Genomic DNA, 288,358 nt, shown 5'->3' with positions numbered 1-288,358 from the left:
CGCAGGGACTTGCTGACAGGCCATCCAAAGACAGAGGCCCTGGGGAGGGAAATTCGGGGAGCCCGTGGGCTTAGCGCAGCGCCCCGGGAAATATTTGCCCAATAAGGGAGAGTTCTGTCCCCACACCGCGGCAGAACCCCCCTGCGAGCTCTGACCCCAGTAGCACGGCCAAGCCCCCCCAACCCCGCTCCCCTCTTTAGGGGACAGGTATTTGTAAATAACAACTGAGCTGGTCGTCGGTAGGAGAATCAGATTAGAAACATGGTCTCCACTCTCTTCCTATCTCCCCAGCACTCATCACCTCACAAAGCAGGGGGGGACTTGTTTACTTTTCCTGGCGCTCTCCCCCAGGCTAGAACGTGATCTTCTTCCTACGCAGGGACAGTGTTTTATTCATCTTTGTACCCACTGCCATCTCGTCTGGCTTGGAACAGGCTCCGGATAAATATTTTTTAAATATGTGCATGAATTAATGAGAGACTCGAGATTTAGTCCCCAAACTCTCTGACCTCCCTCGAGTGACTGTAAGCCTTTAGAGCCCTTGTCTGTTAAGAAAGAAAGAAAAAAAATGTGGGTTTTTCGTAATCCTCGTAATCCGTGCCCTGTCTCCTTCTCTGGGGTTTTTGTGAAGATCAAATAAGATAAGTGAAAACTCTTTGTAAACTACCAGGTGCTGAGCAAATACTATATAGGATGGTTATTCATTCATTCCCTCCATTCAGGAAGCTTAGCAAAGTAATTCCTGGTCTTGTGTTTCAGCAGATGGTGGTCGCCTTTCCTGGTCAGTCTTAAATGTTTATTACAGGACAATCTCATTCTTACATTTAGGAGATCAATCAAGCTTCCATTTCTTTGAGCGAAATGAACACTGCTTGCACACAAATAATGGAAGAAAAACCCTGGTATTCCCAAAACAGCCACTCCAAGCAACCCAAGAGCCTAACAGTGGGGGGGTCATGAAAATCCAAGAAATTGGCATAGCAGCCCAAAGGCAGCACCGTGCAGCTCTAACCAGGCCCCAAAGGCAGCACCGTGCAGCTCTAACCAGGCCCCAAAGGCAGCACCGTGCAGCTCTAACCAGGCCCCAAAGGCAGCATCGTGCAGCTCTAAGCAGGCTGTGTTTAGGTATGGGATTGTGTGCCTGAAATAGTGTTAATCAAGAGGGAGCCCAGAGAGGGCATGCACCCCTGGCTCCAGTCACGTCCGTGGTCCATGTTCGCCCTGACCCACACTGGAAGGGAGTTGGGGAAGGATGTAAATCATTATATTTGAATGTTCCTTGGCTGTTTTATTTTCCTGTCAAGTGATTTAAGCTTGATTTTTTGTTTTTTTTTAAAAGCATTCCCCCATGGCCAAGTATGTGTTTCCTTGGAACTGAAATCTAGGTTGATGGTTTTACATTTTAAAAGCTTTCATTGTGACTCATTGTTGGCCTGGGCTAGGATTCAGTAATACTCCTCGGGCTTGGTGAGGCTCCGTGTCCTGTTTCTTGGGCTTCATACCCACTTTCTAACATTCTGCCAACGAATCCAATAAGTCACTTTTGGGGACAAGTGTTTCATTGTTTTCTTGTCATCTCATTCAGTGCAGGAGGAAGCCCCAGTGAAGCCAGGCCATGGCTTGGCCAGGCGCAGGTTTTCAAGTACTGAGAGGGGATGGTTAGCACAACAGGTCAGCAGTGGGACACACACCCTTTGGTGAAAACAATTTAAATGAGATAGGGCTCGTGAAGCCCTTATACAACCTCAGCATAGAGTAAGTGCTCCACAAATGGGCAATGTGATTTATTACAGCAGTAGTCTTACTGTTGGAAAGCTCACGTGGGCTCTGCTCTCCCTGGAAGGCATCATAAACTCCAAAGAGAATGGCATGGTGTTGAGAACTGAACACTTGGAAATCTAAGCACATTTCCGAGCTTCTTGTTCTGGACCTTGGGAATCCAGATGTTTCTGCAGTGCACTCTCATGTGGAAGAGGGGGCTAAACAGTCTCAAAGACACCTTTTAACATTGGCCTTTCTCCCACCTTTAGAAAGACAGATGGTTGTTTGCTTATCAAGCAGCAAAAGCCCCCAGGCCTAACATATGTCTTGTCTGCACAGATCTGACATAACAGACAGATTTGGGCCAGGTTCGGGTAACAGGAGTTGTGTGTTCTGTGTCCCCAAATAGTTCCTCAAAACCTTGAGTATTTCCAACAACAGAAAACTCCCTACCCAGGTCTGTCTTCAGCTATGATGCCTCTCCCAAGAAGGGAGACTCCGGAGAGAGGCAACACTTTTATTTTGTCTGGAGTCCCGTAGCTTTTAATACCAGACAATTCAATACAGTAGGCATTTCTAAAAATCTACCAGTGGCTGTGCCTATCTCTTGCCAGGCACTGCTAAAAGAATGAAACAGCAAAACTCTTGCCTTCAGGGAATTTGCATCTCCACTGTCTCTACCCAAATTCTGGTTCTCATCGTGTACATTTTCCCAGCAGCCTGCTAAAAATCACCCGTCTCTTCCCTCCTCATCCTGCAGCCACAGCGACCTTTCCAAAGCACAAATCTGATCATGTCACTGCCTGATTGAGGCCCTGAAACAGCTCCCTCTGGCCCATGCCAGCCGATCTCAAATGACGCTCAGCAGAAAACAGGTGCTCTAAGTTGAACCAAGCTGGGCATCACTAATATTAACTAATGATGGACTTTCCTTGGTTGTCAGGAAAAAAAAATTAAGCTAATTAATGCAATAGTCTCCATCTTAAGTGTTTCTCTTCTCGCTTTCTCTTAAACCTTCAGTCCCTGCCACCACTTGGCTGTATTAGAATACAGTATAAGACTAGATCTGATTTATTCCAGAATCATGGATTTCATTACAGTTTTTTCCCCCATAGATCAGTATTTCCTGGAGTTCTGCATTTAGGTTTTCTACGCTTTCCACATGGTGGAGTGCTCCCTGGGCATTCAAAGCCCTGCCCAACAGGCCCCACCCAAATGGTAAGCTTTTTTCTTTCCAGGACTTGGCTCACAGGCCTTTCTCTGCCTGGTGGGGGTAGTGGCGAGGGATGTGTCTTGCCCCTTCTGCTTGGTGAACCCTTCATTCAAGACTTAGCACCCCCTACACTGTCAGGTGTGATAAATGTCTGCGGAATGGATGAATGGATGGATTAATGCACAAAAGGTGAGATTAACTATATTAAGTGCTAGAGAATACCAGACAGTCAAGACTCAAAATGGGTGGAGAGATTAGGGCAGTTCCCTGTCCCCCTCGCTCACCCCTTTTCAGCCACACTAGTCTTCCCACCATTCCTCACACCTCCTTAGCACCTGCTATGCTCTCCTTCCCAGGTTCTTCAAATAACTGGCTCCTTCTCACCACTCTTGTCTCAGACTACTCAATAGAAAGTCATCCTCCCACCCTGTCCACCGTGTGGGGAAAGGACTCTCCTCTCCCAGGGCCCTTATGTCACCATCATACCAGGTGCCTGCCCATGCTTGGTCAAGTTCAAGACTGAAACAATGTCTAACATCGTGGCTTTTGGTCTTTGAGGCCAAGAAGAGGCCTCTTGGGTCACAACACATGCCAGCAAAGCATATCTGCATTTTACTTCTTTTTTTTCCAGGATGATGTTGACACATGTGTACTCAAATAAATCAACCCTCCCATCTTAACCATCTCCCTTGGCAGGAACAATAAGTTAATGTGCCAAGCCAGGACTGACCTGGATGACTCAACCCCTGAAAAACATAAAGGAAATCATTGTGTTTTTCCGCTAGCAGGTGTTGAAACATAGCCAACTCACTCGTTTCTAGTTTCTTTCCCCATGGCCGTGACCACTGACCGGCTCGTGGTAATTTGTGTGATGTGCAAGTGCAGGGCTGGACTCCAGTCTTCTCCAGATGCTGCCTGTGCAAGCAGCAGCCCCTTATTAGCTACGTGGCCATGCATGGCTCAAGACTCCTTTGGTCGCAAGGGACAGAACCCAAATCAAATGGACTTAAGCTTCAAAGCAAATGTGTTGGCCCAAACATCTATGCGTAGCTGGATCCAGAGGGGGAAAAATATCAACAAGGAGTTTCTATCTCTCAGCCCTTCCTTACCCTGTGCTGGTTTCATTCTCAAGCCAGTGAACCCCAGGAGGTGGCAGATTGCTCTCTGGAAGCTCTGCCCTATTATCTCACAGGACAGCAACCCCAATCGATTGAAATTTCTCTTTTCCAGTGGTTTCCCAAGTCCTAGAATGGACTCTCATTGGCCTGTCATGAGTTACAGCCTTATCCCTGAATTCTTTTTTTTTTTTTTTTTTTTTTTTGAGCCAGGATCTTACTCTGTCTCCCAAGCTAGAATGTGGTGACACAATCACAGCTCGCTGAAGCCTCAACCTCCCAGGCTCAGGTGATTCTCCCACCTTAGCCTCCCAAGTAGTTGGGACTACAGGCATGTACCACCATGCCTGGCTAATTTTTATACTTTTTTTTTTTTTTTTTGTGACAGGATCTCACTCTGTCACCCAGGCTAGAGTACTGTGGCGCTATCATAGCTCACAGCAACCTCAAATGATTCTCCCACTTCAGCCTCCCAAGTAGTAGACCATGGACATGTGCCACTATACCCTGCTAAGTTTTATATTTTTAGTAGAGACGGGGTCCAGGCTGGTGTCGAATTCCCGGGCTTAAAGAATCCACCCACCTTGGCCTCCCGAAGTGCTGGGATTACAGGCATGAGCTACCACACTCAGCCATAATTTTTTATACTTTTTGTAGAGATGGGGTTTCACCATGTTGCCCAGGCTGATCTCGAATTCCTGGGCTCAAACTATCCACCTGCCTTGGGCCTTCCAAAGTGCTGGAATTGCAGATGTGAGCTAATATCCCGAAATTCTAAACTTAGCCAGAAAGTAGTGATCATCAGATGGGTCAGACCAGGATCACGTGACCACTTCTGAACTCAGGGAGGGTGCCAGGGTCTGATCCACCCAAACACAATGGATTACAAACTCGCCTCTTCTGAAATCGGTGTGTTAGAACCAAGAAAAGCGCTGTTGGGTGCTCGCATGCAACAGATTTCTACCTCGGGTCTGTTTTCAACCCACTTTGTGCCCTTTGCACACTGCTATATGCCTCTCCTTCAAACCCACTCCTCTGGCTTTTGGAACTTTGATCATGCCTGCTTCTCCTCCTTCATAATCCCTCTGAGGCCCAGCCCCCAAATTTTGATTTTCCCCAGTGTTAAGTCCTTGCTTTTCTGTTACCTTTCACCTAACCACAGTGGCAGGTCCTGCCTACCCACGGGCCTCCTGCACACACTCTGCCTCTCATTCAGAGCATCCGTGTGGATTTTCCACTGCATGGAGCTGCCTAGGTGTCTTACACGCTCAACAGTGAACCATTGGCTGCCCATCTGAGCATGCTCTTCCTTCTCCTCCTCTATTCCTTATCTTTCAGTGGCACCCCTAAATAGAGCCTTTGGTATCATTTACCATCCTTGCTCCCATTTGCCCCCACCACCTGCCAATATACCACTCAGGACCACAGCATGACAGATTCTGCATCCTAAATATCAACAGTCTGCTCTCCTTTCCATCTTCACTGCTCTTACCACCTCTTTTGCCTGGAAAATCACAACAGACTGTCTAGCTGGTCGTCACACCTCCAGTGCTGGTCCCTGGTGTGGAATGCTCTCCAAACCATCACCTTTCTAAAAATATCAATCTGTTCATGTTCCTTTCCTGATTAGATAACTGCTTTGTCTTCCTACTGCCTATTAGAAAAAATTAACTCTTTAACTTTGCTCTCAAAGCTGGATGTGTCCAGGGTCTTTCTAGCTACCCCTGCCTTGAATCCTGTGCCCTGCAGAACATTCTCTGCATACTCTGCGCTTCGACATTTTTTTTTTTTTCCAAGACAGGGTCTCGCTCTGTTGCCCAGGCTGGAGTGCAATGGTGCGATCTCGGCTCATTGCAACCTCCGCCTCCTAGGTTCAAGTGATTCTCCTGCCTCAGCCTCCCCAGTAGCTGGGATTACAGGCATGTGCCACCACATCCAGCTAATGAGGTTTCACCATGTTGGCCAGGCTGGTTTCAAACTCCTGACCTCAAGTGATCCACTCACCTCAGCCTCCCAAAGTGCTGGGATGATAGGCGTGAGCCACCGCGCCTGGCCTTCATGTCTTTTTGGTGGAAATCAAGGCTGATTGAGTCGGACTGTGTCACGTTATCTCTGGAAATATGACTGGACAGGGGGTCTGGGTGAGTCTCATTTGATTCTCTCTGGGTGCTCCGTTTCTCCTGAGGAGCTAGCTATTCCAGAATCTGGGGACCCAAGACACATGTTATCTATGTCTTCCAAAGGAGAGACTTCCATAGGATAGATATTTTTGGGGTCCGTAAAGATGTTAGAGTGATAAAACGTGGTGTAACTGAGAGGTTCATTCTTGCAGAAGCTCCAATCTAGGTAGGGTGTGGTAGGAGGATAAGAGGAGCTGCACTCCAGTGGACTCCCCCATCTAAGCGTGCTTCCTACTGTGACGGTTACCAGCACGATGATTTCTGGCACCTCCGTAGTGCCCCAAGGACAAGGTTGTTAACAGTCGGTACCAGGATCTGACTCAATCCATGAAAGAACCAGTTGACTGACCAACACAGAAGTATGGAGTAGCTACCATGAGCCCAGCCTTGTGGGAGATGCAAGAGTTTATAAAGAAGTTCTGCTCTCAAAGAACTCACAGTCTAGCTGGGGACACAAAACCAACAGACGGGAAACAATTAGTGAGCAATGGAGCTTAAAAAAATATGCCAAAGTGACTATAAAGGCAGCAGCAGTTCAGAAAGGGGAGAGATGATACTTCAATGAAAGCATCCTTCATGGAGGAGGTAGGGGAAGACCTGTGCCTTGAAGGATGGAAAAGGACTTCAGAAAGGGAAGGGTATTCCAGACAAGAGCAAACAGTAGGAGCAAAGCTGAAGAAGCAGGGCTAAGAATAAGGCAGGCGAGAGAGCCTAACTGATCTGTGCAAGCCTGGGCAAGGTGTGGACACATAAATTATAATGGAGCAACCAGGCACGGTGGCTCATGCCTGTAATCCCAGCAGTTTGGGAGGCCAAGGCAGGCGGATCACCTCAGGTCAGAAGTTTGAGACCAGCCTGGCCAACATGGTGAAACCCCATCTGTACTAAAAATACAAAATTTAGCCTGGCGTGGTGATGGGTGCCTGTTATCCCAGCTACTCAGGAGGCTGAAGCAGGAGAATGACTTGAACCCAGGAGGCAGAGTTTGCGGTAGAGATGGTGCCACTGCACTCCAGCCTGGGGGACAGAACAAGACTCTGTCTCAAAAAAAAAAAAAAAGAACGAAGCAAGATTTGGAGGCCCCAAGAGTTAGGGGTTTAAATTTGATGTGTATTGAATTCACAAACATTGATTATCTACTGTGTGTCAGGTACTGTGAAACTGTGCAGGACGTTCACAGACGAACAAGTCACAGGGCAAGTCAGACACATCAATATCTCATGGTAAGTGTTGCAGTGAAAGTAGCTACCTAGGAGGCAAAGTGGGGCAACTGGCCAACCCAATTTAGGAAAGATTTAGGTGGGCTTCATGGAGGAGGTGATATTTATGTTAATCCTATAGAGCACTGGAAGTCGGCCAGGTGTAGAAGGGGCAGGAGCATGATCTAGGCACGTGTAAGGATGTTCACTGCAGTGTTATTTATCCCAGTGAAAAATGAGAAACAATTTAAACATCCAGCAAAAGCAACAAGTTAAACAAATTTGGTCCACCCACATGAAACTTTAGGCAACCTTTAAAAACAAAAAAGAATTTCTGTATATTTTGATTTGGAAAGATCTTCGAAATATAGTGTTAAGAGAAAAAAATCACAAGATCCAGGAAAAATGTATTGTATGCTATCTTACATGTGAGAAAAAAAGAAATATACATTTTGTTGGTAAATGACTAGGCCATCTCCGGAAAGAGACACGAGACATGTGGATAATAGTTGTTTCCAGGTAGGAGAATAAAGAGGGGAGTACAGCTGAGGCTGTGACTCAATCTTGATGTGAAATGACTCCAAAAGGAGGTATTGCTTAAAGCTTGAGTCTTAGAAGGTGCTGAGGGTTACCCAGGCAGATGGGCGAGGAATAGGGTTCTGGACAGAGGGGACAGTCCAAATGAGCCCAGGGGTTTAGAGACCCTGATGGGGGTTGGAAAGCAGATGGACTTTGGATAGGTGGCTGATGGGCAGGCAGAGGCTGGACCCTGAGATTTGTGTGCCAGATAAGGAGTTCACACTTTAGTCTAAAACCACTCCCTCTCTTCATCCATCAGCGTTGATGTGGACCTATGATGGCTTCAGAGAATATTAACTTGGCCAGGCTCAACTGCATTTCCTGGAATTATCTTTCCTGCATGTTTGCAGTTAAGATGGACCACAAGGAAGATTCTTGCAAGATTCAGAAGGCAAGAGAGGCTGCAGCCATGTTTTGCAGTTGACACACATTGCTGCCGATCTGCTGACTCACCTCACTGGAGTGAAGCAGGCTGCCACAACACCCGCAACCTTCCCCGGCATCTTCTTGCTACTTTTCGACTCCCGGCCGCGTGTATGTGTTCAGCTCTGTGATGAAGGGCTAGGCTTCTGCAGGACAGCCTCATCACTGTGGTCAGAGGCAACAAGAACAGCCACGGGCTTCAGGCTGCCATCCTGGGGCTCTAGCTTGTGCTCGTGGGTTCTTGCTCTCCCTACTTGACATCTGCCTTTCCTCTCGACTGCCTATCCTGTGGATCTGACACCAGCATCAGACTTGACATGCAGCCTTACAAAGACTGCTTACCCGGTTCCCACAAATGCATAAGCCAATTCTCCGTAACAAATCCCGTAAAATAATTTACATGTATATAACTCCTATTTCCACTTTTCCAGTTGAAGTCTGGCAGATTCACCCATCCTGTGCTAGGCGCTGTTGAGGACTCTGAGGATACAATGATGAACAAAACCAGTGTAATTCCTGTCTTCCTCTCCCCCACCCCACCATTCACTTTCTAGGAGGAGGAATCAGAAAATAAACAACGAATAAATAATGCAATCCCAGAGAGTGATAAATGCCAGGAGAAAACCAAAAAGAGTGGCCTGCTTGGACCAGGGGTAGTTCAGGGATACTTCTCAGAACAAATGGCATTTGAGCTGAGCCCTGAAGGGAAGGAAGGGACAGCTATGCAGGAGCACTCTGGACAAGAGGCACTTCAGGGTGATGGTCCCAGGTGGCATGAGCCTGGAGTCTTTGAGGAACAGAAAGGAGCCAGGCGGACTGGAGGGCCTTGAGGAGGGAGTGTGCACAGGGTAAGCTGGAACCCAAGGCTGGCTCCAACCTTGGTGGGCTTGGAAGACAAGGCAGGGAGTTTGGATTTTATTCTAAGAGCATCCTGGAGTTAAGGGATCTTTTAAAGTTGGCCGAGTGAAAGCCCACACACGACTTTGCCCTTGAAAAGTGGGGACAAAATGTGGTCTTGCTCTGTGTGTGTGTGTGTGTGTTGGGGTGGGGGGTGATTTGTGTCTTGGTTTTTGCCTCGGCGTGACTTACAGACCTTTCCATTCTGCATCGGTGCCGGGAGAGCCCAGCTCCCTGCTGCTGTCACCAGAATTCCATCTTTCCAAGGAAATCAGGCTTTCTCCTGCTAAGGAGTTCTGTCCAGCCCTCTGATAAAAGCATTATGTGAAGCTGAATAACTCGTGTGATTTTACACTTCATTTCCTTGGGATGCCATTAGGAACATCAAGCACTTCTGTCTTTATTTGACACAATTTCCTACCCTGTTCTGCCTTGGAACAGAAGAAAAATGAAAAGAGAGAAATGGTATTGGGAAGTTGGGTTGGGAGTGGTAGGGCAGCCGTTTCAAGGCAAGGCTTTTGGAGTCCAGCAGAGGGAGAGGCTCCCGAAACAGGACAGATGGCAGCCACCTTCCCAAGGGGTCATTGGTCAGCCTCACGTTCTCTGGCTCCTGTTCCAAGCCTCAGCATTTCTGTCTAATTGATTTAGAAATAGCGTATTTATTGGACAGATGCCTAGAGATCATGTAGCCCAGAGAAGGGAAGCTATTTGCCCAAGGTCACACAGCAGCTCAGTAGCATAGTTTGGCCTTGCAGCTAGCTCTTTTGACTGCCAGAGCAGCCCGGAGCACCCCTTAGAGAAGAGTTAGTGTCTTCCCCAGGTCCCCTATAAAGATCAGTACATCCTGCGTTTGGTTCTCTGGGACAATTGGTGTCTTTTCTCACTGTGGAGATGCGATCACTTAGATCTTGATTTAGTTCACAAGCAGGGGTGGAGCAGGGTGGGCTGCACGGGCTGGAGGGAACCAACGCAGGAAGCATATGGCAGGGTAAAAACATAGTCCACCCGGCATGCAGTGCCATGCGCCCTCACTGCAGCAGTGGATGAATGGGCCAGTAGGTGGATGGTGGTCACACATGAGTGCTGGCTTCACTCTCTTCTCTCCCATAATTTAAAGCCCTGCAGTTTCACCTCCAGGAAGACTTCCTGGACTAGTGGAATGGAAGGTCAATCTTTGGGCTGAACCAGTTGCCTAAGCAACTTCCACTGTTTCTGGACTCATGAGTCCTTCTAGTAAGGGTCCCAGGACTGAGTCTCAATGGCCTGAAGCGAGTCATGTGCCCATAACTGTGACCACTTAGTGGCTATCACCAGGGGTGTGAGGCTCATCTGGTCTAGCCTGGTCACCTGCTCACGACAGAGCTAGAGCTGGACCAGGCCCTCCAGATTTGTAGACTGAAGCAGTAAGGTGCTGTCCTGAGGAAAATCAGGGTGCTGTTACCAGAACACCCTGGCAAGCAAGAAAGAACGGCGAGCCCTACAGACGGCAAACAAGGATTTCCTTATCTCCTGGTCAGAACCACTAAGAACCATGGAACCATGTGTACTTAATTCATGTCTGTACTATCCTCACGCAGAGTGAGGGCTTTGTAAATATTTGCTGAGTGAATGAAAGAATAAATGAATAGTAAATGAATGAATGAACCTCCTGAGTGATAAAGGCAGTCTTTACAATGGGCACGAGGCAGGGACTACTGTGCGCAGGGAACGGCCGTGGGCTCCACACTTGGTGTGATTGGCCGGCGAGACAATCTCGGGTGCCCAGGCTGTTTGGACAGTGTGCAGGGCCACAGCAGGCAGGATGGCACCCCTGCCAAGGGCACTTGGGCTTGAAGTTAGAGCAGGGAGGCTGGCGTGCTGGTGGCAGGGCTGAGGCTCAGGGTGCAGCTCAGTGTGAAATGAGGGCTGCTCTTCTCAGACATGTCAGCCTTGGCCAGCGGCCCTCGTCCTAGGGAAACTTTGGAGGCAACAGATGGATCTGGAGTGATAGGAGAGAGCCCCTGGCCATGCTAATTTCCCTCACTCCACGGAGGCTGAGCCGGCGCAGATCAGAATGGAGAACCGATAGGCATTTCTGCTGGGATGGGGTGGTTGCAGAAGGCCCGTAGAACATCCGGGAGTGAGGATGGGGCAGCATCTCTATCTACCCTGGAGGAGGGCCTCAGCCTGGCTGGTGTCCCCTTGCTGTCTGGTGTCCCCTTGCTTTCCTTAGTCCAGCCCTCCAGGTCCCAACCAGCAGGGCTGGGCCAATGGCAATGGCAATGGAACTGAAGATTTTTGTTTTCAATGCAGGAAGCTCCAACAGGCAATCTTCAGCCTTGGGAAGGGGTGGGCAGAAGGGGCCACCCATGTCCGAAGGCGAAACAAGGCTGCTTTGGGATGCGTTTCACGCAAGTCATGTGATTGAGTTTCCCATACGCAGGGAGCAGCTTTTTCACAGCTTTTGGGTCTTTTAAAATGAGAGGCACATGGAGGGTGGAAGAATTTGGTGGTCCCCAACGACCTACTGGGAAAGAAGCATTCCCAGGCTCTTGGCTCAGGCTGATGAAGCATCCAGTTTTTCAAGAACCGGCCTAACTGGGCTTCCCCTAGTGGGGAGGCGGGATGCCGCAGTTTCTTCTGTGCTCAGCACCGAAAATGGTCTGTCTCACTCAGCTCTCTCTTTTACAGACAAAGAAGCCATTTCAGAGAGCTCGGGTGACCTGAGGTCGTGGAGAGGCAGAGCCAAGATGGAATTCAGGTCAATCTGGCTCAGTGCCCACCTCCTGGCCACTCAATCATGTTGATTTGGGGGAAACCTACCAGCATCACCCATGATAATCTTAGTTAAGGCCACTCAGCTGAGAGCACCTTGTAACCAAGTCCTTGGGGACCTCACAGATCTGCCAGGAATAGGAGCTGGACTCAACCACAGACAGATATTGACAGAGCAGCTACTATGTGCCAGGCAGGGATCTGGCTGCTGGGGATGCCACTGGCAGCCAGACATAAGTTCTCTGCCCTATGACGGACAGGAGACACACACGAAGGCTGATCAGGGAAGGCTTTCAGGAGGAGGTGACATTGATGCAGAGACCAGTAGTAAGCCATGAAGCTGTCGCAGGGAAGAGTATCACAGGGAGTGGGAAGAGCAGGGAGGGGAGGGAAAGCCGTGAGGCTGGAGTGTGGCAGGGGCCAGAGGGGAAGAGCCTGCCAGGCCGTGAGGACTTTGGGTTTGTTGAGTGTAGTCAGGTATTGCTGTTTCCTGGAGTGTCTACATGTGGGCGTCTCAGGGGCTCCCTCTTCGTCTCTGAAATGCTTCAGGCCCCTGAAGTGCTATGGTTCCTGAAGGGAGCAGTTCCTCCAGGCCAGACACAGCCATTCAGGCCTTCCCAGCTACTGCTATGGAGGTTTGGGGTGGCCTTTCCTTTTAATGTCAGTCTGGTGAGCTCCCACCAAATGGGCGGTCTCATCCCTACATCCTGATGGTCACCTGTGCTTGATACCACTTGGGATGAAAGGATTCCAAAGCCCTTCTCCTGAAACTTCTACAGAACATCTCTCCGTGACACACGCACAGAGGGCAGCCAGGGAGATTTACCAGGGAGATTTACCAGGGAGAACCCTGCTTCCTTCCCTCCCTCCTTCCCTCCCTCCGTTCCTTCCTTCTTCCCTCGCTCTCTCTGTCCTCCCTCCCTCCCTCCCTTCCTTCCTTGCTTCCTTCCTTCCTTCCTTGCTTCCTTCCTTCCTTCCTTCTTCCCTCCCTCTGTCCATGCTCCCTCTCTCCCTCTCTCCTTCCTTCCTTCGTTTCTTCTTCCCTCCCTCCCTCCCCTCCTCCCTCCCTTCCCCCTCCCTCCCTTTCTCTCGCTCTTTCTTTCTTTTCTTTCTTCTTTCCTTCCTTCTTCCCTCCCTCTGTGTTCCCTCTCTCCCTCCCTCCTTCCTTCCTTCATTTCTTTTTCCCTCCCTCCCTCCTTCCTCCCTCCCTCCCCTCCCTCTCTGCTTTCCTTCCTTCCCTCCCTCCTTTCCTTCCTTCCCTTTCCTTCCTTCCCCCCTCCCTCCCTCCCTCTCTCTCTTCCTTCCTTCCTTCTTTCCCTTCCTACCTCCTTTACTTCTTCCTTTTCCTCCTTCTTTCCTTCCTTTTCTCCCTCTCTTCTTCCCCTCCCTCCATCCTTTCTTTCTTCCTCTTTGATCTTTTTTGTCTCTCAGCAATAATGGACCTCCAGTCGGCCCTGCTTTTTTTCCAGGAATGTTTATGGCACTCTTTCCCACTTGTTTTTATTTCCAAACGTGTAACAGGCCACCCATCAAAGGATGGAATAGGGAAGAAAGTGAGAAGAGAGAGGTCGAGGGAGCAGCCATCCAGTAGCTGCTCCTGGCCTTTGAGTAAGCCCTTTGCCCACTCGATTTGTCAGTTCGTTTGGCCCTCAATGGGGAGGCATCCATCCTTGACCCTCGGAGAGTCCTGACCCACAGAGAGGGGTTCTCTGTGGCAGCGAGGGGTTCCCTAGCAGGGAGCCTGGAGAGAAACGGCTCCAGACCAGGCTTTCCCGGCTTGGTGCTGCTGACAGTGGGGCTGGTCTGCTGCGGGGCTGTCCTGTGCACTGTAGGATGTCTAGTGACACCCCAACCTTAAACTGTGACAACCAAAATTGAACCCAGACTTGGCCAGGTGTTCCCTGGACACAAAATCACCACTGGCTGAGAACCACAGGTCTCTGTATCCAGAGCGTGACACCTGCAGGGTGCCCCATGGCCAGTGGCCGTCTGGACTTGGTGGCCCATAAGAGGCTCTTGGTGACGCAGGGCTGCAGCAAATCACACGACATGGAGCAGATCCGCCAGCGAGGCCCCGACCCAGGAGAGACTCTGCCCCACAGCAGCAGGTGTGAGGCACCCCCCCACTCCCGGGCCAGGAGTGTCGTCACCCAGGAGGCCCGTCTGGGTGTCCTGGAGTGGGCGTGGCCTCCTCTGATTACTCAGAAAGGCAGCAGAGGTGCAGAGAAGCCTCTGGGGCCTGCTGCTCTGTGTCCTGTAGCAGTATCAGCCCCTGCAGCAGAGGGAGAGATGCCGGGACAGGCAGTAGTGTGAGTGTTTCCAGCCATCAGGTTCTGTAGCGGAGCACACAGTCCCAGGGGAGGCCCACTTGGGTCCCAGCGGACCGTTAAGAAAGCTCTCCTCTATGGCTCTCTGAACTGTGGTGGGTATGGCCTGACCTTGACTTCCTGTACACTTTCATTTTTCATTTTTTTTCCTGGTTCTTGGCTCTGGAAAAAGTGGGAAAACATATACAGTGACCATACTGTTGATGTCTCAGTCAGAGAAGAGGAACGATTTCACAGTAGCTGGGGGAAAGCGCCGGATACCACGTGCACTCATAAATCACGCCCATGTTTAGGCATCTGCGGGTGTGGGGCCGCAGATATTTTTCCTTTCTCAGGAAGAGAATTTAAGCTCTAGAAACTCTGACAAGGCCCCAGTAAATGGGGGCTTTTCTCCTGCCTGCTAAGGGCGGCTTTCAGAAGAGCCGTTTGTCAAATGGAACCCGAGTCACCTTTTCCTGCTCTGTTGGATGGGCAGGAGCCGGGCACACGGGGGCAGGAGTCTCCCCTCTGAAGACCTGACCCCTGGGGAAGGCAAGCAAGGTTTTCTTGCAGAAAGTTCATGGAATTAGAGACAAGCAAGGTGTCTTCCTGGGGACGCTCGTGGTACCCTAGCAGCAAGGGCAGTGGCAGGCAGAGCATAGGGACTTGACAGGCATTGAACGAGTGACTTTGTGTTCCCAAATTGGCAGGATGGTTGACTTCTGTGTGCAGAACATTTCCCATCGCCCAACTGGCAGCCACATGCTTCTACCCCATCACTGTCACTCCCTCTCTGAGTTGAGCTCGCAGTCACTAGGCTGCGAAATGACTGCTGAATACACTATTGATCAAACAGCACATGTTTTGAACATCTATCATGTATATGCCACTGGGTTAAGACCTAGAAAGTATATGGGGCTTTGGGGAGGGGAAGGAAGTTGTTTAGGAAGGAGGGCAAATTCATGGCACACCTAACCCCATCCTCCCCTCCCATGCTCCTAGCAGACACTGCTAAACCATCACCACATGTGGAGCTTCAGAATGCTGGTTGACAGAGAGCTCTGGGCTGCTCCTCCTTGGGAAGGGCTTTCTGTGCGTAGCTTTGGGAGGTAAGGGGTCACCCACTTGACTAGCCAGATGTGCCACACGGATCCTGGTGATCAGTGGTGTAACAGACATCATAGACCAATCACCCACATGTCACCCTATTCTGCTATTCTGAGTATTAGAGACCTTCAGGAGGTCATTACAGCAGTGGCAGTGGGAGAATTAGAGGCCTTTGGGAAGACACCCACCCCTCATAATACAAAGAATCTTAAGAGGCAAAGTCACAGATGATGACGGCCAGTTGAGACCATGACAGTAGGCCCAGGCTTTCTTTCTGTGGTATGGCGGCTCACCTCCACAAAGGCAACCCTGAAAGACTTCCTGGAGGTGGTGATGTGCCATTGTGTTAGCAGTTTCACCTCTCCTAGGTGAGACAGTGCCAAATTCCTACTCCTTACTGGAGCCTTCCAGACCTTACTGTTTTCCAGCCAGAGTGGCCTTGGGCGCATGCCTAGAACTGGCCAAGCCCTTCCCCACCTCAAGGACTCTGTTCTCTGGCTGCCTCGGCCAGGAATGGTCTTGCCCTAGCTCATTTGATGGCTGGCTCCTTCCTGTCCTTCAGGTCCCCAAGTCCCTCCTCGGAGAAGTCTTCCAGCCACACTCTCTCCTGTAAGTCTCTGTCCTGGTACCTTGTTCATTTCCTTCATATGTGTCTCTTCTACTAGGATGTGAGCCAGCCTGGCCTGCTCACCATGGTGGGCCTAACGTCTAGTGTTAGGCATATTTAGGTCCTCCATAAATATTTGTCCAAAGAATGAAGAATGAGTGCACCTGCGGTGGTCTTCATGGGAAGTACCGGCCACAAGGCCAGGGGTCTCGGGTCACTATAGAGCAGTACTTTGCGTTAAGTATTTCACCGAATCCTGGTTGCTACTCTGAAGTTGCCCATAACTCTTCCCCTGTGGAAAGCCGCACAGCAACTTGCGTCCCCGGCATGAGCTCATCGGTCCTCTGCGAAGTTACTTCTGCATCTCCCCCGACCCTGATCAGTGGGGGCTCTACTTTCCCTAGGTAAGCACAGGAGGCAAGGACTGGTGTGGCCAACCCACTGGCTGGTGGCTAGAAAATCATCCATGAATCATGTATCGTTGACATGGAAAAACATAAACATCAACGTATTCACTTGGCCCAGGCCCAGTTCCAGAAACCTAGAAGTCTGAAATCGAGGTGTGACCACGCTCCCTCCCAAGGCTCTAGGTGAGGATCCTTCTGGCCTTTTCTGGAGTGTGCTGGTTCCTGGTATTCCTTGGCTTCTGGCCGCATCACTCCCATCGCTGCTTTGTCCTCACATGGCCCTCTTCCCTATGTGTCTTGTGTCCTCCTCTGTTCTCAGAAGGACACCATCATTGCATTTAGGGCCCACCCTAAAACCAGGATGATTGCGCCTCAAGATCCTTTACTAATGACATTGGCAAAGAACTTATTTCCAAATAAGCTCACTCTAAGGTTCCAGTGGACATGGAATTTGGAGGGACTCCCAGGGTCATCAGGGCATTGGCTGGTTATGGGCAGATGTCTCTGGGTACCCAGGACTTCCCGCAGGCCCAGAGGACCCCAGAAGAGAGGCCAACATAGGCAGCCAGACTGCTGCTGTTCAAGTCCTCCTGGTGGTCCTCACGCCTCCAGCCCTGCTCCTCCTTGGCATGGAGCTCCTTCTCAGTGGGGTCTGCTTGCGCCCCCTCACTTTCCGGAATAGCTTTAGAGAGGCCACACATTGCATTTCTTTTCTTTTGGGGCCCGGTGAAGATAAGGTCACCTTGGATTCTATTATCATCTCCATCACCATCATCAATTTTTGCTTTGTATTTTGTTGTGTATGTGTGTTTAAAAATTTGTTTTGTTTCTTAAAAGGCTCACTAGGGCCAGAGAGTGTCTTTAGGGCCTTGTAACATTTGCTGCAGGTTGACAGAGGATCCATTGTCCACAGGGCTGGGGTCTTCTGGGGAGATGTAGGTTTCCTTTCTCCTGGGGCCTGGGGCTGGTCTCAGCTGCTCTCAAACCAGGCTTTGCTGGGAAGTGGGCTGCAGAGTGGACTCAAAGAGTCATAAACCCCAGGCGGGAGTACAGCATCGGTCAGAATGCTTGGGTTAGAATGGAACAATTGACAGCCTGGGAGATCAGCTTTCTCCTCTCATTCCAGGCCTGGCTGTCACAGGCCGCAGATGCAGGGACTGTGAGGAGCTCAGCCCGGAGGGTACGCAAGACCAGGCCTCCTTTTCTTCCTGCTGGGGTCAGTGAGCAGGGACAAGTAAACCAGGGCTCTGCCCTCATGGAACCCCCCATCCATGAGGCCAAAAACATGCAAACAGGAAGCCCCGATACAGGGCAAGGAGGACTGGGGACAAGGTGAGTGGAGGGAGTGGAGAGACCCTGAGCTGGGGTCCAGGGGGCCGGGAGGAAGGCTTCAGAAGGTCCTGGCTTTTCTTGCTCTCCTTTGCCCTGCCCACCCACACCTCCCTGATCCAATCCAGGTCATCTGGGCCACTGTGAAGTCCCCCCCACTGGACTTCTGGGTTCCCTCCTGTACCCCTAAACATTCTCCACACAGGAACCAGAGGGAGCTTTTATAAAGAAGGTGGAGGCTGGTGTGGATGAAGTTATATCAGATCGTCTGACTTGACGTGACCACAGCAAAGTTTCCATCTCTGTATCTCCCTAAGTGTACCCAGCTCTCCCACCTCAACCTTGTGTACTGTCTCACCTTATTCCTTGGCCAGGGAGAGGAGTCGCTGGGACACGAGTGAGTTCCAGCCACGGTGGGCACGGTTTGCTCCGAGCTCCCCCAGGCCAGCCCACCCCCCTTTGGAGAGCTCCTTCTCTTCTGGCATTTCTCTGACTACTTTGGGGGAGAGGTTGACAAGGATCTCCGCCTACAAATCCTCTATTCTGTGAATACAGTATTTGTATTTGTATTCACTCACCACTCTGGAGACCAAAACAACCAACTTCACCTAGACTCGAAGGATCCTTCACACCGACCAAGGGCCTTTGAGGAAAAGACTTCTCGCCGAGGGGATACTTGTCTCCCTTCAGTAGGAAACAGAACTAGAGTTTCCCACTTGATTCCAGATGGCCTTGGGGAAATTCACAGGTACCATTTCCAAGCGGCTTCAGCAGCACCAGGCACAGTGTCCCGCACATGGAGGGTGCTCATTAGCTATTCTTGTAAACCAGATAACAATATGAATAACAAGGTAAACACTAGTGGCTCTTTCTTGGGCCCTTGTGAGGCGCCAGTGTCTGTGCTGAGCATTTCGCATGCTAAACACTTTACCTGTAAAGGCAGGACACAGTCCTACCCTGGGATGGTGCTGACCAGACGTGTACGGACCATGGGCACAGGAGACAGACATGGGTGGACATTTGCACAGCCCTCTGGAAGCTCACATCGAGTTAGAAAGACAAGATATCGAAAACTGCACTGCTGATAAGGGTTAAACAGCCGTTTGATACAATAGAAGAGATATTCAAGGCAGGGCATGATTAATTGCCTGGCAAATCATAGGGATGATATATGTTTCAAGAACTCAGAGGAGGAAGCCATTTCTCCAAGCAGGGCAGAACAGACAGACACCAGGGGGGTCACTGTGCCCTTTCAAAGGGGGCCCATAAGGCTGCTCTCTGAGGAGGTCATTGTCACACAGTGGGGGTTGGAAGTGTGCCCTTTGACCTTTTTTTCTTTTTAAGGACTAGGTCAGTATTCGGTTGCCCACTTGCCACAGTCTACCCACACTGGAGTCTTCAGGAAACCAGCTAGTTCAGGGAATTGGAGGAAGAGAGAGAGCATGCTCTTTACTTCCTTTCCCACTGTTTCAACCTCTCCAGGACAAGCTGTCCATCTGCAATCTCCCCTCTAGAAAGTGATACTGGAATTTGGTGTTCACATTATGTGAGAAAAGGCTGAAGACACTGGCTTAGAGCCCCAAAAGCATCTGGGGCGTCTCTCCCTTGGCAGATAGATAGGTCCCACAATTTTACAAAAGCATATCATTTTCATGGTAGTGGTAATACTGATACGTGTTTGGATTTTGCCCGAAATTTCAAGAGGCTAGAGCTGAGAAGTTCCTTTGAAGCTCTCAGAGCCCTGAATTGTGTTCCGTTTGGGTATCTATTAAGAAAACAGCCATTTCATCACGGCTCGTAACATAAATTGGTTCATGGATGCCCAAGGCTTTATCTCATTAAATCCTGTCGCTATCTGTAAATGGTGTTCAGGCTGTTTCTCTATGAGCAAGGTTATCTGACTGTTTAGAAACTCCAACCCTGGATGGTGAGATGCTGCTATCTGCAGATTTGGGAGAGACGACTGGCATTTCCCAAAATGCAAACAATCTCAAAAAGCTCATAGGCCTGGAAGTGCGGCAATGGGGCAAGGGGCAGCTGCTGCCCAGCCCAGTGGGGGCTGCTCTGGGCTCTGGCTGTCCCCAGCAGTGAGAAAGCAGGTGGCTGATGATAAATCACAGGGCTGTCATCTGCAGAGGCTGGCTGGTGACATCACAGCTGGGGAGGGAGCTTCTGGAGCCAGAAGAGGCCCACGGAGAAGTGTGTTGGTGGCTGAATTAGACATAATGGCTCTACACACACTGTCTCTCTCTTTTCCTCTTTCCCCCTCAAATCTGACTCGAATTTCTCATGAACAAACCAACATCTGCAAAAGCACATCCTTGTCGCCAACGTTAAGAGCAAGTAAATGATCCTGGAGCCCCTCCCCGAGCTGTGATGCAGTCTTAGAAAGTGGCCACCATGGAATCCTGGCCAGTGCAGTTCTAGGGGGCAGTCAAGGGCCAGGCTTTGGGGTCAGAATTCAGGTCAAGTCCTGCCTATACCACTGGACTTTGGACGAGTTACTCAGCCTCTTTGTCTTAGTTTCTCCACATGTAAAATGGGCTTGCGATGAGGACAAAATCAAACAGTGCATCCCAGGGTCTGGACAGGAGCAGCCATGAGTGGGGTGGTGTCTGCAGGACGAGACCCTCACACTCTGGGAGGCTTCAGCCTTGCTGGGACAGCAGGTACTGTTCGACTGAACCCCCTCTAATTTTTGTCCAAACCATCTAAAGATTTGGGCCATGCTGTTCTTTCCCATAGCCCTCCCAAGAACAGGCAGAGGACAGCTGCTAGAGAAGGGAGTGGCATGGGTCGGCTTGCCTAGAAGTCAGAGGGATGCAGGGGGCAGAGATGGGGAAGGCTGAGGTGCCTATGGGCTTCCTTGGTCTGGCCAGGACCTTGGCTTGGCCCCTGAAAATGGCCCAGCAAGAATTTCCAGGCTGGACACAATGGCAAAGCTGAGAGGTAGCAACAGCCTGGTGTTTACCGCATAGCCAGGAGCAGCGGTGGGAGGCAAGGAGGGGAGGGGAATGGGGTTGGGGAGTCTGTTGTTCTTTTAAATTAAAAATAAGTTCCACATGTTGATGGTCCCCAAGGAACACAGACTTGGCATTGAAGGCCCTGGCAGCCACGTGAAGGCAGGCCCTCGGGAGGACAGGTCTTAGGGAGAACAAGGCACCAAGTATTTCATAGGTTGTCTGAGTCGTTAGAGGAAAACAATATTACGTGAGCCCCCTGGCACACAATGCCATCAGGACATGAGGCTGGAAGGAAGTAAGAAGAGAGCCTTCCAGAAACCCTAGACAGGATGCTCCCCAGTGATGAGGTTGGGGAGAGAGAGAGAAGTTCCTAGAAATAGGAGCAATAGTGGCTGCTCCACAGCCCCCAAGGCCCTTTGCCCCACTGGCCACCAGTAATGAGACTGGACCTGGTCTGCACAGACACTTTCAGAGGCTACCCACCCCTTCTCCCCTCCTGCCAGGATAGAGCCCAAACCCCTCATCTGGCCCCCGAAGCCCTTCAATAGGGAAGCAAGAACCACAGTGAGAGGAGCATGGCTCCAGAGCTGACATGCCCAGGAGGACGCCGGCTCCAGGAGCTGCTGGGCGGCCGCTTTCCCTTCAGGGGATCCACTTCTTCAGCCATGTAGGCATCATGGTGGTGAATCTTTCCCATTGAGTCCTTGTCATAAACACTGAGTGGCAGGACACCCACGGCTTGTAGAACGCTGCCTGGCACATATAAGTGCTCATTAGCACACAGTAAGTGCTCATTAGCAACAGCTTCTAGGATTACCTTTCTAGGCTTTTCTGCACGCCCAGCGATGTCACATGCACAGCTTGCCTCTGTTGGCAAGTTCATAAAGATATCACAAACCACATTCTGAGGATACGCCAGGCAGGGGACAAACACACAACAAACGTCATCTTATGTCATTCCTTTGCAAGGTAGGTCCCCTTTCACTTGCCAGAAAACAGGATCCAGAAGTGGAAGCAGCTTGAGCAAGGCCCCATGGCCAGAAAGCTGTGAAACCAAGATCTGAACCCAAGACTAAATCTTCTTATCCACTTCCCTTTTTTACCTCCTCCTCAAATGACTTTCTCTGCCCCGTCACCACTGCCATACCCATGAGCACCTCCCCCACTCAATTGTCCTGGCCCACTCCAAGGCCAACCCCACCTGGTGCCATCTTGGTTCACTCAGCTGGAACTGGGTGTCATTCTTCAGCTCCTTCACTGGCCTTGCCCTCCTCCATCTTGCACTACGGTCTCCTGGGGCTGTGTCTGGCTTCCTTCCAAGAAAAGGATCCCCTGGCAGGTAGCTGGCACCCAACCCATAGTGTTTAGTGGAATTAGGAATCACATGAGTCTCATGGTCTCAGTGGGCCTCACTCTGCTGTTGTCCGTGGGTGCCACAGACTCTTCCAGAAGAGCCACTTCCACAGATGCAACAGGCCTTTTGAAGGAGCCCAGTTCTCAGCATGAGCCAGGATAGTCAAAGTGAGAAACCCTATGAGCCCACACTTCTCATTTCCTTAGAATTTCCTGGACTCTGTGAAGAGGAAGGAAAGGAAGAAAAAGAGAGGCAAGGAGGAGAAGAAAGAGCAAAAGAAAGAGAAAGAAGATGAGGGAGAGCAGACACAAGGGCAAAGACATAGCGGGAGGGAGTGAGAACAAGAGAGTCAAGAGGAAAAGAGACAGCGAGAGAGACAAAGCAGCCTCCGACTGCGGAAGCGCCAGCAGCTCATGCACCCCCAAGAAACCCGGACCTAACACCAAGCTTCAGTCAGCCTTGAGCTGGGAGCCTGGGGGGGTTCTGGCTTGGCTACGGAGGAGAAAATCACCCCCAAGTTCTCAGTCAAGGGGGGTACCAAGCCAAGGGGGGCGTGCATGGCAGGGAGGCTCAAGCCACCGTGTGGCCTCCTCACGCAGCACTGTAAGGACGCATGGAGCATTGATTCCCAGCATGGCATTCCCGATCAGAAATAGCCAATACCCAAACCTCTTAAAGCTCCTGCCTCTAATAGCAGCATTTCTTCCACTGTCGTCAGTGGTAACACACTGATCTATAAAAGGTTTTAAAAGTGCTACAAATAGCTCCTCCAGTCCCCTGAAGTCAAGCTCATTGGGGGAAATGGCTGACTTGATTGCTCCCTGTACAGTGGCATCTGGATGTGATGAACAGAGTGAGCTCATCTCAGGACTTTTAGGGCAGCCTGGGTACTTCCGGAGTTGGGTGGAGAGCCCCCTGGGCTAGGGGCTGCCTGGCCACTGTCCCTCTGCCCTTCACTTCCTTCCTCTCTGGGGTGGGACAAGGGCAAGGCAAGCAAGGCATCATATTTAAGGTGGCACTCACTCACAAGGGGTGCTGGCACAGGGTTGGACTCTGAAGGTGAGCACCCCCTTAAATTAGTACCCTGGGCATCTCACTTGAGTGGGAGAGAAGGAACACAGGACTCTGCCACGTGGCCTCACTTTCCTCATCCATAAAATGGGTTCACCTATCCCCGTCTCGGCAGCTGTTTATTGACCTCGTACATTGCATCAGATACTGTTCCAGGTGCTGGGTTTCCAGAGACAGGAAGTACATCTGCACTCAGAGCTCACAGCCCGGTGGAGCAGGCAGAGGGAGGGAGGGACCCTAGCCAAGCATCACTGTGTTGCATGTGAACTCCAGTTTAATAGGTCCAATGACTGCCAGGTGGCCAGGGATACAGGCTGGTGCCAACATCTGTAAAGCATGTGGGAAGGGTGGGGAAACCGTGTCCCAGCAGTGATAGAAAAATACGGGGACATCGGCTGAGGGGAAGCCAGTGAGGCCGGGCTGCAGAGGGGGAGGGCAGGGCAGGTCACGCCACCCAGGAAGGTGGGCCTGCCTTGGGTCACACTGAGACGTGCAACTTAGGGGCCCCTCTCCGCTGTCACCCTTAAGGCTCACAGCCAGTAGGCCACTTCCCAAACAATCTGTGATCGGGACAATTCTGAGTTGTGTCGCATCCAAACCTACCTCTCCCATGTCACTGGGTGCCTAGTCTCTTGCTAAGTGTCGGCAACACATTTTTACCTACACTAAAGAGTCATTATGCTGCTACTATTTATTCTAGAAAACATAGGTCCAGTTTCAACAGGGCAGGCTTTCTGCCTGCTCTCTCGTCTCCAAAGGAGGCCCCTAATGATGGAGATGTAAGTCTGGTCTGGGCTCAGCCAAGAACAGAGGGTTCACATTTACCATGCTCTTCCCAGCTCCCTGGCCCTCAAGGGTGTTTCCAAACTTGCTCTTCTTTTCCGAGCCGGCCTCTGTCCTGCTGGTGGGCACGTTAACACCAGCTGACAGATAACAGGCATGCATGTGGAATCTCACCTTACTGCTTTCTGAGGATGGACAAGAGTCTGGGGCTGGTGCTCCATGACATCTTCCTCTAGAAGCTTCTGGGGCCACATCTAGAAGAACAACCCATCAGGAGGAGAGAATCAAGATCCACCCTCCTGATCACAGCCCACAGGTTCATCTCTGCAAGCGCACCTCTCACCGCCTCCCCCTGCTCTCCAGCCCTGCTGATCTCCCTAGAATATGGAAGCACGTTCCTGCCCCAGGGCCTCAGCTCGGGCTGCTCCCTCTGCTCAGACGCCCTCTTTCAGCAGCTCTCCCAGTTGCTCTTTCTTGCACCATTGCACCTACTTTTCTGCCTTGCTGTTCACACGAGCCTTCACTCAGCATGCATCTGCTGAGTGCCTACTGTATGCAAGCCCTGTACTCGACACAGAGACACAGCAAGATCAGCATGGCTCCAACCATATGGGGTTTGATTGAGTACACAAATAAGCGTGGATGGTCATTCCAGGCAGTCCTAGCAGCTCTGAAAACACATGGAGCACAGCCCCTTGATATCGGCTCTGTTTCTTATTATTTGTCTGTTTCTGTTTGCTGTCTGCCCTCCCCCTGGACCGTCAGCTTCATGAGGTCGGGGGTTGGTGCTGACATTTCCTCTCTAGAAGCTTCTGGACCATGCCCAGAAGAGCAACCCATTGTGGAGGAGGGCTGCCCCTGGTGGGGATGGGGGCAACTTTTCCCATGAAGAGCCTCCCAGAGTCTCAGGCCTCAAGCAAGGCCGGAGAGGCCCCACTGCCCGTATCTGGGGGACACCCCAGAGACATGGACTGGAAATGGTTTGAGCCTGGCCCACAGCCCACGGAGCTTCTGAGAAGAGCAGTGCTGGGAGCACATCTGCCTGCCCTTGGACCCCCGGGTTCCAGCTGGGGACAGCGTCCACTGGCTCTTCAATCCCTTTCCCATCCTCCTCAAGGAGAGGAGAGTTTAATTCCACAACGGCCCTAAGCATAGGTGTGGGTGACTCAGAGCGGGCGGATGAGAACAGGAGGCCAGCAGGGATTCCGGCTGAGTGCGGCCCCCGCAGCCTCCAGCTCAGCCAGTGACTCACTCCAGACACTGCGTGAGTCAGCGGCTCTGCGGCTCCGGCCAGCTCTGACGCCCTCCGCACACTAATGAGACCCCAGCAGGACAGAGTACATGGAGGATGGGGCGCTCAGGCAGAGGGCATGGGAGGGCACCCCCCTCAAATGCACACACGTGTGTGCACACAGTTCACACACACATCACACACTATCACACACACTCGTACACAGGTGCACACACACACCTTCCAATGCACACATGCATGTGCACACACAGTATACACACACATCACACACCATCACACACACTCGTACACACATGTGCACACACACCCTCCAATGCACATACTCATGCACATGGTTCACACACACTTCACACACTATCACACTCACTTGTACACAGGTGCACACACACACCCTCCAATGCACACACTCATTCACACAGTTCACACACACTTCACACACTATCCCATGCACTCGTACATACACACATGCACACACACCCTCCAGTACACACACACATGCACACAGTATACACACATCACACACTATCTCACACACTCATACACATGTGCACACACCCCCTCCAATGCACACACTTTACACACAGTTCACACACATACCCACCCATATACACACATCACACACACTCATGCACACGTTCACATCCACATTCACAAACACACCCTTGAATGCACACACTCATATGCACAGGGTTCACACCCACCTCCATACACCCTCATACACACTTATGTTCACATCCACATTCACACACATGTGCATACACACCCACATCCACATCCACACTTACTATACACACATTCTCATATGCCTACGCAGCCCCCTCCCTCTTTCCTTCCTTCCGTCCTTCCTTCCTTCTTTTCTTCTCTCCCTCTCCCCACGCCTTCCTCCTTTTCTTCCTGGTTAAGCACATGGGTTTTGGGACCAAGGTCATCCTACCCCAGCCCTGCCAACCAGCGGTGTGACCACGGACGTGTGGCTGTGCAGCTCTGTCTGCCTTGACTCCTCATCTGTGAGACGTGGAGACTATGAATGCCCCTTCCTAGGATGAGCCTCCATGTGAAGTGCTGATCGCAGCTGGACACACCACAGCACACAGCGTTGGCTCTGGCCCCTGTGGTCAGGATCAGTCACTGAGCTGTGCATCCGACGAGCATCTGCTGGATGCACAGTCTGAGCTGCACAATCCTCCTCTTTGTAGACCCGGAGTCTGGGAGTAGAGACCACAGGTACACAGATGAGTTACACTCCAGACAGCAAGTGAGCCACAGAGCTGGCACCAAGTGGGGTGGGCGTGGGAGGCACAGAAGGCTTGGGTTTTGGGGAAGAAAACCATAGGGGTAATGTGGAGGAAGGGTTGACGATGATAAACAGCCGTTCAGCTTTCTAGTTACTGCTGCCAACAGTTCAGGGAGGGTGGTCAGCAGGGATCTGAGAGCTGGGGAGTGGCCTTCAGCCAGAGGTGACCAGCGCTGAGCAGGAAGAACCACTCAAAGGTTTTTTGTTAACCTCTGGGTGGAGGAGAAGGATGTCTTCTTGTACTGACAATGCTCTTTTGGTTGTCAAGAGCAGAAACCCACTTCAGTGTGGCCCCAGGAAAAACTGGGACTTTATTAGCTCATGAAAGTGCATATCTGTGGTGATAGGGTGGATTTCAGGCATGGCGAGACCCAGGAACATCAGAGCTGCCACCAGGAATCTAGGTCTTGCTCTACTCTGAGCTCTGGTTTCCTCCACATTGGCTTCATTCCTACACAGGCTCCCCCTGTATGGGGGATCATGATGGGTCCCGACTTGCAGCCACCCCAGTCTGCCTTCCCACAGAAAAAGCTTGTTTCCCTACAGTCCTTCCCAAAGCCATGATCGCATCTTCTTAACTCACCGGCTCAAGTGCCCATCTCTAAGTCAGCCCTAGTGGCCAGAGGATAGAATGCTCTAATCAGCTCTGGGTCATGAGCTTCACGCAGACATCATGGGTTGAAAGCTGGGGAAGGGTGGTCCCTAAAGAAAAACCAGCGCACTGCCACCGGAAGAAGGGGGAATGGATGCAGGGCTGTTGGAACAACAGAGTCCATCTTCTTTAGTAGCAGGGCCTAGGATGCCTGCTCTGTAAGAGACAGAGAGATGGTGACTGGTGGACTGGGGGAAGATGGGCCGAACTTGTGAGTGGAGAGCAATGGGGAGATGGGGACAGGCTACGTCCCCATTTAGAGACTAGATTTCACCTGGACAGATTTCAAGATGTGGGTATGAAGCGTTAAGGTCTGTGGTTGGTGGATGGAGCTCCTTGGGGTGGGGGTACTAGACTCCATAAGGAGGATGTGTTAATTTTCTGGGATTACCACACCAAATTGCTACAAATTGGGTAGTTTCAAACCACAGAAATTTACTGAAGTCCAAAATGAAGATGCCGTCCAGACCGTCCCTCTGAAGGCGGTGTGGAAGGACCTGTCCCTCCCAGCTCTCTCCCAGTGTCTGGTGACTGTGGGGATCCTGGCATTCCTTGGCTTGTAGACACATCACCCCCAGTCTCTGCCTCAGTCTTCACACGGCCTTCTCCTCATGTCTCCTCCTTTTTAGCTTCTCAAAAAGACACCTGCCATTGGATTTAGGGCCGTCCCCAATGTAGGATGATATCATCTCCAGATCCTTACCTTAATGACATCTGCAACGACCCTTATTACAAATTAGGTCACAATCCAGGTGGACCTGTCTTTTGGGGAGAAACAATTCAGTGCACTTCAGGGGGCTTGATTTTTGAGGGGCATCTACAAAATGCTATGTTAGCGAGAGATCAGAGTTCTGTGGTGAGGACAAATGAACACACCCACTTATTTACTGATTGATTCTAAATGTTTATTAAGCATCTGTCAAGTGCCAAATGTTCAGTGATGTGACGGCATCCTGCCCTCGCACTGCTTACTGTCCAGCTAAGACACCAATGACACAGAAACCGGCAATGACACGGCTGAGTGGACGCCATGCACAGATGGCGCCTCCTCCAGTGAGGTGGGAGGTTGGTACAGAGGCCAGTGAAGAGTTCCTGGAGGAGGAGATGTGGACCATGACCATGTGTTGAGAGACTGGATGGGAAGGGCTGATGGGGAGAGCATTCGGGGAAGCCCAGGAGTTAAAGTCAGGCTGCACCCACCAGACGCAAGCAGCAGCTGCCTGTGCATCTCCCCAACGCCCACAGCTCTTAACTGATCGCAGCTGTAAAGCACACGCTGGTACCTGCATGGCCATCCCTTCCCACCACCAAGGGACACCTGTGTGTGAATGTGTGTGCACGTGTGTGCGTGTGTATGTATGTGTGCGTGTGTGTATGTGTGTATATGTGTGTGCATGTGTGTGTGTGTGTGTGTGTGTGTACGGGATGCTGTAGCTCAGGGGCAGGGTTTCTGTGTGGGGTGGGGTTCCTAGGGCTTCTGGCCCAGACTCCAGGATTTAGGCATTCCCATTTGCTTGCTGACATATTTCATTGTCCCCAACCAAGGGAACGCATGCACAGAGGCTGTGTCATTCCATTGCTATTCAAATGGTTTGAGAGCACAGTTGTCCTCAGTGGCCCCTGTAAATGTCTTGGCTTCAATATGGAGCCTGAAGGATGTTGGGGTGGCCAGCTCTGCCAGCTAGACCAGGCTCTGTGCCACCGTCCCCAAGGCAGGAGTCCAGGGGCCTCACTGGGGACCTGCCTGGCAAGCTCGGCTTCTCCCACCCCAGCCTCATCCTGGGCAGCATGGAGGGCACACATAGGACTGCAGAAGGCTGCTTTGCAGGGTCCTACCAGCTGGGGCTTGAGGGGCCCTGAGGGTTGGTTTCTGTCCCAGGAGGAGGCTTGGCATCTCTGTGCCTTCATTTCCCCAGCTGCAAAGCATCATGCAGGGCATGGCCCCTGCTTGCGAAAATGCTTAATGCTACTCTCACCACTAGCTCGGCTCTCCCAACCAATCTTGAGACCTCGGGCAAGTCCCTGAGCCTCTCTGTGCCTCAGTTTCCTCATCTGCAAAATGGAGATAATGACAATACTCATACAGTTCTTCTCAGCATTAAATAAGCCAGTCCATACAAAGTCGATGTATATTAAGTGCTTACCATGCCATCAGCGAAACACTCAAAAAATTACTATGATGATGATGATGATGATGATTTTTACTGTTGCCCATCCTTTAGGTCTTGGCAAAAATGTGGCTGTCTCCAACCAGTTTGTCTAAAATAAGTGGGCTTTGTGATTATCTCCCATCGTGTTCTTTTTTTTTCTTTCATGGTTCTTGCACATTTGTAATGAGATATTTACATGTGCAATTCTTTTATTTCATGTGCTTCCTCCACCAGACTGTGAGCCCCGAGGGGTGGAGGCTGAAATGTGCTCCTCATGGCAAGCTCAGGGCCCTGTACAGCCCTAGCGAGCAGTAGAAATCAATAAATATCGAATGAAAATAGTCCTTGGATGATCGAATGGCTTTTGATCTGGTTTGATCAGGCAGCTGTGCCTTGCTGCACAGTGGCTGCGCCTGGCCCCTGCAGTGCTCCGCCAGCCCCGCCTGTGCTAAGGGATGGGGCTGTCGGAGGAGCCGAGAGCTACAGGAAGGCCCTTGCTGAGAGGCTGAGAGGCTCTGGCCCACCGCTGACCACACATGCTTCCGGCCTGCAGGAGCGGGGACAGACTCTGACCCCAGAAGGCAGTTGCTCCTCCGTCCTCCTGTCCGAGCTTCATGGGGAAAGTCGGGGCAATTTAAGCCTGTCTGGCAGCAAGGGTTTGGGTCAGGCGAATCCAAAGCTGCTTCTTCCCTGGGGGTCTGCTGGGACACACCCCAGTCCCTTGTCCTGGGACTCGACACCCTTCAGGGCTTCCCGCCCCAGTTCCTTCTGCCCCTGAGTCTTTCCCAGTGATGCCTCTGAGCCTGGGCAGAGTGGCCCTGGGCTGCTCTTGCTGTTGGTTCCAGCCCTGGCAGGGGCTACTCTTGAAAAAGCTTGTCTGAAGTCCAGGGTAGGCACCCCAGGTACAGTCCATAGAGAGCAAATTGCCCAGCAACCAAGGGCCGGGGCAGCACATGCCTCAGCATAGGAATACCAACCGCGAATCGTCTCAGTTACGCAGTCCACGTTGTGACAAGCTGGGATAGATCTTGAAATATAATGAGTGAGCCAGGCCTGCCGCGTTTGTCCTCCCAATGCCTCTGGAGCCAGCTCTGTGGCTGAAGACCTCCTGCAACGGTCTTCATTTTCATACATTCCAAAGGGCGGAACTGTTTTTCTTTGCTGACTTGTTCAAGACATCTAGATTAAGAAAGAAAAAAGAGAAAAAAACCTCCTCACATCCCCAACACAAAATCAACAAACTGACTTTTTTCTCAAGAGTCTGAACAGAAACGAGTATGTAAGTATCCAGAAAACATATCTGCCATTAGCTGAAGCCTGAAAGACAGAAAGCAGATGACAGGGTAGGGGCAAGGGAGGAGGGGAGATATTTGTGCAGCCATTACAGTGACACTTTATGTAAAGCTGGGCACTTGGCAGGAGCCCAAATGGTTACCATGGATGAGACCATATGCTTTGGCCAAACCCTTGAGTCTCCCAGGGGCAGGAATTGTCCTCCAAAGGAGAGCTTAAGACCTTGAACAAAATAATTGCCACATACAAGAGTGCTTGTTGTAAGGAATCTAGAAGCCCCATTGAACAAAAATCTAATCGTGAGGGTTGGGGTAGCGAGGCGGGCAGTCATCTACATGGAACTGTTCTCTCAGCAGTGGAGAAGCTTCTATTACCAAGATGGAAAATATCAAGATCTTAACACACGACAGAGCCTGGTGCTGTTTGGACAGACCTGACTGAGCCCCAAAGGGGATATTCCATACAAAAGAGATGCAGGAGCAGTTAGAAGCCCACTGCATGGTCCACAAAGGTGCTGCTGACTGCTTCTGTGAGTCCCGTCAGTGGCAGACATCCCCTGTTCTCATCTCTGTGGTTTGTATGGAATCGTTGCAGACACAAGCTGTCCTGCAATTTAGGGGCTGCTCACACAGCTGGAGGGACCCTACCCAACTCGAAAATAAGATTACCTTCACCAGGTCCCACCTATCTAGAGGGAAGGCAGAGAGTGCACACAATCCCACCTCTGGGCCTCCCGCTGATGGGCATGAGGCCTAGCACACAATCAGTGATCAATACACACTTACGAAGTGAAGGAAGGAAAACATGCTGAGCCTCTTATCCCTCCCTGTCTTTCTACGCAATTCTTTTGTCCTTCAGAGCCCTCCTAGAAGGACACTGACTCCATGTGTGTTTCCGCCTCTTCCAGTATGTGCCCTGTGTCAGTATGGGCTTCTGTGTGTTCTGTGAGGGTGAGGACCTCTCCTGGCTCTCAACTTCAACCCTCACCTCCCGAGGAAGGAGCAGATACTCCATAGGTGCTTAGGAGTGTAAGTGTTGAGTGACTGCTGACAAGAAAAGAGGAGATACGATCTGATACACTTAGACTTCAAATCCAAACCTTGAAAGTCCCACCCAGTGGGGGACTCTTGCTGCCTTGAGAGAAGCACAGCTGATGTAGGGAAAGCAATATGGTAAAAGTAACAGATAAATACAAATCAAAACCACAAGAGACCATGTCATGCCCATGGCTGAAATAAAAAAGACAGACAATAACAAATGTCGACAAGGAGACAGAGCAAGTGGAACCTTCATTCACTGCTGATGGCAACATAAAAGGTGCAGCTGCTTTGGAAAAGGATCTGGCTGCTCCTCAAAAAGTTAAACACAGAGCTACCACATGACGTACTATTCCACTCCTAGGTGCATTCCCAGGAGGAATGGAAACATAGGTTCACACAGAAACTTACACACAAATGTTCATAGAAGCAATATTCGTCCTAGCCAAAATGTGGAAACAGTCCAAGTGTGCATCAGCTGATGATGCATCGCACCAACAAACATGGTTCATCCAGATGACAGGGTATCATCCAGACACAAAAAGGAAGGAAGCACTGACCCAGGCCACAGCATGGATGAACCCTGGAAATGTTATGCTAAGTAAAAGAAGCCAGGCACAAAGGAGCACATATTGTATAAATCCATTCACATGAAATGTCCAGAATAGGGAAGGCCATAGGGACAGAAAATAGATTTGTGTTGGCTTCAAGCTGGAGAGGAGGGCAGAAGCAGAATGGGGTGACTGCTAACACAATGGGCTTTCTTTTGGGGGTGAATGCTCTAAAATATAGTCTGGTTATGGTTACACAGCTCTGTAAATGTACTGAAAGCCATCGCAATGGGTGAATTTCATGGCCTGTGAATTAGATCTCAATGCAGCTGTTAGAAACAATGGTGGGTTCAGGTCTGGACTCAGCCATTTCCTCGTCTCGTGACCTCAATGCTCCTCTCTGAGCCCTGAGTCCTTCATGGCACAGCCACGAGATCTGTCTCGAGGTGGTCGTGGGAGATGAAATGAGATACTATACAGAGAGGATTTGGCTCCCAGCTGGGCAGAGAGCAAACCCTCGGTCCACTTACACAGCACCTATTCAGGGAGTGCTTCCTGACATGCCCGGGGACTGGAGAGGGACAAGATAGGGTCTTCCCTCTCACACTGATCTGCATGGCTGGCCCACACCTCTCAGTTCCTTGAACCTTCCAAAGAATACCAGCAGCCAAGAGGCCGGGTTGCTCCATCACTGTTGGCCAAATGACCTCGGGAGAGGAGAAGCAGAGCAGAGTTTGGGGAGCAGACCCCCACGTCTGACAGCATACCAGCTCAGAGTATGGTGAGAATTCCAGCACAAGGTGCACACATTATTTTGCCCATGGTTGTGGTGACCCTGCTGTGTGCCAGCCTCAGCCCCACAAGGTCACCTGAGCTATGTTCCTGGTCCCAGCTCACCCAGCCTCTCCAAGGAAGCCGTTACCTGCACCGTTTGATGGGTTAGGGCCCCTGAACCCAAACACAGCCCCTTGATCTGCCTCCACCCCACTTTCCTTGCCAGGTCTCTAAGATCCAGCATTCCGTGGGTCCCTGCCCTGCCTCCGTGGCCCCAGAAGTGCCAACCGTGCTGGTGCCATGCTGCCTCCAGCTCTGAGCTGGGGTGTCCTATACTCAGCTAGCAGCTTCTGCCTCTCTCCTGGTCCTTTCCCCCTTTCTCCCTCCCTTTTGCATGGAAAGCATTTCACACTCATTCCTCTAAAAACAGCGTCACGGTTGGGCCCAGGCACCAACCTGAGCTCTCCCTGCCTACCTGCCTCGCTACTCTTGGTCAGAGGAAACGCATGAAGGAGAGGAAGGGCGTGCGGACAGCTGTGCTGGCTACTCTTTCCTGTACTTCCCTCGAAGCAGCTCAGCCCTGGCCTGTGGGGCACAGGAACTGTTTGCACCCTGCAGACAGTGGGGATCCCAGGTGTGGGTTCGTGCTGCCTGCATTCTCAGAGTCCACAGGCCCGGTGGACACACACACAATGTCCGTAATGACCAGGAAAGCACACCATGGTCCATTGTGGGGCTGTGGGTGGTGATAGTGGGGAGGGGGGTACACTCTGGGATCAGCTTGACTGTGGGTCCCCTGCGCAATGGCCGTGAGATGCTGGGTCAATGGCTGGGCCGCTAAAACCTCTGTTTCTTCATTTGTGAAATGAGGATGGCTGTTGTGAGGTCACAGTGAACAAAGGCAAGAAAATGGCTTCGCCTTGCACCCAGAGGACACTCCGGTGATTGGCAGCACATTGTTGATTGATACATATATTGCTGAGGTGGCATACACAACCACATGGTCTGTGTCTCTCATTTCTAAACAAACATGAGCTCACGCAAGGACTTGGTGTCAGGCAACTTGGATCTAGGCACACAGTGAAGAAGATCCTGGGGCCAGAGGGGAGACGCAAGGACGAGGTAGGGGCTCAACTGCACCAGGCACGGTTGCAAATGCCTTACGTATACCAATCACCCCCTACTCCCCACTGCGACTCTACAGAGGAGGCACTGCTATTAGCCTTATTTGACAGACAAGGATGGTGAGGCTCAGAGAGCTGAAGTCACCTGCCCCAAGGCACACAGTGAGCTAGTGGCAGAGACTCCTGGAAGTTGTCCTCCAACAGAAATCCCAAACAACATGGGCTCAGGTCCCAGGTGTACTGCTTAGGAGCTTGGTGGCTTTTGGGGTGCCCCTTGCGCTCTTGTGCCTCAGCTTCCTCACCTCGGGAGAGAGGTGCATGTGCCCACTTCTGACTGAGCCTCCAGGGTAGAGGAGGATGAAGGGCTGCAGGGCTGCACATTGCATATACCCCAAAGTGGCGGAGCATCCCTACTGCCTTCGGTGCCATTGGAGCACCCAGGGACGCACGGGTGAGGCAGTGAGCTGCCCGTGTAGCCTCGCCTGCTAGAGGTGGGAGCACATGGAGGCCCTGGTGCGGCCCTGAGCAGTCGGGTGGGTCACCCTGTGAAGAAAGGGCAAGCAGCCTTGCTAGTGACCCCGGGACCCAGGGAGGCCCCGTGCACAGGCTGCCAGGGCTACTGCTGCTGCCGGAGCCCCTCTCCCAGGCCAAGCCCTTGCCCGCTCCAGTGCAGATGTATAGGCAGCTATGTGTGGGTTGGGCTGCTGAAGTTAGGGCTCTCTGAGGCCCCTGTCATGTCAGGGCGGCTCCCGAGCAGTCTGTTCTCTGCTGCCAGCAGCATCTCCCACCCCACTGTGAGGCTGCAGCTCCCTCCTCTCATCCCCCTAAGGAGACAGGCACCCTGCTCTTTGCTTGTGCTAAAGCACCGCACCCCTATTTTTGCCTAGCTCACTCCCGCTTATCTTTCCTCCATCCCCAGAAGGGCCCTGTTGACCCCCAGCCCTGTTCTTTGCCCCCAAGACACTCTGTCCTTTCTTCCCTAGCTCAGGGCTGCTGGGAGAGACTGATTCCTCATCTCTCTACCCACTAGACTGCAAACTCTGAGGGACTTGTGTGTTGGGGTCTCTGGGCCCCCAGCATCCAGTGCTCCAGGAAGAATCGTGGAAGGACAAGAGGCAGTGGGGAAGGAAGGTTTCCTCTCACATCAGCCAAAGCCAGAAGGGCCCAGTGAGTGTTAATCAAAGAGTCCTCCCTGGAGGAGGTGGCTGATGGGGCCTGAGAAGTCTGGGCCCAGCCTCAGGACCCATTGTCTGCTGCTGTTGCCCGGCTTCATGTCTGATCCCCACACAAACCCTCCTGCCATTGACCTCTCCTGGGGCTGGGGCCGGCACAGCCTTGGGCCACTGTGTCCCGGGAGAACCAGGGCCGGTGTCAGGCCTTTCCCTCCTTTCCACCGGCCTCATCAGGGCATTGTTGGAGAAATAAATTCCCGGCATCTCAGGGCTGTGGGCTGCTGGCGGCCAGCTTCCTGGTTTGCCCAAGACTAAAGCAGGCCCAGGGGCCTGACGTCGAATCTGGGGACCCTGATGGTGGTGGCTGGGCACGTAATTGGCATGAGGTGGCAGCGGCAGCCACTGTGCCAGGGGACAAGTCCATCAGGCTCCTGAGTACCTGAAGTCCGGGCCTTATTTAATTTTGTCCTTTTCAGTGAAAATCACCCCTCTCTCCCTTCTGCAGAAACAGACAGGCTCAGATAAACATGGAGTGAATTTCATTCCAAGATGGTTCCCCACCACCATTTTTCTTTTCCTTTTCTTTTTTCTTTCTTTCCTTTTTTTTTTTTTTTTTTTGAGGCAGGATGTCAATCTGTTGCCCAGGCTGGAATGCAGTAGCACAATCTCAGCTAGCTGCAGTCTCAACCTCCTGGGCTCAAGCAATCTTTTCGCCTTAGCCTCCCAAGCAGCTAGGACCACAGGCATTTGCCACCATGCCTGGAGAACTTTTGTATTTTTTGTACACACAGGGTCTCACTATGTTGCCCAGGCTGGTCTCGAACTCCTGGGCTCAAGTGATCCTCCTGCCTCAGCCTCCCAAAGTGCTGGGATTACAGGCATGAGCCACTGCACCTGGCCTTTTTCCCGTTTTCTTCCCTGACTACATACCTCTAACCTTTCTCCCTGGAACATCAATCAGGGTCTGTGCTCCAGGAAGCTCCTACCTCTTCTTCCCTCTGTCCCTCTCTTCCTTTTTCCTTTTTTACTAGGGAATGGCCAGTGTCTGTGTCCTCAGAGGGTGGGGAGGGAGAAGCAAGCACCACATGCGGTGAATACAGCTTCAAACATCTGGAGCTTCGGGAAGCCATCGCCATCCAAATGGTGTCTTATGTTAAACCAATAGAGGAAAAGTGAGAAAACTTTTCTACCTCCACCTCTCACCCAGCCCCCTCCTTAAAAGGAAAAAAAAAAAAAAGGGTTTCTGTACACTCAAGTTCCCACAGTGATACAATGTAAGTTTTTAAAACAACACAAACATTGACCTTGGCAGATGGCCCCGTGGAAAGAATAGGCATTATCGACACAACGGAATGACTTAAAAAGACAAGGTGCCTCCCCAAGGAAGCGGAGAACGTGGCGGCTTTGCAAGAGTCTATTCACAGGACGCCAGAGTCAACAGGCCCTGACCCCTGCGGGCCTGAGGGGGCCCCAGACAGCCCCTCCTGCAGCCGCCTCCTGGAACTCTCCGCCCTTGGGTCCTCAGGGTGCCTTCACTTGTTGATCGTGACCTTATGAATTTAAGAACCCAGCCAGGGTGTGCTTTCCGCCAGGCACAGGGGGGCCACAGTGGCACCCTCTGCCCATCAACCTGGCGGGGGACACAGGCACACTTGGTGACCAAGACTTCTGTCCCATTTAGGATTGAGGAGCAGACCCTGGGGAGCTAGCCAAAAACTTAGCTGATCATGAAAGCTCTAGTCACTAGAAAAGAGAGAGGGAGGGAGAGGGAGGAAGATGGAGGGAGGGAGGAAAAAGGGGGAAGGAAGGAGGGAGAGAGGGAAGGAGGGAGAGAGGGAGGGAGGGAGAGAGGCTTCCTCTCAAGCCAGCATGGGTCCGAAATCCAGCTCTGCCCTTTCTAACCATGAGACCTTGTAGGCGTTCCTCAAACCACGTTTGTGACACGAGAGCCAGTGACAGTTCCTGGCTTGCGGGTTGTTGGAAGGCAAAAAGGAAGCTACTGCTTTACAAACACACACTTAGGTCAGCGCCTGGCCCAAGGCTGGCACAGTGACTGCTTTACCATGGGGGAATGAGGCCAGGAAGGCATGGCAGGCAGGTGGCTCCAGGTGGGACCTGAGGGAGGCCCGCAGGTTCTGGCTGGGGGCTGTTGGCAAGAGTCCTGCCCCAGGCTCCAGCTCTCTGGAAGGGAATGTGTGTTCCCTCCATGCCCTGGGAGACACCAGGCTGGGCCAGAGCCAGTCCTGGCCTCATGGACTGTCTGCAGCACAGAGCATTTCCTAGGACCTCAGGGCCAGGAGCCCAGGCCTCTACCCATCTCCTCTAGAGAGGGGAAACTGAGGCCCAGAGAAGTCGTCACCTGCCCAGTTCAAGCTCAGCGTCCCCCACTGGCTGGAGACAGCCAAGAAACCCTGTGCAGCCCCACCTCCCTCCCCTGGCACATCCGCCTGGGGGCTCAGTGGCAGGGTGCATGCCACATGGTCTCCGGGCCTGTGCCCCATCCAGCCACGTCCCAGCCAGGCAGGATGCTGCTGTGGCCATCCTCTCTGGGGCCCGGGCAGAAGGAAGTTTCCACAGAGGTGCTCTGAGCTCACAGAGCCCGAGGGCCTCCCAGGCCTTGTCTAGTCGTCAGCTCTGATTAGTGCCACCTGTCCTGTTTATCCCGCTCTTGCTGCCTAATCAAATCCTGAGTCCCTTAGTCACCTTGCTTACGCGTCCAGAGGCAACAGACAAATTTTAGGAAAATGCTCCTTGCAGAGAAATGTAAGTGCCAGGGCCTGGGCAGCGTTGCATTCCTGTGCCGTCTGAAACCTCCCAGGCAGAGTCCTTTCCCTGGGTCCTGGGTAGGGGTTCCAGAAACTTCCCTGAGATATTGACACAAAAGGAATCTCTGTTGTCAGTGTCTACAGCTGTAAAATGCGATTGCAACCACAGCAAATGATGAGCACAGCCAAGGTCTCGGTGGGCTTCATCCCCACAACAAGCAGGTACTGAGGGCTGGCGGGGCCCTGGACTGGGAGGTGGCAGGCAGGAAGCAGGCAAGACAAAGCCCCCAGCCCACGGAGCTTGTCCTCTTTCACAGGGAGAAGGACAAGAAACACACGCACACAGAGAATGGTTGTTCATGATTAGAGCAACACAAAAATGAAACAAGGATATGTGACGAGAAGACCTGGGGAGGGGAGGGGAGAGCGTGTGACGTCCACTTCACCCTGGATGGTCTGGGAAGGCCTGTCCTGACAGGGGACGGTTGACTGGGGGACTTGGAGGCTGAGAAGACCCCAGCCACGGGGAGAGAGTTCCAGGCAGCGGAATGGCCTGTGCTAAGGTCCTGAGCCGGGACAGGCTTGCTGTGTTCTGGAACAGCGGGTGGCCAGTGGGCTGATGAGCAGGGATGGGCGGGCAGGCTGGACCACATGGGGCCTCGTACGGTCTCCGTGGGATCCCAGGAGAGCAAGACTTCACTGTGAGTCCGGACCAGGAAAGCGAGGGGCTCACCGTCTGGGAAGTCGTGTGAAGGGGATAGACTCCTCCCTCCCCACCTCAGCCAGGTCAGGCATGGAGAGGGTAAGGGGGCAGCTGGCCGCAGTGGCCCAGGCTCCCTGCATGTGGAGCCGGGTTATGCATGGAGGACATGTTGCTCTCAAGCCAGTGCTCAGACAGGGGTGTTCCATGGAGTCCTGAGCACCCTGCCACTGTGCAAAGTGCTTCACATGCTTGGTTGGTGCTCCTGCCCTGGGCTGGCACCCGGCCCCTCCTCTAGAGCCCAGGACAGCCCTTAGTGGTTGAGGCTAGAGCCAGACCAGATGCCCAGGAGAAGCAGTTAGGAGCCAACCTTGAACTTCACCATTCCTTACAGTTTCCCCCCAATGAGCACCACTGACCCCCAAGTTCCTTGCATGTCATAATTAACAATCTTAATCAATAATAATCATAGCTTGCGTTTATTGAGTGCTTACTGTATGCCAGGCACTGAACTACACATACCACACAAATCAACCCATCTAATCTACACAAAGCTGCACGAGACAGGTGCTCTAATTAACTCTGCTTCCAGATGAGAGAAACTGAGGCACAGAAAAGTCAAGCAACTTGCCCAAGGTCACACAGCTGGCAAGTGGCAGAGCCAGGAAGGGACCTCCAACAGTATGGCTCCTAAACCCAAGCTTGTAACCAGTCCTTCCTCTGTGACACCTGCTGTGAGTAATAATAACAGCAAAGCAGCTGAAGTTTGTTGAGCACCTGCTGTGTTCCAGGAACCATCTTTGTAAGCTTTTGCCATTCTTCACCCCTGCAAGGAGCCTTTTAAGGCATTTTTCCTAATAGCTCTCTCCGATGAAATTTTAATGCCACAGGTATACTGGGTATCTGTTTGGGTACTGTTCATGTATCCATGCTTTAAATGTAAAGAGTAAAATACGTTTCTCCCCCTTGGGAAGCAAATTCCATCGTGTTGGGACTGCACGCTCTGCCCAGATGAGCTCATTCATTCCTCAACAACTCCATAGGTGAGGAGGATGGTGATTCCTGTTCTGTGATGGACCTGAGGTTCAGAGGGGTCCAGGGCTTGTCCCAGGTTGCATATGGCTCGGCAGTGGTGAAGCGGCCCCACCCAAGTCCACCTGTCCTGGGGGTAATGCTGAAGTCAGTCCCCCAGCTTAGGCAGGCCACAAACCTACACCAGAATCATCTGATCTGGGGCGTCTGAGCTTTCTGAAACCAAATGCCTCCATGCCCATGTGTGTGCGTGCTCCTGGAAGCAGTTGATTTCCCCTGACCCAAAGAGTGGGCTGGAACGGCTGTCACACTCGTGCGGGCTTCGGAAAGAGAGCTTGATCCCGGTTGCGGACTGAACATAGGACGCATGTGCTCTATTACCTGGCTCCATGTGCTAGGCGCTGCACCAGCCCAGGAGTTCCTAATCAGGGTTTTTCAAGCATCGGGGGTCTACAGGTGGGCTCCCTGAAATGGAAGGGGCTCATTGGAGGTGGTAGGTGCTTCTGGGAGGCCCAGTGTGGCCTCTGCAGTTGGAAAACACAGTCACAGCCCCCCCCCCACCACACCCCCAGACCCCCCTACTGGCACTGCACAGACACCCTGGCCCCTGTCTTTTGCAGAGACGATGTTGAGAGCACGGGAAGAATCGGAGCCAAGTGGGACTGGTTGACTTCCCAGGCTGCGCCCACTTCTGAGAAAAACGCTTATGGTGAGTAAATCCAGGCCTTCGCCCAGCACCCAAAATAGCTGGCATCTCTGGCCTGGACCTCCATGTCCTGATGAACAATGGGGCATTGTGTGGCCCCAGGCCTTCCACACAGCAAGCTAGGTCCTGCTGAGCCCATCCCGACGGTGACCCCAGGCCCCAGGCCCACACATGCGACCCGAATGGCAGGTGTGGGCTGCCTGGTTTCCTTCAGCTGGGGCAGGAAACGCCAGGCAGCAGTCTCAGCCCACGAGGCAGGGCCTGGGGCAGAAGCTAGGAGGGAGTGAAGAATGAACAGACAGACAGACAGCGAATGAGGCCAGACCCTTAATGGACCCTGGCTGGGACATCCCCCAGGAAGCTTCCCTATGATGATGGGGACAGTGCTGTGTCCTAAAGCCTCCAGGTGCTGCCTCTGTGTCTCCAGGTGCTGCCTCTGTGCCAAGGGCCACATCTCCCATGGGTGGTTTGTAATGTAGCTCAGCCACCTCTCGGTCCTCACTCCCATCCTCTCAAGCCCCTGCTTTGGGGCCTGTGGGCCCTTGCAGTTCCCGCAGCTCAGGGTGCAAGTGCAGGTTCATGCCCCAGGACCTCGGCACTCACTGCTCCCATCCCCTGAAATGCTCGTCTTCTGGATATGTTTCTGCTCTATTCCAATGTCACCTCCCCAGAGAGGCTTCCCTGGCCAGCTCTTCCCTCTCTGCCTTCGCTCTACTTTCCTGGCGTGGCACCTGTGTGGACGTGACACGATGGGGTTTGTTTACCAGGTGATCACCTCCCATGCTCTCACAGAGTTTGGGAAGGACCGGGTTTTGCTGATTTTCTCCTTGTCTGCCCGGGTGTCTGCACATAGGAGGTGCTCAGCTGGCATTTTCTGAGCCAATGGCTTAGGCTACTGGTGCAGTTTACCCGGCTGTCGCCGTCATCCCACTTGAATGGTGAGCCAGTCCGTGCCCTTGCAGAGAAACTCAAAAGAAATCCAGCATGGCCTGAATGCAGCGCGCATCGGGCAAGAAGGGGGGACCCTGTGAGCCAGAGTCTGAGCCACGCTTTTCCCTCAGGCCCTCAGAGGCCCTCAGGAGACTTTTAAGCCGTGGGTGTCTTTTCTGCAGAGTGGAGAAGCAACCAGAGGAACCAAGACCAGCCAGGAAGCTGTTGAGATACAACAGGCAAGAGACAAAGGTGACCTGGCCGGGGAAATAGCATGGCCACAGTGCGACGTGGACAGATGTGGTCCAGCGTGACCCAGGGCCTCCCTGGAGCCCTCCAGGTGCAAATGATGATTCCTGTATTTGTTGCCGTATGACCTTGAGTGAGATGTTCAACCTCTCTGAAACTCACAGGGACGATGACAACAATAATGCCAATGATACTACTAGGGGCCTGCCTGTGTGATCAGAGCCCTGGAAATGGTAGTTGTTATTGGCTGAACCATAGGAAACTGCTGTTTTATGTAGATCAAACAAGTCCAGTAGTGACAATTTCCTAGGGCTCAACCTAATAGTATTAACTGTTCAAGACATTTGCTATAGTTGCAAGCAAGGTAGACTTCAATACAAAAATGTCAACAGGGTACACAGAAGGACACGCAGAATCATGTATGAAAGTCATTAGCAAACTCTTAGCACGATGCAAATGTTATTTACAAAGATACATGCAGAATTCTCTTTGAAATAAAGCCCAAAGCTTGGTGCCTAAAGTCAAGAGGGGTGAGAGTTTGGCCACCCAAAGAAAGCCCTCAAAGGAGGACCACATCTTTTCAGGTGCAAAAAATAAGGTCTTACAGGTGCTCCAGAATTTATTGGTCTTTTTTGGGGGGATGGACTCACATCAACCAAATTCACAAGAAACTGATGTATAACACCCTCTATGCCTGCTTATCTGTTTGAAAGGGCAAATGTGACTCTCCATCAGATTGGAATCCTTGGTTCTGCTTCCCATGACTTGTACTTGTAGCTGTGAAGGACTCCAGGGTTGTACTTGTAGTTGTGAAGGACTCTGGGGTGTCAACGGGCCTTCAAAAGGCTGAAATGAGAGCGGAATGAGAGCGGAAGTCAGAGAACTACCACCCAGGAGATGGAAACATTAAGTGACAATCTACCAGACCCTAAAGGAGTCTGACGAAATAACTGATTCACAGCAGAACCCACCAGAAATCATGGCCTGAGACTTAGCACCTCTCTTTCAGATGGCGTTGGCTAAATGTCCATAAATCCTTGTCCCCTGACCCCCTCCTCCTCTTCTGGGGTCTTCGTGAACCCTTCCCTTATCCTCCTGGTAAGGACCCTCTCCCATCTGCACGGGAGCTCCCACAGCCTGAGGCAGGAGGGGTGATCATAGACCAGGCCAGAGTGAAGGGAGGCAGGACAGAACTGAGGGCTTGGAATTTGCATGTGATACCCACCACGCTCCGTCTCCTGCTCCTTCTGCTGTGGCTTATGTCCCGGCTCAGATGCATTTACTTTCACGTGACATGAGCACACCGAACCTGCTGCCAGCTAGTTGAGGGTTGTCCTTTAACATCCTTGGAAGCCCTTGTTTGGCTCAAATGTGGGGTGGGGATGGGGAGATGTGGGAGGTGAAGGGTGGAGAGTGTGGGTGCCCGCTGCAGGCTTGGGATTGTGTTTTCCCTTTGGCCTTCGTTCCGCCACCCGATGATATCCTTGTGTCCTCTGGGCCTGGGATATGAGCCGGGAAGCAGGATGTGGCAGGGAGGTGGGTGGCGGGATAGGGAACCCCCTCTCTTCCCTGCCACTGACCAGGTTTCGTCCCAGGTCTGCAGGGTGCCTTGGGTCCGGCCCACGTGCTCAGCCCACCCTGGTAAGCAGGCAGCTTTTGTCGGCAGGAATGCTGTAATTGCCGTGTAGCCTGAGGACCCCGTGCTAGGGGCCGAGGGAAGCCAGAGTGAGCCTGGTCAGGATGAGGACTCTGAGCATAGGCAAGCAGAGAGCTCACTGAGCGAATGCAGTGTTTGCGACAGCGCCAGACACAGGGATGCTCCATGTGTCGCAGCAAGGGCTGCTGTTGTCACTGTCTTTCCGGGGTTCATCATGATTACGGAAGCACTGTGCTCAGCAGTCCCCAGCTGTGGCCTCCATCCAGCCTTGTGGCGGCCTGGGAAGTGCTCCTGTTTCCATCTCTCTACAAGAAACTGAAGGCCAGAGAGGCTCAGGGACTTGCTCCGATCTGAGTAGAGAAGATGGGATGTGAACCCAGGACTGCCTGACTCTGCGCCCCAGAGCTTTAAACCATGTTTCTGAGCGGCCCCACCATGCTACCCACCCCGGCCCTGACAGGGAGGGCGGGGAACGTGTTGTGTTAACTGGGGAGGCGAAGGGAAGACCTGCTCCTCCATTCATCCTCAACTCCTGAGCTTGGCCCCAAGGACACACTGCATGTGTCTCCAAGTGTGGATGAAGGACTCTGAGCATTAGGATGTCCAGGAAACGAGATAAAAATGCACATTCCTGGGCCTCACCTCGCCTCCACAGACCCTGAATCTCTGGGTAGTGGATACCTTCCCCAGGTAGGGAGTTAGCAAATGAAAACACAGGATATCCAGTTAAATTTGAACTCCGAGTGAACAATGAATAACTTTTTAGCATAAGTATGTTCCAAACATTTCCTGGGATATACTTACATTAAGGGATTACTCATTATTTACCTGCAATTAGAATTTAACTGGGTGTCCTGCATTTATTCTGGCAACTCTTTTTCCAGGTAGCACAGATGCCTGAAGAACAAGAGCTCTCCTATGGACTCATGCCCTTTAGGAGGCCAAATTGAGCAGGTCCTTGTGAGTCCATTGCAGGCTGACCCTCTTCCAAGTTCATTGTTCCAGCATGAGAAACACAGGTGAGGTCTCTCCCCTCAGGAAACTCACATTCCAGCTGCACCTCCCGGGGTCCCTGCCGGCTTTCACAGGTGGGAAGACTGAGGCCCAGAGGGCAGGCTGGTGGAGGAGGCCCACAGGCTGGTTGGACCCCGGGGAGGAGCCCCTGCCCCAGGCAGGCCTTCCCGGTAGACCAGGGCCATCTGGGCTCAGACTCCGACACCTGGCATCAACCGAGCGAGAGGCGGCTCACCCTGCCCCACTGGGACCGCTTCCCGCCCGCGTTGGCCAGATGGCTGGGCAGAGCTGGGGAGCAGGGGGGCTAGCGGCTGCACCGGAGCCAGTCCAGATGCCTTTGCATGGCATGGAGCAGCAGTCAGCTCTGTTTTCGTTCCAGCCTTGGAGAGCAGCCCTTTCTGGGCAGGGGAATACATACATACGCATAACTCTCACAGCCCTGGGGCTGTTTCATTTCAAAGAAACCTAAGGTTTGGAAAGAATCTAATTAAGCGTCTCCTCTGCAGTTTTATCTTGCATGAAACATAATTGCTTGTGAAACTTGGCTCATCCCCGACCAGGAGCCAAGGGGTCAGCAGCTCTGCCGGGACTTGTGTGCGTGTGGGTGGAGGAGGCCATGGGGGTCCCAAGGGGCTTTTCGGGAGCAATGCCAGAGCTCATGAGCTGGTCCTCTCTCCTCTTCAATCCAGTACCCACCCCACCTCATCCAAAACCCCCTCATTGGTGCTTAGGAATTTTAGGAATTGACTCTCTTCTCCCAGGTTCTAGAGGCAGACAGTGCAGAGTCCCAGTCCCTGGACTAATTCTATGACCCTCGCACATCACTTCATCTTTCTGGACATTTATAAAATCCATAAAAAGGAGCTGGACATTTATAAAATCCATAAAAAGGAGCTGGACATTTATAAAATCCATAAAAAGGTGACCAGGAGCTGATCATTGCTTCACTGTAGGACTGTCACAGGATTACATGAAACCCAGCGCCCAGTGCTCCATGGATGCCGTCCGAGCTATGGTGTTGCCCTGATTAACTTTCATTTTTGTGTTGGCCCAGTGTCATTGTCCTCACAAGAAGCCCCATGAAAGCAGGAATTTTCTTTTGTCTGCTGTGGAATCACCAGCATTTAGCATCTGGAACAGCTCAGGCTCCAGGAATGTTTTCAGTAAATGAATTCATGAGAAAATGGATGTCTTAGAGTCTGGGAGAAGCTAGAGTATAGTTTCAAGGAGCTGATGACAACCTGGAAGGAGAAGGGAGATGAGGGACTGTGTGGTCCACAAAGTGCTTTGAAAAATATTCCCGCCTGAAGATGGGATCATCTTCCCCATTTCAAGGTAAAGAAACTGAGGCTGAGAAGGGAGAATCAAATTCACTCAGGATGCTCTTTGAAAAACACTGTTGAAAAAATGAAAATACAAACACAGTTTCCAGTTACCAAGACGGTCTTCAAATAGTCTCACGTATTGTCGTTCATTCATGCCCTTGTACAATGTCCTCCTAGATTGAATAGGGCTGACCTGTGTTAACCTAAACAAATTTTTGTAGAAATGACCATGTGTGACTTCTGAGGCTAGGTCATGGCTAGGCCTGGCTTTCTCTTAGGTGCTCACTCAGGGGGATGCCAGCAGCCATGTTGTAAGGATGCTCAAGCAGCACTCTGGAGAGGCCCATGTGGAAAGGAGCAGAAGCCTCCTGCCAGTGACCAGCACCACATGAATGAGCCACTTTGAAGGCAGATCCTCTGAACCTAGTCAAGCCCTCAGATGACTGCAGCCCTGGCTGATACCTTAACTGCAAACTCATGAGAGACCCCAAGCCGGGACCACCCACCTGAGCTGCTTCTGAAATCATGGTCCACAGAAACTGTGTGAGATAATAAATGTATATCATTTTAATTACCTAAGTTTGGGAGCAATTTGTTAGGCAGTAGCAGATACTTAATAAACAATGCACAATTGGAAAAAAATGATTGCCAGACACATATCTAACAACACATATATTCAGAATATATGAGGAGCTCTCTCAGCACAGGAATCAGAAAAACAACTTAAGAAAACGGGCAAAAGATTGGAACCAGCATTTCACAAAAGATATATGAATCGACAATAAACACATGCTAAACATCATTAGTCATTTAAGAAACTTAAATTAAAACCATACAGAGATACATCTACACACTTATTAGAATAGAAAAAATAATTTAAATCTGACAATAGCTAGTGCTGATGAGGATATAGAGCAACCAGGCCTCCCATTTATTACCGGTACAAATGTAAAATGGTGCATGCAGCTGCTTTGGAAAGCAGTTTGGCAGCTTCCTATAAAGTTAACCATATATTGATTTTATGACCTGGCAATCCCACTTACAGGTACTCACACAAGAAAAATGAAAATTCGCGTTTACAAAAACTCGCATGTGAATGTTTATAATGGCCTTATTTGTAGTTGTCCAGTCTGGAAACAACAAAATGTCCCTCAACAAATTGTGATATATCCTTGCAATGAACACCGCTCATTATTAAAATTACTGATACAGGCACCATGCAGATGGATATCGGGTGCATTCTGCTGAGTGAGAGAAGCCAGACTCAAAAGGCTAAGTACTGTGTGATTCCAGCTCCATATGATCCAGCACATGCCAGGCTGGAAAAGGCAAAAGTATGAGGACAGAAAACAGACCAGTGGTTTCTGGGGGCCGAGGGCTGAGGGGTTTTAAGGGCAGCTTGATTCCAAAGAGGCAGATGCCACTGTTCTATATCTTAACTGTGGCAGTGGTCACAAGATTGTATGTGTTTATCACAATTCCTGGAACTATGCACCTAAAAAGGGTGAACTTTAATCTAGATAAATTATACCTCCATAAACTCGACCTTTAAAAAATCTGCCATTTGACAAGAGTGTCAAAACCATTCAATGGGGGAAAAGAATAGTCTCTTCAGCAAATGGTAATGGAACAACTGGACATCCACATGCAGAAGAATGAAGTAGAACCTCCTACCTCATGCCATACGGGAAGTTGATTCAAAATAGATCAAAGAGCTAAATGTAGGAGCTACAACTATAAAACTCTTAGGAGAAAACATAGGAGGAATTCTTCATAACCTGGGTTTGGCAAAGGATTCTTAGATACTACATCAAAAGCATGAGCAATAAAATAAAAAATAGATAAACTGGACTTCTTCAAAACTAAAAGTTTTTGTGCTTCAAAGGACCCTATCAAGAAACTGAAAAGACAACACAGTAAATGGGAGTAACTATTTGCAAATGATATGTCTGATAAAAGACTTGTATCCAGAACATACAAATAACTTGTACAACCCAATAATAAACAAGGCAATCCAATTTTAAAAGGAGCAGAGGATCTGAATAGACATATCTCTAAAGAAGATCTATAAATGGCCAATAAGCATAGGAAAAGATGCTCACCATTGTTTAGGGAAATGCAAATCAAAACTACAATGAGACACCATGTCACACCCACTAGGACGGCTAGAATCTAGTCCAATGGCAACAAGCGTCGGCTCTCAGAGGATACGGATAAATTAGAGCCCTCCTGCGCTGCTGGTAGGAATTGAAAATGGTGCAGCTGCTTTGGAAAACAGTCTAGCAGTTTCTCAAATGATTAAACATAGAGCTACCACATGACCTAGCAATTCCAATCTTAGGTATATACCCAAGAGAAATGAAAACATACGTTCAAGCAGAAACTTGTACATGAGCGTTTATAGCATCATTACTTATCATAGCTGAAAACAACCCAAATTTCCATCAACGGATGGATGGATAAACAAAACGTAGTATAGCAGACAATGGAATATTAATTATTCAGCCATAAAAAGGAATAATGTACTGATACCTGCTACAACATGAACTTCAAAAATACTCTGCTAAATAAAAGAAGCCAGTCACAAAAGGCAAATATTGCATGATTCCATGTATATCAAAGTCCAGAACACAGAAATCTTTAGAGACAAAAGGTAGATTAGTGGCTGTTCAGGGCTGGGTGTGGGGCATGAGGATAGAGCTGTGATAGTTAAATGTTACACGGTTTCCTTTTGAAGTGAAAGTCTATTAAAATTGACTGTGATGACAGGTGCATGGATCTGTAAATATATTAAAAACCATTGAATCGTACGCTTAAATGGGTAAAATGTATAATTTATGAATTATATCTCAGTGAAGCTATTTTTTTTTTAAAAAAAGAAAGAATAAAAAAAAGACACCCAGGCCCTGTTGGGCTGAAGATTGAATCACTAAGGCCCAGGCAAGTCTGCTGCACTCAGAGACGTCCCTAATGGGCCACATATCTTCCTGGCTAAAAATCTGTCTAAATGGTGTTATTTTCAAAGTATTCTCTTCCTGTATTTTTCTCCTCTGTGGAACATGTGCCCCCAAAACCAGAAATTTTATTTTGGGGGGTGGACTTGGACCAGCCCTTGGTCTCTGTAACACACCTCAGGTGTGGCCTCCAAGGTACAACCTGAGAGAATCCAGGAAGACTCCGCCTCCACGCACAGCAGTGGGCTGTCCACCAGGTGTTGGCTGTGACTTCACCCTGCGGTTCTGCCAGACAGCTGTGTTAGCTGCCGTGACCCCCAGGGAGGGGGTGAGATACCAAGGCTCTGGGTGAAGAATTAGGTCATCCGATTGTTTTGTCTCCTTGGCAAAGAAGAACCAGGGACACCCGGAGAAGCATGGGGCCTACCCGCTCTTTGCGGGGGAAGTTAAGTCTGAGCACGACTCGGGTCCTCTGATGGTTGACTGGAAAACCAGGTGACCTAGAGCAGGGGCGCTCAAAAGGTGGTCCCCTAGCAGCAGTAGTAGCTCCTCCTGGAAACCTTTTAGCAACACATGTTCTCAGGCCTCACTCCAGACCTGCTGGGTCAGAATCTCAGTGTGGAGGTTCACACGGCAATATGTGTTTTTATTTTTATTTTAAATTTATTATTATATATTTTTTAGAGACGGGGTCTCACTATGTTGCCCAGGCTGACCTCAAACTCCTAGGCTCAAGTGATCCTCCTGCCTCGGCCTTTGAAAGTGCTGGGGTTGGAGGTATGAGCCATCATGCCCGGTCCTAATCTGTGTTTTTAGAAGCCCTCCAGGATATTCTGATGCAAGCTGAGAACCACTGAACTAATGGATGGGTTCATTCAACAAATGCTTGCTGGGTACTCCCAGGTGTAGCTTGAATTGTGGGAGGCCAAAGGGTTAAATACAGTGGAAAGGAAGTACAGTGGATTGAATGGTGGCCCCCAAAAGACATGTCTCAGAAACTGGTGAATAGGACCTTACTTGGAAAAAGGGTTTTTGAGACGTGATTAAGGAGACTGAGATGAGATCATCCTGGATTACCCACTGACAAGTGTCCTTAAAAGAGTCAGAGAAGGGGAAGACACACAGAAGTCCACATGAAGAAGAAGACAGGGATTGGAGCAATGCAGCCACAAGCTGAGACACACAGAAGGCCAGATAGATAGGCAGATAGGTAGGTAGATAGATAGACAGATAGACAGACAGACGGACAGACAGACAGATAGGTAGATAGATAAGCAGGCAGATAGGCAGGCAGATAGATAATAGCTAGATAGATCAGATAGACAGAGAGATATTAATAGATAAATAGGCAGGCAGATAGATGGACAGGCAGCTAGATAGGTAGATAGATAGATAGATAGATAGATAGATAGATAGATATTAATAGATAAATAGGCAGGCAGATAGATAGATATTAATAGATAAATAGGCAGGCAGATAGATAGATATTAATAGATAAATAGGCAGGCAGATAGATGGACAGAGAGCTAGATAGGCAGATAGATAGATAGATAGAATGATAGAGAAGCAGGCAGATAGAAGATAGATAGACAGGCAGATAGGCAGGCAGATAGAAAGGCAGACAGATAGATAGATATTAATAGATAAATAGATAGGCAGGCGTATAGATACACAGGCAGATAGATAGGCAGACAGATAGATGATATATAGATAGATGAATCGATAGATATTAATAGATAGGCAGGCATATAGATAGGCAGACAGATAGGCAGACAGATGATAGATAGAGATAGATAGATGATAGATAAGCAGGCAGACAGGCAGGCAGATAGATGATAGATTGATAGAAGATAGGCAGATAGATAGATATAGAGATACATAAAGAGATGGAGAGATGGGGAGAAAAGGAAGAGAGAGAGAAAGAAAGAGAGAGATGAATACAGAGATGGATCGCCTCTCAGGAGCTGTTGGACTGAAGGCCTCAGGGCCTCGCTGGCTGGCGGCCAGAGACGGCAGCTCCTTGCCACATGGGCCTCTCTGGCTTCATCAGAGTGAGTACATGAGAAGGGCCAGAGAAGGAGCAAAATAGAAGTCAGAGTTTGCTGCAACCTAATCTCAGGACTGGCCTCCCATCACTTTCGCCATCTCCTACTGGTGTGGGAGGAAGTCAACAGGCCCAGCCCACAGTGGAGGGGCGGGGACTACACAAGGACATGACTACCAGCATGGCTGGGAGCCGGTTTAGAGGCTGCCTACCACGCTGGGAGAAAACCAAAAGTTTTATTTAGGATATGGTAAGTTTTCGATGCGTCTGAATAATCTATTAAGATTGCAGCATGGGTGAGGGTAGATAGGTTGTTGAATGTTGAATGAATGAATGAATGAAGGAAGGAAAGAATGGAAAGATGAGTAGGTGGGCTGATAGATCGATGGATGGATAGTCCACTGCTAAAGGCTGGTTCTGACAAAATCACTTAAAAGATCCCTGCCCTCGGTTCTCCAAGGATACGTTCTTTCTGAAGTAGAGGCGTTCATACCATTTGCCCTGTGACAGACCCTCCTGCTTCCCTCCCCGATCCCCTTCCCGCATGGATTGAGCTCTTGGGAAGATGAGCTCAGAGGTGGTTTTCTGCCCGGACAAATGGAAACATGGGCTTCCATCCTGCGAAAGAAACATATCAGTGTGCTGGGCTCCACAAAGGGAACCACTGGCAGCCTTAGAGAGCCGCTGATAGATCCTGGAATTCCACCCGCTAAGTCGTCAACTCCAGGCCAACGAGCTTGAATTATGACAGAGGGATCAGGAGCCGGTGGAAACTTGGAGGTCACCCATGAAGACATCTGAACATTTGTTTTGTAGCTATAGCCTCCTTTTTCAGCTGCGTGGTACACTTAATCCAACATGAAGTATTGCATATTAAATGTTCTCCCTGATTATGGATCTTCTCATTCTCAAATGATCCTTGGCACCCAGTGGGTACTTTCTTTGATTGCTCTTGGTGTGTGTGATTGTACGTGGCTCAAGCCAAGCCTTTTGCATTTTGCACTTCGTTTTCTCTCAGGAATCTGTGCCAGGATGCTGGCTGCAATGAGAGCTGGGGAGCCTGAAGTACGCCCCGTGCCTGTCAGTTAAACAGTGAGGCAGCCCCTCTGAGACGGGTTCCCGAGTGCTGGAGAGCAGGACCGACAAGATAATTGGTATGGGAAGGGCAAGACAGACACTTTTCCAGATTAGTTGGGCTACTGGGGGTGAAGACGCTGAGCTTCAAAAGAAGCCTCCCAAACTTAAGGCTATTAAGTTATTATGGCTGATTACATTCAGAGGGGCCTCGGCTGGCAGGCCTCTAATTGGCAGCACTCCTGTGATTTTTATGGGAACCGGGCTGGGATGCGGAAGGCTGAGATCACTGAGAAACGCAGCCCCGCCCGGCAGAGGCCAGATGAACCGGGGACGTGAATTATTATTCTGACATCGTGGCAGGCCCATCTGCAATCCCTTACAGCCTTTTGTTCCCAGCGGCCCTCGGCACAGCTGACCCTGGGCTCTTCGCAGGCTGCCCCCATCCACCAGTCGGGGGAGGCCAAGACAAAGGTCAGGGGGCTGCTGAGGACTGGGAGTCTCCATCGGCCTTGCTGGCTGCACACACCCCCGCTTCCCTCCAATTCTTCCTCCATCCAGAAATGTATATTGAAGACTCAGCGGCGGTGAGGGAGCCAGCAGCTGGCGAGATGGAGAAGGGCTCCCCGTCAGAGAAAGCTGTCTGCATACCGGGCTGAGAAAACAGAGACTAGCAATGGAGCCCCAGAACTTCCCGGAGGAAGAGGCTATGGAGCGTTACTTGCATAGCAACCCTACTGTTTTCATTTCGGTTTTATGTTTATGTGGAGTGCCTTAGGGGTGTCTCATTTCACAGGTTTGGCTGCTACAACAGAGAGTCCTAAAATAATTATGGCTGAAACAACACAGAAATCCATTTCTCTCTCTCCCATAAAGGTCCAAGTTCACAGTCCAGAGCCGGTGGGGCAGCTCTACAGTCATCAGAGACCCAGGTCCCTTCTACCTCATTTCTCAGTTTCTCGTGCACACGGCTTCCAATTCAAGACACAAAATGGCTGCTCCAGTTCCGACCATTACATCTGCATTCCAGCAAGTGAGAAAGAATAAAGGGGCAAAGAGTGGGCTTGCCTCTTCCCTTTCAACAGCATGATTTGGAAATGGCTCAGACCACTTCCATTCATATCACATTGGCCCAGAGCTACACGTGAGCACATCTAGCTGCAAAGCTGGTTGGGAAGTGTGCTCTTTATTTCTGGTGATCATGTGCCCAGATACATTCTATAAAATAGAAGAAGGGAAAAAGAGCAGTCGATTCCACAGACAAATTTGATGGAAGCAGGGTGAAAACAACAGCCTCCAGCTTGAGTCTCTCTTGGGTATGCCCTTGGGCTGTAGGGGTGACACCCTTCCTTTCTGTTGGCCTTCAAGGCAGTGTGCAAAATCCTCCTTGTCCAGGTAGACTTCTGGGATGAATTACTTAGGTCATTGGCCAACTGATCAACCTCATCTCTCCCTGTAACCACCCCTCCAGGCCCCCACCCTCCACAACCCTCTCTCTACCAGGTGCTTGGCTATTTTGGAGCCCAGGCATTTCTGTCAAGTCTGTACAAGCATCCGCAGCAGACTCTCTGTTTCCTGAGCCAGAGATCCCATTGACTCTTTAGTGTGTACCAAATCCACACTGCCAGCCCCACACCTACGTCCCCAAGCGGTAAACACCCGGGACTGAGTGCTCTCATCATCTGTAGGAGAAAGCACACCCTACCATCTCAGTGTTCAGAGCTCTGCGAGGGCAGGGACCTCATCTTGTTTACCGTTTTATTCCCAGAGCTCAGTACAGGCCTGGCAGGCACAGTCACTCAGTAAGTATTTGCTAAATGAACAAAGACCGTCTTGGATAATGATAGTAATAATAATCATCATTACACCTGATGTTTTCTAAGGACTCCCATGAGCTAAGTAAGCATTATACAATAGTCATCTAAAATGAGAATTGGCAAACTTGTTCTTCAAAGGCCAAATAGTAAATATTTCTGGTTTTGTGGGCCAGAAGTTCTCTGTTGCAACTATCTGTCAGTGTAACATAAAAGCTGTCATAGGCAACGTGTAAATGAACGGGCATGGCTGGGTGCCAATAAAACTTTATTTACTAAAGTAGGTGTAGGCCAGATTTGGCCGGTGGGCCATAGTTTGCTAACCCCTTATCTGAAACAAAAAAGAACGTCCCAAGTTGAGGGTGAAGAGAATCTAGAGGTAGCTCCAGCTAAGATGTGCATGCCTGGCAGATTGGGCAGGGCACCAGTAGACTCACTTTGGGGGTTTGGGGGGTCCTGGCCTGACTCAGTCCCCCTGTCTCTGAGGGCCATTTCCTCTTTCCTCTATGGAAGAGCGGTGATACATAAAATGCTGCCCTCTGACCAAGGTAGATTGCACCAGGGGCAGATGCCCATCCCGAGGTGGCATGTGGAGTTGGTACACAGCCCTTCTTTTTTTTTTTTTTTTTTTTTTTTTTTAAGACGAAGTCTTGCTCTGTTGCCTGGGCTGGAGTGCAATGGTATCATCTAGGCTCCCTGCAAACTCCGCCTCCCAGGTTCAAGTGATTCTCCTTCCTAAGGCTCCCGAGCAGCTAGGATTGCAGGCGCGCCCGCCATGCCTGGCTAATTTTCTGTAGTTTTAGTAGAGACGCGGTTTTGCCATGTTGTCCGGGCTGGTCTCAAACTCCTGGCCTAAAGTGATCCACCCACCTCAGCCTCCCAAAATGCTGGGATTACAAGTGTGAGCCACTACGTCTGGCCTGAGACACAGCCTTCTGATCCATTTCGAACTAAGAGCACAGACGTGGGAGTGGGGAGGTAGAGGGGGTTGCAAAGAGGACCAGTGTGGCTGGCAAACTCCCTGAGACCCCCTGGGATTCCCGTTCTGCAGGCTGTGACATACCTGGCTAGGAGGCAGGGGGGCACAGCCACCCCCACTACCCTGGTTTCTCCTGCTGGAGGCTCCCAGTCTTGCTTTCTACAGGCTCATTTTTCCAGAAGAGCTCAGGACTTTACCCTGAAGTAAATGAAGAATGTGGAATGCTTGAAATTTCCACTCACACACTCCCGGAAAAAACACATTAACCTTTAAGAAGGGAATAATGGCTTCGTTTTCAAGTGACCTTATGGATTAACCCTCGACAAGCACTTTCTGGGGAAGAACGATGGCCTATGGCATGGATCCAGTGGGTGCGAAAGCTGAAAAAATAAAAGCTGGCAGTGTCCTTTTGTTCTCCCTGAATAAAAGCAGAGAATTGCTGACTGACAACAACAATAACAACACCACTCCTCGCTCCTGCAAGACACCGAGTGTGTCTGACAAGCAGATTGGCTGCTTCAGGACAAAGTCAAGGCTGTCCTTCCCAGAACCTGCTGCCGACCAGCCTGGGGCCGAGCCAGCAGCCCGGGCTTGGGCAGCACAGCCCTTTGCGCTGTTCCCATTGGGCACCCCACTGCCAGGAGAAGGTTCCTTCCTCCTCACAACAACCTCCCCCAGGAAGAGTTTTCCCACCAGCCTGATCTGCCAAACCCATCCTGGAAATATGAACTCCATAGCTTATATATTGGAGAAAACGACCGAATCTACACTCCTTTGGGGAATTTGCAAAGCGTGTTGGCATAGCAAAGGCTCTGAGAAGTCCTGTCAGAGGGAAACCTGTTTAACTTTGTTGAACACCATCATTTCCCAAATTATTCCACAGGAAGCACCGCCCCCCGCTCCCAGTCCCTTTTTAACATTTCTCAAATAACACCTGTGAATGTCTGGCAGAACTGCTAATCCATGGAATATGCTTTAGAAAATGCCAGCCATGGAACATAACCTCTCCAAGACCATTTGAGCTACAGAAAAGACCAGAGCTCACTCTTCGTCTCCTATCCATTCATTCATTCATCACACACATGTTGACTCCATCCATCCATCCATCCATCCCTTCTTCATCCTTCCATCATTCATTCATCAACACAGGTTCTCAAAGCCAAGCACCGCACAGGAGCAGAGGCAAACCTGAGTGCCTCTCTGTTTTTGCCAAGCTTCCCAGGTGGCAGGGAAGATAAGAAATGCCCCCGGGTTACAGAATATAAAAGGCGCCTACATGGCGTTCCTGGATGTCAAAGGCCCAACTTCCAAAGATGTTTTTTGAAAATTATTAAGGAGATGACAATTTTGAAAGACTACTAAAAAGTGTCAACATGTAGGCAGTCAAGAACAAGCTTCCCCAGTGTGAAGAAGAAGGCTGGAAGGAAGTAGAAGGCTGAAGGGTGGAGGGGGTGGGACCTTAGCTGTCTCTTCATTCCCACACTGTGGTCCGGAGTTGGTTTTGTGCCTGGCACTGCAGTAAGACCTGCACCTACCCCTGTGCCTCCTTCATTCAGCAAACATCTAGAAGGTACTTCCCATGAGCCAGGTGCTGGGGACACCATGGTAAACATGACCTCGCTTGCATCCAGATGACCCGAGAGACTGAATCTCCCCCAGTAACCCTCAAGGAGGGCTCACGGCTGCCAGAGTGAGGCTGAGAGGCTTGCTCCAAGCCACAAAGCTAGAAGACAGAGCTGAGACTACAATGCAGGTCCCCCTGGCTCCCAAGCCTGTTCTCTGTCTGTTTAACCAGGGGGCAAAGAGACAATTGGTTTGAAGCACCACCAATCCCACTAGGAAATCAATGACATGCCCAAGAAAAAATGACGTTTGCAGTGGGCAAGCTAAATGCTGTGGTGGATGCAAAGGTGGAAAAGCAGGTACGGTGAGGGGGACAGAGAAGACTGCAGGGACAGGGGCTCATCTCCTGATGTGCCATCTTCCCTCATCTCACCCCGGGGCCCACTCATTTCATCACTGTCCACCCCTCCCAGCGCACTGACTGCTAATGAGTGCCATCCAGCCAGCAGCCCCCTCTGTCCTCCTGGCTCTTCAAAGGGAAGCTTTGAGCAGCTCTAGGCGAGACCCTTGTTCTTCACTGGTTTCTCTGCCTCCTTTTTCACATAGCCGCCGTGCCTTTGTCACTCTGGAAGTGCACAGGGTGGAAGGTGGTGCTGCGGGCAGTTTCTGCTGCTGTTAGCTGCTGGCCGGTGCCGTTAAACCAGCAGACAGGGCTCGAATCAGGACAGTGGCTCCACCATGGCCCCAGAGATGCCAGCTCAGCCCAGGTAGCCACAGTTTGCATCCTCACGCCTACTGCTCCTCCAGCAGCCCTGGAAGCATAGTGGAAAACGTGCCCTGTGGTGTCACAGCTTGGCATTAGTTTTGCAAATGGAGTTTGTATTCGTTTCCTCTTGCTGATGTAACAAATTTCCACAAACCGGATGGCCTAAAGCAGTACAAATTCCTTTTCTGACAGTTCCAGAAGTCAGAAATCCTGAACTAAGATGTCCACAAGGCCACTTTCCTTGGGGACGCTCTAGGGGAGAATCCATCTCCTTGCCGTTCCCAGCTTCCAGAGGTCCCTGCATTCCTCAGCTGCTGGCCCCTTCCTCCACCTTTGGAGTCAGCAGTGTCAACCCTGACAGAATCTACTTTTCTGATTCTGACCTCCTGCCTCCTTCACATTAGCATGGCGCTGAGCCCACCAGATCATCCAAATGATCCCTGTCTCAACATTCAGATGACATCTGAGAGCCTCTTTTGCCCTGTAAGATGACACATTCACAGGCTCCGGATGTTACCTGTGGACGTCACTGGGGTTCCATTACCTAGACAACTACAGAGTCTCCGCTTCAGGCCTCTGGACCTGTCTGGCATCTCTGTCTGACTGCTGTGGACACTAACAGGGTCTGGGGGTCTGGAGGGCTGCAGGCTGACAGTGGGGTGCCTTGGAAAGTGAGAGAGGAAGCTGCACCTTGCTCTCCAGCCCCCACACAGTACATGGAGAGCTCCTCCTGGCCACGAAGCACTGAATCAGTCCACCTGGTTGTGCTGGCCTTGGTCTCAGTTTCTCATGTACAAATGAGGCTCGTAATAGCACCTACCTTGAGTGGCTGTTGGGAGGATGGAATGATGCAAGCTCAGGGAGTGGTAGAAGCACAATTCAAGTCGGGTGAATGAACAAGTTGTTCTATGCTAAGTGCTTATTGCAGGCTGGAGCACAGCACTTCCTTTGCAAGCCTCTCTGTCCTCCTCTGTAAAATGGGTGTACTCCCTGCAGCCCCCCACTTCAGAGGGCTGCTGGAGTTCCACAACCACAGACATTGCAGAGGTGTGGAAGCAAGGCCCCTTGATGAGCACGAAGTGTGAGTGCTGGCTGTGATAGCACAGCCGGAGAAGCCCAGCCCTTTCTTCATTTCCTGAACCACCACCAAAGCCCATCCTTAGCCCATAATGACAACAGCCACAGCACAGCTGATGGTCGTTTTTGAGCCTTTGATAATTTGCCCTGTGCTGGGCACTTGGCTAAGCACTTTACAAAACATCTCAGTTCTCGGCCCAGCCTGGGAGGGGTGGCAGTGTCTTCCCCTTTTCCCACACGAGGGTATCAGGGGTGAAGAGACACAGCAGTGAAGTGACCCACCTGGGATTTCAGTGCAAGTTGCTTCGAGTTCCAAGCCTTTGGTTTTAATGCATATTTAATGCTCCAGCTTAGCGCGGTGACCAGCAGCTGCCTGGCACAGGTACAACTCATTCATTCATATATTCATTCACTCATTCATTCCACACATAGTTAGTGAAAGCTACTACTGAAAGCTAGGGTCTGGGTTTGCACAGTAGTCATTAACTTTTGGAGGGAATGGGGGAAGGGAGTGCGACAATTAAAACCTGCAAAGTGCCTACTAAGCTCTCAGCATCAAGATGCCAGGTGCTGTGAGCACCCTGCGTTGGGCACCGGGGTCGCTGACCCATTTTACAGATGAAGATGTGTTCCTTCCAATAACAGTAACCACAGCAACTGAGCACACGGAGGCACTGGCAAGGGATATGCCTTGCCCCGTGGCCCACGCTGAGAGCCAGGGTTTCTGCCCAGCTCTCTTTTCTTTCCACCTCCACGAAGACATCCCACGGACGCCTCGGGCAGCTCTGCGGGCCATTTCTGCCCCTTTCCAGACTCAAGCTGCATAAACACTGCGGGCTCCCAAAGACCAATCGATTCTGTCCACAGCCCTTTGCCTAGCAACCCAGGCGGAACAGATTGTCTCTTGCAGGCTGTGTTGATTCTCTGGCTGCCCAGAAACCTGCTCTCTCATTCATCTTCTCTCTCTCTCTCTCTCTCTTTCTCTCTCTTGTCCCAATAGTCTCAACTGGCATCTTTTTGTAAAAAAGAAATCACCCTTTTTTTCCACCAGGCTTGGACCCTTCTTGCTGTATTTCTCTTCCAGTGTTACTGTGAGACAAAGCTAGGCCTCACGCACCTCTTCAGGGAGATACCGTCAGATTGAAGGGTTTGTCCCCAGGGCTTTGGGCAGTTTTTCATCTATTCACTCGTCCCATAGACACTTTTTGCACACTGGCTCTGTATTCAGCATCTGCTAGGCACTGGGGCTATGGTACAAACCAGGAGGACAGGATCCCCAGCTCCACAGTCTACAGCTCTGGGCAGGGAGGGCGATTTGACGCCAGTCCCCAGAGCTCCAAATGCTTTCTCTTGGCCTCAGGATGAGCACATGTAGACAAAGCGCTCAGAGCTGAGCCCTACAGTTAGCTCCACAGATGTTCTGCCATGCAGCAAGGGCCTCTGGAGTGTCTTGGACCTCATTCCCCTACCCTACCAGTAGTCCTGGGGCATATGGGAATTGTGCCCTGAAGTTTAGAGAGGTTAAGTAATTCGCCTGAGGCCACACAGCTAGTACATGGTAATGCTGAGACTCCATGCCAGGTTGCCCAATTCCAGAAGCTCCTGGTCTTATTATACCACTTGGTATATGGCCCACAGCTGACCCAGAGAGGAAAGACTTGGGTCCTGCCACAGTCCAGGGACCAAACAAGTCAGGAGACCCGGAACAGAGGGGCTGTTTGGCAACAGAGAGACCCCAAAAGGTTCAAAGTAAAAGGTGGGTGATGGCCCTCCAGGTGGCAAGAGGGAGCTGAGTAGGGTTGCGATGTGAGCACTAGACAACAATCACAGGGGTGCCCATCACGAGGCTGGACATCGCTGCTGAGAGTGCTCCCGCCCAGTCTGTGCTGCCAGGGCAAAGCCACAAGCTAACAGGACCCTCACCACCCGCCTCTGCCACAGCTTCTGTTTCCACATCTATTTCTCAAACAGAATTCAAGGTAAAAACAATTCAATGGAGGTCACTGTTTTTTGAAGAAAGTTACCACTCAACGTGAAGATCCATCAAAAATGTTTTTTAAAATATGAAAAACATCTTTTAAAGGCACCTAATCTTTGACCCAGCCCTTCTGCTTCCAAGAATTGGTTCTAAAGAAATCATTGTGGACGTTCCCAAGGGCCCATAAACAGGGATATTCATTGCGGCATTGTTTACAATAATGAAAAATTGGAAACAACCTAAACGTCCCAAGGAAAATAGGTTAAACAAATGAGAATACATTCATACAATGTAATACTGTGCAGGCAGTAAAAATGGTGGCATAGGAGGCTCATATTTATTGACAAGGAACAGTGATTATAATGAATTGTCAGGGGAAAGCAGAAAATCATGAAACAGTATGTTTAGAAGAATCTCATTTTCATATAAAATAGATAGCGTATAGAAGATAGATAATTGACAGATAAGTGATAGGAAAAGATAGATAATAGATTATTATTTATTTATTTTATTTATTTTTTTGAGATGGAGTCTCACTCTGTCGCTTAGGCTGGAGTGCAGTGGTATGATCTCGGCTCACTGCAAGCTCCACCTCCCGGGTTCAAGTGATTCTTCTGCCTCAGCATCCTGAGTAGCTGGGATTACAGGCACATGCCACCACGCCTGGCTAATTTTTGTATTTTTAGTAGAGATGGTTTTCACCATGTAGTCCAGGCTGGTCTTGAACTCCTGGCCTCAAGTGATCTGCCTGCTTCGGCCTCCCAAAGTGCTGGGATTATAGGCATGAGCCACTGCACCTGGCCTGGATAATAGATTATTGATATATGATAGAGAGATAGAAAGATAGGTGACAGATGGATGACAGTAGGTAGATGGTAGATAGATAGATAAATGATAGGTAGATAAAGGGTGGATAGACAGTACATAGATGACAGGTAGAGGATTGATATATAAATGATAGATAATAGGTGACTGATAGATGATAGATAGAAAGATAAATAGATGGTAGATAAATCAATGATAGATGGTAGACAGAGTAGATAGATGATAGATGATTGATAGATACATGATAGATAATAGATAACTGACAGACGATAGAGAGATAGAAAGATAGATGGTAGACAGTAGATAGATGGTAGATAGAGAAATGATGGAGAGATGGTAGATAGGAGATAGATGATTGATAGATGATAGATAATAGATGATGGAAAGGTGATAGATAGATAGATGGAAATTCAAAAAATATTTATTGTGCCTCTCCTCTGCACCAGGCACTGTCCTGTCCTATGTCTCGAGGATACAGCTCTCATGGAGCTTACATTCTCGTAGAGAGATTTTCTAGAGAGATTTTATTATCTGTGCCAGGATAGCAGAATCTTTGGAGTGCACGTTCTGAGAGACACTGACTGAACTATTTTCTAGAGAAATGCTGTGAGGTCTGGGATGGGCTCCCGACCATGTGGGCCGAGAAGACCCCGGCATGGCAGGCATGGATGGCTGTCACAGATAGGTGCTGGTGCAGGGAGCCTCGTCGGACGATTCCATCTCCTTTTACATATGTTTAAGACTTTCTGAAATAAACATGGGGACAAGCTGGGCAGGGGGAGATGACCTCCAGAGTGAGACTCTCCGGTTTCCAACATGGCCCCCAACTTTGTGAGCTGGGTGAGTGCTTAGCTCTTCCTGGTGCCCGTGTCCCTCTTTCAGAGCTGTGGTGGAGACACAGCCACAGCCCTCAGTGAATGGGGGCTGGAATGTTGTGCCCATTAGTGTAGCAAAAGCCAAGAACATAAGCATGGCTGCTGTGCAAGGAGTTCGGGTGATTTTGATTTGTGACCTATACCTTCAATGTTGTTGTCAATGACCACGGATAATTTGGATAATACATTGTAACTGGGAGTGAAATGATGCTTGTCCCAGATCCTCCGTTCCCCCCACCATCCCACCATACACACTCAGAGTAGCTGCCCGGGGAGGTCCAGGATGGGGTGAGGAGCGGGAGGGCTTCAGCAAGAGGTCCTTCTCCATGTCTACAGCCCGAGGGGAGACATGGACCGGGGCATGGCCAGAGCCCAGCCCGGGGGCAGCACTTGGTCCCTCAAACCTTCCAACCTCACTCAGCAAGCACCTACTGGCCTGGGGTCTGGGCATGGAAAGACTGGAGACCCAGTTGCCTCCCAGGCTGGTGGCTTACAAGTGAACTGATAGGTGCAGTGTCCCAAGAATGGCTGTGACGGGCACATTGGGAGCCACAGAGGCATCTGCTGCAGACTCCAGGCCTGGGGAGGTGGGGTTGTTGATGGTGTGGGCTTTGGAGTCCAAAGACCCACATCTGAATTCCAAATGCCAACTTTCTGTTTACTCTCTGTGACCTTGGCCATAGAGGCTCTTCCCAGAGCTCCAGCCCACAGCCCACCATGCAGCACAGTTTCCCAAGGATGCTCTATGTGTGGATGTGGGGGGTGGTCCTCCCTGGAGGTGCTCCAGGGTGACCGCCATCTCTGGGCAGATAACTATGCACACCATGCCGCCTCCTACTACCTCCTCTTGGAGCACCGCCATGCATACATAGAATCAATGCTCTGACAAGTCCCGCAGCACAGCCAGCTGTCTAACTTTGCTTAAGGCTGCATTTAATACTTGGCCTGAGGCATCACTGTCTATAGTTGAGTCCCCAGAAGCAAGCCCTGAGATGAGAATGGTGGGAGAGTGCTTTGGGAGGCAGCCCTTATGGAAGGGACCAGAAGGGGAGTGGGAAACGGGCCTGGGAGAGGAAGGGGGATGAGCAAGAAGGCTGTAACAAACCAAGTTCCATGGAGAGCAGCATTGGCTCGCCACTGTGGCGGGCTCTGGAAACACTCCCATCAGGGCAAGGGAGCTGAGGTATTTATACCCTCACACCCACATTCCCTAGTTATTGGTTAAAGCTGCCCCAAGGCAGGGGATGTGAATTTCCAGACACTTCCTGCTCATCATGTTGGCAGACGAAATCAATTCTGGAAGCATGAGAGCAGCCTTTAGCAAAGAGACCCAGGTGCAGGATCCTGGGAGTGAAAGCTCCCGGTAACAGATATGGAAGTGCTAAAGGGACTTGAGACATGAGTGGAGCACGGGCAGTGTCAAAGCTCTGACAAGTCCTGCAGGACAGGCAGCTTTCGAACTTGGATTAATCCAGCTCATCTGGCCACCATTCCTCTTCTGTTCAGCCTCTATCAACCACTTCTGGAAGGAATATTCCACAGTACAGGCACGCAGGTTTTTGTGGACAACACAATCTGCTCTCCTTTATTTTTAACTTTTCGGTTTATGCTAATATTATCTGCTCCACTGCGAGTGCCTTACAGGCAGAAATGATGACCTCTTCCTTCCTTCTCGTGTCCTCCAGGCCTGACTCCCCCGCAGAGGAGAAGCAAAACAATCTCTTAGAAGCAAATGAATCAATTCACCATTTCTTGAAGCTGCAGAGTTCTATAGCTGGCTTAGGGCAGGTGGGAAAAGAAGAACTCTTCTCCCATTGGAAAATGTAAGGCATACATAAATTTAATGAAGTACAAACTTTCTGTACAGATGGAGCATAAACAAATGATGTCACTAGATCCACCAGCCATTCATTCAAGCTGTGGACAGAGCCCAGCGGCCGCAGCACCGGACAACTGAGTGCTTGGGGAGGCTTGGCCCTGACAGCCCCTGCACAGCCCAAATCAGTTGGCAGGTCACAGAGGTGAGGCCACCAAGGGCTTCTGACCCTTATGGCCCTCCCAGGGCTACCCTCCTTGAGTCCATCCTTCTGGTCAACCAGCTTGGGAGCCTTAGTGAGTGGCAGGGTTGTTGCTAGAGAGAAAGCCCTGGAGTCTTCTCTGCTCTAATGACTTAAAGTCCAAACTCCTCACCAGGCTCCCTGGATTCCACAGGATTTGGCCCCTGCCTGCATTTCCCACCTCGCCGCCGTCTTCTCTACCCCTGGGTCAGCTCACTCCAGCATCCGTTCTGTTCCTTGAAACCACCGAACTCATTCCTGCCTCAGGGCCTTGGCACTGGCCACTCCTCTACCTGGAAGGCTGCGTCTCAGCTTTCCTGGCTAGCTCCTTCTTGTCATTTGGGCTCCAACATCCTCGCCTGGGGTGGCCTTCTCAACCAGCACTCCCACCCCCTCACAACCTAGCCTCTCAAGCTCATTTATTTTCTTCTTAACACTTTCATTTTCTGACATTCTTTTTGTTCATTTGTTTCCTTAAACAAAGCCTGGAATGTGGCCTCCAAGAGAGCAGGGACTGCATCTGTCTTTGCTCACGACTGTATCCCTTGATACCAAGAACAAAGTAAGTGCTCAACAAACACTTGGAAGGAAGGAAGGAAAGAAGGGAGGGAGGAAGGAAGGAAGGAAGAAAAGAAGGGAGGGAGGGAGGGAGGGAGGAGAGAGGGAAGAAAGGAGGAGGGAAGAAAGGAGGAGGGAAGGAAGGGAGGAGGGACAGGAGGGAGGGAGGGAGGAAGGGAGGGAAGAAGGGAGGGAGGGAGGAGAGAGGATAGAAGGGAGGAGGGAAGGAAGGGAGGAGGGAAGGTAGGGAGGGAGAAGAGAGGAAGGACAGATGGGCGGATGGATCATACCTCCTGTGACCTTGCCTCCATTGAATGATGTGAGCTTCTTGGGTGAGCCAGGGATAAGGAGTTGAAATTGTAAAAATGATCTATATTGGTGTGTATATGTGTGTGTTCCCCAAAAGTACAGAACCGTAGCAAAGATGAAGTTCTTACAATATGCCAGGTACCATTCTGAGCGTTTTTGATATGCTTTAATAACTCAAATAATCAACAACCCTCTTAAGTAGGTGTTACTGTCCACCCACTGTACAGATGAGAAAGCTGAAGCTCAGAGAGGTTGGGTATCTTGCCTGAGGTCACACAGCCCAGGGCAGCCTACTGCATTGCCAGCAGGGCAGACTGCCCTCGGCACCTGTACCCTAACCTGCTTACACTGCCTGGCACCAGGATGGCCCAGCCATGGCTCCTCCACACGGGTGCCTCCGCCACTGCCACACTTTGAGACTCTGAGCTGGCAAGTGCAAGGCCTACATTCATAGCTCAGTGACTAGGAGTGAGCTATTTTATACATCTCTGGGGACCTGTGAAAGGTGAGCAGCCCCCCAGAGCTCGCTGATGCACCGGGCCACAACTCTGGCATCATTTCTGCAGGGTTTTATGACCTGGCGTGTGGACTGCATCTGTGGCACTGTGGAGGTGTGAGGCCTGCATGGTTTGTAAAAGAGAAGGACAAGGAAAGGCCAGCTCGAGTGGGCACATGTTGAACCATGACATGGGGCAACCGTGGGAAGGAATGAATTCCCAGGAGGGTGGGGGGCATCACCCCACTTTCTTCAGCAGCTCGACCCCTCTGAGGGCTGCGTGGTCGTCCACCTGTGCTAGGCTCCTGGTCCCAGCACATGGGGCCAAGCCCCCAGACACAGCACTCCAAGGGTTAAGCCCCTTCCCAGCTGCTCCCACCGCCCCCCTCCCGCTCCACTGGGGTAATGAGGGAAATGTCAGCAGAAGCGATTGCTGGGAGCCCTACAGAGAAACTGCCCTATTGAATTTTTTAAATTAAATCTATTTATAATTTATACCCTGCCTGCTTCAAAAAAGGATTTGAGGTGGTTTACGATAAACGACACATAAACTGGAAAGGCTGTTAAATAGAAAGAGAAAAATCAAGAACACCACACAGAAGGAGGGGGAGAAAAGCTCCCAAATCCCCGTGTTTAGGGAAACGGTAACAGATTAGATACGAATTAGATGCGATAGTTTGGCTCCCTGCGTCCTGGCAGCTGAGGCAAAAAGGGAAATCATCACAATGGGCCATGTAACTCTGCCTGGGTGACTCGCGGAAACTCAACACACTTTCACAGTGACAAGCAGGCAGCCTCACTGGCTGCGGGGAGAGGTACAGGGCATCTGGCTCTGCAGTCGGCTGACTGCCCCTTCCCAAACATTTCTACACTGCCCCTCGGTCATTTCCAGCAAATGGACGCCACTCCCCGGCCCTGCTGGCCCCAGCCTTTCCTCCTCACTGTTGGTATCATCTTCCAGATCCTGGGTCAGTCCTTAAAGGGAATACTGCCCAGCACCCAGTCCCCCTTCTTCTGAAAAGCAACCCAATTTTACCATTCTCACCCGCTCACAGCACACACACTTTGGATCTTTATTAGTCCATTTTCATGCTGCTGATAAAGACATACCTAAGACTGGGTAATTGATAAAGAGGTTTAATGGACTCAGTTCCAGGTGGCTGGGAAGGCCTCACAATCATGGTGGAAGGTGAAAGACACGTCTTACATGGCAGCAGACAAGAGACAATGAGAGCCAAATGAAAGGGGAAACCCCTTATCAAACCGTCAGATCTTGTGAGGCTTATTCACTACTACAAGAACAGTATGGGGGAAACTGCCCCCATGATTCAAATATCTCCTACTGGGTCCCTCCCACAACATGTAGGAATTATGGGAACTACAATTCAAGATGAGATTTGGGTGGGGACACAGCCAAACCATATCAGATCACACTCCCTGACCCCCGGCTCTGGGAACGGGCATATGACCCAAGACAGTCCAATCAAATTCACCCCAGGACTTCCACGGAAACTTTTAATAAAGTGATCTCTGCCCAGGGGCTTGCTGACCTGAGGAACGCAGGCAACGAGCTGCTTCCAGCCATATTTCCACCACTTGGGGAGAGACTGCCTGAGAATGAGGCTAACATAGAAGAAAGCAGAACAGAGAGAAGGCAAAGGGAGCCAAGCCCTGATGACGTCACTTGAGCGCCTGGATTCAACCATTCCTGAAACCATCATTCCTGGTCTTTTCTGGTTAAGGAGCCAACAGTGTCCCTCTTCCTAGCATACACCTACTTGAGTTGGGTTCTATTTCTTTGTAAACAAAAGCAACCTGGCTAACCTACACTTTCCATTTCCACCGCTTTGAGACCTCTCCATCCCATATTCTGCCATCAACTTGGTTTCAGCTAAACGTCCCAGTGGGCCACCTATCTGTCCCCCAACCCCAGGCCTCTTGGCTCTTTGGCCTTTTGCCCAATGACCCTCCTTTCCCTGTTCCTCCACTTCTCATCCCCTCACTCCCTTTGCTACTCATTGGATCCTGAATTGCTTCATCTTGCAGCCTCCAAATCCCCCCTCTCTCTCTGTCTTGTCTCTCTCTCTTTCTCTCTCTCTCTTTCTCTCTCTCCATAGCCTCCTTCTTCCTTTGCTTCCAGGAAACATGCTTTTTCACCTCAAGAGACCCCCTGACCCTGACTCTTCCACTTTCTCCCAATTCATCAGCTCCACTTTGGCCTTCCTTCTCTCTAAACTGAGCCCCATGGAAATGATGTGACACATGACAATTCAGCTCACGCACCATACCCTGCCTGGTACTAAGCATGTGCCACACATCGTCTCATATGGTTCTCATCACAAGCCTAAGAGTAAGAGTTCTTCTTGTCCTCGGTTCACAGGGGAGGAGCCTGAGGACTGGGGAGGTGGAGGCAGCCGAGGCCACATGGCTGAGCAAGCAGCAGGGCTGAGATTTGATGCAGGGGGTCTGGCTCCCCAGCCAGCACCTTGTTCTCTTGTCCCACCCTATATCTCCCGTGAGCCTTCATCTCTGAAATGTCCCATAATCATCTCTTCTGTACATGGGTGTCAGGACACACCTGGGAAGCTGAACAATCGCACGGACTGGCCTGTTTCTAACTTGCAAGGTGATGCTTGAGCACTCCACCTCTCCAACCTCTCCACAGCCAGCCCCTTGAGCAATACTGAGCACTTTGCTATTCCTCCCGTCTCTTTACTCCCATAGTTGCCTCTTTCTGGAAGACTCTTTTCTTCCTTCTTACCTGACTAATTCCTACTCCTTTAAATGTATGAGATCAAATTAAGGCCGGGCATGGTGGCTCACGCCTGTAATCCCAGCACTGTGGCAGGCCGAGGCGGTCGGATCACCTGAGGTCAGGAATTCAAGACCATCCTGGCCAACATGGTGAAACCCCATCTCTACTAAAAATAGAAAAATTAGCCAGGTCTGGTGGCGGGAGCCTATAATCCCAGCTACTCGGGAGGCTGAGGCAGGAAGACTGCTTGAATCTGGGAGGTGGAGGTTGCAGTGGGCCGAGATGGCACCACTGCACTCCAGCCTGGGTGACAGAATGAGACTCCATCTCAAAAACAAAACAAAAAACACATTAAAATGACAAGGCAGTGGCACTCTGCACCCATGAGATTGGCAAGGAGCTGTCAATGTCGATAATACCTGGTGTGGACAAAGAAGAGTGGGGAAGACATCTCACTGCTTCTTTTTGGGGTCATACATCCCACTAGCCGTCATGGAGCAGTGTAACAAAATCCAGGAAAACTTGAAACGTGTACTTACTGCAGCCCAGCAGTTGTGGGTCCACAGAGGTATCCCAGAGAAGCATTCGAGTGGGTGCCCGAAGAATCAGAAGCTCCAGCTTAGCGGTTCCTCCCCCAGGCAAGTTTGGGGAGCCCCACCATCAGCCTCCCAGCAACTGTGCCCCCTCCTGCTGCCACAGGAGGCTCCTCCCTCTCTGCTCCTAGCAAGACAGTTTACCTGCCCATTCACAGCCATGGTTCTCCACACACCCCACCAGGGCCCTGGGGTTGCCTCCATTTTGCATTGGCTTTCCTGGCCTCTGGTTCCAGAGGGGCACTTGAAAAATATTAATGCCCCAAGTTGGAAAACTCTGGAGACAGATGAGGGGCCTCTGCATCAAAGCCAGACCACCCTCCTCAACAGGGACCAATAACTTGGAGCTGGAAGTGAGTTGCGTTCAGGAAATAAGCGTGATGTTGGATCCAAGCTGCCAATTAGCCTGCAGTCCCGGCCCCTGCTGGCGGGCCTGTTTGCTCAAGGTGATGGTTGGCTTGTGGAGGCTGTGAGCTTTTTATGTGCCAACCTGCGCCCTCTTGGCCCCTTCACTGGGCCATTTAGCCATCTAAATCAAGACATCTCAGTCCACAGTGACTGTTAGGTATTCACGCGCGGGGCCGCCTTTCCTCCCCTTGTAATCTAAATCTAATTTATTGGCCCAGGGACATAGGGAGCAGCCTACGCACGTAGCTGGTGTGCAGTGAAGAATATAATATACAACCTTCCGGTGTAATAAGGCTCTTTATAGAAGATATTATGTAGGGTCTGGCTTGGAGCACCAACGAAGCCGTGATTAATTCCTGCCTGGAAAATATCCACGTTGCAGCCCTCAGAAGGCTCCGTGGGGACGGGAAGGGGGCCTGGCATCTCTGAATTCTCACGCTGGTTTTAGATCTGGGTGGTTTACAAGATTAGATGTGCTTAAGCTCCCTGAGGGCAGGAGCCCTGTTTTATGGGCACCACATACCCGTCCAGCCATGATGAAAGGTGTTCAATAAACTCTCGCTAAATTAATCTGGATGGAATTAAAGTGAAAAGTTATTCTTTATGCACTATGACTTTGAGGGCTGGCTTCCTCAGCCGATGAGGAATGGTGCCCACCTGCTTCTAAAGCCCTGCTAAGCAAGCTGGCACCTCACTGAATTGCTGTTGCCAGTTGGCCAGAGACAAACTCTTGATTTGTTGGGGCTTCAGTTTCCACTTATGTGCTGTGGGACAGTGGTGTCCCCAGGGTGAGAGTAAGGGCCACTCAGAGGACATTCATGCAACATTCATGGTACTCACTGCCAGGTGCCCATCTTCCCTGCCAAACACTCAGGGGCACACACCTGACTCAGTCATTCACTCATTCATTCATTCACTCAACAAATATCACATCTCCTTGATTCTAAGGTGCACAGTTTTTTTTACATCACGTGTCTGAAACCAGGACGTCCCATAACATTGACATCCATGGCATACGCCAAAGTCATAAACCGAGGTCCGTAGCCCAAATTCTACCTATCACCTGTGTTTATAAATAAAGTTTTATTGAAATGCAACCACGCCCATTGGTTTATGGACAGTCTCTGGCTGACTGCTTGGCAGCAGCGGGGTTAAGGGTTCCAGCAGAGATAGCACGGCCGCAAAGCCAGGAGTACTGATACCCTGGTCCTTGAGATCACCTGGTGGTTAAGTCCCTGCAGTGGGATCTGTCAGGGTGGTGGTTACAACCAGTACGGTGGCTTCAGGCACAGGCAGGGCTGGATTTCAATCCTACTTCCACCTCCCACCAGCTACCTATCCTCTGGCAAGCTACTGTCTGAGTCCCAGGCTCCGAATCTGTAAATGGGGATGTGGAGAAGAGGAAATAAAAGCATAGACAGGAAGCACTGAGTATGGCGCCTGGCACGTGGGAAGCAGTCAGCATGGCAGTCGTCTCCTCTATTATTATTATTATTACTATTGTTTATTATTATTAATGCAGGCCAGGCACTGGGCTGTAAGGGGTGGGGAGAGAAAGCGTGAACAAAACCACCTCTCTGCTTACACGGTGAACTTGACAACCCAGAGCACAAGACAGGGAAGCAGGAAAGTGAAATACGGAGAGGTAGATCCCGTGTAGAGGATCCCAGGGGCGGCCACTGACCCAGCTGACAGGTAAGTCAGGGAGGGCTTCTTGGAGGAGGTGAGGTCTACACTCAAATTGAGGGATTCCTAGGGAGGAGCCAGTGTTTGAGCTGAGGGTAGGGGTCTTGAGAACATGCCAGTCCTGGGTTTCAATCCCCATTCCAGTGCTTCCTGGCTGTGCAATCTGAACTAAGTCCCTTATCCACTCTGTACTTCTGTTTCCTCAATTATAAAACACAGGTGACCACTACAACGATGACGGCTTCTGCTACTACTAGGAATAAGAATAACAATGCCTCCCTCCTGAGAGGGCTCAGCAGCAGTTACTGCACAAACAGCTGTCTGTCATTTTGTATTTGCCTGGCTCTGGGGACAAAGGAGGAAACAGACATATGCCTCGTCTTCAGGAAGGGAAAAAGAGCAAATAAATGAGTAAAGAAATGCACAATCATACATTTGGGTAAATGCTCTGAAGAACAGACGGAGTACGGTGATAGAGTGTGGGGGAGGCAGGATGGGGTGGGATTGAAGACAACAGATGAGGGTGTGAAAACACTCGGAACGGTGCTGGGCACAAGTGGCAGGTTTAGCTCGGCGGTGCCCTTGTCTACCACCCCCTGCCTCCGAGCCCTGGAGAGCGAGTCCAGCTTGGTCCCTTACACTCGTTCATCGTATTGCTCCCACTGACCAGAGGTGCCAAACCAGCAGCTCAAGAGTGATGTCCCCCGCACAGACAAATTTCATTTGTCTTGCTTGCAAATTGTTTTCATTTCAGAAGTTTGACTTCACCGCTAAAATTTAAAATCAGGAGAGAGCTCATAAAAACCCCCAATTTCCAGCTTTTGCCTAAAAAATGGGAAGATCTGGCCATTCTGGACCTCTTTCTCTCCTGGCATGAGCAATCTAGTTTGCCACACTCCCCACCCTTCCCTTATCTCACACACCTGTCTGGCGCCCCTCATTTATATTAACTACTTACCTGGCCCCTTTAGGTCCCTGAGTTTGCAGCCCCTACACCAGATGCTGGAAACTCCACCGGAGCTGACCTGTGCTGGGTACGACCCATGGCCACTCACATCCACGTCCGCACTTCTCTACTTTCTCTGGGCCCCAGGAGGCCACTCCGTATAGACCATTAGCAGGCCCCTATGCCTTCTGGCCAGAAGAGGCACCTGCGGGAGACCTGGGGGGATTTAGTCTCCTGGCTGTCTTCTGGCCGGATGGCACTGGCTCCGGGTTGCTTTGCTAAAGGCCGCAGCCCCTCCAAACACTCCTGCCATGGAGCCACCTTCCCAGGGCTTTGGCCATGGCTCCACCCCTGCCTTATGTCCCTGGAGTGGGAACTGCTCCCCCCGTGATCAGTCCTCCGGGACTGCACCATCCCTTCAATGCTTTTTCTAAGTCCTACCCACATCTGCACACCTTTAATCAAATCTCCTCAAACAACGCCACTCCTCCCTGGCCTCTGATCGCGGCCCACCAGCCCCGGGATGGGGTACACGTAAGATTGGGCGCGTGGGCGGTGCTCAGCACACGGGGCGGAATGAAGGGATGGACTGCTGCAACCATGCTGTCTGGGTTTCTCCTAAGACTGTGTCCTCCATCAAGGAGCTAGTCACCTATAAACCTGAGCCCTCACCAACAATCCCCCCACCACCTCAGACTCAGGGCGGGGTCCCTAGAAATGTCTCCTATCCAAGAAATTGCATCCTTCCTTTCCCCAAATTCGCTGGACCACTTTAAATGCACGTCTCATCTGCTCTGAGAGTGCGTAAACAAAGCCCGTTTTCAATCATGTCGGGGACATGGTGCCAGCCCTCATTACCAGGTCTCCAGGAGGGAATTACAGCTGGCATTAGTGTTTCAGCACGGTCACAGAAAGCCCGTGGCAGGCGCAGTCAACGTCGTGGCCTGCCTTGTGCAGCCTTTGCTAGCTAACAAGCTGAGTTATCACAGAGGCAGTGAGGCCTGGCCGCCTAGCCTGGATGAACAATTTCCTACACTTTTGAGGACAGAAACAGATAAAAGAGCACCCCCCTTCCCCTGAAGCCCCCTGGGTGTCAGGTGTCCACCGAGCCTTGTTCCCCAGCCAGTGCTGTGTCCTCCCAGAGGCCGAGCAGCCTTTAAGCAAGTCATGGTGGTGATAAACCTCGGCGTGTCCAGTGCCTACTGCATAGGGTTTGGTGCGAGTTGTCTCCATTTTACAGAAGGACTGAGGCTGGAGTCCACACGGCTCACTCCGAATCACAGAGCTAGCCAGAGGAAGATCAGCGGTTGAGACTCCCCAGCCTGCAACTGTGACCCACGCTGGCCATGATTCCCTTGACACCTGAGGGAACCAGCCCAGAACTGCCTGGCAGGGCCTCTGGGAGCTTGGGGCTCTTCTTGGAGACCCTGCCTGTCCCACTGATGCTGACGAAGAGGCCAGACTGTAAGGCGGTGAGGCGTGAAGCTCAATACCCATCCACGGGTCACACAAGCCATCTGCAGATATCTGCTTCCATGAGGCTCCTTGGCTGGCCTTGGGGAGTTGATGGAGGTAGAGACGAGGGCAGCCTGGTGTAGGGCGAGATGAAATTCCGACACTAAATAACCCAAGCGGAGCAGCTGCTCCATTTCTGCAGGAGCAGGATGTGAAATGAAGCATGAGCTCGGGGACGGCTCCTCCAAGGCGCCTTGTGAAGGACATTAACCACGCTGGAGCCCATGCACTCGTCCCCACACAGCACACTATTGAGCACATACTAAATGCTAGCCTGTGCTAGGTGCTGGGACTAGAGACAAGCAGACAGAGGCCCTGCCCTCAGAAAGCTCTCAGTTGAGCAAGGGAGCGCGGACAATAAAGATAAGGTCTTGTCCATGCCAGGGCGACCTGTGCATGATAAAGGTTGTGATGGCCGAACCTGGTGTTCCAAGCTCCAGAAGGAGACAGTCCAAGATGCACATCCCAAACAGCAAACACGCCTTAGAGAAAGCAAAGGGAATGCCACTCTTTCACTGGCGTCTTTTGATAGACAACAGTAAAAGCAGCATCCAAGGGAGCCCAATTCACAACACAGAAAAACATTTTTTACACCCTATTTTCTCCTCTCCCCCAACTCTGCCATCCCGCATTTCCCTGAGACTCTTATTTGCTTAAACTCCATCCCCAAAACTCACTCTTGCCCCAGCACTCCACAGCTCTTTCTTTTTCCTCTTTACTTTCTCTCCTAGCTCTTTCTGTTTCCTCTTTACTTTCTCTCCTAGCTCTTTTTTTTTTTTTTTTTTTTTTGAGATGCAGTCTCACTCTGTCACCCAGGCTGGAGTGCAGTGGCACGATCTCAGCTCCCTGCAACCTCCGCCTCCCTAGTTCCAGCAATTCTGCCCCAGCCTCCTGAGTAGCTGGGACTATAGGCGTGCGCCACCACCTCTAGCTAATTTTTGTATTTTTTAGTAGAGATGGGATTTCACCATATTGGCCAGGCTGGTCTCGAACTCCTGACCTCGTGATCTGCCCACCTCGGCCTCCCAAAGTGCTGGGATTACAGGCGTGAGCCACCACACCCAGCCTTCCCCTAGTTCTTTTAAATGTAGGTTTGCAGGTTCTCCCCAAGGAAAGGAAGGGGCACCTGTCTCCTCCTTGCCCCTTTCTCAGCTCATGCTGTGAACCTTGGCTTGTAGGAGGTAGCCATGCAGCTCAGTTTACCTGGCCAGTCCTGGCATGCACCTGGTGCCCTGACAAAATGTTTAATAGCTCCTCCTCTCACTCCCCAAAATGCCCCAGTTTGATCAATAAATTATATAGTCCCTCTATCAGTATATCACCTCCTGGTGAGGTGCATCACCTCCATATATGTCTCCTGATATCATCCTCTTTCAAGACAGCCTACTCTTCCTCCCTCAGGGGGCTTCTTACTTTGAAATTTATTGTTTTGTTTGAGGGCAGGAAATCTGTTTCCTTTTTCACCTACACTGGGACCTACACAGTGCTTGGGACATTGTAACCACTAAATACATATTAGTGGGTGGGTGGATGGATGGATGGATGGATGGATGGATGGATGGATGGATGGAGAGATAGATGGAGGAAGGGAATGAGGGAGGGAGAGAAAGATAAGTGGCAGGATGGTGAGTGGTGAGATGGATGTGTGGTGGGAGAAATGGTAGAAGGGATAGATAAACGAATGGGTTTTAGGGAAACCAGTCAGGAAGCTAGTACAGTCATCCAAGGAAGACAAGGTGGTGACCTGGGAGGAGTTGAAGATGGAGATAAGTGGGCGATTTTGACACGTCTTCTGGAGATGGACTCAAATGGACTTGGCCATGCTCGGTGAAGAATAGACATGAACTCAGGCTTCCTGCTTGGATCCTGACCACAGCCTTCACTCCCCAAGCACCTTACCTGAGAGGTAAAATCCCTGCTGTTGCTGTTTCTTGAGGTAGCAGCTTACTGTCATGAAAATAGTTTCAGGGGCAAACTGGAATGAGTGACCCACACCAGTTCCAGGAAGCAGGGCCTGTGGGCTGGAAGAGGCAGGCCTCTGGAGCGGCCTCCACCGGCCTTGCAGGCGTCTCTCAATCACACCTCCGTAAAAGCACAAGAACCCTTGCTGGTTAATAAAGAGTCCTTAAAACCCTCCAAAGGTGGAACACCACTCCCATGACACATCATCAAAAGTTAAATGGAAAATCTGGGATCCCATCTATCAGCACAGAGCTCAAGCACCTTCTGTTCGGAGTGAAGTGAGCGGCCACTCTGAGCTTCAGTTTGCTTCTGTGTAATACAGAGATCATAGCAGTACCTGTCTCCCTAACTGGTTGGAAGATAATGTGAGAACATGGTCACATAAGGCTCCGAGCAGCGCCTCCCCGACCCGTGTGGCGACTGCTGTTTGTGCTGGGGCTTTATACACACATTTAAGGACATATTTATTTTATTCCCATAACCAGCCTCCAGGCCGGTCTTTCTCTTTCCAGTTTGCTGATGAGGAAACTTATACTTGGAGCACCCCAGCCTCTCTCCAGTTTTGTGCAGCCAGCGGAAGTGGTCACTGTAGGCCCCACATGGATGGGCCAGGTTGCTGTGCCCAGCCCGAACAGAATCCAGTGTGTTTTACTTTCTGTGTTGATCCAGGACAGGAGCCAGCACACTTTTCCTGCAAAAGACCAAACAGTAAACGTTTTCGGCTTTGTAGGCCGTACAGTCTCCGTGGTAACTATCAAACCCTGCCCTTGTCCCACAGAAGCAGCCATGAGCAAGACATCCACAAATGAGCGTGGGTGCATTCCAATAAAACTTTATCTACAAAAACAAGCCCAGGCCAACCCCTGCTCTAGCACAGAGAATGAAAATTCTTTAGGTGTACATTTTGCTTCAGATATCAGTTGTCAGGTTTGTATGCATCCAAGGGTTAGAAGTGGGCAGTGAAAGCAGCCCAGGTCCCAGTGTTTTCTGTGAGAAGGCGTATAGGGAATTCCTCCCTGACATTTCTCCTGGGGAGGATGCTGAAGTGGGTTTTCTGGTTGACTGTTAAGCTCTCCAAATTGCTATGTCCGTAGAGATATTTTCTTCCTTCCCTCTCTCAGCATCTTTTAGGAAGCACAAACCACTCTTTCTTTGTTGGTGGGCGGTAAAGGCAGCAGGCCAGGGGACTGAGAGGTCACCTCCCAGAATTACTCAGTGGCCACCATCTTGGAACCACTTTCTCCTGGGAATACATAGATGATGTGAATAAACATGATTTTCAGTAGGAAGAAAGTACAAATGTGTTCTCTAAAGGGGCATGTTACTTCTGGATGCCAACTTGCTTCTTAGAAATGTTTTTTCTGGCTGGGCATGGTGGCTCACACCTCTAAATTCCAGCACTTTGGGAGGCCAAGGCAGGTGGATCGCCTGAGATCAGGAGTTCAAGACCAGCCTGGCCAACATGGTGAAACCCCGTCTCTACTAAAAATGCAAAAATTAGCCAGGTGTGGTGGTGGGTGCCTGTAATCCCAGCTACTCAAGAGGCTGAGACAGGAGAATCACTTGAACCCAGGAGGCGGAGGCTGCAGTGAGCCAAGATTGTGCCACCACACTCCAGCCTGAGTGAGTGACAGAGCTAGACTCCAACTAAAAAAAAAATGTTTTTTCCAGAAGGTAGGGCTAGGGGGTGGTGAGGCTGTGACTAAACCTTAGGTCTTCTGTCTTCTTTCCACTGAACTAGTGGCTTCCAAAGCCATCATGCATAGGTAGCAGGAAGGAATGGGGTGGAGGAGGGGAGCTGAAAACGGATTTTTTGGAACTCTGGGCACATTTATAACAGAATTGTAACTGTATAATGTTATGGTATCACTTAGCTGACATGTCTACTTTGGAATGTTTATAACTACCGTAAATCAAGAGGCCACCAAGCCAGGGCAACGGCCACACGTAGACATTCCAAGGAAAAAGTATAAAATAAATAAAATAATCACACAGTATCAACATTCCATTCCCAGCTAGAAAACGGAAAATGTAACTGCCCCTGCAAAAATGCAAGCGCCCAGAGATGAATGTGCTCGGAGCCGAGGCAGCTGGGGCCTCCTCACGAGTGCTCAATAAAGATGTCAAGTGGGAAAAGGTTAGGAAGTCAGTAAGAACAAAATGTTTGACCCAATCGAGCAGTCCTGCCCTGCTACCTTGGTTTGTGAGACCCTAACATCGGCATTCCTCCTTATGGTCTATGGGCGGCTGTGATTTTCTGCGTTGCGGGGGCATAGTCAGAACAGTTTTTGTGACTTCCCTCTTTATGACTTCTGTCCAACCTACATTATCTGAAGAAAAATAAAGGTTTGTTATCCCCAAGGCATAAAATTCTATGGATTTACAAACTGTTGGATTTCTGACCTTAGTGATTGTTTTTGGGCTTAAACTACTTTTCTTTCTTGACCAGTGGCTTGTAAAGTACACATCAAAATGAATTCTGGCTAGATAAACATCTGGTCATTAAAACTGTGCAGGTCTTTGGTTTGAAGGCAGCCGCCGTAGCATTCTTAGGACACCTGGTACTTTTCTTCACTCCAGACTCTGGGTGCATGACAGCAGAGGCACAGCCATGAATCCTAAAACTGTAGGGGTTTTTTTTGTGTTTTTTTAAGTGGTAGCAAAACTCTTTTGAGCCGTCTGTCTTGTCTTAGAGCCTTTGAGGTATGTACAAGCTTGGGTAATAAAAACTACCAAAAGTTAAAAATTAATAACCACAGGGACTCATCACATCTTGGAGGACTTTGAAGCAGTCTTTCTTTCTCCCAGGAGAGGATCTTTGCTTTCTGACAGCACTGGAAGAAGATGACCCAGTCATTTCCCCTAAAATTAAGAAGACTGTTCTGAGGTATTTTGTAGACATCCCACTTTTGTCTTTTTGAGTTTAATGTTTCTTTGTTCATCGAATGAGGAAAATGGACAAACTCTGGATTCTTCAGAGCTTGGATTTGGGGTAGGGAAATGCATTTTTTTCCTCTGATGGCCTGAAAAAAGGTTTAGAAAATTTAAAGTTACTAAAGCCCCCAAACCCACAAAAAAGAGAATTTCCAAGGAGGGCGGTGAGAGTGGCAGAGACAGGGCACATCCCAACCATTTCAGCCTATAGGTGAGCTGAGCTTCCTTCCCCCTGGACCTTAATTTGAGAAGAAAAAAAGAAAAAAGTCTTCAATCTCATGATCTAGAATTCATATTTTTAGCCCAGGACAGAAATGCAAAGGATAAGTGTGACTATTCGACCAAGTCTCCCATCTTTCTTGGTGCTTTTCAAACCACGCTGGTTCTGAGAGTTCTTTCCACATCTCTGTGGGCTTGGGTTGTAAATGCCTGGCTCCTGGGACTGTCAGTGGCCGGCGGGGGGTGGGGGAGGGGGGCTGGGGTCTGACTGATGACCCCTACCCTTGGGGCTTCTCAAATGAGGGTTCCATCCACGATCAGCAGACGGCAGGGCTCTCTCCCCTCTGGCCCTCCCCTGAACGCTTTGCTCCCTGTCCACGAACGGGAAAAAAAGTATGCCTGCCGAGCACTCCATTTCCAAACAGAACAGGCAGGGATGTCGCTTGCAGAATTCCAAATGTTGGTATTTGTATTACTGGATCATAATTACATTTCACAAAAATTACTGCAAAGAAAAAGAAATGACTGCTCCCTAGAAGTGAGATTTATTGTCCGTTTCTGTCCTTTGCCTGCCTCCTCGCGTGGCCTCATCTCTCACTGGGTCTCTGGTGATTTATTATTTCGGGGACCCCAGAGGGGACACAGCACTGCCTTTCTGTAAAGGTCATGCGGTGAAAGCAGGCTTTATCCGGGTCAGAAATTGCCCTCAGACACCAAGGGGAAACCCTGGATGAAGTTAATCAACATCCACCCCATGGCAGGTCAGTGAGCCCACGCCGGGCGGGAGAAGATTGACCTCGTGGTGGTCGGATCTTTGCACCACCTACTCCTCTCCAGATGAAGACATTGATGTTTTCATATCATTTGTGGTTCTGATCTGATCTCCCCTCCCAGAAGAAATCCTAAAAACTTAATACTCTATGGAATGAAGCTTTAAAAAAAAAGTCATTTCGCTTAGGCCTTTGTTTTTCTCCCATAGATGAGGGGAGGGGGGACCTCACATTTCTCCATAGCCAGCCCCTGATCTGCAAGCTGAGGTCCCAGGGGTGCCCAAGTGGGTGTTCAGGGCCTGTTTAGCATGACCACCACGTGGCCAAATGGCAACTCCGACTTGCCCCGTGCTTCCGGTTACCAGGCAAGTGTCCTAAGGCCACCAAGGCACCTGCAGGGGTTGTCTGAGGTGACACTTCTAAGCTCTGGCAGCCTTGAAACCCACTGCCATACCAGCCATATCTGTGAGGCGACTACATGACCTTGGAGGAGGGAGGGAGTTTCATACACACTGCGCCGGCCAGGACCCACATGCACACGCTTCATGTTAACCAGCCCACAGCACTACAGGGAGCATCTGCAGGAAGACTTTATTCCGAGTCAGAGGGCCCCCAACCCCCCCAAACTTCCCTTTTTCTCCAGTTAAAGGGACACAACCAGGTGGATAGAGCTGCCCAGGAAAAGCCTCTTACGCAATGACAGGAGGGAAGTGGTGTGAGCAGTAGAGGGTTCTTGCAAATCGTCCTTAATTCCATTAATAAATGCCCACAAACCCCAAACGCAGCGTTGCCCCTTCCTCGGCTTAGGAAAAAGAGTTAAGAAAGATCATCAGCAGAAATGTGCTGGCCTGTGTGGGTCTGGGTCTGGGACTGGGTACCTGGGGCCGGGGCTGGCAGCCTTTCGTGGAACTCAGCTGGAGGCCCCAACCCCCGGGCACCCTGGATGAAGCTCTCCTGCGGCTCCCAGCGCCCCAACGGCATGGGCAGAGGAACACGCCGGGATCAGTATAATTATGGTGACTGACTGTCTGCAGCTCGATATTAATCTTTCAAAAAGGCTCTGCTTTGTAGGGAAGGTATTAGGTGGCTCTGACAACTTCTTAAAAACGTTCCTCTTTCTTTACAGAATGTCAAGTGAGATTTCAAGGGGGAATACTTCATAACCGAGCTATGTTTTCCTTAGGGCAATAAACCACCATTGAATTTACACGCCTGCCCCCCAGACCTCTGGATTTCTAGCCAAAACCTTCATCTGTTTTTCAGAAAAAAAAAAAAAAAAAAAGGTTGGGGGAGGTGTTTTCTTCAAATGCAGGGAAGGCCTCTCCTGGGTGGCAGAAGGAAAGTTAGGCAAACTTTATAAATCTAGCGGGAGAGCTGTTTTTGGCAGTGCTGGAAAGTGGAGTGGTGTTTTTCTATCGGCCTCTCTTAAAACATCACCAAGCGGGCCCCTCGATGGCCCCGGTGTGCAGAGGCGTGGGTGGGCACCCATGTGTGGAGGAGGCAGGCTGGCTCTGGCTCTGGACGGCCACCATCCTGTCTAAGCCCCCACAAGGAGGGTAGGGTGGGAGAGGGTGGGACTGTATGAGGAGGGAATGCTGGAGTTAAGTAAGGAGCAACAGCTGCAGTCCTGGGGAACAAAACGAGGCAGGCCCCAGTGGATTTCTCAACTGTGTGGGAGTCATTGGCAAAGGGAGGTGTCCACACACCCCCAGCTCGACCCCCTCCTGCAGCAGCACCAGCAGGGAGACCCCACAAGTGCGGCAAGCTCGGTGCAGAGATGACCCCCATCCATGGCTGGTGGCCAGGAGGGTGGCAGGTGAGGGCTTTCTGTGGGAGGAACGGATATCTTGGGAGACCACAGCTGTGCAGCTGGGAGGAACAGCCAGGGGCCAGCGCCTGCTTTCTGCTGAGCAGTGGGACTTGCCCAAGGTCACAAAGTGAGTTAGGAAGAAATAATCAGCTCCTGGCTCTGGCCCTAACAAGCAGAATCCTATAAAAAAAAGAAGAAAATGACTCTGGGGATTTGAACAAAGAAGCCAGGCTATAAATCCACTCTCCACACAGCTGCCGGTTGATCTTCCTAAAATGCAAATCGGATGCGGCCCCACGGCCCCGCGGCCCCGAGATGCCCTTCAGAGGCATCCCAGGACCCTCGGGAGAAAGACCTGAATCCTTATCCATGGCCACAGGGCCAGATGGTTCTTGGCCCCAGACATCTGGACCCACTGCCAACCCCGCTATGTCTATACCCCAGGCATGAGGCCCCCTTGGAGTTCTCTGTTTTTGTCTGTCTCTCTCCGTCTCTCTCTCTCTCTCTGTTTCTCTCAGCCAGAAACTCATTTATTTATGCAAAAAAGATTTCTCAAGCCTGGCCTTGATACCTGGCCTCATGCTGAACACCCAGGATACGATGGTGCACACAGAGTCCCTGTCCTCATGGGGCTTCCAGTGACGTGAGGGAGGACATTCACCAAATCATCACGTACATATTTTAAATGTAAATGTGTGGGCCAGTGCAGAAAGGTGCAGGGGAACTGAAGGGCATGGTAAGAAGAGGCCCTTCTTTAGAAAGGGGTGGGGGAGATCTCTGGGAGCCACAGGGTGGCTACAGGAGGCAGGAGGCGCAGGTGAGTCTGAGCCTGGAGCCTGAGGAAGATGGCCCCAGTCCAAGGGGAACAGTGCAGAGCAAGGCATGATGTCTCCCGGTATCCAGGCTCCCGGCCTTCCCCGCCGTGGGTGCCACCCACTGCCCCACTTGACACTCGCCTTCCCAACAGCCCTAAGGCTCAAGTCTAGGCTGGGGCTGTGAGACATGATGGACCATGACAGGTCACAGGCGCCAAGCCCTTCGAGGGCAGCTGCCCCTCTTCCCTGCCCCCTTCATTCCCTCCACAACCCGTGAGGCAGGTGCTGGGAAACTGAGGACAGGAGAAGCTCAGAAACGTGCCCAAAGTTACAAATCTAGTAAACAGCAGAGCTGGGATTTGAACTGGAGGGTGTGGGGCTTCTGAGGCTTCTTTCCCCGCCCTCTCCTGCCTTTCATCCCTGCATCCCAGCACCTGTGCACTGGCCAGCCCACAACACTGGAGAGAATGAGAGGAAGCGAATGAATGAATGAGCCACTGAGGAAATACAGTCGGCTCACACTTCTCTGGGTGATGGCTGGGCCTCTGTTCACAGGGCCCGTGGTGTCCCCAGGCTGAGAGGTGGAGACGGAGTCTCCCGGAGGGGCAGCAAGGAAGCGGATGCAGTCAAAGCCGTAGAAGAAACAGTGTCTTAGCTAATTGCCTGGCCTCCTGAGAAGTCGCACAGACACGACCAGCCCGGTGGTTGAGCTCTGCACTGAAGAAGAAATGTTGATCAGCTCTTAGGGATATGAAAGGATGCCCTGAAACCCACTGACAGGCTCAACAGAGTCATGGGCTGGTATTGATCTGGACGAAATCTATTGTTTTGGAGGAGGGCATAGTTAGAGGAAAGACAATGTGTTAAGACTGTAAATTTGGGGGTGAGGAATGCATGAATAGGAAGAGAAATTGGCAGAGAATGGAGAATACACATCTTCACCCGTCAAGAGCAAGGCAAGCCAGGACCCAGCCAGGTTTGACCAAATGAGCTGGGTGCTAAAAGGCTCCATGCCCAGGTGCATGGGGTGTTCAGTGCTGCCAGAACGCAAATAGCCACAGGTAGATGGAGGCCCCACAACTAGAGGCAGTGCCCTCTGAGGTCCAGCCAGCCTCCCCTGCAGGATGGAATGAAGCCAGGCACAGGAACAGGGGCGGCTTCACGGGCACATGGCTATGCAGCCACACAGTGCCCCATGCTGAGCAGAGGCCCACATTTGGTTTAATATTTTTTGAAGGAGCAACCTTGCATTTTTATTTTGCACTCAGCCCTGCAAGTTCTGTAGCCGGTCCTGCTTGGGAGGAAAAGGCAATGGACAAGGAGGACATCTCCAGGGATGTATGACAACGGTGTGCTCAGGCATACGTGGGTTCTGCCACCTGCTTTATGCCTTCCCGCTGCAGCCATGGGACGAAGATTCACTGGGTGTGCGTGATTTCACATTGCCTCGCCAACTCACTGCGAAGGGGGAGCACCTGGGAGACAGTGAGGCACATCTGCCCGTAGCTTGGGTCGCCTGTCTAAACTTAATACTAGTCGTGGCCACTTAATCTCAGTGAGGAAGGCTGAGTCCCCTCAAAGGTAAGCAGAGAGGCAGAAAAGAGCATGGGGCTTCAGAGGACCCCTTATCTCCTGGGAAAGGCAGAACGCCCCTGGACAACAGCAGGAAAGCTGGAAAATCCATCCTTTGTCCACTGCCTGAGCTTGGAGCCTTACCCTGCCCCTCCTGCAAAGGAAGGTAGCTGAGACCTCACGTCGAATGGCCAATAGTCGGCACAGCCTCCATTGCATGAGCTGCTTGCGTCCTCACGGCGAATGGCCAATAGTCGGCACAGCCTCCACTGCATGAGCTGCTTGCGTCCTCACGGCGAATGGCCATTAGTCGGCACAGCCTCCACTGCATGAGCTGCTTGCGTCCTCACGGCGAATGGCCATTAGTCGGCACAGCCTCCATTGCGTGAGCTGCTTGCGTCCCAAGATCACTGGCATGAGTTCCCTAGCCAGGGCACCTGGGCATGGTGCCTTCCAGTGCCCACTCACATGATCAAACCCAATGCTTGCCCTGGCATTCAAGGCCCTGCATAATCTAGCACCGCATTCATCTTCCAGCTAGCACTCTCCCCTCGTCCCCCAGGTCATCACTGGGCTGGTCCCCTTGAGCACTTCTCACTGGGCTTGTGGCTTTTCTCTACTGGCCAGAACCTCCAGGTTGGGATCTTGTTCCACCTCCTCTGGGAAGCCTACCTGCCCCCGCAGCTCTCTCCCCCACCCTCCCCCTGTTCGTTTCTGTCTGTGGGCAACATAGTGTCAACTTCTGAATTCCCTTCATGCTGTCAGCTCCATGATCAAAGAACACACTGGAGTCAAAACTACTTGAATCCCAGCGCTGTGCCAGAGCTGACGACCAGTGGTAAATGAGAGTGACAGTCCCTCCCCAGCAGACAAAATGAGGTAATGCTGGCAAAAGGCATAAAGAAATGAAGGTAAGACAACAGTAAGAATGATAGTCAGTGTCCTTGCTGGTATGAAAAGCATAGCAGATCAAAGGCACCATTAAAGAAAGGCAGCTACAGGCCAGGCACAGTGGCTAACGCCTGTAATCCTAGCACTTTGGGAGGCCGAGGCGGGCGGATCACGAGGTCAGGAGATCGAGACCGCTCTGGCTAACACGGTGAAACCCCGTCTCTACTAAAAATACAAAAAATTAGCTGGGCATGGTGGCGGGTGCCTGTAGTCCCAGCTACTCAGGAGGCTGAGGCAGGAGAATGGCGTGAACCTGGGAGGCGGAGCTTGCAGTGAGCCAAGATCGCGCCACTGCACTCCAGCCTGGGAGACAGAGCGAGACTCCATCTCAATAAATAAATAAATAAATAAAGGCAGCTACAGCCGGTGCAGTGGCTCACGCCTGTAATCCCAGCACTTTGGGAAGCTAGGGTGGGTGGATCACCTGAGGTCGGGAGTTCAAGACAAGCCTGGCCAACATGGCAAAACCCCATCTCTACAAAAAGACAAAAATTAGCCAGGCATGGTGGCGTGTGCCTGTAATCCCAGCTACTCAGGAGGCTGAGGCACGAGAATCACTTGAACCAGGGAGGCAGAGGTTGCAGTGAGCCAAGATCACGACACTGCACTCCAGCCTGGGTAACAGAGCGAGACTCCATCTCAAAGAAAAAGAACAAGAAAGGCAGCAGCTATAGATAGAAACATTGACAAAAAATTATTCTGACGGCCTGCTGTCAGACAAGCTAGAAAAACTGCCTAAACTGGACACAAGCACATAAAAAGACACAGCAACCTGAGACCATGAAAGACCAACACAGCCATAGACCCTGAAGGGACCAGTGTGGCCACAGCAGACCCACAAGTACAATGGAGTTTATGACCAGCAGTTCTCTAACTGCCTTCCATAGTGGCGCGTACACCATGCAGGATGCTGAGTCAAATGACAAGAATATATTTAGCTTGTTAAGAAACTGCTGACTTCTTTTCCAACCAGCAATGTAGGAAAACTCCAGCCCTTGGCCAGGCATGCTGGCTCATGCCTGTAATCCTAGCACTTTGGGAGGCCAAGGTGGGTGGATCACCTGAGGTCAGGAGGTCAGGAGTTCGAGACCAGCCTGGACAACATGGTGAAACCCTATCTCTACTAAAAATACAAAAATTAGCCGGGTGTGGTGGTGCATACCTGTAATCCCAGCTATTCGGGAGGCTGAGGTGGGAGAATTGCTTGAACCCAGGAGGCAAAGGTTGCAGTGAGCTAAGATTGCACCACTGCACTCCAGCCTGGGCAACAGAGCAAGACTCTGTCTCAAAAAAAAAAAAAAGAAAAGAAAAGAAAATTCCAGTCCTTCCACATCCTCGCCAACACTTAGTGTTGTCTATCTTTTTAATTTTAGCCATTCCGGCAAGCATAGTGGTATCTCATTGTGCCTTTAATATTCATTTCCCTGATGATTAATGATGCCGAACAACTTTACATGAATCGTTTATTACTAATTAGCTATCCATATGTCTTTTTTGGTAGAATGTCTTTTCAAATCCTTTGCCCATTTTAAATATGGGTTATTTGTCTTTTTATTACTGAATAGTATAAGTTACTTATATATTCAATATAAAAGTCCTTTACAGAAATGTGCATTCAAATATGTTCCCCCACTCTGTGTCTTGTCTTTTGGTTTTCTTAACCATGTCAGCCGTCCTTTTTTTTTCCGCAAAAAGTTCCTTCATGCCCCTTTTTAATCAGTCCCCTTTCTCCACCCCCTATGTGTTTACCTTTTCTGGAATGTAAATATCATGTAAATGGAGTCATACATTTTGTAGCCTTATAAGCCCAGCTTCATTCATTCATCATAATACCTTTCATATTCATCTGAGTTGTGTGTATCAGCCTTTCATTCCTCTCTAACATTGAGTAGTTCCAGTAGGAATTCCATCATATGGCTGTGGCACAGTTTCTTTACCCATCCATCAGCTGATGGATATTTGGGTTGTTTCCAGTTTTTTTAGATTATAAATAAAGCCACTGTAAACATCCACATATATGTTTTTGTGCACATATGTTTTCATTTCCTTTGGGTAAGTACATAGAAGTGGGATGCTAGGTGTTATGGTAGATATATATTTAACTTTATAAGAAACTGCCAGGCCAGGGCGCAGTGGCTCACACCTGTAATCCCAGCACTTTGGGAGGCCAAGGCAGGAGAATTTCTTGAGGCCAGGAGTTCAGGACCAGCCTGGGCAACGTGGCAAAACCCTGTCTCTACAAAAAATACACACACACACATACAATTAGCCAGGTGCAGTGGTGCATGCCTGTAGTCTCAGGTACTTGGGGGGCTGAGGAGGAAGGATTCCATGAGCCCTGGAGGTCAAGGCTGCAAAAAGAAGAAAAAAAAAAAAAAAACTACCAAACTACTTTCCAAAGTGGCTGCATCATTCAGCCTTCCCATCCACAACGTAGCTGAGGTCGAGTGGCTCTGCGTACTCACCAGCACTTGATAATGTCAGGGTTTTTGTTTCCATTTTTAAGCTATGATCTATCTTGGTGACTAGTCCACATATGCTCTAAAAGGAAGTGTGTTCTGCTGCTGTTGGGTGGAATGATACTTAAAATGTTCATTAAACCAAGTTGGTTGATAACATTGATCAGGTCTTTTACATCTTTACGGATTTTCTTTCTACGTTTATCAATCCAGGGATGTTGAAATTTCCAACTGTATTGTTAGATTTGTCTATTTCTCGTTCCAGTTCGGTTGTTTTTGTTTCAAGTATTTTGAATCTCTGTTATTTATATGCATACATTTAGGAATGTTATGTCTCCTTGTGAATTGACCCCTTCATCATTATAGAATTTCTCTTTTTAACTCTGATAATATTTCTTGTTTTTAATCCTCCTTGATTAATACAGCCACTCCGAGCCCACTTTTAATTAGTGTTTGCATAGTATGTCTTCTCCTATAATTGAACTTTATATCTTCATAGTTACTATGGGTTTCTTGAAGATAGCATATCTTGTTTTTACACCCAATTTGATCATGTCTGTCTTTTATAATTGGAGTGTTCTGAGTATTTGTATTTAATGTTACTGATATGATTGGATTTATAGCTACCCTCTTGCTAATGGTATAAAGCATTTTAATGATTCCATTTCATTTCCACTGTCAACTCAAAAATTAGACCTCTTGTTTAATTTTACTTTTACAAAATTGCATCTTTAATTACATAGTCTTCCTTCAAATAATATTACGCTACTTTCGTACAATGTAGGAAATAATAGATTTCCATTTTGCCCTCTCATTCTTCCTGCCTCTGTGGTCATACCTTTCACTTGTTATACATCCCACTTCACATTGCTATTGTTTATGTTTTAAACAGCCAAATCTGTTTTAAATTAATTTAAAAATGAAAAAGCATATTTACATACATATTTGTTATTCTTTCCTTTCTTTTGTAGATCTAAATTTCTATCTGGCATTATTTTCTTTCTGCTCTAAGAACTTCCTTTAATGCTTCTTGTGGTGCCAGGTTTCTTCTGACAGATTCTATCACCTTTTTTTTCTTGTCAAAAAAAGTCATTATTTGGCTCTCACCTGCAAAATATCTTTGATAGGTATAGAATTCTAGGTTGACAAGTTTTTTTTTTTCTTTCAGAACTTTGACAATGTCATTCCACTGTCTCCTGGCTTACATTTTCCCTCTGGCTATATAAAAATTTTTCTCTTCATCACTGGTTTTCAGTAATTCAACTAGGCTTTATGTTACTGTGTGGTATGGTGTGGGTGTGTGTGTGAATCTTGTTTGTGGCTAGTTGAGCCTCTTGGATCTTAGGGTTTATAGCATTCAACAAATTTGGAAAATATTCAATCAGTATTTCTTCTCATTTCTTTTCCTGCCTTCTCCCCCCACTTCTTACCTTGAGACTCAAACTACACATGTTTGATACTGTCCCACAGGTCACTGAAAGTCTATTCATTTTTTTTTTAGTCTTGTTTTTTCTGTTTCATTTTGAATCATTTCTATTGCTATGTCTTAACATTCACTTCTCCTTTCACCCTATTTCCAAATCTGCTGTTAATCCCATTATATTTTTCATTTCTCATATTGTAGTTTTCTTCTCTGGAAATTCCATTTGGTGCTTTTTATCTCCTAAATTCCTCTCTTCGCTATGTTTATGTTTTAAAAATAATTGAATATGCATTTAATAATTGTTTTAATGTTCTCGTTTGCTAATTCTATCATCCTTGTCATTTCTGACTGTTTCTCTTGACTGATTGTCTCACATTGTTCAACTTAACATATTGAGTAATTTTTGTTTGGATGCTGAACATTATGATAATTACATTACACATCCCACTACACATTGCTTTTGTTTCTGTTTTAATGGCCAGATCTATTTTAAATTAATTTAAAAATTAAAAATATCATATTTACATGCATATTTGTTATTGTTATTCTTTCATTTCTTTTGTAGATCTAAATTTCTATCTGGCATCATTTTCTTTCTGCTCTAAGAACATTTAGACACTTCAATGTTGAGTGTCTAAAATTTTGTTGTCTTCCTTTAGAGTGTTGGGCTTTGCTTTGGTAGGCAGATAATTATAAAATAAAGACTTTTGGGGGCAAAAACTTTTTCAGACAAATCAAACTGGTGGTTCAGTTTGACCCTTTGGAGACTTGTTTATAATCTTGGTTCGGGTGGGTCTAATGTAGCACTTACTGTAGGAATAATTTAGGCCCACTACTAAGGTATGGCTCTTCTGGTTTCTCTAGTGAATGCTCTCATTGATCTATAAGGACTCCTCATTCTGGTTAATCTGAACTCAAATGCCTCTGTACCTTTTGCTTGGACCACACAAGTCTCCTAACTGATCGTGGCCCTGGCCCAGCTTTGCCTTTCTGTACTGCAGCCAGGGTGAGCCTTCAAACACCTAGGACTGGCCATGTCATCCCCCAGTTAAAACCCTTATGAGACTTCCTGTCACCACTCGGGGAAACAAAAAAGGCAGAAGGGACAGATACAATATTTGACCTTCATGATCTGTCTTATCTACCCCTCCACATCAAGTCTCATACTTGATCATCCACCGGCATCAAGCAACTTGCAGCCTCCAAACTCCCATGTGACTGCAGACCTCTGTGCCTGCACCCAGGCTGTCCTTGCTGCACCACGAAACACAGATGTGCCTCTGAGGAAGTAGAGTGTGTGCTGGCGTTTCCAAAACCATTTGGAGTGAGAAAGGATCAGATAAATGATGGAGGTTAGAATTCACAACCAGAGAGCCCGAGACATCTTCTCTTCCCTGGATCACTCCCCTGGTGTTCATGGGTCCGGAGTTGTTTGCCCATCACTGGAGAAGACCTTCGGTCAGCAGTGCAGCCATGGGTCCTCATTTGGCCCCTGCCAGTACACAGTATACATCTGTGACTTGGCTATCCAGAGAAGTCTGACCCCCCAGGAGCTGGTGTCAGGGCCTGGGAAACAGCATTTTGACAAGCACTCTGATTTTGATGTGTACCAAAGTGAGAGAACAGCCATTCTCTCTGTTACAGGCAAGGACTCTGGAGCCAGGCCTGGCTTCTGGGGCCAGCTTTCAGGTCACCTTGCCCTTCCTGGTCTCAGGGCCTTACTCTGTACAATGGGCTCATGCCTCCTCTGGAAGGTGGTAAAGTGTAGAGCCCAGGTCCAGCAGGCTTTCAACCCAGCCCACCCCTCTCTCTTCCCTTTTGACTCTTCCCAAGGCACATTTGCTCTGGCCTCCATGGCTGTCTCTTCCCTATCAGGGGCTAGCAGGGGCTTCCTTGCCAGCTCGCAGGAAGCAGTCAACAGCAATCACTGCACAGATGCTTCATATATTCCGTGAGGCGGATGGGGTGTCTTGCTTTGTGGCAACACGTGGACCGAGCTCACACAGCAATTTAAGGAAATCAGGTTGATAGTCCCGCTCTGATAATGCAAGCAAAGGCCTGATCTAGGAGCGGATTGTAGGTGGGCCAGCCCCATACCCTCTCCCTGTACCAGCGAGGAAGAGGAGAGCCGTTTAAGGCAGCGTGGGCCGTGTGCTCATGTGCAGAACTGGAAACCCTCCCTGCCTGCTGTGTCCTGCTGCTGTTCCACTGCTTTAGAAAAAGCCATCCAATGAAATCAATATGACCTGTGGCAGGGGTTGACCTTCCCAGCCCTGGCGAAGGTTCCAGATGACCGGACAGGTTCCTGGCAAATCAGAATTTCTCCTGCACCCAGTGAGGGCAGGTTTGGAGATGAAAAAGCCATAAACTACTGTGATCCCTTCAAAAAAATGAGGCGATGCGCTCAAGTGATGCCAGCTGTGAAGCAGTCTTGAGGGGTGGCTGAACTGCTCTTCCTTGGAAGCCTCAGGGTTGCGAGCCACACAGATGGCCTGAAAGTTTACGGGGTGGAGGCAGGGGACTTCATCACACAACCCTTGGACTCCAGGGAACTTTTCCTCGAAGCAAATGATAACTTAATGAGGTGAAAAACTTGAGCGGTTTTGAAATTCAAGCACAAGGGTTGCCCCCATCCCCTCTTCACCTCTCCCCACCCTCATTGAGCCAAGGGCACTTCCACGGGTCTATGAGGGTTACTGCCCAGCGGTTGATGCTTAATTCAGCCACTATGGAGGGCTGGCCATGGGGGTTGGGAGGCCGTGGAGAACAGCAACAGAGGTGGATTTCTCCTGAATGACGGCAGCGGCCGGCCACATGGCTGTGACTCAGGTCCAGTTTCTCCCTCTCCGCCTCTTGCCTTGGATAAACTCCATGCAGGCGACACCAGAGTGATTACCTGGCTGCCATTTGAAGGCGCTGTGACCTGTAAGGAGCCACTCAAACCGTAAGTCAACATTTATTTGTAAGGAGCCACATTCTGCACATCCAGAAAAGGCGAATTTTCCAGATGAGAAGGACCTTGAAGATTTTCTACTCTGGCAGTTTCCATCCTCACTGCTGAGTGCCACTTTTGTTCTTTTCCCCACCAGGCCTCATGTTTTCAAAGATTTTGTCGCCCAAACTGCCTTTGTTAAGTAACAATTTGTTTTCCAATTGTTTAATTAATCAAAGATATAAATAACTGCCAACCTGAGCTTTTAATCAGTCTAGGGGGTAGAGAGGCCAAAAGCTGATACTTATTAAGCACCTGCCACGCACCAGCCGCTGCCCCCACACCCTTCACGCTGTCCTCCCACAACCCCTCCATGCCAGGACATGGAGGGACAAAGAAGCAGGTCTCCTTCACCAAAGTCACACGGGCAGCCAGAGGCAAAGCCAGGACCAGCTCCTGAGTCTGCCCAGTGCTGAAGGTCCACTCTTTCTACAGCTGGCTACCACCTTTTGTCTTGCCACCCTGGGGTGATCCAATTCCAGCCCAAGGCAAAGGAAAGGCATTTATATCCGCCTGAAATACTGAAAATGCCTCCTGTGTTGAGCCAAGACTCTTTCCACTGCAGACAACAGAAGCCCGACTCAAATGGACTCGGATAAAACAAAGGATGTGGGGCTGGTTGGCTCACATAACTGGAGTCCAAGGTGGGTCAAGCTTCAGGCATGGTTGGATCCGGGAGTTCACACAGAGCTGTGCACTCTCCCCTCCATCCTGCTATCGCTTGACTCTGGTTCTGCTTCTCTTTGCCTTGGTCTCCATTCTCCCCTGCTTCAGATTTCCCCCACCAAGTCCAGATATATATGCAACTGCCTCCATGATAGCTAAGATGCATCTTTCACACAACATGGCCGCAACAGAATTCTTTGGCTTTCCCTGTCCCCAAACCTGTTTCTCCCCGACCTTCCTGCAGCCCAGGAGTAGAGCCACATCTCCCAGCTACTCAAGCCCCGTTTGGAGTGGTCCTTCTTTCTCCTCTTTCTCCCACATCTCCCAGCTACTCAAGCCCCATTTGGAGTGGTCCTTCTTTCTCCTCTTTCTCCCACAGCCACATTCAATCCAGCAGTAGGTCCTGCCGGCTCCACCTCCACACCAGATCCCCAACCCTCCTCATCCCTCCAGCTCCTGGCTGCTCCACCCCTGATCTGGTCCCTCCATGACTGTGCCAGCCCCTCACAGTTCTCCCAGCTTCTGCACTCACCCCAACACCCTCCCTCCACTCAGCAGCCAGAGCAAGGATTTCAAAATGAAACACAAAATCACTCACCTACCTAAACCTTCCCCTTGCTTTTCACTGCACTTAAAATAAAACTGAAACTCTTTCCTGTGGCCACAGGCCCCAGTGGTTGGACCCCTGCCCACCTTACCAGTGACTTTCTTTACCACTCCCCATCTTGCTCAACAGCCTCTATCTGCACTGGCCTTTCTGTCTCTCAAAATATGTCACCTCCTGTTAACCTCGGGGTCTTGTCACCAGCTTTACCTCCCTAGCTCTTACTTCACCTGGCTCCTTCTTGCCATTCATCTGAGTTCAAATGTCGCGTCCTTAGGAAGCCTGTCCTGACCACCCTGTCTAAAACTGTCTTCCAGCACATCAGCCTATCGCCCCCAAGTATTTAGCACGGTGTGTCATTGTCTTATTTACTTATTTGGCACTTACTGTCTGTCTTCCCCCATTAGAATGTAACCTCTAGGGGCAGGGTGCCTGGCTGGTGGGCCAGCCCCTATACCCCAAGCTCAGGACCCGGGTCCCCCTACATAGCCCACAGCCATGTTGAGTGTTGAGCACACTGCCCTATTAGGCAAACAGGTGGTTTCTCTGCAGAGCCCCAAGGATCTCATCTCTTTCTGATTATGTATAGAGATCTTGCCAGCTCTGTTGCCGTGTGGTAGAATATTCTGGGAAGTCAGCATCTGGGGCCACAGGTGAATGGTGCTTAATACTGGACAGTGGTTACTTTTCAGCCCCAGTGCAGCCAAGGACAAGTTCTCAGGGCCTCATCTGTGGGCACTGTGAAGCAAAACACATTTCAGCCTCTGATTCTAAATGGAACTAAATGTTTCTGAAGCCAGCACCTAAGGAAAGGCATGCCGATGGAAGAATTAAGCCTCGTTAGAGATGTTCTTGCCAGTAATGTGGCAGCTGAACAGCAGCCTTTTATCGGTGCTGTAGTCGCTACTCAGCCAGGCAGAGACTCAAAGAAGGGGGGCAGGATGGCTCCCCCAGCATGCCCTTGTCGAACCTCTGGCCCTCTGCTCTCACTGGTCCCCTGCTGGGATCCCTGGTCTCCAGCTTCCAGGGTTTAATGTCCAAATCCCTTTTCCCGGGAAAAATGCCCTCAAGGACTCACCTAAGGAGAGGAGCTTTCCCCGTTTCTTAGCTTCTAGAATTTCATTTTCTCAAAGACAAAAATCACTTTTCACCCAGAAATCTGGTTATTTGTGTATGGGAGGTAGTCTTATATTAGACTAGAAGCTCCCTGAAAACATCTAGTCTTGGGTCTGCCAAAGTCCTAGTATTGTGTACAGGGTATGGAAAGCCTGGATGGCTGCCTGCTTATATGTACAGATGATAGGTATATGGATGGATGGATGGATGGATGGATGGATAGATGGATGGATGAGTGAATGGATGGATGGATGGATGGCAGACTGAATGAATAAACAGATGATTATTTGAACAAGTGGTTGGATATGTAGTTGATTGGATGAATGGATGGTTGCTCACTGCCACTTTTAAAGCTGTTCTTGATGACAACAAAGGTAAAAGGGTAATCATATAAGGTTAAAGCATTGTATCCCAAACCGATTTCCACAAAATCCCCTGCCTATAAGATGTACCTTAAAATAAGCACTCATCCTTAAGTAGATTTGAGAAAGGCTACGTACTTTAGCCTCCTTACGGGGTGGTCATAATGCCCATTAGCATGTTAGCCCTGAGAATTCCTTCAAAGAGGGAATGTGTTTGGCTCAAGGTATTTTGTTCAATGTTGGCTTCTTGTCTTCATAATGAACTCATCACAGAGCATCCCTCATCCAAGCTCTTTTAAAGTGGTTAATATTCCAAACAGGTGAATGAGATGGTGAAGACCCCAGGCTGGGCAGCTGGATGTCTGCTAAGTGGAGATCGGGGCTGGGCAAGAGGAAGGCACTGGCTTCTGCCCATCTTCCTCCTTCCCTGTACCAAGGCTGGCAGGGGGAGGTGGTTGTCTCACTTTCCTGAGCTTTCACGACCCAAGACTGAGTCATCCCACTTTATTTTCCCTTTGTTACATTGGCAAGCATTCAGATGGTGTTAGCTGTAGCTATGACACAATGCCGCAATAATAAAATACTGCCTATTCTCCTTGGAACAAGAGGTCAGGAGGAATCTGATCATTTTTCCTGAAGAAATCATCTTACATTTCAAACTAAAGATTCTCCAACCTCTTCAATGACTACAGAATACAAAATCTTAAGATGCAAAGACATAGAAATAGAAGAAGTCTACCTGTTGGCCCCTTCCCTACTCCCATGAAGCGGGAGAGGTGGGCTCTATAGACCCTCTTGGGGCAAGGTCTACACTGTGGATCTTGTTGGGGACCATTCCTGGTGCAAAAGTGAAGCTGGCCTCCCAGCTCTTTCTGCCTCCCTTTCAGAATGTTTCCCCTGCTTCCATCCCTCCTAGGCAGGAACCTTCTGCTGACTTCTGGAATGCCCCAGAGGCCTCAGCACATGCCACCCTTTCTGTCTAGCACGCCTTTCCCACGCTTGCAGGGCAGCCTCTGGGCCTCCTGTGGAGTCAGCTCAGCTGCCCTCCAAAGCCCAGTACCTCTCACCACCCTTGTCTGCTTCCCTCTTTCTCTCATGGAGTGGATTCCAATCTGGAGTTATTATATCTGTCTATTGCTTTCTCCTTGCAGACTATGCAGTCACAGCGGACAGGCAGGGTTCACCATCCTCACCGGTCCCTGACACAGTGCCTGGCACATGGTGTGTGCTTAGTAAAGATTCGCTGAACTAGTGACTCCCAAAGAGTGGCATTTTCAGGCATAATCGCAGGGCTATATGTTTTAAGTGGTGCCACCATCACCTCTCAGAAATCTACCAGCCCATAGTACCATTCAGGTCATTCATGAGGCTGGATGAAGTCTTTGGAGTGATAACCTATCTTTCTTCTTTCCTTCCTTCTGACCAGCCGTGGAGCTGGTAGATCTGAACATTTATTCCAGAAAGAATCTTGCTTCTCTCCTGAGAAAGAAAACGCCTCTTGCAAGAGCCAAGATGAACAGCTAGAGCAGAATGCTGCACTCGGGTCTTCCCTCTGAAATACCCCAGCACGCAGCATGGGCTTCCAGTGACACTGTCCAGAGCCCACTGCATTATCCTAGGAAGAGAAGGGCCACACTGGGTTGTGGCCTCAGGGCCTGTGGTTGCAGATATTTTAGTTCTATGGTTTAGACGCTGAAGCCTCATCCCACTCCTGTGACCGATCCCCACTGCCCAGTGGGTGACGTCACACTTGGAGAAGCCTGCTCTGTAATCAGACCCTCTCGTGGGGCCGGATGGAGACATTTCAGAATTCTCTCTTGCTACTTCAAAGCCTTGGGGCTCCCCTCACCCCTTCCTTAATTAGAAAATAACAGAGGGAGTCAGTTACACAATTTCAACAGCATAATCCTTTTCTGCTTGTGGCTTTGCTCTCACTCCTTGGAGAATCCATTGTTAGCTTCCAAAGACCCTAAAGCAATGAGCAGTTCCCTAACTTCCAGTAAAATCTTGCCCCAGGAAAAGTCTACCTTGTGCGTGCCTGACAGACAGGGGTGGTGGAGGAGCTGTGAACCATGATGCTTCTTCCGGCTGCCTCTGCTTTCCGAACTAGCCCCACATCCTGCCATCAGCCACTCTGCAAGTCAGATTGTTCTCTGGATACACGGTCCCCAATCCCAACTCTGAGCCTTTGCACATACTGCTTCCATTCCCAGAATGAGCTTCCACCCTTAGTGAACTCAAGGACTCCTACACATCCACCAAAACCCAGCCTCAATATCCCCCTTCCAAGAAGCCTTCCCTGACTGCCCCAGCAGATTCTGGCATCCTTCTCTGGGCTTCCACAGCCCAATGTGCATAGGCCAAATTGTCCTCCAGCCCAGCAATGTGGCAAGATCATCTGTAAAACCCCTGCATCAGGCCACATCTTAGGGGTTCCTGGAACATCATGGGCACCACCAGCTCCTACTCCCCTCTGGCCGTGCACGGCATTTGGAGTTTTGGGATTAAGACCTGAATTTGGCACTGATTCCCTGCCCAACTCTAGGCAAGCCACTCCACTTATTGGGCCCCTGAATTTTTTACCAGTAAAATGAGGGACATGAATCTGCCTCACAGGACTGTGATGGGGGTTGAGAGAAACTCTGAGTGTGGAAGTAAGGAAGAAGGGGCACCTTCACCTTTTTAATAATGAATCAAATAAGAGGCTAGTTATTCCTGCTATCTCTCCCTTTCTTCCTGTTCTCTTCCCATCTCCTCTGATCCTTTCCACTCCCTGCATCAAACAAATGGGTTCTGTGGGAAAATTTCACCAGTCCACCAAGAGAAGCACTGGTTTGAAATCCCCAAAGCCACATGGCTGTGAGGGTTGAGCCTCCCTCTGGGTGAGGCTCTGCTGGAGTTAGCAACAGAGTCGCTGCACCGTTTCACCACTCTGTTAAGACCCAATCGATCTCTCCAGCAAAACCTCCTGCAACAGCAAAACTGTGGCAAACAGATTATAGGAGGATTAATCACCCCTGCCCCCGCACTCCCACAGCATTTTGTACCTACCTCCTCTAAGTACAGTTAATCAAACGATGTACAGAGGGCCTCCCCCACCCCCAGGGTGACTTCGCTTTGTGCTGTAAGACACCACTCAGGCGTTACCTCTGGGGGAACCTCTGCCAGGCCCCCTCTCCTGGGCACCTGCTCAGGGCCAGCCAAGCTCCTCCGCAACCCCCATTGTCACACTGTCTCATTGGCCTTGTCTGTTAATGTCTCTGTACTCCTGGGGGCGTAGGTGTCCAGGTATCAGGGTGCTGTGGCTTGGAGACCAGTTTCACAGCTTCTCCAGGGCCTCCTAGAACTACTCAAGAGACTTGTATTGGAAAATTCAAGTCCAGGAACACTATGTTTCTTGAACCCCAGAGGCATTTACAGAAGAACTGAGCCTTCTGTGGAGAATATGAGATACTTCATTGACCCTCTCTGAGCCTCAGTTTCCTCATCTGCTCAGTGAGGGCCATGACTCTCTGCCTCACAGGGTCCATATGAGCTGTTGTATGTAAAGCCCAAACATAGGGCCTGGCCCCTCTGAAAGCTCAAAAAAATCCGAGGGAATCTTGTTGCTGTTATCAAAACAAACGCACATCCAAGCATTCCATGGGACAAAACAGGAGTCCCAGTGGGGGAAGAGAGAAAGCTATTCTATTCTGATGGATGAAATACAGTAGCATTCAACTATTACCATCATTTTAAGGGGAGTGAGGGAGGGATAAAGAGCTAAAGAAGTAGTTGCCCTTGGGGGGAATTTCCATAGCTCAGCCCCTCACTAACACTTGAGTTGGATTCCCCTCCAGTGGAAGGTTATCAGCAGGGAGCCCGTGGCAGCGTTCACCCCATGTGACCAATGAGGAATCTGAAGACCAGAAAGGGCCTGCCCTGAAAGGGAATGGAACCCTGACACAGGCCACAGTGCAGAAGGACCTTGAAAACACGGCGCTAAGTGAGAAAAGCCGGACGCAAAACGCTGCATCCCCTATGAGTCCATTCAAAGGAAATGTCCAGAACAGGCAAATCTGTAGAGACAAAGCAGACAGAGACTGCTCAGGGCTAGAGGGAACAGGGGGATAGGGGATGATTGCTAAAGGGTAAGGGGTTTCTTTTTTGAGGTGATGAAAATGTTCCAAAATGGACAGTGGTGATGGTTACACAACTCTGTGAATACACTAAGAACTTTTGAGTTCTACACTTCAAATAGTTGCATTGTGTGGAACGTGGATTGTATCTCAATAAAGCCTTTTTAAAAAGAAAGATAGGCCGGGCGCAGTGGCTCAAACCTGTAATCCCAGCACTCTGGAGGCTGAGGCGGGCAGATCAGCTGAGGTCAGGAGTTTGAGACCAGCCTGGCCAACATGGTAAAACCCGTCTCTACTGAAAATACAAAAATTAGCTGGGCGTGGTGGTGTGTGCCTATAATCCCAGCTACCCAGGAGGCTGAGGCAGGAGAATCACTTGAATCGAGGAGGCAGAGGTTGCAGTGAGCTGAGATCGAGCCACTGCACTTCAGCCTGGGTGACAGAGTGAGACTCTGCCTCAAATAAATAAATAAATAAATAAATAAAAGGAAGGGCATTCGCTCAAGTTCAAACAGGCAAAACGTCTGATAGGCAGGACTCAGTCCCAATCCACCTATCCTCATTCATGCCCCTGGTGCCTGTCCTCCAGCTCCAGTCCTATTTCTTCAGCCCCCAGACTTCACAAACAACTCTCAGGTCTGAGCACTTGGAGAACCTCTATCCCGAGAACACAACCCAACTCCCCACAGCTCTCACCCCACCGGGCCCTGTTTCCAAAAGTGTGAGTCAATGATCCGTTTTCTGATCACATCCACAGTCTGAGGCTGTGAGTTTCCAATGGATGGTACATTCTAGAAGCTCCCCCCCCCGCCCCACCTCTGTGAGCACTAGCTTATCTGATCTGGCGCAGACAACTATAAATAAACAGTTAGAGACTGCCCTGTCTGATGAGCCATTTTCTGAGATCATATGAACTTGCTTTTAAGTAGCAGCTTTTCACAGATCGGTTGCTATGAGGCACTTTATTAAAAACCACCCATTTGCAGCTAAAATCCAGCTCCAACCAAATCCAATTTTCGTATCTACTGCTTTTTTAGACATAATGATCAGGACATCGTTTCTGTTTCTATGGGGAAGAATGGATTCAAAGGGCTGTTTTTCTGTGTGTTTTCTCTTTCCTAACAAGCAAGTAGACTATGCATGTTTAAGGCTGCTGTGTGCCATGGCCCTGGAGACCTTCAATAGAGACCAAATATTTATGCTTTGTTAGCGCATACAGACTTCCCCGGTAATGCTGATTAGTGCTAGAGGCTTATCCAACCAAGGTCAGGGGCTTGTGCCCCCCTAAACCGGGCCCATTAGCTTCTCTTAGAAGTAAAGCTTCTGCTTCATTGCTGCCTGGCTGCAGCCCGCACACCAGCCCCTCTCCCGCTAACAAATATTACTGATCATGCTGGAGATTGAATGAAAGACAATGATGGGCGGATGGTGCTGTGTACTGGGGCCAAAACAAAGAACATGCCCTTTTCATAATGGGTCCTCCCCAGGACCTTTGTATCATTCAACCTTTTTAGAAGCCCAGAGACAACATGCATGGTGGTGAGAGTCAGGGACTCAGCATCCCCCAGGATGGACTCTTGCTGGGCTCAGGCAGCCCCTGGCTGGGTGATGGCGGGTGTGGCTTTCAGAGCCTCCATGGCTTCATCTCCACTGAGGGTGAGAGCAGGCCTGTTTCAGAGGATTGGGGCAGGGGTAAAAAAGGGAACAGGCACAGAGCACTCAGCACAGTGTTTGGCACAGAATAGACGCTCAATCCACAGCCGCCACATGGTGACGATAATGATTACTAATACATTTCCAAGGTGGCCTATGTTTATTGAGTGTCTTTTCAGCACTTCGTTTTTCAGTCATCATTAGGTTGAATAATATGCAATTCACTTTAAAATTCGTTAAGAGGGTAGATCTCATGTTGAGTGTTCTTACCATAATAAAATAAAAAAGAACTGATTGGAGTTGGAAGCTATTTCTTGGAAGACTTCTGTTTATCAAATCTTCCCTCTGATCTTTCTCCCCTATCTCCTGGGTTTGAATACAGGCACACTCATTTAATAAATATTTGTAGAGACCTACTGTGCAACAAACCCTGCAGGGAAAGGGGAAATTCAAATGAGCAGGATCCAGACCATGCCCTGGGAACCCCAGCAGCTACTCAAAGAATCAGACAGAAACCGAATCCCGAGACCAAATATATGTATAGCCAGAATGTACATTGAGCAGGTCCACAGGAAGGGAAGCGGGGAAGGAAGGAGAGGCCCCTGCAGAAGAACAAAGGCTTACACCATAGAGAAGAGCTGTCCATGGGGACAAGTGAGGGGACGGATGCATGGCAGGAGAAGCAGATGACAAGAAGTCCGGGGGTGGAACTGGAGCTCAGATGTGAAACCCGGAGTTAGAGAGCAGGGGGCCACTGTGATCTGCAAATGATGGGAGGGGATGCTCAGTCAGGTAGTGTGGGCCACTAGGGAAGAGCTAGCAGGAGCTCCACGTGTAAGGGAATGAGGAGGAAGTACTAGGGAGGGCAGCATCCCGGGACAGGGATCCTTCCAGAGGGGACCCTAAACTCCATATGCAGAAGGTCAAGGGAGCTCTCCCTGCAGGCTTCATTGCCATATGCCAATTCCATTACTCACTCTGTGTTTTGTAGGGGTGGCTTGTGCTAGTCCTGATGTTTTCCTGTAGGGAGCCCTTACGGTTCTCTACACCCCTTCCTACCAACCAGCCCCAGCACCTGGGCCCCTTGCAACAACCTTCTCCCAGAAAGTGGCCTCTGGACTTCAGTGTTTGGGGGAGGGGGTTGGAGGGATGATAGCTCACTACTGAAAAAAATTAAAAGACACAGCAATTGGGCTGAAATGAAACTCTCACCTCTGCCAACAACATCAAAGTAGAGATTAAAGGCTGATTTTAAGATTTAAAGGCACTGTGCCGATGGCTTTGGGTGGGACCCTGTTTCTGCAGAATTACTGGTAATAGCAATTCTAGAAACAGGTTACAATAACAGCACTTACCAGAGATACACTATGTACTAAGGTCTCTGGATGATAAAGTGGATGGAAATAGCTCATTTCCATCCCCAAATTCACTAACAGAGAGAGCAGTTAGCCAGGGCAGACCATGGGTAATGATGCTCGGTTGTCTGTGAATTAATTTCTGGACAGTACTGCCAGGAGCTAATGCATTTTTCAGTGAAGAGGAGCTTCAAGAAATCTTAATGCTAGTGTGGATTGGTTAATCATTATATTTACATCATCTCGGTGGGGTGAGGGGCCAGCTGGGGTTAATGGACATTTTGGAAGATGTGAGAACGCAGCCTTGGCAGGAGACAGATAGGAAGCCATCCATTCCACCCTGGGGCTGAGAAACTCTGCCTGTCCTCAGGACTGCTGAATTGCTGTGCGGTCATTTCGGAATTAAAGATGGATCTACTTTCTGATTAGCAGAGTTCAGCTTCTTTTGTGAAACTTCTCAAACAGTTTTATTCCCTGGTTACCTTCACATTTATTCTCGAATCTCTACTTCGTGGAGAGGTTGGTGTCAGGGCAGAATTGATCCAGCAGCTTACCGTTAACGTGATTTATCAATAGCAGTGTGAGATCATATACAAATGTGGCTTATCATTTTGATGTATTGGCCATGCTTGATGATAAGGTATGCATTACTATAAAAATAAACTTACTGTGGGTCCTGAATGCCTTTGTTTTCCTTTTGGCTGCACAGCATTCCCGGGAAATGATTAATAAGATGTTTCATTTAAGTACCAAGCAATCCAGAAACCGAGCAGGAACACAGGCACCTGGATGCAGGAAAGCTTGAAATTAACAGGCAGCCATAGAAAGTATGAGATTAATTTCGTTTTCTTTTCTTATCTTATGCTCTCTTTTATGTCTTTCCCTACGTAAAGGGGGAGATTAATTAATCCAGGAATGATCTTTTTGTTGGCAATTTTATATTATGTTTGACTACTTAAGAGAAATCTGAGCTACAGCGAGGCAGGATGCAGAAAGCGTATCCCGAAGGAGGAGAGGGAGAAGTCATTTTGAGCACAGGAGGCAGATTCCACAGCCAGTGTCAAAGCTGGGAGCGGGAAGAGTAAAGCAAACACCACAAGACATTCATTCATTCATCTATTCATTCATTCCACAGACATTTTCCCATAACAGCCACAGAGCCAGGCTGGGGAGCCTCCCTCATCCAGCCTGCTCCTTTGGGCTGCACCTAATCAAGTTTTTAGGGTGATTTGGAACCAAAATGAAATTCAGTACAATTCAGAACATATTTATTGAGCAGCAGCCATATGTTCAGCATCATCCCAGCTGCGTGGGGAATATCAAAAGGGGGGAGACATGGTGGCTGTCACCAAGGATCTCAGATCTAATTGGGGAGATAAGATATACACACACAATACAAGGCAATTATGGTAATAGCGTGCATTTAAATACCACTCTCCTGTTTACCCACATTTCATATCAGCCTCTCGACATTGTTGGAGCCTCTCAACAACTTGGGGAGGGAGGAGGGCAGATACGATAAGTCTCATTTTGCAAATGAGGGATCCGAGGCTCAGCGGGGTCGGGAGGCTTGCCTCAAATCACCCAGCCATAAACAACAGCCCAGGACGCCAGCCAGGGTCGCAGGCTCCCAGCCTGTGGTGTGTTTCAACTAATCAGCTACACTGATTAAATGCCCGGTGGGGGTGGGTGGGGGGCAGCTGCCGGGGCTGGAGAGCTGGCCCTAGCCAGGCCTCCAGCGGCTCCTTTCTGGGGAAGTACAGGTCATGTCAGCCTTGCTTTGAATCCTGCCCCAGTTTTCCACCAAGGAGCCTGATGGCAGCAATGAAGGAGAGCCCCCTTCTCTTATCACCCTACTCCTGTAAGAATCCTATTCCACCCAGAGGGAAAAGAATAGGCAGTGAGTCCACTCAGGTCATCTTGAAGGCAACCCAGGGAATAGGTGGCTGACTCAAGAACCCTGGACATCACAAATTGGTGCCGATCACATGCAGACCACCATTTTACCATCAGGGCAAGCATCAATTTTAGGGTACCATGTTAACAAGGGCACAGATGATGCCAGAACCCAGCTGTCCCCAAAATCCTGGCACAAGGCAGAGCAAGCTGGGGCACACAGTGGGCACTACAGATGAGAACCTGAAGGAATGAGCCAGGCCCGCCCTGGCTCTCCAAAGGGTGGCCTTCTCGGGTGATCGGCCCAATTTTGCTCAATTTCTCCTTCTGCCTCTTGTGCTAAGTTAGAAGGACAGATGACATCATTCCTCCTCAGGCCCATTAACCACATGGATCGATGGCAAGAAATAAAATTTGGATTTTTCAAAAATCTCCACAGCAGATGGCCCCAGGAGACCAATTGCAACAAGATTCCTAATTAAATATAATTAAATAAGCATTAAGAGAGAGACTGATGCTCCCCTCTCCACATTACACCACTCTGTGCCAAAGAGTACAAAATTGAGAACGTCATTGTCCGCAAAAAAGCCACAAAGACCATTCAACTCCAGCCTCTGATGACCGAGCTGGGAAAACTGAGACCGGAGGGGCTACAAATTCAACCAAAGTCTGCAGGGATTTAGGGCCGGTGACAAAAAGCTGACTGAGAAACTGACTCATGCACAAGTGCCCATTCTGGGGTCATGCTGTTAGCATCTAAAAGGCCCGGACACTTGCATACTGGGCGGCCTTGGGCAAGATCCTTTAAGTCTCTGGGCCTCTTTCTTTCTTTCTTTCTTTTTTTAAACTGAGTCTCACTGTGTCACCCACGCTGGAGTGCAGTGACGTGATCTTAGCTCACTGCAACCTCCGCCTCCCAGGTTCAAGCAATTCTCCTGACTCAGCCTCCTAAGTAGCATGCCACCAGGCCCGCTAATTTTTGCATTTTTAGTAGAGATGGGGTTTCATCATGTTGTCCAGGCTGGTCTCAAACTCCTGACCTCAGGTGATCCGCCCACTTTGGCCTCCCAGAGTGCTGGGATTACAGGTCTGTGAGTCTTTTCTTCTTCTAGATCAGTGCCTTATAACAGAAGTATAATGTGAATCACATCCGTAATTTTGTATTTCCTAGCCACATGTTCAAAAAGTAAAAACAAATGGGTACAAAATCAAAAGAATACAACTTTCATTATACATTTTATATCACCCAAATCCCAGCATGTAATCAATATAAAAGTTATTAATTGAGTAGTTAACACTTTTTTTTTTCACCTTAAGTCTGAAATCTGGTGAATGCTTGACATTTACAACTTGTCTCTGCATGGACTGGCCACATTTCAAGCGCAGTAATGAATGGTGACCATATTGGCCAGTGCAGGTCCAGAAGATGGGCCTGAGATAGTCTCTCACAGGTTGTTGTGAGTCGGGTTTTGTTTTTGTTTGTTTGTTTGTTTGTTTTAAATAAACACGATGTGGCTGGGCATGGTAGCTCAGGCCTATAATCCCAGCACTTTGGAAGGCCAAGGTGGGTGACTTGCTTGAGCCTAGGAGTTCAAGACCAGCCTGGGCAACATGGGGAGACCCCATCTCTACAAAACTACAAAAAATACAAAAAAAATTTAGCCAGGCGTGGTGGCAGGTGCCTGTGTTCCCAGCTACCCGGGAGGCTGAGGTGGGAAGATTGCTTGAGCCCTTTCAAAGGCAGAGGCTGCAGTGAGTGGTGATTGCACCACTGCACTCCAGCCTGGGCAACAGAGTGAGAGTCTGTCTCAAAAAAAATAATAAAATAAAATAAATAATTAAGAAGATAAACATGATGTGAAATGTGCTTAGCAGCATCCCCACGTGTCATTAGCACCCAGTAAATATTAGCTACGATGATTATCAGAAAGCCAATGTCCAAACAGTTCATCCAGAAAGCATGACAGTCCATGACTCCTATTTACCAAATCTTCTCTTTCAATTCCCTTCCACAAACACAACCCCGAACAGAACAACTGTGGGGGGAGGGATTTCTTTAGTCTCTGGGTAAAGCTATTAAAAACAAATGGTGGCTTCTCGAGCTCACCCTTAAAGCAATCGGTGGATCCCAAGATTAAAATTCAACTGCAGCCAAATTGTGTTATAAACGGCTTCACTCCACCTGGGGTCTGGACGCCGGGCAGATGTAATCCCCTCTCCTGGGCATACACTGATAGAAACCCCGCCTCACTGCACCAGCCAAAGCCTTTAAATCAGCCGTTATTCCCGGCCTGACATGAGAGTTACAACAGGGTTTTACAAGCCCTCTGCAGGGCTCTCTAAATTTTGTGTCCGTAGCTTCCTAAGGCTTGTTCTTACCCAGCAATCCAAATAAAAATAGTGCTATTGATCACAAAGGCATCAATAACGTCAGCCCTATAGCTACTTGTGCACATTTCTAATTGTCCTGGCCTTTTTGTGTCTTTAAATATTACCATAAGCAACTGAGAGATTCGCTACCTCTGGTTGGGAAGAAGGAAATCACCCCCTCCGCTCAGTCCCAGGCATTGGAAAGCAGTGGGGAGGAAAACTCACGCGCTAGGAATAATTGTGAAGTCCCTTTTTGTAAAAAAGAAAATAAAACACTAGCTCCCATGTTGAGCTTGGCATTATAGCTCGTCAGGAAATGCCGCCCAATTATGCCTAATTTCTTATTGTTTTTCCGACCGGTTTGCGTCCCAGCAATTACGCTTCGTTTGCAGTAAGAGAAAAGTAAAATGCCCAGCTGGTAGACTGATCAGAAAGCCGACAGCCAACAAATTAATCAAGAAATAAGGAATGAATGCTGTGTTTGATGTTTGCAAATCACACCTGTGGCTCTCCAGATGTTTGGACTTAATTTTTACCACCACAAAAACCAAGAAAGAGGAAACTGGGAGTGACTCCAGCAGCTAAGCAAATCTTCCCCAGCAAAGTGACTGTTCAGCTGCCTCTGGAATCTTCTCACCTTCAGCATACTGCCAAGAGAAAAGAGCACCCCCCCACCCACAAACCCCCAAGAGCCTTAGGCATGAACCTTTCTGGGGTCCATGCAAGTGTGTGCAATGTGAAGACAATTATGGGCTCCAAAATTCAACAAGAAAGCCACAAAATCAAAATTAATAAATGCTTCATTAAACGCCTGCCAACTACAGCAGTGCAGCCTCCTCACTGCTTGCTGGATGCAGTATTGATGATGTCGTCGTCATAAAAACTGCATTACGTTTGAGAAAACCATTGCAAGAATGCCTAAGGATGCCTATTGGTTGTGGGGCAAATCACAGGTAATTGCAACTTTGATGAATTACCTGCCGCCAGATAATTTAAGAAGCAAAACCATTAAACTCCTTTCAAATATTTTTATGCAAACAAACTATAATTAGTGTGGGCGTATTTTAATTCTTTTGATATGATGGGGAGCAAGGCTGCTAAATAAAACACCCCCCTGGACCTAACAAGAGGCCAAGGTGTGTGCAGGTTTAGGCCACTCTTCAGGTGCCCCCCGTGGCTGGGGGCCCGCTCCCTCACACAGGTAGCTCAGGTAGCCCTAGCCATCTGCAGGGATCCGGCGGCTGTGTTCCAGTAAAGGCCAGTAAAACATGTCCAGTCTCCAAAGGGGATGGACACCATCATCTTTGGCATTCATGTCACGCTTCAAAAGCCAGAGTCCCCCGCTCCCCCTCCTGCAATGAGCCACCCGTTTCTGCCGCTGCTCTCCTGCGTGTCCACGGCTGAGGGTGCGAGCTGGTAATTACATGCTCACTTAGGCAGGGACGCTTCCAAGCAGTGCTGGAGAGCTGATTAACCACCTGGTTGGTGGGCACAATTCAAAGGGGCACCTGGGAGGCAGGCCACAATGACTCGTAGCACGGTTGCCAGGTGGACCTGTGCACAAGGGAAAAAAATGCTCACATGTCAGGACAGCTCCATGCTCTGCCTTCCCAAGGTCTCACCCACTCAGCCAAAGGCCCTGGCACTTCAAATTTTCCCTGTGGACATGAAGGCACCCTGGAAAGGGCTGTGGGACCAACAGCTCCATGAATTGCCACCAGGGTGATTTTGCACCCCCTCACCCACAAGCATTTGGCAATGTCTGGAGACATTTTTCGTTGTCGCAACGGGAGAAGGGGCTGCTCACAGAATCCAGTGGGTGGGAGCAGGAAGGATGCTAAACCTCCTGTGATGCACAGGTCAGTCCCCACCACCCCAGTGACTCAGCCTCAAATGTCAGTCGCACATCGGTTGAGAAACTCTGACTTAGAGAACCATCCAGACCCAAGCAGCCTGCCTCTTGAAGAGTCTTTCCTGGGGACTACTTACAACTCAGGAGGGCAGGAGAACTGAAGGTGGGGGCCCTGACAGTACACTCAGGTCTCCAGGCTGGAGGAGAAACTGTGTGGGGTCTCTTGGGTTAGAGAAAACCTCCTTTTTTGGCAGCCCTTGGAGCTGGATGTATTTTTGATGGAATCAGACCTCAAATGAGGTTGTGAATCACCAACTTCAAGAAGAAAGAGCTCTCCCGTTATGCCCATAAATTAAAGACGAGGCACCTTAGTGCTCTCCTCAGGAGCCTCAAACCTCCAGCGATGGGTTCCCTGTCTTTTCTCTCTGTGAGCAACATTCTGTCCTTTCATGTAGATTTCCCTTTTAAGGAGAGTTGGTTCTGTCTGGGGCCAGTTTAGATTATTTTTTCAAATAAAAGAACATCAGAAAAGATTAATCATAGCCTGAAATGGAAAGGGACGAAGCTGCAGCCTGTCGTGACCTTCTTGTTTGCTTCGTGATAGCCTGCCCAGCCTTGGATGGAGGCCGGGACTGCAGTGGGTGGTGATTTTTTCCAAGTGGCCCTCAGCTCTGAACCTCACTCACTGCAGTGGCTGTGATAACTTCTTGGATTTATGAATAAAGTGGCAACCTTAAAAGTATTAGTTTCGAGTTTCACAATGGAAGTAGTGATGATCAACACATTCAGCCACTATGTGATCAGATATAATTTGTGGGCTGTTGGTGGAATTGCTTTGTGTTGGCAAAGGTATGAGATTAGCACTCTGAAAAAACAATAACTAATTCCTGTGTTCCTAGGAGCAGAGTAGATATTAACTCTATTTTCCAGGAGATGAAACTAACATAGAAAGGTTAGGCAAGGTTTGCCCTGCTCCACAGAGAACTGGCCCTGGAGTGGAAATTAGGACCCCAATGTTGCAGGCACCAAACAAGGGATCAAACCTTCATCTACATGATAAATTACAGCTTGAAAAATCCCTTCATCAGTGCTCATGCCTGACAGCACCCCAGAACCACTGATTCGAATGGAAATAAGGATGGAGAAGAGAGGAGAGGGCTGCAGAGGAGAGGGTGGGAGTGGGGAGGGCCCGGATTCCCAGCAGGCATGAGAGTGTGGAGCTGCACTGAGAATTTCCCCTGACGCGAACCTCCAGCTTTTTTCTAGTTCCAAACACCCTCCTTGTAAATAGGAGGATCTGAGAAACATCTTTGGAAGCAAAGCCCCATCAGCCAATTCCAGGGCTTACAGCTCAGCTGCAAGATGCAAAGAAGAGCCACGACGGATGATTCTTAACGGTGGGAGAGGAGTTCTGAAAAATGACCCTTTGCTTTCTTTCATAACTTTTCAGGAAACGCTGCACAATTATCCTTCTCTTTCCTTGCTTAAAAGTTGAACTGAGCCATTAACCTCAGCAAATGAACGCAGGAACAGAAAACCAAATGCCGGATGTTCTCACTTGTAAATGGGAGCTGAACAATGAGAACACATGGACACAGGGAGGGGAACAACACACACTGGGGCCTGTGTGGGGGGATGGTGGGGGAGAGCATCATGATAAATAGCTAATGCATGTGGGGTTTAATACCTAGGTGATGGGCTGATGGGGGCAGCAAACCACCATGGCACACGTTTACCCATGTAACAAACCTGCACATCCTGCACATGGATCCCGAAACTTAAAATTAAAAAAAAAAATTGAACTGAAATTAATTTTTTTAAAAACGAGCTAGTTGTAAAAGAAAACCATAATGTCCCACCAGTGGGTAATTTCTTCTTGATTAAAGATGGGGGCTATTGATAAAGCTGATGCCCACTAACCTCATAACAAATGGAGATCCATGTCTCATGCTCTTTTATGACTTGAGCCTGGTCTGGATGGGTTTTCCATGCAAGGAGGGAACATTTCAGGATGTGATTTTTCTTGTAAGAAAGTGGAACAAAGTAAACAGGAGTGGGGTCACTGGGAATTGGGGGGTGGGGGTGGGTACCGTGGATGAAGGTGGGTACCATGGTGGATCAGGCTGGCAAACCCCAAAACCTCTGAGGAAGCATCACGTGGAATGAGGCAGTACAAGTATACAATGACAACTCTGATGAATTCTTGCCAAAAAAAATCAAATATGAACATCATCAAACTTCTAGATCTTACTGAGAGCTAGCTACAGGTTTGCAGGACACACAGGGGACAAAGGAACATATCAAAAGACACCATCCCATCAGCAAAATCGAGATTATGGCAAAGGATACGGGATGGGTGATACGGTTTCCAACAGAAAAATAAGAAAATAAAAAAGGGAATGGAGATTCACTAAATATTTCCAATACCAAATCAACCAAATGTAATATGTGGATCTTCTTTGGATCTTAATTTGAACAAAGCATTTATGAGGCCATCAATGGAATTGCAACATTGACTGGGTATTATATGATATTTAAAAATGACTGTCCATTTTTGAGGCACAGTAATGGTATTACATTGTAGTGAATGACTTGAGAATGAAATGATAGGATGTGTTTACTTTAAAATAGTGGTGGGGAGAGAATGTGGGAATTCACTGAAACAAGATTGGCATGTTGATAACTGTTTAAGCTGGGAGATGGGTACATGAGAGTTTGCTATATGATTCTATTTTTTATAGACTCAAAAATTTCTGCAATGAAATATGGGAATTCGATGAAACAAGATTGGCATGTTGATAACTGTGGAAGCTGGGAGACGGATAGATAAATTTCTGCAGTGAATAATTAAAAGAAGAAAAGGTATCTAGAGATGGCAGGATAAAGAGACCAGAATCTATTCTCCAATGATTGACTGCTAGACACCAAACTTCTCAAATGTCTGCAAGGGGCAAGTGACAGAAACAGGGATAGAGCAGTCAACAGTTCCAATAGGGCCCTGCCCTTGTGAAATTCAGTCTGGTGGGAGACATAGACAATAATCAAATAGTCACACAAACACATGACTGCACACTAGTGTGTGTTAGAAAGGTAAAATAGACAAAGCACACAATAGCATGGCCTAACTCAGTTTGGGGTTCAGGCAAATTGTCATTAGTCATTGGTGCAACCCTCCAAATATCTCAGTTCTCTCTCCTTCTGAGTACAAGGTGGGACTGAACTTCCTGGCCCCTGCAGTCAGTGTGGCCTGTGACTAGTTCTGGCGAGAGTGGGAGAGACATGAGTCATTCCTGGTGAGCATTAATCCCCTGTGTGAAACCTGCCAGAGCCTTTTTTCCCTCTACCACTGCCTATTGACCGTCCAGGTAGTGGCTGGTCCATGGATGAGGTTCTGGAGCAAAGATCCAAAAGCATCATGGTGGCAGATCCCCTAGCCACCCGACAGGGAACATGTGGCAGAAAATATGTTCTGATGGTTTAAAGCAACTGCAAGTTTGAGGCTGTTCATTACTGCAAGTCAACTAAGCTTGTGCTGACTGACACAGAAGGCTTCCCTGAAGACATGATTTTGGAGCTGAGACTTATAGGGTAGGTAGGAATTAGCCAGGGGTGATTAGAATCATAGGGGATGAAAGGAAAGGACATTTCCAAAAGCAGAACCTCAATGAACATAAATGATGATAAAAAAAATATTCACGCTCACTCCCCCCCTTGCCATGTGCTCAGCACTCTTCTAAGGACTTCACACTAACTCCTCACAACTCTTGAGGGGGGATTATTATTATTGTCAGCACCATTTGACACTTGAGCAGTGAGACCAGGCAGTCTGGCTCCAGAGTCTATGCCCTTAGCTCTGAGTCACACTGCCCTGTGTCAGATTCCAGGACAAGGAGAAGGACACTCTAGAGGCTCTAGTATAGCTGAAGGAGAAGCCATAGAATAGGGTGGCCCAAAGACAGGCCAGAGAACTCAAAGGCCTGAGTACCAGAACCTCTCAAAGATGCTGCCCTATGAAGACGGGGATGCCAGGAGAGTGACAAGATCAGATTCCTGAACAGATTCTCTTTCATAACTAAATCACAGACAAATGACAGAGGAGTCATATCCAGACCTGTAAGAAACTATTACAAGTCCAGAGAGAATACAAACACACCAATATAAAAATGGGCAAAAGACTTGAACAGGCACACTTCACAAAAAGATGTCCAAATAATCAGTGAGCACATGAAAAGAGGCTCAACCTAATTAGCCATCAGATAAATGCAAATTAAAAGCACAGTAAAGTACTCTACACACCCAGAGAATGGAAAAACTAAAGGAACAAAAATAAAACAAACAGAAGACCCCCAGACAATGGCACATAATCCAAGGGTATAGAACAGCTAGAATTCTCATACACTGCAGCTGAGAATGTGGACTAGGACCACTGCTTTGGAAAACTGGTGGTATCTATAGAAACTGAACCTATGTACACTCCATAACACAGAAAATCTGCTTCTGTCCAACAGCGGTGTATACACGGACAGGAATGTTCATACATGTGCTGTTTGTAGTAGCCCCCAAAAAGGAAACAATTCAAATATCCATCAACAGCAAAATAGATAAATAATTTATAGCATATTTATAAATAGAATATTGTACAACAAAAATAACAGCAGAGCTATACCCACACACAACTACATGGTTGTGTCTCACTTTAAAAAGTTATGCAAAAGGAGCAAGACACAACAGAATATAATCTGAGTTACTCCATTGAAAGACAATTCAAATGCAGGTAAAATGAAATAATAATGTGAGATGTCAAAACAGTGGTTCTCTTGCTGGGGGTGAGGGGGACACAGTTTCTGAGATGGGACAAGGAAGCAACTTCTTGATCTGGGTTGAGGTTCCATAGAAGTGTGCTATATGACCATTTTTATTTTATTTTAAAAATTGTTATAGCTTTAGGGGATACAAGTGCCATCGTTACCTCCATATACTGCATGGCAGTGAAGTCTGGGCTTTCAGTGTACCTGAATCACCTGAAGAGTGCACTTTGTACCCCATAGGTAACTTGTCAACACTCAACCCTCTCCCACTGATATGGTTTGGCTGTGTCCCCACCCAAATCTCATCTTGAATTGTAACTCACATAATCTGCATGTGTCATGGGAGGGACCTGGTGGGAGGTAATTGAATCATGGTGGTGGATTTTTCCCCTTCTTGTGACGGTGAATAAGTCTCACTCAATCTGATGGTTCTATAAAGGGCAGTTCCCCTGCACATGCCCTCTTGCCTGCTGCCATGTAAGACCTCCCTTTGCTCCTCCTTTGCCTTCTGCCATGATTGTGAGGCCTCTCCAGCCATGTGGAACTGTGAGCTCATTAAGCCTCTTTTTCTTTATAAATTACTCAGTCTCCAGTACTTGTTTATTAGCAGAGTGAGAACAGACTAATACACCCACCCTCCTACCTGCTGGAGTCTCTAGTGTCTATTACCCTCCTCTGTATGCCCATGTGGACCCACTGTTTAGCCCCCACTTATAAGTGAGAACATGCAGTGACTTGACTTTCTGCTTCTGACTCATTTCACTTAGGCAATGGCCTCCCATTCTGTCCATGACTTTGGGACAATTCTTTGAACCCCTTTTCAGTGTGATATTACAGTTCAATTTGGAAAAGAAATCACTCTGGCTGCCAAGTACAAAAGGATAAGGCTAGGGCACAGGGTAGAGTGGGAGCAGGGAGACCATTTTGTAAGCTGTGACAGTTATCAGGTGAGAGACAATGTTGGCCTGGAACTGAGATGGCAAGGGGGATGCGGAGCGCATGTGTATCCTGACCTGACCAGACGAACCAATCACGACACTCAGGTTTACGCATGCTGAACAACCTTGTCCTTGTTGCTTTCAAGAGGATATCTCATTTTTCACCTAGGTGATCTGGCCTTTAAGGAAAGGTTAGCCACCTCCTGGTTTCCCCAGTCAGAGACGAATCATTTCAGATGATTTTAAAATACACAGATAGGGACGCACAGCCCTAATGAGACAAGAACTGCAAAGAAATCTGGAGCTGTTTTTAGGAATAATCATATTGTTAGCAATAATGTTGGTATGTTATTTTTAAAATAGATTGATAGATGGATATGGCCAATAAGCAATTTTTTAAATTATTTTCAGACCAAGAGAGAAAAAAAATGCCAATACAAAATCAAAGCAGGGCCAGGCATGGTGGCTCACACCTGTAATCCCAGCACTTTGGAAGGTCGAGGAGGGCAGATCACCTGAAGTCAGGAGTTCGAGACCAGCCTGGCCAACATGGTGAAAACCCATCTCTACTAAAAATACAAAAATTAGCCAGGCATGGTGGTGGGTGCCTGCAATCCCAGGAGGCTGAGGCAGGAGAATCGCTTGAACCCAGGAGGCGGAGGTTGCAGTGAGCCGAGATCATGCCATCATACTCCAGCCTGGGTGACAGAGTGAGACTCCATCTCAAAAAAATAAAAATAAATAAAATCAAATCAAAGCAATCAAGTATCCATAGTCAGGATCTGATATGCAGGGTTTGGCTGGGACCCACCCCACCACACTAGGACCCTGCCCAGGGGCCGACGCTTGTGCCTGTCCTAGCTGCGGTGGGCTTCCACAGCCCCGCCCCTCCAGCCACCACCCCTTCCCCAGGAAACTTGCTCATCCTGCAAACCTCCACTCCCGAAGTCCTCAGACTCTAGATCCTTCATAAGTCCTCATCCTATGAAGTCACCACTTGTCATCAACCATGTGTGTGTGTGAGTATGATTGTATGAGTGTGTGTATGTGTATGGGTGTGAGTATGCAAGTGTGTGTGAGACTGTGTGTGTGAGTGTGCATGAGAAGACTTGCTACCATAGGCCCCAGTCAGTGCCCTCACCACCATCACAGCCCTGACATTAATGATGCATATTGAGTGAAATTTTGAAGACATAATAATCGCTAATGTTTACTGAGCACTTACCATACACGGGGCCATTTGTGAGTCTTCTCTCTGCATCCTCACAGCAATAAGAACAGCTCATATTTATTGAGTCCACACTGTGTTCTGGGTCCCAGCCTGCAAACTTTACATGTGGTACCTCATACTCTTCACATCACTTCTACACCATCTGTGCTGGTCAGTTCAATGTGTCAACTTGGCTAGGCTCTAGCACCTAGTTATTCCACCAAGCACTAATGCAGGTGCTGCTGTGACAGTATTATAGTTATCATGGGTTAATGTCTACAGTCAGGGACTTTAAGTAACGATTGTCCTTAATAATCTGGGGACCTCATCCAATCAGTGGAAAGACCTCAACAGCAAAACTGAGGTTCACAGAGGAAAATGAAATTTTGCCCCTGGTCTAGTCCACAGCATCAGCTCCTGCCTGCAGGCCTCTAGTCTGTCAGCCTGCCCTGCAGATTTCAGACTTACTAGGCCGGACTCCACAGTCCCACAACCAATTCCTTAAAATATACATATTTAAATTCCTGATTCTGTTTATCTGGTATAACCCTAGCAATGCACCATATAAATTTATAAATGGAGATTCTGAGGCAGGGGCAGATTTCTAGAACTCGCCCAAGGTCAGTATATGCTGGAGCTGGGATTCAAACCCAGGCATTCAAGCTCCAGAACTGGCCCCCTTAATGACCCACAGCACTTGGTCTCCAGCAGTGAGATCTTCCTTCTGTGCTGCTCTTCTTGATTAAAGAGAGGTGCCACGACAGGGAGGGAGGGTGCAGAGAGGATTGTAGTGGAGGAAGTGCAGTTCTACTACAGCAAAAGTTGAGTTAGAAATTCCTGCCGCAGTTGGATACGGGTTGAGTTGGGTCAAGGGTGGCAATCAATAAGGTTAATAAAGCATAACTTGAGTTTTTATTCCCCCTGTCATGATGGATGAGGCCTTTGAAACAACTAGCAGAGGCCTCACCCTGAGCATCCAAGAAAGATTTGTGGGCACATTTATATGAAGGATCTCCTTCCAGCTCCCATGAGTGTTTAAGTTGACTTGCTTCAAACCAAGATCAAAGAATAGGCTGGAGATATTGTTTCACCGATTTGTATAAATCAGCCAGACAAACTGTGGCCTCGACAACTACTGATGTTTCTCCAGTTGGAGGTAAGTTGTTAAGAAACATGTCAGGCAGCTGCAAAAATCTGAGTGCCTCCTTGGGAAAGAAACATCGAGAGGCATTGATCACTTGCCGCCTGACTTTACCTTAACTATTTCTGAAGCCATAATTGAGAAGGCCTCAAGGTCCACTTTTCACGTATCCTTCAACCTTTCAGAATGGGTTTGAGTGATCATTTTTAACACTAATACCTGATATGTTTGTAGAGTTTCCAAATGGTCACAGACAGGGTCTTGTTTCCGCCTTACAACAATCATAAGAGGTGAGGGAGGGCAGCAGAGATTTCTGCCATCTTGCTAATGAGAAATTGAGGTTCAGGGGTGTCAAGGGTCGAGCCCAAGGTCACCCAGACACACAGCTATTGGTTCACATGCAAGGACTAAGCTGTGGGGGCATCTATTCCAAGCCATACATACTTCTCCCATCTGTACATTCCCTCCTCACTTTGTTGATGTTTCCTGGGGGCTTTCTCCATGCCTGGTCTTGGGCTGGATATTTTCACTGTCTCTCACACTCTGTAAATATTTCCTTCTTTTCTCTTAGAGTATGCTTTGAATGGTGGTAGTAGTGGCAGAAGCTACTTCAGAGAATTCTACCAGTGAACATTCTCCTAAACACACAGACACACTTATGCCAGCCAGAGTACAGGAGATTTGGGAATCACACAGAGAAGAATCACCTCATTTCCCAACTGCATCTGGGACTGTCTTCCACACCGCAGAGATGGTCTTTAAATCCATGTAAAGTAATAACATCTGTTAATTTTATCAATTTAGTGGAGCACTTAACATCAGCCAAGCACTTTTTATATACTAGCTCTTTTAATTCTTCGGATAATATTCGATCTCCATTGTACAGACCAGGAAACAGAAACTGATGCTCAAGGTCCAGTACCTTCTGCAAAGTCACACAGAAAATATGAGACAGAATGCTGACTCCAAAGCCCTGTTGTAGGTGCTTTGTATGATTAACTTTGCTTCATAGTATTTGCTTTGCTTCATGTCATTAATATATTAAAGGACACATTATTTTTACTGGAGAAAGTTTATTTTTAAAAGAAGTTGAACTGCTTCAGATGTAAAATGCTGGAAAGACTATCACTCCCATTCTTACTACTCCAATAGAAAACCAAGCCAGATAATTTGAAATTTTGCAACTTTTCTTTAATCCAGCAGAGATCTGAGTTACAAGGCAACCAGCAAACATGAAATGTAAGGAAAGATAGGTACCTCTAAGGAGAGCCAGGACTGGAATACTTGCTTATCTGGAGTAGATGCCATCAGATGCTGGCAGGAAAAAAAATAGCTAGAATATTGAACAAATTGCTAAAGGCTGAGCATGGGCTGCTGAGACTATATGGCACTTCTGAGAGCCACAGACATAAGATGAATTCACTCTATATGCAGGCTTGTTTCCACTGCTGAACTGAGTGCTCACAAAAAAGATAGGAAAGGGCAAGATGAGAATACCGAGAAAGCATCCCTTGCAGCATAGGACTGGGGAAGGGGGACAGAAACCACCGCAGAAAAAGCACAAATCCTCACCTGGATCTCCCTAAAACATCTAGGGGAAGGGCAATGAAACCTACTGCCATGAGGGCACTAATGAAAATTATTGAAGCTGACTGAAGGAAACTACAACAACAGCAAACCCCCCTCACACTATTCCTGGTGTATAGTAGGGTGGGCAGGAATGCATCCTAGGCCCAGACCAATAGCTGGGAGCTAAACAGAACCATGAAGTGCCTGGCTAAGACTGAGACAAAATAAGCACAACAGAGAATATTCCCCAACCCCTATTACCAGGCAAACAGATATGGAGTAGCAGGTAACAGTGGTCTGTTCCCGGGAGAGAAACAAGAGACAGGAGAGAGACTCAATCAATGGCAAAGCACAAAGGAAGACTAAAAGCTGAGGGTGCAGCAAAGGCTGAAAAAAATACTCTGGCAAACCAGCCCCCAACTTAAACTCAGACTAACATAAAAGGACTTTGAAGCTGGCAGCACACTGGGAGCAACTATAGCCAACAATGAAATCTAACACATCTGAATTCCTAAATAGACCAACTCAACTGCCCATACTCAAGTCCTAGCAGAAATAAAGACATGCTCCATTCCCAGATGTTAAAACCTCAGTATCTATTGTCCTACATAAGATGTCTGGCTTTCAATAAAAAAATGTGAGGCATTCAAAGAAGTGAGGGAAAAAAAACAACACACTGTCAAGAGACAAAAGAATCAACAGAATTAGACACAGCTATGATACAGATGATGGAATTATTAGATAGGAATTTTAAATAACTGATTAAAATGTTATAGACTCTAGTGGAAATGAGAACACCATGAGTTATCAAATGGGTAAGTTCAGCGGAGGAGTGAAATGATAAGAAAAAAAATCAAATGGAAATTCTTGAAATAAAAATCACACTCATAAAGATAATGATTTTTATAGACTCATTAGTAAATTTAACACAGGTAAGAAAAGAATCAACTAACTTAAGCATAGGTCAGTAGAAATTATTCAAGCTCAAAGAGGAAAAGGAGTTTTAAAAATAAGCAGAGTATCCAAGAATTGTGAGACAATAACAAATGGTCTAGCAGAACAGTAACTGGAATTCCAGAATGAGAAGACAGAATGAGGCAGAAAAAAATATTTGAAGAAATAATTATCTAATTGACATTTATAGAACACTCCACCCAAGTACACAAGAAGTATTAACCAAAGAAAACCATTTTATGGGCCATGAAACCAATATTAATACATTAAAATACAAAAGATGTACATTAATACATTAAAATAGTTGAAATTATACAAAAAGCATTTTTCAAAACTAATGACAGACACCAAACCACAGATCCAAAAAGTTGAGAGTACACCAACCAGGATAAATTAAACAAAAACAAACACCTGGAAAGAGCTTATTCAAACTGCTGAACACTAAAGATAAAGACAAAATCATAAAGGTAGACAGAGAAAAATAATAGGTGCAGAGGAACAAAGATAAGAATTACATCAGACTTCCCCTGAGATGTCAGGCAAGCCACAAGATAATAAAAGTGCTAAAACAACAACAACAACAAAAACTATCAACTCAAAATGTATCCCAGCCTGTGGGCCAAATCTAGCCCACCGCTTGTTTTTGTAAATAAAGGTTTTTACTGGACCAAAGCCACACAAGTTCATGTATGTATTGTCTATGGCTGCTTTTACACTATGACAGGGTCCAGAATTTGTGGCCTACAAGACCTAAAATATTTACTATTTGACCCTTTACAGAAAAAATTTGTCAACTCCTAATCTAAAAGATAACTGACTTTCAAAAAAGTAGTAGCAAAAACAAAAGTAGTAACAAGCTGTTGTGTACTCATAGCATACATAAAAATAAAATATTAATATATGACACCAGTGACACAAAAGTGTTGGAGAAAAGAATAATTAGCATATTTTGTAAGCTTCTTAGACTAGATATAAAGTAGTATCATATTATTTGAGGTTAGAATTTTTAATTAAAGATGCATGTGATAAAACTTGGGTCAACAACTAAAAATTTTTAAAGAGACATAAATAATAATAAGCCATTAGTGAAGATGAAACAATCATAAACAAAAGAAAGGAAATAATGAAGATAAGAGTAGACATTAATGAAATTGAGAAAAGAAAATAATGAAGCCGATAGCTGCTGCTTTGAAAAAAAAATAATAAAACAGATAAACCTCTATCAGGACTGACCAGTGGAAAAGGACAACACAAATGATCAATATCAGGAATGGAAGACTGAACATTGAACATCACCTTACAAAGAATAGATAATCCTATATCTATTAAGGAAATTTAAATGCATAATTAAAACTTTTTTTTTGAGATGGAGTCTCATTCTGTGACCCAGGCTGTAGTGCAGTGGCATGATCTCAGCTCACTGCAACCTCCCGGGTTCAAGCGATTCTGCCTCAGCCTCCTGAGTAGCTGGAATTACAGTCACCTGCCACCACACCCAGCTAATTTTTGTATTTTTAGTAGAGACAGGGTTTCACCATGTTGGCCAGGCTGGTCTCGAACTCCTGTCCTCAGGTGATCCACCCACCTTGGTCTCCCAAAATGTTGGAATTACAGGTGTGAGCCACCTGGCCAAAACTTTCTAAAAAGAAACCTCACTAGCAGTCAGCGCTTGTGGAAAAAAAAGGAAGGAAGGAAGGAAGGAAGAGGAAGGAAGGAAGGAAAAAAAAAACCAACTCCAGGCCCAAATGGCTCCACTGGTTATTTCTACTGAATCTTTAAGAAAGAAATAATATCAATTTTACACAATTTCTCCCAGAATACAAAAAAAGGAGGGTGCATGTCCCAACTAATTTTATGGGATCAGTGTAACCCTGATATCTAAACCAGACAAATACATTATAATAAAAGAAAACTACAGACCAATAATCCTCATGAATATAAATAATATCCTTAACAAAATGCAGGCAAATAAAAAGTATATATAAAAAGGATAGTACACTACAGCCAACTGGAGTTTATTTAAAGAATGCAAGGATAGTTTGACATTCAAAAAACTCAATCAATGTAACTCACTGTAATATCAATATTCAATGTAATATCATCAAACTGAAGACTAAAAATCAAATAATCATCAGAAGAGATACAGAAAAAGCATTTTCTAAACACATATTCATGATAAAAAAAATCTCAGGAAACAAAGACTAGAGGGGAACAATCTCAACCTGATAAAGGACATTACAAGAAAACGTACAACTCTAATGTCATACATAATAGTGAAAGACAATGCTTTTCCCCTAAGATTGAGAACAAGGGATGATATTAGCTCTCATTCCTCCTGTCTAATACTGTATCAGTACAATAAGGCAAGGGAAAAAAGACATCCACATTGGAAAGGTAGAAACACAATGGATAGAAATTTAAAATAACTATGAATAATATGTTACAGACTCTACTGGAAATGAGAACATCATGAATTATCACATGCATAATTTCAGCAGAGGAATGAAACTATAAGAAAAAAATCAATTGAAAATGCTGGAAGTAAAAACAACACTCACACAGATAAAGAATAATTTTGATAGACTCATTAGTAAACTCAACAAAGGTAAGAAAAGAATCAACTAACCTGAGGATAGGTCAATAGAAATTATTCAAACTCTATTGCTAGATGACATGATAATCTACATATAAATTTCAAATAGTCTATTAAAAAGCTACTAAAACTAAAAAGTGAGTTTGGCAAGCTCACATTAATAAGATCCATATTCAAAAATTAATTGTATTTCTGTATACTTGGCAATGAAAATTGAAATTTTTTAAGATACCACTTACAATGGCACCGAAACCTATAAAATACTTAGGTATGGATCTTATAAGAGACATGCAAGCTCTATATGCTGAAAACCAAAAAAACAATGATAAAGGAAATCAAAGACCTAAATAAATGGAAAGACATGCCATGTTGACAAAGAAAATATTGTGAAGATGTGAATTCTTCCAAACTGATTTATACAGTCAGCATAATTCTAATCAAAACCCATGGGGGGCTGGATCTGGTGGCTCACATATGTAACCCCAGCACTTTGGGAGGCTGAGGCAGGAGGATCCCTTGAGCCCAGGAGGTCAAAGCTGCTGTAAGCCATGATCATGCCACTGCACTCCAGCCTGGCAGCAAAGCAAGACCCTGCCTTAAAAATAATGCAGAATTTTTTTGTAGAAATCAACAAGCAGATTCTAAAATTTTTATGAAAAGACAAAGAAAAAATAACCAAAGTGATCTTGAAAAAGAAGAATAAAGTTAGAATAGAAATATATATATATTTATATATAAAATATTTTTTGGAGACAAGGTCTTACTCTGTTGCCCAGGCTGGAATCCAGTAGCACAATCATAGCTCACTGCAGCCCCAAACTCCTGGGCTCAAACAATCCTCCCACCTCAGCCCTTTAAGTAGCTGGGACTACAGACCTATGTCACCATGCTCAGTTAATTTTTAAAAAATTATTTTTTGTAGAGATGGGGGTCTCCCTATGATGCCCAGGCTGTTCGCGAAGTCCTGGCCTCAACCAGTTCTCCCACCTTGGCCTCCCAGAGTGCTGGGATTACAGATGTGACCCACCACAGCTGGCCAGAAGAATATATTTTAAAAAAAGTCACCCTACCTGATTTAGTACAAAGGTAAGATATTCAAGAGAATGTGGAATTAGAGTAAGGGCAGACATATAGACCAACAGAACAGACTATAAAGTCCAGATACAGGCCTATACAGAGAGGGTCAATTGATGTAGGACACAGTTGCAAAAGCAATTAGAGAAAAAGTAGTCTTCTCAACCAATAGTGTTGGAATAATTGGATATTTATTTTTAAAATGAACCTCCATTCATATATCATACTATATCAAAATATTAGCTCAAAATAGATAATAGACTTCAATGTAAAACTTTAAACTATAAAACCTTCGGGAGAAAACATAGAAGGTAATCTTTGTGACCCTAGATTAAGTAAATATTTCTCAGATATGGCCCCAAAAATATAATCCACAAAAGAAAAAACTGATAAATTATACTTGATCAAAATTAACAACCTATGATCTCTGATATGGTTTGGCTGTGTTCCCACCCAAATCTCATCTTGAAGTGTAGTTCCCAAAATCTCCACATGTCATGGGAAGGATCTGGTGGGAGGTAATTGAATCATGGGGGCAGTTACCTCCATGCTGCTGTTCTTGTGATAGTGAGTGAGTTCTCACGAGACCTGATGGTTTTATAAGGGGCTTTTCCCCCTTTTCCTTGGCATTTCTCCTTCCTGCTGCCATGTGAAGAAAGACATATTTGCTTCCCCTTCCTCCATGATTGTACATTTCCTGAGGCTCCCCCAGCCATGCTGAACTGTGAGTCAATTAAACCTCTTTCCTTTATAAATTACTCAGTCTCAGGTATGTCTTTATCAGCAGCATGAGAACAGACTAATTAATACAATCTCCAAGAGACATCAATAAGAAAATTAATAAGAAAGCTACCAGAATAATTTGCTAATAACATATTTAGAAAAGAACTTGTATCCAGAATATGTAAATACTCAATAATAAGTTCAATAATAAAACACAAACAATTCAAATTTTAAAATGGGCAAAAGATTTGAAATCTTCAACAAAGAAAATATAGTGATTTCAAATAAGCCCATAAAAAGGTGTTAAACATCATTAGTCGTCAGGAAAATACAAACTAAAACCACAATGAGATACTAGTACACACCCATTAGACTAACAAAAACAAAAAAAAATCTGACAACATCAAGTGCTGATGAGGATATGGAGCACCTGGAACTCTCATACATTGCTGGTAGGAATGCAAAATAGTATAGCCACTCCAAAAAACAGCTTGGCTGTTTCTTACAAAGTTAAACATGCATGTGTTAGACAACATAGCAATCCTACTTATCGGTACTTACCCAAGAGAAATGAAAACCCATGCTCATGAAAAACTTTTACGTTAATGTTTATAGGGGCTTTATTTGTAACTGCCAAATCTGGAAACAATCCTAATGTCCCTCTACAAATTATAGTGTAGCCCTACAGCTGAACACCACTCATTATTAAAAATGAATGAACTACTGATGCAGGCACAACGTGAATGGATATCAGATGCATTCTGCTAAGTGAGAGAAACAAGACTCAAAAGGCTACGTGCTATGAGATTCCATTTATGGGACATGCTAGAAAAGACAAAACTATAGGAAAAGAAAACAGATTATTAGTTGCAAAGGACTAAGGGTGAAGAGAGGTTGTCATCCCCAAGGAAGGATTTAGGGGTGAAGGAACCCTTCTATATCATGATGTGATGGTTGCACACTGGATACATTTATCGAAATTCCACAGAACTGTACACTGAAAAGACTAGACTTTACTGCATGCAAATTATACCTTAATGAAAAATGGGTAAAAAACAGAAATGGGAAGCAGTATCTTTCATGGCAAATGGAAGATAACCATCTTTTGTTTTAAAGACAATGAAAACAAAGCATCAAAATAAAATTTTGGCTAGATACTGCTCCCTGGTCACAAGCTCTGAGCCTGAGGACTGCTTTACCTCAGTAAAGGAGAGCTTGACAAGCGTTAAGTGGTGTTGAAGATACACCAGCACCCAACAGAGACTTTTTCTTTCACAATACAACCAAGAAAAGATTCAATGATAGTTCGTGGCTTATCTACATAGCACCTGAAATCATTTCTGCCATCTCTGGTGGGAAACACCACACCTCAGGCTGGGCCTCCAAGGGAAGCAGCCTGGCTAGGTCCCCAACAGCTTTTTGCTAGCCTTCCCTGCCCCCTTCCCAGAGCATGCACACTTTGCAGCCTCCTTCCTGGTCTCCTTCCCCGGAGTCTGTACATTTTACTGCCCCCAAAGTTGAGAAAGCATCACTGCCTGGCAGGGCCCTAAGCTTCACTCCTCAGGAAATCTGCACTTTCACTGGCTTTTGGAGTAAGAACACTTCAGAGGTTCTTCCTCTCCTGGTACAGCTGCTGATGACTGAGAACAGACTTCTGAATCTTGAGGATGCTCAAAGCCCTCCGTCAGCCTTCATCACACCCAGAGAAAGTCCACGGCTTCACCCCATTTCCACCAGGGGCTCATCCCCCACCCTTCCCAATAGGCATTTGTTGAATGAATGACTGTGTGATGGGCTTTTCTGGTTTCTAGTTTTCTGTAATAAGACTGTATTTTACCTTGTAATAAGTAAAAAGAGAGGAAAGAAACCTGCACCCGAGACGACGGAAAGTTGTAGGGTTGAAAAGGAGAGTGTATGGCTTCTCACAGCTGAAGACCATGCTGGACACTGTTCATCTCCCTTCAATGTGCCCGGGATGTTGAATGGGTGAACCATCTGGGTCCAGATGGAGAGAGGCTTGCTGAGATCATACTGGTGGATGGTGGTTCAGCAGCACTGGAGCCTGGAATCCTCACCCATGGCATCCTGCCTCCTCCTTCCCCTCATCACCACGAGTCAGCATTATCCAGCCTGGCCCTGTGCCAGGCTCTGGTCTTGGGGGCTTTACCCACATCATCCCATTTACTCAGAACAGCCGTCCAAGACTGGTTCATGTGGTACAACAAATGTACAAACATCAAAATCATACATGATGGTGAGCCACCCCCACGGACCTGTGTTCCCCCAGGGAGCAGCAGGGCCTGGCCCCTGTCCCATGTCCACACTACAGCAGACCTTACTGTGGGGACAGGATCACCAGCACTGGTTTCTTTGTTCCCGTCTCCTGCCCCTTTTACATTTTTTGTAGAATATAGATATTGAAATCCACCATACACTCTCTTTTTCAATAAGCCACGCAGCCCTGGAGGCACAGCTGGACCCTGTGGATTTGGTGAGATGCAGGAGTGGGCCATCCAGAGCCACCTTGAGGACTGGCTTCCAAGGAGATGCCCACTGGTTCTCGCCAACGCATGCAGACACCCACCGGCTTCCCACAACATCCAGGCTAAGGTCTGGGCCATGGCGCCCCAAAAATGCTTTCTGTTCACCTTTGGCACCACCAGGCCACAAACATCTAAGCTATGATAAATATGGTAGCAAAGAAGACACAGGGAGGCCTGTCACGCACACCATCCTGTATCACCCAAGCTCTCTTCCTGCTTCATGGCTCCTCCACGACCCGCAGAGTCCACAGAAAGGGCCAGGGGCACTCACACCCCTCACGGTCCTTGGCCTTTGGTGGGAGATCTGCTTTTACTTTGTTTAAATTGTTTGCTAAAACTAATGTCATGTTTCTTAATTTCCTGGAGCTTGGGGAAAACGGACCACAAAAAAAAATCAGCCTCTGATTCATTTTCTCCCTTCCTTCCCCAAATGAAAGAGAAAACTGAATGAATGCCTGTGGTTGATAGATGTGAGTATCTTAAATCAAAGTCCTGCTTCCCCCTGTGGTGTAGAGTCTTGGAGGAGTCTTCGAAGCTAGCTCCTTTCAACAAGTTTCAATACAAGTGCCCTGCTGTCAACAAAGGCACAAGCAAATCTCAGCCCCATCAAATCCAAGCGTTTGTCACCCTGAAGCCTGGTGGGAAGGCTCTTGGGGCGGGGGAACCAACGGGAGGCCAGGGGTGGAAGGAACAATATCTTGTTAACCTTTTTTCTTAGGGGCAGTTTGCAACTTCACTACCACCCCAACTCTGGCCTGAAGAATTGGGAAGTTCTGCAGTAAGGTCCATAAATTCCTTTTTTAAGCTAGCGTGAGCCAAATATAACAAGTAGCTGTCCAGACCTGTTTAAAAAGAATAAACCCCAGCTAAGTGCATAAATAACAGCCCACTGCCTTTTATCATATAAACATGGCGGGAGAGCCAAATGCGCTACAGAGCCTAAACACAGATTCTCATTGTTATCTCATTAAGTCCATTAAATAAGCAGGAAGGAAAATGCTTTCACATCTTGAGCCTGCTTTAAACTATCAGGGAACAGATTAGAGTTAATTAATGCTGTGAACTCTGAAACTGCCAGCCCTGGGTAGGGGGTGGCGGGGGTGCTCCCAGTGGAGTCCAGGTCTGCACCTGTCACAGACATGAGTTCAGAAAATCTAAGTGGACTCTGACTTGCACCTCCTTCCCTCCCCAGGCCCTACGCATCCCCGGTGCTGGAAGCTTCAGTGCCTAATCTGTAACTCACGAATCAGGATCAAGAGATAAACCCCCGCCTCTGAGACAGAGAGTCGGTAGACTCCAAGCAGAAACTGTGCAAAAGTCTCTTGCTGGTGCTCCGGAAATTGCCAGGGGTTCCAGGCCACAAGGCAAGATGGCTAAGTTGCTTCTGGCAAGTTGGAAAGAGCTTATCAATTATTCATGCAACTGGATAAACATGGATTTTATCTTGTAGCATGAATCAAGAGATAAAAATTCCATTTCAAGAGGGAGGGGTGGAGACTAAACCCTGAGTGTTAATTGTAAAATGAAAAAAAAAAGAAGAGGGAAGGAAGGGAAAAATAAGGTCTTAGGCTTGGGTTGTGTTGTGAGCACTAGTAAGATCCCCGCCCCCAAATTTTGCTTCTCCAATTCCCCAAGACCCCAAACTAGGCAGACAGCCAGAAGAGAAACAGAGAATGCCGTCTGTTCACCTTGAATTTAGCTAACCTGCTCCCTGGGTGATACACCAAGCCTCTTACCGGTGTAACGTGCCAGCCGGAACAGAACCACTTGCAAGCTGATGGTGGGGGGATTGTAAGCCCCCAAACGACACCTCTTTTAAGGTATTTCTGTTTAAAATCAATGTGCTGCTTCCAGACTGAAATCCAAAGCAGAGGAAAGTGTACAAACAGCTGTCTAACAAGGCGGAAGGCTCAAAGCAAAACAAAACAAAACAAAACGAAGGCAAATCCAACATGCAGGATATTTTGGCCAAAAAATAAGATTTCTTTTTTGTGTCCCTCCCCTACTACCTGTAGCCTTGCATCTAACAGTTCCTTAAAGGCTAGGAAATTAATCCAAAAGATGAAATTGAGGAATTAGTGGTTTATTAAGGCAATTTGACTGTAGATGAGAATATTTATATGTATATGTAAAATTCATCCATCCGAGTGTTAGCAGGAGTTATCCCTGGGTTGAAGGACGATGCATGACTTTCATTTTTCTTCTTTCCACTTTGTATTTTCCAAATAGCATATTAGGACCACGTTAATTTTACAATGAGAGAGAAATAATAAACTTAGTGCTTTTAAAATCCTATATGAGGAGCATATATTGATTTTTATACTGGGGGCTAACAATAAACTTTATAACTGACATAATTTGAAGCCACACATGTTCCCTAACTTTTCTTTTTCCCCCCTTTGACAAAAGCCTCTCAAAACAAGGAACCTGTCACGATAGCTTTTGTCTTTTCTTGCGACCCAGCTGATGGATGGGAGCGGGAGGCCGATGGGTATGGAAAGGTGAGACCCTGCTCCAAGCAGCTCTTCTGCACACACGAGCAGACATCAGAGAATGGGGACCGAACCATGCTCTTCTGCAAGCCCTGGTGGATCTACATCACTCCAGACTGTCAGTGCCACGGCCAGAGGGACCTGAGTGTCTGGATGACACTCAACCACCATTTTGGCCATCCCCCTCCCCCTTGCTGTGCCTCAGTCTCTCCATAGTCTCTTTTGCTTATCATACTTTTTGGACCGCAGACACAGAAAGTTGCATTTAACATTACTGAGTTCATGGCACGCCAACAACGTTGGTCTATGTTGGGACCCTTATCTGTCTTATTTTCTTATTGTATAAATTTTTCCCTTTGCCCCCCTCCTATCTCCACACCCATTTTCTTCCTTCTTCCTCCTGAAAGACATCCCCTGGAGTATGTCTGATGGATTGCCTTAGATACACACAAGTTAAATGCATGCAACACTTGCGTGCAGGTTTGTGTTCTAGGCTTACACGAGTGTGCTCTTTTGCTCAGATGTGCTTTCCAGATCTATGTCATCGCGTATCTCATTGCTCCGACAGCCATGGATCCCTCTTTGCAGTCTTCACATTTGATAGACACTTAAAGGCCACCACTTCCCACCCCATGAAGAGCACTATGGTGACCCTGAGATGACACGGGGGAGGAGAAGGCTCAGAGACTGGCCTCTCTGCCTCCCTTCCTTGTCCTCTCCTCTCTAGGTGGCTCCCAAGAGGCCATTTGAAAATGAGCGGACCTGGTCTGCAGAGGCCTCCCAGCTCCAACACCCTGCAGTGCTGAGTCCAACATGGGGTCTTAGGTGATGTGAGCCACTCATCCACAAACCTACCCAGTCCCCTCGGAAATAATGGTGACATCTGCCCTCTTACCAAGGACCTGCAGCCCACCAGGCCCCAGGCTGAGGGCTTTACTTGTGTCATCTCATTGCATTCTCCCCAAAACCTGAGGATTCTCCCTTTGCAGATGAGCAACACAAAGCTCAGAAGGCTGCGCCCACAGGCCCAAAGTCATGTACCTCATGAAGGGTGGCACCAAGACATGAGCCCCATTAGACGCCCAAAGCCTTCCTTCTGCCATGAGTAGGGCAGCCTCTCCTCCATCCTGCATCAACAGAAGCCCTCGCTCAGGCTGAATTTTCTTGCCTCCCAAGTAAAATGAACCAGGCCAGCCCATTCTTTCTACAGACTGTCTGCAAGCCCTGGTGGGTCTACATAGCATCAAACGGTCAGCTCCTTGACCAGAGGGACCTGACTGTCTGGGTGTCATGTTGATGAAGCTATTGGTGCCAGACCCAACTGCTCAGCTGCCATTCCACAGCCTGCTATGAGTGGCCCTGGCATCAATGAGGGATATGAGCTGGGCTGGGGACCCAGAAATTTAACAAAAACAAATCCCCAAACCTCCCAGGCAAAGAAGGCTGGCCACATAAGAGCAGGCATTTGCTCTTCGCTCAACAGCACCTGCCTGTCACGCTGGTGCTATGGCTGTTCACAGGAAGAACACAAGGCTCCGCCTTTGTGGGAAAGCACCTCTTAAGTGCAGGGATTAAGATGTGTCTCCACAGCTTGAGTTAACACATTAATGAATTTTTACTAATAAATTAACAAACCATTCCGTGTGAGCACCACCCAGAGCAACAATTATGGCAACTGGAATGTTAGTCATCCACCCACCCACCCATCCACCCGCCCACCCATACACTCACCCTCTCACACACCCATCCACTCATTAGCCTACCCATCTACCCATCCATCACCTATCCATGCACTCACCCATTCACCTATCCATCCACCCACCCACCTGCCTATCCACCCTCCCACCTATCCACCCACCCACCTATCCATCTTCCCACCTATCCACCCACACACCTATCCACCCTCCTATCTATCCACCCACCCACCCACCCCTATACTCACCGTCTCACACACCCATCCACTCATTAGCCCACCCACCTACCCATCCATCACTTATCTATCCACTCACCCATTCACCTATCCATCCACCCACCCACCCACCTGCCTACCCACCCACCCACCTGCCTATCCACCCATCTGCCTATCCACCCTCCCACCTATCCACCTACCCACCTATCCACCCTCCCACCTATCCACCCACCCATCCACCTTCCCACCTATCCACCCACACATCTATCCACTCTCCCATCTATCCACCCACCCACCCACCCATACACTCACCGTTTCACACACCCATCCACTCATTAGCCCACCCACCTACCCATCCATCACCTATCTATCCACTCACCCATTCACCTATCCATCCACCCACCCACCTGCCTATCCACCCACCCACCTATCCACCCACCTGACTATCCACCCTCCCACTTATCCACCCACCCATCCACCTTCCCACCTATCCACCCACACACCTATCCACCCTTCCATCTATCCACCCACCCACCCACCCATACACTCACCCTCTCACACACCCATCCACTCATTAGCCCACCCACCTACCCATCTGTCACCTATCCATCCACTCACCCATTCACCTATCCATACACCCACCCACCCACCCACCCGCCTATCCGCCCCCCCACCTATCCACCCTCCCACCTATCCACCCACCCACCTATCCACCCTCCCACCTATCCACCCACCCACCTACCCACCCACACACCTATCCACCCTCCCATCTATCCACCCACCCACTCACTCACTCACTCCCTCATCTACCTATCCATTCACTCACTCATTAACCCACCCACCTATCCACCCACCTACCCACTCACTCATCCACCCATCCACCCACCCACCCATTTACTCACCCATTCACTCAACCATCCACCCGTTAACTCACCCACCTGCCCACCCATTCATCCATCTATCCATTTACCCACCCACTCATCCACCCATTAATCCACCAACTCATCCACCCACTGACCCATCCACCCATTCATCCACCCATCCACCCACTCATCCACTCATCCATCCACCCATCCATCTCACTCCCATCCACCTACCCATCCTCCTACCCTTCCATTCACCCACTCACTCATCCATCCATCTATCCATCCACCCACCCATTCACCCATCCATCCATCTATCCATCCACCCACCCATTCACCCATCCATCCATCTATCCATCCACCCACCCATTCACCCATCCATCCATCTATCCATCCATCCACCCATTCACCCATCCATCCATCTATCCATCCACCCACCCATTCACCCATCCATCCATCTATCCATCCACCCACCCATTCACCCATCCATCCAGCTATCCATCCACCCCCCCACTCATCCACCCATTAACCCATTCACCCACTTACCACCCATCCGCTCATCCACCCACCCATCCATGCATCCATCCACCCACCTATCCACCCATCCACCCATTCATCTATTCATCCATCCATCCATCCATCCATCCATCTCGCTCTTCATCCACCTATCCATCTATTCACCCATTCATCCATCCATCTACCCACCCATCCATCCACCCATTAGCCCATCCACCCATCCACTCACCCACTCACACATCTATCCACCTACCCACGAACCCATCCATTTATCCACCCACCCACCCACTCATCCATTCATCTACCGAATTCATACATTCATTCAAAATATATTCACTTAACATTTATGTGCCAAGTGCTAGGTTAAGCCCTCCAATGCCATCATCCCCCAGCCCCCACCATACACACAATAGCCAGATAGAGCAAGAATACCTATACAGGTTTAAGGGCTGGAGGGTGAGTTCCCAAACAGCCCAAGGTATTTCCACAACCTGCCTTCCCAGAGGCAGGTGAACAAGATGCCATTCAAGACTTAGGTAGTTTAGGTTCAGGCTGAGGAGCCAGTCTTTCCAGCCCAGACCAGGTTTCCATCCAGGCTGTATTGCATACCAGCTGTGTGACCTTCAACTTCTCACCATGTGGATTCAGGGCCTGAGAAGACTGGATCCTGCACCCAGTGCTCAATTCCTGGACATGGTCTTCTAATTCCTACAGGGTGGCACAGCTTCATCCTATTTTACAGAGGAAGAAACAGATGCAAAGGGAATTGCAGGGCCAGGACTAGGGGGAGGCACTCAGGGCTCAAACTATGAGAAGGCATTCACCTGGAGGGGCTATCTGCACCTATGCCCACCCAACAGTGAGTGCCCATTACATGGTGAGCCCCGGGAACCAGTTTGCCTCCCTCTAGCACCGGCCACGGTGAGTGGCTAAGTGGTAGCATTATGATTTGAAGTCAGGTCTTCTGATAAACCCAGTGCTCATTCTGTGATAGTTCATTTGTTCTCTCATTAATTCACTCAGCAAACGTGTAGCATGCCCCTACTATGCACAAGTCATGTGCTAGGCTCAGGGTTGCACCAGGCACTTCTGAAGGACAGAGACTTGGTTTCCCTGCCTCAGTTTCTTAGTCTGTAACATGCAGGTTGTTGTAAGGATCTGGTTGACTCTGGGCCGAGCCAGCATGCTCACTCTGGAGGCAGAAATGGTCACCAAGAGGGGCCCAGCTCACCCCGGCCTATCCCCTGCTTCATCCAGAGCTGCCCCCGCCTACCTTTCTTGGCCTAGGAGGCTGCCTGGATGTGTATTTGGTTATTAGATAACCAGGCCTGGGCACCATTTCTTTGATCAGATACCCCTGATAACAAGCAGAGGAAACAGACCATTTTATAGCAAGATTTTGTGGGTGATCTTATCATCCCATGGTGTTTTTAACAGGGACGAGGATGAAAAGGTAGGCGTTTGGAGGGGAGGGGGAAGGAAAAGAGGCCCTGCTCTGCAATACTTTCCTCCTGATTCCCCCTGCACTTTGATTCTGGGGGAAGGGGTGGTGTGGGAGATAAACATGGAGCAAGAAGGCTGGCTCCCACTCACGGACATCTGACTCGAGGCTGCTTCCCTCACACCCAGCAAGACCCCCTGAATCCTCCCAAAACCTCACCCCCAGCAGCTCTGACCACCCAGCGAGGGCCCCTGCAGTTAACAGCCCAGGAAAGCCCAGCTACGGAGGCCAAGATGCGATAATGCCCACAGACGTGACTCATGGCCAACACAGAGCTGAGGCTTCTCCTCAAAACAGCCTTATGATTGCTGCCGTTTCAAAAGCTCTCAAGCGATTACTCAGTAAGAAAGAGGTCAGGAACCAAGCGTATATCACCCTTCCTTGAGCAAAATGCAAGATCTGGACAACATAACTTTTTTCTTTTTTTGATTAAAAGTTAATATATGTTTGAAGACAATAAATGAGTTTTAGCTTCTGTTCCTTCTTTTGCTCTTGTTTGACCTCCTTGTGAGTTGAGGAGAGTCTTGTTCAAACACTATTTGTCCATTTTCTTTGCTTTTTTTCTATTTGTGGGGTAAAATCTGTGTTACCTCAACAGGGTCAGCTCACCTGCATTGTGCTTCTGTTTCCTCACCTGGAAAGTGAGGAACGCTGGATCTGTCAGCCTCCAGTGCCCTTTACAGCTGCCCACATCCTCCCAAGTGTCGCCCCATCGCAAGGGTGAGGATGCAGCAGGCGCAGGGCCCACCTGTAACTCTCAGCCCCAACAGCTGGAGTTTAGCTAGGATCTAGAAAAAGCACTTGTTTTTTTTGAGACAAGGTCTTGCTCTGTCAGCCAGGCTGGAATGCAGTGGCACAATCATAGCTCACTGCAGCCTCGACCACCCAGGCTCAAGAGATCCTCCCACCTCAGCCTCCCGAGTAGCTGGGACCACAGGCATGTGCCACTACACCTGGAGGATTTTTGTATTTTTTGTAGAGATGGTGTTTTGCCATGTTGCCCAGGCTGAAGAGAAAAAGTATTTTGGAGTCGTGTTTCCTCCATTATTCACACACCTCTTTGAAAAGAAGCCGTTATCATAAAACAGGCCTTCTCTTTTGGGGTCCTCAGATTTGGAAAGGAGCAGACAACCCAGTGAGACAGGACATGTCCTGGAGACACAGCATGGTGGTTGGAAGCAGGGATCTGGGAGTTCTGCCACCTTCCAGCTGCCTGGCCTCAGGACAGTGGTCCAAACTCTCTGAACTCGGTTGCCCCAGTTTGTAAAATGGCCTGACCATAATTCCCACTTCTTGTCAATTTGTTCAGATATAAAGTACATGCATATAAAGTACTCAACCCACCTAGCGCCTGGCCCATGCCACAGTCTCAATAATTATCAGCAAATCCTCTCATTTATAAATAAGCCAATACAACTATTAATACACAAGCACCATACTTTGTGGAAAAGTTCATACCTCTAACAGCAGTACAATAAGTTCTGAAAATACTGAATTATGACCCTACGTAGGACATCAATGTAACACCCATTCTCCCCAGAAAAAGCCACTAATGCTTGAACCCCCATCAGCCGCCTGGGACTTTGAAATACCCACATCCAGAAAGCCCAGAGACTGAAGTCTCAAATGATTTGGCCAGAATAGCATGTAGTTTTAATTTTTTTTTTTTTTTTTTTTTTTTGAGATGGAGTTTCACTCTTGTCACACAGGCTGGAGTGCAATGGCACGATCTCAGCTCACTGCAACCTCCGCCTCCCAGGTTCAAGTGATTCTCCTGCCTCAGCCACTGGAGTAGCTAGGATTACAGACGCCCGCCGCCACGCCCAGCTAATTTTTGTATTTTTAGTAGAGCTGGGGTTTCACCATGTTGGCCAGGCTGCTCTTGAACTCCTGACCTCAGGTGATCCACCCACCTGGCTCTCCCAAAGAGCTGGGATTACAGGTGTGCACCACGGTGCCCGGCCTTAGCATGTAGTTTTTAAACTACCCATAATTGTAAATTTTTTACATTGAAAGACACATAATTGCCACAAATAATCACAATTATGCAATTATAAATAGTCACCCTGCACAAGTCTCCTCTTGCCCACAAAGTTATCCCTTTCATGAGAATTTAATATGTGACAATGGCCATTGTCTGCCAGGGAAAGCTCATACTGATTTCAGTTTCAGCAGGGCCACCTCGAGTCTCATAGAAACCAGAAAAAAAAAATGTCATTTTCAGGAAGCAAATTGATCGTTTTCCTCGCATTTCCATTTGCGTAAGATCATGCTGTGGCCTTGCTCTGGACTTTTTTCTATTTCCTGTTGCCTCTGGAGAGGAGGAAAGCTAAGGACGGCTGGTGGGCCCACATCGGGGGTCCCTGGGTGGATTGAAGGGCTCTTGTGGCTCCTGGAAGCCTCAGCCAAGTTTCTGGTAAGAAATCAAAAGGTGAGGTGGTGTCCCCTGCTCCCCTGTGGGATGATCAGCCCACAAAAGTGGGACAAATGAATCTATAAAACGCTTCAGAGGGGCAGGTGGACTGTTCACTCGTGAGTCCCGGGAAACGGGCCTGGCCCAGTTCTCCAAACCTTTCCCCAAGGAGACCGCATCTCGGTCTTCTCTCTTCTTCTCTCTTCTCTCTCTCTTCTCTCTTCTCTCTCTCTTCTCTCTTCTCCTCTCTTCTCTCTTCTCTCTCTCTCCCCCCCTTCCTTCCTGGTTCTCTTTTTTTCTGTTGATTTCACTCCCTCCTTCCTTTTCCCTCTCTCTTCCCTCCCCTTTCTCTCTCTTTCTCTGCCTGTTTCCCCTTTTCCTCACTTTCATTTCTCTTTCTGTCTCTTTCTTTCTCTCCCTCTCTCAGGTCTCTCTTCTCTGTCTCTCTTCATCCTCTCTTTTCCCCTCTCTCCCCTCTTACTTTCTTTCCCTTTTTCCTTTTTCTTTCCATCTTCTTCCTCTGCCTCTCTGGGTTTGTGGCAACACAAGGAAACCGCACATCCCCAGCCCGCAGCCTCGCCCCCTCGGTCCCACTGCAGTTACCCGGTGATCCATGCAGTTGGGAACAATCCAGTTAACTTTTCCCCTCCGAGTGATTCTTTCTCTTCTTCATTCATAAATGCCATAACTCTCCCGGTCCTCCTTTCCAAGGCTCGTGCACTTGACTTCAAGGCTTGCCTGCCACCCAGGGTGCCACCAGAGTCCCAGTGCCTGGGGTGGGGGCCGGAGCGGACCCTTTGGGATCCCCCAGCCTGTCCTCCGCCTCACGGCTGCCTCGCCTCTGAGCTGCCACCCTCAGCTGACTCACTCAGATGAGATTTGCGGGGGAGAGGGGTAGGAGGAGGAGTTGGGAGGAGGAGGAAAACCCGCCTGGTCGGCTCCACACTTTGCCTAGATGCGTTTGGGTGTGGTGGGGAGGGGGTGACGGCCTCATTTACAGACAGACGCCAGGGCTGGCTTCTAGGCGACCGGGTTGGCCACTTTCACTGCGCTTCTGGGTTTGCTGGGATCCAAGTTGACGCGACTTTTCCAGGAGTAGCTGGAAGACCTGAATAGAAACTTCAGGGGTCCCAGGACTGGCAGGGCTTAGAGGAACTCCCCGCCCCGCTTGCCCTTCCAGGGAACGGCCTGGCTAGGGGTGCGCTTCGACGCAAGGAGCGCATCGCTCTGGCTTGGCCGGGACCAGAGCTTGGGGGAGGCCTCCTTGCCCACTGCGAAGACCTTGGGGAAGGCGACGGCCAGGGGACGGACATCCGGGGGAGGGCTGGGGGTCTGAATGGCAGGAGCTGCACCAGGGGGCTGTGCGCGCTGCGCGGGTGTGCGCGCCTCGCCGGGGGCTGTCTCCACCTCTTCTGGCGAGTTGGACCTATGAGTGCGCAGCTCCGCTTACAACTATCAACAGCCGGGAAGGCTGAGCGCGTGTGAGCGCCGAGCGGGGCGCAGGACCCTCGCAACTTCTTCGCAGGACCCCAGCCTGGCCGTCGGCGCCTGCAGCCGTCCGAGAGCCCTGCGCCCGCGCCTCCCCTTGCGCACCGTGGCGGCGCCCGGCGGGCGGTCCTGCCAGCCCCGACGGGATGCCCGCAGCCATGCTCCCCTACGCTTGCGTCCTGGTGTTTTTGGGAGGTAGGTGCCACCCTCCCCCACCCGGCAAACTGGCTGAGTTCGGAAGGGAGAGAGCTCGCCGTCTAATGTCCCCTAAGGGCCCTTGGGGACTACGGCCCTGGCCCGGCGCACGCGGCTGCTATGCTGCGCCCTGCTCGCCCTTCTCCAGTCTCACCTAGCCGGCACCTGCGCGCCTCCAGGAGCTTCCTGGGCCCAGCGGGAGGGAGTCGTGTCACTGCGCAATGTGAGGGCCCCTGCACGCTCTGCGCCAGTCGGGATCTGGCCTGTAGGTACCCAGAGCTGCCCTTTGTGCCGGGCCCAGTGGGACTGGGGCCTCCAAGAAGATGCAGGAGGATCCCAGGCCCACTGAGACCCCCATGGTGCGGGACAAGCCCGGCTAGGCAGACCAAGGTTACTGGGGTTGTTTTTGCCCATGGAATCCTGACCTGTGCGGGATCGGGACTTCGTCCTGCAGCAGGACTCGGGGAGAAGCTAGGAAGCGCACAGTGACCCCAGGCTCGAGTTGTGCCCAATAGGCCTGACGAAGGGAGCCAAGGGGCTTCAGGAACCCCTGGTAGAGTAGTCAATGCCTTCTCCAGGACTAAGGGTTCCCTGGTGGCTCTTCGTGGTGGTAGGGAGTAGGGTAGACAAAACTGTACAAAGGCCAGCTGACTGGAGTGTGCCATCACAGGGGCCCAGTCACCACTGACAAAAATGACAGTAACCACAGTTGAAGTGTGCCCAGTTGGGGGCTCATCCCCAAGCACCCTCACATTATGAAGGGCTAAGAATTCTGGCCCTGGAGTTAGACCACCTGGCTGGGAAGCCCAGATCAACATCGTATCAACCCATCTGGCTTTGGGTAAGCATGGCCATCGGCTCTCTCAGCCTTGACTTTCTTTCCTGTCAAATGGGCTCACAAAATCCCCTCCTCCGTCTGGGATGATTGTGAAGATTACGAGAGCACGTGCAGGAGGGGCACTCCACTTGCTGCCTGGCACTGAGCTCGTGTTCAGGGAATGGCAGCCGAGAACCCCGGGGTGACGAGGGGCTGCGCAGTCCCACAGAGCACGCTCTGCTCCATGTATAGGCGAGGAGCAAAGTCTAAGTCACCTCGAGGAGCTCTTCAATCACAGTCTTTTCTTCCCAGCCCCCACATTTCTAAGCAAGCTGTTTTGAGAAGAACTGGCAGGGGTCTGAAGGAGGGTCAAGAGAGGGTGCCTCCGCAGTTTGAAGAGTTGCAGATGCACCTGTCGAAAGGGACATTCATCCAGGGGCCGCTTCCCCTGCCAGTTTGGGAACGAGAGGTCACACAGCTGTCCTTGGCCACAGAGTTAGTTGATCATCAGCATGAAAATAGACCACCTCAGCCCTGCTGGTTCTTTAGAAAGGGCAGGAAAACGCGAACTGTAAAGGGTGACAAGGGGCCAGCTGTGGAAGCGCGCCTCTGCTGAGTACTGAGATAGGGAGGACAGGATGGGGAAACCGGGCGTCCGTCTGCTCTCATCCGCCTCCTCCAGGCCGTTGCACCCAGTGGGAATGGAACAGTCTAGAGTGGTGGGACACATGCCCCAGGAACCTGCAGTCTCAGTCACAGCACAGGGCTGTTGTCTTTGGCAGGCCCAAGCTTCCCGTCATTCCAATGAAATCACTGTGAGTATAGAGCCGTGGCTGGCTCTTGGGGAGTCTTGCTGCCCAGCTCCTCGGTGACCTTTCACCATAGCAAGTCAGACAGATTCAACAGCAGAGAAGCCAAGAGTGCCCGGGGGGTGCTGACGAGAGAGGGGGGCACAGCCTGCCCTCAATTCAGACACAGCCACCAGACAGGGGGAGGATGCCGTTCAGCCTGCCACTGCAGCTCCCAGCTCTACAACGGGCACTATTTTCCACTGAACCCTTCTTTGAAAAGCTCTTTTCACCACTGGCTACATCACCAGGTGATGAGATCCTTTTGCTTTAGTAAAAGGAAACAGGACCCAGTTAATCCTTCAGCTACTTACATAATTTAGGTGCCTGAGCTGGGCATGCCTGAACTTCATGTCTCCAGGTTCCAGAAACTATATGTATAATGGTACACCAGCCACCCCACAAAGGGAATTCAGATTAAGTACACACGTTAGGGGTTCTTAACCTCGCCGCTGTTGACATTTGGCACCAGATGATTCTTTGTGGGGGATGAGGGGCCCATCCTATGCATTTTGGGGTGCTTAGCAGCATCCCTGCCCTCTTCCTACAGATGCCAGTTGCACCTCCTCCTAGTTATGATAACTGAAAATGTCTCCAGATATGACCACATGTCTCCAGGGGATAAAGTGGCCCCCAGTTGACAATCACTGGTATGAACAGATCACACCCAACAGGTAGCTTTTCAGACGAATCTGTCAAAATCACTGGGTTAGACGGATTTTGTTATTCTTGCTCTGAACGATCAGGAAATCAAAGGCACAGTGGGGCCCCAAGAAAAACAACATAGCTTAGGTAGTTTCTAATTTGGACGTTGATTTTTCCCATTTGCTCTCCCTCCCTCTTGTATCTGAACATGTCCGCATGGTGGCCGCAGGAGCCAGGCTGCGGTATGGGTAGTCGCCCACTACAGCGAACCTTCCTTCAAACCCTGTCAGGCCAGATGTGTCTGGTGCCAGTTTTCCAGCTGCCAGTGTTGGTTCACTCCACAGCAATTTCTGGCTTTTAAAAATCTCATTACTCAACAATTTATGCTGGAGGGGGAAAATGAGAAACCATAGCTGCTGCTTTTTTTTCGCACTTGTATTTTTTTTTTTGTAATTTCAGCTCTGCTTTTATCTCTCGCCATATACTTTGCGATGGCAAGTTATCATTTAGAGTCAGATTAACTAGGTCAAAATCACAGGCTATTCCATAATAAATTAGTTGTTGATATGGAGCTCTGCTTTGAAACCCAGAATAAAAACTAAGAAGAAAATTACTTAAATACACTCATCCAAAAATCTAAAGTGAATAGAGACCCGTAATCATATTAGTGATTTAAAACAAACAAAAAAAATTATCATTGGAGACTTCCTCTTGCTGCTGTGTGATGTGCTCCTCGAAGACGAATCATTGTGGCCAGCTGTGCCACTTGTCTTCTGACCAAGGCTGTAATCTTAAAATTCAAAACAACCAGCTCCAGGCAAATACAGCAGCTTCCTTGATTTCAAAACCATCTGGATGGCAAAGCAGTTAGAAGCTACATGTGAAGAAATATTTTTGCAATGTATTGGAAGTTAACTATGCTAATGAAGCTTAAAGCCAGAATGAGCCCCTGATAAAACTTCCAAGATACAGTGGTTCACTGCCAAAACCAGCCTGGAAAATGAAGATCAATAGCCCAATGCAAAGGGAAGGAGAAGCCATTAACATTGGTTTGAGCTTCAGGGCAGCTAAGCTGAGTTGGGGGGCTCTTGAGAAGGAAGTGAATTCTGAAGTTGGCACAGAAGGTGGTTTTGGAATTAGGCAGACCTGGTTCCCACCCTGGCTTTGTTACTTTCCTGTTCTGTCACCTGGACCCACACAGCCTCCCTGGGCATGTGGCCCAATCAGTGTGTTGGGAATGGTGATAGCTGTGACCTCAGGGAGTGCTGGAAGTGTTCAACAAGATGGTATATGGCCAGGACTTAGCACTGAGAACCTGGTGAACCCTCTGTGCTGTCCCTGCAGGGAGTCAGATGCTGCTCTAAAGTCCCCAGACCTGGGGAAGAAAGTGTCAGGGCCCCTGCTCTCAGGAAGTTGCCATTTCAGCTTGAGCTTGGACACGTCACTTAGCATCTGTCTCCTTTTGGCAGGTGCTGTATTTTCTTCCCCATGAGAACACCTTGACTATTAAAATGATACCAACAGCAACAAAATTCATAATTGTTTGGGTTTAACCCTGACACCATGCAGGGCCAGGCTCCACCCTTCTTGCTGCTGTCTCCTGTCATTCTGCCCCAGCCCTGCTGCCAGTGCTACCATCATCAATTTCCTTATCTGTAGAATGGGGATGATGACAACGCTCACTGCTGGAGTAGGGTGAGCTTGCTAAAAGGAAGAATTGGGCCGGGTATGGTGGCTCACACCTTTAATCCCAGCACTTTGGGAGGTCGAAGTGGGCAGATCACCTGAGGTCAGGAATTCAAGACCAGCCTGACCAACATGGTGAAACTCTGTCTCTACTAAAAATAAAAAATTAGCTGGGCGTGGTGTCAGGCACCTGTAATCCCAGCTACTTGGGAGGCTGAGGCAGGAGAATTGCTTGAACCCGGGAGGCGGATGTTGCAGTGGGCCAAGATTGTGCCAATGCACTCCAGCTTGGGCAACAGAGCGAGACAAAAAAAAAGAGGAAGAATTGTCTAGCAGAGAGGCACTGACAGAGTCTCAATTCAGTGGACGTGTATTGTGTGCCCTCCTGTGTATGTGCCACTCACTGGTGTGAGGTGCAGAAGACAGAAGGACCAATCAGACAGCTCCCCACCTTCATGGAAAATAGGGCAATTAAATCTTAAATGAGCAACTAATTACAAGATTGATGAGCACCTTACTAAGCAGTTTTAGGGGTATCTAGCCCAGGCTGGGAGGTTCAAGAAGGCCTCCCTAAAAAGGTGATATGTAACCTGGAACTTGAAAAAAGGGGAGGGGCTAACTGAATGAGGAGGAGGCAGAATAGACAGAATTCCCGGCAGAAGGACTAGTATGTGCAAAGCTTAGATGCAAAAGAAAAGAGAGTAAGGGACCAAGGTGTGGACAGTGGACAAGGTCAGGGGTTGGCAGGGGCTGGTTCCTGGAGGGTTGTGGGGCCTCAGAAAAGAGTTGGACTTTATATTAAGAGCAATGGAGTGTTCACTGAAGGATGTAAAGCAGGGTAAGAATGAGATGCCTCTAGAAGTAGTGAATTCCCGATCACTGGAGGCATCCAAGAATCTAGCTGGATGATGTGAGTAGCACTGGCTAGGAGTTGGCCCGGATTTGCTTCCAGCCCTGAAAGGCTCTAATAGTAAGCCAGCACATGTGCCATCAATGGCTGTTTTGGTCCCTCACTTCTCCCTGCCCCCATTCAGAGCCTGGTAATAATGACAGTGACAGTGATGGGCTATACTTACTGAGCCTTCTCTGTGTCCACCAGGGCCCAGGCTCAGCTCCTGACTTACAGCAGCATTTGAGGTGAGTTGTTAGTCCCATCTTACAACACTCTTGGAAGGTGGAGGTTTTCACTCCCATTTGACAGATGAAGAAACTGAGGCCCAGAGAAGTAGGTGACTTGCCCAAGAAGAGCTAGGCAGGGGTATAGCTAAGACTCATTTGCAAACTGGAAATTTTGACAGGCAAAGCTAGAGGTACCGTCTGTGCCCATTGATATCATAGTGTTGTCTTCAGTTTCATCATCAGGGAAACGAGAAGAATTTTAGTACCCCTGAGTAAAGTCCAATCCAAAGGCCCTGACATGGTCCACAGCACCCTGCCCACCCTGGTCCTGCCTGCTTCCTCACTCGGCACCAACTACCTGGGCAGCTCCTGGCTTGGCCTCCACATAGGCAGCACGACTCCTTCGGGGCCTTCACGCCCTCTTCCCTCTGCCTGGAACATTCTTCTGGCTCCTTCTTCCACTCAGGTATCTACTCAGATGTTACCTTCTCTGAGAGGCCTTCCCGGAAGGCTAAAGGAAGGCTAAAATTGACTCATTGACTCCCCTCACACACACACACACACACGCATGCATGCACATGCACACACACGTGTGCACACAGACACACACACTCACACACACTCACCCACACTCACGCATGTGCACAGTCTTTCCCAGTACCCTGCTCTGCCTTTCTGCATGGCACCCCTCACTCTCCATACACCGTGGCCTATCATTACCTGTTTCCCTGTTTACAGTCTGTTCCTCACTACAAAGTAGGCTGCACAAGAAGAAGGCCTGGCCTGTTTTATCGACAGTTCTTTCCCTGGTCCCTAGAACAGTGCCTGGCACATAGTAGGTACTCAGTAATCGCTCATATATCCAACATAGTGTAAGCAGCGGCAGACGGGAACCCCAGTCACAACTGCACTGAAGGGCCCTGCCGCTGAGGCCCTCCTCAGCTCCTCCAGGGCCTCCCCAGCCACCTCCCCTCCGCCAGTCCTCTGCTCCGTTGTCCTCATCTCTTCCCCCCCACCACCAATGCCAACATCTAATTGAGGATGTCAACCACTTCAGGGGGCATTTTGAGATTTAAAACCCTTGCATGCTGTCAAGATGTAAAGCACATAAGCTGGAGTCTCTCTTGATTTATGGACACAGTCTCAGCCATGTTCACTCTCTCTGTGCTCTCCCCTCCCCGTGCCCCTTGATTCCCATGTGACAGTTGTCTCCACACACTTCACAGATAACCTCTCTTTCTTCTTAGGGAGGATGGTGGCTGCTGGGCTGGAAGCACCACCATGAAGCAGTCACTCAGAGCCCACCAGCCTGTCCATCAGCTGCATTCCTTCCCACCACAACCTCCACATGCACGCATAGGCTGTTTCTTCTGCCTAGAACTCTGTTCCCTGCTGCCCGCCTCCCGTTCACCTGCAGATTTTAGTGGAAATGCCTAGCAGTGGAATTGCTATGGCAAAGTGTGTTTGCTAAATTCTCCCACCAGTTTTTTTTCCAAATGAGTTGCACTAGCACCACCCACATGGGTGACCTAGGAGAGCACTCATTTCTTACATCTTCACTAACCCTTGCTATTATTACTTCTTAAAAATCATGCCAGTGGCAATGCTTGGTGGTTTTGATTTGGATTTCTATAACTATGAGCAAGGAGAAGCAAGTATTTGTGTTTTATAGACCTCTCATATTGCTCTTCCAATGAACTGCCTGGTCACATCTTTCTGCTGTCATCATATTGGACATTCAAACCATTTTTCTTATTGATTTGTAAGTGCTCTTTATATTCAGAAAAGTAGCTGTCTCTTGTATATGTTGCAGTTTTTTTTTCAGCTTGCTGTTTGTTCACTCAAGCTTCCTGAAACAGAAGTTGCTGTTTCTAGGCTGGGCGTGGTGGCTCACGCCTGTAATCCCAGCACTTTGGGAGGCCGAGGCGGGTGGATCACGAGGTCAGGAGATCGAGACCATCCTGGCTAACATGGTAAAACCCCGTCTCTACTAAAAATACAAAAAATTAGCCAGGTGTAGTGGTGGGCGCCTGTAGTCCCAGCTACTCGGGAGGCTGAGGCAGGAGAATGGCATGAACCCCAGGAGGTGGAGCTTGTAGTGAGCCAAAATGGTGCCACTGCACTCCAGCCTGGGCAACAGGGCAAGACTCCGTCTCAAAAAAAAAAAAAAGAAGTTGCTGTTTCTCTTCTCTTTCATGTTCACTCCATTGAAACCTGTGCAAGGGTGCATGGGCTATTAGCAAGTGTATATATTCCCCAGAGGGGAGAACAGATGGTCAGATATTCCTACCATTAATTACCACTTTGTGTGTGCATTGGGGGTGTGTGTGTGTGTGTGTGGGTGTGTGTATGTGGTAGAGGGAGAGGGAAAGGGAGAAGGAGAGGAAGGGAAAGAGTCAGGGAGAGGGAGAAAGACCAACTTACCTCAGAGAAAAAAGACAGCTAGAACACTGTGCTAGCACATTACTTCATTTCATCCTCACAACCTCTCTATGCCATGGACATTGTATTACCCCATTTTCACCCTGCTGATAAAGGCATACCCGAGACTGAGCTATTTACAAAAGAAAGAGGTTTAATGGACTTACAGTTCCACATGGCTGGGGGGGCCTCACAATCGTGGTGGAAAGCAAGGAGGAGCAAGTCACGTCTTACAAGGATGGCAGCAGGCAAAGAGAGAGAACTTGTGCAGGGAAACTCCTTTTATTAAAAACTATCAGATCTCATGAGACTTGTTCACTATCTCAAGAACAGCACAGGAAAGACCTGCCCCCATGATTCAATTATCTCCCACTGGGCTCTTCCCATGATGCCTGGGAATTGTGGGAGTTACAATTCAAGATGAGATTTGAGTGGGGACACAGCCAAACCATCTCAGATACCAGGCACTCAAGTCATCCAGCCAGCAAGCCCAGCAACCCAGATTTGTGGACCACCAAGCTTCATGCCTCAACTGCCACCCTTCAGTGAAAGTTCAGCTCCAAGTTCATGCAAATACCTCCCTGCCCTGATGCCTTTGAAAGCACCAGGAATTAAAGCAAAATCTGGGCACCAGGAGACACACACACTCTGAGGCATCTGAGCTGACTGTTTATATAACATGGCTTAATCGGGAAGATTGCAATAGGAGACCACAGACATGCTAACAAGAACAGCTTTTTAAAACCCCAATTAAATGTTAATCTGAGAGTCACTGAAGAGAGAAAGATCCTAATTGTTCATCTGCAAAGACTGCAGAATGGGCTGGGCTCCGGAATTCAATTGCCCAGGCTCACATTCCAGCTGCTCCATTGACTGGCCCACCACTTAATCCCTCCACACCTCAGTTTCCTCCTTTGCAAAATGATGTTTAACCCATGGGGCTGCTTGAGTAGATAAGAGTGTCCATGTGGGAAGCTCACTGCAGAGCAGACACAGAGCAAGTCCTCAGCAAATGTCACTCATACCATTTATGAAGGTAACAGGACACTGCCCTATGGATTCCAGCCTTTGGACCTGCTACATTGCTTCTTCTGGGTGGCTACAAGGCCACGTTCTCCTTCTGGGATATCAGGAGCTTGGCTGGGGAGAAAGAGACAGAAATGGTGTCTGGATGGGTTAGAGGAAGATGGGGGTATACAGAAGGGTAAAGAGGTGAGAAGCCCAAATTCCTGCTTCCAGAGGTGCAAGGGGACTCAGGTTGCTTTTGCCTGGGGATGTATCCAAAGGGCCATCCTCTGGTGGCTAGGATGGTACTAGGTGTTTCTGGGAAGTGGGGATTTGGGGAGTTTGTGTTTGTTTCCTGGGGCTGTCATAACAAAGTACTATAAAGTGGGGGGCTTGGAACAACAGACATCCAAAATCAAGGTATCAGTGGGGCCATGCTCCCTCTGAAGCCTGTAGGAGGGAATCTTCTTTGCCTCTTCCAGCTTCTGGTATTTGCCAGCAGTCCTTGGCATTCCCTGGCTTTAAACTCATCACTTCAGTTCCTACCTCCATTGCCATGTGGACCTCTTCTCCCTGTGTGTCTCTATCACTGTGTCTCATCTCCTTTTCTAATAAGTACACCAGTCATATTGGATTTAGGGCTCACCCTGCTCCAGTAGGACCTCATTTTAATTAGTTACACCTGCAGTGACCTTATTTCCAAATAAGGTCACAATCTGAGGTACTAGAGTTAGGACTTCAGCATATATTTTGCAGGGTTGCAATTCTGCCCAAAATGCCTAGTGTTGTATCCAAAGGGCCCACTCTGGTGGGTGGGATGGCACCAGGTGTTTCTGGGAAATGGCATTTGAGGAGTAATGTGATCATCCAACAGTTGAAAGGTGAGTGGCACAGGGCCAAATCATATCCAGGTTTCCAGAGAAGGAAGGGAGGTCAGGAGGCCAAAATTTAAATACCCAACAATAGGCAATGACTTAAATACATCTTGAGGGAATTATGCATACATAAAAAAATATATATCCAAAAAAAATTGACTGACATGGGAGGATATTTATGACATGATGTTAGAACAAGAAACACAATGAGCCAGGCACAGTGGCCCATGCCTGTAATCCCAGCACTTTGGGAGGCCAAAGTGGGAGAATCACTTGAGTTCAGAAGTTCAAGATGAGCCTGGGCAACAAAGGAAACCCTGTCTCTACAAAAAATAAAAATAATAATAATTTGTAACAAATTTAAAAAGAAACACAATATAGTATATTTGATTCTAATTATGTTTTCATGGAGGAGGCATCCTTTTCTTAAATAAAAAAAGAAAATATATGAAATGAGCAGTTATCTCTGGGAGGGGGAATTATGAGAAAATTCTTTCTTTGTCTCTATGTTTTTCTCTGTATTTTCTATAGGATCAGTTCCATCTGAGGCTGGGGGTTCAAGGAAAAGAGCTGGGTTTGCAGCTTCACAGTTTTGTAACCTCCTGAATTTGCTAGGACTTCAGCAAGAGCGGCTGGTTAGAAACGTAACAGAGGTTGAGGTTGGAGAAGTGAAACCTGACCTGGCTGCAGGACTTGGTCCTGGTGTCAGAAGTGGGATCACCTACAGAACTGGGGGTCCTGGGTAGTCCAGATGCTCTTAGGCAGACCAATGTTCCTGGGAATGGATTTGGGGAACATCAGGGCCCCAAACATCCAGATGTTTAGAAAAAGCCCTGTGCCCTCCCTGCTGTGAGGAGGGGTGCTTGCCAAAGGTGCCCTCAGTCTTGTGGATGGGGCTTCAGAACAGGGAACTGGAACCCCACTAGGGTGACTGAGGCTACACTGTAGCTGTGGGTGGATCAATGTCAGCAATACCTAACGTCCATTGGTCACTTGCCCTTATGAAACACTGTAGGAGCATTATATTATTTCTACACAACTGTCTTGTGGTTTAGGTACTGCTATTTATCACCACTTGATACCTGAGGAAATGGATGCCACTGGGCTAGGGTGCTTCTGAAGAAGCAGAAGCCTGGGAAGACTGCTGCCTGGTGGACTCATGGCTGCTCAGGAACCATCCAGAATGCGTGAAAGGCCAGACCCAATAAGCCCAGAACTCACTGCTCCCTGGGGGCCCTGAGGTGCTAACAGTCTGTTCACATGGTTGTCTCAGAGGCAAGAAGACCTCTTGCTCATCACAGAGAAGAGCCAGGGAAGGTTGGATCCTTTACCAAAGCAAGGGAGATGCATTGGGCTACTTGTTGGTACCATTAGCCATGGAGCCTTTGCCCTGAGCAATCTGCTCTCTCCTCTCCCCCATCTCAAGTCCTTCTCTGCTAGAAACAAAATTGCAGTGGATAGGTACCAGTTTTGCCTGCCTGGGCTCCATTCCTCCTTCTTTTGCTATAGCAGAATTTCATTGACTCCAGTCCTAGAGGACTTGTCAGTCAAGGTGCTTCATCTCCACCTGAGGTGTGAGTTGGCAGATAGGCTCATGGGATGCTTGCTCCAGGACTTTGAACTTTAAGGGCAGTGACCAGAAGCTAAGCACATTCTGCCCACGGAGTGTCCTGGAGAAAGTGCAGAGTGGTTCCCACCACCTGCACTCCCGGAGCATCCCTTGGATCCATGCCCATCTAAGAAGTCCCTTTTTAGCTTACATGAGTCAGATGTTGCTTCTGTTGCTTACAATCAAAGCAGCTAACCTATATGCCTACAAAGTTTGAGACCATGCCCTCTGAACAGTTAGCTAAATAGTGTATGTGCTGTACGCCCCTGTTGTTCACTACCCCTAGAGCTCAATGTGTGTTAAAAACAAAATCTGAGCTGTCTTCCCCAAGCCTCAATATTAAATCATATAGAAAGAGGGAGGAAAAGCAATAGTTCACATCCAACCCTACTCTTTTCCAAAAGTATGTGTAGATACAGGAGAGCACGACATGGCTGTATTTAGCCTGAAATTACCAGTGACCACAGTAAAACAAAATTACTTGTTCTTTGAAATGTACAATTAGAGTTGCTTTAACATGTGTTTTTCGTAATTGGGTGTGGTTTCTAGATAGTTTGAAACTGAAGTCTACTGTTTGGCCCATCAGCTTTAACCAAATTCTGATGGACTCCAGTTTCCTTAACAGCAACCCACAGACTGAAATTAAAACCAACCTGCCAGTGAGTGAAAGTACCTGGGCTTTTATGATGATCAGCATTTGGATTTGTTGTTTCTCCCACAGTCTTGCAATACTTTTGCATTTCTGTCTGCCTCTCGCAGGAAATCACTTCAAGGTAACCATCAAAATCTCCGAGAAGATCATAACCTACATGATTGAGTGGCAGGCTGTATTTTGCTAGGAAACCCCACCCCCAACCTTTCAGGGACTGTAATTGCTGCGTTAGGGAAATTCAGAGATGCGCATTTCTGCCTCTGATGGTGGTTAGGGGAAGCCTGACTTCCGGAAAAGTCGGAATTCCGGTCCCATATAAAGAGTCATGTCCACTGCAACGCAGGACATTCATTATTGTTGCTGACGGGGACCTAAGGAAGAGAGGTTGGGCCCCTGAGTCTCTAGAGCCCTGTAAGAGCTTCAACAAGAACGTGGAATAATTTGTAATTTGCATATTTATTGCTAAAGAGCTTCTAAGAGTGTTTGAGACCAGAGCTGCTGGACTTCATTATTAAGTGGGTGAAACATATTCCCTGTTTACATAGATAATTTGCTTAGAAAGTTCTTTTCTTTTTTTTTTTTTTTTTTTGTTCTGCTTAAATACAAAGACAAACTTCTTTCTCTCTCTACTTCAAATTCTAATTTAGGAGAGCTTAAATGAGTAAGCATATCTTTACTACGTTTGTAGATAACGTCCTATAACTTCAACTCAGTGGTGAGAATGTCTCTTCATTTAAGTATTCAGTTCTTCAACAAGCATTCAGTGGGTGCCGACTACGTGCCTGGCACTGTTCTACACCCCAGGGATATAACAGGGAACAAAATGAGCCTGTCATGGACCTCATGGGATTTGCAATCTAGTTGGTGGGATGGGGCAGAGGTAGGACATACAGATTAGAAAACAAATACACCAAAGGCCAGATGCGGTGGCTCACGCCTGTAATCCCAGCACTTTGGAAGGCCGAGGCAGGTGGATCACTTGAGGTCAGGAGTTCAAGACCAGCCTGGCCAACATGGTGAAACCCATTTCTACTAAAAATACAAAAATTAGCCTGGCATGGTGGTGGGTGCCTGTAATCTTAGCTACTTGGGAGGCTGAGGCAGGAGAATCACTCCAACCCTGGAGACAGGCTCCAGTGAGCCGAGATCACACCACTGTACTCCATCCTGGGGGACAGAGTGAGATTCTGACTCAAAACAAAACAAAACAAAACAAAAAAACACAAGACAATGGCAGATGGTGACAAGCACTGTGAGAGGAGAGGAGAAAGAGTGTAGGGAGAGTGACCAAGGAGGTGGGCTATTAGATGGGGCATATCTGGAAGGCTTCTCCAAGTAGGCCACATTGCAACCCAGTCCTAAGAGATGAAAAGGAGCCAGCACTAGAAGATCCAGGATGAGAGGAACCAACTGAAGGAAAGTTGGGATGGCTGCTAGAGGGTAACGGGACAAGAGGACGGGATGAGCAGGCCACGAAGAGGGTCACAGCCAAGCTTAAGGGCTTTGGAAAGCCAGGGGCAGGTTTTCGGGCTCAAAAAGGCTCTCTGGTTGCTGAGTGGAAATGCATCCATGGGAGGTGGTGACAGTGGCTTGGTTATATCTGTAGGGTTAGAGAGAGGTGAGACCTTTCCCCTGTGCATGTGGAGGTGGAACTGTCAGGACTTGGAGATGAACTGGATGGGGGGGGTCTGTATTTGCTTTCTATGGCTGCCATAACAAAGAACACAGACTGTCTGGCTTCACACAAGTCGGAAATTCTTTCTTGCCCAGCTCTGGAGGCTGGAAGTCAGAGATCAAGGTGTCTGCAGGGTTGGTTTCTGCAGAGCCTGCCCTCCCTGGCTTGTAGGTGGTCGTCTTGTAGCTGTGTCCTCTATGGCCATTATTCTGTGGGTACACATCAGTGGTGTCTCTCTGTGTGTCCAAATTTCCTCTTCTTACAGGGACACCAGTCGGACTGGATTAGGGCCCACTCTAATGGCCTCATTTTGACTGAATCACCTCCTTAAAAGCCCTGTCTCCAAATACAGTCATGCTCTGAGGTACAGGGGGTTACAGCTTTAACATATGAATTTGGGGAGAATACAGTTCAGCCACCAACAGAGGCTCTTACAAACAAGAAAAGAAATATATTTAAAGGTAGACACTGTAGACTATCTCGTCCATCATAATCATTCAAGGGAATGACTTGCCCAAACTTCAGGACTAAAGTTACCTCTGGGGATGGGACAGGAGGTTTCAATAAGACTGGTAGTATTCCAGATCTTAGCCTCAAGGAGGGGTTCCCAGGGGTTCATCTTTAAAGTGGGCATGTCACATGTCGCACTGTGGGGTACCTGGCAGAGTGCTAACCCTCAGGGAGGCCGGGTAGCAGTGGCCAGGATTGATGGCTTCACCCAAAGCTGGGGTGCATCTGGAGGAGTGGGAGGGCTGGGGGAAGTGGACAGCTTGGAGAGCCCACAAAACGCAAAACTCCCTGGACTGGGCAACTGGCTAGTGGGGAGTGCAGCGAAGGGTTTTCCTGGTGGACGGTGGCTTCCTTAGCCAGGATGAATGTCCAGGGGTAGTCAAAGGTGTGGCCTGGAGGAAGGATGGGATGTCCTCAGAGCATGGGTGGCTGTGGGGAGGGTGTGAGCCGAAAGGAAAGCCATTGGGTGGACAGGGAGAGACAAGGGGCTTTGGTGTCCCCTCCTGTAAAGCGAGGGCATGACACTTCCCTATATCAAAACACTAAAACACTGCCAAAAGGATTAAATGAAAGAATATAGCAAGTAGCTTGTGAAGCTTCATTCTCAAGCATTTCCGAGGACCTGCTACGGGCCAGGTGCAGGACTGGGGCTGGGGATAGAGAGGTGAACACAAACAGAGCCATCAGGATGCCCTTGGCCCACAGCGGGCCGGATATGACCCCCGGGATCCCACTGGTGACGTTCATGCTTGGGGTGGGAGGGTAGCAAATGCCAGGAGCCCCAGCATGCCCCTCATTAGATGCTGACTGAATCCGTTGTGATGCATCCACAGATGGGAACATATTACAGCCAGAAAAAGAACGTAGTAGAAAGATGATTTTGTGTCAATGGGAAACTGTCTCTACAAATTAAGTGAAAAAATCAAAACAGAGTGCTTTAAATTCACATATGCATTTTCCCCCAGAAAAAATGCTGAAAAATCTGATGATAATTTTTGCTTTGGGAGGGAGGGACTAGGGTAGAAGGAGAAAGAAGCTTCACCTTATGCCGTTCAGTGTAGAGCACTTTGGAATTTGTTTTTGTTTTTCTAGGCTCCAGCTCTATTTAAAAACTAAAATATTTACATGTGTTTTTTTTAAAAAAACAGTCTTGGTGTGAGATGGAAGTGTCCGGTCTGTAGTAGGCACACATACGAAATATCTGTTGAAAGACAGTCTTGGTGTGAGATGGAAGTGTCCGGTCTGTAGTAGGCACACATACCACATATCTGTTGAAAGACAGTCTTGGTGTGAGATGGAAGTGTCCGGTCTGTAGTAGGCACACATACCACATATCTGTTGAAAGACAGTCTTGGTGTGAGATGGAAGTGTCCGGTCTGTAGTAGGCACACATACAACATATCTGTTGAAAGACAGTCTTGGTGTGAGATGGAAGTGTCTGGTCTGTAGTAGGCACACATACAACATATCTGTTGAAAGACAGTCTTGGTGTGAGATGGAAGTGTCCGGTCTGTAGTAGGCACACATACAACATATCTGTTGAAAGACAGTCTTGGTGTGAGATGGAAGTGTCCGGTCTGTAGTAGGCACACATACAAAATATCTGTTGAAAGAGTAAATGAACAAAGGGAGGCCAGGGAGGGTGAGAGACGGTGGAGCAGGTTTGCATACTTATGGGAGGAAAAAAAAGAGGTTGAAGACTCAAGAGAGACAGAGAGGGAGATGGGGCTAGGGAGGGAAGCCGGAGAGAGGAGAGACAGGGATGGGCGGGGTGTTTGGCACAGGGGTGCCCTCCCACTGAGGGTGCAGTTCCATTGTCCCGGGGCGGAAGCAGGGTGTGAGGGGGCATTGCCCACAGAGCAGGAGCAGGTAGGGGCCAGGAGCCCCTTCCTATGAACGTGCTTGGGAAGGGCACTGAGGTGGATGGAGGGAAGAAGGAGCCACAGCTTGTCCAAGGGCAGTTCTGGTGCCCAATCCAACAGCTCTTGAGGGCAAGGAAATGGGATGGGGTGATTGACATTTTTGAGACCAAATTGCAGAGGTAAGGCCAGCATGAGAAGAGACTGAGAAACTGGAGGCTGAGGGTTATTGCAGGAGAAAATTCCTCCTAGACAGGTGTCGCCATAGGTGTGGTCAACTGAGGGGAGGTGTGGGGATGCTGCAGGCTTCCCCTGGGTTCCATTCCCCTCCTCTTTCACTGTGGCAAAGCCCTGTCTTAGCTGGGCGTGTGGCCGTCCAGAGGTGGTGGAAGGTTTCGCCACCTCCCTTGCAGCTAGGTGTGGCCAGCAGTGTGGCCACCAGGAGGACACACAGCCCCTGTTTTCCTTCCCCTGGTAGAAATACAGACCTGCTGTGAGCTCAGTTGGACCATGCCAATGAAGGTCACACCTAGGGATGGGGCAGAGCCACACACCAGAAGGAACCTGGGCAGAGCCATCACACTGGCCCCAGCTGCCCCTCCCACAGAAGAAAAGTCAACCTCCACCTCATTGCAGTGACTGTTACTGTGGGTCTGCATCAGAGCAGCCAAAATTGTGTCCTCGTTATTGGAATGAAATGAGAAGTTAAAGGGTTCTGCAGCCAAGGTGGGAACCAGCCACCCACAGATGTGGGATGGAGGTGAGACGCCAAGAAGGGAGGAAGAGATGTGAGGCAGGTGCCCATGGCCTCAGGGGGCCAAAAGCAGCACCAGGGGCTGCAGATGATGCCCGCCAGGAGGGCACATGGGGACGTGTCTCCAATGACAGAGGAGCTTTTGGACAGAGGAGGAGGAGGCATGTTCTAGAGATGGCTCTAGCTCAGCATCTGCAACCAGGGAGGCTGACTGCAGGTGGAGACGAAGGTTATCAGGCTGGGAGGGGTGGCTTCAGCTGGTCTCAAGGTCCAAACAGAACTCAGGTGGCCAGGCCAGACAGACTCTCCCGGACCTCCTCCCTCTGCCCTGCCGGGCCCTCAACACCCTCTTCCCACCCAAGTGTGTCCCTATCAGCTTCCCCCCAGGCCAGCAGCCCCTGGCCTTTCTTCCTGTACAAGGGCCGATTCAGGAAAACCAACGATATTAACAGAATCCTTTTTTTCTTTCTTTCTTCAAGAAATTATATCCTTGTTAATCAGGAAATGCAATATCTGAAACTGCATTTAAGCTCCTTTAATAGGTTCTCAATTACCGAAGGGGTTCATTTTGGAGGCTGAAATTTCAGCAACGCCACAACCAGCCTACCCCACGGCTCGGATTAGAATGCTGCCCTTCCGAACAAATTTCACTCTTGAGCAAGATGCTTTTGAAGCTAGCTTACATTGTCTTTGCTTGGCTGACCTTGTACCCTACTGAATTGGAAAATGTGGTTTCTATTGTAAGGCCTCTTAATAATGTATTTTTTTGAAACAAGGGACTTTTCCATTGCAAATGAGACAAAGAACGCCATAGTTAGCATGAAAACGCCTCAGTCTGTTTTGAAACATAATTTTCATTAGCCAGGTTTTTCATCATAACAGGGATTTGAATTTTATTTTAAAAACAGCCCGCCACTGCACTCCTCCTCGGGACATATATTTATGCATATGCCCCCACAGGAAAAGATCTGGAGAGATGTACAAACCGATAATGGTCGTTGCTGCCGAGAAGGGAGAGAAATGATTGAGGTGTGTGTACAGGGAATTCTGCTTCTCTGCATGAGACTTCTCTTTTAATATGAGAATCTATTAATAGAGGCTGCACAAGGTCCCTTCTCCACCAGCCATGTGATCTTCAATAAGTTCTGCCGGTTGAATTGTGTCCCCTACCCAAATCCATATGTTGAAGTCCTGACCCCCAGGGCCTCAGCATGTGTGACCTCATTTGGAGACAGGGTCTTTGCAGAGGTCACCAAGTTAAAATGAGGCCTTTCAGGTGGGCCCTCATCCAGCATGACTAGTATCCTCATAGAAAGGGGACATTTGGACACAGACCTGCGTCGAAGGAAAACGATGTGAAGAGACGCAGGGAGAAGGTGGCCATCTACAAGCCACAAGAAAGGCCTGGAACAATCTCGGCCCAGCCTCAGAAGGAACCAACCCAGCCTGCACCTTGAGCCCAGACTCATGGCCTCCAGCAGGATGAGAATGTAAATTCCTCTTGTTTTAGCACCCCATCTGCGGACATGATGTAAGGCGTCTGTTCCCTGGGCCTCCTAGTGGGCCCTCTCCCCATGGCAGGGAGACTCCCCCAGGGAGAACCCACTTTCCAGGGCAGCTGTGGCCAGGCCTAAGGCTTCGGTCCTGCTACAGCTTCCTTCCCTGAAACCCGCATCTGCCCCTCAGCCTCCACCCGCTGCATGCCCCCTCACCCCCAGGAGGCCCCATTCACCAGCTCCCATAGGCCCGCCAACCCCCTCCTCATCCCCTATCCTGTGACCTCTGGTGTCCAGGCTGCTGACCCTGGAGCCCTGTCTTTCTCGAGCTGTCCCCTGCATGGCCTCACTCCTCAAAGGGCCCCTGTCACTGGCTAGTGTCTGCAAGTTCAGACCTTCTAATATACATATGCAAATTTGCATCGTGACTTTTCTTTTTTACATAGTTTGAGTTACTTGTTTTTTATTTCACTGGACACTGGCCAGAGTCTAACTGACCACTCTTCCTCAGCGCCGCTCATAGGGGGTCCCTTTACTCCATGCCAGGCTCAGGCCTCACCCACCCTGGCCTGGCCCCCTAAGGGGCATCCCCTCGGGGTCTCCCTGGCCCTCCTGCACTCTCCTATGCACAGTTCCACTCTTCCTTGCAGCTTCTGCCTGTAACACCCCAAGGGCTTCTGGTGTCAGGATAAAGACCAAATCGCCCGGCTCACCTGAGCCTCAGGGCCTGCTCTGGCCCCTGCACCTTCCCAGCCTGTCTGCCCCAAGCTGACCCCCGACATTAGCTCCGTGTCTTCCTCGGCTATGTGGAGCCCACTCACCTCGGGACCCTTGCACCTGCTGTTGCTCAGGCCCACGGGGCCCACCTTTCTCTCCCCTGTCACTTCCCAGGTGGGCTTTCTGAGCTCCCAGCCTCAGGCAGCCCCCTGGCTGGGCTTCCTCTAAGCACTGAGTCAGTATTTGTCATTCTGTTTTCATCCATGAGATGATCTGAGCAATGTCTGTCCCCCTGCCTGGCCTGGGGGCAGGCACCAGGCTGTCCCGTTGGGCCACAATCCTGCCCCAGCCTGGCACCTGCCCGTGAGGGGCTGCTACAGCCTCTGGCAAGCACAGCAGGTGCCCCATGGCACCCACAGGACCATTTGCCTGGGGCCTGGCTCCCCGCCCACTGCAAGCCCCTCTGACCCCACTGTCACAGTCCCTCCCCAGCCTCTCCCACAGCTGACCCAGGCTGGGCACAGGTTATGGCTGAATAAAGCAGTTGCTGTGCACACAAAAAGGCCTTTTTAGGATTCAGAAAACCAACCTGAACTCATTAACCCTAGGAAAAGTGGACTGAATAGAAACGCCCCTGCTCTCATCTGCTCATAAAAATTATCCTAAAGACGGTATGTCATTGACCCTCAATGGGGTAGGGCCTCAAGCGCAGCCACCGCCCCCTCTGTCACTCAGGCCAAGGATGGGGGATGTGGGCACAGGGGCCCAGCCTGGAGAGGGGGACCCGGGGCCCTCAAGGCTGGAGGGTGGGGAGGCTGGGTCCCACTCTGCTGATGGCCCTGGCAGCAGCTGGGGAGACAAGGGCATGTGGGGACCCCAGCCGGGTGCTGGGCCACGGCGAAGTGTGGCAGGCACAGCTTTCTGGTTCTGTGTTGCTATAGGAAGTGGTGTTGGCACGGGTCACACCTTCTGGTGTGTGCGACCCCCGGTGAGGCTCTCAACCCACCTCACCCCTTTCCCCCAACATGTCTCTGACCCCGCCACAGACGAGGGCACTGAGGCTTGTTACCCAAAGCCACCTCACTCAGAAGGGGCAGGGCCTGAGTTCCAGCCTAGACGTGTTGGGTTCAGCTTGGGCTTCAACCTCCGGAGGATGCAGTCGAGGTCCCTGCCCTCGGGGCACAGCGGGGTTGAAGAGCAAGTGTTGCTGGGGCTCAAGGAGGCAGCTCAGCCTAGACGGTCAGGCCCATTCAGACTAAAGCCACGCCACTGTGGACCCCAGCCCTGCAGCGTTTGATAAGGCTTCTATCTGGCCCCAAGGGCCATCTTCCTGGGCACCCCATCCGTGCAGTCAGGCACACGGTCCCACACTCAGAAGGGCCCCACACTGGCCTTAACACTCTGCCATCATCGTCTTGAAATTCTTAAAACTTTTTGAACAAGGGGCCATGTATTTTCAATTTGGACTGGGCTCTCAAACTAGGCCACTGGTCCCAGGGCTGCATATTTGTTGTGTGACTCAGGCAGGTACGGCACTAGGGTTGGCAGATGACAAGTCGAGGGTGACAGAGGTGTCCTCAGCCCTCCCTTCGGCTGAAGGAGGCATGTGAGCACTAAGCGTCCAATCTGCACCAGTTGGGGCCAGTGTCCAGCAGGCAGTGACCAGAAAGGACCCCACTATTGTTTATGGAGGAGTGCAGGGGGCAGCAGGCTCCAGGGGACACCAGAGGGCCCACCTTGAGACAAGGCCATGGGGTTGTTCTCACTGAAGAGGAGACGCTTGAGCTGAAGGAGGAGAATGAGCCAGAAGGCCCAAAAAGAGCATTCCTGGCAGACAGACCGGCAAGTGCACAGGCCCCAGGGTGGGTACAAGTGGGGCGTGGCCAAGGGACTGCCAGGCGCTCAGTGGGTGCAGAATGCCAGGAGAAGATCGTGATACAGGAATCCCAGGCAAAGTACGGGGCTAGTAGGACTTCGGAATGGAAGGGGCTTTCAACAGGACTGACTTGATCAAATGTGCATTTTTATTAGATATTTGAGGACTACAAAGTATATGTATACTTTGAAACACAATTGACAGCCAGGCGCAGTGGCTCACACCTATAATCCCAACACTTTGGGAGGCCGAGCCAAGAGGATCACTTAGCCCAGGAGTTTGAGACCAGATTGGGCAACATAGCCAGACCCCATCTCTACCAAAAAATAAATTAAAAATTAGCTGAGTGTGGCAGTGGTGCACACCTGTAGTCCCAGCTACTCAGGAGGCTGAGGCCAGAGGATGGCTTGTGCCCGGGAGTTTGAGGCTGCAGTGAGCCAATCCCATTGTACTCTAGCCTATGCAACAGAATGAAACCCTGACTCAAAAAAAAAAGGAAAGAAAAGAAAGGAAAGGAGAAGAAAAGAAAAGAAGAGAAGAGAAGAGAAAAGAAAAGAAAAGTAAAAAAAGAAAAGAAAAGAAAAAAGAAACACAGTTGACCCTTAAACCACATGAGTTTCACCTGCCCAGGTCCACTTATCCCCAGATTTTCTTCTGCCTCTGCTGCCCCTGAGACAGCAAGACCAGCCCCTCCTCTTCCTCCTTCTCCTCCTCCTCCTCAGCCTACTCAACGTGAAGATGATGAGGATGAAGACCTTTATGATGATCCACTTCCACCTAATGAATACTAAATATGTTTTCTCTTCCTTGTGATTTTGTCAGTAACCTTTTCTCTAGCTCACTTTATTGTAAGAATATAGTATATAATACATATTGTATATAAAATATGTGTGAATTGACTATGTTATCAGTAAGGCTTCTGGTTAACCGTAGACTATTAGTAGTTACATTTTGGGGGAGTTGAAAGTTACCGGTAGATTTTCAACTGTGTGGGGCATTGGTGCCCCTAACTCTGGTGTCGTGTTGTTAAAGGTCAGCTGTGGACACCCGTGAGCCCAGCCCTCATCCCAAAAACCACAGCGTTGCCCATGTCTTTATCCACTCACCTGTTCTCCCTTTCTGAATTTTGTGTTTATCTTATCCTTGTTTTTTTTTTCAGGGTACAGGTGCCCCCTAAACAGGGTATTTTTTTTTTAGCTGTGCTTGTTGCTGAGGTTGATGAAAGTCATAGCTCCCTGTATGTATTCTTCTGTGTTTGCTTTTGGCACTCGATATTATGTTTCTAAGGTGTGAGCACACTATTAGGTGTGGCTGTAGTTCCTCCATTTTCACTTCTGGATAATATTCCAATGTGTGAGGAAGCTGCAAGTTATTTTTCTCTTCTTCTATCTACCATCATCTCGTTTGTCTCTAGCTTTTGGCTTTTACAAATAAGGCTCTTAGGAACCTTCTTGGACTTGTTGCTGCGTGTAAATGTGCAAGAGTTACCAAAATCTTAGTCATGATCTCTTAATGGCTCATGACTCACATTAGTGGGGCCCAACCAGTGTCCTTTCTTAATGAACGAGAAGAGAATACTTGGGAGTGGATGTCTCATAGTAAGAGCCAATATTGTTTCCTGAAACTTTTGTTTCCATTATGTGCATGTTTATGTGCCTGTGTGCATGCACTGTGAGTGCATACATATGTGTGTGCATGCTTGCATTGTGCATGAGTGCATGTGTATGTGTGTATGCATGCTTGCATTGTGTGTGAGTGCATCTGTATGTGTGTGTGCATGCTTGCATTGTGTGTGAATGCGTGTATGCATGTATGCATGCTTGCATTGTGCATGAGTGCATGTGTATGTGTGTATGCATGCTTGCATTGTGCATGAGTGCATCTGTATGCATGTGTGCATGCTTGCATTGTGTGTGAGTGCATGTGTATGTGTGTGCATGCTTGCATTGTGCATGAGTGCATGTGTATGTGTGTATGCATGCTTGCATTGTGTGTGAGTGCATGTGTATGCATGTGTGCATGCTTGCATTGTGTGTAGGTGCATGTGTATGTGTATGCTTGCATTGTGTGTGAGTGCATGTGTATGTGTTTGTGCATGTTTGTGCATGTTTGCATTGTGTATGTATGTGTCAGTGCATGTGTGTGCACAGGCGTATATGTCAGATGGTGATGTAAGATGTATTTCTGATTGTGATTCACAGAAAGTGTTTGTAAACCACTGATCTCATGCTGTAAATGCCTATAAAGTTAACTTACAAAAGTTATTTTACTAAGTACTCATCCCAATGTATGCTCCCATGGGCAGGGTTCCCATTGGTCCTCACCTACTCTTGCTATTTTTGCAATTCATAAATTTTGCTAATCCAGTGTGTACAGAATATAACCTCATTGGGTCTTAATTTGCATGGCCCTGACTATTAATGCATTTGACATCTCTATATATCTTTATTTACCATTCTCATTTCCTCTTTTGTGAAATACCAGCTTGTGTCTTAACATCTATTTTTCTCTGGTATGATTTATCTTCTCCTTAAGATTTGGAGGACTTCTTTACACATCCTGTATCTTAATCCTCTGTTGGTCATGTGTGTTGCAGATGTCTTTTCATTCTCTTTATGATATCTTTTGAATAACAGAAGTTCCTCATTTTAATAGGATCGCATTTACCAGCTTGTCTTTCTGTGCTTTCTGCATTTGCGCATTTTAAGAAATCCTTTGCTAGCTCGCGGTCATAAGATATTCTTCTGCATTTTCTTCTAAAAGCTTTAGCATTTTACCTTTTTGTACATTTAAGTATCCCCCCCACCCCCCACTGGAAGTTGATTTGGGTGTATGAACCGACTTCTTTTCCTTTCCACAGGGATAACCAATTTTCCTGGCTCTATTTCTTGACCAGCCCTCTCTTCTCCACTTAGCAGCAATCCCGTCATCTAGCAAGCCTCTGTAAATTTCAGGAGTCACCATCTGAGCTCTCTGTTCTATTGTTTTGGTCAATGTGTTTATCTTTTCACAGAATATACAATGCTACAGTTACTCGAGTTTTCAATAAATCTTGTAAGAGCTCTGATACAACACGTCCCTATATCTTACTGTTTTTCAATTCCTGACACCTTTGCTCTTTCATATACATTTTATAACCATCTTCTCAAGATCCCAAAAAAATAAGATAACCTGTTGGGATTTTGAATGGAATCTATTATACCTGTGAGCCAGTTTGTAGAAGGTAGACATCTCTTAATATTGTCTATCCTTGAATATATCTCACTTCATTTATTTATATCTTTAATGTCTTTCAAGAAATTTTAATGATTTTCTCCAAACACATCTTGCATATTTTTATAAAATTTATTCCTGGGTATCTTATATTTTTTACTACTGTTGTAAATGATATATTCCCTCCCCACAACTATGTGCTGTTACAAAATGTAATTGATTCTTACATATTGATTTCTTTTATCCAGCCATCTTTCTAAACACTCTCATTATTTCTAATGATTTGTCTGTAGATTTTGAGTTTTTACATAGACAATCATATCATCTACAAATAGTGATCATTTTTTTCTTTTAAAATACTCATACCTTTTATTTCTTTTTCTTGTTTTGCTGCAAGGACTGTCAGTAAAACATTGAAAGTCATTCTCATTCATTGTGATGGAGGCATCTTTGTCTTATTTATTCCTGATCTCAGAAGTTCAGAATTTCATCACTAAGAAATATCATTTAGAATAGGCTTTTTTGGTACAAAATGCCCTTAATCAGCATAGACACATATCAAACTATTTCTCATTTTTAAATTATGAATGGGTTTGGAATTTTATCAAATGCATTTTCTGCATCTTTGGAAAGATCTTGTAATCTGTGAACGTGTCAAAGATATTTACAGATTTTTCTAATGTTAATGAGTTGCATTATTAGGATAGACCCAACATGGACATAATGTGTTATCTTTACATTCCATTTACTCATATTTTATTTACGACTTTCGCAACCGTGTCCATATATGCGATTGGCCTATAACTTTCCTCCCTCGTACTGTCCTTAATTTTTCTTTTTCACACTGCCCTCAAAAGGATTCAGGGTCTCTGTCTTGCAAGAGTGCTTTCCAAAACCCGGAAGGGTATAGAGTGCGAGAACCCTAGCAATGTGTTCACGTGGACTTCAGTTTTTGAAAACATAGCATATTTCCACATTGATCAGTGAAGAGACAGTCTCTTCCCACACTGTCTTTCGCTGGTTCTTTCACTGGTTCTTCACACTCTGCCTTTTGCTGTGAATGTTGAAGTGACCGCTGGCACCTGGGGGATCAGCTTACGGGACATTGAGTTGGGAATTCTTTTAGTTAGTGCCGTAAGTTTGTGTGTTATGCAGCCACTTCCATGTGACGTTAAGTTCTCGCTAGCGAGGTCAGTGTGGGACAGGCTTCCCCGAATACCCCTGCTTCTCACTGTCCTACCTGTCCACTGTCATGGCGTGAAGGTGCACCATGAATGTGTCCTCAGCACCAATCACTAGAACCATGGGGAAGTGGAGAGACAGGCGTGAAATGTGCAGAACCAGAAGCTGGTCTAGGGAAAGTTGTTGCAAATCTCATAGCTTATACATGAAAGAAACTTCATAGAAGTTTTCCAAATTTGATAATCCTAAAAACTTATGACATTATAATAATGAGTTGTTAAGCTGAAAAAGAAACTTTCTGAATGATTGGTAACAAAAAATATTTTTAATCAACAAAGAAAGAAGAAAGAATAAGTGGCCTTTCAACTCTTGCCATAGAAAATGAAAATATGAAATCTTTGTCATATGAAGAGGCAAAGCCAACCCAATCTAAAACATGTAGGAAAACATTATCATAGAAGACTCAAGTTATTGAGTAATAAAAGTAATATACGAGTTCTCTGAATTTTGTTGTGTTTGTGGTACGTGTCAGCTTTATAAAATTTGTAATTTATTGTTATTTTTCCCATTCTAAATATTTACTTTTATGCCAATTTTTAATTTTTGTATGAATTTCCATTCTTTTTCTTAAGAGGGCCCCCAAAATTGAATAAACTTCAGGCTCTACAAAACCTAGATCTGCCGTTCATACTAAGAGCTCACAGAATGAGTTGGAGATTGCACCCTTTTTCTATTTTCTGGACGAGTTTATGTAAAATTGGAGTGATTGTGTTCTTTTCTTTTTTTTTCCACACAAAGTTTCACTCTTGTTGCCCAGGCTGGAGTGCAGTGGCGCGATCTCGGCTCACTGCAACCTCTGCCTCCCGGGTTCAAGCGATTGTCCTGCTTCAGCCTCCAAAGTAGCTGGGATTACAGGTGCCCGCCACCACACCTGGCTAATTTTTTTGTATTTTTAGTAGAGACAGGGTTTCACCATGCTGGCCAGGCTGATCTCAAACTCCTGACCTCGTGATCCACCTGCCTCGGCCTCCTAAAGTGCTGGGATTACAGGTGTGAGCCACCGTGCCTGACCCTAATTTTTTTTTGTTTTTGTTTTTTGTAGAGATGGGTTTTCTCCATGTTGCCCAGGCTGGAGTCTCGAACTCCTGGATTCAAGCAATCCGCCCGCCTCAGCCTACCAGAGTGCTGGGATTACAGATGTGAGCCACTGCACCTGGCCTGCCTGGTTTTGTTTGTTTGTTTGTTTTGGTTTGTTTTTTTGTTGTTTGGTGTTGGTTTGGGTTATGTTTGGGGTGGGGGGCAGATTTTTAAATTACTCCTCAATTCCTTCAACAGTTATGGAACTATTCAGGTTATAAACACAGACATTGGATCATAAACTTCTTTTTTTATAAAAGCCTGCTGGATCTGTAGTTTTGTCCCTTTTTCATTCTCAATAGTATTAATCTCTCCTCTCCTCTTTTCCCCCTACTCACCCACTCTTCTTTCCTTTCCTTTCTTTCTTTTATTTGATCAGTCTTAGCAGAGGTTGATCTAATCTCTCAGGGGTTTCACAGAAGCAACTTGGACCTTGTTTTCTATTTTATTAGCGTCTGCTTTTTTCTTCTCCTTTATTTGGGCTTACTCGATTTTTCTTTTTCTAACTTCTTAAATTGGATGGTTATCTTCAATTCTTAGGCTTTCTTCTTTTAACAATATGCTCATAAGCCTATAGGTTTACCTCAAAGTATTGATTTATCTGCATTCCATGAGTTTTGATGTGTACTATTTTCACTCTTTGCTTAGTTCTAAGATCTATGTTCTTTTGATTTTGATTTTGATTTTGATTTCTCCATTGATGCCTGACTGTTTGGGAAGTGTTTCTTAATTTCCAAATGCATAGAAATGTTTGAAATATTTTTATTACTGGCTTTTAATTTATTTGCATTTCAATCAGAACTGTAGCCTCTATAATACCAATTATTTGAATTTGTTGAGACATTGTATGGCCTAGTATGGGGTCAGTTTTTGTAAATGTTGCACATGTGTTTGAAAAGAATGTTCACACTCTAATTGTTGGACACAGTAATATATATGTATGTGTGTGTGAGTGTGTGTGTACATTAGTCCCCCCTTATCCTCAGGGGAAGCATTCCACGACCCCCAGTGGGTGTCTCAGACTGTGGATAATACCAAATCCTATGTATACTACGTTTTTTCCTATTATTGCATTGTATAGGGCAGGTAGTGTATATGTGGATACACTAGACAAAAAGGGGGTTCACATCCAGGGTGGGACGCAGCAGGATGGTGCAAGATTTCATCACGCTACTCAGAACAGCACTCAATTTAAAATGTATAAGTTGTTTATTTCTGGAATTTTCCATTTAATATTTCCAGATCATGGTTGACTGCAGGTAACTGAAACCACGGAAAGCAAAACCGCACATGGGGGGACCACTGTATACACTGTGCTTACACAACACACATGCATACACACACACACACACACACACACACAGAGATGCACACATGGGCACGCACATATATATGAAAGGAAATAAACTTGTTCATTGTGTTTTTTAAGCTTTTGTGTCATTACTGATCTTTTGTCTACTTGGTCTATAAATAATCAGAAGAGTTGTGCAAAACTATGCCATTATAATGATGGATTTGTCAACATTTCCCTCTAGCTATAGCAATGTTTGCTTTGTGTGTTCTGATATGGCCATCTTTTCCTGGCAGGTTGGACCTTTTGTGGAGTGACCACCTTTATCCCTAATAGTGCTTTTTATTGCATATCCTACTCTACCTGATTTTGATGTAGCCACCCAGTTTCCTTTTACTTAGTATTTGGCAAGTTTTATGAATTATTCTACTTTCATACTTTCTGTGTCCCTATAATTCAAGTATGTCTGTTATAAATAACACATAGCTAGGGGTTTCAAAATCCAATTAGATAATCTCTGTTGATTGGTAATTAAATCCATTTACATTTTTTCATATTTGTTTTTAACCATCTTTTATCTCTCCCACAAACTATACTTTTTATGCTCTTTTCCTCCTTTCTTGCTTTTTTTTTAATATTTAAGGAATTAGCTTATTTATACTTACTCCTATTACTTTATCTTTCTTTCTTCTGGTTTGGAAGTTACACAATGCTTCTATTATTTTAGCAGCTAACTCTTGAAATTATAATATCTTAACTCTTTTCCTGATTAATGCAAGAAATTTAGAACACTAACCTAATCATTTATCTTCCAAATTACATACTTCTGTTTTCCAGTATTTTTGTTCTGTCCTTTTCCTCTTTTCTTAACCCCACAAAATTAGAGGGTATCATTTTATTTCTTTATTTAAAGAATTACATTTTCCAATTCTTTGCTTGTTATTTCTTCTTAAAACTAAGACCTTCCCAGCCTGGCCAACATGGTGAAACCTCGTCTCTACTGAAAATACAAAAATTAGCCAGGCGTGATGGTGTGTGCCTGTAATCCCAGCTACTCGGGAGGCTGAGGCAGGAGAATTGCTTGAACCTGGGAGGTGAAGGTTGCAGTGAGCCAAGATTGTGCCACTGCACTCCAGCCTGGGTGGCAGAGCAAGACTTCATCTCAAAAAAAAAAAAAAAAAAACAACAAACCTTCCCTCCAGTAAATTTTCCTTCTTAATAAATTCCTTTGTTTAGAAGGTCATTTAATAGAGTGTAGAGTGATAAACACTTTCAGTATTGTTTATTTGAAAATGTCTTTGTTTTGCCCTTGTTGTTGAAAGAGTATTTTGATGGGTACACAAATCTAGGTTGGTGGCTACTTTCTGTTTGGTGGTTTGCATGGTCAAGTGTTTATTTCTTTGGATTTTTCTTAATCCCACTTGGTACTCACTGTGCTTCTAGTAGTTTGGTGTCTTTTATCACTTCTGGAAGACTATTAGATGTTCTTCTTCACTGACTGCATCTCCTCTACCTTTTCTTTTTTTTTTTTTTTTTGTCTTTATGGAAGACATTAGTTAGGCTTTCTCATGATAGCTCCTATGTCTCTTAACCTCTTTGTCTTAGTTTGCATCCCCTCTCTTTTTGTCCTAAATTTTGGGTAATTTCTTTACATCTATTTTCCACTTCACTAATCTCCTTTTCAACAGTGTCTAATCTGCTCCCTGAACCAGCTACTAAGTTCTTATTTCAACAACGTTATTTTTGTTTCTCAAAGTTTTATTTGTTCATTTTCCAGATCTACTTGGTCATTTTTACAGGCTCATGCTGTTTGCTCAATTTTTAAATCCCATGTTTTATTTTATTAAACATTTCATGTATATTATTCTATATTCTGTGATAGATAATTCCAACATCTGATATTCATGAGATGTTCATTTTTTGCTTCTGCCAACTCTTAACACCACAGTGGATTGTTTACTTGTGTATTGGGGGACCTTTGAGAACTCATATTATTTTGATCTTGATCTGCGAAAAATCCTAGAATTGAAAATAATAACGCTTTCTTCTAGGGATTATTTATATTTGCTTCTCCCAGGAGCCAGGGGCATCAGCAGCTTGGAACCACTCTAGTCCCTGGTCTGCCCAACCTCATGCCACAGTCAAAGAAGACATTGACATCTGTCCTCAGGAGGGGCTCTACAGGCCCCCCTTAAGCTCACTTTGGGAGCCAGAGAACTCAGAGGCTTCCCTACTTTATGAAAAAGTATAATTTATACCAAATCTAGTTAGGCACAGTGGAGAAGGCCCTCAGAATATTCAGATAAGCTATATTGCAGAAGCAGAATGCTGATTTGCATTTTTTAAAGATCATGCTTGCTGCTCCGTGGAGAATGAATTACAGGGGCCAGAGTGAGTGCCAGGGAAACAGCGAGAGGCCCCTGTCAGCCTTTCATCTGAAAAATGATGGTGACTTGAGCCAGAGTGATGGCAGTGAAAATAAACAGAAGGGTATGAATCCAAGTTAATGGAGTATATGCTGATTAACTTGTACCCCTTGTTTATTTGTAGGCACAAAAATGTGTGATTAACCACAAACCTTCATTAACTTGTCATTTCTCTTCCAATATTCTTAAGTTAGACTTCTAAAAATGAAAACTTTGCTTTCTATATTTGCTAATATCCAGTGTGGCCCAAGATCTAAGGACACAGGCACTCTTGTACATCACTGATGGAAGACAAATTGAAACAGTATTTTTGGAGGAGAATCTGGCCAAATCTATTGACATGTCAATGCACATTCAATTTTTCTGTTAAGAATTTCTCCAGTGCAGACCCACAATATTTATGCCAAGACATATTTAAAAGGATGTCCAATGTATTGTTGTTTTGATAATTGTGTGTGTGTGTGTGTGTGTGTGTGTGTGTGTGTGTGTACCACAACCTAAATGACCATTAACAGAGGCTTGCTTAGCTACATCAAGATTCATCTAAATAATGGAATACTATTTTGTCTTTTCCATAAGAGATAAGTCTGAGATGGAAAACTATCTCTGACAATTTAAGTGTAAAAAGCAAAATGCAAAACGATGTGGATAGAAAGATTGCATTCATAAAAAAAAAAAAAAACTTTAATAGCAGAGATCGGCATGAAACCATTTTCTGGGAGGATGCACAAGGAACTGTTAAAGTGATTCTGTTTGAAGGAAGCAACCAAGGCTTCGGGGTGGGAAGAGACTTGCAGTTTTCATTTTACACCTTTTTTTATACATTTTGAAAATTCCACCGCAAGCCACGTATTTCTTTTGTTTGAAGAGTTTAGCCTGTTTTTATTGGACTCTTCTTGATTAGGGCACTGGCCTCCCTGAGATATTACATCTCCTGCTTCTGCCCCTGCATCATCTCTGATTCCTCCGCTGCAGACTGTGAATGTGTGAATGTGTGTTAGTCCCCACAGTCTTAAAAAAAAAAAAATCAACCTTCCACAAAGATCGCTAAACCTATTATTAAGTTAAAACAATAGATTTCAAATAATAGGTATAGGAAGACCCCATTTTATAAAAATGATAATTGGATAAATGCAGGTATGTACGTATAAGAAAAAAAAAGCCTAGAAAGATTTATGTATTCATTCAACAAAAATGTATTGCCCGCCTACCATGGGCCAGGCATTGTTGTAGAGACGGAAGTTCAGAGGGGACCAGAGTCCCTGTGCTGTGCCTTTTGGCATCCCCAGACTCTAGAAGCTGGAGGGTAATGTATACCAGCAGGTTAATGGCAGTTCACTCTGGGTTAGGTGACTGTGGACGCACTTTTAAACCATCTTTGTGCTTTTCTGCATTTTCTGATTTTTTTTTTTTTTTGCCCTGTGTATGGCATAAAAGAACTTACATAAAAATAATAATTAAACCATTAAGCACAATCTATCTCACACATCTCCCTGGTTTTGACTCTCTTCTCTGTCCATAGCCAAATTGCTACACTTATCCATGCAATATTAGGGACACACAGATGCTAAAATGTTTTTTGTTGTGTGTATGGAAATCAGATTTAACTGGGCATCCTGCATTTTATCTGCAACCCTGCTTATCAAACAACTTGCTCCCCATTCTGACTGTGCCCCCTCCCCTGGCCTCTGCCTCAGCCTTCTCCCTAGAGCCACTTCCCTGGGGACTCTGCCTCTCCAGAGGCCGGATTCTCCAGCCCATTATCGTCCCTGGGTGCTGTGTGGACAGGTGACTGGGCCCAGCTGGGTGCCCTCTCTAGATGCTCAAAATGTACCCCCTAAACGTGGCACTCCTCCCCAGTTCTCTATCTCAGACACCTGCACCCCATCCTTCCCATGTTCCAGGCTGAGGAGCTGCACCCCACTTCACCTTACAAGGTGGCCTCCCCATCTTTGGCCCCAGCCTCACCTCCTCGCTCATGAATTGAATTGGTACCCACAGGCCCTCTCAAGTCCCTCCTTCCCCAGCCCTCAAATGTGCATGACATCATCCTTAACACAAGCCAGCGGGGGCCTTAGAGCCTGGGCCTCCAACCACCTGTCACCAGGTGCCATTCCGGCCATTTGGCCACATCTGATTATTACTGTTCTGTAATTGAGTCAACATTTCTCTCCACATCAACTAGCTCATTCTCACTTAACTTATTTTTAAAAATAATCTATCCCTCTGTGCCTTAGCCTCATCCTAACAGCAACCCAGGATTGATGTGTCAGTTATTGAATTGAGTCAAAATAGACATGAAATTAATCCAGTGTAAAATGTCCACCATGGATCCCTGGAATGGTGGGCAGTGCCACCCAGGAGGCACAGCCAGCGTAGAAAACACTGCTTTTCAAAGCATACACCTGATCTCACCCCCTGCAAGCTCCCTGCCCACCTCCTGGAGAACATTCCAGCCCCAAGAAGCAGCGGCAAGGCCTCCCTCCGCACCAGCCGTTCTGTGCTTCTCTAGCTCTCCCCATAACAACCCTCTCCACGGCGCCACCATCACACACGGACTAATTACATCCTCCTTCATCTCTCTCTGCTGGTTCACACCTCCCTGCTACCTTTACAGCTCCTGCCTGGAGTGCCCATTACAGCTCTCTCCATCTGTCAAGCAGCTTCTTGTCTTGCAAGACCTCAAGGCACACATAGGCAGTGGGGCCCCTCTGGGGGCCCCTCTTCTCTTTGAGCTCCCTTTGGTAAACTGAACCAGTACTGGGCAAAATAATTGGCTTGGAATGTCAGACCCTGAGCCCTTGTAGATGCCTCTCTGCTCTGCAACCCCATGGCCAAGCACACAGTAGGTGCTCAATAAATGTCGAGCCAAGATCAGGGGCTGTAAGTGCAGATGGAAGGAGGCTAGGGGTTTACAGTTACCGGACCCGGTTTTGAATGTGGGCCTCTCCACCTGTGGGTTGTGTGACAGAAGCAAGATACTGTCAGGCTTTCCCTTCTGAGCCTCTGTTTTGGGGTCTGTAAGATGGGGGCAGTCATCACCCCTATCTGGAAGGTTTGTGATAAGGGTCAAGCAGATCCATGAATGTGGGCTTTGAAGACTCCAGAGCTTTACCAAAAACGTGCGTCTTGTTATTGTGGTGGTAACCATGATACTCTGATGACTCACCCGCTGTGGTCATCCAATTAGCACCGCTTTGTCCCCTTCCTGAGCTACGTGCGCTCTTCCGAGGGTAAGAGCCCAGCTGGGCCAGGGTCCTGAGGGAAGGTGAGAATTACAAGCCTGTTTATTTAACATTTAGGAAGCCAACACATTTTCCTGTACCTCGTCTGCAACACTTAAGCCAATATTTGGGTCTTTGGGATTCTATTTGTATGGTAATTTAAAAATAGGGTTCGGACTTATAGCCGGTCTTTCTCCTGAAACTCTGAAAGCACATTAATTTTGTACACGGTAAAATAGTGCAATAATTAAATATTACCATCTATCTTAAAAACTGGTAACTCCTAGCAAAATGGGTTTTTCGAAACATGATGTAGGTTTTCCAACAAAATTGCACTCTAGGGAAATACCTTATTTTGAATGTATGAAAGAGACCATGAACTTAATCTCAAAACAATGTAAGAAAAATTGATTTGTTAAATCATAATAATTTTCTTGCATTTAAAATCTCAGTGCTTCCTGTTGCAGCTGACCCAAAGGCCTCCGTATATGTGTCTTTGGGGAGAGGCCCAAGGAGCCGAGATGTCTTGTTTCATTGTTTATGAAGCTTCCCACATGCCCTTTTATGTGGTTCCAACTGGAGCTTTTGTTGCGTTGTTGCAAACTTCTCTGAAAGAGGCAAGTCTTGGTGACCCTTCAACCTTGCCTTCAGTCTCTAAATACGTTCTCTGAGCGAGTGGAAAGGAAGATCTCCCACGTGGAAGAAAGTTTGGGCACCAGAGCTGGCCTTGGTGGGCTCCTTCTTCCGCAAGGACTGGGTGGAACGAGGGAGGCTGGGTGACCCTCAGCTGGAGGCCGAAGCTGGAGCCGGCGGGGTGAGGGTTCCCCACTGGCTCCCAATCGCCCCAACCAAAGCTCAAGAGGGCCCCCTTGTGGAAGCTCCCAAGAACAGCTCGGTGAGTGGTGTGCTTCCCCCCATGCTGGGGTTCCTCCCAGTCACCCCCAACATCTTTGGGCAGGTCTCAGATCCAAGGACACTCAATGGAAACCACCATCCTCCATCCCTCTCTCCTCAAAACCTAAATATTTCTGCGGTCGGACAAGATTCTTGGCCCCTCTGGGGAAGATCTGGTGGAGAACCAGTTGCCAAGGCCATGAAGAGTTCAGCCGCTCAAGCTGGCATCCCAGGAGTCCCCCTCAGGCACCCTTTCTGGGTTCTGAGGGGTCTTCACTGTGATGTGTACAAACACCTTCGTTCTTATTGAATGTGTCAAAACCTTGTGATTATCTTGCCAAAGTCCTGTTCTATAGAACAATGAAAGCTTCAGCCTTCTGCCAGGAGAGCTAATAAATGTTCAGTCCAACGGGAGACTCCCAGATACACATTCTGTTTGGCAAATGCTGACTCCTAACTACACCCCTTAGGGCAGGCAACAGGACATTCGGTGAGATCTGGGCACGTTCAGAACCCCTTCTACACAGCGATGCTACAAGCTATCATCATCCCCTCACCGGCTCCTCCAAGCACCAGGTGGGATGTTGGCATCAGTGGACAGCATTGGCCAAGTTTGGTATAAATAATGTCTACAGACCAACGTGCAAGCTGGGAACGCAGGTGCTAAAGTCAAGTTAACGAGGCCTTGTCTCCAAGACACCGGAACATCTGGGTGAAAAGGGAAACGCTTCCATCCGTCACCCTGCTTCCTTGGCTCTTTGGAAGCAGCTGGCCTGTGGCTGGGATGTTCCAGTTTCCAACTGGGTGGGAACTCCGGCCAGAGCGAGAATAATTAGCATTATCATGAGGCCAAGGGAGAGTTTTCATGTGCACAGTTTTCATTCTGGAACATTCCTAAACGAACAAACAGAAAAACCTAGCTTATGAGCCAGGCTTGGTAGGCCAGAACTCGTCTCCCCAGGCCCCCATTCCTTTCCCATTCTGTGAACTGTGCACTTCCTTTCCCTCAGCAGGAGAGGCTAAGCAGAGGCCTCAGGGAGTTATCCTCAGTGGCCAGCCGCTTCCTCATACACAGCGTTTTCCTTTGTGGCTTAAGCACACGTCATACAAACATGAAGCAGTCACCTTCTCCAGGTGGTACCAAGCAAGGCCCACCTTTGTCCTCCATCCTGTGGTCCAGCCTGACCTGAAACTTTTCATGGAGAACTGGGGGGCCAGGAGCTAACCAAACCCTGTCCCTTTGATTGCCTGTCAACCCGCGGCTTCTTAATCCAAAGGCCCTCCTGCTTCTCACATCCTCAGACCTGCTCTGCCAGGTACCCAGTTCCTCTTTACTTTCTCGGGAAGCCTTCAACTCTCTGAGTGCACTGAGCAGAGGAGGGCACATTCCAAAGGGCTGGGATGCTGAAGGCTGCGGGGAGTGGAGGGTGCTTTTTTTAGAGCATATCATTTCTGTGTTTCCCAAGATAGCAAAGTCCAACCCACTCCCCAACCTGCCTCCCAGCCCTGAACACAAAGCTTCTTGGATTAGGTGGATCAGGAGATTCCATTATAGCCAAATGAGAGACATGTGAGGTATCTGAGGACCAGCCATTCACACCAGAGGTTGGGGGTGGGCTCCTTAGAATGCAAAGTGTGTCTTCATATTTCTGTGTTTGCTGATGCAGCATCCAGTCATAGCATCCAATCTGCAGCCTTCTGGGGGAGTTCCGGCGCAAACCCTGTATACCTTTTGTGCAGTGACTTTATTGGAAAGTACATCTTTGGCTGTAGCAGTGCTGTGATGGGTCCATTTCCACAGCCGGTCTCTGAAGCTTACTGGCCACGCAGCCGGGGCCACCGTTGTAGCCAGCATATCTCCATTTGTAAAAGGCAGCCTCCTCTAATCAAGAGAGGTTATTTTTTGGGTGAGGAGCCATTGCTGAAATTTTTATTTAAAATATGTGTAAGCTTCCTCCAAGTCCAAACATTCTAGGTGAATTACCTCAAGTTGATGGTTTTGAAATAAACTAGAGGGTTTCAGACATTTTAAGAAAAAAAAAAAAAAAAAAGCAAATCTTAATCCAAACCTCAGTATATAAAACAGAGCAACAGATAGGGACTGTTTGGGCTAAAGCTGGGTCAAAGACTACATCCTACCCACTGAGTTGCCCTATCTGTTTCAAAAATAACCCCAGGGGTCTTCAGAAGCCAACTTGAAAACCTCTGATACAGCAAAATGTGACATGCATGCTCCATCCTTGAGCTAGAGCTCAGCTGTCTAATCTGGCCACATGTAGTCACAGGGCACCTGAAATATGGCCTGTCTAAATTGAGTTGTGCTATAAGTATAAAATATACACCAAGTTCTGTAGACTTGGTATGGGGGGAAAAAAGCACATAAAATATCTCATTAATTGTTGTATTTGTTACATGTTGAAATATATAGTACTTGGAGCCGGATAAAATATATCATTAAAATTGATTTTACCTGTCTCTTTTTAGTTTTTTTAACGTGGCTACTAGAAAACAGACACCAGTAAAATCACGTGCAGGGCTGACATTTACGGCTTGCATTATGTGCCTATGGAGCTAGCGGAGCCTTCCTGGGGTGTGCAGGACCATGTCAGGATCCTGGTTTCACTAGGGCAGGTTCCAAGGGTGAAAAGAGGCTTTAAAGCAAAGCACCTGGCATTTGCTTCTTAGGCCAGATCCAGCCCATCTAAGCCTGTGACATGATCTGATGCTCACACATCTGATGCTCACCAACCTCCCTTCACCTACTTCTCTTTCCTCTCTACCTGCTTCGATCAGCCTGGGCCCCCAGCCTGCTGGGAACTCCCTGACTGATCACCCTTTTGCCCTCAGCCAGATTCTTCACAATCCCAACAGCTGTAAACCTTCTCTTTCTCCTCTGCTTCTTCAAGCCTGACTCTAATGGCCACATCCTGAGGGATGGGAGAAGGGTCAACAAGGAACTCACACACGTGCTGCTATGGACCACAAGCCATTCATTCATTCAACGAAAAGTAGTCATTATAAATAGCATTTATTGAGCACTTAGTATATGGAGGCATTGTCCTAAGCACTTTCCTTGACTTAACACAACAAATATGTATTGGGCATCCATGAGGCATTGTGCCAGGTGCTGGAGAATCAGCAGTGAGCAAGAGAGATGAGGACCCAGCCCTCATGAGGCTGGCAGAGTAGTGGAGTCACAGGGAGAGGAAGGGAGAAATGAGGGAAGGGAAGGGAAAGGAAGGGAAGTGGAAGAGGGAAGGAAGGAAGGAGGAAGAAAGGAAGGAGGGAAGGAAGGAGGGAAGAAAGGAAGGAAGGAGGGAAGGAAGGAAGGAGAAAAGAAAAAGTTAAGAAGCCTAAAGTGACAGCCCACTAGCAGTGAGCACACCTAGCACCCAGATCTTGGTTTCTAAACACCATTTTCCCATAAAAGGAATCAGAGCTCCTTGGAGAAATGGTCAGTTTCAGGGATGGGACTGAAAAAAATACAAAATGATCCTGGAAGATCCTCTGGCACCAGGAAATGAGGAAGTACTCCCCCCAAAATGACAAAGACATACAGAAAGGACACAGGAGATTAACTGGAGGAGCTCCCAATGGCCAAATCAGGGACAATTTGAGCAACAAAATAAATAATGATAGTAATGTGTTATAACCAATAAAGTAAAATAAATATTCAGGAGTTCATAGTAATATAAATAATTGAATAAAAAGATAAATGGGAGAGAAGGGACAGTACATCTTTATAGCACAATTACAGTTAATAAACTCAGAAAGAGCTGGGCATAGTGGCTCATGCCTGAAATCCCAGCACTTTGGGAGGCTGAGACAGGCAGATCTCTTGAGCTCAGGAGTTCAAGACCAGCCTGGGCAACATAGTGAGACCCTGTCTCTAAAAACAAAAGTAAACTCAGAAAGAGTGATGGAACTAGAGAATTGGTGGTTTGGAAAACACCACCAATAATAATTGTAGGCAAGAATCATTGACAGTTATCAATAGATGCTAAAATTAGTGGGGGAATGTATAGTGAAGTACAAGATATTTCCATTATCTCTGAGTATATCCCCATAAGGTAATTATTAATCACAGAGAGAAAAGTAGTAATTTAATAGTGGAGAAACATGGTAGATGCCTCCTTAAGCAAGTGATCACAGTCAAGATCACCAGGAATGGGATGATTGCCATGGTGTGCCTCCTGAGATGATGCACTGGGAAAGGTACACCATCACTTCCACAACATTCTTAACAGAAACACATGAGCAGAATTTACTCACGAGGAAACATCAGACCATCCCAAACTAAGGACACTACAAAATAAGAGCCACTACTCTTCAAAAGTGTCAAAGTCGTAGAAGACAAAAAGAAAAGATATGTCTCAGATTGAAGGAGACATGACAGTTAATGCAATGTGGGATCCTGGACTGGATGCTGCACCAGAAAGGGGACATTAATGGGACAATGGGTGAAACTTGAATTAGGTCTGTAGACTCGTTAAGAACTCTGTATCGATGTTAACGTCCTGGTTCTGATAATTGCACAATGTCTGTGTAAGATGTTAACCTGTAGAGAAACTGAACAAAGCATACACTAGAACTCTTTCTACCACTTTTGCAACATTTTTGTAAGTCTGAAATTATTTCAGAATGAAAAGTCAAAAAAGTAAACCGAAGTAAGAAAGCAGATAATAAATGCCAGATGTGATGAGCGCTGCACAGGAGAGAAGAGAATGGAGTGAACAGAGGAGGGGTGCCTGGAAAGGATGCACTGCCAGGAAATGCCATTTATGCTGAGATCTCCGCGAAGATGGAGAGCCCAGCACAGAGCAGAGGATGCAACAGCACAGGCAATAGCCTCAAGGCAGCCAAAGGTTTGCCCTTTCAACACTAGGGACTCACAGTGGAAAAGCACAGTGGGATGGGGTGGATGATCTGGTGGTAAAAAGGCACCCAGTTTCAAAGGGCTTCAGAGGCTACACAAGAAAGCTTGGATGTTGAACCAAGTGCACTGGGAAATCTTTGAAATTGTTGGCCATTGTTTAAATTTCCATCAAGACACTTGGGATGGTTTGAAGTTATACTCTGATGTGAGCCTATTTGATCAATGCCAGTCTATCCAGGAGAACAGGAATTCTGACCATCATGTGCAGCCATATAGACCCAGAGTCCATTTCAGTTCCAGGCATACAACAGGCATTCAATAAATATTTGGGGCAGGGCGCAGTGGCTCACTCCTGTAATCCCAGAACTTTGGGAAGCCAAGGTGGGTGGATCACGAGGTCAGGAGATCAAGATCATCCTGGCTAACATGGTGAAACCCTGTCTCTACTAAAAATACAAAAATTAGCAGGGCATGGTGGCATGCGCCTGTAGTCCCAGCTGCTCAGGAGGCTGAGGCAGGAGAATTGCTTGAACCTGGGAGGTGGAGGTTGTAGTGAGCCGAGATTGAACCACTGCACTCCAGCCTGGGTGACAGAGCAAGACTCCGTCTCAAAATAAATAAATAAATAAATAAAAATAAGTGTTTGTGTTGGGGAGAAGAAATGAATGAATTGAGGTCACCTGGGGGACCTCAATTTTGGATGGCCCTTGTTATCTGCTGTGGGTTGAATGTAACCCCCCAAAAAAGATATGTTCAAGTCCTAACCCCCAGTACCTGGGAATAGGACCTTATTTGGATATAGGGTCTTTGCAGATGTAATCAAGTTAGAATGAAGTCATACTGGATTAGGATTAGGGTGGGCTCTAATCCAGGGATTGGTGCCTTTATAAAAGAAAGGAGAGGGAGATTTGGACACAGGTGCAGACCGAGGAAACACACAAATAGAGATGAAGGCCATGGGAAGACGGGGGTCTCTAAGACTGGCGTGATGCAGCCACAAGCCAAGGGACACCTGGAGCCACCAGGTGCTGGGAGAGGCCCTACCCACACCTTGATTTCAAACTTCAGATTTGGAGACTTCAGACTGGGAAAGGATCGACTCCTGTTGCTTCAGCCACTCAGTGTGTGGTCTTTGTCGTGGCAGCCCTGAGATGCCCAGATGATCTCCTTTCGCGTGCCTCAGGTGAGGTGACGAGTTCGCCTTGAGCTGCTCCTCCCTCCGTCTTCCGTGCACCACCCTCAGGCCATTTACCACACCCACGAGTCCCTTGTACATCTCCTTATTAAATATGATTTTATTAAAATATTAAAAGAAAATAATTAAAATAAAATACCTAATATTTTAATATCAAGTTCAGATCAATCCCCTTTTAAGACTCAGTCCTCAGAAAAACGGGCCGTGCAAGTACAAGGTTGTTATGATAACTACCGCCACTTTTAACACCCTCTAAAATCAATGCGTGACTGTTGGAATACGAAGTGCTCGCGTCGCACCTAAAATCACCTCGCACCCCACCCTGTGTTCTTCGTTCGTGCCTTGCTTCGAGAACCTCAGAACAAGCAGATTACAAGAGAAAAAAGTACTTTGCTTTTGCTTTTTACCCCCAAAAGAAAGGTACCTGAAAAGCTGGTATTTCTCCATCTGCTCTGGCTACAAAGCTCACATCTTTTCTCCACCCTCTTCTCTCTTTGATCCATACCTGTGTTTTTCATGATCTTTGAAGAAAACATAAGTTGTGGCCCCAGGAGTGAAGCCTCTCTAAGCCTCCACTGTTCATCTGCAAAATGGAATAACCACACCCATCTAGGAGAATTGCTGGGGAAGGGAGGTAAGAGAAGGGCACAGAGTGTGGGATTCCATCTTTATGAAATACCCAGAATAGGCAAAACCCACAGAGACAGAAAGCGGAACCATTGTTGCCGAGATCTAAGAGGAGAGGGGAGCGGGAGTGACTGCTGATGGGCACAGGGTCCCCTTTTGAGGTGATGACAACATTCTGGCATGAGATCATGGTGGTGGTTGCACGGTATTGTGAATGTACTAATGCCACCAAATTGTTCACTTTAAAATGGTTAAAACGGTGCCTGTTTTGGCTTTTTTTGTTTTTTTTTTTTTTGAGACTGAGTCTCACTCTTGTCACCCAGTCTGGAGTGCAATGACATGATCTCGGCCCACTGCAACCTCTGCCTCCTGGGTTCAAGTGATTCTTCTCCCTCAGCCTCCCGAATAGCTGGGATTACAGGTGCGTGCCACCATGCCCAGCTAATTTTTGTACTTTTAGTAGAAACAGGGTTTCACCATGTTGGCCAGGCTGGTCACAAACCCCTGACCTCAGGTGATCCACCCACCTCAGCCTCCCAAAGTGCTGGGATTACAGGTGTGAGCCACCGTGCCCGGCAAAAATGGTACCTTTTATGTTAGGTGTATTTTACTAGGTGTATTGTTGTGTTTTATTTGGCTAAGAAGCATCTGTCTGTGGAGGAGTGACAATGGCCAAGTCCCTCCACCCCTCTGAACTGCAGTTTCCTCATCAGCAAAATGGGTGCATTGACGGAACCCATGTCACGGGTGGTTGTGTCGATTACACCTGTCAATCCTTTTGGCTCTACCAAGGTACTGACACGCTGCCGCTGGGAGGGCTCAAGGTCATAATGCAGATGAAGCACCTGACCTTGGGCCTCCCAGAATGTGTGCTCAGGAGACGCTGGGCACCATTTGATGATCTCAAGACAATCTTAGCCAAGTGCCCACACTTATGGGTGTGCTCAGTGAGTGTCCTTTCCCTGGAAGGCCCCAGGCAGGTCCATGTGGTATTTATTCATGAGGCCTGTTTCTGGTGCTCTGATTCAGGATAACACATCGGCCTCAAGCAGGTCATATTTTAAGCTCCGGTAGCCTGGTCTGAGCAATTGGAAACTCTAGATTTAATTCTGCAGGTAATTTGAACGATGCTATCTAATTTCAAATGTCCCTGCTCTTATGAATGCAAAAGCAGCATAATTTTTAATTAGTGGGTAAACAGTAAATAATGAATGACAGTAAGTGGACACCACTGTTAATTAAAAATCCATGGTTGATAAAAGTCAATTTGGTCCATGCATTTAACTCCGTCTATCACTTCCCTGCAAAAAGTTGTGTAACCCAACCCACTGCACCATCTGCTTTCAGCTGTTATTTCTTTAGTTAAGACTTTTTTGGAGGAAGAGAAGGAGTGGGGGGGGAAGCAAAGAAAATCCAACATCTACCCCAAGAGCTGTGTTGAGAAAATGTCATGGAATCATTTATAATTGGTTAATTTTGTTTTTGCAACCTTGAAGGTGAGACTTCATGCATGACCAAGAGGCGACATGATGCTCCTCAAGAGGTGCGTCTTGAGGAGCTCTTCGCATTTGTGTGTACATGTTCCGAATGCAGCAACACTTCGCTGTATCTCAGGGTCTCCCAACATAATTAAATCCCGATTCCTCACAGAAAAACAAGATAAACTAAAATGCACTTGGCAGAAACACAGGATCTGAGGATTCGTGACAAAAGGGCCATCTAGTCTCAGTGACTTCAGGGAGGGTGCAGAGAAAAAAAAAAAAAAAAGCCTTGTTTCCTTTTGAACAGAAAAACATTTCCTCAAGAGCCCGAGTTTTGTGGAAACAATGACAAGATAATTTGCAGGGCCCCTTCACTATTTTACTCTGAAACGCAAGCTTGATTTTCCTACCAGGCAAATATTGCTGACCCCTTTTGATCCTTTTCCTCACTCTGTTTTCATCCATTCCCCCAAATCAACACTTTTGGACAGGTTTCATTGACACTGAAGATGTTCAAATTAACCTGCAGAATTGAATCCAGGAAACCCAGTGTCTTCTGAAGAAGCAGATTGCAGAAGCCCCACATGCACGAGGTGTTGACGCTGACCTGCACCCGTCAGCTCAGGACTCCTGGCGAGTTGTATGGGGATCTGGCCCAACTTTGGTGCCTACCTACCCACTACAATGTCCTGCCACAAATTCCTGCAAAGTAGACGTGGCAAGATGAGACAAAACAACCACAGCCTCTCTCTTTCAAGATCCCACTGGCATTTCATTCACTTGGCAGCGTGGCCCTGAGTGCTGATGAGTCGGTTTGGGGACACCTTGGCCCTGGCTGGGTGGCTATTTGTTTTCATTTCTCCTATTTGGCTAATTAAAGCCAATAAATCGGTTGCAGGATGAACCAAGATTACAACAGGGACCTAGGGCTACATCAGCACTTGTACTCATGACTTCGTTTATTCAGTCGGCCAATGTTTGTTGACTGCCCTGCGTTTTACCCCATCTCCAAGTCAGCCCCTTTTGTGTTCTCTGGGGATGTAAGACAAGCACCAGTGAGGCCGTCACACCCCGAAGTCCAACAACCTGGGCTCACATCCTGGCTTTGCCACATCCGGGTGGCACGTGCCCCGTGGAGGCTGAGCCCATCTCTGAGCTGAGCCTGTTTCTCTGCCCATGAGAGGAAGATAACGCTAACACTGACTCCAGGGTTATTGCAAAGATCAGATGGGAATAATGTACAGAAGAGCAAGGGGTCCACACCCAGTTAACGGGTGCCGTCATCCCCCTCGTCATCATCAGCGTCACTCTTGCCTTCTCAGCTGATCACTGGGGACCCCAAAAGTCTCCAGATACAACCCCCAACCTCAAGGGAACTGAGGAATCCACTCTGCCTCGTTTTCCTAAAATATCCCTGGGGCACAGAGAGTTTGGGGTCAGGCAGCTCTGAGGGGGCAGTGGGGGGCCCTCAGCTCTCCTGAACCCCTGCTGGGAAGGTCTGCCTGCGAGGCCAGGAAAGGGACAGAACACGCCATCTGCTCACTTCTCAACTCAGCCCCCAACCCCTCCCAAGGCCTCCTGAAGTTACAGCCAGGCCCCCACATCCCCTGGACTGGAGCCCTAAGACTCAGCCCCTCCTGACCCACTCCAGCCCCAGACTGGGTGGGAAGAGCCATGCTTGGAAGCATCGCCGCAGGAGCTGGGCCTCCAGGGCCAGGCCGGCGCCCCTGAGCACAGCCCGTGGCTGGAGTATTTGGACATAGCTCACTGCCGAGCTTCCCACAGCATCCCGTCATCTGGGCCGTCTCAAGCCCATCAGCCCTGAGTGGAGATGACAGTTTCTGGGAGAGCTGCTGCTCTTTAGCAGCTGAAGGTCTTGGCACTCTCGCCTCTGAGCAGCCCGAGAAGAGATCGTGAACAGCCCCACGCCCGGGCTTCACTTGTCTCCAGGCCCAGCCAAGCTCATCTAGGGGTCACTCCAGAGGACCTGGAGCTTGTGCTGCAGCGCCTGCTTCCCATGTCCATCTTCCAGTCACCTTCTGTCCTGAGCCCAATTCCTCCCCTGGTGTCCGGGCTTAGGGCCGGAGCCCTGAAGGGCAGGGCCTGCATTGTTTGGCCTCATACCTCGGCCCGGGCCTCTGCAGCGTCCATGCATTCTTTCACTTGCCACACGCTCATTGAGTACCAAGTAGATAGCAGGTGCCTAGCACAGGTGAGACCTGAAGCGAGTGGCCTTGAGGGGCCTGCTCTGTGCTGGGAGAGGCCAAGCAGCCCCCAGGGCTCCTTGGTGGAGAGGAGTGGTCTACTCTGGGGATGGGCTAGGGCCCCACTGTCCCCAGCACCTTGGGTCCTGAGTCCAGAGTGCCCTTTGTCCAGGAGCGTGGGTCCTTCAGCCACCAGCGGGCAGGACCCGGCCAAGGCTGATGAACCTGTGGAAGGTCTGGGCTTCTAAGAGTCTGCTCCACGTGTACAATTCTCAGAGGCCTCCCAGCCCCAGAATCTGGGACAGGCTCCATCTAGGAGGCTTGGATTCCAGGGTGATCACATCTGGGAACCCAGGAGGAGATGCGTCGGGGAGGCTGATTCTAGGATCCTCAATATGGGGAACCCATCACTGTCTCCAGAACTGGGGCACTCTGGGGACGGGGCTGTGATGGAGGTTTCGGGACAGCCCTGCCTGGCTCTCTGTGTCCACAGTGGGGTTGGGAGGGCAGATGGGGTGGGTGTTTCTGGGGCATGCTGGGGTCTTACCCAGGTCTGTCTGCTTTGCAGCCCACACCGCACCGGCGGCTGGGGAGGCCGGGGGCAGCCGCCTGCGCTGGGAACCCCACTGCCAGCAGCCCTTGCCAGATAGAGCACCCAGCACTGCGATCCTGCCCCCACGCCTTAATGGACCTTGGATCTCCACAGGGTAAGACTTCAGGTCATCCTGACCATGGGCCGCTGGACTGGGAGACTTCTACCTCGGGGACTCGGCATCCAATCTTTGAAATGGGCATAATTCACATAGTTATCCAAGAGGCCTTCTACCTGCCAAGCTGCTGGCAATTCTTGCCTCCCCTCCCAGAGTGCAATGGGAGGTAGGGATTGTGTTGGGCATCACGTCCATGGGCAAAATCCATTCAACACTTTGAGCACCTATTATACAAACCTATTACGAGCTAAGTGCCCGGGGTCAGCAGTGGGACATGCACTCAACATGCGAACACACGAATGAATAATATAAACTTGAGACTGCACTAAGCTCTTCAATGAAGGAAATAAAACCAAAGATGTGATAGCTAGTGACCTGGAGGGTTCTTTAGAGAGTGATCAGGGGAGGCTTCTTGGAGGTGGTGACATCAGCTGAGAGCTAAAAGGAGAGGAATCAGCCATCTAGAGAGCCAGGGAAGAGCCAGGCAGAGGGGGCAGCTGGTGAAAGGCCCTGGGGCGGGAAGTGGCAGGCCAGGGAGAGCCTGGGTGCACCCACCTAATTCTGTCTAACATGACAGGCTCACTCGACATTTCAGAGGCTCAGTCGCTGCTTTGCGGCCAATGGACTTTGCATTCTCTCCTCATCTGTGGTGCACAAACCCTACAGCAGCCAGCTGAGTCCCCACTCCTGGGGCAGGGATGGGGGAAAAGGGAGGCTGTGGCCCCCTTCACACCCGGCATATTCCTCCTTCCCCCGACATCCCCTCCAGGCCAGTCCCATTCTGGAGTCAAGGACTGGCCTCTCCGTGTCCTTCCTGTACCTCCTGAGGTCAGGGAGAAACTCCCGACTGCCAAACATCTGCTAGCGCTTTGGGTGGAGGAAGGGGACGTGAGTCCTTCAAGGCCACTTCGAATGCATTTGCAGGCTCAGCCAGGCTGCACACAGCCCCCACGCCCACGGCACAGTCCAGGGGGGATCCAGGCATCCACTCACCAGGGTCACCCAGACAGAACTGGGGTACAGGAAGGGGGGATGCTGGTTGTAGGCTGCTTCTGCCCCCAAGACAGTAACATTCTGGAGCAATTCTTTTAAGAAATTTCTTCTAGAACTTTCTTCCTTGAAAGTTCCCTGCCATGCTCTCCAGACTGACCTTGCTGCTTCCTGGGAGAAGAGTGGGAAAGGGCCCAGAGCCTGGGAACCATCAAGAGGTCCAGTGTGACCTGCTGTGTCCTCCTGGCAAATCTCCCCTCTCCAGGCCTTGTCTGAGACCCTCAGGGGTGTGGCTCACCCCTCCCTATTTTTAAGTACCTATACTAGTATTTACTTATCATTTTCTGTAAACCAACTTGCTTTTATTTACTAAAATATATTCGTTTATTTTTACAGCTTTATTGAGATATAATTGGCATACATTGACAGTGTAATGTGATTATTTTTAAAGAAAACGTAATATTATCCTGGATATGGGGACCAGAGCCACTTGTCATAAATTAAAGGTAACTGTAAAATTAAATTCCATGAAAACAAAACAACATAAATCCTCTCTAGATCTGTTGCCAACCCGAAGCTCTAAGTTGCTCTCTCTGGGAGAACAGGGAGGTTGGCATTAAAGACACATTAGCTCTGACCAGAGAATTTCCCCTCAACATTATCAAAAAGATGGAAGAAAAGAAAAGGGAATTATTTCCTTGCTGGGTGATAACATGTTTCCTCTGCTCCAACAGCCCTGGTACAAAAAAATATCAAGAAAATAGGCTGGGATCACGCCTGTAATCCCAGCACTTTGGGAGGCCGAGATGGGCAGATTGATTGAGGTCAGGAGTTCAAAACCAGCCTGGCCAACATGACGAAACTCCATCTCTACTAAAAATACAAAAATTGGCCAGGCATGGTGGCACATGCCTGTAATTGCAGCTACTCGGGAGACTGAGGCAGGAGAATTGCTTGAACCCAGGAGGCAGAAGTTGCAGCGAGCCGAGATTGCACCAGTGCATTCCAGCCTAGGTGACAAAGTGAAATTCTGTCTCAAAAAAAAAAAAAAGAAAGAAACTAGCAGTACAAGAGGGTACCTGGTTAGAGTAAAATCGTGAGGAAGGTGCCTGCTATTTTTCCTGCCTGACTTCATCCACCGTCCACCCCACCTGAGCCCTCAGTAGGAAGTCCCAGAGGCCTCCTCTGCCCCATCCCCGAGTTGACCATTGGTCTAGGAGTCATTTCTCTTTCTTCTCCCTCCAACCCCTTCCCCTGGATCTGTTTGCATCACCAGCAAATGGAGTCCGGGGCCAAGTCCAGCCCACTTCCCATTTTTGTAAACAAAGTTTTATTGGCACACAACCACGCCCATCCATGTACATATCATCCATAGCTGCATTAGCTCTACAATGGCATCTTTGAGTAGTTGCAGCAGAAACCACCCAGCCCACAAAAACAAAAATATTTATTATCCAGCCCTTTACAGAAAAAGTTTGCCGACTCCTGGTTTATATCTTCAAGCCCTGTCACAGGCAAGGATGAGACCTGGTCAGGGCAGTGATCCTAGAGAAGGGGGAGACAGGACGGGCCACCGTCATTCCTGGTCACTACTCTCCCCTCCCTCCATTCACTCAGCAAGGACGGGGGAGGGTGCGGGGCGGGCTCTGGGCCAGGTGCCCAGTGTCCAGAGTGGGAGGAAGCAGGCAGGGCATCCCGGAGCTCCCAGGCCAGTGGGTCCCCAGATGGTTGCAAAAGGGCCTCCAGTAGGGCAATTCGGATTGAAGGAAAGGAGAATGAACTAGAAGGCTTGTGTCGGGGCCACGAGGCATCCAGTGCAAAGCCCCAGCCCCAAGGGTGGCTGACCGCGAGCCGTGAGGGGAACTGAGGCTGGAGTGGCCCAGGCCTGAGCTGAGGACTAAGAGGGGAGCTGGGGGTAGAAAGGAGCCCAGCCCAGAGGGGAGAGGGGCTCGCGGCGCGGTGTTCCCTCTGCACCCAGCCCATCTCCTTCCACCCCTGCAGCTGCGAGGTGCGCCCAGGACCGGAGTTCCTGACCCGCGCCTACACCTTCTACCCCACCCGGCTCTTTCGAGCCCACCAGTTCTACTACGAGGACCCCTTCTGCGGGGAACCTGCCTACTCGCTGCTCGTCAAGGGCAAAGTCCGCCTGCGCCGGGCCTCCTGGGTCACCCGGGGAGCCACCGAGGCCGACTACCACCTGCACAAGGTGGGCATCGTCTTCCACAGCCGCCGGGCCCTGGTCGACGTCACCGGACGCCTCAACCAGACCCGCGCCGGCCGGGACTGCGCGCAGCGGCTGCCTCCGGCCCGGGCCTGGCTGCCTGGGGCGCTGTACGAGCTGCGGAGCGCCAGCGCTCAGGGGGACTGCCTGGAGGCGCTGGGCCTCACCATGCACGAGCTCAGCCTGGTCCGCGTGCAGCGCCGCCTGCAGCCGCAGCCCCGGGCGTCGCCCCGGCTGGTGGAGGAGCTGTACCTGGGGGACATCCACACCGACCCGGCCGAGAGGCGGCACTACCGGCCCACCGGCTACCAGCGCCCGCTGCAGAGCGCACTGGTGAGTGTGTGTGTTGGGGTGTGGTGGGGGGGTGGTCTCGGGGAGGCGAGCTCGGAGCCCAGCCCCGCAGCTTTGCAAGATCTGGGCCTGCCCAGGGCTCTGGCTGCCCGGCTCTCATCACTGCCCCTTCTCACTCTGGTCCGCGTGCCTCAGGACATTTGCGCACCCTGTTCACGCTGCTGGAGACATCTTTTTTCAGCCTTTACAAGGCTGGCGGGCCTCTGGTCGGCCTTCCCAAGCTGGTCCTCCCCAGCCCCTGTCCTCGTGGGCACTGCAGGATCTCATTTCTGCCCCTGCTGGGCACAGAGGCTTGGGTGGGTGTCCCCCTCCCTTAGTTCTCGGCTGAAATATCCGCTCCAGTCCCCATTCTACTGTTCCCCGTTTCCCGCGGGTGACCTTGCCAGCTCTCAGCCCGCTCTGAAGGTCTGTTGGCGACTTGTTTATTGCCTCTCCCTCTGGCGCTAGGTCCTTCACAAGGGTGGGGCCACAGCGGGCACCTAGCACGGGTCAGGCCGACCATCAGGACCAATAAATGTGGATGGATGAATTAGGGAGAGGGCAGCTTTCCTCCAGGACGCCGCTGGGGCCGCGCACACCAGCCCAGATGCCACACCCTCGAAATCTCAGTGCGAGCCTCACGCTGACCTGGCCGCACAGCCACTGGGGCGCCGCCCTCGCCCACTCCCAAACCAGACGGCGAAGCCTCGTGGCCTGGGCTTCTTGTGAGAGGGTCGAAAGGGATCCGTCAGGTCTGGGTGGAGCCCGGGGTTCTGCATTTCCAGCAAGCTGTCCGGGGTGTGGGGAGGCTGCAGGCTAAAGGAAACTGCCCCCTCTTTAGCATGTTCCCCCTTGACTCCAACACGAATTTCATTTAAGCTGACTAACCTAGATTTTAGATGAAGCCATTGCACGCATACCATCCTAATTTGGGGAGGATCTAGCAGTCCTCCAACACAGTTTTTTTTGTTTGTTTGTTTGTTTGTTTTGCCAGGTGAGCAAACAGGCAGAAAGAAACATAACTTTACTGTGTAATGGCTCCTGGCACATAGCTCACAGCCTGGCTCCTACAAGGGTGTGGACCTAGGACCTTCCCAGTGTCAGAGACCCCTCTGGTGGCTGGTGAAGCCTAAGGACCACCCCCCCCACCTCAGAAAACCTGTTTTTAAAAAAAGCATAAGAGAAAATACGTGGGATTTAAATGAAAACCAGTTCTATTAAAACAGTTACCCAAGTTTTAAAACATTAGTTTGTGATATAGAGAAACGATAAATGTGAAATCTTCATTTGCCCTCATTTCAAAGCAGGGATGACTGCAAACCATGTTTCCAGTACCTGCAGCGGTGTTAGTGTCATACAAAGTCAGAGGTTCTGCTGACGCTACTGGGGCTCGTTGCCTCCATTTACAATGAGAAGAAATGTTAACTTTTATTAGTGAAAGGTTAGTGAAAATGAAGTTGAGGTTAGCATTCGAGGTGAAAAACTTCTGTACAAGGCACCCAATGCGTATTTCTTGAGTGCACAAACGAGCAGATGGAGGGAGGATGGATGAATGGGTGTGGATGGATGGATGTGTTCAGCATCCCCATGAAGTCCTCTTGGAGCTCTTAGGCCACCTTCACATCATTCAGCATGTATTTGTTGCCTACTGGTACTAGATACTCAAGGAACTAAACCAGATGAGGCAACTTCTAACCCCTGGTAGTACCCACTCGTCACTGCCCCAACGCGGGAGCACTGTGGATGAGACAGACCAGAAGCCTGCCTTCCTCCCCTTCCCCCACCCCCTCCTCCAAACTGAGGATCTGGGTAGCAGAGGAGGAGCATGACACGAAGTTCTCATAATCAGAAAATTAGCCTCAGATTTCTTTTTATGACCTCAAAATTATTCCCTTTTTGGCAACCAATGTTCTAGGCTGCTCTGGCGTTAATCCTACTTAGTTCAGAGAAGGTGCTAGCGGAGAGCTGATTACAGGCCGCCACCACCTCATTAGGAGGGGAAACTGCTCTGAATGCAGAGAGGACAGATCCCCGGGGGCTGTGGGGGCTCGCAATTTTGTGCATCCCCAGGCAGGACTCTGGGGCCATGGCTGTCCCTGCCCTCCCTGCTGCGCGGCCAACCTGGGTGGCCAATCCAGCCTGAAATGTGATTGAGAAGCAAAACACATAGAAATGTATGCAGAGATGAACAGTGCCAGATGTACAGACATTAAATTAAAGGTCTGCTCACCAATGGCCCCTCTCCTTGGGGAAAAAAAAAAAAAAAAGAAAGAAAAGACAGATAATTTCAAAGAAGGAATTGCTGCAGAGAAATCCCCAAGAAACGAATCAGTTGTTGCCTTAAGCTCTCTGGGGCCCATGCCTTGCCCACGACCCAAACCAGATGGTAAACATTAACATTTTTAGAAGTTAATTTAAAACCAATTTGATCCCCAAATTCATTGCCTGGATATAGAATCCTAATCAATCAGCCAACACTGGACCAAAATTATCTGAGCCTGGTGTCACCTCTGGGGGTTAATTAGAAACTGTTTTGTGCTGTTTGAGAAATAACTTTATGTAACAGGCTTAAACGAGTAAGAGTTTGGTTTCTCTACAAGTGCGAATTCTGCCGGCTGGGGGCCTTGTTTATTAACGCATGAGACTTCAGACCTCTGCAGAAAGATGCCCGAAAGATTTCCCATGGAGCCGCGAACCTTGTTTCACCAGCTTCAAAAGCACCATAGAAGAAAATGCTTTTTCTCATCCCTCTTTCACCTTAAAAGTTTGGTGGTTCTCAATTTGTTTCTGCTCTGCAGAAAACTGCTCACCCCAGATTACCAACTAGCATCCTTAAATGTCCTATCTGCAGAGAATATCTCTTGTTTGTCTTTTGTGGTGGGTAAGGACAGCTCTGGGATTATGTTGCTGTAATGCATTATGTCTTCTCAATATATATTAGTGTGACAAGTCAGAATGTGGGTTAAAATGCCAAAATTAGAGTCGACTCTTATCAGCCGGCATCCCAATCACCAACACTCCAGCTAACTATCAAGCTTTCTTGCTCCCATCACAAACATTTTTGCAGCCATTTGCTAGCATTTCAGAGAACCATCAAGCTCTCTGGGCCCAAATCCCCATAAGCAAAGCCAATATGGTCTCCGATATTATATAAATCAAGGAAACTTAAGGTTCATTATAGAAATAAAAAAAACAGCTTATAAAATGTGACGCCCCCCCCCCCCAAAAAAAAAACTGTTCTCAATCATCCAATATTTTCTTTCTAAACCAGAACTTCTAAGTGCCACTTGTCTGGCATGAAACTCACTCAGCAGTGCTATGTGGAAATCTTTTGGGATTTTTGCAAGAAAAAATATATTGGAGCTAATTTCCCAGCTGGGCCCTCAAAATGCCCCCTTCCTGGGGCTGTCCTACCTGGACTGCAACTCTAAGTTTCCTTCTGGAATGGCCACAGCAGGAGATGTTTGCTTGTTCTCACATCAGCTTTGACAAGTTCCAAGGCCATTTACTTTCCAGAACGGTGCTTTGGCCTACAGTCTGGGCAGCAGCTTCTTTTTTAGAAATAAAATAGGAGAAGGAGAAGAAGGAGAAAGAAGGAAGAAGAAATCTGTATCTCATTCCTTTTTAGTGTCTGCTGAGCTTTTTCACTCCAAAATGCAGACTACTCCCACGCAATCTGGTTTAGCATCTGTTTCCTGTTAACATGTTTTACGGTAAACCCAGCTCACGAGAGTTTGTAAGGCAGAGACAACTGTAAATAAGGGCAAAGATAGAGGAAACCAACTCATAGCCTGGGACAAGTGAGGGTGTGGTGGCACCTGAAGACCCAAGTGTGGCCGGTTTTCCCTATAACAAATAATACGAGAATGAACATCTTTGAGCCACAGCTCTTTACGAGATTTCAACTATCTCCTTCGCACAGACTTAAGCAATGGGCTTCCAAATACATAATTTTTTTTTTTTTTTTTTTTTGTAGGATGGAGTCTTGCTCTGTCATCCAGGCTGGAGTGCAGTGGTGCAATCTCAGCTCACTGCAGCCTCTGCCTCCTGGATTCAAGCAATTGTCCTACATCAGTCTCCTGAATAACTAGGATCACAGGCATGCACCACCACACCTGGCTAATTTTTGTATTTTTTGTAGAGATGGCATTTCACCATGTTGGCCAGGATGGTCCTGATCTCCTGACCTCGTGATCTATCCGCCTTGGCCTCCCAAAGTGCTGGGATTACAGGCATAAGCCACTGCACCTGGCCTATTTTTTTTTTTTTTTTTTTTTTGAGATGGTGTCTCACTCTGTCCCCCAGGCTGGAGTACAATGGTGTGATCTCAGCTCACTACAACTTCCACCTCCCAGGTTCAAGCAATTCTCCTACCTCAGCCTCCTGAGTAGCTGGGATTACAGGCATGTGCCACCACACCTGGCTAATTTTTGTATTTCTAGTAGAGATGAATTTTCACCGTGTTGGCCAGGCTGGTCTTGAACTCCTGACCTCAAGTGATCTGCCCACCTCAGCCTCCCAAAGAGCTGGGATTACAGGTGTGAGCCACTGCACCCGGCTCAGACATATTTTGATGGCTTTTGATCCTTGTTGCCATATTCACTTTCCATGGGGTAGGTAGAGCAAATGATGCGCACCTTCCACTGTGAGATTTCTAAAGACAAAAATCCTCTATTCTCTACCTGTAGGGAAGATGTAACCTGCTATGAGCACAGGAGAGTGGGAGCTCAGACAGCCGGGTGTACGCCAGGCTACATTTCAGCTGGTCTCTGCCACTTCCAGGCTGGACAACCTGGGCAGCCCAGCCGGCCCTCTGGGTCTCAGCTCCCTCAGCTATAACATGTACCAGTTGCCCAGGAAGTACTTAGCATAGTTCCCAGCACTTCGGAAACACCTAGAAGAGTGAGCTAGAAAAAGATCAACTTTCACGGTCAAATTCCAGGACCAAGCAGACTGGGCACGAGCAAGGACAGCTGCTCTCAGGCCCCAAGACGAAGGCCACCTATGCTTCCATTCATTTCTCATTTATTCGTGCAACAAATATGTGCTTGCTGTGAGCCAAGCCCCGTGCGGTGGGGATGGGGTAGCCACAGAGACCGTCCCAGCTTTCTGGGGCTTTTTAGGACTGTAAGGCATGATGCATTCCAGTTTGATGAGGGATGAGGGGTGAGGGGTAGAGAGAAGAGTCTCAGGGGGTGGAATGAGGAAGATAAAAGAGGGTGGCATGACAGCCCTGAGGCCCACCTTACATGGGGCATTTGGGAAAGCTCTCTCTGGTGCCCAGCTGAGACCTAAGAGGTAAGAAGGAGCTGGCGGGGAATTCCAGGTGGAAGAGACAGCAGGAGACCCAAGGCCCGGGGGAGACAGGGGCTGACCTCCATCAAGGAGGTCGTCCTGGCTGAAGCAAGCAGGTCATCCTGACTGAAGGCAGGGAGTGAGGAGAGAGAGGAGAGAGGGACAGGTCGCACCTCACCCTGCCTTGACACCCCTACAGAGCTGGGGTTCCTTTCCAGGCTGCACCCCAACTTCTCCATGTGGGACAACCACCGTTTTTCTGTTTGTCTTTTGCCAGCACCACGTGCAGCCATGCCCAGCCTGTGGCCTTATTGCCCGCTCCGATGTGCACCACCCGCCCGTGCTGCCGCCCCCTCTGACCCTGCCCCTGCACCTGGGCGGCTGGTGGGTCAGCTCCGGGTGCGAGGTGCGCCCAGCGGTCCTGTTCCTCACCCGACTCTTCACTTTCCACGGGCACAGCCGCTCCTGGGAAGGGTATTACCACCACTTCTCAGACCCAGCCTGCCGGCAGCCCACCTTCACCGTGTATGCCGCCGGCCGCTACACCAGGGGCATGCCATCCGCCAGGGTCCGCGGCAGCACCGAGCTGGTGTTTGAGGTCACACGGGCCCACGTGACCCCCATGGACCAGGTCACCACGGCCATGCTCAACTTCTGTGAGCCAAGCAGCTGTGGGGGTGCGGGGGCCTGGTCCATGGGCACTGAGCGGGATGTCACAGCCACCAACGGCTGCCTACCGCTGGGCATCCGGCTCCCTCACGTGGAGTACGAGCTTTTCAAGATGGAGCAAGACCCCCTCGGGCAAAGCCTGCTCTTTATCGGACAAAGGCCCACCGATGGGTCAAGTCCCGATACCCCAGAGAAACGTCCCACCTCCTACCAAGCACCCCTGGTGCTCTGTCATGGGGAGGTCCCCGACTTCTCCAGGCCACCGCAGCACAGGCCATCGCTGCAGAAGCACCCCAGCACAGGGGGTCTTCACATAGCCCCCTTCCCACTTCTGCCCCTAGTTCTAGGGCTGGCCTTCCTCCACTGGCTATGACATTGGACTTGACATCAGGATGGTGGCTCTGGACACCCATTCAACCCTTCAGACTCCCTCCTGGCAGCTGTAGGGAAGGAACCATTCTCCTCTGCTCTGTCATGGATGGATGCACAGCCCCACTGCTTCCAAACTCTGCCTGCGTCCCATGTGGCTCAGGGCATGAGCTTAACACCTGCAAAACCTATACCACATCCCGCAGCCCGGGTCCCCACTCACGCACTTGGACGCGGCAGTGATGTTCATCGCTAAGTGAGTTTCTAAAGATCACTCCCAATTTTTCTACTTTCCTCATCCTTGGCAGCTTGCCAACAGGTGCAGTCAGGGGGCCACACGGAACACCCCCCATCCCATGCTCCCCCCAGTTCTTCCCGTCCTGACCCTTGGGATTCCAAGATGGGAGCAAGAGGAGACCCTAAGTCTCTGCCTAGGGACGAGGCCTACTGTTCTGCCATGTCTGTAGGTTGTTGTTTAAAGATTATTAATTCGAATTTAGCAATACGATCTCTAAGTGGTGCCATGAATTAAAGATGCCACTTCGGGCTTTCAGCGCTTCTCAGCTTTTGAGCAAAGGGCTTGTGTCTTCAGGGGCAGCTCAGCTTTCCTGAGTCCTGACTGCTGGCATTCGTCTGCATTTCCCTGTGCTTCTGCAAGTCAGAACTCAAGCTGCCAACACTGCGTGTGGATAAATCCAGTTTTCCCGGGCCAGCATGCAAATGAAGAGGACTCCATCTAAGCTGAGAAGCGTGGCCTCCCCAGAGCAGGCTGCGGCCTCCAAGCCTGCCTGGCCCAAGCAAATGCCAGTGTGCACCAGGCTGGCTGCTGGGGGCAGGTCTTTGGAGGGGAGCAGCGTTTCCAGCCTTCTGAAAGTAGTTAATAGTAATGACAGCCGTAACACTAAAGTGCTCTGCAATTCACCCTGCCCAGCCATCCTCGGTTGCTAAGATTTCCTGTGCTTGCCTGACAAAGGAAGAGAATCTCCGAATGTGTATCTTTGGGCCCACCCTTGGGAGAGGTCGGGGTCGCCAGGCTACATGGCGACATGTGGGCAGCTCCACCTTGCCCAGCCTCCTTGCCATAATCCTAATATATTGGTGTCCTCTGCTCAGAGGGGACTGTCATCATGGTGGGAGCAGGCTGTGCCTCTCCAGGGACTCTGCCCGTGTTCCCAGGGCCTCATCTGTACACTGTGAAATTAACTGGCAGCCTGGTGGGCCCAAGGGTTTTCAGGACTGGGGGCCAATGACTCACCCCCTCCTTCCTCCTCCTGATCCCTATCTCTAGCTCTTATCACAGATTTTGAACAATTGTCTGTGAGGTTAATGATGCTTTCAGAGGGAAGCCCTTTTCCTCCCTGAGACTGTGTGGGGTTCAGTCAGCCTGCTGAAATTGCTCCCAGTTATTACCCATTCTTCCTCTTAAAAAAAAAAAAAAGCCCACCAAGTTAGTATTCTCTGTAGGTCTCAGACAGCTACGAGTGTTCCTGGCATATTTACCAAAGTACAAGAAATCATTACATTATTTACGGTCTCAGACTACATCAGGGTGGGGGAAGCTCCTGGTGGGGATGGCAGTGGGTGTCGATGATATGTCCACAGCTGAGCAGGTCTTGTATCTGACGCTTGAAGTAACCATGCCACCATTTATCATCAAATTTGAACCTTTTAATAAAATTAAACAGCCTGAAAAATGTTCTTGCTGGCTATTAAAGTCAACCAAGGGAATTACAGTTCTAAAGAAAGGAAGTGGAGTGTCTTCCAGAAAATGTGTGAAAGAGAATAAAACCAGTGGAGGTAAACCCCAGCTCTCTCAGTTCTGCTTTCATGCCACTGCCTGTCCTGCTGAAAACCCCCCAGGGGCTTCCACTGCACTCAGAATAAAAGCCCGACTTCTGGCTCGCTGTTGCCTGCAAGGCTCAGCCACGCCTCCTCATGCCCCAGCCACACTGGCCTTCTTTCTGTTTCTTGATCACAGGAGCTGTTGCTGCCTTGGGGCCTTTGCACAAGCCCTGATTTCTGCCTAGCCTCTCTTCCCCCAGACCTTCAGAAGTTTAGCACTTTCTTTTCAATCAAGTCTCAGACCAGATGTTATCTCCTGAAGATGTCACCATTCGCATCCCAAAGAGCAGCCCCATTTTCCTGGTCCTTCTGTCAATCCATTGCATCACAGTTGTATGTTCTTTGTCATGAAAACTGATCACTGTCAGAAATGACCTTATTTGCCTAGAATGTAAGCTCCAACGAAAAAGACTCGGCTCTGACTCGCTTCCTGTGATCTTTCCAGAAGGGTCCAGTGTGCCTGGTGCATGGTAGAAAGAACTTCAATAAATATGGCTGACTCAGTAAATGTTGGTTATCCCTGTTGAGCCTCACACTGAGACCCGTGAATGGATCACCTCCATCTACCAGATTCAGCGACTCTCGAAAGGCCCAGCTGAGTCAGTGAGAGGTGTGTGAGTCTCTGCGTCTTGCGTGCAAGGACACTAAGGCACAGAGAGGAGAAGGGGCTGGGCTCCAGAGCCTGAGATCTGGGCCTCTGTCTCACAGCCCGCGGGCTTGGGGTGTCCTCCTGACTCTTGGAGGGAATGGGATTCCTTGATTTTATTTGGGGAAGGCAATTTAGTGTTGCTTCGTGGGATGCAGCATGAGCCATCCCTAATGAGAAGGAGTGTGTTGAGCAGGACAGCAGCTTCCTGGATCCCCTCAGTGGGACTTAGTTGCTCTCTGCTCACTGGGGTTTGTTAGTTTGGGGGCAGGTGATGCTGCTCGGAGCTACGAAGGCTGAAGAAAGGGCAACCATCCCTTTTCTCCCAGGCAGGAGGTCAGGGCTTCCAAGACTCTGGGCTGATAAAGGAAGGGGTCATTTCAGAGGCTGAGGGGCTGAGACTCTCTGGGTACAGGGCCAGAGGCCCATGGGCACCAAGCCTTCCTTCCAGCCCTTTGCTCCCGCCCCTTAAGTCTCTGCCCTTCACATAAAACGTGAGAGCGCTCTCATCTACAGATGGGGAGGAAAGCCCAGAGTCCTATTTCCAAATAAAATTAATGTTCTCCATTGCATGTTCAGTCACGTTGAAAGATGGGGGGTGGGTGGGAAGCCCATGCAGTTGATAATTTCATTGTGCAACTCCCAGGAGAGCAAATGAGCTTTTTTTCTTTAATAAAAAGTTGAAATTGTATACAGCTCTCAGAAGTCCATTAACTAACAGATGCTGGTTATCAAAAGAAGCTCTTTGCCTTTCACTAAGCGCATGTTTTTAATCTCCCAGCGGTGCTACCGGGCTGAACAGCAGTGTGTGGCTTGGTGACGCAGGCCCACCAGCACGTGGCCCTGGTCTGTGCATCGTCTCCTGGGGGCACAGGTGACTCAGACACGAGGGACTGGAGCTTTCTGACGCAGAATGTAGCACTGCATCAGGGCCTGGTCAGGGCTGATTCATACCCATTAGCATCGCAGACCGGAGACAAGCAGGGAAGAGCGTTTCCACTTCAAGAGGGGACTTGAACAGTAGCGTGCAGCCTCCAGTCCGCTCCTGATGGTTCTGAGACTGAAAGCCTGCTCCTTCTCACACACACAACCCCCCTTAAATGGATGTCAGCCTGAGCACAAATGACCTGTCGACATTCCCTAAAACCACCCTTCCAAGCTTCCAGACAGACCCTCCTCCTGCTCACCTGACACCTCCAACTTCCATTTCGGCCACAGTGGCCTCCTTGCTCTCCTGCAGTCCCATGGAACCCGGTCCCTCTCAAGGTCTTGGCTCCAGTTCTCCCTCACCTGGAAGGCTCTGCCCACCTCAGCCCTGACCACCCCAAAGATAGCGCCCACCACAGCGCAGTCACTTCATCACAGCATTTGTCAGTGGCCAAAATCTGAAAAAAATCCGGTTTGTTGGTTTTCACCTGTTGTTAGCCCCTCTCCTCTAGAATGAGCTCCTTGCCAGCAGGGTCCTTGTCTGTCTTGTTCTCTGTGGATCCCCAGTGTTAGAATGGTGCCGGGCACATAGTAGGAGGTCAATAAATACCAGTTAAAAGAATACATGTTCCGAGACCTGATTGGAGACTCCGAATTCAAGCAGCAAGATGACACCCACACACTATACCGGCTTGGAATTTTGATGTTGCTGACTTTTTTTCTAATCAGATGAGCAAAGCAGAACCCAGGCCTGTGAACTTGAGGACATCTGTTTTCTAGTAGCCAGGATATATCTAGAAAGGCATTGAAGACCACTGCTGTCCCCAAATAGGAGGCCACAGGGCCTGGTAAGAGGCGCTTTGAGACTCCATCTGAAGCTTCTCATCCCCCAAAGGCCAGGGAGACTGGGAGAGCCTCAGCCTCACACAGGTACCCATGGCTTTCCTTTCTTAGTTTTGGAGCCTCCATCTCCCCCATCCCCCACCCTGCCAGCTTCAGTTTCTTTATCAATAAAATGGGCTGAAACCTGATGGTTCCTGGAGCCAACCAGCCCCAACACCGGTTACGGGAAGACCCAAAATAGTAAGTGATTCAAATGGAATCAATAATGTATTTTGAAAGAAATGGCAAAAAAAAAAAAAAAAGGAAGAAAAAAGAAAAAGCTGGGTGCGGTGGCTCACGCCTGTAATCCCAGCACTTTGGGAGGCTGAGGCGGGCAGATCACGAGGTCAGGAGATCAAGACTATTCTGGCTAACACGGTGAAACTCCACCTCCTAAAAATGCAAAAAATTAGCCAGGCGTGGTGGCAAGCACCTGTAGTCCCAGCTACTCGAGAGGCTGAGGCAGGAGAATCACTTGAACCCGGGAGGTGGAGGTTGCAGTGAGGCGAGATCATGCCACTGCACTCCAGCCTGGACAACAGAGCAAGGCTCTGTCTCAAAACAAAACAAAACAAAACAAAACAAACTCTTAGTGAGGATGGGTCTTTGTCCTGTGATATAGTATGTATTTCCTAGGGGTTATTAATAACCTACTACCCTCACTCCTGCGTTTGGCATTGTTTTTAATCCCTCAGGAGAAAAAAAAATTACCAAAACTTAGGTGGTCACTACTTCTGGTGAAATCAACTGCCTGTTTAGTAAAAAGACCCACAGACATTTGCTGAGCATCCATCATGTGCCAGGTGCTATGCTGGGTGCCTTGGAAGGAAGGCCTTCCCAACTTCCAGCCAAGATGGGGCAGGCAGACACATGCCTTTAGCTCCACTTCCTTCTGAAGTCCCAACAAATTATGGGAAAGAATTAAAGGGCACAAGATCACAGGAATAAACAGAAAAGGAAATAAGAACATAGCCAACAGGAGATGTCAGCAAAATTCTGGAATCTGGAAAGCTGATGGGTAATTTATCACTGACGGGAGATTACAGAAGGTGGAAAGCAGGTTGGTCAAAGGGCACAGCTCAGAAGCAAGTCCACTTGTGCCATGAATCCCCCTAAGACTTAGGAAATGGTGGCCCTAGGCATGGCAGAAGCCAACAGAACAGTAGGGCTAAAAACAGCAGGAATCTTTGAAATGTTTTACAAGTCTGTAAAAGGAATTCTACTCCTAGATCCCATCCCTAACCAATTTAAGAAACCAAAAGTTTAACCCGAAAATCTTTGGACTTAGGGACAGCCCAGGGCAGAGTATCATGCTAAAAATTTAGATACAGGTTAAGTATCCCCAGTATGAAAATTCAAGATCCAAAATGCTCCAAAATCCACAACCTTTTTTGAGTGGTGACACAATGGTCAAAGGAAATGCTCCCTGAAGCATTTTGAATTTTGGATTTTCAAATTAGGAATGTTTAACTGGGAAGTATAATGTAAATATCCCAAAATCCAAAAAAATCTGAATTATGAAACACTTCTGGTCTCAAGCAGAACAACATACAAAAAATACAGAACAACAACAAAAAAGAACAAAGCAACAAAGAGCTATAATATCCTCAGTGAAAAAAAATATACATACATCTTGGAGCAGGTTGCTGTAACAAATAACTGGAAAAGAAAGATGTCTTGAAAACTATAAATATGTTAGCAGAAAAAAATCAAAAGAAGATTGGAAATTAAAGTTGAAGAATATTCCCAGAAATAAAAAAAGAATTGGGAATTAGAATGGCACTCAATTTCTTAAAGGAAACACTAGAAGTTGGAAATCAGTGGAACAATGCTCCCAAAATCCTCAAAATGATTTAAACCTTGTGTTTTATACCCTGTACAACTATCAATCAAGTGGGAGAGCAGAATGGGACATTTTCAGACATGTAAAGTTCTCAAAAAAATTATGTCCCACATACTCCTTGCTCAGAGACCTGCTAAAGGATGTGCTCCCCCAAAATGGGGTAGTAAAACAAGAGAGAGGAAGCTAGAAATCCAGAAAAGAAGGGATCCAATCCAGAAGAGAGCAAAAGGAGTTCCAAAGATGAGAGTGAGTGAAGGCCCTGGAATGAGAGCTGTGCAGTAGGCTTAGATAGCAGTCAGTCCAGAGAGGAGCAGAACAGAGAGCTCCAGGAGTGACCTAAGAAAACCAGAAAAATCAGATTGCCTGAGGTGTTGTGATTGTGCTGAGATTTACACTTCTATCAGGGTCTGGGCTGAATTTGTGATAGATACATAGGAAACTAAGCAAACAAAACACTAAGACGTAGTAACTCCGGAAAAAAAAAAGACTCCAGATTACACATAAAAGGGAAATATAAGCATAGCACATCCAAGGTACAGCTGTAAACAATATCTCAGTAGTCTTAATCATGCAAAAGTATACTGATGTAGCCAAAAATTATAACATGACTGAGAGGGAGAGAGAAGGAAATCTATGCTTGGGATGTGGTTGGGAGAAAGATTATTAGAGCTAAATCCCTATCTTCCTTAGGAGGAAATCAATAGATAATATACAGAAGTGAAAAATCAAGAAAAAGTAATATAACCACATTATTAGGAAATGTAGATGTTAATATCAGAAGAAACAGTTCAATGTGCTAAACTGGCTACCTCTGGGAAGAGGTAGCTCAGGGCGATATGGGCCTGCTGCTTTTCACTATGAGCCTGTTATAGCTGTTTGGCTTTTTATATTAGGCACACAAAATACTTTGGTATAAAAAAAAAAACCTGAAAACACCACAAAACCAAACCCAACAACAAAAAACCCTTGAACTTCCCCTCAAATTGCTTTCAACCCACTAAAGGGCAGACTGTTAAGAGAGGTTTCGAATGCTCTGGGAGGCGAGAGAGGTGGAGCACCGAGGGCTGAGCAGAGCAGCCAGGCCCACTCATGGGAATAACAGAGCATTTGGGAGTCTGAGCTTCTGGGAAACAAGAGGAAAAGTGGGACCATGCCAGGGCCCTAGCCGTGGGCTGCCAGCCCTTCCTCACACATCAGCTGGATGAATATTCTAGGGTAGTTTTCTCATTACTAATGGAGAGTATTTTCTTTAGTGTGGAGGCACTTTTAGGACCAACAATGTGACTGCAGGGTGGGGTTAAAATATACAGCGGGTCTTGGTTTGACTTAAAAAGCTTCTTGTCTTCCCTACACATTTCTTTAATATTTTTTGAAGTGGCATAAAGGTAACATTTTTCAGAAAGTCCGTAACACTAATTTTGTGTTTCTCCAAATTTTTACTATTTTCTTCTTTGAAGTGATTTTAGCAGTCAAACATTGCTAAGAAAACAGAGGCCAAAGTTCTACTTGGAAAAAAAGAAAACTCTAGACTCTTAAGTGCAATTTCTGAGAGTATTTTCAGTTTCTAATGGGGCATGTCACTCCCATCACTCCTTGGCAAATGATCAGGTAGCAGGTTTTGTCTTCTAATGCACTAACCAGAGATAATGGCAAATCAGTGTGGTCACTTCTTCAAAATAGCTCCTTGTGTTGCTGTTTAGAAAACTCCTTCACAGTTCGGGTTTTAACGCTTCGGGTTTTAACTCTTTAACAACCACCACCATTTTTCAGTCTCTCTTTACAGAAGCTCTCCTTGGTCTGGGATGCTGACATTTGCCTCCCCTGCACCCTCTGTGAAGGCCATGGTTAAAAGGACCCCAGAGATGCAAGAATGACATGAATGCAGCCAGAAGAGAGCAAGTGAGGTGGCTAGTACAGGTCAAGAATCAAAGCTCCAGCAGTTGCCATGAAGGGTTATTTCCCTCTGCCCAATCCACTTCGATACACTTTGCTGCAAGTCCTTCTCCTGTTAGTAAAACAAGGTAGATTCCAATTTCCACATTCATGACTGTGTGCGCTTAGCCTCTTCATTTCTGCTGCTCTGCCATCAGCCCTTTGTGTGATAAACCTTTGCTCCCTTTGACCTTACTTCACTCTGGGTCTTCATTGTGTTTTCAAATGGCCTTTACATACATAAACAACTGCTCAATCTCATGCAAAGAACCACAAACTCAAAGTAAGACACCACGCGCATTTTACAGGTGAGGAAAGATCAAAAAGTTAGATGGCGCAAGGTGCTGGCAAAGCGTAAAGCAGCAGACCCTGCGAGGACTATGAATTGGTACATCCTCTTTGGATGACAATGTGGAAGCCATCTAACACAATTTAAAATGCAGGCACCCTTTGAGCCAACCATTGCTCCTCTACGAATTGATTCTGTGATATTCTTGCTCATTTGTAGGAGTATTTGTTGTAGCGTTGTCTTTAGCAGTGAGACTAGAAACTGCTTAAACGTACCTCCATAGAGGGCTGGTTAAGTAAATTAAGGGCACATCCATACAGAGGAAAATTATAGAGCCATAAAGAATGATGTGGGCTAGCATGAAATGATCTCCAAGATAAACTTCAAAGTCAAAAAAGGAACATGCACAACAGAGCAGTGAGTGTGTGCTGTTGCCTGTGTATTAGAAAACACACGGTTGGGTGCAGTGGCTCATGCCTGTAATCCCAGCACTCTAGAAGGCTGAGACAGGAGGATGGCTTGAGCCCAGGAGTTTGAGATCAGCCTGGGCAACACAGAGAGACCTCATATCTACAAAAAAATAAAAAGGATAGCCAGGCATGCTTGTGCATGCCTATGGTCCCAGATACTCAGGAGGCTGGGGTGGGAGGATTGCTTGAGGCTGGGAGGTGGAGGCTGCAGTGAGCTGTGATCACACCACTGCACCCCAGCCTGGGTGACAGAGTGAGACCCTGTCTCAAAACAAAAGGTAAACACAAGGCTGTATATACACAAGACATATATGTGCATAGAAGATCTCTGGAAAGAGTCAACACATGGAAAGTTCAGGATATCTCTGGGGAAAGAAAGGTTTGGGAATGGAGGAAACCTGATTTTGTATACTGTGTACCCTTTGGTCTGGTATGAAGTCTTACCATTTGCCCACCTTACTTTTCCAAAAGAAGTTAAAATTGTCTTAATTAATGTTTTAGCAAGGTAACACTGTAAGATGGAGAACTGCCAACCACTACTTAAAAGACAGAATCCACCCACCTTTCAAAGCTGGAAGCAATTTACACAGGTGGGTACTTTTGTAAATCAGTGATGACACACACTTCCCCCAACAGGAAAACACTGGCATGCAAGCTGGTCCCTGTGCTTAAGCTCTCTGGGCAAAAGTTTCTTTATCAGTAAAATGAGGACGTTGACCTAAGTGATCTCTTAGATCTGTTTTCTGGTGCAAAATATCTCTGATTTTAATTTAAAGCAATTTCATGTTCCTACAAAGCAGTGAGAGTCCAGCAACGGGCTCTAGTCCACACTCCAAAGCCTATCTCAATGGAATTAAGCCATCCATTCAAAATAATTTTACACTGAAGCATCCTTTAAATATATTCAGAGCACAGAATTTATTGAACATAATATGGAGACAGCTAGTACAAAAGTTTATGCCTTGGCAGGGCAGGTTTCATCAGGCTGATATGGAACATGGGAGAACATGCTGTAAATGGCTCTTTCGGTCTGGACCCTGCAGAAATACATCTCCTCTCTGGGAAACATCATGTCAGCTGCCAAGCCATGAATTTATTACATATCAGATAACCAAAATGTGCAATGGTAAAAGAGTCCTTTCCTGCACCAACTTTTTAAATTACTTCCATGTCAAAACAGCAAATACAATGAAAAATACATAAAGGAAAAATTATGAAAACTAAAGCATTCTAAGACATCTCTTAAGATCCTCAGTTCCTAAAATGTTAACATACATCGAAGACAATAAACACACACATCAGAAACTGTAGGAATCTTTTTTCAACACAGGGAGAAAGACGTAGAATAGGGAGAGAACAGCATGGGTTACTGAAACCATTTATTCAGAAAGGAGAGGAAAGGTGAAAGGAACACTGAAATAGATCATTTTTAGTTTCTTATAGGAAGTTCCAAATGGCAGCAGTTGATAAATCATCTTTAAAAAGTAAACGACAGCAACAGTAATGAGAACCAAATATATTTTGCATTTTTCTTTTGGTGTATCATCTTGAGTCACCTTACTTAGGCTACATATGAATGAAAAATATAAAAAGCCACTCCCACTAATTTCGCAGCACCTCATAGAGTAGCAAACAGACACAGGGTACTTACGAAATGTTTGCTAAGGAGTGAATGATGAAAAGCAAAAAGTAGTTCTTATACACATGGTCTCAATATCACAGACAATAAATTCTGACCTTTGAATTCACATAAAAGATGCAATGGAAAAACATTTTAACATGGATGCTGTACTAGCAGATTAACAGCTGAATTCAGTCTATTTCTTAAAAACAAAAGAAAGACAGGAATGCAGGCAGCCAGTTCGGAGAAACAGCCAGGACTTTTTTGTATGACGTGGAAAAACTGGCAAGTCAACGTGTGAAACGTGCACACTAATTTCTCATCTTCTTAAACCCTAAAAAGCCCCGCAATCTTGTTAGCACTAAGCCTGGATGAAATTGTGTTAAGATATCTGATTAGTCTCCCTTAGTTGGCATTTTCCAAAGTAAAAAAAAAAAAACAAACAAAAAAAAAGGGAACCTGTTCTATTTCAGTCAGACATGGCTTTGAGTATCAGTGAAATGAAGCTCTGACAGCAGCTCCACCTGCAGAAGGCCAGGCGCGCTCCTGCAGCTCATCAGAATGCAAGCAGGAAAGCAGGCCAGCAAGCGAGCATCCGTCCTGCACCCACATCCATTAGCCAAGTGATTACATCTCCATCAGCCCTGGGGTGTAATAAAGCAATTGTAATCGGGCATTGTTACAGGATCAATGTTTCCTGGTTTAAAAATAAACATCAGCATTTATCTAGCAGCAGAAAGCGATTCTCCCACAGTACTGTTTTATTCAACTGACATCTTTTAATCAAAGCAATCCATATCGTGGCAACATTCCAAGGTATCATAACTGCAAATATTTATGGCAAGTTAGATAATAGCTACATTTTTGTTGCTACACTTTTCTTCCTTTTCTACGAATTTAACGCAGACATTTTCTAATAAATTAATTCCACTAAGAAAAAAAAATCTCAATTATATTCATGAAGACAACCTCTCATCCACCTCCACCGGTTTCCCTTTTAACTATCATCCATAACTGTTTATGTGAGTTCGTGTCTTTTAAATTTTTCAAAATATCTCTGTAATGAAAATAAAAAGAAGCCCCTATTGTTAAGTGCTGTAGATACAGCTAAAAACATGGCATGGAGGGAGGTCAGGGCCCCCCGACACAGGGGTGGGTGAGCTCAGAGGCTGGAGGAAGAGGTCTGTGAAGCTGGGGGCAGATCCATTCCCACAGCCTCCCAAGCTTGCCTCTCGGCTGATGCTCCTTATCAGGGGCTTCTATTACTTGCCCCCTTCGCTGATTTCCTGGAGAAACGCAGTGCTAATTCAGGAAAAGTCCTGAGACATCAGCAGCTCAGCTGTTTTCAAACCTCGGCAGGGCACTTCTGTAATACCAATTTTAATCAACTGCCCTCATTCACATTTAATTTACAAGTCATGTAAAGCCTCCATATAAAGCGTTCCCATCATCTCCTTGCCGAGACAGACTGGTAATATTCTTTCTAATGCCCCCAAAGTCATTCCCCAGGAGCATCGGGCAGAGAGCTTCAGGCAATGAGAAAATGGAATATGTACTTTTTTTCACTGTCTGGAGTGTGTTCAGTTTCCAACAGAAAAAGAAAAAGCATCTGAACTACAGTCTTAATTCTACTTACTTTAGTGTGAAAATAACTGAATAAGGTATGGAGGCAGACACATAAAAGATGTACAGACGGGCAGAGGAGCTGAGGCAGGAAGGCTTCATCCACTCAGTTCCCTGAAGCAGATTTTCAGAGCTGAAATGGTATCTTAGGCCTTACAGAGACTGATTTAGTTCTAAAAAGTTGCCCAATTTAACCTCCTGGAGCCTTTATTTCTTTGTATGCAAACAGAGCCATCTACCCCCCAGTCACAGTTGTAAGGATTAAGTTCAATGAGCGAATGTACTTGAAATGTTCTATACAGGTAAGGAATGGCATTGAAACAACAGTAACTTTCTTGAAAAGGTTCCTATCAGAGCAGATCTGTCTGAGGAAAAAGGGGCCAGGGAAGGCGTTCTCCAAATCCAATCAGGCTGCAGAAACTCAATTCGAGTAGGGCATGCATGATCTCAGAGCTGCTCTTGGTGTTCCAGAAGAGTGGTCGTTGGCCTTATGGGATTTGTATGTCATGAACTAGAGTCATCCATCTATATACTTTGCAGGGGCCTTTCTAAATACAATTCCATTCCAGCTCATCTTTGAGAACACTCCTTCTCAACAACAGCAAACATGGCCCCAAGCGTAATTAAGAGAGGTCTCCGCAGAGTGGTAACTTTTCATAGTTCAGTTTGGTTCTTTCTCCTTCTTCAGGCCAGACAGTCAGGGGCAGGGGAAGCCATGAGAGGCCCTTCAGTGAAATGCCATCTCCAGCAGGGGGAAGCAGTGGCCTCTACACCGAGAAGGTCTCGGGAGTTAAATGTTATTCAGGTGTTCGAAGTGACACTGGGAAGCCCAAGACCCCTATCTCTTGATATACGTTATTTTTCAAACTACAATGAGAAATGGGCCATTCCTTTAGAGAAGGAGCTGAAAATGACAAATGACATTGTATTTTGGCATGGATTCTGAGTTTGCAAATACAAAAATTTGTGTATGCAAAAAACATAGGCACGATTTGAAAACTGTCAAGCTACTGACATACGGCACATATGCCACACATGCACACATGCACGCACACACAGAGCCTGTTTTCAAATTCATCTGAAAGGCTCTTTAGCTCTGAGCTCTCACTACGTTCAGTTCTATCTGACTCAACACAGCCTGCAAACTGGGCACTGATATCTTTTGATAGCAATTCTGTTCCTGGGATTTGTTTGAAAGCGTTTAGGTTTTCACGGATCACTGGAGGTTCTTCATTTTTCCCCCTTCTGTGTTATGGAGGTATAAGTCGTCTCTCTAGCCATAAACTGGCCACTGGTAAAAATCAATTTTGATTTTATCAGTATGTATTACTGCTGGTGCCAGCAGTTTAGAAGACTAGAGAAGGAAAACATGCAAACTAGGAGGAGAAAAAAGTTAAAGCCAGTTCCTCACACTTACAAATAAAACAGCCTGCTGTCTTTAAGAGGTATTTTGTATCGTGCCAAGGAAGCTTAAATTATCAATTTAAAACTTCAATCAATAAAAACTTTCAGGATTCTGTCACTGCTTCCATCTCTTCTGCATTTGTGAGCACTATGGCTGGCATTTCTGAAGCCACGGCCGCCCTTTCTGAGGTGCTGTGGAGCCAGTAACCACAGGAGCAGACTGGAGGGCAGCCTGGCAGCAGCTCCCCCATGCACACTGCCCAGCGGCACCCTCCCCAGGCTCGCTCTTTCCATGCCAGTTTCATCCCGATTATCTGACTCTTAACCTCTTGGGGCAGGGCAGGCCGTTGTGACAGGCCCCATATTCACCTCCTCTTTGCCTTATTCTTTTTTTCATTATGTAATTCTAGGGAAGACACCCTAAATGTGCAGGCATCTCCAGGTTCTCCAGGAGCCACGCCTGCTCCACATTTTTTCTTTTCCTGGCACATTTTTGGCTGCCAGGATGACTGAGAAAATAATCAACCTTCCCATCACTCACCTGCTTCTCTTCCTGAGGAGTTTCCTTCTGCCACTCAGTCAAAAGGCCCACAAACTTGTTCACCAAGTCCTAACCTCTAGAAGGGAGAGAGACTTCAGAGGCTGATTTTCAGCTGCAACCAAAATGTCCACATCCTCTGAGAAGCTGAACACCTTCTCCTAGATGTACACAAAACTCTAAATCACGTTCAAAGGTCTAAAACAGAGTAGTTTCTCAGATATTCTTTTTAAGAACTGTCACAGACTCACAGGCCAAATCCCATGACCTGGCTGTTTTTGTGAATAAAGTTTTATCAAAACACACGGCCATATCCTTTAAAAATAAATAGAGCCCTGCTCTAGTGTAATGGGACTGTACTGTACCCCTAGGCACTGTTGGGGACCATCTAAGCACTCTCCTATCAAGGACATGAGGGCCTGGAAGCTACAGGACTTAACTGGCTGCAGCAGCTACAATTAGTAAATTTTAGTCCCCTCACGGAAAATCAGGTGGCAGAAGGCACGTGCCTTACAGCTTGGTCTTTTCACTCCCTTTTATAAGTATTGGGGGCCACGTGGGAAAAATCCTGGAGACGAATTCCTATTGGGGTGGCCTCCCTGTCTGCACACTCAACACAATCCATGGGTGCCTGGGTAACAACTAAGTCTGTTCACCATTTCTGTGAGTACCTGGGATTCAAAGTCAACTTTTTTCATGAACACAGGAAGTTACTTACTCAGACCAACCACAGACTTCCACTTCTCCAGTTTCAAGGCCCCTGACCCAGCTTGCAGAGCCAGGCTTAGGAGCAACGTGGCTCGACGTATGTGACTTCTAAGGACTGCCTTCCTTCTGATGAACTTGTCCTCTCAAACCTGTGCACAGCGGGTCTATGCCCAGAACGCCTGTTACTAGTCTCAATGGCATGGTTCCCTGACCTAGAAGGGAGGCTGCTTTTTACTGAAGGCCAAAGCAATGGAAGGCCAAGGGTGACCAGGTGCTCAGCTTTTTCAGCAGTTTCATTTTTCATACTGTCAGCTGAAGACAACCAAAAAAAAAAAAAAAATACACACACACACACACACACACACATAGTTAAATCATGAAACACATATTTCTCAGTGACAGGGCTCATTTTAAAGTTAACTTTCCAATGGCAAAATAATAAAAATGATAAAATAATAATTCCCCCCATAGAGCAAATGTGACAAAATGACAAAAGAATTCTTAATTTTGGGGCTTTATTATAATTTTCCTTTTCAAGATGCTACATAGTCAAACAGAACTGGATTGGTCTTTTATGGCATAAAATTAATTCACAGTCAAACTCTCAACTAGTAGTAGAAGGATTAGCTGAAGAGTTTCTCTCTTCCCCTGCTCCCCACCCACAACTGCTGGTGCCCTCGCTTCTAACCCTCTGCAGCCTGATCCATTCGTCCTGACTCCAGGCTAGGTCCCCAAGCGGAGGTCAGGCTCAGACTTGGACCTGGGCGCTGGAAGTGTGAGTAATGGTTGAGAGGTGGTGTAAGAAGAATCTAGAAGACTGATTACTCTTCATTAAAAAAGGTAACCTAGAGTTGACTGTCACTACTGAGAATTTCCCTCCCTATGACAGTTGTTATTTACTGACCCAGAAAAAAACACTTCCTGGCAGCTCTTCTCCAACATTCCAATAAACCCCACCTCCACATGACCAGACTCTCCAGAGACAGAGGAGCCCACAGCCCTCCAGTAGCAATACCAGTTCACCCAACAGAGTTCGGCAGCACGCAGCATTAACTGTACTCTTGTGACAATAAGAAAACATGAGATGAAATACATTAAATAAGTTAAATATGCATTAAACATCTCTGAATAACAGTTCGACTTCACTACATGAACCAATACAACTTTAGCTTGGTCCCTTTAAGTGAACAAAGCACTGCCATTTATTTCCAAAGCGCTGGGTCAATCAGTCAACACACGCCTCTCACTTATGACGAGTATGTCTGATGCTGCCACAGTGCAATTCCTTTGGGCTTCTGACTCTGTTCATCAGTCCCAAGGAGCTGATGGCTTGGACAGAACTGAAGACACAGAAAGCAGCCTGGGCCGGGAGTGGGCCACGTGGGGACTACTGCGTGGAGCTGACCGCACTCCCTACCATGCTGGGCTCCAGCTCCCCAAGGGCCAGCACCAACAGGCAAGGAAGGGTGTCATTTTAAGAGAGGTAATCCAGCATCATGTACCAAGGCCTACCAATGTTTAAAATGACATTTACAATATGCCATTGTGGCATTACTCATGGTTTCCCTTGTCATTAATAAAGATCATTCTTTCCCCCCCCAATCAGTTACTATACATTTTTAACTTTCTAAAAGATTGTTACATTATATTTGTGTGTGTGTATCTGTGTATGTGTGTGCAGGGAGGGGTAATTTAAAGGCAAGACCTGTGAGATGTCATCATACATTAATTTCTTTTTACACATGGTTATGATAAATTTAAATCCCATGATATGGTGGATCCATCAATCCAATTTGCCATCCTGTGCATGCTACCTCTACAAGGCAATCTTCCCAATAATTACACCAACGATAAAGAACAAAACCACCAGAGCCAAGAGCCGGGTGCTAAGGCCTTCTTCCTTCCCAGTTGGGGCTAATGCTGAAATGGGGCTGTTGCTCTGCACTGTCTTCCTCATCCGCAGTCCATCTTCTTCCTATGGGAGCAAACACACATTTTAAAGACAAGCCAAGGTACCAGAAAGGGGAGTCAACTGTACAGCTTAACGGGATGGGCTGTTTATGCCCAGTGTTGGATGACATGATATGGTCCAACCTCATTTTGCAAATGGAGAAACTGCAGGCTACAGAGGGGAAAGGGCTAGCCTGAAGCCACTGAGAAAACAGTCCCTTCTTTTCTTTCATACATTCCACTTGATGCTGCTAGTTATAACAGAATCTAAACAGGGTGCTCCTTGGTTTCTCATGATTTACAGAAAAAAGCGCTTAAAAGGGTCAACTGGGCCCTTTGCACCCTCGGCCCCACCCACCTTTATGGCCATGTCTTCCAGATGCTTCTCTTCAACCCCAACCTCTCTGTCCTTCCTGCCTCTAATGAATAGCCTTCCTTGATCAAATCATCAATTTTTAAAATCACAGGCATTTCCCAAGACATAAATATATAAATGATAAGAATCTACAAAGTCAACTGGGCACGGTGGCTCATGCCTGTAATCCCTGTACTTTGGGAGGCTGAGGCGGGTGGATCACCTGAGCTCAGGAGTTCAAGACCACCTTGGTCAACATGGTAAAACCTCATCTCTACTAAAATTACAAAAATTAGCCTGGGGTGACAGAGTGAGACTCCATATTAAAAAAAAAAAAAAAAATCTAAAAGTGGGACATCTGGAAGCTTTCAAATGCAGAGCTCTGTACATAGTTGGTACTTGATGAGTTACATCCAGACTGCTGGATCAAATGATATTTGGAATATTAAAATGTGACTAGCCCTCATACACTCATCTCAAATATTTTCTACTTAATGCATAGATTTCTCATTGAAGAAGCAACATTCTTTTTCATACATGTGAAAATACTTGACCATATTCCCCACCCTCCCCTTGTCCCCAAACTACATGGATATGTAAGAAATGAAAAATTTTTTCTTCCTTCACCTCCACTGCCACAACTGCCTTGCACTTTCCTAAGAATCTGCAAGTTACTATGTAGATCTATGATGCCACTTCCATGCTCTCAAAGCCAAGCCCACATCCCTGAAGAGGGACATGCATCAAGCCATTCTATTCTGGCCCAGACTCATCTTTGCTGATAGATCTCTTGCTAATTACCTCATCTCCTCATCCTTAAACCCCACACACCAGCTGTACTTTCTTTTCTTCATTTCCTTCCATTTGCTCCCATCCACCCGAGTACCTAGTAGGTCCTGGGGACCACAGGCAGATGAGTCCCATGGAGCTGACTCTCCCTGCAATTTGTTGCTATCTCTGTGGGACATTTACCACACTGGCTTGTAATCATTTCTGTCTATGTCTCTCCCTGCTATCCCATCAACAGAGAGCTCCTCAAGGGCAGGGACTGTTCGTGTTTGAATCCACGGTGCCAGGCACATATTAGACCCTCAGTAAATTTGTTGGCCAGATGACAGAATAAACCAACACAAAACAAGAAGGCAGCGTTTGGCAGGATAAAGAATCTTCTAATGTTGAGATTGGTCTGATCATATTTTAAGGATATTCTGCTCATGGGGCATGGCCAGTATCACTGCACAGTGATAAACAACTGGTGGTGTCCGACTGGCTTGAAAAAAAAAAAAAAAAACAGCAAACTACACCATTTATTTTATTGGGTTATATAGAAGCTATTTCTACCTATTTACCACTTTAAATAGCACAGAACTCTGTTTCAGAAGAGAAATACACTTGAGAAGCTTCAGGCATAGCTTAGATTTTTAGCCAAAAAATAGTGTCAGCTTCACAATTTAGTACACACTAAAGAAGTTACTGACTGAGGCAAATCAAGATCACTGCAAAGGAAGAAGATGATGCCATTTCCCAAATGCTGTCAGTTCTCCTGTATCTATACCTCACTGTCAGAGTAAAAGAGAAGAAAACTCATACTTTTAAAGCTGGAAGGGGCCTTACAGGTGTTTAGCAAACAGAGGCCTAAGAGATGCTGTGACCAGCACAGATTCAGAGCTGTTTCATATTGGATGGGAGCAACTTCCACACCACCACAAGCCAAAAGCAGCACCTCCTGCCTCCCCACTTCATCACTCAGTACAATACAACCTTCCATTGCCAATGCCAACTGCCTCGTCCACGAGCTAGAAACTCAGGTTTTCCTTCCATAATCTCCACCTCCTATCCACTGTGAGGCACCCCACCTCCAAGCTCATCACCACATCAATAGTTTGATGAGCCACAACTGCCCAGACCTATTTAGAGTCTTCTAAAATCAGAACTATACCTACATTAAAACAGAGTATAGGTCAGTATTCACTCTCTGAAAAAAAGATTCTCACCCAAGTGGTTTAAAAATGCATATTCAAAATAAAAACTGCTATTTTGGTCTCAACATTTATTTTCAATTTACAATAATGGAGAGTTTGAGTTGTTTGGGGTTTTGTTTATTTTGTTTTTGAGACGAAGTCTAGCTCTGTCACCCAGGCTGGAGGGCAGTGGCATGATCTCAGCTCACTGCAACCTCCGCCTCCCGGGTTCAAGCGATTCTCCTGCCTCAGCCACCCAAGTGGCTGGGATTACAGGCACCTGCCACCACACCCAACTAATTTTTTGTATTTTTTATTAGAGACGGGGTTTCACTGTGTTGGCCAGGCTGGTCTTGAACGCGTGACCTTGTGATCGGCCCACCCTGGCCTCCCAAAGTGCTGGGATTACAGGCGTGAGCCACCGCACCCGGCCAAGTTTTTTTTTTTTTTTTTTAAGGGGACAAAAAAACAGTTGAGAAATTTCTGATCAAGGGACAGTGGTTCTTAATTTAGGCAGATCCAAGGACCCTTTTGAGACTCTCATGAAAGCCATGGAAATTTCTCCCTGGGGAGAAAAAAATAGCCAAATACCAAAAGCAAAAAGAAATCTATATATTCACTGGCTCATCAACTTCCCCACCCAAGAAGCTAGTGAAAATGCCCTTGTTCTCTGTAGATTACCAGAAAATAAACTATTACCTTGAACTGCTTGTTCTCCTCCCGTAGCCTCTGAACTTCACCTTGCAGCCTCTTACATTCTTCCATAACCTTCTTAACTTCGGTGTCATCCAAAGAAGAACTCAGAGACTTAGACACTATTGGTGTTTCTGTCTTTGATGCAGTTGTGGATATAATTTTATTTATTTCTACATCATGCTGTTCAAAAACAAATGAAAGCCTAAGTGTCACCGACCATGTAATAAAGGACTTTTTTATGCCAAGTAAAGTAGTTCTCAGCAAACACCAAACGTGGTAGCATTTCATCCACACTGTAAAATGTCACACTTATTTTTAAAATGGATTACTTTATCTGGTATCTTAATAATCTAAAGCAACAGGGCCCTAGAAATTATGGATAAGGGCAAATAATGAAGTTCGGCTGAGACTAATACTTCAAAGAAAGAGAAAAAAGGGCTGTGTATATTGCACTATCAAATTCCTGCCATGCAAAAATTAGCATACTGTAATTGTGCAAGCTCAGGAATTATTAGCCACAAATTACTGTCACCACAAAGATGTGAACATCCCTAGGATTGCCTTGGTGGGGGCAGGAGGCTTGGGAGAGCATTAGACAGAGGGCAAACTACTTTACCAACTTAGCATTTGGAAGCTGGGATGAGGGTGAAACAAGCTCAGTGTCTGCAATGTTTCAATCTTGGGAAGTTACATACTCCCCTTATTTCTGCTGCCAAGACTGAGCTGTGACCCCTCTGGAGATTTACTGGGGATGAGAGCCAGTCAGTGGAGGGAGGGTATGGAAGCACGCAGCTTGTCAGGGAAAGAGTAACTGACGATCATTGACCTGGAATCCAGCTCTACCCATTATTTTCCAGACGAGAAGAGTAGGCCCTGTGAAGCAAGGCCCCAGGCTACCAAATCAACCTATCACAGAGCTGAGGCCAGAATACTGTTTTCACAGCTTCCAAACTGACCTTCCTGTGACAGGATGTACATTGGGAAGAGGGAAAAAATGACCACTATCCACTTAAAGAAACAGGGTAATGATAGTGATAAATGATTCAGCAGAAATAAAATATCAGGTAGTTTTGACACAAATCAACAGCATTCCCGCAGACCAACATAGATACTGTTAACACAACATTTCAGGGCACTTTTGTTTCCCAACTCCAGCTATTAACGGCTAGGGTAGTTTCATATGCTGCATGTTTTCACAGTTTTGGTGTTTTTATAGAAATTAAAATGTTTTCGGCTAGGTTGAAGGGAAGTCCAAATTAGCATTTCAGATACAGTCTCCTTTCTTCAACTGGTCACAAGTGAGGACCATGAAGGGTGAAAGCACTTGCAAGTGGACAGCCTAGAGGATGGGGCTCCTTCCTTCTCCCCGCAGGCAACACCGAAATGGGATCACTCTCAATGGGGGTTGATATTGCCCTCCAGGACACATGTGGCAATATCTGGAGACATTTTTAGTTGTCACAACTGGGAAGTACTACCAGTATCAAGAGGGCAGAAGCCAGGGATGCTGCTATTAATAAAACACCCTACAGTACACATGGCAACCTCCACTACCAAGAATCATCTGCCCCAAATATCAACAGTGCTGAGGTTGAGAAATCCTCATCTAAAAGCAGCCTTTGATTGAAGAGGCAGATAGGGTAAAAGGGGTAGGGAGGCTGACAGGGCACTTTGTAAAACAAGAGAACCTGAAAGCTTCCCACACGTCCATCAAGCACCATGATAAAGGGCAAATTATTCCCTTTCACTCTCACCCACTGTTTAACAGCAACCTATACCTTCGCCAGGCCATAGAAGCTCTTCAGGATTTATGACATCTCAACCGCCATCGGGCTGCACTTTTCAAGGGGAAACACTGTTTCAATCAGTTGTCTTTCTGTGAGTTTTTCAAAGGCCGATTTCATAAAGGCCCACTTATTTGCTGACTTCAGCTTATTTTTTTCTTCAGACATCAGATAAAGGAAAATAATTTGCCAACTTAAATCTTGGTTTTGCAGGAAATGGTATGCAAATAAGTATCAGCTTACAACGTTCAATTATTGTTAATTATAAACATACTTACTGGTTTATCATTCTCTGCTGGCAATTCAAACACACATCTAAGTTTTGAATCCATAAGGTCTTCCGGTTTTGCCTCCTTCCACTAAAACAATTTAAATTTAATAATCAAGATATTATAAACCTGCTGGAAGAATTGCTTTCTTCCTATAACTGACAATTTCAGAAAAATACTCTTAATGAGAAAGCCCTGCTGTATATCAAATAAAGAACTGAAGTCTGCTGAGATTTCAATATTTGTAACATGACAAGATTAAATACACTCACTTTCTCAAAATATTTATTACACTTCACAAACCCTGAAGTCTTGCTGCCTGACTCCTCAAAGTCAACCAATGCTCCCCACGTTGCTACTCTGTGGGAGAGGCCCACTACTGAACAAAAAGGAATCCTCTCAATAATGTCTGGATGACCAGGTAGCCTTGGCTCTCCTTAAGAAAATAAAACTTGTTTTAGGCTGGGCATGGTGGCTTATGCCTGTAATCCCAGCACTTCGTGAGGCTGAGGTGGAAGGATTGGTTGAGCCCAGCAGTTTGAGACCAGTCTGGACAACGTAAGGAGACGTCATCTCCACAAAAAAATTAAAAAATTAGCTGAGCATGGAGGCACATGCCTGTGGTCCCAGCTACTCAGGAGGCTGAGGAGGGAAGATCACTTGGGCCCAGGAGGTGGAGGCTGCAGTGAGCCATGATCACACCACTGTACTCCAGCCTGGGGGACACTGAGAGACTCTGTCTCAAAAATAATAAATTAAATTAAAATGAGAAAATGAAACAATTTAAAGGCATATCTAGAAAGTGTAAGCGCATACTATCTGGGACTAGTTTCAGAACCACTCTGCCAACTACCAACGGAACACATTCATTACCAAATCCCTCCTCTGTCACTGTGGCAGTGTGTGGGCTGTGTCTACCCCAAGACCCATCTCCATCCCTCCAGGCTGTAGTGAGAGCACCTTCCTAGCTAAATCCCATCTCCTAAGAGGATATGCTCCTGATTACTTCTCCTTTTGGCAGCAGAAGATGGGAATTCCAGGGTATTCTAGGATTACAGACCAGGATAGCAGCAAGGTTATAATATAGAAAAAGAAGGCACCCCCACCCTCCATGCCTCCAACCCTTCCCAAAACCATGCAAGAGGCAGCTAGTGTAACACAGGTACCAAGAACCAAAAGTGGGAAGCAATCTATACATCTGACCCTAGGGAACTGCCACAAAAATTATGGCAGATCCACTAAACGGAATAGCATGCTGCCACTCAAATGATGCTGAAGAGCACTCGGTTAGATGGAGAAAATGTCCAAAATATTAAGTGAAGAAACCGCAAAGAATACTGAAGTCTGCTCCTCTGCACACACACATCTGTACACGTGTGCCTACCACATGAGTCAAAAAAATATCAGGCAAGGATCATCACTGAATGCTAAAAGCACCAGGTGAAAGACGGCTGGCGAGCAGGATATTCACATGGTCTCAAAGCATCAGATGACTCAGAGTATCACAGATTACCTATTAACCACAGGGGCAAATGTGCTTTGTGCTATGACAGTGGAGAGAGCTGGCAGTCACCATCTTAACCAAGTGATCAAACAGCATCATCAACAGCGGGACAACCTGGTATGAAATACCAACTATGGAATATTCTTGCCAAAACACATTTAACTTGAATTTAATCATGAGGAAATAATCAAATAAATCCAGAATACGGGACATTCTGTAAGTCAACTGGCCTGGACTCTAAAAAAAAAAAAGAAGTTCAAAGTTTGGGCAGCGTGCAGTGGCTCACACCTGTAATCCCAGCACTTCGGGAGGCAGAGGTAGGAGGATCACTTGAGCCCAGAAGTTCAAGACCAGCCTGGGCAACATAGTGAGACCCCGACTCTATAAAAAAATTAAAAATTAGCCAGCATGGTGGCATGCCTGTAGTTTTAGTTACTCGAACGGCTGAGGTGGAGGTCGAGCCATGACTGCACCACTGCACTTCAGCCTTGGTGACAAAGCAAGACTTTGTCTCCAAAAAAAAAAAAAGTTCAAAGTTTGAAAAACAAAAAGGTTTGGGTGTCCTCTACTAAAGGCCACTTTTGGAACAACTAGGAAATAATGAATATGAATTTATCACATAATAATACTGAATTGAAGTTAATTTTTTCAGCTATGATTAATAGTATCCTGGCTATATAAGAGACTGTCCTTGTTCTGAAGCATTTAGGGGTGAAGTGTCATAAAATCTGCATCTTAAGCAAATAAGAAAGTTTGTGACAGAAAGGAAGCAAATGTGACAACATGTTAACAAATGTAAATCTAGGTAAAAGTTATATGAGTGGTCACCATGCCATTTTTTCAACTTTCTGTGTATCACAATAAAAAGAAAAACATTTTAAAATAAAGAAAAAGCAGGCTGGGGCAGTGGCTCATGCCTGTAATCCTACCACTTTGGGAGGCTGAGGTGGACAGATCACTTGAGTCCAGGAGTTTGAGACCAGCTTGGGCAACATGGACGAAACCTGTCTCTACAAAAAATTAGCCAGGCATGGTGGTGCGCTCCTGTGGTCCCAGCTACTTGGGAGGCTAGGTGGGAGGATCACTAGAGCCCAGGAGGTGGAGGCTGCAGTGAGCTGAGATCACTCCACTGTATTCCAGCCTGGGTGACACAGTAAAATCATGTCTCCAAAAAAAAAAAAAAAAAAAGAAAAAAGGGAAGAAAAACACAACGCTCTCATTTCTCATTAATGATGGTTAGGCCTAGTAGAAAAGAACTATGGGTCACTTTAAATTTTTTTCATTTGTGTATTTCCAAAATTTCCCACAATGTACATTTTATTAAAAAAAATTTAAACTGTTATATCATCATACAAGGAACTAAAATGACCCTTTATTGGATATGCAGTGACTGGCCTATTACACACTCTGATAAGCAAATGTCAGACACTGGACCGACCAGGCACTTACACAGGCACACTTCATACTCACCACCGTGTGAGCTGCATTTTTATCCCTATTTTACAAATGATCAAAACCTCAACAGAGTTAATAAAACCTGCTCCCAGCCACAACGTTAGTAAAAGGAAGAACTCAGCTCGAAAACACCCAAGCCCACGCTCTTTTCACTATGCCATGCAGCAAAAGCCAAACAGAACATACTCTTGGATCTTCCATTATTTTCTATCTGCCATGTTTCTTTGATCACACAAATTAACATGAAGTAACACATCATGTTGCAGAAAATCAGAGAAAGTTTTCATAAGAATTGTTCTTATGAAAAGAAGACAGCCTATTATCACTGATCTCTTTAAAACTCAAAAATATCTGGCCTCCTCCTTCATTTTCTGCCTACAAGTGAAACATCAGTGGAGATGCTTTTCCAGAACTAAAACAAAAGGCTATGTGGTGACATAGGGCATGGGGTGGTCTTGGCCTGAGTTGCCCTTGGTATGAAACTCAGACAGAGGAGAACTGCAGTATGGTGTGATGAACAGCGGACTCAGGTGGGCAGACCTGCAGTGGATGACTCGGGGCTCCCCTTTGGGCTGGCCAAAACTGGAGAGCAATGCAAGTGGTATGAGGCAACCCTGTCCTGCTTTCCTGAACTGTAAGGACAAGCGCATCTGTCCCTGCTGGGGCTGTGGGTTGTATTGTAGATTTCAATTCAACTCCCAGCCCCAGAATGCCAAAGGACTTATTCAAATGTATAAAAAGCTCGTTTTGGAGGGAATGCACATTATACTCTTTTTTTTTCCAAAACCATCATTAATATCACTTATATCTTTTATAAAAATGAAGTCATCTTAATTTTATCAAAATTAGAGAAAAGTTAAACATATATTTAAGCAGGGGGGAAAATAAATAAGCATGTTTACTAGAACAAAGCCACACACATGTATATCTAAATGGGTGAGGACACTCAGCACTGGCACTCTCACATGGCTCTTGAGTTTGTGGGGGATGAGAAGACAAGTAAGAAACAGGCGGGACAATGAAAAGTATCCTTTTCTGTCCGGGCAGAAAGGAGAGGTGAAAGAAGGCAATCCCTAACCATGCAAGACACCATCCACCAGTGCAAGGAGCTGCTGAAGCACACTGAGCTCAGGAAAGTCATAAAAGAACAGCCTTCTAGAAAGTCACAAAAAATGTTAAAATTATTCCTCAAAGTTTTAGAAAAACCATAAAGGTAGTTAAAGTACAAACCTCCTTGAAAAAAAACTATTCCCTTTTAAACAATTTTGACATACTTTGAAATGCATGCACCCACAATTCCATATCTAATTGGTTTTTTAAATTATTATTACTGAAAAAAATAAGAAGCATTCAGTACTTACTACTGCTTCCATATCTGAAGTGTCAGTTGGAGCAAACATAGACTGAACCATAAACTTGTGTTTACTTTTCTCATTGGGATCATAATCGAAAGGCTGTAACATCACTGAGAAAGAAAATATTTCATTAGGAGGGTCAGAGCTTGGTTGTCAGTGCCATTTATTATGCTAATACTTGTACTTTGGTTTAAAGCAATTTACCAGCATTCTCTTATGTCTTAGGATGGACGCCCCTGGTGAAGTAAGCAAGGATGACCAACATCTCCATTTTGCAGGTCACCAACCTAAGAGCCACAAAATCAGGCATAACAGAGCTGGGAATAAGGCCGAGGACTCAGTCTTCCAATTCCTAGTCCATGGATCTTGCACTACTGCAAGCCTACCATAAATGTCTGCTACAGGCCTTACAGAATTGGGAAACTGGGTAGCAACACCATCTGCCTGTTTTGCTCAAGAAAACATATCCAAATGATCTTTTCAGGAATTAAATAGAATAATCTAAGATGTTTAAGAACATTTAAGGAACTGTTTTAGCTTCTCTCCAACCCATTTCTCATATAGCTAATCAAGGTAATCCTTGAAATACAATTTTGCCAATAGAATGCTAGAAAATTTTTACAATCAGGACACTCACACAGCAGGGAAAACGGTATCAGCTTACACTCCCCCTTTTTTTCCCTAAGAACCTAGAGAAATCTCACACAGAGAATCCTGTGGATGAGTCACACCCACTGCATGGAGGGAGGTGCCTTCCTACCCCAAGTGGCTCCCTTCAGCCTACTTCCTAGAGTACAGCTGGGCCTACTCCTATCAAATGATGGCTGCTTTGAAATACGTTACTTTGCTACAAGGCTTTGGCTAACCCACACATCTAGTTAAGTTCCCTGAAACAACTTCACATGCAGGGAAAGCCTACTGTGGCCTTGACCACAACAGTGGGCATGGACTGAGCATCTCCATGTGCCAGAAACTGGGCTCTGTCCCTTAGGTCTACCATTAGCTCATTTAATCCTTAAAAAGTAGGTACTATTGTCGGGGGAGAGGGGCTATTCTGGTGTCTACTTTTCAGATGAAAAGAATGAACACAGAGAGGTGAATTTGCCCAAGGTTACACCTTGGTGGAGTGCAGACTCAAACCCAGGCAGTTGGTGTGGGGACCTAAGCTCACAGCCACTACAAAGGACTGGTGCCTTGTCCTCTGACAGTACAAGTCTTATGCTTCTCACCAGCAGGGCTTCTACTACCTTTCTGCTGGGCCCTCATCGGCATTCTCTTGCCTTGAAACCCCAACTTAGGACTTCCCAGGTGCTTCCTCTAGAGTCACACAATCAACCACAGCCAGCAGCAGATAGAAAGCAGGATAGCCCTGGTCTACAAATGAAGAATCTGGGATTCCACAAAGTGAAGTGGCTCCCTCAAAGTCACAATGTTAAGAAGTGGCAACACTGGGACAAAGAGCCAAGACTTGACTCCAAGTGCAGTCTAGCACCTCTTTCACCACACTAGTCACTCCAACATGAGCTAGATTTATATCTGGCACCCAGGCCCCACAACAAAGCTAATGGAAAAACAGGATAGAAATACCAACCTCCCCCATCCATCTTAGGGATGCAGCAGCACTTTTCATCATGGGAACAGAGAAAGTCCACTGAGACCTAACCATGCATTGGACTTAAATGCACTGGTGTCCCTAGTCACCCAGACAGCTTCACTGCCCACAAGACCCACCTGAGTGCCCTGAGCTACAGGAAGCCTTGCTGGGAGACTTCTTCAGGACAAAATTCAATAACTGTCAGAGAGTAAACCTTTTATCAACGTAACTCTTTCTCTGGCATCACTGAGCTGGCAAGAGCTGAACTTTCCTACAGACAGACCTGGAACATTTACCTACCTGGGCTTGACACTTAACCTCAGGGACAAATGACCAGACTGGCAGGTCAATGCTTTTTCTGAAAGCCAAATTCCCAATGTGTTTTTTTTCTGCCCCCAAGATTGCAATAAGGAAAACACACATTTTAAAGTAAAGAGCCAATGTCTTCACATGCTCTGTGAACCTTCCTGGACAGGGACTGTCAACCTTCTTTGGAGCTGGGACTCACTGTTAGATTAATGTTCCCTTTCTAAAATTAAAGTGAATTCAGTTTTAAGAATTTCAGGTCTTGCTTGGCTGTGACAAAATCATGCTCTGGTATTTTTCAGTTTAGGAAAGAAGAGAACTTTGACCTGAACTACTCTTAGATTTTTGGCAGGGCACAGATCTAGTAGTAAACACTGTCTCACCCTTGAGCCTCTGTTCTCCCAGCTGTGAACAGCTACTGCACCACTCCCAAGTCTACCACTCTGGAGAGCTCTGAGGAGGAACAAGGTTTACTTGTAAAGATCCCTGATGCTCACATGACAGCAATCCAAGGAAAATGCTAATTTTTAGAGAAGCTGTTTAGATGAAATACAAAAACCAATGGATCCAGAGAACAGAACACACCCCCAAAAAACAGCCCCAGGAAGCTCTGCCTGCCCCTTCCCATTCATCACCTTCCTAGAGGCAGTGGGACTAAAAAAGTACAGCCAAGAGCACTGTGTCTAGAGCTCCGCCTGGGTTCTAAGAATGCCCCAAGGGAAAACAGGTCCTTCCTTCCCATTTCTCCACCATCCCTCAGCTTCTTCATCCCCAATACTTTCATGATGGCCCAAGAAGGAAAGAAAGGAAAAGAATCTTGACTCACGCCTCCTGTGTAACAGGCACCATAGAAGGCAAATTCTCCTTAGTGCTCCCATTTACTACTCACAACAATCCATCAAAGCAGCACATGTCTCCTTTTTCAAGATAAAAAGATAAGGGCTGCCAGGCATGGTGGCTCACAACTGTAACACAGCACTTTGGGAGGCCAAGGAGGGAGGATCACTTGAGTTCAAGACCAACCTGGGCGACAAAGCAAGACCCCATCTCCACCACAAAAAAATTAGCTGGGCATGGTAGCCTATAGTCCCAGCTACTTGAGAGGCTGAGATTGAGGTGGAAGGACTGCTTAGGCCTGGGAGATGAAGGCTGCAGAGAGCTATGATAGCACCACTGAACTCCAGCCTGGGTGACAGAGCAAGACCCAGTCTCTTAAAAAAAAAAGAAAAAAACAAAAACAAAACAAAAAAAAAAACAAACAAGATAAGGGCTCAGAAAGGCGCTAAGTGGGCTCACCTGGGTCCCATGGCCAGCATATTAAACAAGAGTGCCAGGGCTCAAACCTGGCTTTGACTCTAGAGAAAAACAATTTACAGTAGTTATTGCCAATGATAAAATACAGGCTTTTAGGCAAAAATTATAATTGTGGAATACTTTTATCTGCCAACCAGAGCTTCATGGTTTTGCAAATACTTACAGACTTTTCCAATGAGATCATCAGGAAAAGAATGATTTTTTTGCAAGTGTACAATGCAATATGCCAACATTTGGAAGCTCTGCAACACTCAGCAAATGGTTTCCAAACAATCCATGCATGATATCACAAAATCCATTCAAAGTACAACAGAGACTGATGTGTTTTAGTGAAACAATGTTCAAAAAGTCACAGACATGGCTTCAGATTCCACATCATACTAATAACCTTGAAGAAAGTAACACTTGTCAAGTTTTGGTGTAGTATCGAAGAATGTTCAGATTTATCTGAAAAAGCAATTAAACATACTCTTCCCTTTTCCAACTACATTATCTGTGGTGACAGCAGTTTTTCTTCATATGCATTCACCAAAAGAACACATCCTAACAGACTAAATGCAGAAGCAGATATGAGCATCCAGCCTGTCTTCTATTGAAACAGACACTAAAGAAATGTGCGGCAGGGCGCAGTGGCTCATGCCTGTAATCCCAGCACTTTGGGAGTCCGAGGCGGGTGGATCACCTGAGGTCAAGAGTTCCAGACCAGCCTCGCCAACATGGTGAAACCCTTTCTTTACTAAAAATACAAAAATTATCTGGGTGTGGTGGTGCATGCCTGTAATCCCAGCTACTGAGGAGGCTGAGGCAGGAGAATCGCTTAAACCTGGGAGGTGGAGATTGCAGTGAGCCAAGACTGCGCCACTGCACTCCAGCCTGGGCGAGAGTGAGACTCTGTCTCAAAACAAAACAAAAAAAGAAAAATGAAATTTGCAGGCCAGGCACAGTGGCTCACGGCTGTAATCCCAGCACTTTGGAAGGCCAAGGCGGGTGGATCACCTGAGGCCAGGAGTTTGAGACCAGCCTGGCCAAGAGGCAAAACCTGTCTCTACTGAAAATACAAAAATTAGCCGGGCACGGTGGCGGGCACCTGTAATCCCAGCTATTCGGGAGGCTGAGGCATGAGAATCACTTGAACCTGGGAGGATGGAGTCTCACTCTGTCCCTCATGCTGGAGTGCAGTGGCAAGATTATGCCACTGCATTACAGCCTGAGCGACAGAGACTCCACCTCAAAAAAAAAGAAAAATTAGCAAAAAATGAAAAAATGTGAAGTATCAGTCTCCTAATTTTTTTGAAGTTATTTTTCATTAAAAATGTTACTCTGTTAACATGTAATTATGTTATTCTTAAATAATTATAAGAATTTTCAGTTTAATTTTTAATATAATAAATATTGACATACCCCACAAACCAAAAGCTTTTTGGGTCTTACTTTTTTTTTTTTTTAAAGAGATGAGGTCTTGCTATGTTGTCCAGGCTGGCCTCCAACTCCTGGGCTCAAGTGATCCTCCTGCCTTAGCCTCCTGAGTAGCTAGGACTATAGGTACCTGCCACTGTGCCCAGCTGCATCTTCATTTTTAAGAATGTAAAGGGGTCCTGAGACCAAAAAGTTTGAGCACTGTTGCGCTACACCAAATGGTCTCACAGGCCCTCCAGGAGGTAAAAATATAGTTAAATAAGTCAATGCGGTCACGTAATAACACACTGGTGGCTCTGTGTAGTACCCCTCTTGGGAGAATCTGCAGTTTAAAAAGAGAAAGGAGATTTACACAAACCAGGTCTTGAGTTTTCGGGACGTACCTGGCCCTCAAGTGAAAACAGAGGCACATATGCATGCACACACATCCCTTACGGAAGGAACGGGCATTCCCTATGCTCCTCTAATCAAACGCCTTTGCAACTGCTTGCTCTACCTCCACAAAAGGGCACTGTCTGAGATATACTGCCCCCTTACTGCAGACCTTACAGATGTCACCAGCACAGCTCCAGGCCTGGAACATCCTACCTACCAAGTCACCACAGTGTAGACATGGAAGGACCATTTCATGGGCAGAGGAGAAGACATAAACAGGCACGCAAGCACACAAGGCAGTGGGTGCAAGCAATCACTTTAACGGAGCACCGGTGACAGCCTGAGGTAGCAGGTTCAACAGCCCTTCTGCAAAAGCGGAGGACTGAGGAGATATATACACAGATGCCTACATGCATTGGTGAATGGAAACTTCAATTGGGAATAAAAACTGTGCCCTACCAGCATGTCAACTTTCAGGAAGTTCTGGGTATAAGGTACGGGTAGTTATGGGAGGTTTTTGATCTGATAAAAGGTTTCTGCTTTGAAAAAAAAAAAGTCTAACAAGCACCATGGCATATGCTTCATTTTTTAAATCTCAGAATCTCATCTTTGAAATCTCTTCGCATTTACACGCCTACAATCTCAGCTCAGGCCCCAAAGACTCACTTCTAGATTTCTACTAGCCTGGAACAGCAAATGGGGGTGTTTTTCATCACCAGCTCTCCTTGGCTTGTGGGCTCCTACATCAGTGAGCCACAGTGAGGATTTGGGACACCCAGACTCTGTGAAACTTCATAAACTTCTGGAGTATCTCGGTATCCAGATCCTGCATAACATGGCCCCTAACTCCCATCAAAGAGTTTGTATTTCTCAGCTACTATCATCTCATGCCAAATTCAATTTGCTCTATCCTGTTAGTGGATAGTTATAAAAACACAACAGTGGGAACTTTATAAAAACATGACAGAATGTTGCTAATCATTAGTTCTTTCAGCTCCATACATGCAAATTGTGACAGAAATTATGTACTTTTTACCATGGCAGACTATAAAAGAGTTTCCCATTAACTTAAATTTATTTCACTTTCACTTTTTTTCAAGAGATGGGGTCTTGCTATGTTGTCCAGGCTGGCCTCCAACTCCTGGGCTCAAGTGATCCTCCTGCCTTAGCCTCCTGAGTAGCTAGGACTATAGGTGCCTGCCACTGTGCCCAGCTGCGTCTTCATTTTTAAGAATGTAAAGGGGTCCTGAGACCAAAAAGTTTAAGCACTGTTATGCTACACCAAATGGTATTCACCAGTATCTCTGGTATTCAAGTGAATACTGATGATAAAGCCCTCTTAAATGAACCATCTATCCTACTTTTAAAACGTATCTGCTGATACTACACTAAAAAGAAGCCTGTTACCAGAAGACAACCTGGAAGCCACGTCACTACTCATCTACATTAACGCTTTGTGATACAATGCCTGTTGTATTACAGATTGCAAACTGGGATCCTATTAAGAAAGGGCCTTTGGGGTCACAAAACATTGGATCATTAAGATCAGAGTTTCCTCAACAGAGAAGAAACACAGAAGACAAGCTACTTAAAACATATACACACACCCCTTGGAGAAATGATGACTTGATTAAATGCAGCATAAATGCTGCTTCTGAGAACCCAAGCAAATCACAGATCACTTTCATCTGCATCATAATGGTAACAGATCACAGATCACTTTCGTCTGCATCATAACAGAGCAAATAAAGTCTAACAAGTACTACGGCACATGCTTCACTTTTTTTTAATCTCAGAATCTTATCTTCGAAATCTCTCTCTCCACATTTTATGTGCCCACAATCTCAGCTAAGGCCCACAGATCCTTCTAGATTTTTCCAAGTTTCTTCTAGTTTCTTTCCCATCCAAATCACCCTGCCTAGCCCCTACTAACTCCACAATTTAATTGTACCTTAATACCCTACTTGTATCATGGTAATTCCTCAGATCAAAAACCTCCTATAAGAGTAACTATTTCCGAAGTAAAAGGCAATCAGTTCAGCTTTTCACAATCCGGCCCTTCTTGGATTTCTTGGTCTCTTAATTGGCAGGCCTCCCTTCTGCTCCAACAGGTGTGCGCATCACTCAGGCCACACATCATGCCCCTATGTCCTTATACCCAGTGATGCTCTCCTATCATCATCAAAGTCTCCTCTTATCATGTCGGCCCTGCCTGACATTTTTCTCTTGATTCTCCCTTACTCTACTCACATGTCAATATACCCCATCTTCCAGGACTGAATCCACTAACAGAACTCTGTAAGGAATAGCTAGGCATGGTGGTGCATGTCTGTAGTCCCAGCTACTTGGGAGGCTGAGGCAAGAGGACTGCTTGAGCCCAGAAATTTGAGGCTACAGTAAGCTATGAGAGCGGCATGCACTCCAGGCTGGGCAACACAGCAAGACCCCAACTCCATAAATAAGTAAATAAACAAGGCCAGGCACAGTGGCTCACACCTGTAATCCCAGCACTTTGGGAGGCTGAGGTGAGCTGATCACTTGAGGCCAGGAGTTTGAGGCCAGCCTGGCCAACACTGTGAAATCCCATCCCTAACTAAAAATACAAAAAATTTAGCTGGGCGTGGTGGCACACACCTGTAATCCCAGCTACTGGGGAAACTGAGGCACGAGAATCATTTGAACCCAGGAAGTGGAGGTTGCAGTGAGCTGAGATGGCACCACTGCACTCCAGCCTGGGTGACAGAGAGAGACTTTGTCAAAAATAAATAAATATATAAATATAATAAAATTTAAATAAGAATTCTGGAGGGAAAAGTTCTCAAACTTCAGTGAGTATCAGAATCACCAGGAATGTTTGCTACAACACAGACTGCTAGACCCCACCTCCAGAATTTCTGTGTTAGCAGGGCTGGAGTGAGAATGAGCACTCCAATTTCTAACAGGTCCCCAGGTGGGCGGCTGCTGCTGCTGCTGCTGCTGGCCCAGGGCCCACACCTGGAAAATCTGTGCTGTACTATACCTCCTAATACTGCAGTTCCTGCTGAAACACCATTTCATACCACATTTCCTACTGTGGGCACCTTACTTTATTGGGAGACTGTCAACTCTAAGACTCCTAAGCTCCTTCTGACATGTTTGCCTTCTCTCCCCAATGAGACTGAGACCAGAACTTAATGTTTTAATAGCTCACATTCTGGGTGCTAATTTGCATTTTTCATTAGCTAACAGGTTTGCACCTTCTTCTCTTCCAACATTCAAAGCATTCCTGAATCATGCTCTCCCTAGAAATATCCTTGGAGAAGCCCAAAGAGGAAATCCTTCTTTACCCCCACCAGCTGGCTTTTCTTCTGTCCTACTTCCCAGAGTCACTCCCTCCCTTCCAAGAGGGCAAGAAAGGGCTTACAGTTTCTGATGGCAGTGCCCTCAGTCTCGCACTCCCCGTCCTCTCACAAAGGCTGCACAGAGAAAGACTGTCCTCTATCATACGGTGCTTACAGGGTCGGAATGAAGTCACTGATATACCTTTTTGAGACTAATCAAAGACACAGATACATAAATGCCAAGCAGAGCTCCTGATAAGCTGGAGATAACCAGCATTACCTAAACGAGGTGATATAATTCTAGCCTAAAGCAAAGAAGCTGGACATTTTAGTTAGACTGTGAGCAAATTTATTATTTCCTTTAGGGTCCTCAACACGTTGAGATCATGACTACCTTGCTGGACCTCTGCCTATTCAGGGGCCCATGGATGGAACTCTGAGTCTAGCGAATAAATAATGAATTGCATTTATTTATAAATCAGTTAACACTGAAGTGTCTTTGTGTTCTCTACAGGATTTTCCAGTTCGTGTATTCTGTCTTAGAAAACAAACTCCTCACAGTCTGATTAATTTATTTGTGCAGAGACTAGTACAAATGTGCTAACAGTGAGGTCTCCTTTCTCCAGTATCAATGGAAGATGAGGACTGCTACATACAGGCACTGGCCAAATAACAAGGCTTATTCACTCTTTTTTATAAATATCTTTAAAAATGTAAATCTTTTCAAAAATCCAACATACTTTTCAATCTCCTCTAACATTTATAATGGAATACAACATATCCCTTTTCTGATTACTCTTATGTTGTGACATGAACCCCCATTATATACCATCTTAATGAAACCTGCAAGCTGTGTCTCTTGGGGCTGATCACCTAAAACATGGAGAACAATTCCCCGAGGTTTAAGGAATTCCAGCTCCCCACTGTTATTTCTGAATGCTCCCTGCACTTGCTCTCTGTGGTGTTCTTGCCCAGCCCGTCCACTGTCTGCTATGCACTGTCACATGGGCCGCCTTCAACGTGGCCACCTCTGTACCCCTTTCCCTTTATTCTGATCTGTGATGAGCTGGCAACCAGGACAGGGTTAACAGTAAGTCTAAGGTAAGAATAAACAAGACAAGATTCAAGACTGGAGAGCCCTCAAGTGTGTAAGTATGGAAGGACCCATAATGAGTGAAAAGAAAATCACTTTTGGCTTCTTAAAACTTTGCTTATTTTTTGCTTCTCAGTTATGCTGTACAGAGTTGAAGTTACCTTCAGCTAACTGAGGTAGACAAAATGTGTAAGTCCTCTTGATCTTGTAAAGAATAAACTGTCTCATAGTCACAAAAAAAGGTAACAATTCTTCCTTAAAAACCTAAGTATTACGGTAAACTTGTAAAAACCCTTAAAAGCGTAATTAAGCTTAATTTTTGTTGGTAATTTTCTTTTTTCTACTTTTTGTTTAACCAGAATCTCATGTGGTGAAAATGATTAAAGACATCTTTTAAAGTATGAATGTGAGTTGGTCTTATCTGAGAGTAATAAGCCTGGTTCATGGAAACCACTTATAAAAAAGTTTCGCTTATCAGAGACTTCCAAAGCAAACAATCAAACGAAGAAGAATGTTGCTGTTAAGAAGCTCAAACTCCTCAAATGCAGCTCCCACTATCAGTGCTTGATGGATAAATGCTTGGCTTCTTTGTCTAAGGGCTCTGTGCGTTTATACCCTAGTGCTAATCACCTGAAAGGTGCACTCCTGGTTGACTGCTCCAGGGCCACCAAACAGCTACATTAAACTGAGTCACGGAAATCTTAAAAGGATTATTAATCGCAATACTATCCATTTAAATTAACTGATCAATGTTTCCATCCAAGAAGAGTTGCTGATGTTCATGCTCTGAGGATTTTTCTTTTCTTTTTTTTTTTTGTTTTTTGTGAGATGGAGTTTCTCCTCTCTTGTTGCCCAGGCTGGAGTGCAATGGCGCGATCTTGGCTCACCGCAACCTCCGCCTCCTGGGCTCAAGTGATTCTCCTGACTCAGCCTTCCTGAGTAGCTGGGATTACAGGCATGTGCCACCATGCCCGGCTAATTTTGTATGTTTAGTAGAGACAGGGTTTCTCCATGTTGGTCAGGATGGTCTCGAATTCCCAACCTCGGGTGATCTGCCCGCCTCGGCCTCCCAAAGTGCTGGGATTACAGGCGTGAGCCACCACACCTGGCTGTCCTGAGGATTTTACTGGAAAAACTTTATGCTTTAAATGTGATTGAAAAGAGGGCTGAAAAGGGCTGTATGTCAGGAATGAATACTGCTCCTTAATCCTTTGAATTCTAATTTAAAATACAGATTCAGACACTGGGAGTTTTGTGTTTGTCTTTAATCCATTTTCAATTCCCAAGGTACACGTAGTAAAGTGTATCCGTACCTAAATATTGGTATCTTTAATGACTCTTTCCAATGCCCCCCTCCACACACAGATATTTTGCATTTCTAATTTGCTTGGGACACAGGCAACCAATGTGCATAACTGAACTGCAAATGGAAGCATGCTTGCTACTTTAGTGAAATTAGAATTCAGTGAAGGTTATAAAAATATTAAACTTAATATCATATTACAGGAAGCATAAGTATTTTTGATGGGCCCATAATTTTACCACTTCACCTGCTGTATCCGCTGGCAAACATGGTTTGGAATATTAATGGAAAACTCGCTCATTATTAACTGAAGCACTAAAAAAAAAAAAAAAAATCCACAACCACTAACAGCTTACCACAAAGACATTTTCAGAAATTATGTACCTTAAAAATATTTTCCCACCATACAGTTCAGAAAATACATTTAATTTTGTAAAGCTAGAACAAATGGGAAGATCCCCACTGCCTCAAAACAATTCGTTAATTCAAAAAGTTCTTTATTCCTTACATTTGAAATCTCAGGAGGAAAAAAATCCAACCTCCCGTGCTTCAATCTCTATTTAAGTGTACCTATTTTGCTGAGGTCCAGATTAAATAATTCAAAACCATCCCTAGTTGATAGTATGTATCATGGAGCAAGGGGCCAAAACCACAGTATTCTGGGCCAGTGAATGCAAACAGAAAGCCCCCTGCACCCCCTATCTACCACGTGACCTCATCCAAAAAGCACAAAGCCCAGAAGGGGCTACAATAAAAATGAGATGAGACGAGCACCTATGGAAAGGACAAAGAAAAGGATTCAAATCACAGGTCCAAGGGGCCAGGGCCTAAAGCAACTCTTTGGGCAAGCCCACATATTATAATCCACTGACACAAAAAGTTTAGGTTATGCCTGTGTCCAACTGTTACTTTACCACCTAAGTTTATAAAAGGGAGTTTTTTTAAGGACCCAATAAGTGATCTGCTGTATTCTGAAGAAAACTGCATGATAGGTCAGAGCCTGCACTTTTGAAGCACAATGTAAGGTCCCTTGAATATCAGGGTAACGTGAAAAGGTAAGAAGAGCTTCACAGGGTTTCTATGAAAGACATCTGGCTTTCCATGTCACAATCTGAACCTGTGTGCCTTCAAAACCTTGATCCCTCTGGCCAGCACAGGTGCCAGCTCCATGGGCGGACATCATTACCATCAACCCTCCCTCTCTTCCCACCTTCCTGCTTCCCTCCTCTCTTTCTTTCCTTCCCCCTCCCTCCCTCCTCTCTTTAAAATAATGATTTATAGCCTTCCCGAATAGCTAGTGCATCCCAAGGGTTTTCAGAAATGGGAAAAATGCACTGGTCATGTCCTTCTCAGGTATGCGGTGGCACTTTGGGTGGTGGGCATGGCAATGCTAGCAGTATTTTAAGCTGATGTGGTGGCCACTTTTTTAAAGATTACACCTGAAAATGTACTGGCAACTTTTCACTATAAAACAAATGAACATTACACAAGGAAGAGAAAACACAAATTTCTTCTCAAAATTAGCAAAGGTCCATAAATAAATAAAATGTAGGGGTTAATTTATTTCTAAACAGTCAACTCAAGTATTATGCAATCCACCTTCTTCAAAAACTAGCCGGTTTTTGTCAAAGCTAGTGGAAGAACAACGTACAAATGTACCACTCTTGTACCATGCTGTTGATTCTGCAGTATTTGTAAATATTCTGTAAGGTAGACACTATTCTCCCTACCTTACAAGTGAGAAAACAAGAACCTAGAAAGGTTAATAGGTTGGTCAAAATTCAGCCGACTGGTTAAACAGCACAACTGGTCTTCCTGTTCAGGTTTCCTGACCTCAAATCCACTAATCTTTGAAGAGAGTGGGTAAAACCAAGCTTGGCCATGTGCACATCTGGGGAGAAGGGAAGGCTGGCTTTTGGATAATCTGCACTGCCTGTCCACTGGTATCCTCCTCCTCCTGAGGACTCTACTGACTCACCAAGAGGTCATCATGTAGCTGTATTAATACCAAGAGGACTCCTGGAAAAAGGCAGTGCTTTTTATCCCAAGCTATGCATGTCTAATAAATGATGCAGTGGTCCCTCAGCACATACAACTGCAGCAAATGGGGCTGGCCTCCTTTGCTGACTTGCAAGGCTGTCCTAGAAATGCAATGACATCTGGTTTCACCTTGGTTCCCCCCAAGCACTGAGCTAAATACCAAATAATAACAAAGGAGCTCTTTCTAAGGTGCAGATATGATCTTGTCTCATCTAGGAAGAAAGTCTACAGACACACGGACATTTTATTATTCAACTACTTTTTCCCCCAAATACATTAAACGTTGAGAATGATGGTACTTTTTACATTCATTCATAAGTGGGGTCATCCTCTAACACTACTGAGGCAGTTTAGTATGACAGAAAGAGCACTGGATCAGGAGCCAAGCCACTAGCTTCAAATAGCAGTGCTGCCATGACCACCCAAGTGACCCTCGATGACTATGCCACACTCTGTGCCTTACTTTATCTGCCAAAGGAAGGCCACAACCACAAAGTTTTGGTCTTCCTTGAGTAAGCAATCATAAATCAGAACAAAGGCAGAGTTCGCTTTTACTTTTTAAAAATTCCTATGATGGGGAAACAATGGATCTTTCTGAAAGAGAGACGGAGATGACGGGCGCAGTGGCTCACGCCTGTAATCCCAGCACTTTGGGAGGCCGAGGCAGGCAGATCACTTGAGGTCAGGAGTTTGAGACCAGCCTAGCCAACATGGTGAAACCCTGTCTCTACTAAAAATACAAAAATTACCAGGTGTGGTGGCACGCACCTGTAATCCTAGCTACTCGGGAGGCTGAGGCATGAGAATTGCTTGAATCTGGGAGGTGGAGGTTGCAGTGAGCAGAGATCACGCCACTGCACTCCAGCCTGGGCGACAAAGTGAGACTGTCTCAAAAAAAAAAGAGAGAGAGAGACATATACATACACCCACCCATACATATTTATATTTTATATCAGAAAACACACTAACATTGTACAACTACCTACTGAGATTCTTTTATTCAGAAAACCATGCTGCATTCCCTATTCTTACTATAAAAATTGGTAATTTTCACCTACTGACAAACTTGCTCAAATTTGATACGGGCATGGAAACCGAGGGGGGAAAGTAGATAGAAGAGGGGAATAAAAGATTTCAGCTGCCCTTGATGTCAACAGAAAAATTTAAACCATACTTATCCAGAGGATACAGAAATGCCAAAATCCCAGTCCCTTCCTTTCTCCAGAGTGCTGCAGTTCAAAGAGCATGGGCTTCAGAGCCAGTCAGAATGATCCACATCTTGGCTCTGTTACTTGCTAGCTTCACGATGCTATGACCACCAGTCTACTTCTTAGTAAAATGGAGGTAACAATGCATCCCTCACAGGGCAGGTAAGAGAAATGACATGAGATAGTACATGTGCAGGTCCAGCACATAGAAGCCCCTCAATCAATGCTGGCTTCGACCCTCCTGACTTCAAGATAATAACCTGATTCGAAGATCAGGTCTTGCAGACTCAGAGAAGCACAGGGGGAGAGCTGGCATGGGTGCACCATAATGAGAGAGACCAGATGCAGGGAATAAGAGTTTGCAGAAATGACCAGATAATGAAACACCTTATATCTTTCCAAAGAGGTGCATCATTTTCTTTTAGGTGTCAAATGAATAGCCAAGTGTATCACAATCAAAATCTATCATGGAAAAAGCCAGAGAGATACTCATTTCAAATGAGCAGTAGCTTCTATTGATGCAGAAGCCCCTGTGACACTGAGTCATCTGATATTTACAAGATAAATACACACTCCCCCATAGCTCCTTCTTGGCTGGGGAAGTTCTAATGAGCTAAAAGTTTATTCCATTTCTAAAATACATTTAAACTCCAACCCATCACTGACATCTCCTTAATTCTGAAATCCAATTCTCAATTTGGGCACTTTATCAGTATCTTCTCAAAAGTTGGATTTTGGAAAATACATGCACTTCCAGACAGAAGAGAAAACCATCAGACATGCACCAAACTGACACCCATGAGTATATTCCAATTTGCTCAGCCCTCATCTCTCTTGGCGTTTCACAGTCAGTAAAGTGCAGTGGCCAATCACTGGAAATGGTATGAGCTTAATGTCAGAAATCATTTAGCTTAAATAAGAAAATAACTCCATTTAGCTTTCTCCCACAAAGTAAAATTAAGTTTGTTTAGCCCTTTTTTATTTATTGCCAAAGGGCAGATTTAATTTCAAGGGAGTGAAAACAAAACTCATTCTGAAGTAAGGTCTAAAGTTATCACTTCAGTTTTGCTCTAACTATTGAGGTGCAAAGGGGCTGTAAGCATTGAAACAAGGAGGCATTAATTATGAAAAAAAGGCGACTGAGACCCAGCTTTCTGATCACGGGGTGGAGGGTTGTGGGGTGGGGTGGGGTGGAGGTGGGGTGGAGAGAATTCTATCATCTTCTTCTGCTACACTGCAAATACAAACTTTAAGAAAACCTACTGTCCAGGGGCCTTCTGAGCCCACCCTCTAGGCCTCCAGTCTCAGGACTTACCAGATACATTAATTGAGGCCCCTGCATCGATGATTCCGCTGTTGGGCCTCACACAGTACCTACGTGGTGCTGTAGTCTTCACCTTAAAACACACATTTCGGTCTGTCGGGTTGCCAAGCTTTAGGTTGGTGGTGACAACATCAGTGAACGGACCTGTAGAATGAGACAGAGACTGATTGGGGGTGTCATGAGGAAAGTTTAGAAGGTTTGTGGAAAAGAGAGCTATAAATATAGTTAAGGGAAGATTTGAGATCCACGATTATCTCATTAACATGCCAATGGATGAAAGAGATGAGCTGAGGTTAATGCACTAGCAGTAACATCTAATATTTACCATGTTCCTACTATTTCACCAGGTACCTAGTGTAAGTGTTCTAACATATGGCATCTCATTGAAACTTCACAACTTTATGATTCTTGCTGTTTTGCAGATGAGAAAACTGAGGCTTGGGGAGACAAGTTACTTGTCCAAGTTTTCATGATAGTGGTAGTGAGGATCTGTAACCAGATGGCTTGCATCTAAGGCCAGTTCTTACCCGTGCTAAATACTGATTTCCACAATAACGATATGAAATCTAACAGGGAGAGCGTAAAGGACTAAACTCGTTCCAAAATGATTATCTAGAGCACAGTGTGCCAAGAGGAGCAGATGGAAGAAAGACTTTGAGGTGTTAATGGTCCATAAACACAGAAACTCTCAACATTATAGTGTTGCTACAGAAAACTTAGTATCACCTTAGGCTACAGCAGGAAGTTCAGAGTCCTGCTGGGCAGTCCACACCGGAAACATTACAGACAGTATTAATTACTCACGCCACCGGCAAGACTGCAACAGGCTCAGCGACCTGAAGATACTTTTTATTACTATTATTTATTCACTTCCTACTTTATTAGATTTTTTAATTAAAAAAGTAAAACATGCTTCTTAAACCAAACAATAAAAGATGTATAAACAGGAATAAGCTTTCCTTTGTCCCCTGAGATAACTAATATTAACAATATGGGAGATCTTTCCACATCATCTATGTTTACACAAACAATACATACACACATGTGCAAGGGATAGGGGCTAACAAATAATGAAATAATACTATTCCTATTACTCTGAAACTTGCTTTTTTTCATTTACCCATCTATGGTGGACATGTGATCTCTGTGTTTATTAGTCAGGTGGCTACAAAAACTTAGGTCCTTTTCAACACCTTTTCAAATTTACATATTGTTCACCTGTAAATCACTATTTCTGTGTTTCCTCTAGGCAAGTTCTTTACTCTTGTCTTTGCATTTGCAAGGAAACAGGAAGTGAAGGTGGGGAAAGGGTGTGCGCTTATGTGTTCACAAACAAATACGTAATGTTGACCCAACAAAATCATTCAAGTGTGTGTTTTGAAAAACTTTTCAATGAGACTGTAAGCTCCTGAGACAAGGATTATACCTTATCCATCTCTGTAGCCCCAGCACTGTGGCTGGCACAGAATAAAGGTCTCAATCTACATATTCACCAAGAAGAAAACTACCTGTGTGTGGATTATCTCCAGCAAAATTAAGATCCTCAGGCTGGTGTCTCTACTCTTGAGGTGCTCAAGAAGTACCTCAAGAGGTACTTTTTTTTCATGGAAAAAAAAAATCAATCTGATATGGGCTTACCTTAATACAAATTAAGAAATCAAAATGGTGATAAGGAAGGAAGGAAATGGGACTCAATCCAAAATCAAACGACAGCCAGTTCTGCTAGGAGACTTACTTTGAAAACATAAATTTGATGCAACGTTACTCATGTGCATATTAGAGGGACATTCTGGACATAAAACAATTTTCGTATTTGTTTCTGTGTGATTTTGTCTGCTATCAACACTGGTGAACAAAGAAAACTGCTCCTCGCTGAACCCAACTGCAAAGAAATACAGAAAACTCACAAGCACACACACCTCAACCACCTACGGGATACCTCAGTTCACCTTGTGGGTAAATGAGCCACACCTATCCACACCTGGTATTACAACTTTCCATATGATTTCAGGTAATCCTCCTTACTTCAAGAAAACAACTCTTCTGATGTCCATATCCACAGAAAAACTTTGGGTCTTTTTCAAGAAAGTGCCATATCCACTGTAGCATTTGTGGCTTTACCAGCGCCCTATCTTTGTGCATGTGTCACCAACAAAGTCTTTGAGTGCTGTGCTCCTAACCGCACTTCCCTCATAAGCGCTGTGGTTTTTACCAAGCTATTCAGTATAGTGTGGTGATTCCAGGAATGCATTACAGCAGAACTGACTATACTACTGCATCATTTATTGTTTTGTGAATTATTATTGCAAACACTATTCTCATTCCATGAGCAGTGACACCTTCACAGATGAAATACTCCATGAGAATTGCTCCATTTGCTTACCTTTCTATCACAAACAACCCTATCACTACACTCTAAGTCAGTTCCCCACTGAAAACTAAGAGTACAGAGGAGGCCAGGTACCTGTGGCCCAAAAGGATTTTCAGCTACAGTAAGGGAGAGCCAGATGCTGGCGCTGCTCCGTCCTTGCAGCAAGTTCTTGGCATACAGGGAGAAACAGGACACTGGGTGCTGAGGCAGTGCTAGAGAGATTATGGAGGCAGCACTCTCTGTGACTACCCTTCTCCACTCTCCAACACAGGCAGTCTGACTCATAATAAAGATGGAGAAAAATCTGTCCTCCTAGTAAGTCTCTTTGCTTGCTTAAGGAGAGGATCACTTCAGCACTCAGAGTGGGGGGAAAAAGAATAGCTATGCAAGCTCTGATTTTCTAGGGTCAAACCAGCAATAAAACACACACACAGACAGGCATAAAGAGCACACAAACCTAAAGAGGTCACAAGCAAATCACCATGTACATGCATTCTCTGACCCTCATCTAAAAACTGCAACTCAGAAGAACTCCACATAAGCACAGCAGCACCACAACACTGGGGGGAGAAAAAAGAGGACAAAAATGTACACAACATAAAGAGACACCTGAAATGGGGTGAGTTTTCAAATATAAAGCCTAGGAATGAAAGGTACTCAACGACAATTTGAATGTGATTCAGAAACTCTCAGGCCACAAAGCATTCTAAATCAAAGCTTAATCAAAGCTTAAAGTTACTAGTTTCAATAAGATTCCGCCTCAAAAACATGGAAGTATCTTCAGAGCAGAATGCCAAGAATTCATAATGGCCTCCAAAACATCCAAAAATACATAGATCTTTTTTTCTAAAATGGTTTGAAGTATAGTGAGAGCAGAAAATCGAGATGCTGGCAAGATTTCACTGTGATGAAATCCAGAATATTTGCTAGTTTCCAATTCAGTTACTAGTTTCTTCCTTCCCTCTCCCCCTTATAAAGTAGTGCTGTGAGGATCCCAAATTTAAGTATTTGTTTATTCCTTACACTGACCTCTTCTTCAAGGTACTCTACAAAAATAAGCCAAATTTAAATGTAAACACTTGACTGTTTTTGAAAATTTCCCCAGGTTAATCTATTACATCGCAATTAATTGCTATTACACAGCAATCTTAATGGTGCTTCAACTTACATAAATCACATAAAAGGAAGTCTAAACTGTTAAAAGACAAGCAACATTTGTAATAATAAACAGGATAAAATAAACATCCCAGATTTCTCCCTCCACAATCCTGGGTCTTTACATGCTTGGGATTTCTTGGCCTTTCACAGGCTTTTATTTGTAAAAATCTGGAGGGAACTATACTGAAAATATATGCAATGAAACAACATCACTGGTAAAATAACAAAGTCCCGTGGGTAAAAATCAAGATATTTGTAAGAACAGGCCAACCTTCCTCTCCCTACTCTGGACAATTTACTCCAAGAATTTTATTGAAAATAAATTATATTCTATTTGAGTAATTATAGAAAATAAACCAGGTTAGTGTTCTCCTTTTCCCCTGTATTAATGGATTAGCATACACAAAACCCTCAATAAAAATAATGTAAAAGCTTATGAGCATCATTCAGACTTTTACTAGTCACTTTCATTTCATAAAACTGCCATTTTCATTAAAGCATTACGTAAAAAATGGGATTTTACTATACCAACATGCATATTTACCACCAATGAATTTAAACACTGCTTATAAAGCAGAGTCAATTTTACAAATGAAATCTCCTTCTAAACTTAGAATTTTTCCTTCTTAGAGATAAAAAAACATGATGTGTCTCTAGAACCACAGCATACACTTTAAATCATTTTTAATCTTCTATTCCTTATTTCAGATAATGTCTGTAACAAAACCAGGAACTAAGCATCTAAAATGTGAAATGGGAGGTTAAAAAAGTGAAAAAACATGAATTTGGGAGAAATTGGCGATACTCTTTGAAACTGTTACTCTTTTTAATAATGTAAACAATGCCCTTTACGTCCTAGATTATGCATACACTCATCTGTGAACATTTGTGTGAGTTTGCTGAAGATGCTTATGAAACAGCACTAACGAACTGAAAATGAATTCCTTGACATGCTCTAAAAGGTATTTAGATAAAGCTAAACACAGTATAATTTATTTCCTCTACCTTCCCCCAGGACCCACTGTGCTTGGATTTTTGTCATTTTAAATTGTGTTTAAGGCAGTAAGAGGTAAGAGTAAGACAGTAAGAGGGGCTAGAATTGACCTGTTTTAGAAGGCAAATACAATACCAGCAAAAACTTGCATACCGTTAAAAGTGAAAGAAAAATAGTTGCTTTTTACTCTTAATTACAAAAATTGGGCCTTAAGATGTATAAAGTTCTGGTTTGAAGGTCAAAGACCGTCACAATCCAGCACAACATTAAGAGGTCAGGTTCCAGGTGTTGAAAATGTCATAAAAAAATGGCTGAATAAACTTGTCAGGAAACCTAAGAGCATTTTGTGGGAAAAGTATTCCATTAAATCTTTAAACAGTCTCCTGATCTACATATGATTTAAATGCTTTTCTGTAATTATTCATTCAAGAGCCATGGAAGAAAAATTAAAACGCTTCCTTTCAGGAAATGTAAATACTATCTCTACAAAAGAATAATTTAAAAGTTCATGTCTCATCAAATTATAAAAAGTAACAATGAAAATTTCCAGTGAACTGAAAACTCAATCTAGGCCTTACCTATCCGTATTACCTCAAGCATAGCATAACATCCTATCTACTAAATGGCAAGATAGAAGTTTTTAAGGAGTAAATATATAATTTTACCTTTTTTTTTTTTTTTTTTTGAGACGGAGCCTCGCTCTGTCACCCAGGCTGGAGTGCAGTGGCACGATCTCGGCTCACTGCAACCTCCACCTCCCAGGTTCAAGCAATTCTCATGCCCCAACCTCCCAAGTAGCTGGGACCACAAGCATATGCCACACCTGGCTAATTTTTGCATTTTTAATAGAGACGGGGTTTTACTACATTGGCTAGGGTGGTCTCAAACTCCTGACCTCAAATGATCCACCCACCTTGGCATCCCAAAGTGCTGGGATTAGAGGTGTGAGCCTCCACGCCCAGCCATAATTTTACGTTTAACTTAGCAATTCTACCAGAAAATAAAGGCTAAAATATATTTAGACACCAAACTATAAAACTCCTACAGGATGACAGAATAAAATCTAGATGGCCTTGGGTTTGGAGATGACTCTACTTACAACACCAAAACAAAATCCATGAAAAAAATAACTGATAAGCTAGACTTCATTAAAAATAAAAACATCTGTTCTGCAGAAGACAAGCAAGCCACAAGCCAGGAGAAAATATTTGCTAAAAACATACCTGAATAAAATACTGTCAACCAAAATATACAAAGAACTCTTAAAATTCAATAGTATGAAAATGAAGGCTGGGCACGGTGGCTCATGCCTGTAATCCCAGCACTTTGGGAGGCTGTGGCGGGTGGATCACAAGGTCAGGAGATCGAGACCATCCTGGCTAATATGGTGAAACCCTATCTCTACTAAAAATACAAAAAATTAGCCGGGCATGGTGGCAGACGCCTGTAGTCCCAGCTACTCAGGAGGCTGAGGCAGGAGAATGGCCTGAACCAGGGAGGTGGAGCTTCCAATGTGCTGAGATCGCGCCACTGCACTCCAGTCTGGGTGACAGAGCAAAAGAGACTCCATCTCAAAAAATAATAAAAATAAAATAAAATAAAACGAACAACCTAATTTTAAAATGGGCAAAAGATCTGAACAGCCACCTCACCAAAAATGTACAGAAAGCAAATAAACATATGAAAAGATGTCTGGCCGGGTGCAGTGGCTCATGCCTGTAATCAGGAGGCCGAGGCAGGTGGATCAGCTGAGGTCAGGAATTCGAGACCAGCTTGGCCAACATGGTGAAACCCTGTCTCTACTGAAAATATAAAAAGTAGCCAGGTGTGGTGGCCCATGCCTGTAGTCCCAGCTACTGGGGAGGCTGAGGCAGGAGGATCACTTGAACCCGGGAGGCAGAGGTTGCAGTGAGCCAAGATTGTGCCACTGCACTTCAGCCTGGGCGACAGAGTAAGACTCCATCTCAGAAAAACAAAAATAGAAAAGATGTCCAAAGAGATACTATTACACATTTGTTCATTTTCTTATTGTTGAGTTTCAGAATGGCCAAATTCTAAAATACTACCAAGTGTTGGTGAGGATGTGGAACAACAGGAACTCTCATTCACTGCTGGTGGGAATGAAAAACGGTGCACAGCCACTTTGAAAGACCATTTAGCAGTTTCTTACAAAACTAAACATATTCTTACCATACAATCCAGCAATCACCCTCCTTGGTATTTACCCAAGTAAGTTGAAAACTTATATCCACACAAAAACCTGCACATGGATGTTTATAGCAGCTTTATTCATAACTGCCAAAATGCAGAAACATTTTACGAGTGGATAAAATAAACTGTGGTCTATCCAGACACTGAAATAGTGCTCAGTGCTAAAAAGAAATGAGCTATAAAGCCATGAAAAGACACGGAGGAGCCTTAAATGCATATTCCTGAGTGAAAGCAGTCAGTATGAAAAGGTAGCATACTGTATGATTTTACTCTATGACATTCTGGAAAAGGCAAAACTACAGAGACAATAAAAAGATAAGGTGCTGGCCAGGCATGGTGGCTCACGCCTGTGATCCAGCACTTTGGGAGGCTGAGTAGGGGGGGCGGATCCCTTGACGTCAGGAGTTCAAGACCAGCCTGGCCAATATGGTGAAACCCCATCTCTAATAAAACTACAAAAGTTGGCTGGGTGTGGGGGCACACACCTGTAATCCCAGCAAATTGGGGGGCTGAGGCAAGAGAACAGTTTGAACCCAGGAGGCAAAGGTTACAGTGAGCCAAGATCGCCCCACTGCACTCCAACCTGGGTGATGGAGCAACACTCTGTGTCAAAATAAATAAATAAATAAATAAAATACGGTGTTGACAGAATTTAAGGGAGGAAAGAACAGGAGGAGCATAGGGCATTTTTAGGACAGTGAAGCTGAAACTACTCTGGTATTATAATGGTGGATACATGTCATTATACATTTGTCAAAACCCACAGAAGGTACAACACTAGAAATGAATACTAACGCAGACTACAGACTCTGGCTAACAATGACATGTCAATGTAGGTTCACCAATGGTAACCAATGTACCACTCAGTGTAGGATGTTGCCAGTGGAGGGGGTTATGATGCACGTGTGGGGTAGGAGTTACACGAGAACTCTGTGCATACTTTCTGCTCAGTTTTCGTGTGAACCTAAAACTGTTCTAAACTATATTTTTTTTTAAAAAGGAAGGGGAAAAAGTATTTGGTCTTTTATATTAATTCACTTTCGGTAGTATCCCCCTTAACATTTCTAATATTAAATATTGTTGCGATTTTGAAAATATATATCTGTATTGTGTGTGTGTGTGTGTTTATATATATATATGAATAAAGATTCTTTGTTGTGCAAAGTGATTGCTCCTCTTGCTTTTCTAGAGTTCATGAAATTCTGGTTTCACAAATACATACCCTTCCTTTGTAATTAATCTTCTGATGTAGCTACAATACTTTGAAAATCAACCTATATATGTTACCAAATAAGTTATATACCAATTTGATACATAATCTATCAGGTTTCAGCTTTCCAGATACAAGTTCAAAGTTATTAGCTTCACAACAGTTTTTTTCACTCTGCATAGAAAAAGCTATATTATTTCATACTCTTGCAAACACAAATTAGGTACAATATCTCTCCTTTTCACAGCCTCTCCAAAAAACAAGTTACCATATTTCACTTCAACTCTAAAAAGATTACCTTCTGGGAAGGTAATAATCTGTCTCCAGAAGCCTATGACTTTTGATGGATTTTGTTAAGACAATAAAAGTGTGCTTGAGGTTTCAATACAGTAGACTCTGAATGTGGGAAAAATACACTAAAATGGAGGGACACGGACATTCTAAAGTAAAATCTGTTGGATACCTTATTAATATTTTTAAATTTTATCCTTTGACAGTCTATTTTCATTAAAAAGTATCCTATTGCTTTCTGCTTTCCATACCCATCTGCAGTGCACCAATCCCCACATTATTTCTTTTCTTGTTTATGTAAATCTTCCCCTTCTAGAATCGAAACTCCATCAACACAGACTTTTTTGTCCCTCTTGTTCATTACTGATCATCAGCACCTAGAACACTTGCAGGCATAGAACAGATGCTCAATAAATATATTTGCTGAATGAACAAATAGCCATGCCATGCTTCCATCTACTTCACACAATGGCTGTATTCTTCCTCTGTGTACCCCTGTACGCACATCCAGGCTCTGGGTGAATAAATACTGAGACTACTGCTGCTCCTGTTCCAGCATTATACCCTTTTCATCTTCTGCATAGGACATATTTTGTTTGTTCCTTTCCTGTTTCCACATGGAGTGGTGGGCGGGGCGGGGGGCGGGGTGTCTATCCTATTCATCACCAGATCCTCCAAACTAGAACAGTGCCACAAACATACTAAAAATGTATGCTGCATGAATACGAGACTTCCTCAGAGGTCATTGTACTCTGATTCTGCTGCATTTCCTGTAAACAGACACCTACTTCAAAACCTGGATCTGAAATCATTCTAAATTTGTGCTGCTTATATACAGGTGGAAGGTATTAAAAATGCTCACTGTGTCAATAATGCTTTCATCATAATTATTCTATGGTGATTTTTTTTAAAGTTGCCCCCTCCCTAAAAAATGAAAGATACCATACTAACAGATATTCAAAGAGAGTGAGCTCTTAAGTAACCATGAACTCAAGAATAAGGACACTGGAGAAGTTTTCTTAAAAATCTATTTTCTTGATCGAATTGTTAGCTCACACATTGAATCAATGCTTTAGAAACAAAAATAAAGCTTTAAAGCTTTGCAACCAATGTGTTTAAATGGCAGACATTATATTCCAATATTCCAGGAGAAAGCCTGATTGTATAGCCCTTATTTTGAAATAACCACACAAAAACAACCCTACCCATAGACACATAACTTTCCTGAAGAACTCTTAGAATGCAGTGTTTTAAATTAATAAAGTATTCTCCTGGTATCCTCGGGAGCCAGCCAGCTACTGAGAAACATCACACCTGTTATTGCAGCAAGAGAAATCAACATCAAGAACTCTCACTGATGATGCCATCAAAGGCACACCAGAAGCCAACTTGATTGAAATAGACTATACCAGACTTGCAGGCTGCTTACTCAATTCACTAGTTTCCCAGGTCTTTCAGAGCAGAAAGAAACAAAACTCAGCCTGCCACCACCTCCACGGGTGGGAAAACTAAACTGGAAGGCATGCTATTGTAGTTTAAGAATTCCTAAGATCAAATTCAGGAAAGCTACCTGAAAAAAATACAAAGTTAGACAGTAAGGAACAGCCTGGAAAACTAAGATATTTGCAGTTTATATAACAGACAAATGACTAGAATTCAAAATATATTAAGAATTCTCTTACTTACAATAAAAATTCTAAAATCTCATGAAGGAATACTATACAACTCTTTAAAAGAATGAACTAGATCTGTATTTCAACAGTTGATAGGTCTCAAAAACATGTTAAGTCATCCATACACCATGACACTACATTAAGTGATCTAGAAAAAAATGGAAATAGTTCACATTAAATCCCTCTGGGGAGTTTAAAAAAAAAAAAAAAGGAGGGAGTATGAATCAGCAGATATGGAGTACAGACATGTCATAAATTATTAGTGAAGTTTTACTTGTTTTATTAAAGAAAGATTTAAAACAAGTCTTCTAACAAATTATTAACATTTAGTTACTCCATACTGGGGTATTTATATTATCTGTATTTTTCTGTACTTAAAAATTTTTTCATATACAGAAAGCTACCTGTAGTTTATGTGAGATCCAAACAAGGTTCTTTTGAAATAATTTTCTACTTGTTCAGACTTGTAAAGTTGTTGAAAACTGATAAACCAACATTGATAGTCATGCTTATATAATTTATAAAAATCAAGGTTATCACTTAAAACATGTTTAAAGTTGCAGTGGTCTCATTAACTCAAGACAAAGACCCATGTGTATAATTCTGACAAAAGCTTCTGTATGAACTTCAAAGACTAGAAACCATCTAAAGATAAATACTGTCACTACTTTCCTTTAATACATTAGATTTTTTTTCATAATAGAAAAATGGCTAAAAGGAGTATATAAGAGCTGAGGCTTCATACATTCTATCTATATCCAGCACTAATATCATCGTGCAGTGGAAGATTATTCACAGATGAATTTTACATCAATTCTAAAAGGATCTTAGACGATTTAATAAACCGAATTTTTTCAATGCATTCTTTATCCCATTGACTAACGAACATCTAGTAATTATTCTCTACTTGAAAGACCAAAATTTCTGATTACAGTCATCACAAAAATAAACAAAAGATAAGCAATATTCTACTGCAAATAAAATTCTATCTAAATAGAAGAGTGACAAAAGATGATTCACATTTTACACAAAGCAGGATGAGTCAAAACAGATAATATGCTCAAGTTAGGGGTATGAGTGATAAAATAGCATGGGGTCCCAATTTCTCATGGTTGTAGTTGTTTTAACAGTTCAAGTGCAAAAAGTCATTAACAATAGAAGTAAAACTTCTCCAAAGTGTTCCATCTTTAGTGGAGATGACAGCATGTGAAAAAGCCTCCAAACCAAAATCAACACATCCAATTCACACCAGATACAGAAGAGGGGAGAAGAAAAAGTTTAGCATTCTGCACCTTGATGATCCAACTGGAATTTTCAATCTGTGAACAATGAGAAACAGTAGAACGTGGTTTATCAGTTAGTGTGTAATCGGGTCTGGTTCCTTTTCTATAAAGAACCTAAGTGGCTATACCAGTGATAAGAGATTATCAACCAGGTCAGCAGCTTCTTAAACTCAACAAGAGGTCAGGGGAAAGGCTGTGAGACTTGGATGAAAAATATTTTCTATTTTTCCCTTTCTCTGCCTTTGGAAATTATGCTCATTCTTCAAAATTTTGCTCAAACGTCTTCTCTTTTGGAAGGGTTTACCAAATCTCTTTAGTCCGAAGAAATTACTCCTTACTGTTCTATGTCACAACAATAAGCTGACTGCCAAATTTGTATCTGCAGCCTGGCCCTCTCCCCTGAGCTCCAGACTCAACTACCTATTTAACACCTCTCGTTGCAAGTGTACTGAGCATCTCAAGTTTCTCATGTCCAAACGGCACTCTTGAGTCCCACTCTCCTCCCTCAAACTCAATGCTTCTCATCTCAGTAAAGAAACCACCACTCACCCAACTGCTTAGGCCAAAAGCAGTCTCTCTTCCTCTACATTTAATCTACATTCCTCTACATTTCTCTACATTTAATCTAGAAACTCTGTCTCTACTAAAGATACAAAAATTACTTAGGTGTGGTGGCACATGCCTGTAGTCCCAGCTACTCGGGAGGCTGAGGCAGGAGAATTGCTTGAACCGGGAGAGGGAGGTTACAGTGAGCCGAGTGAGATCGCGCCACTGTACTCCAGCCTGGGCAACAGAGCCAGTCTCCGTCTCAAAAAAAAAAAAAAAAAAAAAAAAAAAAGGCTCCTGGACAGGCGTGATGGCTCACACCTGTAATCCTAGCATTTTGGGAGGCCTGAGCTCAGGAGTTCAGGAGTTCAAGACCAGCCTGGGTAACAAGGTGAAACACTGTCTACTAAAAATAAAAAAATTAGCTGGGCATGGTGGTGCATGCCTATAATCCCAGCTACTCAGGAGGCTGAGGCAAGAGAATAGCTTAAACCCGGGAGACAGAGATTGCAGTGAACCGAGATCAAGCCACTACACTCCAGCCTAGGCGACAGAGTGAGACTCTGTCTCCAAAAAAAACAAAACAAAACAAAAAAAACTCCTGCTCAGAATCCTCTGTGGCTTCCCATCTCACAACAAAATCCAAAGTCCCTCTTGTGGCCTGCCTACCAGCAAGGCGCCTGCCCGCTTCTTTGAGCTCATCTCCTAGCAGGCCCCTCCACCACTCTAGCACAGGCATAATGACCTTGCTGCTCCTTGAACACACCAAGCTCATCATCACCTCGCACTTGCCCTTCCATCCGTCTGTAATGCTCTTCCCAAATGTCTCCATAGTTCACACACTCATTTTATATAGGTCTCAGTTCAAATATCGCCTTCTCAGGTAAATGACCTTCCCTAATCACCCTACTTAAATGACCTTCCCTAATGACCCTACTTAAAATTGAATCCATTCCCAAATCCCTTTATCTTGCATTGTTTTTAGTTGTTTTTCCCCCCATTTATCACTTACTGCCTGACACCACATCACATATATTTTCTGTTTTTATTTAATGTACACCTTCCCCACTAGAAGATGAGCTCCACAAGGTAAAAGTTTTCTCATCTTGGCCTCTCAGCAATGCTTGGCATGCTACAGGTACTCAATAAGTAACCCATGAACAGAATGGTTCAGGTGCTGTGCTAGGCTCTCAAGCTGGAGAGAGAAACAGGGCACTGCAGCTCCCACCCAGAATACACAGAACAATCTTGGGGCCCATCCAGAATTAATGAATCAGAATCTCTAGGACTGAGACTCCATAATGATTTTTTCTTTTTAAAAAATTATCAAATGTGACGTTAGCTCATATTTAACAGTACCAATCTATTCTAAGCACTTTACATGTGTTAATTTGTATCCTCCTAACATGCCCCAGAGGGAGAAATCTGAGGCACAGAGAGGTTAAATGCATCACTGAAGGACACATGACTTTCAGATGGCAGATCTAGGGGTTCACACTCTTAACTCCTGGGCAGTATACTACCTCTAACTGCATCGAACACCGTATGAAAGGTAATCTGTAAAGCATCCTATCAAAAGGGGAGGGTGAGGAGCACAGGGAACTGATCACTGAGGCAAGCCCTGGAGTCTGAAAAGCAGATAACGCAAAGTACACTTTGAGCTGTAGGGAACTTGGGTGAAAGTATAGTGTGATAAAGCTATAAGCGGCTTCTGGGGGCATCACATGGCTGAAGAGGAAGGGGTACAAGAGGAGTGAAAGAAGCTGAGGCTGGAAAGATGCAGTGTGGCCTGACTCTGAAGAGCTTTGCTGCTGGCCTAAGAATTTGGGCCACGAACCTATCCATAAGATCTAGAGAGCCAATGAATGTTTTTAAACCAAGAAATGATATCAAATTTCAATTTTTAGAAAAATATCTCTGGAAACTGTATAAAGGATAGGAAACTGTATAAAGGATAGTCCAAAGGGTAAGAGAAGCAGGCAGAAAAAATAGAGACAGAAAGTTGAGACACGGTGCTACTACAATAGTCTGGAAGGGAAAGGACCTATACTCAGGATACGATAGCAGAATACAAAGAAGCAAAAGGGCATAGGAGATGTTGCTGATTTAAATGGACTGAGTAGATGTGAAAGGTTACGGAAAATGGGGAGCGAAAGACAAGTTTAGGATTTCCAGCTTGCCAATTTGGTGCAAGGGCCACTCCCAAGATCCAGAAGCCAGTCAGTGGAGATGAGAGGGTAAACGGTAAGTACAGTGTGCAACATGCTGAGTTTGAGGTGTTCTCATAACAACCAGATAGACAGGGATGTCCAGTAGGCTGACAGATCAAAAGATCTGCTTGGAGATACAGATTTGGAAGTCTTCTGTGCAGAAGTGGAAGATGAAGGCATTATTAATGAGACAACATACAGAGAATTGTTAAATTGACAAGACTGAAGCCAGAACCTGAGAAACCTCAACATCCAGTAAAAGAGACGATAAAGAGGTGGACAGTTTATCAGAAAAGTCAAAGACAAGTATCACAGAGAGAAAGCTGGGGAACTAAGAAGGGTTTGAGTGGAGGGGTGAGGTCTGACGAAAGAAGAGTGAAGATATCAGAAACTGAGATTCACCGCTTCCCCAAAATTAGCTGTGACAGAAGATTGGGCATTTGCTTAAGCGGGGAAGATCTAGAAAACAAGATTTCTTTTTAGGAAGGGGCAACTTAAGCATGTTTGTAGGCACAAGGAAGGAATCAAGTACAAGAGAAATGTGAGACAGCAATAATAGGCTGACTAACGATGCAAAATACTGTTCAGTGATGGGAAAGGAATGGGGTAAAAGAACACACACCTAAGAGGTAGTCCTGACTCTCTGAAATAGAAGAGGAGGATAAGTAAAAACATAAGTTTCCACAAGAGAGAAAAGTAACCAGCATTTAGTGGAAAATCTTCAAATATTTTCTGAGCAAAATGCACTGTGTCTACATCGATCAGCTGTACATAACAGGCCCTGCCGATAGGCTTCATTACTCTTCACCACTGAAAGTCTTCTCTTTTTCCCCCCTCTCTCCTTTCTCAGCTTTGTTTTTGTTTTTGAGACAGAGTCTTGCTCTGTCACCCAGAGTGGAGTGCGGTGGCATAATTTTGACTCACTGCAGCTTCTGCCTCCTGGGTTCAAGTGATTCTCATGCCTCAGCCTCCCGAGTAGCTGGGATTACAGGCATGCACCACCACACCAGGTTAATTTCTGTGTTTTTAGTAGAGATGGGGTTTCACCATATTGCCCAGGCTCATCTCAAACACCTGGCCTCAAGTGATTCGCCTGCCTCGGCGTCCCAAAATCCTTGGATTACAGGTGTGAGCCATTGCGCCTGGCCTCTCCTTTCTCAGCTTTCTCCTAAACACCAACCCTTCCTCGCCTATGCCTTAGACCCTTAGACCCAGAGACCATTAACTCCCTGAGAAACTGCCATGCACCACGCACTGTGCTGTGCTAGGCACTGGGATCTGGGGAGAACAGACACAATCTAAAAAAAAAAAAAAAAAAGGAGGGGGGGCTTGCTGACTAACAGCGGAAGGGAGTCACGTATCACGTTGCCAATGACAACATGCTGTGACATGTGTGGGAGCCAGAGGAACAGATACAATGTGAGTGAAGAATGTCAGCAAAGTGACCTTGAAGAAGTGAAGCCCGTGCTGAGCCTCAAAGGTAAGCAGGGGGACGCAGTGAAACAAGCAAGAGGAAAAGGAATCAACTAATTTTTAGTGGTGGAAACAGCTAAAAGCTGTTACTTTATGACTACATACAGGGTAAGTCATGATACACAGTATGACAAAGCCCCATGGCCAAGGAGAACTAAAAGGCTGAAACACAAGCATGAGGAAAGACAAGGCTGGAAAGATGGGCAGGGCAATGTGGGGGGAGTGCAACAAGTATCAATAATTTTCCAACTTTTGTTAAAAAATTTAAACTTTATTTTTGGCAACAGGAAGACATTTAATGATTGTAAGCAAGAGATATGCTCAGATTTGCATCTTTGCAAACCATCTTTGAAAACCACATCAGGGTGGAAAGAAAGAGAAGACTCAGACAAGAAGACCAGTTAAGAGGCTATTACAGTTGCGGGAGAAAATGGGGCAGCCATAGAGGGAATGGGGAAGAAGGGACAGAATTGAATCATAGACTCTGAGTTGGTCAAATGCATGAATGTAGGTACCATTCAGTGAGACAGTAAGAAGGGGAGGTTTGGAGGAAAAAATGAAAAGGTGGTATAGAGTTCAGCTTGGGTCATGCTGCATTTAAAGTATTGCAGCTTTTTATATGGGCTTGGGTCAGTCCTGGGTTCATACCTAAGTGACGTTAGAAGCTAAGGGTACTGGTAAAAGAGTTCCACAAAGGGGAGAAGGGAAGACACAGAGAGAGCAAATCTGAGAGAAACAGGGAAAGGAGAAGAGGGGGAGAAGGTGAACCTGTAACCCTGAGCATTACCAACTGGACTGCATGACGAGTGGGCAAAACTGGCCACACAGGCAGAAGAAAAGCAGAGAGAGCAATGAGGGAGGTCAAGAGAAGAGTGTCAATGAGCAGGATGACAACAGGGGTCAAATGGTAGTGAAGACTGAACATGCAATGGGAGATGTAGTGATGAAGCAATGACTGAGCTCCCGGGCAGTGATTAGAAGTGAAGAACAGAAAGAAAAAAGACAGGAAACTATGTTTTCCAGAAGCTTACCATGATAAGAAGGAAAGTGAAAGGAGTAGCTAGACAGGGTAAAAAGGACTGACAACACAGTCTTTCTTCTTTAAAGGCGGAAGGGACAATACTCAAATGTTTAATGAAAATGACTAATGGCCAAGCACTATTCTCAGTGAGTGCTAGGTATATAAAGAAAGAAAAAGAAACAATCTTGCTTTGGAAGAGAAAGGCAACAAAAGCATTCATTTTTAAAATAATAGTAAATAAAAAGATCCAAATGAGCCGACCAAGTGGTCTCTGGATTTCTCTAGATGACTGCTCATGTTTCTTCCACCTTTTGTCTCAGCGAGGTTAGAGGTGAACTATGCACTAAGATGGGATCCTCCTGCCCGCAAATTACATGAAAAGTTTTGATTGTGTGCATCTGCACATTCTCTCAAGAGTAAGCCACGGCTCTCCTTCATCCAATTAGTAAAGCACTGCCTGACTTTACAAAGGTCAGAAGCACAAATTTAGATTTTCAGAGGAGTCCATCAGGATATATTTATATGCCAACAAATCAATTCAACCAACAGATTGAGAATTCAAATAAGCCTCCACAAGGACAAACCTCTGGTTTTTCAGCAAATTTCTCTTTTTACTCTTGTGTATGCTTCTATTTCAAATGATCATAGCAAACACTGAAAAGATGACCAAATCCAGAGTTGTATCCTTCTTTGCGGTACTAGGAAAAGAAAACAACAATAAGAAGAGAATGTAGTCTATGTAGTCTACTCAGAAATACTAAAACAAAAACCTATAGGAGCTTACATTCTAGCAGCGAAAGCCAAGCAATAAATAAGTAAATGAAGCACATAAAGAATAAAACAAAACGTGAAAGTGGCATACAATTCGTACAATAAGAGGTGATATAGAAAAAACTGGATCAGAGTCCAAGAATACTCAGGAAAGGTTAATTTAAGTAGTGAGCTTTCAAACAGTAAGAAGATGTTTCATTAATATTCAGGAGCCCATAGGAACAAAGTACCAGTAGGTGCCGTGGGAAATACAAGCTGGTTCCTGTCCTCAAGGGGCTTTCCATCTCTCTTCGTCAGCTAAAATAAACTTAAGTTCTCAAGCTTAGAGCTAGAAGGACCACCTAGAGGTACTGAGTTCAAGCCTCCTCACATCACAAAGGAAGAAACCAAAGCTAAGGAGGTTAGCCCAAGTGCCTCTAGGTGACAGCAATGCTAGGAACCACAGACTCCCTTTGTAATGCAAAGCACACAGGCTTGGGAGGCTGGAAGACCTGGGTACAAATTCATATTCTGCAAAGTCTTCGCAAAGGACTTCCACAAAGGCCTCTCATCTCTAAAATGGAGATAGCCATAACACTGATTTCTCAAGTACGTACCATTCAATTTCTTCCCTTTTTCTACTATATTGTAAATGTTGAGTGATGGAACTAAAAGACTAAAATAGTACTCAGTTAACCCAGAAATGCCTAGTTTGCACGACAGGTATTGAGGACATGAAAGACTCGGAGTAGAGAGTGGGGTGGTGGAAGGGAAGGTATAGTTGATAGTATTAGCACAGAATTTTCAACACTAATAAACAAATAGCTCACAATAAGAAGTGATCAAGTTAGGACAGAAGTTCTTAGGGGGAAACACAGAATTCGTAGAAGGATTTTTTTCTTTTTTTTTTTTGAGACAGGGTCTCACTCTCAGCCCAGGCTGGAGTGCAGAGGCACAATCTCAGCTAGCTGCAAACTCTGCCCTCCTGGGTTCAAGCGATTCCTGCCCCTCAGCCTCCGGATTAGCTGGGATTACAGGCATACACCACCAAGCCTGGTTAACTTTTGTATTTTTAGTAGAGAGGGGTTTCACCATGTTGACCAGGCTGGTGTCAAACTCCTGAGCTCAAGTGATCCACCCACCCCAGCCTCCCAAAGCTGGAATTACAGGTGTGAGTCACCATGGCTGGCAAAGATTAAAAGTCAGTCACAGTCATTCTAATGTCCCAGAGCAACTGCACTTTACGTAAGAGGTGCCAACGAGACAATTACAAGACTACAATTATAATAAGGCACTTTTTCTTTCTTTTTCTCTTTTTTTTTTTTTTTTTGAGATGGAGTTTTGCTCTTGTTTCCCAGGCTGGAGTGCAATGGCACGATCTCGGCTCACTGCAACCTCCACCTCCCCAGCTGAAGCGATTCTCCTGCCTCAGCCTCCCAAGTACCTGGATTACAGGCATGCACCACCACACCTGGCTAACTTTTTTATTTTTAGTAGAGATGGGGTTTCACTATGTTGGTCACGCTGGTCTCGAACTCCTAACCTCAGGTGATCCACCCACCTCAGCCTCCCAAAGTGCTGGGATTACAGGTGTGAGCCACTGTGCCTGGCCTTTTCCTTTATTTTTCTATCCCATTTCTCTTTCAAGCCTCGTTCTCTAGTCTCACTCCTCCTCTCATCTTCCTAACAACATAATAAATAAGAAGGCCAAGGGCACACCCCCACTTATCTTTTAAGGGAAGAAACACAGCCAGCATAACGACAAAAAAAAAAAAAAAAAAAAGCCATAGCCTCTGCAATCAGACAGATCTTGATTCAAATCCCAACTCCAACCCTCAGTCAGGTTCATAACTTGGGTTAATAACTTCAGGATCATAACTGTACCCACTTCCTAGGCTTCCATTAAGAATTAAATAAATGAACGCTTAGAAAAATGGCAAGCGCACAGTATAAGCTCGCCAAGTCACATGTCCCAAATGCCATCTTCCCTGTGAGATCGAACACCCAAAGTAGAATTAACACAGCTTTTTCTAAGCTCTCAATAAGGACAGGCCATAAATATCTTGTCCCCATTTTCCCTCCTTGTCTCCCAATACCTAGAGGCTGGAAACTTTAAGGGCTAGGCCTTCCTCCCAGGTCCCCAATGCAACCTAGTGCCTGGCCCACCGGAAGCTTTCAGTATGTGGTAACTGAACCAAATCTCAATCAGAGTCACATTCAATTGCCCCAGAAGGAGTCATCTGTCTATAAAGAAAACCTCAAAGGATCTGCAAAGGGCAGAAACCCAAAATAGCTCTAATTTGGACAATCATCTACTATGTACAGACAATCCCCGATTGGTTTGACTTGCGATTTTTCAATTTCACAATGGTGTGAAACCATCACAATTTTGATATATTTTGAATTTTTTTTTTTTTTCCACCAGTTGTCAAATGATCCTTTATTGAAATATTTTCCTTTGTGCTTAACTGGCTGGGCATTCCACAGCACCACTACTGATGTCATCTATGATGTCATGAGGGTGGCGGCCATCAACATTACAGCCCACAGACTGGGCAGTCCCCAGGATCTCTTTAATGGTTCCAGAGAGTTCTCTGGCTAAGGATCGGTGCCGCATCTGTCGAGCAATGTTGACGATCTCATCAAAAGTGATATTCCCACTGTGTTTAATGTTTTTCTGTTTCTTTCTGTCTCTTGGTGGTTCCTTGAGGGCTTTGATGATCAGGGCAGAGGCAGAAGGCACCACCTCAATCTAGGCCTGCCTGTTCTGAATGGTCAGTTTCACTGTAATCCTCAGGCCCTTCCAGTCACCTGTTGCCTTGGCAATGTCATCACCAACCTTTTTTTGGAGACAGACCCAGGGGGCCGATCTTGGGGGCCAGGGCAGAAGTGGCACCGACTTCACCTCCGGTGCACCTCAGGTATACGACTTTGATCTCGTTGGGGTCGAACTTCGGCGGCATGGTGGAGGCGGCTGGTGTCGGATGAACCCGGATTCGGGACGACCGAAGAAAGTTGCACCTTGGCCTCCTCCGAGCCGAAAGCCGAGAGATATTTTGAATTTTGATCTCTTCCCAGACTAGTAATATGCAGTACATGAGATATTCAATACTTTATCATACAATAGGCTTTGTGCTAGATGACTTTGTCCAACTGGAGGCTAACTTACAGGTTCTGAGTATGTTTAAGGTAGACAAGGCTATGATGTTGGGTAGGTTAAGCTGTATTTAATATGTTTTCAACTTATAATATTTTCAACTGACAATGGGTTTCTGAGGACGTAACTCCGCTGTAAGGTGAGGAGCATCTGTAAGAGATCATTATATCCATGCATGTCTCTAAATCCTTTCTGATCCAATTCACATGCCAGGCATATCATCGTCTTGGGAAATGATGACTTCCCAAAGTGTACCTCATACAGAATAAAACAGCACTTTTTAATCACCTTAAGTTTACCTCTTTGAACAAGTGAGAGAAGTCTCTAGTTTATTAACTCACCCTTATTTGTTTCTCTGTCCAAGGCAATGGCTGGTCAGGAGCATGCAGAACTAAAGGTTTTGTAGCAACACTTATAAAGTTTAAGGTGGCACTGCTAAAGATCATTTATTTTAGACATTCCTATCTTAATAAGTGTCCTTTACAACTTCTTGAATTCCCACTCTACAAACCTGCAAGCCTATGAAATCTCTACCACACACAAGCTTTGCCCTGCCTTCCAAAGACTGGATAGCAGAAGGAAAAATTACTCACAAGTTAATGTGTTTTTTTTTTTTTGAGACAGAGTTTTGCTCTTGTTGCCCAGGCTGGAGTGCGATGGCGGCATCTCGGCTCACCGCAACCTCCACCTCCCAGGTTCAAGTGATTCTCCTGCCTCAGCCTCCCAAGTAGCTGGGATTACAGGCATGCGCTACCATGCCTGGCTAATTTTGTATTTTTAGTAGAGACGGGGTTTCTCCATGTTGGTCAGGCTGGTCTCGAACTCCCAACCTCAGGTGATCTGCCTGCCTCAGCCTCCCAAAGTGCTGGGATTACAGGCATGAGCCACCATGCCTGGCCTGATGCTTTCTAAATATATAGAATCATGAAACCATCAGAATCTAATATAAAAGTGAATATTCACAAGAGAAATAAAAAATTCTTTGGAGTCATCTGTCTGAACTTTTCTAAAAGTAGGGCAAGAAATCCCTCCTAAAAAATTCACAGAGAATAACTCTTAATGAATTGATGTTCTTAAGAAATTGTCCTGACAGCTATTAATACTTCATTAATGGTTTTAAATTCTCTGCCTCCCTCTCTCAAGAACAAACCCCTTTATGAGTTAACTCTAATGAGCTGACAGTGGTATACGGGAAAGTACAAGGCTTCGCCTGTGCCACCATTTACTAGTGCAGCCTCATCCAGTGGAAAGTTACCTAGCCACTGACTAATCCATCTCATACGATTGTTACAGATTAAACAGTAACATAAATATGGCAAAGCACATCTCACCACAGTTCCTAAACTGTGTGGCCTATCTTCTGGAATTAAAGCATTTATCCTCTAGAAATGTTTGTTCCTTCTTTACCTTTCTTTACCCTTATATTGCAAAATGTATGTCAGCCACTGCTTTTAGCTCCAGACCCAACCCAACGGGGTGTTGGGGGGCACATTTCACCACTCACAAATATGACCACTCCCAGATCCTTAGGTTCTATTTTCAATTCCCCTCCATTCTCTGAGCACCCTTCAGCCTTTCAAGACAACTCAAGGAACTTAGAGCTTTAAACCACATCATAAAGAAGTAATTCAAATCTAGGTAAATGGTCTAGGGGTACATCCCATTGTCTTAAAGTACAAGCTAAAAGATGAAAAACACTGCAGTCTCAATCTACCCCTAAAACATTTATTGCCCTAGTCTCCACTTCCCAGATGGGCAAAGGCTGAAGGAGCCTATTGAAATGCCAACAGTGTAGTAATTGAAACACATTAAAGGTATTGGTGAATGTGCCCCACCGCAACACGAGGTGGCTATGCACACACACACCCCCCAAAATCCTGAAGACATCACTTGACACAGGTGAAAACACTAACATGCTAACCAAAGGTCAATATTAGCCCTTCTGAAAGGATGAAGGAAAACTCCAAGAAAGCATTTCTTAGCTTTACAGTTCTATGCAATAAAAAATGTTATTAAAAGAAAGTATTCCAAGGTTTTCTCATGGGACTATGCCATTTTCTCAACTGCTTCCCAGCCCCCAAACCCCCAAGCAAGGGGGGTTTGTCTTTGTCTACAAACAAACACAGTGTTTGTAGACATCAACAGCTTCTGTTAAAAGGATGCACTTAACATTTTGAAAAATATTCTAGAGATATTATTTTACCACATTCAGTTATTTCGTTTGTTTTTTAAATAATCCTCAAGTGACTGTCAAGTTTAGTAACTTTGTTTCCATAACAAAGCTCTTTAAACAACTCTTCCTTGCGTAAAGCCAGCTGCCCACGTCTGTCAGGTAAAAACTTCAAAGAATGCACATACCCACTGAACAAGGCCAAAGCAATCCTGGATATGCTATGCTGATAACAGCCGGAAAGGGGCCTAAAATGATAGGAAAAAACAAGGATGCCAGTCTGGAAACCATAATGCAACTTTGTTTTTAACACAATCCTCAGTGCAAAATAACTGCAAAAGGCTTTTGTTTTATTGTATTAAAGACATTCTGTGGCAACCTTGTCTTGATTAATGGAACTCAGCACTCTTTGTATTCATCTTTCTTGTCATCTAGTTGAAAGCTGTGCTCATTTGTCCCAAATCATGATCATCCTTTAGACAGCAAATTTTTCAAAACAGTGGGGATATATAAGACACTCTTGGCCTGGAGCAGTGGCTCATGCCTGTAATCCCAGCACTTTGGGAGGCCGAGGTGGGCGGATCACAAGGTCAAGAGATCGAGACCATCTGGCCAACATGGTGAAACCCCGTCTCTATTAAAAATACAAAAATTAGCTAGGCGTGGTGGCATGTGCCTGTAGTCCCAGCTACTTGGGAGGCTGAGGCAGGAGAATCGCTTGAACCCAGGAGGCGAAGGTTGCAGTGAGCCGAGATAGCGCCATTGCACTCCAGCCTGGCAACAAAGCAAGACTCCACCTCAAAAAAAAAAAAAAGACACTTTTGGAGATAATTCTTTATGTAAAAATTCAAGTTTCGGTTCTAAAAATCAAGCCTAGGGGTAGTATTTGAGTGATAACCAATATAATATACTCCCTTGACTCCTCCCCTAATTTTCAACTACTTAGTGATAATAACACAGGGTCAAAGTTCTCAGTATTCTGCCTTCAGCATTTGAAGGAAACATGCATACAATTTTAATAAATAAAAGATAGTGTTAATGTTTAAGAGTTCAGCTCTTTAATAAGCATCAATTCAGACTAATTATTTTAGTAAATCCACACTTGGATGAAAAGGTCCCAGGTAATTATGAAGATAACAGTGATCTATGTCACAACCACTCACATTAAGGAATCATCATCGCTTTACAAATATAAGCACGTGGTCAAGAACTATACATTTTTTCCCCTAAGGAGTTAACTGTGAAGAAAAAGGATTGAATAGGTGGATAAAAGAAAGTTAACTTCCAGTCCACATTTTTCTCCCAGGAACAAGATTTCAGAAGTAAATGGTACTATCTATGAAGATTTAAGTTTGACTCAAGTTTAGTAAGTTTAATGCCGCTTTTGATAAGCAAGCTACTTAATAATTAAATAAATGAAGATAATCTATTCAGGGTAGATCTAAACCACTACCATGAAGAATCTTCAGCACATGGCTGACACTTTGTTGTGCTGTAAAACACAGTCTGCTCTATGTGATCATGAAGTGTTAAGAAAATCAGTGCTATGCTAAAGCTAAAGAATTAATGTTGTACTTGGCATCTGAAAGATAATTACTGCACTGAATGAACTATACCCACAGGGCTTTAGATTTTTTAACTTCCTAAACAATCTTAAATTACACATCAACTTGAAGGGTTAAACTAAAGAGTCTAAGCCAGCTTCTCCTACACAAAAAACAAAGCAAAACAAAACAATGTCCTTAAACTATCATTTAGAGTGTCCAAGTTTCTATTTTCTCCCAAAAGTGGTACTCAACTACACTGATTCATTGGTGCCCTCCCATCTGATATCCCTACTAATGGTAGGACTATCTAAGACTTCTTGAAGGCCATTGGTTTAGTCAAGGAATAAAGCAAAAGTAAATGCATCCACAGTTATGTTTAAACCTTAACCGGCTGGGTGCAGTGGCTCACACCTACCATCCCAGCACCTTGGGAGGTCAAGGTGGGTGGATCACCTGAGGTCGGGAGTTCGAGTCCAGCCTGACCAACATGGAGAAACCCTGTCTCTATTGAAAGTACAAAATTAGCCGGGCATGGTGGCACATGCCTGTAATCCCAGCTACTCGGGAGGCTGAGGCAGGAGAAGTGCTTGAACCCAGGAGGCAGAGGTTGCGGTGAGCCAAGATCACACCATTGCACTCCAGCCTGAGCAACAAGAGCCAAACTCCATCTCAAAAAAAAAAAAAAAAAAAAAAAAAAAACCCTTAACCTAGTGAGGATGGATGTTCAACAGACCATTTCCATGGGACAGTACCATTGCCTGGGGAATGGGCTAGGATGTAAAGAATGATCTAGAGTCCTGAACAATGACCAAAAAATATATGACATACTATTTACCACAGATGGACTCTCATGGAAGGGGAGAGAGAAGGGAATGAAAGAAGAGCGCTATATAATGCCTTGAAAGTGACTCATTCGGAAAGCTCTCTTTGAGCTGGACAACAAGTGGGATCTCAGAGTGAGGAGATGGCAAGGAAACGATTAGGACTTGGAAGAACTGAGATCAACAGAGAGTCACAATTTTAAAAAACTCCTATTACTTAGTGAAAAAGACAGAAAGAAATATGAAAGAAAACACACACTTAGGCTGTGTGCAGTGGCTCATGCCTGTAATCCCAGCACTTTGGGAGGCTGAGGCGGGAGGACTGCTTGAGGCCATTAATTCAAGACCAGCCTGGGCAACATGGCAAGACTATCGTTACAAAAAAATTTTAAAATTAGCCAGGAATGGTGGCACCTGTAGTCCTAGCTACTAGGGAACCTGAAGCAGGAGGATCTCTTGAGCCCAGGAGTTTAAGGCTACAGTGAGCTATGATGGCACCACTGCCCTCCAGCCTAGGTGACAGAGCAAGACCCTGCCAAAAAACAAAAACATTTACTCTCTCAGAAAGATACCCCTAGTCTGAAAGAGCTTAATGTTCACTTACTAAAAATATCTCATGAAAATCAACCTTAAGTCTAGGCAAATCCTCCTGTGTCATGCTTCTTTCAGGAAGCCACCAGGCTTTCTCCTTTTGATATTTATGATGCAGCATAGTACTTCCTATAAAACTGCATAAGGTCATATAAATTTGCGTTTTTTCTTCTGTAACATCCTTAAATTTAACATACCACACAAAATTCCCAAGATTATAGAGTCTGACAATATACAATCCCATACGATCAAATTAGGCTGCATTTAAAACACAATTTTTCCTTTGAATGGGCATTTTAGTTACTACCTTCTCAAGTAAAGTTAGTTCAGAGGTTCATCTAGGTGAACCACCAGAAATCAGAGTCGTCACCCTGAGTAACCTGGAAGAAACCAGTTAAATGTGCCATTTCTCATCCTGAAATGAATTATCTCTAAGTAAGTCAGGGTATTCAGTCTCTATTAATTGTACTGTCTTAGCATTCAGCTTAAAACAAACAAACAAAACACCTCATGACGTCATTTAAGAACACACATAAATGTCTATTCTAAAGTTATGAGCCAGAGGCCTTCAACAATTTGGTACCACTTATCTTGGACCACTTCCCCAGCAAAAATATCCAGTGACTTTGGCGTAATTACTTTGGCCAATCCAGGGCCAGAATGATCCCTATTCTCTGCCACACCTTTCAGGTACAGAAGTGATGAAAGCACTTAAGTGGTTAAGTGGTTGTCTAATCTCTGTATAGTACTATGCACTTACAAAGCCGCTAACAGCCATGTCATTCCTTCTAAACACTTTCTACAAGAGGCAACGTGGACATGAGCATCATCCCCATTGACCGAAGAATGACCCCAGGCTTTGAGGAGTGAAGTGGCCTAAGGTCACACATCTTTCAGTAAAACAATTGAACAAAATCTTAAATTTTCTCAAATGAGTGCCTCTTTCCATAACATCATATTAGACAACAGAGTTTGTACTGGGATTTGGGGGTTTTCAGAAAGTTAATGCAAGGAAGGACTGCTCAAGGAGAAGCAACACAATTTTAACTTGGACACTGGCTGCATCTATGCATAAAGCGACTGAGATCTGACTCTTGTCTACTCACCAGCCTTGTCTCCCATCTTGCCAGGCAACCACAACAAATGTTCTTTGTTGCTGTCATTCAGAACCACTAGTGGTGGCCCGGCTCACGCCTGTAATCCCAGCACTTTGAGAGGCCAAGGAGGGCGGATCACTTGAGGTCCGGAGTTTGAGACCAGCCTGGCCAACACAGTGAAACCCCATCTCTACTAAAAATACAAAATTCAGCCAGGCGTAGTGGCACATGCCTGTACGTAATCCCAGCTACTCAAGAGGCTGAGGCAGGAGAATCACTTGAACCTGGGAGGCAGAGGCTGCAGTGAGACGGCGCCTCTGCACTCCAGCCTGGGTGACAGAGTGAGACCTCTATCTCAAAAAAAAAAAAAACTACTAGTGGCATCCCAAAGGAGCCCAGTCATCTCAGTGCTTGTGCCTCTGTGCATGCAATTTCCTCTGTCTGAAATGTTCCCGACCCTTTCCTTCTTTGAGCCTTCTTCTACTCGACCTTTATAACTGAGCTGAAATGACACCTCTTTCAGGAGTTGACCTCAATGCTCCTGGAGCACTCTGGACTACCTTACACCATTGTCCTGTCCTGGCTGTTATTCTCATCTGCCCCCTTCTCTAAAGTACTGAGAGGACATTGAGGGAAAATGGGAGAGTACAGCTGATATGACTTGGCTTCTCTGGGTATCTGAAACACAGATCAGGTACTCAGTAAATGTTTGTGGACTAACCGAATGAACCCACCAATTCTCAGGAGAAGCCAAGCCAGGCCTCCCAGATAGAGAAAGAACTTCAGACAACTCAAGTGGAAACTATGGCTCACTATTTTCACTTTAGCTACCTGGACTCCTTTCCCAATCTGGCATCCCCAGAAGGCCATGAGAAGAACATCATGAAAGCTCAAGTACTATCCTGGAATTACAATCCACGGTAGGTTTGGTGGGGTTTTTCGGTTTTTTCATTTTAATTGGAAAGCCTTTGGTTCTCTGTAAATTCAGAGTTATTTCACATTGTTAACTTGGAAAGCAAAGTGACAGCCACCGTTCTGGAGTATTTCCCCGTGATCAGACAGCATAACGGTTAAGAGTGTGAACTCTGAAGTCTGGGTTCAAATGTACCATTTGCCAACTGGGTAACTTTGGGTAAGTTACCCTATACTACTTCCCAATAGGACATATAAACTGGAGAGCCTCTGGCCATTCATTCATTCATAAATACCAACTGAGCATCTACTGTGAGGCCGGTGCTAGCGATATAGTGGAGACCTGGCCTTCCAATCTAAAGTACGCTTCCATGGAGTCAGACTGTTCCATATCCTACACAGCACTTAGCACTATCTGCAATGATCTTGTGTGCTAGTTTGTCTGTCCTCGTCAGAAGGTAAGCTCTATGCAAGCAGAGGCCTTGTCTGTCTTGTGCATCCATCACCTCCCCAGAGCCTTCCACATCACTGGATACACGCAAAAAGAAGGAATGAGCATGTCAGACAAGAACTTTTACCTCGTGGCCCTGGTGAAGGTAGGAAAAAAAAACAAAAGTAACAACGTAGAAGACATAAAAGCACAAATTACAGAAGTAATAGTATCTGGGAGAAACCAGGGTCACGGCTTCCCATCACCGCAGGTGTTGCTCCAGGAAGCTCTGCGGAGAAAAAGGATCCCAGCACCCTGGCAGCCTCCCTGAGCCGCGCGTCCTGGAGACAGCATGAGGGACGCAGTGAAAGGAAAATGGGCCCAATCCCATCAGAAGTCCTGAGGAGGTTCATTTGTTGGTTCAACATGTTCATTTGTTGGTTCAACAGGTATTTATTTACTACGCGTATAATGTGTGCTGGGTACACAGCAGCGAACTGACAAGAGCCTGTCCTCATGCAGTTTCCCTTCTAGTATTGAAACAGTGATTTTGGGTATGAAAAGTGCCGTGCTGACCACGAAACAGTGACGGAATAGGAATGACAGCACGTGTGCACGGTGGCTGGGTGGTCACAGCAGGCCTCTCTGAGCAGGTGACACCTCAACTAAGCCCTGGGGTCAACATTGTCACACAGCAGGGGAAGAACCTTCTAGGCAATGGCAGCGGCGGAGGCTCACACTAGAGAGGATCAAAAACTAGTAAGTTACAAGCAAAGTGACAAGTGCCTCGAAGGCAAGTCCCAGGAGGCTGGGGGTCGGGGAGGAGGCTCCGGCTCCCGCTCCCGCACCAGCCCTCTCGGGTCCCGGCCACTCCAGGCAGTTCTGGGGCGCGCGGCGAGCGCCAAGGCCCGGCCCGGCTTCGCCGCCCCCCGCGACAGCGCCGTCGGGGTGGGGACGAGGGCCGACGTCACCCACCGCGCCGGGCTCCGTCCCTCTAGCACTGGGGCGGAGGCCGCGGGCAGGAAGGTGGTGGCCCCTGGGGCTTACCTCGGAACTTGAGCTCGTGCTGCGGCTCGAGGCTCAGGACTTGCTCCACCTTCGCCATGTTCCTTAGCGGCGGAGCACCTTTGGCGGGGAGACCCCTGAGAGGTCACCGGGGCGGGAAGCGTTAATGCTGCGCCCACTTTAAGTTTTACAAAAAGGCGGGGACCGGTCGGGACACGGGCGGGGGTTTTCTACGGGGTGCGCGCGCTGGGGGGGGTCGGTCTACGCGGTGCAGGCGCAGGGGCGGAGGGCGAGGGCGAGGCCGCGGTGCCCGGCGAGCTGACGGCACGCACGCACGCACGCACGCACGCAGAGGCGTACACACGCACGCACGCAGCAGGCTGCCAGCTCGGGCGGCGGGAAGCTGCGCCCTGCGCCGCCGGCTCCAGGGGCGGGGACTAAAGCTGCGCGCGTGGAGCCCTTCCCGGGACAGTGCGCAGGCGCGGCACAAGCCACGCGGGCGGGACTGCGGAGCAGCAAGGGGCGGGGCTTCGGGCCGCTCAGGAGGCGGGGTCTGTAGTCCAGCTACGACAGCCACCGCGAAAACTATTAAGGGCCCGCTGGGGGCCAGCCTCGTGTTGAGTGCTTTATTCAATAATAACAATTAGAATAAACTTCCACTTTTCTCTTGCTTATGTAGTGCCAGGCACTGTTAGAGACTTTGAATAATAGTGAAAGTACTTAGTATAAGTATAATGTTTATGGGTGAGTGATATGGGCTAGGCACTGTGACGTCTTGTAAATAATAATTATAAATATAATAAACTACCAATTATTGCTTATTTATTTTGTATCACTCTACTGAATGCTTCCAATAACAACAGCAACTACAATAAATACAAGCTACTCTAAATTAAATGTTTACTATGCAACTGGCACTGTGCTGAATTCTTTACTAGTAAATTCTATTTGTTTATGCAACAAATATTTGGAAATACAATGATCAGAAAAGCTAACCTGATTCCAATCCTTTTACTATAGCCTAGTGAGGAGACATCTTTTGAATAAATAACCACACAAGTAAGTTAAATAATTAAAAATTGCTGGAGAATCCAGATCTGCTTGACCTCAAAAGTGGATACTCTACATCATGATTACCGTTTAAATTGTATTTCATTATATTATGTTTACTATGGAAGTAAAATAGATGTTCTTAATAGTCTCCTATACATACCCATATAGGTGAGACAAACGTGGCAAATTGCTAACAATGGCTGACTCTACATCACAGGTATATGGTTTTCTTGTACTGTTTCTCCCACTTTGCTGTATGCTTGAAATTTTTCATGATAAAAAGGTTTTTTAAAAGAATAGTCTTTGTATTTTAACTGGAGCATTTAGTCCATTTACATTTATTATATTTACTAATATATCTGGAATTATTTCTACCATTGTATTTTGTTATTTCTATTTGTCCTGCCTGTTTTTTTCCCCTTTCCTTTCTTCTTTAGGGTTTATTTTTATTCTCATTCTGATTTTCTTCACCTGTATACTCTATTTCTAAGTTTTAGTGGTTACTTCAAAATTTTGGGCATGCATACTCACCTTGTGAAAGTCCAATATCTTTAAATATTTGTAAAAATGTCTTTACCCTGTTTCCTTAAAATATAAAGACTTTGGAGTACTTTAATCACCCATCCTCTAAATTATACACCTTAATGTAGTGTATGTTAAGTTTAATCTTTGCCATTGTAACCCCAGGAGACATTACTGAATTGTTTTATTCAGTCAACATTAGTTTAGATTCAGCCACACTATTACCATTTTTATCCACCTTTTCTTCTTGCATCTCAGCTTTCGCCAACAGGATCACTCTCCTTTTGCCTGAAGTAAATCCTTTAAATTTTATTTTTTTTAGCTTTGTTGGTGCAAACCCTCTCAGTTTCTGTTCGTCTGCAAATGGATTCATTTTTGCCTTTTGTTGTTTTTATTTTATTTATTTATTTATTTATTTGGAGATGAGGTCTTGCTCTGTTGCCCATGCTGGAGTGCAGTGGCATGATCATGGCTCACTGCAGCCTGTATCTCCCAGGCTGAAGCAATCCTCCCACCTCAGACTCCCGTGTAGCTGGGACTAAAAGCATGCACCACCACGCCCAGCTAATTTTTTTATTTTCTGTAAAATCTCACTATGTTGCCCAGGCTGGTCTCAAACTCCTGGGCTCAAGTGATCCTCCTGCCGCAGCCTCCAAAGTGCGAGGATTACAGGCATGAGCCACTGCGCCTGGCCTTGCCCTTGTTCTTGAAAGATGTTTTGGCTTGCTTGCTTGAATGACGGCTGTCCTCTCTCAGCACAGTTCATTGCCATCCACTGTTTGCCTGTTCCCCCTCATTGCTCCTCAGGAGTCCAGTGACAATCTTACATCGTTCCTTCATAGGTTGTTGGTCTTTTCTCCCTCTTCTCATGTTCTACAGTTTTACCATGCTGTATCTTTTTTTTTTTTTTTTGAGATGGAGTCTTGCTCTGTCCCCCAGTCTGGAGTGCAGTGACACCATCTCAGCTCACTGCAACCTCCGCCTCCCATGTTCAAGCGATTCTCCTGCCTCAGCCTCCTGAATCGCTGGGATTACAGGCACGCACCACCATTCCCAGCTAATTTTTGTGTTTTTAGTAGAGACGGAGTTTTGCCATGTTGGCCAAGATGGTCTCAAACTCCTGACCTCAGGTAATCCACCCACCTCGACCTCCCAAAGTGTTGGGATTACAGGCGTGAGCCACCATGCCCAGCTTATGCTGTATCTTTTTATTTATCCTGCCTTGAATTCTTTGGGCTTTCTGAATTTGATGATTGGTGTCTTTCATTATTCTTGAAAGCTCTCAGACAATACCTTTTTTTTTTTCAATTTAATTTTACTTTTTATTGTGGTAAGATACACGTAACATAAAATTTACTATCTATCATTTTTAATATACAGTGGTATTAAGAACATTCCTATTGTGGTGCAACCTCACCATCATCCATCTCTAGAACTCCCTTCATCTTGCAAAACTAGAACTCTGTATCCCTTAAATAATCGTTCCCCATGCTCCCTCTCCTAAGCCCCTGGCAACCACCATTCCACATCCTGCCTCTATGAATTTGACTAGTCTAGGTACCTCTTGTAAGCAGAATCATACAATGTTTGTCCTTTTGTGACTGGCTTATTTTGCCTAGCATAAAGTCCCCAAAGTTCATCCATGTTGTATCATATGTGACAATATCTCTTTTAAATGTTATCTTGGATGGACACAGTGGTTCATGCCTGTAGTCCCAGCAGTTTAGGAGGCCAAGGTGGGCAGATTGCTTGAATCCAGGAGTTCAAGACCAGCTTGGGCAACATGGTAAAACCCCATCTCCACAAAAAATCAAAAAATAAAAAAAATTAGCCACGCATGGTGGTGCATGCCTGTAGTCCCAGTTACTCAGGAGGCTGAGGTGGGAGGACTTGAGCCCAGGAGGTGGAGGCTGCAGTGAACCATTATACCATTGCACTCCAGCCTGGGGTAACAGAGTGAGATCCTGTCTCAAAAAAAAGAAAAAAGAAAAATAAATGTTACAACCTCATTCTCTCACTCTTTACATCTTGTAGTGTGATTAGTAGTTATTCAACTAATATTTTTCAAACTGTAGGTTGTTTTCCAACAGTGGCTTATAAAATCAATGTAGTAGATTGTTACCAGTGTTGAGAAAGAACGAGAATATAATATATTGGAGTGTATTGTATTATTTCATGAATCTTTTGTTTCAGTTGTATTTATTAATATACTTATACACATATCTATGGAGTGAGTCACAAGTAAAATACATTTATTACTGTGGATTGTGAAAGAAAAAGAGAGAAGTCTTGTGCCCTTCTCCATGTCTATTAACCTCTCTATCACATCTTAATCTGTCCTCTTTATATTCCACGTTCTGGATAGTTCTTCAGATCTTTCTTCTAGTCACTAATTATCTCTTAGGCTATTGATAAACCTGTTTCAGGAGTTTTTCATTTTGTTTATTATTTTTTTAAGCCTATAAGTTCTATTTTGTTCTTTTACATATCCAAGTAGTTATAGGTTGTGTTTTTTCTTTTTTTTAATTATTATTTGAGACAAGGTCCCCCTCTCTTGCCCAGGCTGGAGTGCAGTGGTGTAATGTTGGCTCACTGCAGCCTCTACCTCATGGGCTCAAGCCATCCTCCCACCTCAGCCTCCCGAGTAGCTGAGACTACAGGTAGGCACCACCACACCCGGCTAATGTTTGAATGTTTTGTAGAGATGGGATTTCACCACATTACCCAGGCTGGTCTTGAGCTCCTGAGTTTATGCAATCCGCTTGCCTCAGCCTCCCAAAGTGCTGAGATTAATGGCATGAGCCACTGTGCCTGGCCACATTTATAGGTTTTTTAACACTGGTTCCCAGCTCCTCTGCCCTTCCCCAGGGAATGGTGCCATAACAAAGCTTTAGTGTTGGTCTCTTCTGCCAGGTCACTTTGGTAAGGGGAAGCCCATGATCCTAAGCCCATACAGAGCCTCCACACCTGCCACCATGGCCCCTGCATAAATAAGCTCATTGAGCACGCAATGGCACAGCTGTGGGAAAGGCTGACTGTTGTCTGCAGAATGTGCCATCTTGTCCACTCAATTAATAGAGTTGCTGCTACAGTAGATGTCTTTGAGTGGGCATTCACATGAGACACCAGTGTCTTTTTTTTTTTTTTTTTTTAATTTAGAGATGGAGTCTTGCTCTGTTGCCCAGGCTGGAGTGCAGTGGCACGAACTCGGCTCACTGCAGCCTCCACCTCCTGGGTTCAAGCAGTTCTCTTGCCTCAGCCTCCCAAGTAGCTGGGATTACAGATGCCCACCACCATGCCCGGCTATTTTTTGTATTTTTAGTAGAGACGGGGTTTTACCATGTTGGCCAGGATGGTCTTGAACTCCTGACCTCGTGATTCACCTGCCTTGGCCTCCCAAAGTGCTGGGATTACAGGCGTGAGCCACCGTGCTTGGCCGAGACACCAGTGTCTTCACACCCATCCTGAGAGGCATCTAGTACCTCCTCCCAGACCTCCTCACCACACATCCACATCTGCTCTCTCCGTCCCTGATCACCCATTACACAGGGGCTCGTGCACCTCTGTGCTCTTGGTCGTTTCTCAGCCACACAAAGTACACAGCCAAACACACTGCTTGAGATTCTGCTAAATGTGTGAATTCCATTTATGTTGTAATCCAGCAGGCCACCCAATTAAAGTTTGAGTATAATTTTCAGCAAGGTCAAAAATCTACAGCTAGGCCAGGTGCGGTAGCTCACGCCTGTAATCCCAGCGCTTGGGGAGGCTGAGGCGGGTGTATCACTTGAGGTCAGGGGTTTGAGAGCAACCTGTCAAACATAGTGAAACCCCGTCTCTACTAAAAATACAAAAAATTAGCTGGGCATAGTGGCAGCTGCCTGTAATCCCAGCTACTTGGGAGACTGAGGCAGGAGAACCTCTTGAATCCGGGAGGCGGAGGTTGCAGTAAGCTGAGATCATGCCATTGCACACCAGCCTGGGCAACAAGAGAGAAACTCCATCTCAAAAAAAAAAAAATCTACAACTACAAGAAATAAAGGATTATTTTAGGGCTCTGTAGAGTCTCTCTGGTTCTCTGACTGTGAGTTAAGCTGAGAGTTTAAAGATTGGAGTGTGTACTTTACTTTCCATAATAGCTCCAGTGAACTCAGAAATAGCTATCTCATCCCATGGTCCTGAAGTCATCACTACCATGTAAGTGTGGCAGTCCCATGGCTCTCCATGCCCTTACTTCAGTGGGAACATTGTCACAATCAAATGATATTAGCAGTGATGTCAGTATGAGCCATTGATTACTTGTAATCACTGGTGTATAGTAAACTGGCTCTCTTAGGGGGAAATAATATCTGTAGTTTTTGCAGATTCCTTTTATTTCCTTTTCTTTGTTTTTTTGTTTGGTTGGTTGGTTGATTTTACTTTTTTGAGACAGGGTCACACTCTGTCACCCAGGACAGAGTGCAGTGGTACGATCATAGCTCACCATAACCTCAAACTTCTGGCCTCAAGTGATCCTTCTGACTCAGCCTCCCAGCGTGCTGGGATTACAGCTGTGAGCCACCATGCCCAGCCAGGTTTTGCAGATTTCTATGGTATAAACACTCCCACCATGACTGATTTTAGGCTGCCAATGGGATGTCACTGAACACAGAGTTGAAAAGAGGTGTGTATGACTGGCTCTCACCAGCTGGTATTCAGCACACCTGTGCTTGTATTCCATATTTCATAGGCACTGCAGTCAAGCATGAGGATGTGGCCAATCCAATCCCAGAATCCCTTCTTTGAGAGTCTGTTTCCTGGGCCCACTCTTGGTACCAAGTGCTCTCTTAGTCAAGGTCCAGCCAGGAAAGCAGAAATTACACCAGCTGTTTTAACAAAGATAATTTAGTATAAGGAACTGGTTAAACAGGTAATGGCGAACTGTCAAAGCCAAAAGAAGAAGACACTGAGGTATCACAAGAGTAGTAACGGCAGGAAGAAACTACCATTCCTAGGGTTAAGAGAACATAGGGAAGATGCTGGGGTTATGGGACCTCAGGAGCTCAGTGGAAGGGCTTCATGGAGGTGGCCACGGACTCCTTAGGAGGGAGCACTGGCTGGCCAGGGCTGGGGCCTCTGAGGGGATACAATGAGGCTGCTTCTGGGAGTGCCAAAACCACGTGGAGACTGAACAACTACTGCATTCGGATGAAAGGTCACTGCTGAAGCAACACTGTCAAGAACAGGAACAGGACAGGAAAGACTGGTCCCTTCTCCCCTCTTCCGATTTCAGGTCTTCCTTGAGTGCCTCTCCCAGAGGAGCCTGAGAGAAAACCCGCTGACTGAGGAGAAATGACATGTCCAGAGACACAGCCTCAGTATGTCAGAGCAGGGTGTAGAGGGTTAATTTGGAGCTGAGAGACAACAGCTTCATAGCTACCAATCCCTTTTTTATTTCTTTAAACATAGTAGAAATACTTATTTTTACAGTCTGTTCAGTGCCTGATGTGTGTGCAGTTCTACTTTTATTGTTTCTGGGGGCTTTGGCTCAGTGTGGCCTGTTCCCTTGTGTGTTTTATTGTCTTTGACCTTATCTGTGAGAATCCTTAGAGGCCGAACATTTCAGTTACCTCCAAAACTTAGCGGCCCAAATATCAACAACCATTTAATTATTCTCACTTACACTTGTAGGGGTTGACTGGGCTCTGCTGGGTGGTTCACACTCAGAGCCTCTCATGTGACTCTGAAACATGAGCTAAAACAGCAGCTGGGTCTGTGCAGGGAGTTTAGGGCCAACTACAAAGTTAAAGGGCATAGTTCCTAAATCACCCTCCCTCACAACAAAACTGCAAGTTTGTTGGTGTCTTCAAACCACTCTCCAGTTTGATAATTCACTGGAAGAACCCTCAGAACTCACTGAAAGCAAGTGTACTCATGGTTATGGTTTATTATAGGGAATGTATACAGATCAAATCAGCCAAGGGAAGATGAGCATAGGGCAGAGGGCTCCAAATGTGGAGCTTCTGTTACCCTCCCCCATGGAGTCAGGATATGATATGGTTTGGCTCTGTGTCCCCACCCAGATCTCACCATGAATTGTGATAATCCCCAAGTGTCGTGGGAGGGACCCGGTGGGAGGTAACTGAATCACGGGGGCAGGTTTTTCCCGTGCTGTTCTCGTGATAATGAGTAAGTCTCACGAGATCTTATGGTTTTATAAAGGGAAGTTCGCCTGCACAAATTCTCTTGCCTGCTGCCATGTAAGACATCCCTTTGTTCTTCCTACATCTTCTGCCATGACTGTGAGACCTCCCCAGACATGGAGGACTGTGAGGCCTCCCCAGGCATGTAGAACTGTGTGTCCACTAAACCTCTTTCCTTTACAATTACCCTGTCTCGGGTATGTCTTTATTAGCAGTGTGAGAACAAACTAATACAGGATGTGTGACTCTTAGTGTCATTGTGTAACAAAGTGCATGGAGTATTACCATAGAAGCTTGCCTGAGCTTCAGTATCCATTTACTGAAGCTCTATTATGCAGGTATGATTGATTGATTGCCCACATGACTGATTTCAGTCTCCAGGTCAACTGATATCACATGATCCCAAGTCCCCACCCTGAGCCACACTGTTGGTCTTTGGTAGCCAACCCCTTGCTATCTGGCCAGCCCCCACCCCCAATCACCTTGTTATGACTATCCAGTATGACACAAGGCTACCAGGTGAACACTCCTATCAGTTAAAACATTCTGAGGACCCAGAGATTACTTCCCAAACACCAGGACAAAGGACAGATCTGTCTGGGTAAGGCCAAATTCTTCATTATCCAGTCTGGAATCATTGGAAGGCTTGCATGCTCACAGGTCTGCCCCTGGCTGGAAGAGTTCAGCCAATGGGAACACCTGGGACTCTGTGGTCATTTCTCTATGACTTATATGTTTTGTCCCTGAGCTGTCTCTCCAGATCAAGGCTTCAGGTAGCGGGACTTTTTACATAGCAGCTCAGGGCTTGCAAGCTAGTGTCAGAGAGAGGGAGGGAGAGAGAGAGAAAGAGAAAGAGAGAGAGTCCCAGATGGAGGCTGTATCACCTTTTCTAACCTAGCCTCAGAAGTCATGCGGGATCACTTGCTCACTGCATTTTATCCTTTGAGGCAGTCAAGAGGCCTGTACAGTTTGAAAGGGTGGGGATGGAAACTCTATCTCCTGGTGGGATATGGCAAGTTTCTAGGAGAGCACATCGTGTAGGAAATATTGTTTCAGCCATCTGCAGAATATACAATCAGCCACACCTGGGCTGAAGGTGGCTCCTCCAGAAAGAATTTGCCTTTGCCTTGTCTTATTCCAGGTAGAAGTGGAGGGTGGGCACTGACCAGGGTAGCTTTCAGGTCTCAGTTTAATATTTTCGGACCACCCAGGTAGTGTGAATTTGGGCTGCAAACCTTTGGGAAGCCTACCCTGTGTTCCTGATTCTTAGAATAATTGGCCATTTCCCCTCATTGAGTGCCTCCACCTGACACTTTTCCTTTGGGGCTGGGGGCAGTGTTTTGGGCTCATTGTACACTGAAGGATCCTGCTAGACTTCCCAACTTGGGTGGGCCCTGAGCTTTGTCTTTTGTCCTATAAAACCTAAAGTACTGAGAAAATTAATTCACTTGTTCACAGGCTTCCACAGTTCCCCAGGAGAAAAAAAAAAACAAAAAACCCAGCTTCGGGACTCAGCTTATCCCTAAGGGCTTAATCTTCCCTTCACTGTTTGGCTTCAGAACGCTCCTTGTGTTGGCTCATCAATGCATTTGCAATATTTTATCCAGCATGTGAGTTGTTTTGATGGGAAAGGTCACTCAGCATGCATGTCTAATCCTCCATATTGCCAGAAACAGAAGTCACCAGAGTAAAGTTTTCATGTTAAAAACACTTCGTTGCACCCATGCCTCAGATGTTAGTTTCTCATACCATTTCCCCAGAAATGGAAACCAGGACTTTTTGGAAACATGGATGATTCTTGGCCTGGGGTAGGGAATATTTGAGGTGAACTTGGAACATCTTGTATAGGTAGAAAGTAAGGAAGTGCTCAAAAGATAAAATAATGATAACATGTCAAAGGGACACCAACTGGAAGAGCTCCCAATGGCTGAAGCTGTGACAATTTGAATAATAAAATAAATAACATACTATCGGATTATAACCCAAAGTAGAAAATAGGCTGGGTACAGTGGCTCACACCTGTAATCTCAACACTTTGAGAGGTCAAGGCGGGAGGATCGCTTGAGCCCAGAAATTCAAAACCAGCCTGGGCAACATAACAAGACTTTGTCTCTACAAAAATAAATAAATAAACAAATCAAAGTAGAAAATAAATATCCTTGAGTCTATAATGACATAAATAAATGACTGAATAATAAATAGAGTAGAAGTGACACATCTCCCATACAGAAAAATTGTAAATAATTGATGTTAGATATACTCCTCCCTCCAGGACGTGGAACATAACTTCCACCCCTTAACCGAGGGTTATACTTAGCGGCTTTCTTCCAAAGACTACAGGATGGAAAGTCAGGGGAAAAGCAACTTTAATAGTGGGACTCTGGGAAGCCATTGGTAAGCCAGGTGATCAAGGTCAACATCATTACCGATAAGTCCTGCTGATAGGAGGTACTCTTGATATGATGTGATATGACGTGCATTTCACCTTTGTGGTCTTCACCCCCAAAGCCCACCCCAGTAAAGTCATAAGAAAAACATCAGAAAATCTTAAACTGAAGGACATGCTATAAAACACTGGCTAGTACTTCTCAAGAGCAAGGTCATAAAAAACAAGGGAAGTGTCAGAAGGTGTCACAGCTCAGAGGAGCCCAAGGAGGCATGACAAGTAAAGGTAAGGTGGTATCCAGAAGCAAAGAAAGGACATTAGAGGAAAAGTAAGGAAATCTGCATAAAATATGGAGTTAACAGTAATGTATTCATCATATTAACAATGGTTCATTAGTCGTGACAAATGTACCACAGTAATGTATGTTAAGAATGGGGAAATTGGGTGTCGCGTATATGGAAACTCTATTATCTTTGCAACTTTTCTGTAACTCCAAACATACTCTAAATAAACAAACAAAAAAATGCTATTCTAAAATTAAACTTGTTTAACATTTTTTAAATTGAATTTCCAACCTCCTTCTGTAGGGGGCAAACTCTCAGGCACTCAGACCCTCTGATCAACCAGAACACACAATGCTGAACCGTCTTAAGGAAATGAGTGACTTTGTTGTCATCCTCTTCGTCCCTTTTCCTCCTTTGGAAACACAGCCACCTCTGGCTGTCCAAGTCCCCCCATCCTTCATGGCCTCAGTCACATACCCATCACTCACTTTTTCTCTTTAATGCATTCATTCATCCAGGTTTTTAATAAAATTTGCAATCAGATTTTAATGGAATTTATTTATTAACCTATAGTATTTATGTATTTAATTTGTTATTTATTTTTTGCATTTCCTCAGCATCTACTGTGTGAGCCCTCAGCACTGGATGCATTTAGCCTCACTGTCTGGCGGGGGAATGTTGAAGAAAAACAAAATCATCACAATCTGTGATAAACACGAAAATGGATGAGAAGAAAGCTATGAAGAGACAATTAACTTTACTCTAGAGACTGAGAGAAAACTTAGAACCTCAGAGGGTGTTACAGAACAGTTTTGGAAAAAAAATCATAAGAAAGATCTTGCCAGACAGAAAAAAAGGAAGGGTTCTCCCAGCCGAGGAACAACAGCTGCAAAGGTCGGGGCTGCAGGGGCTTGCGTGGGGAAAGGCAAGGGGACTAACAGTCACTCACATGGACTGAGCTCCTGTTCTCCTGTTCTGGGTCCAGCACCTTATTAGCATGTGTTTTAGTTTCCTATGGTTGCTGTAACAAATGACCACAAACAAAGTGGTTGAAAACAACACATATTTATGATCTTACAGTTCTGGAGGTCGGATATCCAAAACTGGGTCTCATAAGGCTAAAATTAAGGTGATGGTAGGGCTGTGTTCTGTCTGGAGGCTCTAGGAAAAACCCATTCCTTGCCTTTTCCAGCTTCCAGAGGTCACACACAGTCCTTGGCTCATGGCCACTTCCCCCATCTTCAAATCCAGCAGTGTAGCATCTTTAGTGGTTTTTTTTTTCTTTCTTTCTTTGAGACAGAATCTTGCTCTCTCATCCAGGCTGGAATGCAGTGGCATCATCACAGCTCACTGCAGTGTTGATTGCTCCCAGGCTCAAGCAATCCTCCCACCTCAGCCTCCCAGGAGACTACGGGTATGTGTCACCACACCTGGCTTTATTTTTATTCTTATTTTTTTTTGTAGAGAATGCACTAATAATAACAACAACTGCATCTACCATTGGTCAAGTGCTCCATGCCAGGCACTGTTCTAAGACCTGCGTGTGTATTCCTCATACATTCTCACAACAAAGAAGTAGTAATATTATGATGTTCTTTGGTGTACAAGTGAGGACACTGAGGCACCAAGAGGTTTAGTAACTTGCCCCAGAGCAGTGAGAAACTGGAGATGGAGGACCTGGATGAAATAGACCATGGGGCAGATGAAGGGACGTTGCTCAGAAGTGGGGGCCATGGTGAGAGAGTCGGGGGCATGGGCTTATTTGTTAACTTTTTTACTATCTGTCTCCCAACTAGAGAGCCAGCTCCATGAGTGATCCATCTCTGCTGAACACTCTACCCTCTAGCACCTGACAAGGGCTTGGAGCATAACAAAGTCTCAACAAAGGGAAGAGTGTGTGAACAAATGAAGAAATGAATGAATGAATGAATAAATTAATGAAGATTCAGGGTCACCAAGGACTGAAGTTTCAGGACAAGCTGGCACACAGGATTTGTTAAAAAAAAAAACCCACTCAGAGACCAGGTGGCTCATGCCTGTAATCCCAACATTTTGGGAGGCTGAGGTGGGAGGACTGCTTGAGTTCAGGGGTTCAAGACCAGCCTGGGGAACATAGATCCCATCTCTACCAAAAAAATACGAAAATTAGCTGGGTATGGTGGCGCACACCTTTGGTCCCAGCTACTCAGGAGGCTGAGGTGGGACGATTGCTTGAGCCTGGGAGGCTGAGGCTGCAGTGAGCTGTGATCGTGCCACTCCACTCCAGCCTGGGCAACAGAGTGAGACCCTGTCTCAAAAACAAAAACAAAAACAAACAAACAAAAATCCCCACTCAGATCCAGTAGCTCAGAACCAGCCTGGATGGGGGATGAGGTAGTCATAGAACCAGGCACCATCTTTACAAAAAGGGGTGCAATCATATTGCTAACCCTTGCCCATGTTGAGGGAGGCTCCTCCAGACTCGGGCAGGAGGACTCCGGCAGGGCTGGCTCCTCAGCTGAGGGTCTCAGTAAACTAGGTGGCTGTCAGTCAGGATGGATAGAAGAAAGTTCATGCTTTCTCCCCTTGTCCCCAAGAAGCAAGCTCTCTCCCAAGGCCCGGAACACCTTGATTCTTCATTCCTGTGAGCAACCAGGGGATGGATTCTTGGTCCCAATCTCTGTGCCTGGCATATAAAAGGTGCTCAATACATGTTTGACGAATGAACGAAATAATGCAATTAAGAATTTGAGGGGGCACGGTGGGGGGAGTTTTTTTGCTCCTTAGGACTTGTCCCCAATCACCCAGAAGACCACATTTGCATACAAATAATTGATATTCTAATTACAAATCATTTGTATTGATTTAGTAAGCAGATCCCCAAAGCATCTCTAGAAGATAATTAGATTCCACGCTTCTCAGGGGTAAGAACGGCGTATTTACCTCATTGTTCCCCCATGGCAGTGTGAGGCAGAAGAACTGTATGATAAATGTTTGATAAGGCAGTGAGTGAGCATGTTCTTAACTGTGGGGAGATTTTACAGGGTCCCCACAGATCATTTCCAGTGTGTTGAGGCAGTTGGGAGGGGGCGGGGATGCGTTTTGTTAGTGTGTATGTCAAATTTGCAAATCTCTCTTTTCTCCAAGCCCTGGTGATTTTCCACCTCACGGCCTTCATTCATTGAGCAGACATTTGTGGAGGGGCACAGGGGCAGAACACCGAGGACCCAGAGACAAAAGACACGCAGACCCCTGTCTCCCCCTGTCTAGCTAGGAGACAAAGCAGAGTAAGACAGAACCTTGAGTGACCCTGCCAAGGAGTGGCTGGGGACGAGGGCCTTAGACCTCTCCCTGTTGTTTCTGTCTGCCTATCCCCAGGCCACCCCAAAGAAATGACAATAATACATAAACATTAAAAAAAGATTATGCAACCAGTGAGTGACAGCACCATTGGAAAACTTTGTTATTTTCATTGATCTGATTAGAAACTGTGCTTACTCTGCAAATGCAGCTTCGAATCCCCTCTTCCACTGTCCTTCTGACTAGTCAGCCACCGCAGGGTGTCTGAGAAGAGAAACTGTGCAGCAGCCTCTGGTTGTCAGCATCAGAAAGGAAATACGAATCCCTGAATGCCTGAGCTAGGGAGGGGGAGGGGGAAGGAGAGGCAGAGATGGAGAAGGAAATGGGAGAGAGAGAAGGAGAGAGAGACAGAGAGGGAGGGAAAGAGAGAGAGGGATGGGGGAGGGGGAGGAGGAGGGAGAGACAGAGATGGAGGAGATGGGAGAGAGAGAAGGAAAGAGAGACAGAGGGAGAGAGAGAAAGAGAGGGAGGAGGAGAAAAAGGAGAAGGGGGGGAGCGAGACATGGAAGGAGAGCTGGGGAGAGGGAGATATATATATATGAGGAGAGAGGACGAAAGACGGAGGAAGAGAGAGAGGGAAGAGGAAGAGAGAGAGAGAGGGAGGAAAAGAGAGGGGTAAGGGGGGAGAGAGAGAGAGATGGAGGAAGGGAGGGAGATGGAGGACAGAGACGGGGGAAGAGAGAGGGAGGAGAGAGAGGGAAAGAGAGATGGACAGAGAGATAGGGGAGAGACAGAGATGGAGGGAGGGAGAGCGACAGAGAGAGGGGTATAATGTGGGAAGGCAGGGGAGACCATGGCATGGCATTGTAAGTTTCGATTTCTCCATTTTCATTTTTCTGCTCCCCACTCCCAGGAATGCTTAGAGCCATAGATTATCAAGTGACTGTCACAACTTTGCTTTTGTTTCTAGGGGAAAACCCCAAACAAGAGTGATTGCAATAGGTAAAGTACCTGCAGCACTCTCCTGAAATCCAAATGCTCGCAGCAGGCCCTGCAATTTTGTGCTGAGAAAGGAACGTGTCTTTGCTATGACCCCTCCCTGTGCAGATCAGGCAGTAGGGAAATCATGGGCTCTGTAGACCGATGGCCTGGGTCCCACCCTGCCCTTCGCAGCACTGTGACTCAGCAGATGTGTGGCCTTAGGCTGCTGGCAATGCCTTCCAGACAAAGACCCCCAGGACACGTGTGTGGGGGAATAAGTTCACCGCCTGGGCACTTTGGGAGTGTGAAGCAGTTCCCTAAGAGGGGTCAGAAGAGACTTGGGGATTGGGGATAATGTTGGTGATTTCAGGGCAGGGGTCCAGGAAGTGAGCTTTGCTCTGGGTTAGGTGCTGTCGGGACCAAGACTTAGGGTCATACTGTGATTGCGTCCACAAGGACTAGAGTGACGGAGAAGTCTTGTTTATGTTTTGACCCGTCATGGTCAGAGTGGCCTTGTGTGATGTCAGTGTCCTGTGACATTGCTGAAATTGTCCTGTGAAATTGTGGCCTTGTGTTGATGTCAGTGTCTCTGCGACAGGAGAGAGTATACCAAGGCCAGCTGCGAGGGCCAGGCCAGCTTCTGGCTGATGATCTCTTCCTCGCTGTCTGAGCCTCCGCCACTTCCTCATCTGTAAGGTGGGGATAATGGAAGTTCCTGCCTCTTGGATCTGGGGAGGACTCAGTGAACGGATGCAAGTCAGTGAACGGATGCAAGTAAAGTTCTTGCTGCAGTGATGTTAGCTCTTATCACAAGGATGGCACACTCATGGGGTCTCACATCACCAGGGATTTCAACGAGGTCCCTAAATCTATCTCTTATGTCAGAATCTGGGGGTTGTGTGGTGTTTGAGCCTGGGAGCTCTTGTGTTCTCTTAGGCTGTTGTTGCAGCTGGGTTTGTCTGTCTTTGGGTACTTGGTGAAGGAAGTAAGTTCGTCATGCAGTTGGGGTTGTTAAACCCCTCTTGTACCAAATACTCCAATTACATCCAGGAATTGGGGCACTGAAAACCGGTTATTTTTTATTTTATTGTTTTTGAGACGGAGTCTCACTGTCACTCAGGCTGGAGTGCAGTGGCACAATCTTGGCTCACTGCATCCTCCGCCTCCTGGGTTCAAGCGATCCTCCCGCCTCAGCCTCCCAAGTAGGTGGGATTACAGGTGTGCACCACCACACCTGGCTAATTTTTGTAGTTTTAGTAGAGACGGTGTTTCACCATGTTGGCCAGGCTGGTCTTAAACTCCTGACCTCAAGTGATCCGCCCACCTCGGCCTCCCAAAATGCTGGTATTACAGGCGTGAGCCACCATGCCTGGCCGAAAACCGGTTCTTCATAATCATTTTGAACTCTGTGAAGACATCCCCTCTCCTCCAATATTTACATGTTTTTAAGTAAAAGCCTATGATTCTTAATTTGCAGCAACTAGGAAAAGAAAAATGTCATAAATACCTTGTGTTATTTCTTCCTGTGGGAAAGTTATCACCCAAAGAACCATCTCCCCCCCATTTCTTCATTTTTCGGAAGATTAATTAATTCCCTACTGAGGTCCTAATTTATTTGTCTTGTGATAGTGCATGGCACGTGGTAGGAGTCCTGAAACCGTGTCCTGGATTTTCATTTATTCATTCCTGGGAGTCTGAGATGTAGGACTTAGCAGTGGCAGGAATGTTTTAATGTTTGACAAAACAAATAATAAATGAGGATGGCTCAGCCTTTGAAAGCGGGTACCTGGGAGGGCAGGAATGCAACCTTTGCCTGGCCTCAGCAGCTGCTGCGCTCTCTGCAACATCTCCAGGGCGCCCCGCCTCCTCGGCTGTCCTTGCGTTCCTTCCTAGCTTCTCTGCTCCCTGCTCTGAGCATCATTTCTCTCGGTAAAACCCCTTTGAACCTATTATTCTCCTGCAGCTGGGGCTACAAGGAACCTTTTGTCTTTTTCTCATTTTACTTTGCAACTTAAGTCATTTTTCTTTTCTTCGTTTCGTGTTTATATGTGTACATGCATGCATGCGTGGGTGTACTATTTTGAAATGACAGGATTATGAAAAATAAAGACAAGCTTTTATATTTTTTAGGCTTTAATATAAAAACAATAAAGAATTCCCTAATGGACCCATGGCAAAAAAAGCAGGCACTAAAATGTACATGGTTTTGTAACAAGCAGTTGTATGCTAAGGCTAATAATGGAATTTATATGTTTATTATTGGTGCAATTAATAATATTGATTTATATAGCCCGACTGCTTGCCCTCATTAGCTATTCACAGTAGCCTCATAAAGTTTGCAACGTTATCCTTTAGCAATGTAAAATCACACACCAACTCACAGAAGAAGTAGGCAAAGTTTAAGTACATTCACTGACTCAGCAAAAGACTGAGGAATGTCTTCCACCTGACCTTGAAGCCCCTTTTAATAAATAACCCCACCATCATTCATTCCAGAGATCATCGCAAGGAAGTCCAATTTTATTCCACTTCTTGAATTGTTCTCTTCACAATTTCTGGATTTAAATTTAAACTTGCACATCCCTCCACTCCAGTGAATGCTGAAGAGCTTGTAAAGTTTTCTTTTTTTTTCCTTTCCATGTTGGCTGGGTTCTTCCTTCCATCAGGTGGCTGTTTTTTGGGGGGGAGACTTTGATATACACAATAATCATCTGCATACGTGTACTATAAGAGGCTTCAAAACTTGCTGTCCTTTCAGCACGCACAAGGTCGTTCACAGGTGGCTTATAAAAACTGCCACTTGAGGCTGGGTGTGGTGGCTCATATCTGTAATCCCAGCACTTTGGGAGGCCGAGGCGGGTGGATCACGAGGTCAGGAGATTGAGACCATCCTGGCTAACATGGTGAAACCCCGACTCTACTAAAAATACAAAAAAACTAGCCAGGTGTGGTGGTGGGCGCCTGTAGTCCCAGCTACTTGGGAGGCTGAGGCAGGAGAATGGTGAGAACCTGGGAGGCGGAGCTTGCAGTGAGCTGAGATTATGCCACTGCACTCGAGCCTGGGCAACAGAGTGAGACTCCGTCTCAAAAAAAAAAAAAAAAGACTGCCACTTGGCCACCAACATTGCTCTCTCCTATTACCTTTAGAAGTAATTTAAGAACAGGGAAAGAAACCCACAGGGATCTCAATTCTCTAGTAAGGGGTTTATCATCTTGGAAATAGGAAATATAAAAATACATTTAAGCATGCAAAACATTCTTGGTGGGATAGTTCATGATTTGAGGGCCTGGACATTAAGGACTGACCCAGGTTGCAAACCACCCGGCTGGCAGAGAGCTTCCACGTCACCCAGCCCAGTCTGTTGTCATGTTTGTTTGTGTGTGTGTGTTTTAACTGTTGTGTGTTCTCATTTATATGCAAACAAGATATGACTTGACCTTATCACTTGAGCGGCTGATGGAAATTTTAATGTTGACGATAGTATACCACTGGAGCATATTCCATGCCCTAACGCTGTACATTAGCCTCTAATTTACATTCACAACCCCACAATTTTCTTCTTAAAAATGCCCTTTTTCTAATAGAGTGGAACCTTGTAGCTTTCCCCTTATATTTTCCATATATTTTATTTAAAAGAGGCCTGAAGGTTCGTTCTGGGCTGAATATTAATAAAGAGAAATCTGACCCCGTTGTTCTGTTCCCACCCCTCTAACAGCAGTATCTGAGGTTCTATTATCTTCAAGCACATTTCTCAAAATGTGGTCTCTGGATTTTTAAATTGTTTCTTGGAAGATGCTGAAAAGTTGTGTTTAAAATAAAAAAAATAAGCAAATAGAGGTCTGATTAAGATCATAATTAACAAAGTGATTCATTTTGACCACGTGCTAGGTGAAAGCTTTCTTTTTTCCCTTCTTCTCTCTTACAAGCTCCACTGGTGTTATAATGAAAAGCAGTAATACTCCCGGTGGGTAAATTTTAGAAGGCTGATGATGCTTGGCTTCCCAACCAACACTGACATTTTTAGTGGAATCATGTTTTTGGCCAGTATTATTATAAGCCAAACAACTGACAGATTTAAAAGGCTCTGTGTTTTATAGTTTACCATCTCAATGGAAATCTGCTTCTTAAATTCTAATGGAAAAAAAATCTGCAGTAAACTTCGAAGTTACTTAGAAATCTAGGTCCATAATTTAGTTCTTATATGCTCCAAGGCAAGCAGCTAGATGCTTGTGGAAAAATAAAGCAAGGCTGTTTTGTGTAAGCATTTAAAACATCCCTGTTTGTTTTGCGTGTGTGCTAATTTGTGTCTTCCTTTTTGGTGTAGTGATTCCCTTTTTCTCTTTTTTTTTTTTTTTTGAGATGAAGTCTCGCTCTTGTCCCCAGGCTGGAGTGCAATGGTGCAATCTCGGCTGACGGCAACCTCCACCTCTCGGGTTCAAGCGATTTGCCTGCCTCAGCCTCCCAAGTAGCTGGGATTACAGGTGCCTGCCACCATGCCCGGCTAATTTTTTTTGTATTTTTAGTAGAGACGGGGTTTCACCATGTTGGCCAGGCTGGTCTCGAACTCTTGACCTCAGGTGATCCACCTGCCTTGGCCTCCCAAAGTGCTGGGATTACAGGTGTGAGCCACCGTGCCCGGCTGTGATTCCCTTTTTCTTGGCCAACAACAAATGGGACTGGCTTCTGTCATAGTACTATCTTGACAGGGTGTAGACTAATATTCTCCTCTTTTTTCCCAAGTGAGAGGCACCTGCATATTCTCCTTCTTAACAGGTATTATTTATGCTCCCTCTATCCCCTATTGTCCAAGAGGATTTAGGGCAGCTTGAAAAGATATGTATTACATTTCAGAATGAAATGAAGCGGTGCTATAAAGTTTTGCACACTTGCCCCACATCTGGATCTAAGGTTTTTACTGACCAAATTGAATAGGGTGTGTGTGTGTGTGTGTTTAAAAGGAGAAAAGTAAGACAAATTCAACTTCAGTGTATCTATTGAGCCAATTTTCATTAAGGATTTGAAGACCGGATCAGAGTGCAAGAGTTCCTGATTTTTTTTTTTCTAAAAAGAAAAAATCTGGCCAGGCGCGGTGCCTCATACCTGTAATCCCAGCACTTTGGGAGGTCAAGGTGGGCAGATCACGAGGTCAGGAGATCGAGACCATCCTGGCTAACACGGTGAAACTTTATAATACGGTGAAACACTGTCTCTACTAAAAATACAAAAAATTAGCCAGGCATGGTGGCAGGCGCCTGTAGTCCCAGCTACTTGGGAGGCTGAGGCAGGAGAATGGCGTGAACCCGGGAGGCGGAGCTTGCAGTGAGCCACGATCGCACCACTCCAGCCTGGGCGACAGAGCAAGACTCCGTCTCAAAAAAAAAAAAATTAAAAAAAAAAAAAATCCACACATACTTATGGTAAAAATTTTAAAAGTACAGAAGTACATATACAGGAGAAAGTGAAAACCAGGTGACAGTTCTGTGGGCCACGCCTCTCCTCTCAGAGGTAAGTTCTGTTAACAGCTTGGACTGCAGATTTCCAGACTTTAAAAGCAGAAAAGAATAATATCAAGTGTTAGCAAGGATGCTGTGCAACTAGAGTTCGTGCACACTGCTGCGGGGAGCTATATTGATAACACCACTTTATTTTTAGAGATGGACTTTTGCTCTTGTTGCCCAGACTGGAGTGCAATGGTGTGATCTCGGCTCACTGCAACCTCTGCCTCCCGGGTTCAAGTGATTCTCCTGCCTCAGCCTCCCAAGTACCTGGGATTACAGGAGGCTGGCACCATGCTTAGCTAATTTTTATATTTTTAGTAGAGTCGGGGTTTTGCCATGTTGGCCACGCTGGTCTCAAACTCCTGACCTCAAGTGATCTACCTGCCTCGGCCTCCCAAAGTGTTGGGATTACAGGCATGAGCCACCACACCCAGCTAAACACACCGTTTTAGAAAACTATCTACAAAAGCAAAACCAAATACAGACATTGAGAATATGTGTTTGTGTGTGTGTATTTCTCACTCCTGGGCACATGCCCATGAGAAACCTGTACAAGCCTTTACACCAGAGATGTATATAAGGTTCATTGTGGTACATTCATAATGGCAAAAATCTGGAAATAATCCAATGCCTATCAATATAGACTAGATAAATAAATGGTGGTTATTCACACAGTGGAATCCTACGTAGCAGTGAGAATGAATGAGAATACGACATACCATGTTGGATGAAAGAAGCCAGACCCATATGGAACCATATGGTATGTATATAAAGTTGAAACCAGACAAAACTCATCAGTGATGTTAGAGAAGGAGCACAAGGTGGGGCATCTGAGGTGTGGCAGATGTCCCACTTTGTGATCTGAGGGCTGGTTATGTGGGTAACCTTCGTGAAATTTAATTGAGCTGTACCCAAGATTCATGGCATTTTTTGTAGGTTTTATACTTAAAAATATAGAAAAAACAAAACAGCAAACTACCAGACTTATAGCAAAGTTATTTTAACTGAATCAGAAAATGATTATCAGGAAGACAGCTTACAAAAATAAATTATGTGAGATGTTTATGCTTTGTTAATGCTGTGTTAAATGACAGCTATAGGTATCCCACCAAAACAGCCACATGTGATAAGCTCTTATTATCTTCCCTTTGTGAAGATAAAGGAAACACAGGTCAGAGAGGTTAAGGGCCTTGTCTGGGGCCACAAAGCCTGGAAAGATGCTCTGATAAGACTCAAATCTAAGCCTGTTTGTCTCAAGCCCTCTCTGCTCTCTGGTTCCCTCACTTGAACTTGTAGGTACTCTTTGGCACAACTACACTGTACAGGCAAATGTGCTTCTACCTAAGAGGAACAGCAAAGAGAACACGGGTGTGTGTGAGCCAGTGCTTCCGCTGGCAATGAAGAGTACTGGGGGTGCACAGTTCAAGTCAACACTGGGATGGAAAGACTAGCAACTTTGATGAAATCCCCAAAATAATGGAAGATGAGGGAAGACCTTTTCTTCTACTATCTAGTGCACCGCACTGTTCCTTTCTTCCAGGGGCAGCAAACTTCCCTCTAAGAGCTCACTGGTGGCCTTGCTGACCTGCTTCTAGAACCCCCATCTTAACTACTGAAGAGCAAGGAGAGGGAGGAGTTGTATAAGATAAGGATATGGGAAGCTGGGAAGCTTCAGATACCTTGGTACAAATAACTTGCTGCTCACCAGACACTACAGCTGTCAAAATTCTGGTACTTCAGTATCCAAAGGTCATTTAAAAATGACTTCAGAGTATTTGGTTAAGAAGAACATATGATGAGTAATACCACAAAGAGAAAACATTTGGGAGGCAAATATATATTTGTAAACATAGCATTTTATTAACAAAATGTTTACACCTTTCTTACAACAAAACAGTGATTTAGCATGTTATACTCTATAAAAGTGTATTATAGAATATTCAAGCTAAAACAATATTATTTAAAAGTATGGCAAATCAACTTTCATTTGCAAACTATCTACTATGAGCATAGGTATGAAAACAAAAATCTTACAACAAAAAACAAAAGGTCTAGTTTTCTTTTGTCGGCATCTATAAACAATACAGACATCATATGGTTTACATACACTTAGGTCCAGCCCAAGGTTAAGACTGCAAAAATAAAGTCTTCAAACATCCACAGAAGCTTGGCAAACCACCACTGCAGCATTCCATGACAGGTAACCAGGCCATGTGTCATGCAGTAAGGCCAAAGCCATAAATTTGGGCTGTTTATAATAGTGCTACAAAGCGGCCAAAACTGTAAGCAACTGAATTTTACTTTCATAATAGATGCTATTATAAAAAGGCACAAATATCTTATTCCTTTCATCAGGTCTTGAAAAGGCATGACATTCTTAGGAGAAAGAGAGATTGCTGGTAGGACGGCTTAGCTTTTTTTTTTTTTTTTTTTTGAAAAATGTCTAGGCTCATTGCCATAGCTGTTTTTCTTCAAGACTTTTAATTTGGACTTTTACACGCTTAACAAATGCTTTATTACAAATTCAGCGAAGTTCTGACCACTTATGTTAACTATCTTATTACCAATGGTAAAACAAAACAAAACAAAAAACAAAACCCATTTTGTCAACTGGCCGTGTTCCCACGGTAAGCGAGCGCTGCTATTCTGTTTCTGAAGCACCGGAGTTCTTCACCTAACACTGGCCTCTGTGTTTCTTATTTTATTTGTTTTAATGCTCTGGCTGGTTTTCTTTTCTTTCAAAAATGTTAAATTAACAGTTGTACATGTCTTTGAGGTACCTGTGATATTCTGATACCTGTATCGAATGTGTAATGGACTGAATGAGGGTAACTGGGATTTCCTTCACCTTGCTTATCTTTTCTTTGTTTTGGGAATATTCTGATTCTTCTAGCTATTTTCAACTATACAATCAATTATTGTTAAATGCAGTCTCCCTACTGTAATATCGAATGCTGGAACTATTCCTTCTATCTAACTGTATTTTTGTGCCCACTAATCAACTTCTGTTCATCCCCCACCCCGGGCCTGTGCATTTCTGACTGTGCTTGTTAGAAAAGCCCCAGCTGGAGGGGGTGAGCAGACCCTGTTGCTGTGATCACGGAAGGCCGCAGGGGAAGGCATATTACATATGCGGAGGAGGTGTCTGTGGCCATGTGTCTCTAAGGGAGAGCCCACAGAAAAATGAGCCTAAGGGAAATAAAGCGAGAAGTCTGCTTCAATCATAGAGACGGTAAGATGTAAATTCTTAAGAAGGTCAGAGGAATGATTGACAATTATGTGAATGACTCACAAAGTGAAATGATGGAAACACTGAACTGCATGAGAGTTAAAAAAAAAATCTTTTCCAGGGCAATAAAGCTCTGTCTACACAGTATAACAAATGGTTTAAAAATAGAGCCACCACTCATGCCTGTAATCCCAGCACTTTGGGAGGCCGAGGCTGGCGGATCATGAGGTCAGGAGTTCGAGACCAGCCTGACCAACATGGTGAAACCCTGTCTCTACTAAAAACACAAAAAATACTAGCCGGGTGTGGTGGCGCGCGCCTGTAATCCTAGCTATTCAGGAGGCTGAGGCAGGAGAATTGCTTGAACCTGGGAGGCGGAGGTTGCAGTGAGCCGAGATCGCGCCCTTGCACTCCTGCATGGGTGACAGAGCGAGACTCCGTCTCAAAAAAAAAAAAAAAAAAAAAAAAAAAAAAAAAAAAAAAAAAAAAAAAAGCCACCCATCAGTTGCTCTGACTAGCCAGCTGCCGATAATTCGCCCTGTAACAAACTGACCAGTCCCTCTGACATCACGTGTATGAGCCACGTTAAGACGGTTTCACAAACTCTAATGTCGTAAGTTCATATACAAGGTAAGTGAATATAAACAAATTCAAGTGCTGGTTTCAAAATTTTTCAGGAGTAAAACTGATTATTCAAGTATAAACTTAATTAAAAATTAATGGCCAAATGATACTAGGATTAAGCCCCAAAGCAAAGTCAAGCACCACCATGGGCATGCATACAGGGACTGCTCATGCCAGCGGGCCCCACTCTACTTGGGTGGCCAGTGGCCTCTGAATTGGCCTAGAGGAAGAGGTATGCCCAGCTCTTCTACAAGATGACGTTAGATGCTGCGGAGGTTTCCTTGACAATTTCAGTTCTGAGTAAAAATTATTGGGCCTATGTGAAATGCTATTTTAAGGATGATTTCCTCCACAGTACTGCATTCAAAAGTTTCCCCAAACAATGAAAAGTTCCTGAATCAAGCAAAAAGTGGAATCAGTAAAACTGGCATGTTTTGTTTGTTAGAATATTAATGTCTACAGCTTAAAACTGTAAATTAAGAAAGGCCCTTTAAAAAAATCATTACTGGTTGTGCGCGGTGGCTCACGTCTGTAATCCCAGAATGTTGGGAAGCCGAGGTGAGCGGATCACCTGAGGTCAGGAGTTCGAGACCAGCCTGGCAAACATGGTGAAACCCCATCTCTACTAAAAATACAAAAATTAGCTGGGTGTGGTGGTGCACGCGTGTCATCCCAGCTACTCAGGAGGTTGAGGCAGGAGAACTGCTTGAACCCAGGAGACAGATTGCAGTGAGCTGAGATCGCGCCACTGCATACCAGCCTGGGCGACAGAGTGAGACTCCATCTAAAAAAAGAAAAAAATCATTACTATCTTACAGCTTTTAATTGGCTGATAGGAGTTGGCACTTGAATTTTTGTTCATGAAAATAATTTTGTTGTTTCAATTATGATGCATTTTGTGAGTACTGGGCACCATACAGATCTAAAAATGAACTTGCAGTAAATTAAACATTTTTTGTTAAATCTGTTAGACACCACGGTTTTAATTTCACCATATACTAATGATATATCTTAATCTTACTATCTAAAATGTTCAACGTAATAAAAGGGATAGATGGAAGGTTTGGGATTTTTGTTTTTTTAAGCTTATGAATCCTTTTGTTTTGAAGCCAAAAATATTCTGGCCTATCTGTAATTGATTATACTCTAAAAGGAAAGAAAACAGATATTAGTTATTTCTGATGGTATAGACCATCAAATTAAACTTGATCTATGCTACTGGAAGTCCTTCGAGATTTGGAAAGTAAATCATTTTCCTATATGCTAAGAGAATCCTGAAGGACCAACAGAGAAATATGAAGATTCTTGGTTCTATTTATTCACTTTCCACATTATGTCTAATGAAACTTCATCACAATAGGTCTCTCACTTATCATTCTCTTAGACTGAAAAAATGGAGGCTCCTGAAAAATGTAACATCCTTCTAATATTTTTTAGACTTTCATTTGCACATAAAACAGGACAAATGCCCCAGAATTCCATTAAAGTTTCTTGCAAATCGGATAATCAAACTGCCTGGATTTCTATTATTAGAAGTCAAGACAAGCAACTCCGCTGTCAAGAGAAATTCTCAGAGGTTGTTTCTTCAAGTTCTAGGCTAAATTCCACCCCCAACCCTTTTTTCTAAAACTATAAAATATAATGTTTATCTCATGGATAAATTTGTTTCTTAGACTATTTTTTTTTAAATCATAGCACAGCAGGAGTTAAAACAAATATCCTAAACATTATCTTGAATCATTTAAAAATCCTTTTGATAAACCAAGCTAACTGGAGGCAGGTATATAGTTAACAGCTTGACCCCTGAAGGTACATTCCATTTCTTCCTTTAAAAAATATTAACTGTTAAGAGGTAGAAAATCTCTTGAAGTCAAATGGTAAAACTGTCCCTTTAAACCAAATGTAAATAATGACTTTTACAGGTTCACTATCTAGTTTGTCATTGAACTTTCATTACAGAGTTAGAAGGAACATTTATAGCCCAGTGAGGTTAGAGAGGAGAGCCAGCCTGAGTTTGTCATTTCCCAAATGTTCTAGAGCAAGTACCAAGTATAGCTCAGTTAAGGAATTTCTAATAATTTTTCCCTGGAAGAAAAGGGTTTTCGCAATACTTACACAGGTTCCTGCAGAGACATGTGGATGTTTAGGGGGGCTCATCCGTTACTTAAGTAACATACTGTGCACCTATATCTTATACTCTTAAGGGCCCATGAATCACATCCTTGATGTATTCCGAAAGAGTAAGTGAAAGTACCAAAAAGAATTCCGTAACTCACTCTTAGAATCTAAAAGATGCCTGTAACCATGAGCAAATGCCTTTCTGAGCTGGAGGCTGACATGCCAATTAGTGCAGTGTCATCGGAATCTAAACTGCTTATTTTAACACAATGCCCTAAAAATACTGACATTTTGGTTTGACAGTTACAGGAAAGTTAGCTAAAGGATATTTTCATTACTATATTTCCCAGAGTTTAATTTAGAAGGCCTCCTAGACCAATTTTCCTCCTTGAGAACAGAAAAGAAATACATACAAGACGTAAAGAGAAGTTCTGAAATTAAAGGTGGTTTCCTTTCCCTTTAGATATTTAAGAATAAGAGGAATCGATAACTTCAAGGACACCAGCCCACAAAGAGGAGGCGCTCAAGCCTCTCACACAAAAGTCCCGATCCTTTCAAACATCCAGAAAGTGCGTACACAATGGGAAACAGGGACTTCAAACAACATCATAAACGGGTCACAAGAAAATCAGTTACTTTGAAAAGAACTAAATCTTTCACCTGCTTTGTGTAAAACTTATCCTGACCACGGCTGACAAGCAGGTGATGGACACTTAATCATAATCTTACTTTATGTTCTTTTAATCACCAGATGATAGTTAATTAGTTATCATAGAATGAGAAAAACACTTGTGTGAAAGGAGAGTTCTGGAGACCATTGGTTTCTAGGATTGGACGCCTGCAAAGAGTTTATTTCAATTTCTCTGAAAAGAATCAACATACAGTAGCAGCTAATTAATAATTTTTCTCTTCGGTTCAGTCCTGAGAGTTTTTAAAAAAATGGCTCTGTATCGTAAGAAAACCAAAAAATGTTTATAGATGGGAGTATGTCTCAATTCCTTTGAAATATAGCCTCTTCTCCATAAGAAATTATTATAAAGAAAATATGAAATGTGTATTAGATCATTGCTTAGTCAGCTTAATAATCCCAAATGTGTTCAAAATAAAACACTGTTTCTGACTTTAGTATTCATCTTTGCATTTTAGAAGCAAATGAAATAAGTAAAAATATTTTTTCCCTGCTTTCACTGAGTATGGATTATGGATCTGAGA

At 46.6% G+C, this 288,358-nt stretch overlaps 2 protein-coding genes, 1 long non-coding RNA gene and 1 pseudogene across 4 annotated transcripts; 1 reads left to right on the top strand and 3 right to left on the bottom strand.

Moving 5' to 3' along the window:
- Nucleotides 1-75,109: 75,109 nt before the first annotated feature.
- Nucleotides 75,110-135,029, bottom strand: LOC129052165 (uncharacterized). Its single transcript, XR_008517041.2, has 3 exons — nt 134,747-135,029; nt 130,865-130,960; nt 75,110-75,650 (listed from the first exon to the last, which is right to left on the bottom strand). It is a non-coding gene; the product is annotated as an uncharacterized LOC129052165 (long non-coding RNA).
- A 56-nt stretch (nt 135,030-135,085) lies between these two features.
- Nucleotides 135,086-193,074, top strand: APCDD1L (APC down-regulated 1 like). Its single transcript, XM_002830468.5, has 4 exons — nt 135,086-135,826; nt 180,709-180,847; nt 183,842-184,394; nt 189,964-193,074. The coding sequence occupies exons 1-4, from the start codon at nt 135,778-135,780 to the stop codon at nt 190,726-190,728; spliced, it is 1,506 nt and encodes a 501-aa protein (XP_002830514.2). The 5' UTR covers nt 135,086-135,777; the 3' UTR covers nt 190,729-193,074.
- Nucleotides 193,075-205,947: 12,873 nt separating this feature from the next.
- Nucleotides 205,948-261,462, bottom strand: VAPB (VAMP associated protein B and C). Of its 2 annotated transcripts, XM_002830467.5 has the most exons (6): nt 261,035-261,462; nt 232,063-232,215; nt 216,785-216,888; nt 212,474-212,554; nt 210,415-210,591; nt 205,948-207,424 (listed from the first exon to the last, which is right to left on the bottom strand). In XM_002830467.5, the coding sequence occupies exons 1-6, from the start codon at nt 261,090-261,092 to the stop codon at nt 207,266-207,268; spliced, it is 732 nt and encodes a 243-aa protein (XP_002830513.1). In that variant the 5' UTR covers nt 261,093-261,462; the 3' UTR covers nt 205,948-207,265. The 2 variants fall into 2 exon arrangements, with proteins under 2 accessions (XP_002830513.1, XP_009232024.1); XM_009233749.3 differs by lacking the exons at nt 210,415-210,591; nt 212,474-212,554; nt 216,785-216,888 and having other exon boundaries at nt 207,336-207,424; nt 261,035-261,337.
- LOC112130312 (large ribosomal subunit protein uL11-like) lies at nt 251,686-252,375 on the bottom strand (annotated as a pseudogene).
- Nucleotides 261,463-288,358: the final 26,896 nt, after the last annotated feature.

The sequence above is a fragment of the Pongo abelii genome, chromosome 21 (genome assembly GCF_028885655.2).
Source record: "Pongo abelii isolate AG06213 chromosome 21, NHGRI_mPonAbe1-v2.0_pri, whole genome shotgun sequence".
Classification (NCBI taxonomy): domain Eukaryota; kingdom Metazoa; phylum Chordata; class Mammalia; order Primates; family Hominidae; genus Pongo; species Pongo abelii.
The sequence above is the reverse complement of the archived record's forward strand: the minus strand, read 5'-3'. Positions and strand labels throughout refer to the sequence as shown.

Coding starts and splice junctions, on each gene's coding strand:
- VAPB (XM_002830467.5), bottom strand. CDS start 261,092: ATGGCGAAGGTGGAGCAAGTCCTGAGCCTCGAGCCGCAGCACGAGCTC. Junction 212,555..216,784: donor CTTCAGATATGGAAGCAGTA/GTAAGTACTGAA, acceptor AAATTGTTTTAG/TGGAAGGAGGCAAAACCGGA. Junction 210,592..212,473: donor CAGCAGAGAATGATAAACCA/GTAAGTATGTTT, acceptor GTTTTTGAACAG/CATGATGTAGAAATAAATAA.
- APCDD1L (XM_002830468.5), top strand. CDS start 135,778: ATGCCCGCAGCCATGCTCCCCTACGCTTGCGTCCTGGTGTTTTTGGGA. Junction 180,848..183,841: donor GGACCTTGGATCTCCACAGG/GTAAGACTTCAG, acceptor CCACCCCTGCAG/CTGCGAGGTGCGCCCAGGAC. Junction 184,395..189,963: donor GCCCGCTGCAGAGCGCACTG/GTGAGTGTGTGT, acceptor GTCTTTTGCCAG/CACCACGTGCAGCCATGCCC.